Source organism: Salmo trutta, chromosome 5, assembly GCF_901001165.1.
Source record: "Salmo trutta chromosome 5, fSalTru1.1, whole genome shotgun sequence".
NCBI classification, from domain to species: Eukaryota; Metazoa; Chordata; class Actinopteri; order Salmoniformes; family Salmonidae; genus Salmo; species Salmo trutta.
In genome coordinates, this window is record NC_042961.1 from 12746927 (window position 1) to 13035284 (window position 288358).

Below are 288358 nucleotides of genomic sequence, written 5' to 3' on the forward strand. Positions count from 1 at the left end.
ATACTTTTCTGTATGCTATGGCATCAATGAGCATTGGCACAAAATAGGACAGAGCTAGCTCTTCTTCTTCAATGAGATTTAATGGAGGTTGGCATACAATAAATGTTGCATTACCGCCACCTACTAGACTGGAGTATAACTCCCTTATACTTTGCTTATTTTTTTATATCAACACATTTTTTTTTAATACAACAAATACTCTACCATCTAACACTACATTAATTGTAAATACAGTACTCCACTATATAAATCTATTTAGTCCTACTTCAGGCCAACAGCCTGAAAGGATGAGACACCACCACTTACTACACCCTGTAACTCTTCTGATGTCAAGTCTCGCACACCCAAATACCTCTCTGCAGCTGCACCACAACCTCTATTTTCTGTGACTTATGTTCCATCCTTCAAATTCAGTGCCTCTTTGCTTGACATTATTGGAAAATCAAAATAAATCAGCCAAGACCTCAGAAAAATCATTGTAGACCTCCACAAGTCCGGTTTATCATTGGGAGCAATTTCCAAATGTCTAAAGGTACCATATCATCTGTACAAACACTATGGGACCACGCAGCCGTCATACCGCTCAGGAAGGAGATGCGTTCTGTCTCCTAGAGATGAACGTACTTTGGTGCAAAAAGTGCAAATCAATCCCAGAACAACAGCAAAGGACCTTGTGAAGATGCTGGAGGAAACAGGTAAAAAAGTATCTATATCCACAGTAAAACGAGTCCTATATCGACATAATCGGAAAGGCCGCTCAGCAAGGAAGAAGCCACTGCTCCAAAACCGCCATAAAAAAGCCAGACTATGGTTTGCAACTGCACATGGGGACAAAGATCGTACTTTTTGGAGAAATGTCCTCTGGTCTGATGAAACAAAAATAGAACTGTTTGGCCATAATGACCATCCTTATGTTTGGAGGAAAAGGGGGGAGGCTTGCAAGCCGAAGAACACCATCCCAACGGTGAAGCACGGGGGTGGCATCATGTTGTGGGGGTGCTTTGCTGCAGGAGGGACTGGTGCACTTCACAAAATAGATGGCATCATGAGACAGGAAAATTATGTGGATATATTGAAGCAACATCTCAAGACATCACTCAGGAAGTTAAAGCTTGGTCGCAAATGGGCCTTCCAAATGAACAATGACCCCAAGCATACTTAAAAAGTTGTGGCAAAATGGCTTAAGGACAACAAAGTCAAGGTATTGGAGTGGCCATCAAAAAGCCCTGACCTCAATCCTATAGAAAATGTGTGGGCAGAACAGCTCTGTCAGGAGGAATGGACCAAAATTCACCCAACTTATTATGGGAAGCTTGTGGAAGGCTACCTGAAACGTTTGACCCAAGTTAAACAATTTAAAGGCAATGCTACCAAATACTAATTGAGTGTATGTAAACTTCTGACCCACTGGGAATGTGATGAAAGAAATAAAAAGCTGAAATAAATCATTCTCTCTACTATTATTCTGACATTTCACATTCTTAAAATAAAGTGGTGATCCTAACTGACCTAAAACAGGGAATTTCTACTAGGATTAAATGTCAGGAATTGTGAAAAACTGAGTTTAAATGTATTTGGCTAAGATGTAAACTTCCGACTTCAACTGCATATCCTAACATCACTTTGTCGGGGAAAGACTCAACATCAAAACTCAAAAGAAGTGACAATGACTCTTCTGTTTCACCACTCACGCCACCCTGTCCGCGTCACACCAAACGACGAGCATCACAAACACCGGGAATCTTCCCCTTCAGTTGGTCAGCTTTCACATTTACCGCTACCCTTGTAAATCACTCCTTTCAATGGCGCCCTTTTCTTGAGAGCAAAACAATTCACATCTCTTACCCCCCCATTAGTTTAACACCGAGCGCCTGCTCCCTCTGTCCAGCAGAAACACATACAATTATCACAAGATCACTTCTGGTTTCCCTCACCGATTCCACAGCACCTGACTCTTTTCACCCACCCTGAAACCACAAATGGATCAGCCAAAAGACAAGGGTCCACTTTTTCCAAAAACGTCACTCTTACTGTCACAGACTCATCTTTATCCTGACCCTCAGTGCAAGCCCCAGGCTCCGAGTTCACCATACCTACCACCGCCGATACTTCGCCCTCATTCACTTCCATTTCTTGTCCTGTCTTCAACTGACTCTACTTACACTTTCTACCATACTTCTTTAAACCATCTCCTTATTTTCAGCTATTTTAACCGATTCAAGCTCACCCTCTACACCTCTCTCAGACCCTCTCTGCCTCTCTTCTCCCTTCCATTCCTCCTCCCTATTCGAAGTATAACTATTCTCATGATAATACTGCACTTCTCCTGACATACATCTTCTTCTTGCCTTGTCAAGGGACGCCATTTAACCAGCTGTCCCAATCTCCGTACAATCAACACGAACCCCTCGGGATGTAGCGCTTGCATCCCACATGTAAAGCAGCTGATTTGTCTTGATGTTCTTTATCAATATCTACCATAACGCTTTTCCATTTCAAACAAGCGCGCTTTGTTTTTCCACAGAGCTATCTCCACAAGGTGACGCTATTTTAACACGCGTGTGGTTGAAACCCAGAGCAAGGTCACACCAAAGATATAACTAACCAGATAGTTCATCTGTGTCGTTTTCAATGGGAGCAAATTACGCATAGCGAGCAGAACAAACAAGTATGTGGGCAGAGCCAAGCACGAGCTAGCTAGCGAAATCCTATTGGTGCGTTCTAGCATGTATTTGCATGTTTCCGTTAGAGAACGACTTCTCTGTGAAGTGCGCGTGTGCAGTAACTAAATTCTCCTTTGCACTTCTTGCAATTAAAAAAAAAATTGTCAAGGGATCACGTCTACAAAACGTAGTGTGCTCTGTTCGTAACATATTTTAGTTTTGCGAACAGAAACTGTATTGAAATCGGGCTTTTGTTCGATTTCAATACAGACACTCGGTCCAGTTCCATCTCGCTCCATTCTCTCTCACTGCCGGCTACTGGGCTTCGTCTCCTCGCCATATTTGGTGGGGAGTGGAAATTCCATACGGATACTTCAGATTTATACATCCGGTGAAACATCTTGCTCCATGTTCTGTCTTTGGTCACACCACACCGAATGTTCGTAGGCTGATGCACTACAAACACTGCAGCTCCCGTCTTCTCCACACTGTCGCACACAGCCATGGCGGACAGTGCAAGCGAGAGCGACACTGACGGAGCAGGGAGTAGCTCGGTTACCCCGATGTCATCCTCAGCCTCAAATTCGAGCAAGCCGGGAGTAGTCATTTCACAGTTTCGATTAGAGGAGTTAACGAACAGACTAGCCTCACTACAACAAGAGAACAAAGTTCTTAAAATTGAGCTAGAGACGTTCAAACTCAAGTGCAAGGCGCTACAGGAGGAGAATAGGGACCTGCGTAAAGCTAGCGTCACCATTGTGAGTAACTTGTTTTTTTGTTGTTGATTAGCCTAGCTAGCTAGCTGACATTAAACAAATGCATATAGACACGTACGCTGAACGTCCGAATTTGCAGCTAGGTTAACAAACTAATGTTAATTAACTAACTAGTAGCGAAATAAAGGCAACGGACGTAGCTATCCATGTTAAGAAGCTAGCATTAGTTAGCTTAGAGAGCTAGCGTAGCTAGATGGTTAACTAGCTAGCCTAAATGTTAGCTAGCCCGTTATGTTTTGGTGTTGCTAGCTAGTTAGCCAATGCCAGGTTCATTTGCTAACACCAGTCGATCCATTTGAACAGTCAGTGGTGACCAAGAAGTTGACGTTTGTATCAAACGTTAGTTAACAATTTCTTTATTTTTTATTCACTGAATCCTCTGCTGAGGCTTGGTGTTTCCGTTGTTTTTGTGCTTAACTTTACAGCTAACCCTTGACACAACAGTTGAATTTATAATAGATCATTACATACAGTAGCTACGTAGCCTAGTTCAACAACACCTACTCTGCCTGTACAATGCATCGGTATGACTGGCATGGTTTTGATTTTCTTTCTCCTTGTTCCCCTGTTTTGCGCCTGCCACCACCTCCTTTTCTGTCTCTTATTTCGTCGCTATGACCTATTGACAGTAAAAAAAAAAAATTAAATTGCTCGTTCCTCACTCCTTCAGTTACTGTAATGGGCTACAGCTTGAGTCATTGATGGGGGGCGGACTAACTGCTTCCTCTCCAGCTGACACAGACCTTCAATGCAGCAAACCTGCACCGTGTTATTCCTTGTTTTTGCACAGATGCTACTGCAGTCAATTAACAGTCTTTAACAATAGGAATACCATATTTTAGCACAGAGACAGCTGTGAGCTCTGCCGAGCAGTGTGGTAGAGGTTGACATTAGATTGGCAATGACAAATCACTTCATATGATGCCATTGTTACCCATTCCAACATTTTTGAAGCATCTCTTAACACAATTAAGACATGTTTTATTCTGTGAGCCATCTTGCTGTGAGTGCTGCACTCATCTTTTCTGTAAATGTTACCTTCCTCTGTGACTGCAGCAAGCCAGGGCTGAGCAGGAGGAAGAGTTCATCAGCAACACCCTGTTCAAGAAGATCCAGGCTCTGCAGAAGGAGAAGGAGACCCTCGCTGTCAACTATGAGAAAGAGGAGGAATTTCTCACAAATGAACTGTCAAGAAAACTCATGCAAGTAAGTGACAGCCGAAAGAGAACTGGCTCTTGGGCACTAGACTTATGCCAAGTATTTGTCGCAGAGTGAAAATGTAAGGAATTGTGTTTGGGGTGGAGCGCATAACAGCAGTAATGGTTCTTGCCTTAAGTATTTTATTAACTGACTTCATTGCGACCCTAAATTACTCTTGACTGACTCCTCCTATTCCTTGGTTAGGCTATTTGGTCTCTCTTGCAACTGACCCACATGTGGCCCCGTGGCAAGTATGAGCTGTTGACCTTTTGTAGAACTGACTAATGGTTTGATGTGAGAAGAATGAATCTCACTGGACCACTCATGTGTTTTACCAGACCCTTGTTAAAGGTCAAACAGTCTGGAGGCTATTGTTATTGGTCCTGTTCCCTAACATGAAACAGACCTACTTCTGCTCCTATTTTTTAGTGTCAACAGACACTCCTTAGCGTAAAATGGTAGTTGTGGTAGTCATGTCTGTGGTAAGGAGCCACTTCTGTAAACATGGAGACATGCCTGACATACTTTTTCTTGTAAAATGTATTCTAAGGCACCAGGCTAGAACAACGCTAATGTGAATCTGTACTGGAAACCCTGTTCCACAACACCCCAGGCTTCAACAGTAAATGGTTAATAGTATTAGTATTTTCAGTGCTATAGGCTACTACTACTACTATAAGGAGTGGGCCACCTATACCCTAGATGTCCTGTATCCACCTTCAGACACAGGTCTCTGTGGCGCTGCCCATTTCTAAACTGTTGTGAGGCTTCATAAATTGTTTATCTTCAAACAAAACTCTTAGCTCTTGTCAGTAAGATGGTATGCATAGCAGTTAAATACCAGAGGGGTTTTGGCTAATTTAAGAGAATGTTAACACTTGATGTGGCCTGAAGCTGTTGATCATCTCTGAGAATGTTGGTTGCACAACTCCAGTCTGTTGTGGTGTTTCTATAACCGTCTGTGCCCCGAGAACAGAGGAACGTGAGCTTAGACTGTCAAAATGAACTCTAGCATGCAACTAAAATAGCTGAACCCCCTCTTTCTTAATTGTCCTATGTTTTATTTTTGATCTGATGATTAGTCAGTGCTAGGTATTAGTCACTATCGTCTCATTTTTAACAAGCTATGAGCCACACCCTTTTTATTGGTAGATGGCCAAATGTGGTTGCTTTTGGCAATATCTTGCTGCACCGCCGCCATTTCACAACACATTCTTCTCCAGATCACAATCATTTTAGAGACAAGCAGCACCAACCTATTGCCACCGCTATAAAAAAAGATCTATCAACATCTAACCACAGTGCTTTAATGCAAATCTTTTCATTAGTTTCTAAGTCACATTGATTTCTGCTCCCACAGTTACAACATGAGAAAGCTGAGTTGGAACAGCACTTGGAGCAGGAGCAGGAGTTCCAGGTCAACAAACTGATGAAGAAGATTAAAAAAATGGAGAATGACACTATATCAAAGCAGCTCACCTTGGAGCAGGTACAGTGACATAATGACACTATGTGAAATGACATTGACAGTGTCTGAATACCCATACTTGCATTCTAAATAGTAGGCTTGGGCGGTATCCAGATTGGCACAAGGTCAGTATGAAGGTATGACAATCTGGCACTGAACACAAGGGGTGCTATTTTCAAACCCCACCGAGCCCCTGTAATCCAAAGGTTAGCAATGGTAACAAGTACATGTAAAATCCTATAGAGAATGCGAACTAAATGTTAACGATCTCCTCGCAAACATTTTATAGTCTCTGACCTAAACTAATGCAGGACAGACATCCCAGCTCAGAAAGTTATACAAGTAACTCAAAATTGCTACACAGTTTTCTGCATGCACAAAACAAATATTAAACAGCAAGGCTCTTGATTCAGAAGGGTTTTCTCTGCTGTTACCAAGCAAAGCTTGATTTTGGAAGACGCTAAATGTGAATATTTGTTGCTACTTTTTAAGTAAATACCTGTAATTAACTTGTGCAATACATTAGGAGATAAAGATCACGTTCTTCATTTCACCCATCACATCATTTAATTATGAAGCTTACCCGTAGTCCCATGTTTGTTTACAAGCGCAAAACTACGAGAGACCCAGTCACTCACATGTGATCTAGTTACAGTATGGAATTCACAACTAAATGTTTGCCAGCTAGAGGCCTTATCACTATTAAGTTAACTGTCTTAAATGTGCTAAATGCTCTGCAGTTGTGCGTTTGGTTTGCTAATTTAGTAGGTAGCTAGCTATCTAGCTAAGTGGTTAGCCTCTACAGGATCGCCCCCCCCCCGCAGGACAGTTGCGCTAATGTGATTAGCATGACGTAAGTAACAAGATCATTTCCCAGGACATAGACATGTCTTGGGCAGAAAGCTTAAATTCTTGTTAATCTAACTGCACTGTCCAATTTACAGTAGCTATTAGAATGAAAATATACCATGATATTGTTTGAGTGCAGAACAAAACTTTTATCACGGCAGCTGGTTTGATACATTCACCTCTAAAGGTTAATAATATACTTACATTCAATAATCATGCTTTTATTTGTCATCCTGAGTGTCCCAGAGATATAAATGTACCATAGTTTTGTTTGATAAAATAAATTTTTATTTTCAAATGTAAGAACTGGATTCTACAGCTTGAACCCCTGCGGTGTCTCTAACCCCTGCTGTCTTCTCGCTATATGTTCTATATAGTTCTGTACTTGAAAATGTATCCATTCGGCACATTTGGGCAGACTTGATACATTTTGAACAGTAACGCAATGGTTTGCACGTACACTGCTGCCATCTGTTGGCCAAAATCTAAATTACTCCTGGAGTCCAAAGTCATATAATGGCTTTTCTTTTGCATTTCAAAGATGATGGAACAAAAAAAAGAGAGCGCATATTTTTTGATATTTTTTGTATTATCTTTTACCAGATCTAATGTGTTATATTCTCCTACATTAATTTCACATTTCCACAAACTTCGGAGTGTTTCCTTTCAAATGTTATCAAGAATATGCATATCCTTGCTTCAGGTCCTGAGCTACAGGTTTGGGTTTGACATTTTAGGTGAAAATTGCAACAACAAAAAATACATTTAAAAGGGTCAGATCATTGAGAGAGAACTTCAAAGAAATGTAAATAGCGCCAATAATGTTAACTATATTAAACAAAAATATAAACCCAACGTGCAACAATTTCAAAAATGTTACAAAGTTACAGTTCAGATAAAGAAATCAGTCAGTTGAAATAAACGTATTTGGCCATAATCTATTGATTTCACGTGACTGGGCAGGGGCACAGCCATGGGTAGGCCTTGGGAGATGGGCCCACCCACTGGGGAGCCAGGCCGGGCAATCAGAATATGTTTTTCCCCACAAAAGGGCTTTATTACAGACAGAAATACTCCTCAGTTTCATCAGCTGTCCGGGTGGCTGGTCTCAGACGTTTCTACAGGTGAAGAAGCTGCTTGTGGCGGTACTGGGCTGGCGTGGTTACACTTGCACGGTGTGCGGTTGTGAGGCCGGTTGGACATACTGCTAAATTCTTTAAAATGAAGTTGGAGGTGGCTTATGGTAGAGAAATGAACATTAACTTCTGGCAACAGCTCTGGTGGACATTCCTGCAGCCAGCATGCAAGTTGCACGCTCCCTCATCTTGAGACATCTGTGGCCTTTTATTGTCCCCAGTACAAGGTGTACCTGTGTAATGATCATGCTGTTTAATCTGCTTGTTGATATGGCAAACCTGTCAGGTGGGTGGATTATCCTGGCAAAGGAGAAATGCTCACTAACAGAGTTGTAAACAACATTTGAGAGAAATCAAATGTTTGTGCCCATGTAACATATTATCTCAGCTCATGAAACATGGGACCAACACTTTACGTGTTGCGTTTATATTTCTGTTCAGTATAGTAGATAATTTTTTTTCGCCGTATTTAACAACTGTTGTTAATCAGGTATGGTGACGCGCTGTACCAAAATTAACAAATGGTGGGAATCAACGTAATTGCACATTAGATGACGCATGCTTAGTATGGATGAGCTTAGTATGTTAATATTTTTTGGTTACTGCATTTGATTTTACTTAACAGTACGTTCTAAATAGTATGTAGTACCATTAGTACACAGTATGCAGTTTTAGTAAGTGGTAGGCAAGACAGATGTCAGAGACAGCAATTGTCTTGGTGCAGCTGAGTCTCTCCTGAGGACATCATGTCGGCACTCCCACTTAAGGGCATGTGCATTACCATGATGGAGTGTAGAATTGTGTGTGGGTGCGCATTTATTTGTGGAAGGTAAGATGTTTTCAAGCTGAATATCTCTTTGCTGTGTTCCCTTTGTTTCCAGCTAAGGCGTGAGAAGATTGACCTCGAAAACACATTAGAGCAAGAACAAGAGGCTCTTGTCAATAGACTGTGGAAGCGCATGGACAAATTGGAGGCAGAGAAAAGGTAGTCTTTTTTGTTCTGTAGCAACCATATTCTTTAAGAGTAGTATGTTTAGATCTAGAAAAACCTAGGTGCTGGAGTCTGGGAATGGTTGAAACTAAACAAAATGAACCTTCACACTGTTGTATGCTCTCTATTGATTCTCTTTATTAGGACAGTAGGAATAACCTATACAATGGTAAAAGGCTGACTTTTCCCTGTGTTGATTCATTGGAGCTCACTTGTCTTTGACAGAATCCTCCAGGAGAAGTTGGACCAGCCTGTGTCTGCTCCTCCCTCCCCCAGGGATGTTTCCATGGAGATTGACTCTCCGGAGAACATGATGCGGCATATCCGCTTCCTGAAGGACGAAGTGGAGAGGCTGAAGAAGAGCCTCCGTACCACCGAGCTGCAGCGTGAGTTTCAAAGGCTAATGGTCAACAGTGAATTTATCATGACGTGACCTGGTTACGTAGAACCCATAAAACTAGATACAGTAGTCTGCCACAATTCGGAAAAGATTTGGTGCCCAAGGAGGCTTTCATATGGCTTTGCTGTAGATTTACAGTCAATTATTTTAACTCATGTGTTTTGTTCAGATTTCGGAGTGTTTAATAGTCACATGGACATGGTTGCAGATGTGATTGCAGGGTACAGTAAAAATCTTAGCTCCAACATGCAGGTCTAAGTTAAATAAAATAATGAAAATGGTCGTAAAAAAACAATAGAAATAGCACTATATAACTGTAACCATGATGAATAAATAAATATCCATTGGGGTGGAGGCAGAGTAGACTTGAGGGGGTGGGGGGAATGACCATTGAGGGGGTGTGGGGACCAAGTGAAATAAAACATTATTAACAACTGAAACAGTGATGAATGTCGTTGGGGTGGGGGCAGAGTAAAAGTCTGTTGGGTGGGGGGAACATGTCCGTAGGGGGAACATGTCCGTAGGGGGAACATGTCCGTAGGGGGAACATGTCCGTAGGGGGAGTAGCGGGTGGAGCTGGTGGCTACTGGTGACTATTCAGCAGCCTGATGGTCTGAGGGTAGAAACTATTGGCCAGTCTTCCAGTTGACATGATGCTCCTGTACTGCCCGTGTCTTAGTGATGGCGGTGGAGTTGCCGTACCATGTGATCTTAGAACAACAGTGGTAGTGGGTCACGGTAGAGTGCTCCTCTTTACAGATGCATGTTCAATTTGGGAACGATGGTCATATTATCACTCAAACAAATGTGAACACGCAAAGTTTCACCCTCAGACCAAACACGCACTCACATTTCCAACGGCAGGTTCCCAGTAGACCATAATCAAGCTCTTTTTCAATCCCTCAATATTATCTCTGTGCAGATCTGTCATTTCTTCTCAAATATCCTTAACTTTCTCAGTGAAACCTAACTCTGTTTTAGTAGTTAACTGGTCCAGTTCAGCCAGAGTCTCGAAAATCCTAGACCTAGGCCAACGGCATGGAACATTGTTTACATTGTGGGAGGCAACCTGTTGGCCTAGGACAGGGGTCAGCAACAGGCCAAAACTGGCCAGCGAGTGATCTTGTCGCAATGAAATCAATGTATGAAATACAATCTATTTTTGGGCATAGTTGTGGTAAATTTTCCATGTGCAGATTATTATAATTGTGTTCTGGCCCCCTGACCATTCGCTCTGACAAATATCGGCCCGTGGCTGAATCTATTTGCATACCCCTGGCTTAGGGCAGTGTTTTCCCAACTCCAGTCCTTGAGTATCCGCAACAGTACACCATTTTGTTTTAGCCCTGGGCAAGCACACCTAATTCAACTTGTCAACTAATCATCAGGCAACAGCAACAAATGTGTGCTGTTGAGGAACACTGGCGTAGGGAGACGAGTTCAGCAGAAGGCTGCTCTGTTTATATATTTGGCCACCAGAGGGAGCTGTCATATCAATCTATTCTGTCTAAAGCTCTTGGACCAAAATACTAACAAGTTGATGAAATCATGGACTTAAATACCAGAAACCTCTGTCATTAGAGACCAGACTTTACCTATTATATTTAGGTGCAATAGAAAAATACATTGTTGTGTTATGACTCGTTGTTGTGTAATGGTGTTGCATTGGTTTTTGATGAAACTTGATTTGTCCGTCCCCTCCCAGACACAGAGAAGCGGGCCCAGTACATTGAGGAGGAGCGACACATGCGTGAGGAGAACATCCGTCTGCAGAGGAAGCTGCAGAGAGAGATGGAGCGCCGCGAAGCCCTGTGTAGACAGCTGTCTGAGAGCGAGTCCAGTCTGGAGATGGACGACGAGAGGTAGACATGAAACCACAACCCACAAAACCCTCTGGTCCAACTTCACCATCTCCAACCAATGTTTAGTCTCTGCTCCACTGTCAGCCATGCAAAACCAACCATCCAATAAGCAACCCCACCCCACACTCTCACTTCCTTTCTGTTTCAGACAGCAAATCGTTGCTCAAGGGATTTGGGAGTGATATTTAGAGACAGAAGTTAATTGTCTAAACTATGGTCTTTTCACCCTTCAGGTACTTCAATGAGATGTCAGCTCAAGGCCTGCGAGCACGGACAGTGTCCAGTCCCATACCATACACTCCTTCCCCCAGCTCCAGCCGACCCATATCACCTGGTAGGGTATAGTTACAGGAAGTACATGGCCCATGTCCAACACCTCATAACCACTACACTCTGTTTTATGAATATCAATTATGTCACTGGGTGAAGGAAGAGGAAGGTCCACATCCAAAAAGAGCACCTTTGACTCTGTTGTGTATTGTAATATGAGTAGATGTATTCCGTTAATCATTAAGTAACATTGTATCTAGCTGTGTCTCTGGAACACTCTGTTACAGGTTGATAGATCCTTACTGATAATTGGGTGAATTTAAGGTCCCCTTGGTACAAGTCCTGTTTCGGTTGCAAGGTCTCTGCTTGTTTTGAACGTCGGGTCAACAGGAATATCAAAATATTAAATCTATTAAGTTCAATTGTAAACCGATTCAGGCAGCACATGGCTTATCCCCTGAAATTAAATTACATTTACAGTGCTTTCGGAAAGTATTCATACCCCTTCACTTATTCCACATTTTGTTACGTTACAGCCTTATTCTAAAATGGACAAAAAAGTAAAATTAAATAATTATCATCAGTCTCCACACAATACCCCATAATGACAAAGCGAAAACGGGTTTGTAGAATTTTTTTACAAATGTATTCGTAATAAAAAACACTTATTTACATAAGTATTCAGGGTCTTTGCTATGAGACTCGAAATAGAGTTCAGGTGCATCCTGTTTCCATTGATCATCCTTGAGATGTTTCTACAACTTGATTGGAGTCCACCTGTAGTAAATTTAATTGATTGTAAATTATTTAGAAGGCACACGCCTGTCTATTTAAGGTCCCACAGGTGACAGTGCATGTCAGAGCAAAAACCAAGCCATCAGGTCGAAGGAATTGTCCGTAGAGCTCCGAGACAGGATTATGTCGAGGAACAGATCTGGGAAAGGGTACTAAAAAGGTTCTGCAGCATTGAAGGTCCCCAAGAACACAGTGGCCTCCATCAGTCTTAAATGGAAGAAGTTTGGAACCACCAAGACTCTTCTTAGAGCTGGCTGCCAGTCCAAACTGAGCAATCGGGGGGAAAAGGGCCTTGGCCAGAGAAGTGACCAAGAACCCGATGGTTACTCCGACCGAGCTCCAGAGTTCCTCTGTGGAGATAGGATAAACTTCCAGAAGGACAACCATCTCTGCAGCACTCTACCAATCAGGCCTTTTTGGTAGAGTGACCAGACAGAAGCCACTCCTCCTTAAAAGGCACATGACAGCCCGCTTGGAGTTTGCCAAAAGGCACCTAAAGGACTCTCAGAACATGTGAAACAAGATTTTCTGGTCGGATGAAACCAAGATCGAACCCTTTGGCCTGAATGCCAAGCGTTACGTCTTGAGGAACCTGGCACCATCCCTATGCTGAAGCATGGTGGTGGCAGAATCATGCTGTGGGGATGTTTTTCAGAGTCAGGGACTGGGAGACTAGTCAGGATCGAGAGATAGATGAACCTCAGCAAAGTACAGATGGATCCTTGTTGAAAACCTGCTCCAGAGCACTCAGGACCTCAGACTGGGGTGAAGGTTCGCCTTTCAACAGGACAACGACCCTAAGCACACAGCCAAGACAATGCAGGAGTGGCTTCGGGACAAGTCTCTGAATGTCCTTGAGTGGCCCAGCCAGAGCCTGGACTTGAACCCAATCGAACATCTCTGGAGAGACCTGAAAATAGCTGTGTGAAGCTCCCCATCCAACCTGATAAGAGCTTAAGAGGATCTGCAGAGAAGAATGGGAGAAACTCTCCAAATATAGGTGTGCCAAGCTTGTAGCGTCATACCCAAGAAGACTGGAGGATGTAATCGCTGCCAAAGGTGCTTCAACAAAGTACTGAGTAAATGGTCTAAATACTTATGTAAATGTGATATTTCAGTTTGACATTTTTTATAATTTATTTAAAAATGTATCTATTTTTGCTTTGTCATTATTGGGTATTTTGTGTAGATTGAGTTAAAAAAAAAAATGTTTTAATCCATTTTAGAATAAGGCTGTAACGTAACAAAATGTGGAAAAAGTCTAGGGGTTTGAATACTTTCCGAATGCACTGTATATCCCTAACCACATTGTTTTCCCTGAAAATGACAGACATTTCTTGACAGTTTCCAAAGTTAATACCAATTGAAGGAGAGTCTGTTTCGGTGACATCCTTTGCCAGCAGCAAGTTCCTTTGAGTGATCCTCCTAGCACATCCTGTTATGCAGAAAGAGATCCTGCAACTAGGGCTGGGTGACATAGCCAAAATATCATGTCACAATATTTTTAAATGTTTATGCTATTTTATGTTTCTGAATATTACAAGTTTTAAACATGTTTTATGATTAGTGCTTGACCCTAGAATGGAAACAAGTGATTTTAATGGCCTTTTTTAATTTTTATTCTGATGGTTGTCTACTCAACCTAACTAGGACAACTGACAGTGAAGTAGTCCAATTTTGTATAACTTTTCATTTAATTTAGCACTGTATCAAAACATTGTTATAGGCGGTATTGTAAAAATCCATACCGGTATTCACAAAATATCGCCCAGCCCTACCTGCAACACACAGGTGCCGTATTCATCACACCTCCTAAGCAACCGTGGTTTACGTTATCAGATGGAGTTGAAGGAAATCATGTGTAGCTAAGGCTGTAACGTAACAAAATGTGGAAAAAGTCAAGGGGTCTGAATACTTTCCAAATGCACTGTAAAACACATTGCAAACTCAATAACGTTTTCTCCTCTCCTCCAGGTCTGTCGTACGGCAGTCACACAGTTGGGTTCACTCCCCCGGCCACCCTGTCCAGAGCCGCCATCGCTCACTTCAACGCCCCCGCCCTGCACGTCCATGGAAGTGCCTCCCACGCCGTAGCGGTAAGTCTGTGCCGCACCTATCAAGACAAGCAATGGACATCTGAATCAGTTTGGTTTAATTTACAGTGCACTTAATAGTGCTATTTAAGTGTCTTGTGAGATGTTAATCTAACTCCTAACAGGCACTACACTGGGGCATCGCTAAAGCAGGATATTTTTTTTTTTTAAGCGTTACTTTTGGGCAGAGCAAGCAGAGGGTGAGCCACTTTATCCTATTGTTCTCGGTTGGGAGCTGCTCGTTGACATCCTGAAAATGGAACCAGATTGTAATTTTCCGCTTGCGCTGCTTATGCCTTAGGTTTCATTGAAATGAATAGGAGCGTCTCACGGTCGGCAAGTTACGCATCTAGTGTAGCAGATCGGTTAGGGTGTTCTGTAGTGAATAGACCTAGTGTTTGGCTAGGGTGTTGATCAGGATTGTGAGCAGTACTGCTGGTTATTTGGTGCCTCGGGATACATTCATCTTCAGTATCAGATTATTTCTCATGGATTTACCATGACACCGCCAAGAAAATAAATGGGGTTGAAGTGTAGATGGATGAATACCAGTTGTCCTCTAAAATGGCTCAATGGCACTAACCCAAAATGCCCCGACTGGATATCATGGGAGTGTACATTGATCCGTGCTGAGATGTAGCGTTAGTTGATCTCCTACCAACAACATGGAGGGCTTGGAGTATGTGGCCCATTAATCTTTATGTTGTGTTTATCTAATCTGGATCACATTGTCATTTGTTTGCTCCTGTGTCAGTCATTTGACATAACTAGCCTGTATGGTATTCAACATGACTATATGAATCAAATGAGGTCTAAATGATCGGCATATAGAATTTTGCCCAACTAGCACCATTGTGCTTGTATTGCGAAACCTATTTAATACACCTATGATGGACCATGTAGACGCTCTCAAGTCCATTGATAAGGTAGTAGAATGCTCTTGATTTATACTGAACAAAAATATAATTGGAACATGCAACTATTGCATAGATTTTTACTGAGTTACAGTTCATATGAGGAAATCGGTCAATTTAAATAAATAAATAAATTAGGCCCTAATCTATGGATTTCACATGACATGGAATACAGATATACATCTGTTGGTCACAGATACCTTTAAACAATGGGCCTCGCAATGGGCCTCAGGATCTCATGGTATGGATAAAATGCAATTGTGTTCGCAGCTTATACCTGCCCATACCATAACCCCACAGCCACCGTGGGGGACTCTGTTTACAACGTTGACTTAAGCAAACCACTCGCCCACACAACGCCATACGGTTGTGAGGCCGGTTGGACCTACTGCCAAATTCTCTAAAAGTATGGAGGCGGCTTATGGTAGAGAAATTAACATTAAGTTCTCTGGCAACAGCTCTGGTGGACGTTCCTGTAGTCAGCATGCCAATTGCACGCTCCCTCAACTTGAGGCATTGTGTTGTGTGACAAAACTGCACATTTTAGTGACCTTTTATAGTCCCCAGCACAAGCTGCACCTGTGTAATGATCATGCTGTTTAATCAGCTTTTTGATATGACACACCTGTTAGGTGGATGGATTATATTGGTAAAGGAGACATTTTCACTAATTGGGATATAAACACATTTGTCCACAAAATGTAAGACAAACTTTTTGTGAGTATGGAACATTTCTACTATCTTTAATTTCAGCTCATGAAACATGGGACCAACACTTTACATGTTGTGTTTTTATATTTTTGTTCAGTGTAGTATATTTCAGTTCCATAGCCTATATGCCCAAAGATGACCTTTTCTCATACCATTGGTAACAATCTTGTGGGACCTCCCTGCCTGTCTTTAAGTGTCCTTCCAGTGCCTGTGTTAAACTGAGCAGGTCCTCTCCCAGTGCCAGAAGGACCTGTGTGTGTCTGCCGTTCCATCTCTCTCATTACCACAGGCTTTAGGACGTTCCGTTCCCTCGCACCTCCCTATGCAGGTCACTATGCCCTATTTGTTCCATTGCTGCACAGACAGACCTGGGAGCAGGCTAGAGCAATATGGATTATTCATTGCAAATGGACACTAAAATATACAAATGTTCTGAGTAGGAGACTGAGTAGAACATCTTGTGATTACATCAGTGACTTTCTGCTGCTGACGCCTCCCGGTTCAATGTCAACATTGTCTCTGTAGAGTGAAGCCATTCCCTGTGGTTATGGAGACGGTTTAACCAACGTTGTTTCCATGTGTCTGACTGGCTGCTGGGAGGAGACACAGGAGTTCACCGTCCTCTCATCAGGTACCAGGAACACCCTGGGGTTGAAACCAGTTTCAGCTCAGTCAAGGCTCAGAGAGATTACTCTGAACTGAAGACTGAAATTAGTTTTTGGTTTCCTTGCGATCGCCCATAGGAAAAGGGACAAGCGCTCTTATTTTTTTCCTGTGTGTTTCCATGGTAACACTGAGTGCTCCAGGGATGAGTATGTCAGCGTGTGCCTCTGAAGTGTGTTAGTTTCTGGGTGGCAGCCGTCATTACGAAGACCCTAGAGCTCATTAGCACTAAGTGGTGGTGACTGGGAGCTTCAGGCCAGCCACCCGGACACTCATCAAAGCCAGAGTCTGTTCACCAGCTATTCGCCAGCACTTTGAATTTGTTTGACTCGCCAATGCTCACACAAGAGGGTTACTGTTTACGGAAAAGGATTTGATGGTGTTCGATTTCAAATACTGTAAAACTTCAATTAATATCCCAGGAGTTGATTTGCTTTAAATCTCTGAACACAACAGGTGCTTCTTTTAGACTGGCTGCTATTTCCTTCACACACACAGCTTTTGCTCATTTTCATAGTTAATTGTTTAATTCCAGCATTCACTTCTAGCATTTTAATAACACAGTGAAGGAAATTCGATTTTTTTCAGTTGATACACTGTCACGTTTCTTTTGTCTTAGTATGCCTTTGTTTTTAAGAATAAAATACAAAACTTTCCCTTGACACAATAATTATTAGATTGAGGGGTTGGGTTAAATGCGGAAGACACATTTCAGTTGAAGGCATTCAGTTGTACAACTGACTAGGTATCCCCCTTTCCCTTATTCTCTCTTGACTTTACATTTTCAGCAGTTCTTACTTTAGCCACTAGAGGGCAATCAGCCACTTTCTGGGGGTCTGTACTCCCGAAGTTGACTGTTTGTGCTTACAAGTTAGCTAGCAATTCTCTAGCAGTTTCTTACTGGCGATTTAAAAACAGATGTTTTGAGTCATTACTAAATGAATTAATGTAACAAATCAATCATTAAACCTCGTAAACGTGTCATGGTAACTTCGTTAACAATTCATTTAGACCCAGCGTATATTTTAAACAGGTTTTGATCATTTGATATGTGTGCCGTTGCCCAGCTATTAAAAGGGATAGGCGGCTATTTGAGACTGCGCTTTTAATTGAAGTTTTTTGGTACAAGCTTTTGAGAAGGGGATATTTTGAAAGAGAATTGACTTAACTGAGAATGTTTCTCACCTCCACCTGTCTTCCCTCTTTTCTTCAAAACAGAGGCCCTCCCCGAGAAGAAGCAACAGCCCTGACAAATTCAAACGTCCGACACCACCACCCTCCCCTAATACACACTCAGGGGCGCAGCCTCTGCACCCACTCCCCCCGCCGGCCCAGCCGATGGTCCAGTCCATGTCCTCTCCGGCAGCTATGTCGCAGCATGCAGCGCATCCCCCCTCCCAGCCTTAACATGTGTGCTATTTCATGCTACGCTACTTCGACAACCTGGGAGTTGAAACCCAACAGAGCAAGTTTCTATGAGCTGGCAGAAGACCTGAAGCAACACAGGACGTTCTATGAGGAATTGACTGACTTTAACAGCGCTTCTGGGATTTGTAGGCCCATATCTGTTCACCTTGTCTTGTACATTTGTTTTTTGCTTAAAACTGTCGCCGATTGGAATTGTTATTGTGGCGCTGACGACCAACACGTATGGTAACAACGTCTGTAGTGATGTTTGTGGGCAGGGTGTGTTGGATCCCTTCCATGTCTACAATACCACATTTCAACTGCATTAATGTGCCCCCCTGTTTAAAAGCAACTTGAGCAGTTGCATCCCAGTAAGAATTGCTTAAGTCAGATGTATTGTATCCCAGACATGATCAGCGAGAGCTAGCGCAAATATATGTTTAGTTTTTTTCCTGAAAGAATTTTAATGCCACACTGCTCGTCAAAAAAAGAACCACAACAAGGAAGATGGACACTGGTACATAAATAGGCAACATTTATCTGTGGTTTGAGGTGTTAAAATGTATGTAGTCATGTACTCGTTTCTGTCTCTCTCGCTCTCATGTAGTTCTAGAAGCTTCTATCATCTCTGTGGATATTCCTCGTCAGAAAACAACATAATGCTCTTTACACTAAGTATACTGCTATAACATTCTAAATGAATGGTACTGTTGAACTACATTTCTATGTATGATTAAAAGCTCTCGAAGATTTATTCTGATTTGAGTGTGTTTGTTTTGCACAATATGTGGCATCTCTTGACTGTTCATGTTTTACTGGAGGTTGTTGTGTGACAGTGTATACAGGTAACTGCCAAAATAATGGAAGTGCTTGAGTAAATTAGGAATACAAAGTATATTGAAAGAGGGTGCTTCTGCATAGGTTTGGTTCCTGAATTTAATTAGGCAATTAACATCCTATCATGCATAGGGTCATGTATAAAAATGCTGGGTAGGCCATCATTTTGACTACCATGGCTATTTATTTATTTATTTATTTCACCTTTATTTAACCAGGTAGGCAAGTTGAGAACAAGTTCTCATTTACAATTGTGACCTGGCTAAGATAAAGCAAAGCTGTTTGACACACACAGCAACACAGTTAGACATTGAGTAAAACAAACACAGTCAATAATATAGTAGAAAAATAAGTCTATATGCAAATGAGGTGAGATAAGGGAGGTAAAAGCAAAAAAGGCCATGGTGGTGAAGTAAATACAATATAGCAAGTAAAACACTGGAATAGTAGATTTGCTGTGGAAGAAAGTGCAAAGTAGAAATAGAAATAATGGGGTGCAAAGGAGCAAAATAAATACAGTAGGGGAAGAGGTAGTTGTTTGGGCTAAATTATAGATGGGCTATGTACAGGTGCAGTGATCTGTGAGCTGCTCTGACAGCTGGTGCTTAAAGCTAGTGAGGGAAATAAGTGTTTCCAGTTTCAGAGATTTTTGTAGTTCGTTCCAGTCATTGGCAGCAGAGAACTGGAAGGAGAGGCGGCCGGAGGAGGAATTGGCTTTGGGGGTGACCAGAGAGATATACCTGCTGGAGCGCGTGCTACAGGTGGGTGCTGCTATGGTGACCAGCGAGCTGAGATAAGGGGGAACTTTACCTAGCAGGGTCTTGTAGATGACCTGGAGCCAGTGGGTTTGGCGACGAGTATGAAGCGAGGGCCAGCCAACGAGAGCGTACAGGTCGCAGTGGTGGGTAGTATATGGGGCATTGGTGACAAAACGGATGGCACTGTGATAGACTGCATCCAATTTATTGAGTAGGGTATTGAAGGCTAGGATTGGTAGGGGATTGGTAGGATGGTCAGTTTTACGAGGGTATGTTTGGCAGCATGAGTGAAAGATGCTTTGTTGCGAAATAGGAAGCCAATTCTAGATTTAACTTTGGATTGGAGATGTTTAATGTGAGTCTGGAAGGAGAGTTTACAGTCTAACCAGACACCTAGGTATTTGTAGTTATCCACATATTCTAAGTCAGAACCGTCCAGAGTAGTGATGCTAGACGGGCGGGCAGGTGCAGGCAGCGATCGGTTGAAGAGCATGCATTTAGTTTAACTTGTATTTAAGAGCAGTTGGAGTCCACGGAAGGAGAGTTATATGGCATTGAAGCTATGCCCCCATAGGATGACAATGCCTCCATCCACAGGGCATGAGTGATCACTAAATGGTTTGATGAGAATGAAAACTATGTAAACCATATGCCATGGCAGTCTCAGTCACCAGATCTCAACCCAATTAAACACTTATGGGAGATTCTGGAGCGGTGCCTGAGACAGCGTTTTCCACTACCATCAACGAACCGGCAATTTCTTTTGGAAGAATAGAGTTCCAGACCCATTGAAGCTGTTCTGCTCGTGGTGGCCCAACGCCCTATTAACACAATTTATGTTGCTGTTTCCTTCGCACACCTCCCTTTTGCTCACAATTGTATAAAGTTGACTAGATGTCCTTTGGATGGTGAACCATCCTTGATACACATGGTAAACTGTTGAGTGTGAAAAACCCAGCAGCGTTGCAGTTCTTGACACAAACCGGTGCCCCTGGCACCTACTACCATACCCCTTTCAAAGGCACAAATATTTTGTCTTCCCCTTTCACCCTCTGAATGGCACACACACACAATCCATGTCTCAATAGTCTCAAGACTTAAAAATCCTTCTTTAACCTGTCTCCTTCCCTTCATCTACACTGATTGAAGTGGATTTAAAAAGTAGCATCAATAAGGGATCATAGCTTTCACCTGGTCAGTATATGTCATGGAAAGAGCAGGTGTTACTAATGTTTTGTACACTGTGTATATCCCTCATTCTGACAGATTTTAGATGTTAATACCAGCATTGAATACACATAATCGTGGCTTATCTGAAGTATGCACTGTTCTGTAAAATGTATTTCAGTCCCTCTTGTTTTTGGCATAACCCTGAGCTGAACTTCTATTACGTAAAATGAACCTCTGGCACTAATGAAGTAATTGACTGGAAATTATATTTCCAAAGGTGTGAATGTGCTGTGTGTCAGTGTTAATTTGAGGAGAATTATGTGTAATGTCCTTAATGTCTCAGCCTTTGAGTCCTGAAAACAGACCTCACTTCCAACATTCCAGTGTTTCCTTGGTGCCACAGCAAAAGCAGAGGACAATGGGCAATTGAATCGTACACTGGCTTCAGTCAAACGCTATCCCACTCTGGCAAGGAACTAGGTTATTCCCAATACCAGAACCACTCATACTGTTGAGTAATCCCCTCTACCTTTGAGCCGCTGTGTGTGAGATACTAGATAAATAGCCCAGCTTTCTCCTGTTACCGCTTACACCCTAAACTAGATGTTCATCTAGCTTCAAAAATATTTAATTTCAAGCAGCTCTCTCAATAGCTCGCCTCTCTCCCCCTGGCTGTGCACCCACACCCAACTGTCAAGTCTGCCTGGTTTGGACTGGTTCAAGCCAGTGGGGAAAGCGGCTTTTCATGACTCCACTCTCCAGGGAGATTAAATATGATTGCAATAACCCCAAGGACTGGGCGGGAACTTGATCCTACAGATTTTGGCCTCAGGTCGGGTGGACAGGAGATGACTGATTCACATTCACACATTTGGACCAAAAAAAAAACATTAAAACAATGTATGCGATAGCCATGTTGAAAGAGCTTTTTATTAAAAAAATGTTTTACATGTGATATGATAGACACCTCTGCGTGTAATTTTTTTTATCATGCAGAGCTAGCAACTCTAACTAATCCAAGCAGGAATCCAGATTGGACAATGAATGGAGCCATGCTGTTAAGGCTTCGTGCCCTTTAGTCCGGGCTCTCAGAACCTGGTGGCAGAGCATACACTGGCGTTTATTCACCCTGCGGGGAATTTCTGTGTTTTCAACAACAGAACCGCTCACCGTGATGGGTTTCATGGAACTGAACAGCTGGTTGCTGCTCTTGAGGTCTCCGTTAGTGTGAATGTGGACAGATGAGGCTGCGAAAGGGATAACATTTAGCCTCTCTAAAAGTGTCAGTCTTGGTCATCTTCCCAGAGCTGCTGGGAAAAGTGTGTAAGTATATTACATTTTGGTAGACAGAAGGTGCTCTTTGGTAAAAGGGGTGAATTGGTCATCAAAAAGAAAGGAGGACCAAGGCACTCTTCGTATAATTAATTAAAATGCTTTATTGGTATGGCATTTTCAATAGAAACAAAGTTTTTAAAAAACGCGTTTCGGCTGCATGACCTTCAGTTGAAACGAAGGCCATGCAGCCGAAATGATTTTTCCACCACCATGCTTCATAGTGGTGATGGCGCCAGGTTTCCTCCAGACGTGACGCTTGCCATTCAGGCCAAAGAGTTCAATCTTGGTTTCATCAGACCAGAGCATCTTGTTTCTCATGATCTGAGAGTCCTTTAGGTGCCTTTTGGAAAACTCCAAGCAGGCTGTTATGTGCCTTTTACTGAGGAGTGGCTTCTGTCTGGCCTGATTGGTGGAGTGGTGCAGAGATGTTTGTCCTTCTGGAAGGTTCTCCCATCTCCACAGAGGAACTCTGGAGCTCTATCAGAGTGACCATCGGGTTCTTGGTCACCTCCTTAACCAGGGACCTTCTCCCCCGATTTCTCAGTTTGGCCGGTCGGCCAGCTCTAGGAAGAGTCTTCGTGGCTACAAACTTCTTCCATTTAAGAGTGATGGAGTTCACTGTGTTCTTGGGGACCTTCAATGCTGCAGAAATGTTTTGGTACCCTTCCCCAGATCTGTGCCTCGACACAATTCTTTCTAGGAGCTCTAAGGGGAGTTCCTTCAACCTCATGGCTTGGTTTTTGCTCTGACATGCACTGTCAACTGTGGGACCTTATATAGACAGGTGTGTGTATTTCCAAATTATGTCCAATCAATTGAATTTACCACAGGTGGACTCCAATCAAGATGTAGAAACATCTCAAGGACACATGAGCTCAATTTCGAGTCTCGTAGCAAAGGGTCTGAATACTTATTTAAATAAGGTATTTCTGTTATTTATTTTTAATACATTTGCAAAAAATTCTAAAAACCATTTTTCGCTTTGTCATTATGGGGTATTGTGTGTAGATTGATGAGGACATTTTTTTATTTAATCCATTTTAGAATAACGCTAAAAAGTGGAAAAAGAGGTCTGAATACTTTCCGAATGCACTGTAGGCTAGTCAGAGATCAATATTGAGTGTAACATGATTTGATTTTTATCATTGCTGAATATGAAACAAATATTACAAATTATGTATTTTAAAGCTTTATTGAACTTTCTTTAATATAGTTTATTAAGTCAGTTCAGTTAGCTATCTCAGGAAACCTGGTCAGAAGTAACATGTCATTGCAATGCTGGAGAAAAATGCAATTAACTGTACTCCACTCTCAGTACTTCCCTCTCTTTTCAAGGAGAAGGGGATTACGAATTCTATGTCGTCCCGTAAGACCCCTCAGAGTTTGACTGTGGGAAACTGCATCAAAGTTCCTTGGGAACATTAGGTACTACAGTGTAAAAAACCTTGCCTATATCTCCACTCTTCCCAAATCCCTCAAGAGTCGGGACTATAACCCAGAATGGAGCTGTAAGCCTTCCACTGGCCTTCTCTGGTGTGGTACAATTGTTGCAATACTGTGCATTCAATTTGTGGTGAGCTGAGGAAAGAATTTACTCTTGAAGGACACAATTAAAAGTCCTTATCATCAATCAAATGTAACATAGTTGCTGGAAACTAACTTTCTGCAAAACCAATGACAGATCTGGCTGATTTGTGATTATTGAACGTGTGCATAAGGAATAAATCACATTATTGGTTATGGGTGTAACTTGAGGCATTATCACTAAATTACCCTCATTATGTTGAACCAGGATTTTGTTGACTCAGTATAGCACTATTAGGTTTAATGTCTTGAAAACTTGCTAGAATATGTTGTGTGTTGCTAATTGCCAACATTCCTTTCTAGACGCCCCTGAAGCATTTCAAGTTACCTGTGGGTCAATTTGAAGTGCACTGCCTGTCAATCTAAGGCTGTGTTTACATAGCCACCCTAAGAACCCCAAACTGATTTTCTTTCTATATCCAATCTTTTTTTCTGGTTGTCCACAGTCCACACTCAGTTTTACTTGTGACCCATATCAGATTTGCACATTCACACTGATGTAAATTGTATGAAATGTATGCATTCACTACTGTAAGTCGCTCTGGATAAGAGCATCTGCTAAATGACAAATGTAAAATGTAAATGTAAATGTAACTTCTGAAGTAGCACACAGATGCAATGCTCATTTCCTGTCACTGTTCCTTTAATTTTGGGGGTGGTTGTCATGGTAACATCAGGTCATATGCAAAGGAATATTGACTTAACTTGAAACAACATTAGAAGCAAAATTTGTTTTTCATAAAAAAATATATTATTGTTAGCTATAACATGACGTAATAAAGGAATTTGAATACGTCGCAAAGGAAAGATAATTTGCCTTTATTAAACTTGCCAGATAATTTTCCATCAATGGATGTCGATTTAACTTGTTTGACTGCTATGATTAAGCAATAAGGCATGAGGGGGTATGGTATATGGCCAATATACCATGGCTAAGGGCTGTTCCTCAGTACGACGCAACGCAGAGTGCCTGGATACAGCCATTAGCTATGATATATTGGCCATATAGCACAAACCCTAGAGGTGCCTTATTGCTATTATAAACTGGTTACCACTTGTTTTTTATCTTTACATAGTCACTTTACCCCTACCTACATGTACAAATTACCTCAACTAACCTGTACCCCCGCACACTGACTCGGTACCGGTACCCCCTGTATATAACGTCATAATTGTTATTTTATTGTGCTACTTTTGTATTTATTTATTTATTTTTTACTTTAGTTTATTTAGTAAATAATTTCATAACACTATTTTCTTAAAACTGCATTGCTGGTTAAGGGCTTGTAAGTAAGCATTTCCCGGTAAGGTCTTCACCGGTTGAATTCGGCACGTGATAAATAAAATTGGATTTGATTATCATGGGTTGCTAATATGACTAGGATAATGCATTTGGCTGCTAGACAATGAAAGAAAGTTGAAAGAAAACCAATAGAACAGGAGAACGCATATGAGTAAATCTTTATAAAAATAATTTCCTCCACGTTTATAAAGAAGCCTATAGCCAAATGTGAAATAATATTAAATAAAACGTCCAGGTGTCAAGGAATAGGAAAAATATAGTAATGCTAATGATAGGTAGATGGAAAGGCTTTCTCCAAAACCTTGTTATTAAATGTTAACTAGCTACAAAGCCTATGCCTACCTGTCAGAATGATACCATGATTATTTGCATCAATCCAGTGTCCATTTCCTTTGCCTACTCCATCTCATATGCAACAGAAACACAGCTAACCAAATAACAGTGCTAGGTGCCTGCACACTTGAATTAAAGGGTAACTAAACTCAAAAATCTAAATTTCTTAGATTTTCCCAGACCTCAAAAGTGGTCTCCTGATGGGGTTTGAGCATTGTTATGGACTTAGAACATACGATTTAGTTGTTTTTCTGTTAAAAAAGTGGGAATTTGAGAGCCCCCCCTCCAAAAAAAATGGGGAAAATCTGAAACCTGTGAATTTCAAACTCAGTTGACAGCCTCATTTATCTGTTTCTATAGGCCTACTATTAGCCTACTTGCAGCTTGGGTTGGCCTGACAGTGAAAGACCAATATGGGATTCATAATTAAAGGTCATTAAGAGTGTATGTCACTGTTTCTCATGGAATTTTTTACACAGGGCGCCCTTCCTTTTCAGGGTGGACCATTCATTTTGGGGGCAAAATTGGAGTATACCTACTTCTCCAGTCACCACTACACCACTGGCAGCAGGTCACAGGGAAATAGATTTGTATTTTTTAAGAAAAATGCCATGGCGGTCGCGGTGCAACTTAGAACTAAGCAGCCCAAAAACCAACAACCCGCAACCAACACATTTTCACCCGCGACATCATTTTGTAAGTAGCCAAATTACAGGAAAACTAGAAAAATGGCAACCCTGGCTACGACGCTAAGTGACCAGGGGAATCCTGAGGTGGGCGGGGCATGTACGTTGCTAATGAGGGGATTTGATTATCTGGCCCGGGTTACCCCAGTGGGAGGAGTTTACATGGTTGAAAAGTGATTGCATTCGTTTTGGAACCGGGCTGCCTCCCGGGCATGAGCCATGCTAGATTAAGCAGCCTAATGAGTAGGATTCTGCCTGACAGCTTTTGATGAAGACTCTTTATCTGCCGTCCCAATGAACACTAGTTTGAACATATATATTTTATGGGAAATAGATTTTGGACGATGCACCATGCTGCCTTGTTGACAACATTACCTCTTTTGCCCATTCATGTCAAGGGCCATAGGCCAGTTAATAGAACTCCGTCATTGTTAGGCTATTTTTGGCATCAAATAACCAGTTCTGACTGGACCATACGGAATATAACAATGTTCCCGGCAATTATTGCTCAGACTTCACACGCCAAGTATCACCGGCAAAATAACTCTCTTTACTAAACTCCAGAGGATCCCAGTACTTTTCGTTTAGATTAGAGTACTAGGGGGTAACTAGCCCCTACTAAGAACAATGTTTAATTGCTGTCACAAAAAAGCAACGTTTGGAAAAAATTGGTATGTGGATGAATGTCATGCTTAGGCGAATAAACTAGAAAGGGAAATAAATTACTACAGTTTATACTTTTTTTTGTTATTTCATGAAATGTTGCCCCTGGGGGTGCCAGTTACCCCGGTAGAAGATTATGGGATAGGGTTTCACTCAAGTGTGTTAAAATCCATTTATTCAGTTTTATTTAGAAATGATTTAGTAAGTAATACTTAAAAGCTATAGGGGGGAAATGGTGTTGCACATGTCACAATTAATATCTGCACTGTGAGATTGATGTAAAGTCCCTCTTTTTATTTATTTTTATTACAACTTTATTTAACCAGGTAGGCCAGTTGAGAACAAGTTCTCATTTACAACTGCGACCTGCACATTCATTTGCTTTGTTCTTTCTTCATTGTTCCTTTTCCATACAATCCATTATGTACAATTGCACTAAATATTATTTGAATAATGCAAGATTTTAAATCCCAGCAGTCTTTAAAATGACATTCAGAAGCAAAAGGTTTTCAATAGTTGTTTTTAATTCATTAAAAAAATTGAATATAATATTGGAATGGAATATAACTTAATAACATTAAATAATATTGGAATATAACATTTAATAATAACTTACCTGATTAATTCAGTGTAACATTGATGTGACAACCATCTTATGCTCTGCTATTGCACAATTCTAATTTGTATATATACTGCTCAAAAAAATAAAGGGAACACTTAAACAACACATCCTAGATCTGAATGAAATAAATAATATTATTAAATACTTTTTTCTTTACATAGTTGAATGTGCTGACAACAAAATCACACAAAATTAACCAATGGAAATCCAATTTATCAACCCATGGAGGTCTGGATTTGGAGTCACACTCAAAATTAAAGTGGAAAACCACACTACAGGCTGATCCAACTTTGATGTAATGTCCTTAAAACAAGTCAAAATGAGGCTCAGTAGTGTGTGTGGCCTCCACGTGCCTGTATGACCTCCCTACAACGCCTGGGCATGCTCCTGATGAGGTGGCGGATGGTCTCCTGAGGGATTTCCTCCCAGACCTGGACTAAAGCATCCGCCAACTCCTGGACAGTCTGTGGTGCAACGTGGCATTGGTGGATGGAGCGAGACATGATGTCCCAGATGTGCTCAATTGGATTCAGGTCTGGGGAACGGGCGGGCCAGTCCATAGCATCAATGCCTTCCTCTTGCAGGAACTGCTGACACACTCCAGCCACATGAGGTCTAGCAATGTCTTGCATTAGGAGGAACCCAGGGCCAACCGCACCAGCATATGGTCTCACAAGGGGTCTGAGGATCTCATCTCGGTACCTAATGGCAGTCAGGCTACCTCTGGCGAGCACATGGAGGGCAGTGCGGCCCCCCAAAGAAATGCCACCCCACACCATGACTGACCCACCGCCAAACCGGTCATGCTGGAGGATGTTGAAGGCAGCAGAACGTTCTCCACGGTGTCTCCAGACTCTGTCACGTCTGTCACATGTGCTCAGTGTGAACCTGCTTTCATCTGTGAAGAGCACAGGGTGCCAGTGCCGAATTTGCCAATCTTGGTGTTCTCTGGCAAATGCCAAACGTCCTGCACGGTGTTGGGCTGTAAGCACAACCCCACCTGTGGACGTTGGGCCCTCATACCACCCTCATGGAGTCTGTTTCTGACCGTTTGAGCAGACACCTGCACATTTGTGGCCTGCTGGAGGTCATTTTGCAGGGCTCTGGCAGTGCTTCTCCTGCTCCTCCTTGCACAAAGGCGGAGGTAGCAGTCCTGCTGCTGGGTTGTTGCCCTCCTACGGCCTCCTCCACGTCTCCTGATGTACTGGCCTGTCTCCTGGTAGCGCCTCCATGCTCTGGACACTACGCTGACAGACACAGCAAACCTTCTTGCCACAGCTCGCATTGATGTGCCAACCTGGATGAGCTGCACTACCTGAGCCACTTGTGTGGGTTGTAGACTCCCTCTCATGCTACCACTAGAGTGAAAGCACCGCCAGCATTCAAAAGTGACCAAAACATCAGCCAGGAAGCATAGGAACTGAGAAGTGGTCTGTGGTCCCCACCTGCAGAACCACTCCTTTATTGGGGGTGTCTTGCTTTTTGCCTATGATTTCCACCTGTTGTCTATTCCATTTGCACAACAGCATGTGACATTTATTGTCAATCAGTGTTGCTTCCTAAGTGGACAGTTTGATTTCACAGAAGTGTGATTGACTAGGAGTTACATTGTGTTGTTTAAGTGTTCCCTTTATTTTTTTGAGCAGTGTAGGTCACAAATAAAGCTATCCCCAGCAAAATTGGAGCACAACTCATTAGCCCACCCATCTGTGACTGAAAACAGGGGATGCCAATTGAAAAGCTGTCTTAAAAATGTAGCTAGCTATCTAGCTATATTACATAAAATGCTGTGTAAAATAACTAAAAGGCTATAAAGTAACATTAACTGTAAATCAGTCACTAGTGGTAACATTTACAACTGCAATTAAGTTACGTTATCTTGTAAATGTATTTTACCTCAGATGATCTGGTAGTAAGGTTGATAGCTAGCACTCCTAGCAGCTTATGGTAACTAGCTAGCTGGCTAGCATTTACTGCTAGTGAAGTTGCTAGCTAGCAAGTTAACATAAACTAGCGCTAACTGGACTAGTCATTGTTTAAATGACAGGTAGAAACACATTCATAACCATAAAGGGGTAACTAGCCCCAGGACCAGTTACCCCCTAGGAGGGTGGGGGCGAATTGCCCCCAACACACTCATCCAACATATTACTACTTTTCTCAAAAATGATCTACATTTTTCTCTCTAATCAAGTGCATTATTTATCTTCAGGCTTTCCTACTTGTATATTGAAAAATCAACTATAGATCTAAATTCATTAGAAAATTTGTTAAACTTAAAAAATAAAAAATAAATGGATTGCAAGAGAAGTGGCAGCCAGGGAAAGTGTTTGGAAAATAATTTGGTGAAATCGTGTGGTCTTAATGTGAATTACATGTAAAGAGAAAAGAAACAGCTATTTTTCACTAAGATAACTAATAATTACTACATTTTGTTATTACAAATTCAAAGACGGCGATTTTACAGTAGACTATTTGAGACGCACATTCAATCTGATTTGACTTGAAATACTTTGAAGTGCGTTCTGATCATCAGGTAGGCCAATTACAAATTCTAAATGTTGTAATTGATTGGCAAGTCGAGTCTTTGTACGCAGTTGAAGAAAAGTTTACATGGTTCCCACCCCACCTATGACCAGTATTATCATGAATTGATAGGGCTTCTCAGTTGTGTGTACTCTGTGGCAGAGGGGAGCAGTGCGCATTGTTCTCTATAGCTTCACATAGTCGGGCATGATGAAGAGGCAGCAGAGTTTCCTCAACGTAGGTAGCGGGCGTATAAAGCCCGACCAGCAAAAACAGCTTTAAACCGGTTTGTTCTCCGGCAAATAAACCGTATAAAACGGATACTGTGCGCGTAGAGCTTCTGGCACCCGGGTCTGCTCACACCTCAGATATAGCCTTGCGGAAGCTCGGCATCTGATGTATGTTAATTAAATATATATATTTTGATTCTATACAAATAGTTATTATAGGGAGACCATCCTTCATGGCAACTCCCTGTAGGCGAACGCGCACTTATCCTGCAGTTGCCTGTTGTTGTGCATGTGGCTGTTGTTGAGGTAAGTCGCATGTATTTCCTCTTGTTAATAAAATAACAGTAGGCTACTATATCACAACATTATAGCATAGCAGGCCTATGGCTAGATACAGCATTATATATTTTGTTGGCTATGTGTAATGGGTGACGAATATCAGTGTAGTTCCTTTGTTGCAGATGCTGATAAAACCCATATTGTTTCATGAAGAAAAATAGGTAGCTACACTACATGTGTATGTGGACACCTGATCATCGAACGACTCATTCCAAAAATCATGGGCATTAAAATGGAGTTTGTCCCTGCTTTGCTGCTATAACAGTCTTCTGGGAAGGCTTTCCACTAAATGTTGGAAGATTGCTGTGAGGACTTTCTTCCATTCAGGCACGAGCATTAGAGGTCGGGCACTGATGTTGGGTGATTATGCCTGGCTCACAGTCAGCATTCCAATTCATCCCAAAGGTGTTCGATGGAGTTGAGGTCAGGGCTCTGTGCAGTCAAGTTCTTCCACACTGATCTCAATAAACCATTTCTGTATGCATTATGTGGGCACCTCACTGTGCATGTGGGCATTGTCATGCTGAAACAGGAAAGGGCCTTCCCCAAACTACCACAAAGTTGGAGGCACATAATTGTCTAGCATGTCATTGTATGCTGTAGCGTTAAGATTTCCCTTCACTGGAACTAAGGGGCCTAGCCCGAACCATGAAAAACAGCCCCAGACCATTATTCCTCCTCCACCAAACTTTACAGTTGGCACTATGCATTGGGGCATGTGGTGTTCTCCTGGCATCCGCCAAAGCCAGATTCGTCCGTCGGATTGCCACATGGTGAAGTGTGATTCATCACTCCAGAGAATGCGTTTCCACTACTCCAGAGTCCAAAGGTAGCAAGCTTTACGTCACTCCAGCCGACGCTTGGCATTGCACATGGTGATCTTAGGCTTGTGTGCAGCTGCTTGGCCAAGGAAACCATTTCAAGAAGCTCCCAACGAACAGTTATTGTGCTGACGTTGCATCCAGAGGCCGTTTGGAACTTGGTAGTGAGTGTTGCAACCAAGGACAGACAATTTTTATGTGTTATTCACTTCAGCACTAGGCTGTCCCGTTCTGTGAGCTTGTGTGGCCTACCACTTCGCGACTGAGTCGTTGTTACTTCTAGACGTTTCCACTTCACCATAACAGACTTACAGGTGACCGGGGCAGCTCTAGCAGGGCAGAAATTTGACAAACTGACTTGTTGGAAAGGTGGCATCCTATGACGGTGCCACGTTGAAAGTCACTGAGCTTTTCAGTAAGGCCATTCTACTGACAATGTTTGGCGATTGCATGGCTGTGTCCTCGATTTTATACACCTGTAAGCAACAGGTGTGGCTGAAATAGCCAAATCAACTAATTTGAAGGGGTGTCCACATACTTTTGTGTATATAGTGTATGTGTAGATGGCATGGTGTTCCTCATTATAATGGTGTTTAGCCTACCTGCAAATTGATAGATGCACAACTTTTGCTTTTAAAAACTAATAGGTAAAAGAGAGGATGCTGCAGTCGTGCTCATATGAACAGTGATTTTTATTTCTTATTCTTGTTAGCACTGGAAAGCATGGGCCTCTAAAAGTTCAGTGTTTCGTGCCAGAACTGAGGGGAGATAGGCAAAAGGCAGGTTAAAGTAGAAGGTAGGCAATCCAGATGCCAAACTCTCCTCCTTCAAGGTGTGGTCTTTGTGATGGCACAACATGGGCAGCGCAGGATGAGAAGGTTGCACTCTGTTTTAAACAGATGACCTGCCTGGTAGACCAGACAAGAGCAGCATCAACATCAAGACGTGAGTGTTTATTTGGCATTTATCTATGACTTTTATAATTTGTCTCTGAACTTGCTTGGTATTTATTTTGTCTGTAGTCTCATGCATTTGGTAAATTGCAATGTTTCATTGCTTGTCCATTCCACCTGCGCTTTTAACACTTTGCTTTTTTCCCCTGTTTTCCCCAGGAACCCTCCCTGTTGACAGCATGAGTCTTCAGAGCTCAAAGAATGTGCTGGATGGAGGTTGGGGATGGGTCATTGTTGTGGTCTGCTTCGGGGCCCAGTTCCTGGCCTACGGCTCCCCCCAGTCCGTGGGCATCCTGTACCCGGAGTGGCTCCACGCCTTCCAGGAGGGGAAAGGCATGACGGCCTGGGTTGGCTCCCTGGTCTCTGGAGTGGGACTCATAGCCAGTAAGTATTCTTCAAACACCTTTGTTTATTTATTTAGATACTGTATGGGTATAGGCTAATGCTCTCATCCAAAGACAGGGAATACCTTCAGAGCTCACTGTTCTGTTACTTTACCCATAATGCCACCATTGTTGTATGTGTTTATAGATATGGTATTTTAGTTAGTTGATTTTTATTTTATTTAAAAAATTCAATAATTGTAACATGTATTCAACTCAGCATCAGAACATCTCTTCAAGCTTTCCATGTTGATTTGCTTGGCATGGCTTTGAATTGATATGCTAAATATCATGTCAGTAGTTAGACCTGAATTGACTTATCAATGCACTTTACAGTTGCAGCTACATTGTCTTAGTCTCACCTGGTATGCATGTCTGACATCTGTTGTGTAATTAAAAAGCAACTGAAGGCAATAAACAACTCTTCTGGTAGAAAACGGCCTAAAAACACATACAACGATGGTAGCATTATAGGTAAAGTCACAGACCAGTTATCTTGCCAAGTAATCTTGTTTGGAGAGCAGAGATGGGAAAATACGTGTTTTGCCTGGGACATATGAACAGCTGTGAAAGTGCAGCGCTGACTTTGTCTGACTTGTCCTAAGTAGATGAAGGGAACTGTGCAATATGGATGCACTTTGTGGTGCTCATAACACTAAGTTGTGTTTATTGATTTTATCATCTACAAGTCAGCACAGTCATACCTGCAGGAGGAGCACTTAGGGGAGAGGGAGGGAGAGATTCGCTGCATGGCTGTCTTAAAGTTGATTTAAATTATTTTGGCAAAACAGGATCAGAGATAGTATGTCTTGGTTCACCGCCAGGCTAAGCCTCCCCTCATGTTGTCACTTTTTCAAAGAGGTCAGGTAAAAGTCATGACTAGACTGATGGCTCCCAGTACATGTGTGGGGCTTGGCAGCTGAGCTATGCAGCCTTAAACCATGGGCTGTTTTAATTGGTGGTGAAATGGAAAGGAGGGGGGGAGAGGGTTCAATAGGACACCCTCGGGTTTTCAATGGTCTGACCAGGAATTCAATATGTCTCCGCACAACAAATAGTTTGACTCTGCTGAAACAAGTTGTCAATTTGAATGTGCATAAGACACAAGGACCTATACAAACAGTGCAGTGTATAGCTTTGGAAGCTAATCGGCTTGGGCTGCATTTGACTTGGCATGACGCTAGGGAAACATAGCAGTCTTTAATAAATTGGCAGCAGATAACATCTTCCAAAGCTTGGCCCAAGTCCTCGCTTCTGTCCACTGAAGGATCCAATTTGTCCTAACCAGACCTCTATTTCCCTTGTTTGAAATGCACAGCCAGACCTTTTTACCGTCCCCCCTAAAAGGTCCATCAATCAGGATAGAAGTGGTCCCATTTGCCATAAATAGATATATTTCTGTAACTCGGTGTGCTTTTAAATTTGTTATGCTGTGAGGATGATGAGCATCAAACGCTGTCCTTTTCCCTGACCCTTAACCTCTGCTCAGGTGTCTAATAACTAGCTAGTGCTGCTTTTAGGCCTCAGGGGAAATGTGAGGAGAACAAGTGGAGTCACAAACCTAGCCAACCACACGCCTATGGCAGAGGCTAAAGAGCACAGATGAACACTCTGTCCTAAATAGGGAACCATAAAAAAGTGTCAATTATAAGGTCAAAATAATATCAGGGCAGAGAAGGGGACCATGTCACAAGGTTAGAGTTGATACAGTACATCATGTTTTCCTGCCATGGAATAACCTCACATGTACAGTACACCTTGACTGGGATCACTTTCCTTTTGGTTAGTTTATTTTTGTTTAGGAAATTCATCTTGCTTACACCACATGGATCCTGAAAGCACCATATTAATTCCATCTTATGTCTTTGTGTCATCACATTTTTGCTCCTCCCTAAGTCTCTGCGCTTATTCAGCAATATACACAACTCTTCCACACACACAATTAATTCACACTTCCTCTCTGTCCTGGGTTCTTCCCCAGGTCCGGTCTGCAGTGCCTGTGTGGATAACTTTGGGGCCCGGCCTGTGACCATCTTCAGTGGGGTCATGGTGGCAGGGGGCCTGATGCTCAGTGCCTTCGCCCCTAACGTCCAGTTCCTCATCTTCTCTTACGGGATCGTCGTCGGTAAGTGAGAACCACTATTGTGCCTAATCATTATTGTGGCTAGCTTCACAACCTGGTCCGGTCGAGCCTCATGAAGCTAGCTGGCTGCTTATAACTTTAGCTTTGGGCAACAGGGTTTAGTAGCTGGCTAGCTATTTCTTTTCATGAACTGAAGTTCAATTTCAATAGGCGAACAACAAGTGGCTACCTAGCTAATACTCACAAGGATTCCTAAATCATTGCTAAGAATAATGAAAAATGACTGCAGTTTCTACTGTTCATTATTTTCAGGCTGGTTGTATTGGTGCTAGCTAGGTACCAAGCTAAAGCTAGTTAGCTACCCCAGAAGTTGCGGTCCAGCACAACATTCTACAGTAGAACTGTGTTATTTGACGTGTCAAATAGTGTTATTTGACGTGTATCTTTTTTGACACGCAAAGACCCAAACGGCGTTCCATAGGCGTGAACTGTTTTAACTCACCATTACATATAAATATTACACAATAACCAGTCTTTCACTGCTAGATAAGACGACTTCCTCAGAGATAAGAATTGACACATAAAGAAGAATTAAGTTGGAGCTGGAAGTGAATAGGTTCATGCCTATGCTCGAGCACACTTGCACTGAGGGTGTGTGTAGGACAGAGGGGGCTGGTGGGGGAGGACTGGCTCATTGTAATGTCTGGAATGGCATACATGGAACTGAGTGGTTTCCATATGTTTGGTTTGTTTGCTACCGTTCCATTAATCCCATTCCAGTCATTACAATGAGCCTACCCTCCTATTGCTCCTCCCACCAGCCTCCTCTGGTGTTGAATGAGGGTATATGTAGGATGTATTCAGAGATATAAACAAGGCAGTCAGATTCCCAGATGCCTTTGGTGCAAATACTTTGACAGCCCCATTACAGCCCCTTATCTAACACCCAGTGACAACTGTTCCATGCTGATGGGATAGAGCCCAATAGACTCACTGTCAACACTGCCTGTGGCATTGACCTGAGAGCAAGGCCATGCATATTTGAAGAAAGGCGTCTATTTTCAGACCGTAAGGCTCAGTCCCCACCCTCGTCATCCTTTGTGGATCATATTACCAGAGTCTCTTGAGGTGATTTTACACTAGACAAAAGTTTTTTGTGTTGTGAATAATATGTAACGACTTTATCAGAGAGCAACAGATTTTCAACATGGTGAATTTATTACAGTACATGACCAAGATGGCCTTAGTCAGAGTTTTACATTTTAAGGTACACAGTTTACTGTGCAAGGCTTTGTTCAGAACATGAAATATATTCTTCATCATGGTTAAGGTACTGTAGCTAAATGCTCCTCTCCAATGTGCTAATAAAATGACCTCTGCTGTTTTTGTTGTCCGCAGGTCTTGGCTGCGGTCTTGTCTATGCTGCCACATTGACCATTACCTGTCAGTACTTTGACAAGAGACGTGGCCTCGCCCTCGGCATAGTCACCACAGGTACCTCAGCCCCCCTCTGCGCTTACTGGGTTCACACCAAGTCTCCATGCTCAGTTCTTTCTTGTTTCAGAAGATGGAAGTCTTGGAATGCCAAGGTAAACATTCTAGTCTAAAAACAGTGCAGCCTTGTGGTTAGGGAAGTGGACTGGTGACAAGGAGAACACTGGTAATACAATGCAGTTCTGGGGCATTCTGTTTTTGTCCCTTTGAGGAAAACACATTCAAATCTGAAGTGAAATTGCCTTAGGGAATATCCAGCAGTATCAATGGAGAACAGGGAGGGTAGCTTTAGGCAAAGATGTGCCACTAAGCAAAGCTTTTATTGAATTAATATAAATGTATTTCTAATGGGTTATTCTTGGAATGCCAACACTAAATCATTCCTTTCTCTCATTTAGGCACAAGTGTGGGAGGGTTCCTCTATGCCACAGCGCAGAATGAACTGATTCTTCTCTTTGACCTGGACGGCTGCCTGCTGATCATCGGGGCCTTGGCCCTCAACCTCATGGCCTGTGCCGGCTTCATGAGGCCTCTGAACATGCCTGCCTACTACCTCAAACAAAAGGCTGCTCTGGAGCGCACAGAGGAGCAGCTCTTTGAGAACCCGCCTGCTGACGACCTCAAGACTACACCAGGCACCAGCGAGAGAACCTTGACGGTCAAGGATCTCCTGATCATCATTGATGCCAAAGACATCACCACAACTAACAAAAAAGGGGGCTTCATGGCAGGATCAGCCATTGTGAAAATTATCAAGGAGAAGCGTCAGGCCTACTCAAAGTACATGCACTCCACAGCTGACTTCCTGCACGACAGAAACTTCATGGCCCTCTGCATCGCCATCTTCCTGTTCAGCCTGGGAGCCTTCCCTCCAGTCCTCTTCATGGAGGACGTAGCCCAGAGTGAGGGCCTCATCGACGAGGTCAGCATCATCCCCCTGGTCTCCATTGTAGCAGTCACTGCCGGCATGGGCAAGCTGACTTTGGGCATACTAGCAGACGTGAGGTGGATCAACAGTCTGTTCCTGTACGCCTTCACCCTGCTGGGGACTGGGGTGGCCCTTCTCCTCATCCCCATCTCCAGGAGCTATGTAGGCCTGCAGATCCTCTCAGCTGTGGTGGGCTTCTTCTCTGGGAACTGGTCCCTAACATCATACATCACCACCAAGATCGTGGGGCTGGACAAACTGACCCAAGCCCATGGGATCCTCATGTTCTTCGGTGGATTCGGGATAGTGCTCGGGCCCCCTGTTGTTGGTAAGAAAGATCCCACTTCTGACACCTTTGGTCAACATCATTGCGGAGTGTGTGTGTGGTCCTGATTTAGTTTAGAGATGGTACAGGTTCATATTCATGCTTTTGCAGAGATTCACTCTGCCATATGTCAAATAATTTGACAGATTGTCATCTTAATGTGTGAGTGAGAATGTTGAACTCAAGATGTTTGCCTTTAGCTAGTCTTTAGCTGACTCATGCTTTGTCGAGAGATTTTGTTTCTAATTTAAACAATTATAATTTCTCTCCTCTTTTTCCTGTTCAAGGGTGTTTTTTTGACTGGACCCAGTCCTATGACCTGGCCTTTTACTTCAGTGGAGGCTCTGTGCTCCTGGGTGGGGTCACGCTCTTTCTCTCTGCTCTGCCCTGGTGGGACAAAAAGAAGGCTGATATCGACAGGTTCGACCTTCAGTACACCAGCAACTGTGACAAAGTTGCCTCTGTAGCCTGAACACCAACTTTCACATCAACCTTGCTCTCCAGTGTTCCCAGGAATTTTTGCTGATAAATGTTATACCCTTCAAGAGGTTGTTGAGAAGTATTCCTAGTGTCAGATTTCACATACCTGAGAAGAGTATTGAAGTAGAGTAGGCCTTTTCTATACATCTTTAGTGTTTTTAAGACTTCTTACATTATAATACAGAATTTTGAAAGATGCCTATGTTGAACATTTTAATTACGGTCTCATTTTAAGAGGCCTATTCAACAAAATGTTTTTTAAACAAATTAATACAATAGATTATGTTTACTTAGAATGAATGCTGTTTTTTTACATTTCCGGATCTTCACTGGGCTCAAATGGAAAATACTTGTGTACTTTGCCTGTGAGAATTTACCAGGTATTTCCTCTAGGAAAAAAATACAGGGATTGGGAAAAAAAAACTAGGGAATGTAATCTTTTTAATTCTAGTCGAACAAACTGTTTGTTTCTATCTTACCAAAGCACCAGGATGGTGGATGCCTGTCAACACATTATGCCTGACGAATACAAGCCTTGCTTTTAAAGGATGGATAGATCTTGATTTTAAATTCATTGGCATTGTGCTGTATTTTACTTGTACTGTCCAAATGTGTTTGTTTGAGTTGGGGAGGTATTGAACACCTCATTTTGTCTTGACCTGACTAAGAACTTGCTGAAGAATATGCTGTGCAAATACCAGAGACTGTACAGGAATAAAGCCCAGTTCCTCTAATGCTTGCTGGTTCTTTATGGCATGACCGGTTTCCTGCATTTGTTCAGCAGGCTGGTTAAAATCTTGTTTTTCTGTCTGTGGTTTTTGTTTTTTAATAGCACTATATTTTGTAGTTATGATTTTATATTTTTAAAGAATAGAATGATTGTGATTACCGCTTTAGTCACTTGAACATCTGATTTTTGTATGTAAACTGTACCACAATATATAATATTGTTTTATTCTCAGTCAAGCGTCTTTGTAGAAGTATTTACAGGGTATAAAATACAAAATATCTGTGATCCAAAAAGGCTAGAAACAGTAGAGCTGTCACTTTTTATATGATGTTGAACCACTTTCTTATTTTTTTTAATGTCAGTGTTACAGATTTATGTTTGCAATATTTCTCTTTTTTGTTATTTTAAACAAAAGTGCCAATAAAATGAAATTCAATATTGTGATTCTGGATGTGTTTTAAATGCTGTCTGACTAACATAAAATATGATTCACTGAAGACCTCTTGACTTCAGCACATGTGGTGAACATTTTGTTGAGGGAGCACTACTTGGAAAGATTGACATAATTCAGTCATTTGGCAGTACACCATCCTCCCACTAAAAAACTTTGCATCATCTCAGTGGAACTGAAAAAAATATATAAATGCAACAATTTTAAAGATTTTACTGAGTTCCAGTTCATACAAGGAAATCAGTCAATTGAAATAAATTCATTAGGCCCTAATCTACATGACTGGGAATACAGATATGCATCTGTTGGTCACATTCTCATACAAAAAAAAGGTAGGGGAGTGGATCAGAAAACCAGCCAGTATCTGGTGTGACCATTTGCCTCATGCAGCATGACATCTACTTCGCATAGAGTTGATCAGGCTGATTGTGGAACGTTGTCCCACTCCTCCTCAATGGCTGTGTGAATTTGCTGGACATCGGCAGGAACTGGAATGCTGTCGTACACTTAGATCCAGAACATCCCAAACATGCTCAATGGGTGACATGTCTGGTGAGTATGCAGGCCATGGAAGAACTGGGACATTTTCAGCTTCCAGGAATTGTTTACAGATCCTTGCGTCATCATGCCGTGCATTATGCTGAAACATGAGGTGATGACGGCTGATTAATGGCACGACAATGTGCCTCAGGATCTCGTCACGGTATCTCTGCATTCAAATTGCCTTCAATAAAATGCAATTGTGTTTGTTTGTTTAGCTTATGCCTGCTCATACCATAACCCCACCGCCACCATGGGCCACTGTTCACAACGTTGACATTAGCAAACCTCTCGCTCACCCAACCACATACACGTGTTCTGCAGTTGGCCCGGTTGGACATAGTGCCAAAATCTTGGCCCTTACAAAAAAAGAGTGCAGTTTTGAAACTGCAGTAAAAGTGCAGTAACTGCAGTCGACTGTGGTATTTTGTAAGCAGAAATTGCAGAATAACGGCAGTTATGCTGCAAAATTACTGCAGTAAAAAAAACGGTGTTATTTTGGACACGGTATTTGCAACATACTGCAGTTATACTGCACTCTAACAGCAATCTTTTTTTGCAATGGTGGAGATGGCTTATGGGAGAGAAATTAACATTAAATTCTCTGGCAACATTCCTGCAGCCAACATGCCAATTGCACGCTCCTTCAAAACTTGAGACATCTGTGACATTGTGCTGTGTGACAAAACCGCACATTTAGAGCGGCCTTTAATTGTCCCCAGCACAAGGTGAACCTGTGTAATGATCATGCTGTTTAATCAGCTTCTTCATATGCCACACTTGTCAGGTGGATATCTTGGCAAAGGAAAAATGCTCACTAATCGGGATGTGAACAAATTTGTGCACAAAATGTAAGAGAAATAAGCTTTTTGTGTGTATGGACATTTTCTGGGATCTTTCATTTCAGCTCATGAAACATGGGACAACACTTTACATGTTGCGTTAATATTTTGGCACATTTTATATTTGGCTACATGGTAGCAGAAAATAAAAAAAACAACTAGTATGCACATGCAGGCCGCCTATAATGCCACTACCATGTTTCAGTTAGGAGGAAATCAACCGCATTCTGACTGGGGCGGGAAATTGAATGCACCCTCTGCGGAATCTCCATAGTTACAATACTAGTCACATGACACAAACATGTAAACAGAGAATACTAGCCAAGGCCTACAGTAAAACATTTCTTATTTATTTTGCTGTCAGTGTAAAGCTAGGTATATTTCTTCATTTCTGTAAATATACATACGTGTGTGGGCGATGGATTTTTTTTTATTTGCCTCAAATATCAAACTTTCCGATAGATATCGGGAGGAAGAACATTCCAATGAATAAAATCGACTTGAGATGGGAGCAAGCGCCTCAATATCTCTCTGTGTAAGTTTGAGCAATTTCTTATTTCACAAGTCCTACAGTATTGGATATAGCTTGTTAGTGAATAAAAGACAGGCAAGCAAAAACTGAATTGTCTGTGAATGCATCAGCCAAATTGGGAATTCTCAGTCAGCTAACGTATATCATCTGTTTTACAGGAAATACAGTAAACGTTACGTAACTTCTGACAATTTCCCCATTTTAGCAGACACGTAGTTCCTCGGTTTGTCACTTAATTGTGGAAATCCTCACTAAAAGTCCTAATTGTGTAGGCTTAATGTTAATTAAGGGTAAGTTAAGCAGTAACCCAGAGAGATTACACTTTTGCATGGCTTGAATAAAGGGTAAAACCATTTGAATTCAATCACTTTTTGACAGCATCCCTTTTGATTTAAATAAAACTTTCCATACACGTTTGCCTACGGAAAAAGTGGTCAGAAAGGGAATTTTTTGGGCCTGAATGCCAAACATTCAGGAGATAAAGGTGCTCAAAGTTCAACCATTTTACATACAAACATACCATGAGACATCCATGTCTTCCTCGCTGGAAAAGATAAACAGTTGAGTTTGATATCATTTAAAAGTTTACAAACGATTTCATAATTTCTTGAATTATTATAATTTTTAAAATAAAAAGTATGACTATTTTTTTAACCATAAAGCTGCAATATGTAACTTTTGGGGCTACCGATCAAATTCACATAGAAATTTCAGTTCTTGGTATGTCATTCTCGTTGAAATCAAGTCTAAGAAGCGGGAGATCTGTTTTATGTGCGCTGTTTGTATGCTTCCTGTTCTTACGTTTTGTTTTTGCATCTTTTACTTTCGGTTTAGTACAACTTCAAACAACTGAATATGCAATATTTTTGATTATTGAAAATATATTTCACAGCGGTTTAGATGGTACAATGATTCTCTACACTATACTTGCTTGTTTTGTCACATAAACTGAAATAGGCAAACTATTAGAATTTTTGCAACCAGGAAATGGCGGAGCGATTTCTGCATAGTGCATCTTTAACATCAATTATCTAAAAACGGGTACACTTTCATATTCGCATATGTTGTAGCTTGGACCCTACTTTACATCATATGAGGTTTTCGTGTTGTGCCCGCCATTGGTTGACACAACGTGCTCTTGAAAAAGGGTGGGTGTCATTTCAATCATAGAAATAGAAGTCATAGAATGGACCTATCCCTTCAGACCCATACGATTTAACTGGTACACCATTGGATCTCCAACCATCTTTGTGTTACCATTTGAAAGTAGACATTTTTATTTTATTCCCATTTTAGTAAATGTATCAGCCAAAACTTGACACCCACCCTGTATTCAAGAGCATGTTGTGTCTCAACGATTGGCGTGCACAAAACAAAAACCTCAGATGATGTAGAATAGTGTCTAAGGTATGTAAATATGAAGAAAAAAAACATCTGAGTTTACGCGTTTTCAAGTAATTAACATTGAAGGTTAACATTTTTATCTAAATTTGATTTATAATTTTTTTAATTCAAGAAATTATACAAATAGTTTGACAACACTGTTTGTAAGCTTTTACATTATATATATCTCAACCATTTATCTTTTCCAGTGAGGAAGACATGGATGTCTCATGGTATGGTAGGGTTTATGTCAAAAAGTGATTGGATTTACCCAAAATTAAAAAGGAGGAGTTACGACTGTGGATAGGCCTGTGGGATACCTGACTCTTATACTGTGTTGATGACTCCATCCAGTTGACTCTTATCCTAAGCCTCAGGAAATAATGATAAGAAGGACAAAAATGCCTAATGCTTAAAGTTTTGGTGTCTTTTCTATGCAGAGCGACTCGTCTGCTGTGAGAATTCAGAAGCACAATGCGAAGATCAGCCCTGAGCTGACCGTTCCAGGCCCTGACACCAGTCCTGTCTTTGGGGTAACCCTTGAGAGACTGAGGGAAGATGGACAGCTTGTTTGTGGAGTGCCCCACATTCTGCGACACATGGTGGATTTCCTGGACAGAAATGGTAAGGCATCACTGCCACACACACACACACACACACACACACACACACACACACACACACACACACACACACACACACAGAAAACACACACACACACACACATTACTTTGTTCATAGTCCATCCCCTGTCCTTACTCCAGGTGTGCAGCAGAGGGGTCTGTTCCGTCTGTCTGGCTCTGTGGTAAGGACCAGGCAGCTGAGGCTGAAGTGGGACAGGGGAGAGAGAATGGATCTTGAGGTGGAGGAGGATGTCTCAATTGTGGCCTCCCTGCTCAAGCTCTTCTTCAGGGAGCTGCCCAGTCCCATCATACCAGAGCCTCAGCGCAAGGACCTGGTTCTCAGCCTCACAGGTATGGCGATTGACCCTTCGCTAGGGCCCGCCCTAGAATTTGGGGCAACCACTCGCAGCGATCCAATAGAGCTCGCCAGCTTGTAGTCCTAAAAAATTGAAATGTGTTAGCATTTTCTACCTCTGGTTCTTTCAGCCATTCATATGGGTGAATTGAATGGGCAAAGAATGGGGTTTTGGGATAAACGCTGAAAATAAGGTTAACACAACCTTTTATACGTTTTGTTCTCTGAGATACGATCAGACAGTTAACATGAACTTTATGAATTATGAAGCCTTTATGTGCTCTATGTGCTTGTTTTGATTACATAAATGCTTCAATATTCACAAAAAGTGATGTTAGCTGATGAAAATGATCTCATAAAACAAAACGTATAAGATCTCTTAAACCTATGTTTACCACATACCTTATTTTCGGAATTTATCCAAAAACCCCACCTCTATGGATAGCAACTGTTGTCGAGTCCGACATCTCGCACAAGCTCACTTTTTAAAAGCATGGAAGCCATAGAGCCCCAGAGTGGGGGTGTCATAATACCCATAAAACCTAGCGGTCAAACGGAAATGGTTCCAATCGTTTTTCCACCACTAATTTTTCCCATAGGGGATTTTAGAAACACTTAAAATAAAGGCTGTGCATCATGTAAGCTTACCCTGGCGTGACCTTTTGATAACCGTGTAAAGTTCTCTCGGACAAGGTGACATTTATCATGCACAGATTTTATCACTCAGAGTTATCACCCATATCTCATGCCATATACTGTATGTTAAATCCAGGTCACTGTTTCCATATGATATGTGTGTTTCTGCTAACCTATAGCTGACATAAGTAGTGAGATCAGGACACACATGGAGAAAATTGCAGATTGTTAATCTATCACAGTCTAACCTTTAGCCCCCACAAACATCCCACAAACATCCCACCGTTCTCTGCAAATTTTGCTTTATGATGTGGGTAAAAGATCTCAGCGATGTGCACCACTTGTTTACGTGCGGTTCAAACACTACTCTGAAAATAAGTAATGATAAATACTTTTATGATGTGCAATTGGTATTTCCAAAGATTAAGCCTAGATTTTCTACAGAATGATGCTATTGATGTTGATGCTATCAAATCAAATTCTATTTGTCACATGCGCCGAATAGAACAGGTGTAGACCTTACAGTGAAATGCTTACTTACAAGCCCTTAACCAACGATGCAGTTTTAAGAAAATACCAAAAAAAATAAAATTTAGAAAAAAGTAAGATAAGAAAAACAAATAATTAAGAGCAGCAGTGAATAACAATAGCGGGGCTGTATACAGGGGGTAACCGGTACAGAGTCCGTGTGTCAATGTGCAGGGGCACCAGTGTTGAGGTAATTGAGATAATTATGTACATGCAGGTAGGGTTGTTAAAGTGGCTATGCATAGATAATAACTAGAAGCTGTTTAGAAGCCTCTTGGACCTAGACTTGGCGCTCGGGTACCGCTTGCCGTGCGGTAGCAGAGAGTACAGTCTATGACTAGGGTGGCTGGAGTCTTTGACGATTTTTAGGGCCTTCCTCTGACACCGCCTGGTATAGAGGTCCTGGATGGCAGGAAGCTTTGCCCCCGGTGATGTACTGGGCTGTACGCACTACCCTCTGTAGGACCTTGCGGTCGGAGGCCGAGCAGTTGCCATACCAGGCAGTGATGCAGCCCGTCAGGATGCTCTCGATGGTGCAGCTGTAAAATCTTTTGAGGATCTGAGGACCCATGCCAAATCCTTTCAGTCTCCTGAGGGAGAATAGGTTTTGTCGTGCCCTCTTCACAACTGTCTTGGTGTGCTTGGACCATGTTAGTTTGTTGTTGATGTGGACGCCAAGGAACTTGAAGCTCTCAACCTACTCCACTACAGCCCCGTCGATGAGAAGGTATTGAATTTTGATATGAAGTGTTGCTAATGTTCATGTCAAGATTTTCTTTATTTTCTCTAGAATGTAAGAATGAGGCAGAGTTGAACGCGGCTCTGAAAGAGAAACTCAGCCGCCTACCTGTCGACAACCACAGAATCCTGTCTTACATCCTCCACTTCCTGTCAAGGGTGGCCTCTCACAGCCAATCAAATCACATGCCCATGGAGAACCTGGCCACAGTCTTTGGACCCTGTATATTCCAGTGAGTCATTGCCAATAGCAACCCTATTCATCACATCATAGATCACCCCAGAGACATTTTCAGGGCATACAATTTAGGCAAACATTACAAGGGGGAAATGATCAGTCATAATAGCTAGTTGTCTTAATAAAAGAGACTAAAACATTATTCCACTGTATTCAATTGGTTAGTAACCTACACAACTGTAGTCCTAGTTCAGGTTAACATTAGTTTATAACAATTAAATATGACTGGCAGTTCCAATCCTCACAGATTAAATCAAAGTTTATTGGTCGCTTACACAGTTTTGCAAATGTTTATTGCAGGTGCAGCAAAATGCTTATGTTTCTAGCGCCAACAATGCAGCAATATCTAGCACTACAATTACAATACACACATAATCCAATAGTAAAAAAATAACAAGAAATGAAGACATATCAGAACAGTTGCACAATTAGGAGCTTGGAAAGGTTGGAGGGGAGTTGACACAATTGAGGAAAAGGGTGTGGAGTGGGGCGATAGAGCAGGACAAGCAGTGGCCGACAGAAGTTCCTGTACAGCTGTAGTTCACCAGTTTACAGAGCTCTGTAAATAATCTCATGGACAAAAATATTGGTCCCTGAGTGAATACTCTTTTAACAAAGATAACTGCAAAACATTTTTTATTGTAGCCATCCCTTTGCTGCATCTTTCTAATGGCAATTTGTCCCACTCTTCAGTTGCAAACTGCTCAAATTCTTCAATGTTTGAGTGGTGCCTTCCACCAACTGCTGTTTTCATATTTTGCCATAGGTTTGTGATGGTATTCATGTCTGGACTCGCTGGCCACTCCAGAACAGTCCAGTGTTTATTCTTGTACCATTCCTGGGTACTTTTTATGTGTTTGGGTTGTTGCCCTGCTGAAAGACTAACAACCTTCAACAGAGACCCAGTTTTTGGACACTGAGTTGAACACTGCACTCCAAAACACCTGCTACCGTAATTTCATGATGTCTTGCACGTTCAAGTCCCCCAGTGCCAGAGGGAGCAAAGCAACCACACAGCATTATCAAACCTCCCCCGTGTTTGATTGTTCTTTTCTTTGAATGCTTAATTTGGTCATTGGTAAACATAGGACAACCCCACTGCTGAGACACAATAAGCAAAAACCCACCTAAACAAGCATTAAATCCTGGGGAAATTTTCTGTGGACCAATTAAACAAAATTTGCACTTTTTGGCAGTACAGATCAGTGATAAGTTTACAGATGACCAAATTAAACATTCAATCAAAATAACACCCTCCCTACAATCAAACATAGGAGAGGTTCAATAACAGATTGATGAGTCCAGATCCCATCAAAAACCTATGACGAAATCTGGAAACAGTAGTTGGTGGAAGGCACCAGACAACATTGAAGAATTTAAGCAGTTTACATCTGAAGAGTTGGCCAAACTGCCAGTAGAAAGGTGCAGCAAGCACATTTTTTTACATGTATTTTTTATCATTGCCAAAGGCTGTTTAACTAAGTATTAGCTCCAGGGTGGCAATAATTTTGTCATTGCCATTTGTTAGAATTTTCCTCATTAACATTGTAAACTTAAGCCCCCCCCCCCCCCCCCCCCCCGGAAAAAAAATAGGTTCTGCAATGTTGACAATCCAATAACAACGTGTTCAATTTCCAATTATTTTAGAAGAAACAGAGAATTGTTTAAGACAAGTGCAATGATGCCAATATACAGTATTTGGCTGCAACTGTTATGGCAGTCAGCACCCCCCTATCCCCCCACTCTCCTCTCCCTCCTCTCCTACATCTGTCTGAGTACTGGAAATAAGAGTGAAGTGTCTGGCCTGCAGAGTTTGTTGTACATTTTGGGATGCAAGAGAAAATGACAACAGATTGATGTAGGAAGGGGATAGGAGGAGTATGAAGTCCCGGTCCGGACGTCCTGCGCTGTCAGCCCGCCAGGGCAAGACTGGTAAGAAAAGGCAGAAAAGAGAGAGAGAGAGAAGGAGAAAGATAGAAAGAAAAGCAGCAGCAGCTGTCACAAGGGTATTCCCATTTAGCGGCCCACCACTTCACCCCCCCATACTTTCACATTTTCCAGTCACACACTCAGGGTTTAAAAACCCTCTTGTCCCCCATACTTGGCACATGTGCTTGTACCTCATGTTCTTGGCTTACCTCCTCTTTAACTATCACGCTGTAATCTGGCCCTTTCAAAAGGGCTGGTACCACCCCCTTTGCGCTCACACAACATGCGTCTTTTGTTGCTTATACATCTGTTATGTAACTGGCATGACATTAAAGTCATGATCTGTACCTGCTTCGGCCTCGCACAAACAAACTCTATACACCCCAATGTTTCACATTCTCTTTCCTCCGTTTATTCTAAAGTTGTGCCATACAGTAGGGAGAGTGGGGTAAGTTTAGCAATTTTTTTACATCTCTACGTCAAGGGAAATATAGTATTCTTCTAACAAAGATATCTGTATATATTTCAAGATGTTGAGATAATCAGAATTAATGTAAACATAAAAGTTTAGAAAACATAGCTTGTCCAAAAAAAGTGGTCTCTTGGAACAACTTACCCGGGTATGAGGTAAGTTGAGCACAGGGACAGGATAGTTGAGCCGCCTTGGGGTAAGTGGGTGATGGTGTCCTGTGACAGTGAGTGATGGTGCTTGTAGGTTAATGTTTAATGGAATTTGGTATCTTGTATCTCTTAAATGTTTGCCTACATTCAGATATAGATCTCTCTGTTCAATATCACTTTACTTGCCCTTCTTGACCAGTTGTCAGGGACAGGGATGTGCCAATTTGTCGGAAAGTTCTCTGCATTTGAGGATACTAAGCCCATGAAACTGGTCCTTGAAGTTGTTTATATGTTTAGCAAGCTCAGACTCCGTGTCTTCAGATAAGACCTTGTGTTCCTCTGCTACTCTATTGTAGCCTCTCTTTCACACAGGTCCATGTTGTTGTTTTTTTTGTCAATGTACATATCAGTGTCATTCAGTCTATTTATTCATCCTTGCTGCCGCTCCAATGGACTTCTTCCCTTCTCTCACTTCCTTGGCTGCTCTCTCAAGAACCTCAAGGAAGGCTAGACCCCTGCTTGTTTTACATTTGTATACATGGGGCATGATGATGTCTGCTCTTGTAACAATAAAAATGCACTTGAGTTCATATGTATGACACATTGCAAAAATACTAGGCATAAAACTGACAAAATGTCATCATCATTTGTATAGGCCATTGGCTCAACTTACTCTAATGCAGATATTTTGACTATATTAGCCCACACAGCTACAAGGATGCACTTTCATGCTAGGTTTAGAACCTCATATTGTATCCTATAGAGACCCCAACTGATGTATAAAACAATCTTAAAACAATTTACTTTGGTTTAGATACAAGCATCATGAAACCTATAACAATAAATTAATTTCACTTTGAAAATCAGTTTTTTGGATCTAACTTGCTTATCACTTTTTCCATGTGGTTTCTTCCTTCACAGACACCATGAAATGAGGACCTCTTCGTAAATCTTTGATCACATGATTCATTTTGTGGATGGTTTCCTAGAAACAAGGTGTGGCTCAACTAACCCTTTGGCTCAACATAACCTACTCCCCCCTACGGTTCTGCTGGACCTGAGCTCCCCAAAAAAGATACAAACAGATGGTAACAGCAAAAACATTCTAAGAAAAACAAAAAGATGTAAAAAGAGAATGTTTCCAGGTAAATTGATTGATTGGACTTACTGTATATACAGTGCCTTCAGAAAGTATTCACACCCCCTTGACTTTTTCCACATTTTGTTGTGTTAAAGCCTGAATTTAAAATAGATTAAATTGGGATTTTTTGTCACTGGCTTATACACAATTTCTACATTTTTACAAATGAACAAGGAAAAACAAATGTCTTGAGTCAACAAATATTCAACCCCTTTGTTATGGCAAGTCTAAATAAGTTCAGGAGTAAACATTTGCTTGACAAGTCACATAATAAGTTGCATGGACACAATAAGTGTTTAACATGATTTTTGAATGACTACCTCATCTCTGTACCCCACACATACAATTATCTGTAAGGTCCCTCAGTCGAGCAGTGAATTTCAAACACAGATTCAACTACAAAGACCAGGGAGGTTTTCCAATGCCTCGCGAAGAAGGGCACCTATTGGTAGATGGGTAAAAAATAAAAAAGCAGACATTTAAGTTCCCTTTGAGCAAGGTGAAGTTATTAATTTCACTTTGGATGGAGTATCAATACACCCAGTCACTGCAAAGATACAGGCATCCTTCCTAACTCAGTTGCTGGAGAGGAAGGAAACCGCTCAGGGATTTCACCATGAGGCCATTGGTGACTTTAAAAAAGTTACAGAGTTTAATGGCTGTGAGAGGAGAAAACTCAGGATGGATATACATCATCGTAGTTACTCCACAATACTAACCTAATTGACAGAGTGAAAAGAAGGAAGCCTGTACAGAATAAAAATATTCTAAAACATGCACCTAAAGTAATACTGCAAAAAATGTGGCAAAGCAACTACATTTTTGTTCTGAGTGTTACGTTAGGGGGCAAATTCATTACAACACATTACTGAGTACCACTCTCCATTTTTTCAAGCATAGTGCTGGCTGCATTGTGTTATGGGTATGCTTTTAATCGTTAAGAACCGAGGAGTTTTTCAGGATAAAAAATAAACGGAATGGCATAATCCTTGAGGAAAACCTGGTTCAGTCTGTTTGCCACCAGACGCTGGGAGATTAATTCACCTTTCAGCAGGACAATAACCTAAAACACAAGGACAAATCTACACTGGAGTTGCTTTCCAAGAAGACCGTGAATATTCCCGAGTGGCCGAGTTACTGTTTTGACTTAAATCTACTTGAAAATCTATGGCAAGACCTGAAAAATGGTTGTCTAGCAATGATAAACAACCAGTTTGACTAAGCTTTTTTAATAATAATGTGCAAATATTGTACAATCCAGGTGTGCAAAGCTCTTAGAGATTTACCCAGAAAGACACATCTGTAACCAATGCCAAAAGTATTTCTACAAGGTATTGCATTCTTATATAATGAGATATTTCTGTATTTAATTTTATATAAATTTGCTAACAAAATCTAGAAACATGTTTTCCCTTTGTCATTATTGTTTTTTGTGTGTAGAAAAAAATATATTTAATCCATTTTGAATTCAGGCTGTAACACAACATGGAATAAGTCAAGGGGTATGAATACTTTCTGAAAGCACTGTAGCACTTTTCTAGACACCCAAAGCAGTTTAATAGTATAGGGAAGCTTACCACATACAACAGCAATGTGTAGCACCCACTTGGGTTACGCATAGCAACCAATCTGCACTAGAACACTCACCACACATCCGCTGGAGAGTTAGGAATTAGATTATGTCTCCATCACTGCCCTTGGGCATTTATTTTAAGATTAGAGGGAAGAGAGCTCCATACTGACCTTCTAACACCACTTCTAGCAACGTCTGGTCTCCCATCCAAGGACTGACCCTGCTTAGCTTCAGAGGCAAGCCAGCAGGGGGGTATGCTGCTGGAATGTTCCTGCCCGGCATTCAAGTTCCTTCCTTCTGGAAAGGTTGGATGAGCTAATCAGATCTCTAAAATGTAGGACAAGTGGAGGCTGTTGAAAGGATTTGTTTTTTGGAATTGAAAGCTCACGGTGAAAACTTTGGAACCGGGTCAAGTGTTCAGTAATCCTTGTTAAAAGATATTTGGCTTTACAAGATAATCCACATTGCTTTTAGAATTTCTTAGTCTGAAATGTGTTGATTTTCATTTTCCACGTAGTTTTACCCAACAAGTACTCAACACTATTTTACGTTCCATGGCAAACTGCATTACATGTTGAATTTCACTAGGGGGAACCCTTAAGTAGATTCACATGACGCTTACCTATGTGTTGTTTCCAGTTATGAAGTTTTCAGCAGGGCTGGCTCCAGGCATAAACCACATTAGTGGCCCTCATTTACTGTTGAGAGTTAGAATAGTAGAATACACAAGGTGCAATTTGAAAATGTGTTGCGCATCAGCAGTTTTATCTTGTTATGTCAGTCACTGACAGTCACTCAATTAGCCATGGTCACAGATACCTTTAAAAGAAAAGGTAGGGGTGTAGGTCAGAAAACCAGTTAGTATCTGGTGCCTCATGCAGCGCAACAAAACTCCTTCGCATAGAGTTCATCAGGCTGTTGATTGTGGCCTGTGGAATGGTGTCCCACTTCTCTTCAATGGCTGTACAAAGTTGTTTGATATTGGCGGGAACTGGAACATGCTGTCGTACACATTGATGCAGAGCATCCCAAACATGCTCAATGGATGACATGTCTGGTGAGTTTGCAGGCCATGGAAGAATTGGGACATTTTCAGCTTCCAGGAATTGTAAACAGATCCTTGCGACATGGGGCCATGCATTATCATGCTGAAACATGAGGTGATGGCAGCGGATGAATGGCACGACAATGGGCCTCAGGATCTCATCACGGTATCTCTGCATTAAAATTGCCATCGATAAAATGCAATTGTGTTCGTTGTCCGTAGCTTATGCCTGCCTATTTCGTAACCCCAACGTCACAAAATTTGAGAGAAATGCTGTTTTTGTGCATATGGAACATTTCTGGGATCTTTCATCTCATGAAACATGGGACCAACACTTTGCGTTTATATTTTTGTTCTGTGTAGTAATGGCAGAATACCGACCGGGCATGCAGGGGCCCCATTGATTTTGTTAGTGACTCTCACTCAGATATCATTAACATGGCATACATCTTGGCAAATGTGTAGAACTACAGGAAAGTAGCTTTAAAACTGCACACATTTCTCTCCACCACACTGCAAAATTGGTAGAATTGCATGAAATGTGCTGTAAAAAAAATGTTTTCTCTCTGCACCATGTCAAAATGTGTAGAATTGCAGAAAGTTTGCTTTAAAGCGGCAACATTTTCTCTACTCCCCATGGCAAAATGTGAAGAATTGCAAGAAATGTACATTAAAACATATTTTTTTAAATCTCCACCGTCAAGAGGGGGGCCAATCAAATGTTTTGCCTGTGAGGTGGGGGGGCCCCCAACCAAATATGGCCGGCTCTGGTTTTTAGTATTGACATTGAATTGAATGGAGAAGCAAATCTCATTTTACACTAATGGTGTGAATGAAATAGTTGTAAATGGCATACAATCGCTGTAAAAACGAGGTCTTCATCTCCTCTGATAAGCACAGCATTTTACTGAACACATTTTCATTGACGTTTGGTCTCCCTCTCTCTGTACAGTGTTCCATCAGGGCCTAGGATGCTGGAAGAGCAGAGTGTGTGTAATGCTCTGTTGCTCCACCTCCTGAGACATCAATCGGTTGTCTTTATCTGTCCCCTGGACCTTCCACACACCCCTCCTAGCCAGGACACCCCATCACCACCCCCACCCCTCGCAGCCCTGTCCCATTTTGAGGTGAGACATGATAATGAATTCCTTTCTCCACAGTGATTTGTACTGTCTGAGGATAGGCTTACAGAGGTTCATAATGTTTTCACTAAATTAACAATAGCCCTGACTCTGAACTTAACCCTTCAAATGCTGTTATCTTTAAGAAATGACAGGATATCCTGCTTCCCCTGACCCCTGTGAAGACAGGTGATGGGTTTCATTATGCATCATCCCACCCCAGTGAACTCTGTTCACTTTGCAACAATAGATAATATCATACAGTATTATGGCATATTTCCACCTGAAACTTACCCCAGTGTTTTACCATAAAGGCTCAGCCTTTTGTGTTTCCACCTCCACGGCCCAGCTCCAGTGTCTCACAGGGCCATGGCCTCAGTGGACCTGCTCTGACTTAGGGCCAAGGCCAGACCACTGGTACTTTTCAGCTGCCATTTACATAACAATGGCTATGCAACTCACAAAGGGGCAGCAGGTAGCCTAGTGATTAGAGTGTTGGACTAGTAACCAAAAGGTTGCAAGATTGAATCCCTGAGCTGACAAGGTAAAAATCTGTCGTTCTACCCCTGAACAAGGCAGTTAACCCACTGTTCCTAGGCCATCATTGAAAATAAAAATGTGTTCTTTACTGACTTGCCTAGTTAAATAAAGGTAAAAAAAGCAACTGTCTTGATAATGCAGAGGTTGTTTATTCTGCTCGCCCCAAGTCTTTAGTGTCACACTCCTGATGGAAACTATACCATTAGAGCTGACATTAACATAAACACTGGCCACACGCTGGTGTGGGGTAAGTATTGGTTGGAAATTCCCCAAATAAGTCACATGCCTTTGGTGGTTATACAGAACAAACCAAACATCTCCAATATTATGTTTGATAGCATAGTAATCAAGCATCGTATAGTGCTGTGTCATGTACGGTAAGAGGACATTTCAGGGAGTAATGTGTCATTATAGTCCCGGCTGCAGGAGAGACTGGGGGGTCCTCCCAGCACCTCTCGGTCAGAGGAGAGTAACAGTGTGGGAAGGTTTGACGGAGACAGCACCACGTCAGAGACAGGAAGTCTTACTACCAACACACCCAGAAAGGCATGGACGCCATCTAACCTGAACAGGTACAGTCCCCTGCATAGTATCACCTGGACGTCTCTGAAAGAGCCCATATGAGAGCCATTCGAGAGATGGAATAATATGAAAGTGTAAAGCAACAACAAAAGTGGTTATATGTTGAGAATGTCTACACAAGGTAAACATACAGTGTACCCAGGATGTACAACATTCCTTTCTAAATGGCCATGCCAGGTATGTGCACTTATGCAGTAATATATGGAACAATCATGCCACATTCTCTGTTCATTGTTCTGGATAATTCAGTCACACATCTTTACAAGCTGTGTCACACCTCTTAGAACATATACGTTCTCTGCTTACATCATGTACTTGTCAACTGAATGTAAAACATTGTTATTAGCAATAACTGTAAACAAGCATTTCTGAACTTTGACCTTACCTCAATGCACACTACGAAGCATTTATATATTTTTATCATCCTTTTATGAAGTTTGGTAATTGGTATTTTATTAGGATCCCTATTAGCTGTTGCAAAAGCTTCAGCTACTCTTCCTGGGGTCCACACAAAGCATGAAACATGACATAATACAGAATATTAATAGACAGAACTACATCAATAAAATAAAAAAAATAAAAAGGCACATGTAGCCTACATATCAATACGTACACACAAACTGTCTAGGTCAAATAGGGGAGAGCCGTTGTGCTGTGAGATGTTTCTTTATCTGTTTTTGAAACCAGGTTTGCTGTTCATTTGAGCATCTCTTTATTATGGACAGACCTCTCCCCGCCTTTACAACCATTGAATATATACATTTTTGACCATGACAGTTTACAATCAAGGTAACGCCAAGTAATTTATTATCCTCAACTTGTTCAACAGCCACAACATATATTACTAGAATCAGCTGACGTCTAGAAGTGAAATCAAATCAAATTGTATTTGTCACATGCGCCGAATATAACAGGTGTAGACTCTACCGTGAAATGCTTGCTTACGAGCCGTTCCCAACAATACAGAGTAAAAAAATATATAAATAAATAATAATTTATGATTCCATTTGAGGACTTCAGTTATGTACATTATATAATTTTATGATTGTTTTGATAACTTTATTAGTGCAGTGTCTGCAGAAACCGAGGCCACTCCTGTGTGTGCGTGTGGATGGTAGGCTTTGGTTCCCTGGATGTCTGATCATCAATCTGGCTTTGTGGCCCCAAAAACTCAGGGAAACATTTGTATGGTGTCAGTTGATTTGCTCTGACATTGGTCACAGGAAGTGTTACAAATCCCTCAACTGACACACCAGGAGCACTGTGCGCCTAAAGGGAAAAATGTAGGCACACACAAATATTTTAGTTAAAGCTAGAATCCTTAATTTTTCTGGGCGCACGGGTGCTACTAAATAGAAATTCTAGGTCTCACAGATATATATTTAGGCACATATACGAGTCAAATGGTCACACTGGGGGCCTCCTGAGTGGCTCAGCGGTCTAAAGCACTGCATCACAGTGCTAGGAGCGTCACTATCGACGCAGGGTTCAATCCCGGGCTGTATCAAACCGGCTGTGATCGGGAGTCCCATAGGGCGGCGCACAATTGGCTTAGCATCGTCTGGGTTAGGGGAGGGTTTGGCTGGGGGAGCTTTACTTGGCTGATCGCGCTCTACTGATTCCTTGTGGCAGGCCGGGCCCCTGCAGGCTGACCTCGTTCATCAGTTGAACAGTGTTTCCTCTGACACATTGGTGCAGCTGCCTTCCGGGTTAAGTGGGCGGGTGTTAAGAAGCGAGGTTAGATGGGTCATGTTTCGGAGGACGTATGACTTGACCTTCGCCTCCCGAGCCCGTTGCAGTGATGAGACAAGATTGAAATTGGGGAGAAAAAGGAGGTAAAATACAAAAAATGGTTGCACTATAGAGCCCTGACTTTGTGCAGTTCCAAAACTGTAAGTAGATCCACATACCATGCTGCACTACTGTATGGGATGCAGGTTGACATTTATTATCATGAGTCTTGTTCTGGAGGCAGAACTGAGTGATTTCTTCTTAGATAGGCCAGCTGCTAAGGCTATATTGTCAAAATTCATGAAAACAAACATTTGCTTTTTGGTCTTAATTTAAGGTTAGGCATTAGGGTTAGCATTGTGGTTAAGGTTAGAATCAGATTTTATTACTGTGCCAGCTAGTGACCACTCTGCAGAGCTGCCTCCAGAACAAGATTCATGGAGAGTTGATCTACAGCTATTCATTTGTTCTCCCATCCAGGGTTTTAACCAAGCCCTGCTTAGCTTTTATATTTGTCACTGACTACTACCAATGTGCTATTGTGAGAATGATTATTAAGAGACCTCTTAATAACTAAATATATTCACTGTTACTATCAAAGTCATTCCAAAGGGTAGGTTTAACAGAGCAAATACATATACAAAAGTATGTGGAAATCACTTCAAATTAGAGGATTTGGCTATTTCAGCCACAAAGTTGCTGACAGGTGTATAAAGTCGAGCGCACAGCCATGCGATCTCCATAGACAAACATTGGCAGTAGAATGGCCTGACTGAAAAATTTTCAACGTGGCACCGTCATAGGATGCCACCTTTCCAACAAGTCAGTTTGACAAATTTCCAAACTGCCTCTGGAAGCAACTTCAGGGTCAGCACAATAATTGTTCGTCGGGAGCTTCATGAAATGGGTTTCCATGGCTGAGCATCTGGACACAAGGCTAAGATCACCATGCGCAATGCCAAGTGTCGGCTGGAGTGGTGTAAAGCTTGCCACGATTGGACTCTGGAACAGTGGAAACGTATCCTCTGGAGTGATGAATCATGCTCTACCATCTGACAGTCCAAAGAACGAATCTGGGTTTGGCGGATGCCAGGAGAATGCTACCTGTCTGAATGCATAGTGCCAGCTGTAAAGTTTGGTGGAGGAGGGATAATGGTCTGGGGCTGTTTTTCATGGTTTGCGCTAGGACCCTTATTTCCAGTGAAGGAAAATCTTAACATAATGGCATTCTAGACTATTCTGTGCTTTCAACTTTGTGGCAACAGTTTGGGGAAGGCCCTTTCCTGTTTCAGCATGACAATGCCCCCGTGCACAAAGTGAGGTCCATACAGAAATGGGTTGTTGAGATCAGTGTGGAAGAACTTGACTGGTCTGCACAGAGTTCTGACCTCATCCCCATTGAACACCTTTGGGATGTATTGGAATGCCAATTGCGAGGCAGGCCTAATCGCCCAACATCAGTCCCCGACCTCACTAATGCTCTTGTGGCTGAATGGAAGCAAGTCCTAACAGCAATGTTCCAACATCTAGCGGAAAGCCTTCCCAGAAGATCGGAGGCTGTTATAGCAGCAAAGGGGGGACAAACTACATATTATTGGCCATGATTTTGGAATGAGATGTTTGACGAAAAGGTGTCCACATACTTTTGGTAATGTAGTGTATATCATCAATAATACTATTTATGTCTATATAGCATTTGCAAAGTCATCAACAGATATTGTTTCAATTCAACCCAGGGTTCAACTAAAAATAGACAATACATATAAGCCTAGGGTTTCAAGTTTTGGTTGATTTCAAATGGATGGTTGACTTCAAATGGAATCTTCAAGTTAATAATTAATACGTTGCATTCACGTCTCCATCTCAACCAAAAATGAAAGTTAAAGCATAGGACTTCAATCAAATCAAACTTTATAAAGTGCATTTAAAGTTTGATTAGATTAGATGTAGTCCTATTCTTTAAATTTGATTTTTGGTTGAGATGGAGACGTGAATCCAACATATCAATTATTAATTTGTAGACAAACTGGATATTGAATTGTGTTTGGTTGTCAACGCAACCAAATATCAATATTTGAAGGAAATGTACCTTCTGCTTGGATTGTTTCATCTGTGTCACTGAGTTAATCGTATTAACTTTGATTCTTGGTTGAGATGGAGACATGAATACAACATAATTTGTAGACATACTGGAATTTGTTGACAACCAAATACAATTCAATATCACTTTAGCAATACAGTCAATTGCCTATTAACTTGTCGACAAGTTAACAAATGATATGTTTGATTCATGTCTCCAACTAAACCAAAAATAAAAGTTAAAGAAAAGGATTAACATTTACATTTTAATCATTTATCAGACACTCTTATCCAGAGTGACTTACAGGAGCAATTAGGGTTAAGTGCTTTGCTCAAGGGCACATCGGCAGATTTTTCACCTTGTCGGCTCGGGGATTAAAACCTGTGACTTTTCTGTTCTGGCCCAACGCTCTTAACCGCTAGGCTACCTGCGGCCCCCATTAATTAATCCAGTGGCTCAGATGAAATTATTCTGCGTTGTCAACCAAACATATTTCAATAATCTTTTTGTAATACTGGAAATAGCCTAAAGATAAGGCTATCTTACAAACTAATGCACCAGTATTTATTCAACCTTAAAATTAGTAACACATCCATGGCCACATTTTGAAGTTAGCCTCCTGTAACTATACTTGCCTTCTTATGTAATCATAGAAAGCGTGGAAGTTCAAGATAGCATGCAAGGGTTTCAGGTCTGTGGAGATCTTCACAATTGCTATAATAATCTGTGCAGAATCTTGAACTGCATTTATCACTTATACTATGTACTTTAATGTAATCTCAACTACAATCCAGGTCATTTGGCTCTGCTATTTGATGAAGTACAGTGATAACACATTAAGTTGTTGTATAAATACAAAATATCTGACATTGTATTCCCGTTTAACCTTTTTTTTATATAGTTGAAAGTGCAGATAACACGTTTAGATGACAACTAAACCCAAAATCATATGTTGTTTTTCCTCTGGAATTTGGTTGTGCTTTTAGATGGTTGAAAGCATAGTGATAACACATTCAGAATTCAACAAACTTCTTCTTGTTGTCTTTTTGAGTTGGTGAATAAAGGTTGAAATCTCATTAACGTCAACATGTCGAGAAAATATTACCCAAACTTCCATGTTGAAATGACATGGTGTGCCCAGTGGGAAGGAACTGCTTATAATCAATCTTAATTATACTGTTCCTCTTTGGATTAGATACATTGAAATATGATGTCTTACCGGATTACCATTATCAATGGCTTCAGTTTTAGTGAAACATACTTCTGCCGCAACACATTCATTTGACATTTGTCCTGGTTAACCCTGGTCTCTTCGAAAGTCCTCTTCGCCACACAGGAGAGATGACAAGCAGCTGAAAACGTGTTCACACTTACAGGTGGAGAAGGACACATGCAGAGCCATGGAGAAAGAAATAAAATATATAGTCAATGAACCTTTCTCAATACATCCAGTGAGAAAGATAATGGACCTATTCGCATCTGTATCAGACTGTAGTGTCAGAATTCCCCTATTACATTAATAGGACAGCAAAAGGCGTAACGCTCGCTCACCAGGACGTTTCGGCCTTCAATGTCCTTCTTCAGATTCTTTTAAACTTGTCTAATAAAAGTATGACTTTTTAATGGCTGAGTGAGCGTTGCGCCTTTTCCTGTCTACACATTATTAAGTTGCACCTCTACTCACATTGGTTGAGCATCTACTTCTTTCCTCCTGCATTCATAAACATTGTCTCTGCCTCACTATTGGAAAGTGTAGAAAAGTGGAAAATTACTAATTAGTTCCTAAGAAAAATATACATAATACAGCCATCTGTTTCAACGTAAGGTTTCCTCACCGAACTGAAGAGGCCTTGCCCCTTAGCAAGTGGAAACATCTATTTTGGAGACTTGGATGCGGGTGCGAAGTATTTTGGATGCAGTGAAAAAGGTTCATTGACTATATTTTTTATTTCTTTCCCCATGGCTCTGCATGTGACTCCTAGGTTAATATTAGCTATGAGCGATTTTGTGCATGTGTGTGAGAGCGGCGTAAGAGCTAGTAGGAAAGAGAGTGAGACCCTGCTGTGTGTTTGTGCATGTATGAGAGAGAAACTGAGGTAGTCTTTCAGTTTCCATCGCTCACTCCCTCTCTCTCTCTCACTTCCCCTCTCGCTCTCTCTCTAACTCCCCACCCTCGGCTTTCCCTCTCAATCCCTCTGTCTCGCTCGCTCTCTCTCACTCCTTCGCTCTCTCTCTCCCCTCTCTATCTCGCTCTCTCACTCACTCACCCACCCACTCTCTCTCTCTCTCACTCATTCCCCACCCGTCTCTCTCTCTCTCACTCCAACTCTCTTGTTGACATACATTGTGAATGGATACAGAGGAGTACCACGGTTCACTGCCCTCTCACTGAGGCCTCATAATGATACGATCTGATGGAAGCTTTACACTTCACATAGCTCCTTGTAAGGCTCTATTATTCCTGTTGTAAATCAAAGAAAGCTTTATTTAGACAACCGGTATGTACAATTCAATGTACTACACCAGCGAAGGTTCACTGATGGTTCACCTCTCAACTTGTGCCAATGTCTGAAAGTATTTACTGAAATCATGTTAGTCTCACAGTTCTGACCTGAAAAGTACTATTCATATATTTTGTTTACTCCCATTCATCAAGGATATTTGATATATTCCTTAAATCAAATCAAATGTATTTGTCACATGCTTCATAACTACAGGTGTAGAATAACAGTGAAATGCTCACTTATGGGCCATTCCCAACAATGCAGAGAGAGGAAACCAGAAACCAGCTCCGGAGCTGGCAGCCCTCAGGGAGAAGGGAACAACAGCAAAAGGCATGGATTTTTTTAGGGTGCATTACGGCCACACAAAGGGGATGCCGCCGGGAAATTTGAGGCATTATCAATTGCTTGTCAAATTGTGAATGAGAGACTGATGAAGTGTGTTCAGCCTGCGCAAAAAACAAAGCAGAGCTCATGCCTTTCAAGCTACTTTTTTCAAATCATCATTAGAGTCGCATCATGCAGCCTTATAATGTATTACAAATCAAAACATATAGCCCAACGTTTGTAGAACAATGAAAGTTACATTAATAACTCTAAATTAAGCATATAGGAGTACCTATTTCTTTGTTAACCGCTCCAAACAGAATATCTTCATGTGCTCAATCCCTCAAATCATTTGGAGAAAATATCCTTTCTATTTTATTCAGCCTTGTTGAATTGTATTCTTCAAACTATAAAATAATGTCACGGAATTCTAACCAAATCTTGTCTACTAAATGAACTAGTGTAGCCCACAGCCATATGGCATAGCCAGATCAGGACCTAACATAAGGACAACTCAGACTATGCTATTCTGTTCTTCTGAAATAGACTACATTTTCTTATAATCCTGTTTCTTTAGACCTGTCTAAAATAAATGAGGGCATTATTGTGAAGGTGTAGGCTATATTACATGGATTTATTCAATTTTTTAAAATGTAGATGTTACAAAGGTCTGCATCAGTGGCTTGAAGGCTATGTGTGGAAGCCAGGAGATGCTAAATGTGTTTATGTTAATTAACGGTCAATTACCGTGAGACCAACAGTTATTTGCTTGACAATCACCGGCTGATGAAATTTTGTGACCGCCACAGCCCTAAATAAGGTCAATTGAAGTTGTGTTTGTTTGGGAAATCATGTGTATCAGAGGGTAACTGGACCATACTAGAACTCCCAGTGTCAGCAGTGGCCTCAATCCTTTGCCAGATAGCCTAGAGGAGTGGTATGCAAATAAATTCAGCCGCGGGACGATTTTTGTCAGAGTGGATGGTTGGAGGCCGGAACATAATTATAATAATTTATACACTGAAAATGGACCACAACTAAGCACAAAAATAGGTTGTTTTTGAAAATAACAATAATTGTATACCTTGATTACATTGAGACGCGATCACGGCTCTTTTTTTATTCACAGAAATGCTTGGGAACAGATTTCCTAAATTACAAAATTTTGGGGCTGAATTCCTGGTGATGTTAGTCTATTTTGACCTAAAATTCCCCCCCCCAAAAAAAATCACTCGCAGGCCGTCTGTTGCCGACCCCTGACCTAGATGCTCACTTGACACATGGTAGGGTCAACACTCTCTCTGTCGGTTTAAAGAGTTCACCCTCCTTGTGCGTGTGTGTGGTGTGTGTGTTGGTTTGTGTGTTTGGTGTGTGGTGGTATGTGGACATGGTCGGTGTGGGTAGCTACCCATGCTCCCAGACCACTGCCACCTGCCACCCTCAATGGGCTGGTTGGGGATCAGGTTGTCAAAGGACAATTTAAGGTCAGACAACACCGTCTGGAACTAGCAGGAATGACTCAGAGCTGGTGTTTCTGCTTGTGTGTTTATGTGTGTGTCTTACCTATTGGCAAATGAGAGTAGGAAACAGTCAAGTTGATATCACTGAGGATTTCACAGATGCCTCTCATTACACTATTGAGAGGGGCTTTGTAAATAGATATGATATATTCATGATATACTTTATATTAAGGGATGATATTTGTTACAGAGCTGTATCCTAGTCATTTGCATAATTATGTTGTGTCTAGATATGTGGACTCTTCCTCTTTGGCTGTTCAGTATGTAGTCTGAATCATATCTATCAAAGATCTTTAGGAGAATCCCTCTACACAGACTATATATTATTAAATCCCTACTGTCCCTTGTTACATTGCATTGAGGGTAGTACTCAGCAGGGATTCTGACTGAGGGTCTGGGTAAGAAGTGTTGCTTTCTCTCTCTCTTTGACAGCCTCTGACCTACTTCCACCTGGGTTTCACAGCTTATAATGGTTTACCCTGAGCAGCATATCCAATTGCTAAGTGCGCTCTGAGGCGAGTGGGCCATCCTTAAGTGTGTGCGCATGCACGCTGTGTGTTTATGTGTGACTGGGTTGAGGGGGCAGTACATCAGATGTACTCGGCTAGTTGGTTAGTTAGTTGGTTGGAATTGGTTGAGTGTCCCAAATATTCTCCTGTATTTTCTGCTTCAGCATCCCAGGAAAAAGTAATTGAGCTACAGTGCTTTGCGAGTAAGGACTGAATATTTACAGTGAATAAAACTTGTTTGGTTGCATGTTTAAAATTGCAATGTTACACTGCATTCCTAAAAATGTATTTGTTAGTGTAATTACTATCCTATTTTTAGATTAGGCTAGATGACTCTTCTTGAAAAATGTTGTAGAATGCTTTCTAGGTATACTAGTAGCATTTCTACAATGCATACAGTACCAGTCAAAAGTTTGGACACACCTACTCATTCAAGGGTTTTTCTTTATTTTTGCTATTTTCTACATTGTAGAATAATAGTGAAGACATCAAAACTATGAAATAACACATATGGAATCATTTAGTAACCAAAAAATTGTTAAACAAATCAAAATATATTTTATATTTGAGATTCTTCAAAGTAGCCACCCTTTGGCCTTTAGTAGTGGTTTCTTTGCAGCAATTCGACCATGAAGGCCTGATTCACACAGTCTCCTCTGAACAGTTGATGTTGAGATGTGTCTGTTACTTGAACTGTGTGAAGCATTTTTTGGGGCTGCAATCTGAGGTGCATTTAACTCTAATTAATTTATCCTCTGCAGCAGAGGTAACTCTGGGTCTTTCTTTCCTGTGGCGGTCCTCATGAGAGCCAGTTTCATCATAGGGCTTGATGGTTTTTGAGACTGCACTTGAAGAAACTTTCAAAGTTCTTGAAATGCTCCGGATTAACTGATCTTCATGTCTTAAAGTAATGATGGACTGTTGCTTCTCTTTGCTTATTTGAACTGTTTTTGCCATAATATGGACTTGGTCTTTTACCAAATAGGGCTATCTTCTGTATACCACCCCTACCTTGTCACAACACAACCGATTGGCAGAAACACAGGAAAGAAATTCCACTTTCAACAAGTCACACCTGTTCATTGAAATGCATTGCAGGTGACTACCTCATGAAGCTGGTTGAGAGAATGCCAAGAGTGTGCAAAGCTCTCATCAAGGCAAAGGTTGGCTACTTTGAAGAATCTAAAATATGAGTAGGTGAGTCCAAACTTTTGACTGGTACTGTATGTTTTGCTACTCAGTTGAGTTGAATGAGGTGAACTCAGTGTGAAGTTGCTGCTGCTAAGTAAAATAAGTAGGGTAGACCGGGGTTGGTTGTCACACTTTTTATTTCTCAGCACCAGTATATCTTACCAGGCTTTTTTCAGTATTAATAGAAAGACCAAGGTATTGGTTTGAAATAGGGAAATTTTTTATCCTCACATCTTATTCCAACATGGTGTTAGGGCTGGGCGATATGGTCAAAATATTATATCACGGTATTTAAAAAAAATTGGACGGTATGACGGTATTTGACGGTATTTTTAGTTTTTGAATAATAACAATTCTACATTTGCTTAATGAGTAGTGAGTGATCCTACGGTGGCAACACATAAACTCAGCAAAAAAAGAAACGTCCCTTTTTCAGGACCCTGTCTTTCAAAGATAATTCGTAAAAATCCAAATAACTTCACAGATCTTCATTGTAAAGGGTTTAAACACTGTTTCCCATGCTTGTTCAATGAACCATAAACAATTTATGAACATGCACCTGTGGAACGGTCGTTAAGACAGTAACAGCTTTGGTAGGCAATTAAGGTCATAGTTATGAAAACTTAGGACACTAAAGACGCCTTTCTACTGACTCTGAAAAACCCCAATAGAAAGATGCCCAGGGTCCCTGCTCTGCGTGAATGTGCCTTAGGCATGCTGCGAGGAGGCATGAGGACTGCAGATGTGGCCAGGGCAATAAATTGCAATGTCCGTACTGTGAGAACAGCGCTACAATGTCCGTACTGCCTAAGACAGCGCTACAGGGAGACAGGACGGACAGCTGATCGTCCTCGCACTGGCAGACCACGTGTAACAACACCTGCACAGGATCGGTACATCCGAACATCACACCTGCGGGACAGGAGCAGGATGGCAACAACATCTGCCTGAGTTACACCAGGAACGCACAATCCCTCCATCAGTGCTCTGACTGTCCGCAATAGGCTGAGAGAGGCTGGACTGAGGGCTTGTAGGCCTGTTGTAAGGCAGGTCCTCACCAGACATCACTGGCAACAACGTCGCCTATGGGCACAAACCCACCGTCGCTGGACCAGACAGGACTGACAAATAGGGCTCTTCACTGACGAGTCACGGTTTTGTCTCACCAGGGGTGACGGTCAGATTCGCGTTTCTCATCGAAGGAATGAGTGTTACACCGAGGCCTGTACTCTGGAGCGGGATCGATTTGGAGGTGGAGGGTCCATCATGGTCTGGGGTGGTGTGTCACAGCATCATCAGACTGAGCTTGTTGTCATTGCAGGCAAGCTCAACGCTGTGTGTTACAGGGAAGACATCCTCCTCCCTCATGTGGTACCCTTCCTGCAGGCTCATCCTGACATGATCCTCCAGCATGACAATGCCACCAGCCATACTCTCGTTCTGTGCGTGATTTCCTGCAAGACAGGAATGTCAGTGTTCTGCCATGGCCAGCGAAGAGCCCGGGATCTCAATCCCATTGAGCACGTCTGGGACCTGTTGGATCGGAGGGTGAGGGCTAGGGCCATTCCCCCCAGAAATGTCTGGGAACTTGCAGGTGCCATGGTGGAAGAGAGGGGTAACATCTCACAGCAAGAACTGGCAAATCTGGTGCAGTCCATGAGGAGGAGATGCACAGCAGTACTTAATGCAGCTGGTGGCCACACCAGATACTGGCTGTTACTTTTGATTTTGATCCCCCTTTGTTCAGGGACACATTATCCAATTTATGTTAGTCACATGTCTGTGGAACTTGTTCAGTTTATGTCTCAGTTGTTGAATCTTGTTATGTTATATATTTACACATGTTAAGTTTGCTGAAAATAAATGCAGTTCACAGTGAGAGGAAGTTTCTTTTTTTGCTGAGTTTACATTCTAAAAGATTTCAGTGAGTCTTTCTTCATTCTGATTGTTTTTTACTGTTCAATTTAACTTCAACCAAAACAAATTTCAGCACTTTTATCATTTCTGCATTTCCTGCGCTCAATTGTAGTGGTGGAAAAAATACCCAATTGTCATACTTGAGTAAAAGTAAAGATACGTTAATAGAAAATGACTAAAGTAAAAGTTAAAGTCACCCAGTAAAATACTACTTGAGTAAAAGTCTAAAAGTATTTGGTTTTAAATATACTTAAGTATCAAAAGTAAATGTAATTGATAAAATGTACTTAAATATCAAAAGTAAGTATAAATAATTTCCTTATATTAAGCATACCAGATGGTACCATTGTCTTGTTTTTTTAATTTACGGATAGCCAGGGGAACACTCAGACATAATTTACAAACAAAGTCTTTGTGTTTAGTGAGTCCTTCAGATCAGAGGCAGTAGATGACCAGGGATGTTCTCTTGGCAAGTGTCCTGTCCTGCTAATTATTCAAAATGTAACGAGTACTTTTAGGTGTCAGGGAAAATGTATGGAGTAAAAAGTACTGTCTTTTCTTTAGGAATGTAGTGAAGTAAAAGTAAAAGTTGTCAAAAATAAAAATAGTAAAGTACAGATACAAAAAAAACGACTTAAGTAGTACTTGAAAGTATTTTTACTTAAGTACTTTACACCACTGCTAAATTTAGATAATTTCCACACTGCCACGTAGGGCTGCAGGATATGGGCAAATAATCTAGAATTTATTTTTAACCAAACGTTGCGATTTGACTTGCGAATTAGAGCAAAACTGTTGGAATCGTGGAAATATAACAACTATTGAAATTATATAGTTCGAATATAATAGTGGACACTTTGAATAAAGTGTTGTTTGAGATGACAACGAATTAAAATGGCAGGGAGGAGTTATTGTGACAGGGTAGGAACTAAGTGTTTATACGTGTTTCCTAGGGGACCCTATATGCTTTGGCTATATTGCATGTTTTCTCTTAGCTACTTCATGTAGCTAACATATTCTTGCTTTGCATATTCCTCTTTGATTTAGAAGATACTGTTGCACAAACAACATGCTAATTTAGATCTACACCATCACTGGTATTGTCAGGCTGTATTAGCTAGCTACGTTTGCTCTTAATCAGTTCATTTATTAGCTAGCTAGATTTTTGCGTTAGCGGCTAACAATTAGCGTCTCACAAGATTTATGGCAACTTGCTAAGAAAAGATAAACTAGCTGTTTGCTGATGTAAGAAACACAAACTAACAGTGTCACTATAGAACACTAGTGCATATATATATTAAGAAGAAAATTAAAAACAGCATTGTTGCATGTGCTGCATTGACCACGCAGACTGAACGCAAGTGTCTCATGGTTGAGGATCATCAAGTGCGCTCCTTGAGTGACGGAGCGTGGCTAGGTCTGCGTGGAAAGTGGCACGGAGAGAGATGGCTGAAGTAGCGAAGTAAACTATAACATTTGACATTACACAAGGCGTATCACATTTAACAAACCAAACATTCAAATACCGGTATAGAAGGTAAAGTAAAAACCCAAACCGGTCCCTGCATCAATACCGGTATATCATAAAATACGGTATACTGCCCAACCCTACATGGCGTTATAAGCCATCAAACACACTCGGTCCACTTGTGACAACCAGACTCATCGTTGGGTTGGTTGTCAGTGTTTGCTAGTAACTTCTTCCTGTTGTAATAGGAAATTAACAATATAGTATATAGTCTTAGAAATAGCCTTTTGATTCAACCATATTCCTAACAAAATTCAGCATTTTATGCCTTGATATTAACATGACCTTTTGAGTAAATTTGTCTATGATTGGTACAGATTTGGTTCCGGCTGGACCAATCAAATGTGGTATTGTTTTGGGGCAGAGCTCATTAGAGTAATAGCCAGTGTGTAGAATAATACCCAAACATGCAAAGGAGGATTCTAAATGTTTCTTCCTTGTGTACCTTTTCAGGATGTATCACCATGAAGATAATTACATTCGTAATTATGCATTTCTGTATAGTACAGATTAGGGAACCATAATGTCATTCTGTTACCATCATTCGTTTACCATGGAATTGCCCACAACCAATGCCAATTTATTATAATAGAGTTGAATGTGACAACCAACCCCACATTCCATGAGACACCCATCCCCAATACCCTCAATGCAAATTCAGATGCTAGTTACCACATGGCTTTTAATTTTTTATTTTTTTTTAACCTTTATTTAACCAGGTAGGCCAGTTGAGAACAAGTTCTCATTTACAACTGCGACCTGGCCAAGATAAAGCAAAGCAGTGCGACACAAACAACAACACAGAGTTACACATGGAATAAACAAACGTACAGTCAATAACACAATATAAAAGTCTATATACAGTGTGTGCAAATGAGGTAAGATTACTCAACTTTTACCTTGTGTGGTGGCGAGTCTCCCGACAGCTCCCCCTCTTGGACCTTGCGGATCTGTGTGGAGAGAGCTGCAGACAGTTCCGTCAGTTTTCTCACATAGTCAGACATTCCAATTCTCAGCACATCAAGAGGGGGCATATGACCTCCCTCCCTTGGTGGGCCAGGCATGACTCTCCCCGTCATTATCTCATGGGGAGAGAGATGGCCATGAGGGCCCTGGCGAGGCCCTCATGGCCATCAGTGCCAGTGGTAGGGCTTCCACCCAGGTTAGCTTCGAACCTGCACATACCTTAGCAATCTTAGCCTTAAGAGTTTGATTTGCACGTTCCGCTAGGCCCTGAGATTGTGGCCTGTACACTGACCCGAATTTGTGCACAATTCCAAACCTTTCCTCCACCTGTCTCAGGTGTTTATTGCTGAAATGGGATCCGTTTTCGGAACGGATTTGTCTCGGAACCCCATACCTAGGGATGAGGTCTCTTTGCAGCCATTTGATGACTGATTTGGCATCTTCCCGTGCCGTTGGTATTGCCTCTACCCACCTAGAGAACCTGTCTACCATTACCAGCAGGTACCTTTTTCCTCCCCCCACGTTATCTGCTCCCATGTCTGTGTAATCTATACTAATGTCTTGGAAACAGGCATTGGGTACTGGGTAAGCATATCTGGTTTTTTATATAGAAGCGCCCTTCTAGTCTCCTCTATAGCCCAAACTCCTATTCTCAATTCTGCTTCTGCCTTTTCTCTGTTCTTAGTCCCTTTTTTCTTAAACATATGCTTTCTGTTACCTTCTATCTCACCTTCTATTCCTTTCTGAACTGCCTCCTTCAAACCTTCCTCCATCACCATCAGCTGGCCTTTAGTGGGAGCTCCCCCGCTAAAATAGCCCGCCTGTGTCCATCTCAACTTCACTTCCTCCCACACTTTTCTTATTACTTTATATTGTTCCTCTCCTCCAGCTCTATCCTGTATTTTTTGTTCCAAATATTCGCTGAATTTAAGTTTGGTGGGCGGAATAGCTGCCATGTTATTATTTGTATAAATGTCCCTCTATCTTTGTATACTTAGCTTGTCGTTGGTCAAGACCAGCGATGTATTCACGGTGCTGGCTCAGACTTATCTCTGGTGCCCCACCCTCGTAAACAACGTTTTTTGAAATATTAGGACTAATATTTTGAATAGGCTAAAACATTAACCCGGTCAATACCAACTCCCCGGTGATTACCCCAATTTGGTGTTCAATGTTATTTAGGTCCCCCGCAGTACTTGCAAATCAAATCCTCACTCAGTTCTATAGACAGACAGATCGCACACCCGGGCTGAAACCCAAACTATTGGTATAGTTTCAGACCTTCGGGGTACGTACAAACAAGCACACTCAAACAGGGCTGGAAACAAATTCCAGACGCACTGGAGGCGCACAAATCCCTCCCTAAACAAAGTCAAAACCGGAACTATTTCTAGATCTCCGGGACGAAACTAAACACGTTATTACAATGTACGGGACTTCCGACCAAAATCGGTTTATCTACCTACTTGCTACTTCAATTATTCCCTAAGCAAAGTCAAAACCGGAACCAGAATAAATTCCAGATCTCCGGGACGAAACTAAATAATTTTACAATGTACGGGGCTTCCGACCAAAATCGGTTTATCTATCTACTTGCTATTTCAATTATTCCCTAAGCAAAGTTAAAACCGGAACCAGAATAAATTCCAGATCTCCGGGACGAAACTAAATAATTTTACAATGTACGGGGCTTCCGACCAAAATCGGTTTATCTATCTACTTGCTATTTCAATTATTCCCTAAGCAAAGTCAAAACCGGAACCAGAATAAATTCCAGATCTCCGGGACGAAACTAAATAATTTTTAACAGGATTAATATGTTTTAGTTATATTTACTTTACTGAATCCGCTTGTTCTGAGTGTTCCCTTCTGGTCAGCTATTCCAGTAGGCCTTCTCTAGTTAGCAGATGTATACTATCAATGTTTCGCCACACAGGCTTTTAATTTAGCATGGGCGACCGACACACACTCTCTGTTCACTCTATTCACTATCTCTCTATTCCATTTTTATGTATCCGACTTTCTATTGATGTCCCTTATCCACACGCCACGGTGAATGGTCATAATCTCACGGTATACATTTGTACCAATCCCAGTTTCTACTGATGCTACTTGGTATCAAGCCTATTACCACAAATATCCTTGTACTCAGCCCTTACATTTTGTTATTACAATCCTATACAATATTAACAGTAATTCATACTCACGCCCGGTACTTCTGATCAAAATTTGGATATGACTATAATACAATATGCAGATTTTTGTTTTAACAGGCTCTGCTTACCTTTTATTAGTCGAGCTCGTTGATCAGTTTCCCGGGGCAAGTAGAATCACCGATGGCTCCTGCGGACAGGTCACCCGTCCTCACGAGATTGTCCTGGACTTGTCCCCTCTCACATCAACCATCTATGGACCGAATTCAGAAGTATGAAACCTTCCTCTGCTACCAAGTTTTGTTGATGATCAGTTACTTGAGAAGGAGACCAAGTCAAGACGCTGGACCGGGTGGATTCAATTATCGTAAGGCAGCTTTATTAAGAGACAAAGATATTTGGCAAAACGTGCACAAACTCGTTCTTTTAGCTCTTATGGAACTAGCGGAAGCGAGCCCCTACACATAGTGTGCATCTATTTTATACAACATGATTGTAATGTAATGACGTATGTTGAGTCTTGTAGATTCGTCCTCCTGACTGGTCGATGAGTGGAGTGACGATCTGGTCTCGGGTCGGGATCGACTCCCCATTGGTCCATGAGTGTGTTCTTTGTTCCGCTGACCCAGCCCTCTGGGATGGGTTTGTGTGTGTGTGTGTACTTTGTGCTGAGTCCTTGTCTGTGTATCTCTGTAGTCACAAGATATTATTGCGAGACTGGACGTTGACCCCTGTGATCAGGTCATTTCCTGTTTTATCAGTGCTGTGTAAGGTCTAATTCGGCCAATCTGTTTCTGGGTGTGCGTGTATAGCTAGTATCAGTTCAACACAGAATGTGTCTTTTGTATCAGCAGATAAGTGTTGCGCAATAGACCAGCTTATCAAATATATTTATAACAAGTGTTAGAGGCTATTTTGTAAATTACATCGCTAAAGTCAAAGATCGGTAGGATAGTCAGTTTTACGTGGGTATGTTTGACATGATTGAAGGATGCTTTGTTGAGAAATAGGAAGCCGATTCTATATTTAATTTTGGATTGGAGATGCTTAATGTGAGTCTGGAAGGAGAGTTTACAGTCTAACCAGGCACCTAGGTATTTGTAGTTGTCCACATATTCTAAGTTAGAACCGTCCAAAGTAGTGATGCTGGACGGGCGGGCAGGTGCGGGCAGCAATTGGTTGAGGAGCATGCATTTAGTTTTATGGCATTGAAGCTCGTCAGGAGGTTAGTTAACACAGTGTCCAAAGAAGGGCCAGAAGTATACAGAATGGTGTCGTCTGCGTAGAGGTGGATCAGAGAATCACCAGCAGCAAGAGTGACATCATTGACATATACAGAGAAAAGAGTTGGCCTGAGAATTGAACCCTGTGGCACCCCCATAGAGACTGCCAGCAGTCCGGACAACAGGCCCACTCTGTCTGAGAAGTAGTTGGTGAACCAGGCGAGTCTTCCGATAAGAATGTGGTGATTGACAGAGTCGAAAGCCTTGGCCAGGTCGATGAATACGGCTGCACAGTATTGTCTTTTATCGATGGCGGTTATGATATCGTTTAGGACCTTGAGCGTGGCTGAGGTGTACCCATGACTAGCTCGGAAACCAGATTGCATAGCGGAGAAAGTACGGTGGGATTCAAAATGGTCGGTGATTTGTTTGTTAACTTGACTTTCAAAGACCTTAGAAAGGCAGGGTAGGATAGATATAGGTCTGTAACAGTTTGGGTCTAGAGTGTCTCCCCTTTTGAAGAGGGGGATGACCGCGGCAGCTTTCCAATCTTTGGGGATCTCAGACGAATCGAAAGAGAGGTTGAACAGGCTGGTAATGGGGGTTGCAACAATTGCGGCGGATCATTTTAGAAAGAAAGGGTCCAGATTGTCTAGCCTAGCTGATTTGTAGGGGTCCAGATTTTGAAGCTCTTTCAGAACATCAGCTATCTGGATTTGGGTGAAGGAGAAATGGGGGAGGCTTGGGCAAGTTGCTGTGGGGGGTGCGGAGCTGTTGACCGGGGTAGGGGTAGCCAGGTGGAAAGCATGGCCAGCTGTAGAAAAATGGTTATTGAAATTCTCAATTATCGTGGATTTATCGGTGGTGACAGTGTTTCCTAGCCTCAGTGCAGTGGGCAGCTGGGAGGAGGTGCTCTTATTCTCCATGGACTTTACAGTGTCCCAGAACTCTTTGCAGTTTGTGCTACAGGATGCAAATGTATTTTTGAAAAAGCTAGCCTTTGCTTTCCTAACTGCCTGTGTATATTGGTTCCTAACCTCCCTGAAAAGTTGCATATCGCAGGGGCTATTCAATGTTAATGCAGTACGCCACAGGATGTTTTTGTGTTGGTCAAGGGCAGTCAGGTCTGGAGTGAACCAATGGCTATATCTGTTCCTGGTTCCACATTTTTGGAATGGGGCATGCTTATTTGAGATGGTGAGGAAAGCACTTTTAAAGAATAATCAGGCATCCTCTACTGACAGAATGAGGTCAATATCCTTCCAGGATACCCGGGCCAGGTCGATTAGAAAGGCCTGCTTGCTGAAGTGTTTTAGGGCGTGTTTGACAGTGATGAGGGGTGGTCGTTTGACCGCAGACCCATTACGGACGCAGGCAATGAGACAGTGATCGCTGAGATCCTGATTGAAGACAGCAGAGGTGTATTTAGAGGGCAGGTTGGTCAGGATGATATCTATGAGGGTGCCCATGTTTACGGATTTTGGGGTTGTACCTGGTAGGTTTATTGATCATTTGTGTGAGATTGAGGGCATCTAGCTTAGATTGTAGGACTGCCGGGGTGTTAAGCATGTCCCAGTTTATGTCACCTAACAGTACGAGCTCTGAAGATAGATGGGGGGCAATCAATTCACATATGGTGTCCAGGGCACAGCTGGGGGCTGATGGTGGTCTATAACAAGCAGCAACGGTGAGAGACTTGTTTCTGGAAAGGTGGATTTTTAAAAGTAGAAGCTCAAATTTTTGGGCACAGACCTGGATAGTATGACAGAACTCTGCAGGCTATCTCTGCAGTAGATTGCAACGCCGCCCCCTTTTGGTAGTTCTATCTTGTCGGAAAATGTGATAGTTAGGGATGGAAATTTTAGGATTTTTGGAGGCCTTCCTAAGCCAGGATTCAGACACAGCTAGGACATCCGGGTTGGCAGAGTGTGCTAAAGCAGTGAATAAAACACTGACCTAGGAGCTCATGGATACTCCCAAATAGCAAACATTTACAAAGATTATTATTATTCATTTTTTACCTATGAAAAACAAAAATTCTCCTCACCTCAATGTTTTTTCATGCTGATGTGAATTGACCAGGTGGATGAGTTCTTTCAAAGAATTCACACATTTTAACCTTAAAATGAATTACAGAGCACCATTTAGATATAGAGTAATTAGCACTGTGACAACCAACCCCGATCTCCCCTAAGCCTTGTCCGAACCAGAATGGCCCATAGTGGCAGGAGCCTATCTCGTGTTTCTGTAGCGTGAGACAGCTTGGACATGATGCTAGTTGCTGCTGCTAGCCCTGTGCATAAGCATTAGACCACTTTGGTTACGTTCTACTGGCAGCATATGTATCTACCTTGGCAGATCAGTTGTCTTTTGTTTCGCTGAGAGCAGGGAGATGATGACCAATTGGAGGTCTGAAATGAGTAAAAAACTAAATGTCTTCACACCCAGAAGTAGGAAGACAGTTCTTGATTTTGTGAAAGTCAATCTTTACAAAGGCTTTGGTGTATGCTTAATTTAGCCTAATTCAAGTGGATTTTCAAAACATTCTTGTCCATTCTTGAACTTGTTACTCAAATTTGCACAATGTATATTATTTAGGCTGTTATTGGAGGAAAAGGGGACAATAATAAGCATTATGTCCTCCAGCTAAACACAAATATCACTCGTACCTTTAACATTGCACTTGTATGATCCCCCTCTGTGTAGTCCTGAGACTTTGGACCTTGGCTCACACCTCACCACCCACACACAGCACCTGATCCCAGACCTGTTGGAGGATGTTGTGGATGGAGAGCCTGGCTGTGTTCTCCCCTGTTCCGATTATCCAGCTGGGGAGCCTAGCCAACAGGAGGAGGAGAATCCTGGACCAGCTGGGGAGCCTAGCCAACAGGAGGAGGATCCTGGACCAGCTGAGGAGCCTAGCCAACAGGAGGAGGAGAATCCTGGACCAGCTGGGGAGCCTAGCCAACAGGAGGAGGAGAATCCTGGACCAGTTGGGGAGCCTAGCCAACAGGAGGAGGAGAATCCTGGACCAGTTGGGGAGCCTAGCCAACAGGAGGAGGAGGATCCTGGACCAGCTGAGGAGCCTAGCCAACAGGAGGAGGAGAATCCTGGACCAGCTGGGGAGCCTAGCCAACAGGAGGAGGAGAATCCTGGACCAGCTGGGGAGCCTAGCCAACAGGAGGAGGAGAATCCTGGACCAGTTGGGGAGCCTAGCCAACAGGAGGAGGAGGATCCTGGACCAGCTGAGGAGCCTAGCCAACAGGAGGAGGAGAATCCTGGACCAGCTGAGGAGCCTAGCCAACAGGAGGAGGAGGATCCTGGATGTCCCAGGGGAAGGTGGGTCTCTGTGGTGCTGTGGCCCGTCCTTCATACCTCCTGAGCTTTCCCCTCTCTGTCCCAGAGTCCCCGGGGGGGTTGAAGATGATGTCACTTAGTCACCCTCCCCCTTACTTTATGTGCAGTTTATTAATGTATTAATGCTTCATTGTGATGTCCTTACTGAGAAGATCAAGGTGATCCACCTTAACCTGCCTGCTCAAGTCTCAGGTCATTATGGTAAAAGTATTGAGGAATGTACTTCAGCTTGGATATTTCTTCCTGAGCAGGACAAGGTCACAACAGGAGGAAGACCCAGCCACCTCCTCCAGCATAAAGGAGGAAGAGGATGAAGAGAAGGAGAGGGGCACAACCCCTTTAGCCATCTGTAGACTCATGGACCACAGTAAAGAAGACTATTACCAGGTGTGTATAGAGCTCCCTCTCTCTCTCTTCCCCTACTCTCTTTCTCTCTCTCTTTCAATCTCCACCCCACACACTCTCTCTCGCTCTCTCTTTCAATCTCTCTCACTCTCCCTCTCTCTCTCTCTCTCTCTCTCTCTCTCTCTCTCACACATCTCTTTCCTCAATAACAATGCAAAATGCATGGCAAGCGGTACCAGAGTGCCAAGTCTAGGACAAAAAGGCTTCTCAGCAGTTTTTACCCCCAAGCCATAAGACCCCCCCCCCCCAACCCCTCTTTTTACACTGCTGCTACTCTCTGTTTATCATATATGCATAGTCACTTTAACTATACATTCATGTACATACTACCTCAATTTGGCCAACCAACCAGTGCTCCCGCACATTGGCTAACCGGGCTATCTGCATTGTGTCCCGCCACCCACCACCCGCCAACCCCTCTTTTACGCTACTGCTACTCTCTGTTCATCATATATGCATAGTCACTTTAACCATATCTACATGTACATACTACCTCAATCAGCCTGACTAACCGGTGTCTGTATGTAGCCTCGCTACTTTTATAGCCTCGCTACTGTATATAGCCTGTCTTTTTACTGTTGTTTTATTTCTTTACTTACCTATTGTTCACCTAATACCTATTTTGCACTATTGGTTAGAGCCTGTAAGTAAGCATTTCACTGTAAGGTCTACACCTGTTGTATTCAGCGGACGTGACAAATAAACTTTAATTTGATTTGAAAACAAATGATTGGTGATTCACCCTCAGCTCAACACACTTTAAGTGTATACATGTATTTACCACTCTATATTATTCAGTGATAGACTAGATGTTAACATCGTCACACATCCAGAGCTATTTCTAAACCACAGTGTTATTATGACGTGCAGCACGGCTCACTATTAAGCAGTCTATAGAAAGAAATAACTAGCTAATGAGCAGAAGTGCACATTCGCTGAGATATGTATGGTGAAATATGAATTTGTCAGAATGGGTAAATTGTGGCAATAATTTATGCCAATATTCTCTGAGTACATAATGGTATGGTGTGTTTCATTTAATGAGTCTGTGTGTACAGTCTATTGATAAAGACATTGTCCGTATTGGGTTTTAGGATCATGACCCCTCCAGCTCAGAGCGCGTCAGGTGTGTGGCAGTGAGCTGGCAGGCTCAGGACACCCAGAACCAAGACCAGCACAAGGACAGGTACAAGGCTTTTGGGGAAGACAGACTTTTACTTGTGTCAACAGATATATTACTTTCATGGTAATATCAATCACATGCAAGGGCTGAGGGAGTGGCCAATACAGTAGAGGAAGTAGGAGTAAGTTATTTTGGTAATGATTTAGGGAATAAGGCACGTGTTCTCTCACTGCTGGCTGCTAGCATTTGTTTACTGGCTGATTCACAGGCATCACCAAGCCTATCCCAACAGTCCTGTCAAATCAAGACAAGTCTTTCTAATGATTGACTAAAATGACTCATATGGTATAATAAAATTATCGCAACAGAACAATCACATTTCAATGCTCAACTCTTATTTTAATTGGTGTGCTATGAAAGAAGCCTTAACCCGAACCACTTTTTCACCTTCATGTTAAAAACAAACAGATGATTAAGAACCATTTGAGGAAGGTCAGCAGCAACAGAGCAGTGGTATCTCTGCTGCTAGAGGAGAGGGAGAAACTGTACTGAGCCAGCTACTGCTCTTCTGACCCAATCCAAATGTAGCATCTTTAATTCGGACTGGAACAATCTTTCGGCTGAAAACCTCTGCCGTGATGTAGTCCTGAAAGACACGATAACCTTTTAGATATTCCTACAGTAGCAACATGAGCATGTTTGCGGACCCTTGAATGACGTGGGTAACAGTTCTTTTGGGTGAGATGAGGGCAGTGGAAGGTAGGCCCCTAAATGGCAGGTACTGATCTGCTCTCACCATGTGACCATGGCTCCTCGCTCTCTCGATCTGCCTGATTGCCCACAGCAAGAGGTGGTCTTAGCCGGGTTTCGGGGTCACCAGGACCAGCTCAGGGCTGGTGCCAAACCATGGTCAGGTAAAGGAACAGAAAATACATTCTGCCCCGGACAGACAGAGACACAGGGAACATGTAAAATTAGTCAATGCTGTCTGTCCCTGGGGTGTAGACAGAAATACAGAGCAGAAACGGTATAATATTCTGATCACAATACAGCTACAACACTAAGGTGATAGTCTAGTCTGTCTTTTGGGGTTTTTAAAAAAAAATGATACTCATTGTGTTTTTCTATGGGTCATGCCATGTCCTGAGGGTAGCTGGGCAGGTATTCCAAGGGGTGGAGGACCTCACACCTCTCAGCCCACAACAGACTCTGAGGCCTTTTCAGTCTGATGCCTGGATATTTCCATTAAGTTCCTCATGGGGAGGCAGGTAGCCTAGTGGTTAGAGCATTGGACTAGTAACCGATAGGTTGCAAGATTGAATCCCAAGCTGACAAGGTAAAAATCTGTTGTTCTGCCCCTGAACAGGCAGTTAACCCACTGTTCCTAGGCCGTCATTGAAAATAAGAATTTGTTCTTAACTGACTTGCCTAGTTAAATAAAGGTTAATAAAATGAGCAAGACAGGCATCCTGGTCCATCTTTCTGTGGGTGCAGGGCCACTCACTAGGTGCCCCCAGCCACCTGTGATATCGGCAGCTCCCTCAACCTGTCATCTCTTTTTGACCATCAAATGTGCATCAATGTCTTCAAGGAGTTGCTTTCTCCAGTTTGTCTTTGCGGTGGACATATTGTCCTCTTCTCCATTTCCCTTTTGCTCTGATTTGTCTTCCTATTCTCATGGCTCTCCTGTCGATGATCTTGGCACCTGAAGAGTCCACAAAAACCCATGATCTTTACACCTGGACTGTCGAAATCGACACCGATTTTCCCGATTTACATCCACTGACATGCATAAGGGAAACCTGTATGATGTCATTGTAGGTACAGCAAACTTAGGACCAAGATTCCAAATAATGGACCTAGCAACGAACTAGCCTGATTGTCATCATTACAACGCCACCGAAAAGGGATATTAAAACAATGCTACAAGACAATCGTAAATAATGTATTCAGTTTCTGAAGCATTATCCCTCATTCTTAATATATTCTTAGCCCACTTAACTAAATAGGTATTAACTGATGTTAAGAATATAAGGACATATAATAATGTATTCGACATCTATAGCGCTTTTCATTGTAGCTAGGTCAGACATCGTTGTGTAGAAACAGGAGTTCTAAATTGGGACCAGTCAGACAAATCTGTGGCTATGCCTTTTTCTCTGTATGTTGTTTTGAATTCAGCATTGGTGTCCTGCAGCTCCGATTCTCTCCACTAGCTGAGCTCAGTGCTGCAGAAGTAGGTTAACAGAACACAGCAGTGCCTACAGTCATGACTCGGATATGATTCCAGTCCAAATAACGACAGTCATATCTAGTCACGCGGAACATAGACTTACCCTGTACTCTGGCAGGGTGGCACAGCACTGCCTGTAATGTACTGCTGCTAAATTCAGCTAAATGCTTCATTGATTTAACCAATTGTTATTGTATGGAACTAGATTCTTCATTGATTTAACTTATGATAATTGTAGCCATCACCATTAATTGAAAAGCATTATACTTTTTGTCACCCAGGGCTCTTATGCTGCATTTACAAAGGCAGCCCAATTCTGATCTTTTTTCCACTAATTGTTCTTTTGACCAATCACATCAGATCTTTTCACAACAGATCTTTTTAAAAACTAAAAAAAAAAATCTAAATTCGCTGCCTGTGTAAACGCTTCCTTCGTCAAAACCGCTTATGATAGTCAGATATTATGATATCCCATTAAATATTATTTTAATATGCCCATTCTGACCTGTAACAAATGGAATCATATAACATTTTTATTTATTTACTATTATAACTTTGCAGTTGATTTCTTTCAACGTAAAATGTTACATTTTCAGCATGACCCGATTCCAGATGGCCGATGGAATAAACCTGTCTGATTCTGAAAAGGTAACTATATCCTCTGAAAGTCAAGATAGTATTTCATTTATGACATGAGACACTATATCAAGCTACATCTTATAATTTATAACGAGAAGAGGGACAAATACAACGACAAAAACATGTTGATGTATGGGTATTTTTGAACAGCTCAGAATATAATGGTTCACTTCAGTTCTCATATTAGATAATGAGTTAATTAAAGATATGTGTCTTTTTTATTCATACTACAGTATATCTTTTCTGAAGTGGAATACTTTTGCATTGGCTAATGGCTAGTGTGTGTCCATACTGGTTAGTGTGTGTTAGCGTTTGTGCGTGTGTATGTGTGTGTGTGTGTTTGAGTAACAGCCCCCTCCCTCTCCTCCCTCTCCTCTCTGACGCACACGGCGAGAGGGAGGTTCTAGAACATCACCTAATCATGATGTCAAACGAAACTAAATGAACCCCCCTTTCCCCTCTTTCCCCCACCCTAGCCCATATTTATGCATAAAAAGCCATTTTATCCGAGTACTGCTGCTCACACTGAGCTAACAACGTCAGCCTCTCTGCTCTCCAGTTAGAATGCTCAGCCTCACAACGTTACCACGGAGACGCCCCCCTACATCATATTCCCACACGCGTGGTTTTCCTGACGTTTCCCTGGCGCTATGAATAATCCATGTGGAGGAGAGCTGGAGCAGTAGAAGGATCACTGGGAAAGCAGACAGACCGGAAAAACAGGGAAAACACATATATGGATTCTACTGAATCAGGGAATAGATGAGTGATATTACGCCCGAAGGGATCTCACCGTTCTGAGGGACCGGAGAACGCTGTCGCACACGCAGGGATCTAACAACTGGGATCACATGTGGACCCAGGTCTGATGAAACCAAGGCGAGAGCTGAACTGAGACGAGCCCCATTACGTGACCGTTAACGTCACGTCTTACACTTTGATAACTGAGGTGTGGGGCACACGGACACAACACAGGATCGCTTCCCCTCAGGACAAGCCCAGGGCCAGCATCTGGCTTTCTCCAACCTCTCCACCCACCACAGACAGAGAGTCAGCACCCTCCCCCAGAACCCTCATTCTGAAGACATGTTCTGCTTCTGTTTCCAGAGCCCCTCCCTCAAGCAGCAAGCTCTGGAGGCTGAGCTGTGCCCCTCGCCACTCGGAACCCCTCAGGAGGACCTGGATCACCCCCCTTGTACCAAGGACTACCAGAGCCTAACCCCATCTCTCCACTCCCTCCCAAAACAGGAACAGGACATGATCAGTACCTCACTGACAGGTATTTATAAACCCTCATCTTCTTGTGAGCATAATTGTTATTCTTGCACTGTGTGATATCTTGTACACTATGATATATATAGTGCTTGTTTCAGTGAATCAATCGCGTCTCTTCATCTGTCTTCATTAGTCTTATGGTTAGTATCAGTCTTATGGATAGTATCAGTCGTATGGTTAGCATCAGTCTTATGGATAGTATCAGTCTTATGGTTAGTATCAGTCTTATGGATGATATCAGTCTTATGGATAGTATCAGTCTTATGGTTAGTATCAGTCTTATGGTTAGTATCAGTCTTATGGATGATATCAGTATTATGGATAGTATCAGTCTTATGGATAGTATCAGTCTTATGGATAGTATCAGTCTTATGGTTAGTATCAGTCTTATGGTTAGTATCAGTCTTATGGATGATATCAGTCTTATGGATAGTATCAGTCTTATGGATAGTATCAGTCTTATGGATAGTATCAGTCTTATGGTTAGTATCAGTCTTATGGTTAGTATCAGTCTTATGGATGATATCAGTCTTATGGTTAGTATCAGTCTTATGGTTAGTATCAGTCTTATGGATAGTATCAGTCTTATGGTTAGTATCAGTCTTATGGATGATATCAGTCTTATGGTTAGTATCAGTCTTATGGTTAGTATCAGTCTTATGGATAGTATCAGTCTTATGGTTAGTATCACTCTTATGGATAGTATCAGTCTTATGGATAGTATCAGTCTTATGGTTAGTATCAGTCTTATGGATGATATCAGTCTTATGGTTAGTATCAGTCTTATGGTTAGTATCAATCTTATGGTTAGTATCAGTCATGCTAGTATAGTATCAGTCTTATGGATGATATCAGTCTTATGGTTAGTATCAATCTTATGGTTAGTATCAGTCTTATGGATGATATCAGTCTTATGGTTAGTATCAGTCGTATGGATGATATCAGTATTATGGATAGTATCAGTCTTATGGATAGTATCAGTCTTATGGTTAGTATCAGTCTTATGGATGATATCAGTCTTATGGATAGTATCAGTCTTATGGTTAGTATCAGTCTTATGGTTAGTATAGTATCAATCTTATGGTTAGTATCAGTCTTATGGTTAGTATAGTATCAATCTAATGGATGGTATCAGTCTTATGGTTAGTATCAGTCTTATGGTTAGTATCAGTCTTATGGTTAGTATCAGTCTTATGGATGAAATCAGTCTTATGGTTAATATCAGTCTTATGGTTAGTATCAGTCTTATGGTTAGTATAGTATCAGTCTTATGGATGATATCAGTCTTATGGATAGTATCAGTCTTATGGTTAGTATCAGTCTTTCGGATGATATCAGTCTTATGGATAGTATCAGTCTTATGGATAGAATCAGTCTTATGGTTAGTATCAGTCTTATGGATGATATCAGTCTTATGGATAGTATCAGTCTTATGGTTAGTATCAGTCTTATGGTTAGTATCAATCTTATGGTTAGTATCAGTCATGTTAGTATAGTATCAGTCTTATGGATGATATCAGTCTTATGGTTAGTATCAGTCTTATGGATAGTATCAGTCTTATGGTTAGTATCACTCTTATGGATAGTATCAGTCTTATGGATAGTATCAGTCTTATGGTTAGTATCAGTCTTATGGATGATATCAGTCTTATGGTTAGTATCAGTCTTATGGTTAGTATCAATCTTATGGTTAGTATCAGTCATGCTAGTATAGTATCAGTCTTATGGATGATATCAGTCTTATGGTTAGTATCAATCTTATGGTTAGTATCAGTCTTATGGATGATATCAGTCTTATGGTTAGTATCAGTCGTATGGATGATATCAGTATTATGGATAGTATCAGTCTTATGGATAGTATCAGTCTTATGGTTAGTATCAGTCTTATGGATGATATCAGTCTTATGGATAGTATCAGTCTTATGGTTAGTATCAGTCTTATGGTTAGTATAGTATCAATCTTATGGTTAGTATCAGTCTTATGGTTAGTATAGTATCAATCTAATGGATGGTATCAGTCTTATGGTTAGTATCAGTCTTATGGTTAGTATCAGTCTTATGGTTAGTATCAGTCTTATGGATGAAATCAGTCTTATGGTTAATATCAGTCTTATGGTTAGTATCAGTCTTATGGTTAGTATAGTATCAGTCTTATGGATGATATCAGTCTTATGGATAGTATCAGTCTTATGGTTAGTATCAGTCTTTCGGATGATATCAGTCTTATGGATAGTATCAGTCTTATGGATAGAATCAGTCTTATGGTTAGTATCAGTCTTATGGATGATATCAGTCTTATGGATAGTATCAGTCTTATGGTTAGTATCAGTCTTATGGTTAGTATCAATCTTATGGTTAGTATCAATCTTATGGTTAGTATCAGTCATGTTAGTATAGTATCAGTCTTATGGATGATATCAGTCTTATGGTTAGTATCAATCTTATGGTTAGTATCAGTCTTATAGCTAGTATAGTATCAGTTTTATGGATGATATCAGTCTTATGGTTAGTATCAGTCGTATGGATGATATCAGTATTATGGATAGTATCAGTCTTACGGATAGTATCAGTCTTATGGATAGTATCAGTCTTATGGTTAGTATCAGTCTTATGGATGATATCAGTCTTATGGATAGTATCAGTCTTTTATGGTTAGTATCAGTTTTATGGTCAGTATAGTATCAGTCTTATGGATGATATCAGTCTTATGGATAGTATCAGTCTTATGGATGATATCTGTCTTATGATTAGTATCAGTCTTATGGATGATATCAGTCTTATGGTTAGTATAGTATCAGTCTTATGGATGATATCAGTCTTATGGTTAGTATCAGTCTTATGGATGATATCAGTCTTATGGATAGTATCAGTCTTATGGTTAGTATAGTATCAGTCTTATGGTTAATATCAGTCTTATGGATGATATCAGTCTTATGGTTAGTATCAGTCTTATGGTTGATATCAGTCTTATGGTTAGTATCAGTCTTATGGATAGTATCAGTCTTATGGATAGTATCAGTCTTATGGTTAGTATCAGTCTTATGGTTAGTATCAGTCTTATGGATGATATCAGTCTTATGGATGATATCAGTCTTATGGTTAGTATCAGTCTTATGGTTGATATCAGTCTTATGGTTAGTATCAGTCTTATGGATAGTATCAGTCTTATGGATAGTATCAGTCTTATGGTTAGTATCAGTCTTATGGTTAGTATCAGTCTTATGGATGATGTCAGTCTTATGGTTAGTATCAATCTTATGGTTAGTATCAGTCATGTTAGTATAGTATCAGTCTTATGGATGATATCAGTCTTATGGTTAGTATCAATCTTATGGTTAGTATCAGTCTTATGGATAGTATCAGTCTTATGGATAGTATCAGTCTTATGGTTAGTATAGTATCAGTCTTATGGATGATATCAGTCTTATGGTTAGTATAGTATCAGTCTTATGGATGATATCAGTCTTATGGTTAGTATCAGTCTTATGGATAGTATCAGTCTTATGGTTAGTATCAGTCTTATGGTTAGTATCAGTCTTATGGTTAGTATAGTATCAGTCTTATGGATAGTATCAGTCTTATGGTTAGTATAGTATCAGTCTTATGGATGATATCAGTGTTATGGTTAGTATCAGTCTTATGGTTAGTATCAGTCATGTTAGTATAGTATCAGTCTTATGGATGATATCAGTCTTATGGTTAGTATCAATCTTATGGTTAGTATCAGTCTTATAGCTAGTATAGTATCAGTTTTATGGATGATATCAGTCTTATGGTTAGTATCAGTCGTATGGATGATATCAGTATTATGGATAGTATCAGTCTTACGGATAGTATCAGTCTTATGGATAGTATCAGTCTTATGGTTAGTATCAGTCTTATGGATGATATCAGTCTTATGGATAGTATCAGTCTTTTATGGTTAGTATCAGTTTTATGGTCAGTATAGTATCAGTCTTATGGATGATATCAGTCTTATGGATAGTATCAGTCTTATGGATGATATCTGTCTTATGATTAGTATCAGTCTTATGGATGATATCAGTCTTATGGTTAGTATAGTATCAGTCTTATGGATGATATCAGTCTTATGGTTAGTATCAGTCTTATGGATGATATCAGTCTTATGGATAGTATCAGTCTTATGGTTAGTATAGTATCAGTCTTATGGTTAATATCAGTCTTATGGATGATATCAGTCTTATGGTTAGTATCAGTCTTATGGTTGATATCAGTCTTATGGTTAGTATCAGTCTTATGGATAGTATCAGTCTTATGGATAGTATCAGTCTTATGGTTAGTATCAGTCTTATGGTTAGTATCAGTCTTATGGATGATATCAGTCTTATGGATGATATCAGTCTTATGGTTAGTATCAGTCTTATGGTTGATATCAGTCTTATGGTTAGTATCAGTCTTATGGATAGTATCAGTCTTATGGATAGTATCAGTCTTATGGTTAGTATCAGTCTTATGGTTAGTATCAGTCTTATGGATGATGTCAGTCTTATGGTTAGTATCAATCTTATGGTTAGTATCAGTCATGTTAGTATAGTATCAGTCTTATGGATGATATCAGTCTTATGGTTAGTATCAATCTTATGGTTAGTATCAGTCTTATGGATAGTATCAGTCTTATGGATAGTATCAGTCTTATGGTAAGTATAGTATCAGTCTTATGGATGATATCAGTCTTATGGTTAGTATAGTATCAGTCTTATGGATGATATCAGTCTTATGGTTAGTATCAGTCTTATGGATAGTATCAGTCTTATGGTTAGTATCAGTCTTATGGTTAGTATCAGTCTTATGGTTAGTATAGTATCAGTCTTATGGATAGTATCAGTCTTATGGTTAGTATAGTATCAGTCTTATGGATGATATCAGTGTTATGGTTAGTATCAGTCTTATGGTTAGTATCAGTCTTATGGATAGTATCAGTCTTATGGTTAGTATCAGTCTTATGGTTAGTATCAGTCTTATGGATGATATCAGTCTTATGGTTAGTATCAATCTTATGGTTAGTATCAGTCATGTTAGTATAGTATCAGTCTTATGGATGATATCAGTCTTATGGTTAGTATCAATCTTATGGTTAGTATCAGTCTTATGGATAGTATCAGTCTTATGGATAGTATCAGTCGTATGGTTAGTATAGTATCAGTCTTATGGATGATATCAGTCTTATGGTTAGTATAGTATCAGTCTTATGGATGATATCAGTCTTATGGTTAGTATCAGTCTTATGGTTAGTATCAGTCTTATGGATAGTATCAGTCTTATGGTTAGTATCAGTCTTATGGTTAGTATCAGTCTTATGGTTAGTATAGTATCAGTCTTATGGATAGTATCAGTCTTATGGTTAGTATAGTATCAGTCTTACGGATAGTATCAGTCTTATGGTTAGTATAGTATCAGTCTTATGGATGATATCAGTGTTATGGTTAGTATCAGTCTTATGGTTAGTATCAGTCTTATGGTTAGTATCAGTCTTATGGATAGTATCAGTCTTATGGTTAGTATCAGTCTTTCGGATGATATCAGTCTTATGGATAGTATCAGTCTTATGGTTAGTATCAGTCTTTTGGATGATGTCAGTTTTATGGATAGTATCAGTCTTATGGTTAGTATCAGTCTTTTGGATGATGTCAGTTTTATGGATGATATCAGTCTTATGGATAGTAGTCTTATGGATAGTATCAGTCTTATGGATAGTATCAGTCTTATGGATGATATCTATCTTATGGTTAGTATCAGTCTTATGGTTAGTATAGTATCAGTCTTATGGTTAGTATAGTATCAGTCTTATGGATGATATCAGTCTTATGGATAGTATCAGTCTTATGGATAGTATCAGTCTTATGGTTGGTATCAGTCTTATGGTTAGTATCAGTCTTATGGTTAGTATCAGTCTTATGGATAGTATCAGTCTTATGGTTAGTATAGTGTCAGTCTTATGGTTAGTATAGTATCAGTCTTATGGATAGTATCAGTCTTATGGATAGTATCAGTCTTATGGTTTGTATCAGTTTTATGGTTAGTATAGTATCAGTCTTATGGATAGTATCAGTCTTATGGTTAGTATCAGTCTTATGGTTAGTATCAGTCTTATGGATAGTATCAGTCTTATGGTTAGTATCAGTCTCATGGTTAGTATCAATCTTATGGTTAGTATCAGTCTTATAGCTAGTATAGTATCAGTCTTATGGATGATATCAGTCTTATGGTTAGTATCAGTCGTATGGATGATATCAGTATTATGGATAGTATCAGTCTTATGGATAGTATCAGTCTTATGGATAGTATCAGTCTTTTATGGTTAGTATCAGTCTTATGGTCAGTATAGTATCAGTGTTATGGATGATATCAGTCTTATGGATAGTATCAGTCTTATGGATAGTATAGTATCAGTCTTATGGATGATATCTGTCTTATGATTAGTATCAGTCTTATGGATGATATCAGTCTTATGGTTAGTATAGTATCAGTCTTATGGATGATATCAGTCTTATGGTTAGTATCAGTCTTATGGATGATATAAGTCTTATGGATAGTATCAGTCTTATGGTTAGTATAGTATCAGTCTTATGGTTAATATCAGTCTTATGGATGATATCAGTCTTATGGTTAGTATCAGTCTTATGGTTGATATCAGTCTTATGGTTAGTATCAGTCTTATGGATAGTATCAGTCTTATGGATAGTATCAGTCTTATGGTTAGTATCAGTCTTATGGTTAGTATCAGTCTTATGGATGATATCAGTCTTATGGTTAGTATCAGTCTTATGGATAGTATCAGTCTTATGGTTAGTATAGTATCAGTCTTATGGATGATATCAGTCTTATGGTTAGTATCAGTCTTATGGTTAGTATCAGTCTTATGGTTAGTATAGTATCAGTCTTATGGATAGTATCAGTCTTATGGTTAGTATCAGTCTTATGGTTAGTATCAGTCTTATGGTTAGTATAGTATCAGTCTTATGGATAGTATCAGTCTTATGGTTAGTATAGTATCAGTCTTATGGATAGTATCAGTCTTATGGTTAGTATAGTATCAGTCTTATGGTTAGTATCAGTCTTATGGATAGTATCAGTCTTATGGTTAGTATCAGTCTTATGGTTAGTATCAGTCTTATGGATGATATCAGTCTTATGGTTAGTATCAATCTTATGGTTAGTATCAGTCTTATGGATAGTATCAGTCTTATGGATAGTATCAGTCTTATGGTTAGTATAGTATCAGTCTTATGGATGATATCAGTCTTATGGTTAGTATAGTATCAGTCTTATGGATGATATCAGTCTTATGGTTAGTATCAGTCTTATGGTTAGTATCAGTCTTATGGATAGTATCAGTCTTATGGTTAGTATCAGTCTTATGGTTAGTATCAGTCTTATGGTTAGTATAGTATCAGTCTTATGGATAGTATCAGTCTTATGGTTAGTATAGTATCAGTCTTATGGATAGTATCAGTCTTATGGTTAGTATAGTATCAGTCTTATGGATGATATCAGTCTTATGGATAGTATCAGTCTTATGGATAGTATCAGTCTTATGGTTGGTATCAGTCTTATGGTTAGTATCAGTCTTATGCTTAGTATCAGTCTTATGGATAGTATCAGTCTTATGGTTAGTATCAGTCTCATGGATAGTATCAGTCTTATGGTTAGTATCAGTCTTTCGGATGATATCAGTCTTATGGTTAGTATCAGTCTTTTGGATGATGTCAGTTTTATGGATAGTATCAGTCTTATGGATGATATCAGTCTTATGGTTAGTATCAGTCTTTTGGATGATGTCAGTTTTATGGATGATATCAGTCTTATGGATAGTAGTCTTATGGATAGTATCAGTCTTATGGATAGTATCAGTCTTATGGATGATATCTATCTTATGGTTAGTATCAGTCTTACGGTTAGTATAGTATCAGTCTTATGGTTAGTATAGTATCAGTCTTATGGATGATATCAGTCTTATGGATAGTATCAGTCTTATGGATAGTATCAGTCTTATGGTTAGTATCAGTCTTATGGTTAGTATCAGTCTTATGGTTAGTATCAGTCTTATGGATAGTATCAGTCTTATGGATAGTATCAGTCTTATGGTTAGTATCAGTCTTATGGTTAGTATCAGTCTTATGGATAGTATCAGTCTTATGGTTAGTATAGTATCAGTCTTATGGTTAGTATAGTATCAGTCTTATGGATAGTATCAGTCTTATGGTTAGTATCAGTCTTATGGTTAGTATCAGTCTTATGGTTAGTATCAGTCTTATGGATAGTATCAGTCTTATGGATAGTATCAGTCTTATGGTTTGTATCAGTTTTATGGTTAGTATAGTATCAGTCTTATAGATAGTGTCAGTCTTATGGTTAGTATCAGTCTTATGGTTAGTATCAGTCTTATGGATAGTATCAGTCTTATGGTTAGTATCAGTCTTATGGTTAGTATCAGTCTTATGGATAGTATCAGTCTTATGGATAGTATCAGTCTTATGGATTGTATCAGTCTTATGGTAGGTATCAGTCTTATGGATAGTATCAGTCTTATGGATAGTATCAGTCTTATGGTTAGTATCAGTCTTATGGTTAGTATCAGTCTTATGGTTAGTATCAGTCTTATGGTTAGTATCAGTCTTATGGATAGTATCAGTCTTATGGATAGTATCAGTCTTATGGTTAGTATCAGTCTTATGGCTAGTATCAGTCTTATGGATAGTATCAGTCTTATGGTTAGTATAGTATCAGTCTTATGGTTAGTATAGTATCAGTCTTATGGATAGTATCAGTCTTATGGTTAGTATCAGTCTTATGGATAGTATCAGTCTTATGGATAGTATCAGTCTTATGGTTTGTATCAGTTTTATGGTTAGTATAGTATCAGTCTTATGGATAGTATCAGTCTTATGGTTAGTATCAGTCTTATGGTTAGTATTAGTCTTATGGATAGTATCAGTCTTATGGTTTGTATCAGTTTTAGGGTTAGTATAGTATCAGTCTTATGGATAGTATCAGTCTTATGGTTAGTATCAGTCTTATGGTTGGTATCAGTCTTATGGATAGTATCAGTCTCATGGATGATATCAGTCTTATGGATAGTATCAGTCTTATGGATAGTATCAGTCTTATGGTTAGTATCAGTCTTATGGTTAGTATAGTATCAGTCTTATGGTTAGTATAGTATCAGTCTTATGGATGATATCAGTCTTATGGATAGTATCAGTCTTATGGTTAGTATCAGTCTTATGGATAGTATCAGTCTTATGGATAGTATCAGTCTTATGGTTAGTATCAGTCTTATGGATAGTATCAGTCTTATGGTTTGTATCAGTTTTATGGATAGTATCAGTCATATGGATAGTATCAGTCTCATGGTTGGTATCAGTCTTATGGTTGGTATCAGTCTTATGGTTAGTATAGTATCAGTCTTATGGATGATATCAGTCGTATGGATAGTTATGGTTAGTATCAGTCTTATGGATGATAGTCTTATGGTTAGTATCAGTCTTATGGTTAGTATAGTGTCAGTCTTATGGATGATATCAGTCTTATGGATGATATCAGTCTTATGGATAGTATCAGTCTCATGTATAGTATCAGTCTCATGGATAGTATCAGTCTTATGGTTAGTATCAGTCTTATGGATAGTGTCAGTCTTGTGGTTAGTATCAGTCTTATGGTTAGTATAGTATCAGTCTTATGGTTAGTATAGTATCAGTCTTATGGATGATATCAGTCTTATGGTTAGTATCAGTCTTATGGATAGTATCAGTCTTATGGATTGTATCAGTCTTATGGTTGGTTTCAGTCTTATGGATAGTATCAGTCTTATGGTTTGTATCAGTTTTATGGTTAGTAGAGTATCAGTCTTATCGATGACATCAGTCTCATGGTTGGTATCAGTCTTATGGATAGTATCAGTCTTATGGTTAGTATAGTATCAGTCTTATGGATGATATCAGTCGTATGGATAGTTATGGTTAGTATCAGTCTTATGGATGATAGTCTTATGGTTAGTATCAGTCTTATGGTTAGTATAGTGTCAGTCTTATGGATGATATCAGTCTTATGGATGATATCAGTCTTATGGATAGTATCAGTCTCATGGATAGTATCAGTCTCATGGATAGTTTCAGTTTCATGGATAGTAACAGTCTTATGGAATATCAGTCTTATGGTTAGTATCAGTCTTATGGTCACGATGCACCAGGATACAGTTGGAGCATTGGCCCATATTCACATAGAGTGAAGGAGTGCTCGTCTATGATCAGTTTTGTTTTTTAAATCATAATGAACGGGGGGGGCTGATCCTAGATCAGCACTCCTCCTCTGAGACGCTTTGTGTATATGGGCTGATATATTTTGAATATATTCTGGATATGAAGTAGTATACACATAGTATACCAAACATTAGCAACACCTTCCTAATATTTAGTTGCAGCCCCCCTCTGCCCTCAGAACTGCCTCAATTCATCAGGGCATCTACTCTACAAGGTGTCGAAAGCGTTACACAGGAATGCTGGACCATGTTGACTCCAATGCTTCCCACAGTTGTGTCAAGTTGGCTGGATGTCCTTTGGGTGGTGGACTATTCTTGATATACACAGAAAACTGTTGAGCGTGAAAAACCCAGCAGCGTTACAGTTCTTGACACGCTCAAACCGGGGTGCCCGGCACCTACTACCATACCCCGTTCAAAGGCACTTAAATCTTTTGTCTTGTAGAGACTTGTAGATTCTTCACCCTCTGAATGGCACACATACACAATCCATGTCTCAATTGTCTTAAGAATCCTTCTTTAACCCGTCTCCTCCCCTTCATCTACACTAATTGATGTGGATTTAACAAGTGACATCAATAAGGAATCATATCTTTCACCTGGATTTACCTGGTCAGTCTATGTCATGGAAAGAGCAATTCCTAATGTTTTAAACACTCAGTGTATAATATAATCTATGCCATTTAGCAGACACTTTTATCCAATGTGACTTACAGTCATGTGTGTATACGTTTTACATATGGGTATTCCCAGGAATCAAAACCACTACCCTTGTGTTGTGAACACCATGCTCTACCAACTGGACTCACCAGGTGAGTCCAGGTGAAAACTATGATCCCTTATTGATGTCAATTGTTAAATCCACTTCAATCAGTGTAGATGAAGGGGAGGAGACAGGTTCAAGAAGGATTTTTAAGCCTTGAGACAATTGAGACATGGATTATGTATGTGTGCCATTCAGAGGGTGGTAGGACAGGTGAACAATTACATGGCTAGCTTGTATATCATTTCAAACCTGTTAGTCTTCATTTAATTGATGTACTTTGACCACTGTTGTCTCTTTCCCTCCTCCCTATCCTCTCTGTCAGAAGCTAGTCCGGTCCAGAGGCCCTCCCTGTCTCTCTCTGAGGGCAGTAGCAGTGAGTGTCTGATGACCCCTAGTCCCAGTCCTCTCCTCCAGCGCCTTGCGGTGGGTGACTGTCCCGTACCGTCCCCCCGCAGCCACAACCTCAGCTTGGGCCACCGCTTCAACACGGACCCTGAAACGGCCCCCTCCCCACCCTGCTTTCAACACATCAGGATGTATGAGACTATGTCCAAGTGTTGTGTGTTTGTGTTCGCTTTTTGCGTTAGTGTGTGTGTGTGGTGGTGCTGGACGTGTTTGTACGGTATGTAATAGATAATCATGGGAAGTTACCGTTCTAGCTCTCCCTTCCTCCTCAGGGCTCACTACACAGTGAGGACTGAACCAGCAGAGGGCGCTAACAAGGCCCCATCGGTCACGACGCTCAACAGACACATCCAGAACGTGAGGAAGAGGATCAGACGCTTCGAGGAGCACTTTGAGCAAGAGAGACAATACAGGGTGAGACAGTGAAACCGTGAAACATTATTTACAACCCCATTATAGCCCTTAGCCCAACCTTTTAGTTTCTGAATGAATCCATGGTTTGACTGATGATGGTTTTAGTGCAGACAGTCTCATAAAGACTGTATTTCCTTCTGCTGAGTGAGAGAATCAAAGCCACAGACAGTCATATCTCTACTCCCTCTATGCCAGGCCAGTTTAGACTGATTCAAATCTCACTCTCTGTCTGCCTCTCTTTCTGCCTCTCTGTCTGTCTCAGCTGTCTGGGGCTGAGAAGCAGACTTGACTTCAGTTTCCTTTTCTAAAGCGCAGTCAGCCCAATACCAGCTGCACAGAGCCTTTGGAAACTGAAATCCAGCATTTTTTGCGACAATGTTGTAGATTTTCAAAAAGTTCAGCTACAAAGGTGCAGCATTATGGGGAATTACTCTCCTTTTATGCATATTTCACCAAGAAATGTCATACACATCAAATCAAATATTATTCCTGATTAAATTTTTTTAATAAAAAATAAGCACATTGTTTGCGGAGACAGTGAACACAATTACACACATTTCTCTTCTGATGAAAACAATGCGTTATATTCTGTGAACACTTAACATTTCTTTTTTCCCCACTGAGGACGTTTAAAGTTTTGCGAAAGGTGTTCTAAGATATGCAAATCAGGTACTAAGGCAAGACAATTATCAGAAGTTCTGTAAATGTATTCAAGCATTTGATTATTGCTGTTCTGCTATAGATACGTTTCAACACAGATCCAAAAATTGCTTGTACGCAAATGAGAAAAACTGTAGACCGATTCAAGGACAAGACTTCACCTACTGGATGTTTACAACCATTACACTTCTGTCTTTTCCAGGGCTGTACTTCTTCATCCAGTCTAGCGCATATATTTAGTGTGGCTCCACCTAGTGTTTATGGACTGATAATAACGATAGGATATAGTTTGCCAGATACAGTATGATGAACATACTTTTTTCTATGTGTAATATATTCATGAGGTGTGTGTTGTTTTTCTGTGACAGCCAGCACACAATGATAGGACTGCCCATCCTGAGGTGTCCAGACTGATGCGGGACCTCGCAAAGTCTCGAAAGCAGCTCAAAGGTGAATCCTTGACGAGGTGCACTCAGATGTGTTTAGAAACCCCTGTGTTAATAGACGCTGAATGTAACACCAAGACACACCACCTGGTGGCTGTAGAATGTTGTTTATATTTGTTATTTATGCCATTTTTATGTTTTTTTTCTTTGTGGAGGAAGGACATGTATTCTGAATCTATATTGCTATTTGTATGGCTGTTCTATATTATAAAATGGAACCATTGTAGAGCTGAAGCTGAAACAGTGTGCAGAGGGGCTCAGAGAGCAGCAGAAAGGGGGAAACACAGGGACATGCAGGTCCACAAGTGAACCCAAGGGGGCGATGGAACACTACCACAACAGTAACAACAAACCCTCACTGGAGGAGACCATTGATAGCCTGATGAAGAGACTGATGGAGAAACGAGAGGAGGAGGGACTGCCAGATAACATCAAGGTAAAACCCCACATAGTGGTAATGCGATGGAAATGTACGTATAGGCTGTGAAAGGACCTATTCTCTTACCAAGATTAGGTTACTCTTGATTAGCTCAAATCAAATCAAATGTTATTGGTCACATACACATGGTTAGCAGATGTTATTGTGAGTGTAGCGAAATGCTTGTGCTTCTAGTTCCGACAGTGTAGCAATATCTAACAAGTAATCTAACAATTCCACAACAACTGCCCAATACACACAAATCTAAGTAAAGGAATGGAATAAGAATATACAAATATGGATGAGCAATGACCAAGCAGGTTGGCAAGATGCAATAGATAGTATAGAATACAGTATATACATATGAGATGAGTAATGCAAGATATGTAAACATTATTAAAGTGACTACTAGTGTTCCATTTATTAAAGTGGCCAATGATTTCAAGTCTGTATGTAGGCAGCAGCCTTTCTGTGTTAGTGATGGCTGTTTAACAGTCTGATGGCCTTAAGATAGAAGCTGTTTTTCAGTCTCTCGGTCCCAGCTTTGATGCACCTGTACTGACCTCGCCTTCCAGATGGTAGCTGGGTGAACAGGCAGTGGCTCGGTTGGTTGTTGTCCTTGATGATCTTTTTGGCCTTCCTGTGCTGTAGGTGTCCTGGAGGGCAGGTAGTTTGCCCCCGGTGATGTGTTGTGCAGACAGCACCACCTTCTGGAGAGCCCTGCGGTTGTGGGCGGTGCATTTGCCGTACCAGGCGGTGATACAGCTTGACAGGATGCTCTCAATTGTGCATCTGTAAAAGTTTGTGAAGGTTTTAGGTGACAAGCCACATTTCTTCAGCCTCCTGAGCTTGAAGAGGCGCTGTTGCGTGTTTAGTTTGTCTGGAAGCAAGACGTGTAGTTTGTAATTGTCTGTAGACCCTGCCACATACATCTCGTGTCTGAGCCGTTGCGACTCCACTTTGTCTCTGTACCGACGTTTTGCCTGTTTGATTGCCTTGCAGAGGGAATAACTACACTGTTTGTATTCGGCCATATTCCCAGTCACCTTGCCATGGTTAAATGCAGTGGTTCGCGCTTTCAGTTTTGCGCGAATGCCGCCATCTAGCCACGGTTTCTGGTTAGGGTAGGTTTTAAAAGTCACAGTGGGTACAACATCTCCTATGCACTTCCTTATAAACTCACTCACCGAATCAGCGTATATAAGTCGATATTATTCTCTGAGGCTACCCGGAACATGTCCCAGTCCGCGTAATCAAAACAATCTTGAAGCGTGGATTCCGATTGCTCAGACCAGTGTTGAATAGTCCTTATCACGGATACGTCCTGTTTGAGTTTCTGCCTATAGGAAGGGAGGAGCAAAATGGAGTCGTGGTCATATTTGCCTAAAGGAAGGGCGAGGGAGGGCTTTATATGCATAGCAGAAGTTAGAGTAGCAGTGATCCAGTGTTTTGCCAGTGCGAGTGCTACAATCAATATGCTGATAAAATGTAGGTAGCCTCGTTCTCAAATTTGCTTAGTTAAAATCCCCAGCTACAATAAATGCGGCCTCAGGATATATGGTTTCCAGTTTGCATAAAGTCCAGTGAAGTTCCTTGAGGGCTGTCGTGGTATCGGCTTGAGGGATGATATACACAGCTGTGACAATAACCGACGAGAATTATTTTGGGAGATAATACGGTCGGCATTTGATTGTGAGGAATTCTAAGTCAGGTGAACAGAAGGAATTGAGTTCCTGTATGTTGTTACATTTACACCATGAGTCGTTAGGCATGAAACATATACCCCCGCCCTTCTTCTTCCCGGAGAGATGTTTATTTCTGGCGGCGCGACGCAAAAAGAATCCCGGTGGCTGTACCGACTCCAACAGCATGTCCCAAGAGAGCCATGTTTCCGTGAAACAGAGTATGTTACAATCCCTGATGTCTCTCTGGAAAGCAACCCTTGCCTTAATTTAGTCTACCTTGTTATCTCGAGACAGGACATTAGCTAGTAATATACTTGGAAGCTGTGGGTGGTGTGCATGCCACCCACCGGAGGGTGTTATTCTGTCAGTGTAATTGTGGTGTTGTGTATTAGTTTGGTTCTGGCCTGGTGTCTGACTGTATTACCACTGGTGTGTTCTTGCAGGAGATGACTCCAGCTCAGATGGCTGTGGAGAAGGTCTCCCTGCAGAAGTGTCTGCTCTACTTTGAGAGCCTGTATGGGCGACCGGTAAGACTGCCCAGTGTTCCTTGTAAATGTCCTATTTTGTGTAGCTTCTCAATGACAATTGCATATTGTTTATATATATATATTTTTTTTACTATATATATGTGTGTGTTTTCAGAGCACCAGACAGGAGAAGACTCTGATGAAGCCTTTCTATGATCGCTACCGCCAGGTCAAACAGCAGCTCCTGTGTTCACCCACCACCATCCCTGTCATCACCACCATAGTGAGTCTCTCTCTCTCTCTCTCACACGCACGCACGCACGCACGCACGCACGCACGCACGCACGCACGCACACACACACACACACACACACACACACACACACACACACACCTCTCAGCCTCTGTGCTCTGTTTCCCTACAGGAGGAAGAGGAGGGTTCTGATGAAGAGTGTGTGAATCACAGCACCTGGCTACCTCATACAGCGCTGCGTTGTGTGTCTTCAGATGAGTCACTGCGTCTGCCGCATAGTGAAGTGGCCAATATGCCCCTGGTGTCACCTCTGGAGGAGATCAAAGGTCTACAGCCGCCCAGTGTCACCACGGCGACACTGCACGAGGCATCAAGGTATGCTCTCCCAGGTGTAACTTCTCTCGCCAGTGCATAGGGGTTGATTTGGGTTTGGGCAAGTGAAGTGTTGAGGCCATGCTGTATGTATTCAGTCCTGTCCCTGACCATTTCTACTGTACTGTAGGTCAGAGTTACTGGAGCAGCTGAGGGTGACGCGAGCTGAGAAGAAGAGACTCCGTTCAGCTCTCCGAGTCTTTGAGGACCACTTCTACACACAGACCGGCCGGTAAGACTCGTTACACTTCACTGTTTGCTTTTCCTTTAATTTTCTTTTAATAAACTGGAACATTTGGTTTTCATAGTTCAACAATGCCTTGTGAAAAATAAAATAAAACATCCACCAGAAGAATTCAGCAGAATCACAACAGCGTGATGCACATTTACTGACGTTAATACGACACAAAGAAGTACTTGGGAGAGAGACAGAGAGATAGAGACAACTGCTCTGAACTATACACATATTTTGTACATGTAGCGGTTTTTGAAAGTAAAATAAAATGTTCTGATTACAATACTTACTGTACAAAGTTATCTGAATAAGGCAACACAGGGACTATACCAGTAATGAAAGCTGCAGCTTGTCTGAAATGTTAAGTTAGTATTTTTCTCTTCCTCGTCTTTAAAGGGCTGCCCAGAAAGAGGACCGTGGGCCCATGGCAGAGGAGTACTGCGAGTACAAGAACTTAAAAGCTAAACTCCGTTTGCTGGAAGTCCTGCTCAGTAAACGGGATACTCCGAAGACAGTTTGAGCCTCCTTCACAGTGGGACTTTTATTTTGAAACAGTTTTTTTTGCTCACTTTATTGGATACATTTTTTTCCAGAACAAATTTCAAAGTGAGATACCGGTACTTCTGGTCATGTTTCATGCGATGCTTACATGGTGATGCACTTTAAATGACTTTGATGTTGACTGACTCTCACTTTGGTTAAGAGTGATGGCAAGATGATGCAAGAATTGCTGGGCCACATCCAGCTATTTTTAGTCCCTTAACAAGTCCTTTGTTATTCATGACAAATTATACTTTTTTTATGCAACTGATGTAATTATAATATTTTCTGCAACTGATGTAGCGAGTGTAACACTTTCATTTTAAGGAAAAAAAGAGAACAAATATGTATCACAGTTGATGTTAGATAAATGTTATTTTATGCTATTCTAAGCTATTTTATGGCACTTTATTGTTACTTGCATTTTGTTCTTGCCAAAATAATGTCGATATAACAGGTACGTAACGTGGTCTACTACGTTAAAATGCTGCGCTTTGAAAAGTGCAATCTTGGCAAGGGGGATATGTCATCCGAATACACAATCCGACAATCCTGTAGAATGTTTGTGCATGTCAATCAGTTTTTAGTCCCACATTGTACTATGATATGTAATAGTTCATAGTTGATATGATGAATTGTGGCAATTCAAGTTATACATTACCTTGGAAAAAAAATAACTTGTGAATGTTGGCATAGTGCAAGTTACTCAAATCTGTGTTGTTTTCTCCTTTTTGTGTTTTTCATCCAAAAATCCAATTCTTTACTAGGATCAGAGCTCTTGACATTGTGCACTTCTGGTTTATATGTGTATATATCAGTAAAAAATAAATATTTTTTCACATTACTTTACTAAACACAGTTTATGGTTTCCTTATAACTAGAATAAATCAAACGTACCATTGCAGAAGGGTAGCTATGGTAGAGTGAGACGTCACCACCACATAACATTGCAGAAGGGTAGCTATGGTAGAGTGAGACGTCACCACCACATAACATTGCAGAAGGGTAGCTATGGTAGAGTGAGACGTCACCACCACATAACATTGCAGAAGGGTAGCTATGGTAGAGTGAGACGTCACCACCACATAACATTGCAGAAGGGTAGCTATGGTAGAGTGAGACGTCACCACCACATAACATTGCAGAAGGGTAGCTATGGTAGAGTGAGACGTCACCACCATATAACATTGCAGAAGGGTAGCTATGGTAGAGTGAGACGTCACCACCACATAACATTGCAGAAGGGTAGCTATGGTAGAGGAACTGACAGAGTCAGTTTTCAAAGTCATGCTGTACATACTGCATCATGCTCTTAATGGTTAGCAAGTAGTTCAACTTGATCTCCGAGTTAATATGCTTTTAGTGGCTGTTGCATTAGTATTGTTATTCTACAGCAAGTTATGTCCTTTTGTGTTACCTTTGGCATAAAGATGATGACACTACAGCCCTAAATTAGTACCAGTCTCTGCTGATAGAGGGAGGGAGTAAGTTAGATCTGTCGGATCTGAACCATTCTAACGCCTTCCAGGACAGATGGGAAAACAGGAACACAACCATCTGTCTACCTGGACTGAAGTGAACAACAGAACATTTGAAGAGGTCAACGGGAGGAAACGTTTGAAAAACAACCGTAGAGAAAATCAATGAGAAAAGCGGTATGAATACATGCACGGAACAATGTTTGGTTAGAACATTTAAAGGGATCAGTCAGTGTTGGCTAGCGGTTTGGATGATGCTGACCAAGGCTTGTTAGGATCAGTCAGTGTTGGCTAGCGGTTTGGATGATGCTGACCAAGGCTTGATAGGATCAGTCAGTGTTGGCTAGCGGTTTGGATGATGCTGACCAAGGCTTGTTAGGATCAGTCAGTGTTGGCTAGCGGTTTGGATGATGCTGACCAAGGCTTGTTAGGATCCCACACTTCAGCTGTAGATCTTTCAGTTGGGGCTCCTCCCTCTTTTGCATGGTTTCTCTTCTGATGGGGACGGCAGGAGGGATGAATAGAATGCCACACTTTTGGGAGGGTGGTTCCTATGAGGTTGAATAGGAAAATGGATGGATGTGTGTGTGTGTGTGTGTGTGTGTGTGTGTGTGTGTGTGTGTGTGTGTGTGTGTGTGTGTGTGTGTGTGTGTGTGTGTGTGTGTGTGTGTGTGTGTGTGTATGTGTGTGTATGGACTGGGAATTCTAGCACCCTACCCTGTTGTTAAATTTCTTTCACAGTCTGGGTCCCTCTCCTGCAATGTTCTTCTTTTGGGAGGGTGGTCCTTTGTGGATATAGAGGTGGGTAAAGGTTGGGGTTAAGTGTGTGTATGTCTGTGTAGCACAGGTGCAGTTCAGTCTCCCACTAGCGTCCCACGCTGATGTTGCAGGTCTTGCAGCTGGGGTCCTTCTTGGCGTTGACGGTAGACAGGCTCATGAGCTGGTGCCCGCTGATCTCTGCCACCGTGCCCAGCGCCAGGTCCACAGGCTCTGTGTAGATCACCTCCAGGATCACATCCTGGGCGTGCCGGAAAACCAGCGCCCCGTCGCCCGCCTCCTCGTCCACTGTGCAAGTCAGGAAGTGGTTGTTGGTGATGTCGAGTGCTTGCAGCCTTGCCTTACAGAAGTCATCGCCGGGCGAGCCCTGTGGGGCCAGCACTAGGATGACGTAGTGGTAGGCCGTGTACATGCAGTAGAAGTCCCCGAAGTAGAGGTTAGTCTTGGGGTTGAACAGGGTCTCAGCCTGGATCTCAAAGCGTGTGCGGCCGTAGGGGGAGTCCTGGGGGGGCTTGCCTGTGTTGAACTCTGTGTTGCAGCTGAAGTAGAGGCCCTTCAGCTTCCCGCTGATAGGTGAGCCATGACTTCCACTGTTGTCCTTCACAGCTGGCAGCATATGGTTCCCATGCACCTCCCTGGAGAGGAGACATGGACAACTGTCTGAGTAATCACTATACTATAGGTTATTACAATAAATGTATCATCGATACAAACAGGGATCTGGGTAGCAGCTGAATCCTATTGAAAGCTTGTTAATGTGTCTCTTAACAACGCAAACAACCTATTCAGAAAGGATGCATTTCGGAAACAATGAGTAAAAAGACTGATCTAATCAATTTCATCTAGTTAATCTACTATAAAAATGAATTGCTCCTCAGTTTTCTCACTGGCAAACAGACCTTTCTTTGGCCCTAGACAGAACTCAGACAAAAAAAAACCTGACAGATAGATTGTATTTCGGCAAGATCTCTGGATGCCATCAAACGAATAGCAGAAACCTGAAAGCACCTTGTGAGGTTTAAATTGGCAGTCAGATATCCTATGATGCAAATCTGAGCTCCAAAGGCTTCAATTATTGGCGTAATTACATTGGTAACACTTTAAAGGTTGCCATTATAACCATAATTGTCTCTTTGTCATGGTAACTATCTAATTATTAAGGTCCCATCCGGGTCATCATAGGAAAGGCCTAATTTTACTGTCCTTGGTTGTATTCTCCACGAGATGAAGCCGTTTCTGTATAGTTTTCACCATGCTACACCACAGAGAAATGAAAATAAGAGAAGATAAAACTAAAGAACTAAAGAACAGAAAGTGCTCTTATCCACCAAGAAGAAAAAATACAGAATCGCTTAACACATTAGCAAACAACTAAAAATACACCAGACTTCTCCTCTCTGTCTCTCTCTCCTCTCTCTCACTCTGTTCCTCTCCCTTTCCCCCTTTTCCATCTTGCTTTCCAGTCAGGTGCTTGCTACACACTCGGCTTCCTCTTTCATCAGAATATACTTTAAAAGGCTTTGTATTCCAGCAATTAAAGCTGCTACGTTTTAAGACTTTGGTCCAACGCATGCAGTCATTGGGGAGGTCATTTGTTCCAGCAAACATATGCGCAAATGGGAACCAAATTATTATTATTTTTTTCCATTTTTATTTATTTCACCTTTATTTAACCAGGTAGGCTAGTTGAGAACAAGTTCTCATTTGCAACTGCGACCTGGCCAAGATAAAGCGTAGCAATTCGACACATACAACAACACAGAGTTACACATGGAATAAACAAAACATAGTCAATAATACAGTAGAACAAAAGAAAACAAAAAGTCAATATACAGTGAGTGCAAATGAGGTAAGTTAAGGCAATAAATAGGCCATGGTGGCGAAGTAATTACAATATAGCAGTTTAGCTATATTGTAATTACTTCGCAAGCAAGCAGTTATTCTACCTAGCTTGTGCAAGCTGCTGTTATATAAAATAGTAATTCAGAGGTTTCCTGACCATGGTACACTTCTAGTTCCGAATGCAGAAAATCCTATAAGTAAACAAATATCCGGAACGGCTGTTTTACCCAAATATAATCTGCTAACCCAGATACTTTACTTTTTGTATGATGCAATGTAAGCATCGTTTTTTTATGGATTTGGAGGCAGTTTTTTGCAATAATACCTTTCTGTTGAGCTTAGACTAACTCCCCAAATACAGAACTAGACCTACACATGCACAGCCTATACTATCTGAGTATATATTAAAAAAAAGCATTAAGCCATACCATCTGGACCACTGGCTTTGAGCTTTGAGAAAAGCCTATGACAATTTCAGTTACAAGGGAAGGAGGTACAGCAAAGGGTCATGTATCTCTATATTACGTGAGTTCCCCGTATTATACCATTTTTACATACTGTTATCATAACATCAGAATAAAACTGTGCTGGCTGTTAGGGCCGTTGTGCAGACGTTTGTACGTACCTGGCCTGGTCAAAGTACTCTTTGTTTTGATTCCTGTAGAACACAGAGAAGCGCAGCATCCTGCCTGCGATGACCTCAGCCTTCTCCAGCAGCTGGGTTAGATGCACCGTGGAATAATCTGGAAACAGGGGTTAGGATTAGCCATTAATGAGAGAATACAGCATGTAGGCCTATATCAAATAAAGATAGAAGGTTTTAGGGATAGGTCAAAAATAAATGCTTTGATTCCTTGTCCCTCTTCTGCCCCCTGCCTTACCGGCGGTGGTGAAGTCGATGATCTCGCTCCACTCTGACACGGCGTAGTCTCCGTCACTCTGTTTGGAGGCAGTCTGGACGGCCACGGTGTACTCCGTACGCGGGCTGAGGAACCAGTGACCCCTCACCGTCATGGGCAGAGGCACTGCCTTCGCTACCAGCTTGGTGGGAACATCCTGGACAGGGACACCGGCAGACAGAGCTTCAACTCAACATACACAAAGTTTACAACTCTACATACAAAACAAACTCTGAATAAGCACATTATTCACCGTTCAGCTGCAAAAGCAACATATCAGTAGTGGCCTCCTCCTTTTAATGCCACGCACAGACCAAAACACTAAATCAGCATAAATACACTGCTTAGTGTTAAAGGCCCAGTGCAGTCAAAAACGTGAATTTCCTATGTATTATATACATTTCCACACTATTAGGTTGGAATAATACTGTGAAAATTATGGTATTGCACTTTTACTGTAAGAGCCGTTTGAAAAGACCACCTGAAATGTCTGCCTGTTTTGGTGGGATAAAGTTTTGGCCTGTCTGGTGACATCACCAGGTGGTAAATTAGTTAATAGACCTATAAGAAAGAGTTCCAAACCACTCTGCCAATAACAGCTAGTTTTCAGTTTTCCCCTCCTCAGTCAGACCACGCCCAGACAGTCCCAGAACAATTCTTGCTTGAGAAATTGCTCTTTGCTATGAAGCTATTTTAATTTTTTACAATTTTAATTTAAAATAATCACAATAAGGTACTTCATTGTTACCCTGAAATTATTTGATATTGAGAAAAAAACGGCTGAATTTGACCTTTAAGCTGCATGAACGACATGTATAGACTCCTTCCCCCATCTCCTCAATATTGATTTAATGTATGCCATGGAGCCTAGTACTTCCTGTCTCTATGCATTAGCAGGACATAGATTGGGCCCGCCCTGCAATATTACACCAGCCCTGTGTAGCGACAACAGCAGTACATTCATGCACAACATTGGCCCAGCGTGCTGTAATGAAAATAAATGCATTATATCTATGTATATTCACACAGAGAATGGGAAGAAAACCACTTCTTTTGGGGGGGGGGGGGGGGGGCTTTTATGTTCACTCCACCCAGAATGTGAATGGGAGACTGATGAAATAGATCTGTAAAAATGTTACATTAGATGCATTAGATTAAAGGCTGAAACAGCAGCCATATTTGTGCAATGACTCTCTGCTTGCACTGTGTGATATCATTCATGCTCAGGGCTTAATCTGTTAGAATACAAAAGGTTCCCTAGTGTTAGAGTGTGGGAGTGTCAGTTCTGCTTCTGAGCTCTGGTAAAAGGTTTGTTTACATTTCGATTTGAGTAATTTAGCAGATGCTCTTATCCAGAGCGACTTCGTTAGTGCATTCATCTTAAAATAGCAAGGTGGGACAATCACATATCACCGTAAGTACATTTTCCCTCTTTAAAGGAGCTATCAGCAAAGTCAGAGATAGTAAGCTGGAAAAAAAGTCAGGTGCGAGTGTTAGTTAAGCCAAAAAATTGTGTGGGGGGTGTTGAATTATTTAAGATGCTCTCCGTTTATATACTCATTATGCCTGTTACACTACTTATTTGGGGTATAAAGGTTACGATGTGGGTACATACTGGTTGGTGTTATAGCTCAAACTAAACAACTGGCCTCATGTAGAAATTATTTTATAGACAACTTCTGGCTCTAGGGAGTTTTTTCTAGCCTCTGTGCTTCTGCATTGCTTGCTCTTTGGGGGTTTAGACTGGGTATCTTAATAACTTTGTGCCAACTGCTGATGTGAAAAGGGCTTTATAAAATACATTTGATTGATTGTATTATAAACTGTGAATTATTCCTTTGAAATAGCCTAGTTGTTGTTGTGTGCGTGTTAATAGTTTACCTTGTGTTTGAACTTGTTGGAGTTCTTGTTCTCTTTCTTGTTGAGGTCGATGAAGTAGTGAGTGATGCGCTCCTTGACCCGGGGCTCCATGTCCCAGCAAATCTTGAAGGAGTCACATGTGATGTTGCTGATCTTGATGTTCTGAGGGACAGGAAGCTCCTCCATCTCTACGATGCTGCTGTCCTGTGATTTATTGCCTGTAGCACAGGGACAAAGGGATTGGTTGGGCTTTAATGCTTAAGGAGATGAGAAATGCATCTATAATATTTTACAATTTAGAGAACTACTGGCGTTTTTTTTATTTGAGACACCTAATACATAAGATAGGGCCCTACAGTCCCCTACAGGGAGCACTTCCACCACTTAGCTGCCTCTGTGCTCTGTGGAGCATTTACCAAAGAGCGGGAGCTCCACCGTGTATCGGTTGTCATGGCAACGCTGCAATCCCCTCAGATTACAAGCACATACGGTATTAAATATTTCAAACGCTGATGATTATAGTGACTCAACCCAACACAGATGGATCTCTTAATAAAGCCTCGCTTTTTTCTTTCATGGAGGACATTTTTCTTTTGTCACACACAAAGAAAATGAAAGTAGATAGAAGATTGCTCTGATAAGCCTTTTGTTCAGGGTTTGTCAGACCATGTTCCTCGGTATCTAGTCCAGCACTCCCTATTTTTAACAGGTGTGTGTAGCAAGGACAAATTCACAATTTCCTCACTAAAAGCATGTTTAGACACCTTTTGGTGCTACAAAATGTCTACGTGTTCATGAAAATGTCATGACACACACACAAAGACGCACAGGCATACAAATTGCCTTATACACCAAAACAAGTGAGTGAATAAGAGCTGTGTAACATGGCTATGAGAATCCACTACACACTAAAGCACCTACTCAAGGCATGGCAACAATTTGTTTTCTGTGCAAGCTCAGAATACAGGAACTAAATACAGGAGCAAGAATGTGGAATTCTGGGGTAATGCATGGGACTCAATTATCAATGGGAAAAGCAGCGGACCATGGAACGCCTATCTTGGACCATGAGTTTTGAGGCGAGGTGATAATTGAGTAATTCCACAAATTGGTTCATATGGAGTTTTTACAAAACATATAAACCATATAATTCATACTGAGGTTATTGAACCAGGCATGCAAAAATGGGTTTCTGTCAAGGGGCATTTTTCAACACAGGTCTTCTGCTCTGTGCTAAACAAACTTCTATAACCGCTAGGCTATCTGCAAACACTGAACACTGGTTTGAGAAAATTAAGTGTTGGCCAACAGCAAAGCACAGAGTCAAACCCAACCAGATTTTGGATGGCTGTTTAGCACCATCCCACACAGCCCAAGCCACGGTGCCAGAATGCTGATTTAGCTATTCAGCTGTTTACACTAATCCCACCTCATTAACCTGCAAATAGAGGAATTACACTGATACTGGCATGGTACTACGACTGCGATTACGGTTGTCTCCCCTAGCTTTCTTAAAATGAATGCACTAACTGGAAGTCACTCTGAATAAGGGTGTCTGCTAAATGACTAAAATGTCAAATGTAAGCCTGGCTAATGCTGTCAACGTTTGCCCACATAACAGCATTACAAACTGCTTTCGTTAGCCTATGGCGATCTAATCACACAGAATTAGGTCTAGGCCTAGTATGACTAAACTGTGATAATGCTGTGCTAAATTACTCAAAATGTGTGGCAAATTATGTCCAACTAAAGGGACACACGCAGCTCCATAAAATATTATACCTTCGTTTCTAAAGAAGCTGATACCAGTAGGTAGGTACTTGCTGAGCAATATTGGATTATTGTACATTTACTAAATGGGTACCAACTAGTCAACCATTGAATTACGTAGGCTATTTCCTCCTGACAAATAGGCCTAAATGCATGATCCTTTTGATGTGATCCATCTTCACAGTCTGTGGAGGTTCTTTACTTTGTCTGGCCCTCTCCCCTGAGAAAGAGGGATAAATGGAAGCAGGAGGAGAGGGTCAGGTGATGATGGGATTAAAGACCTCCTCTTTGCACAGAGGAGGTCTAACAGACAGACCGTGTTTGACTCAGCAGCAGCACCAGCTCCTTCTGCCTTTCTTTCCAAAGGCCCTCCTGTGGGGCTGCAGTCTGCTCAGCCCTGGACCTAGATTCACTAGACCAAAGCTACTGGTAACTAACCGTTCTCTGTGACTACACTATACAGTTCAACAGAACATCACTCATTATAAACAGCCTCTAGAAATGTAAACACAACTCAACCCATGTAGTCCCGCCTGGCCAAGAAGATCATAATCCCAGTCAATGTGAAGGTGAGTCCATTGGTTTAATTCAAATGAAAATGTAGAGCTAGGTATAGGCCTAACGTTAGACTTGGAACAATTTGCAGGATATGCCCATCCCCCAACATGGAAATGTGATGGATTTCGTATGAACATTTGTCCTCCAAGCTATGACAGTTAGCTAGCTACTCAGAATGCAAGAAAAAGCATCTAATTTTCAATCCTATTTTTTACCTGTTTCCACACAAACCAATGAAGCAATGCAGGCCAAGCCCAGTTGGGCAGCTAGCTAGCTATCCGCTCCAGTCCGGATGTAAGGAAGTTAAGTAAACATAGGAAATAACTACCCAGCAGCATTTACACGTAGCTAGCTAGTGGGCAGGATCCCACCAATGGACTATAACCTTTCATCGTTTTACCTCTATATGTAAAGACGTAACAAGGTCGAGCTTGTTAGCTAGCTAGTCATGTGCCACCAAAGCACGTGCATGGGTAGGTCTACTCAAAGGAGTTATCAAAGTTACAAATGCGCTATTTACGTTTGTCAGAAGTGCAGTAATTTACCACGCAGCTAGCAAGGTTGTGGCATGCAATAAATTGAGCTAACATAATACAAAGCAGATGACTCAAATCAAAGAAGGTAAAGTCTGAGAGCTGGACCTCCAAAGTAAACTGTATGAGACTACTTTTTAAAGACATTGATACACAGTTCCAGCAGACTTTTAGGCTGGGTATCTGTAAAGCACTTTGTGATAACTGCTGATGGAAAAAGGGCTTTATGAAATACATTTGGCTGATTGACTTTGGGGCAGCAAGGGAACAGCTGCTGCGATCTGTGGATGCTGATTTGGGGCGCCTAATCCATAGCTAGCTAGCTAAAGTAGTTAAGAAAATGTACATGTAGGTCTATATAACATACGTTTTGTGTACGTTTGTATTGTGATCAGCAGCATGCTCTGTCTATACATCAGGTAGAGGCATTACTCGTCTAATTTCTATCTTCCCTGTGTGTCTCTCACTCTCTGTCTGATCAGGGGCAGTATGTTTTTCCTGTCGCCTCATGCCACGAGTCACACTACTTGGCGCTGTTGGATACCCAAGACCGTGCCTCCCTGCTGCTGTGGGTCATCAGCCTCCTGAAGAGAGGATAAATCATCATGGTGAGAGCACATATGTCAATAAACAATACACAACTGTAATTTCTCCTCATTCATTTCCTGTCTTTTCCTGTTGCTTAGTATCAGATTTTTTTTACATTTCAGGTTTGATTGAAAAAGTAAAAACAACAGCAACAATCACATCCATAGAATAAAGGTGGAGCAATAGCGGTGGGTAGTGCTCTTCTTCTAATGGCAGAAAGGGAAAGGGGGATATGTAGTCAGTTGTACAACTGAATGCCTTCAACTGAAATGTGTCTTCCGCACCAACGTTATCTGCCGGAGGGAGTTATCCAACTGGCCCCTCCGTCTTGACGTAACCTGATCGCCCATCTGCGGCCGGCTAATCGTTAGCTGTCTTATCGGCTGCGATCTGAATAGGTCTATCGGACACTTTTCTTGGGCCACTATAAGTAACTATTTTGCCGATTTGGACAGGTCCACCCTTCCACACGGAACCCCACTAACCCACAGACGGAAACTCACGAGGTGGCTAAAAACAGACCTCCCTCCATCTTCCACCAGCTTGCTACCTATGGTCCAGCTAGCTGTCTGAATCTCACTGGACCCTTTGATCACTCGGCTAAGCAGGCCTCTCCTTAATGTCAATATGCAATGTCCATTGCTGTTGTGGTTAGTGTTTATTGGCATATTTCACTGTAGAGCCTCTAGCCCTGCTCATTATACCTTATCCAACCTCTCAGTTCCTCCACCCTCACATGCTATGACATCTTCTGGTTTCAATGATGTTTCTAGAGACAATATCTCTCTCATAATCACTAAATGCCTAGGTTTACCTCCTCTGTACTCACATCCCACCATACCTTTGTCTGTACATTATACCTTGAAGCTATTTTATCGGCCCCAGAAACCTGCTCCTTTTTCTCTCTATTCTGGACGTCACAGACGACCAATTCTTATAGCTTTTAGCCGTACCCTCATACTTATTCTTCTCTGCTCCTCTGGGGATGTAGAGGTGAATCCAGGCCCTGCAGTGCCTGGCTCCATGGACTCCTACTCCCCAGGCGCTCTCTTTTGATGACTTCTGTAACCGTAATAGCCTTGGTTTCATGCATGTTAACATTAGAAGCCTCCTCCCTAAGTTTGTTTTATTCACTGCTTTAGCACACTCTGCCAACCCGGATGTCCTAGCTGTGTCTGAATCTTGGCTTAGGAAGTCCACCAAAAACTCTGAAATCTTCATCCCTAACTACAACGTTTTCAGACAAGATAGAACGACCAAAGGGGGCGGTGTTGCAATCTACTGCAGAGATAGCCTGCAGAGTTCTGTCCTGCTATCCAGGTCTGTACCCAAACAATTTGAACTTCTACTTTTAAAAATCCACCTCTCCAAAAACAGGTCTCTCACCGTTGCTGCCTGCTATAGACCCCCCTCGGCCCCTAGCTGTGCTCTGGACACCATATGTGAACTGATTGCCCCCCATCTATCTTCAGAGCTCGTGCTGTTAGGTGACCTAAACTGGGACATGCTTAACACTCCAGCCATCCTACAATCCAAGCTTGATGCCCTCAATTTCACACAAATTATTAATGAACCCACCAGGTACAACCCCAAAGCCGCAAACACTGACACCCTCATAGATATCATCCTAACCAACGTGCCCTCTAAATACACCTCTGCTGTTTTCAACCAAGATCTCAGCGATCACTGCCTCATTGCCTGCACCCGTAATGGGTCAGCGGTCAAACGACCTCCACTCATCACTGTCAAACGCTCCCTGAAACATTTCAACGAGCAAGCCTTTCTAATCGACCTGGCCCTGGTATCCTGGTATTGACCTCATCCCGTCAGTAGAGGATGCCTGGTTATTTTTGTTAAATGCCTTCCTCACCATCTTAAATAAGCATGCCCCTTTCAAGAAATTTAGAACCAGGAACAGATATAGCCCTTGGTTCTCCCCAGACCTGACTGCCCTTAACCAACACAAAAATATCCTGTGGCGTTCTGCATTAGCATCGAACTGCCCCCGCAACTTTTCAGGGAAGTTAGAAACCAATACACACAGGCAGTTAGAAACGCCAAGGCTAGCTTTTTCAAACAGAAATTTGCTTCCTGCAACTCAAACTCAAAAAAGTTCTGGGACATTGTAAAGTCCATGGAGAATAAGAACACCTCCTCCCAACTGCCCACTGCACTGAGGATAGGAAACTCTGTCACCACCGATAAGCCCACTATAATTGAGAATTTCAATAAGCATTTTTCTACGGCTGGCCATGCTTTCCACCTAACTACCCCTACTGCATTCAACAGCACTGCACCCCCCACAGCTACTCGCCCAAGCCTCCCCCATTTCTCCTTCTCCCAAATCCATTCAGCTGATGTTCTGAAAGAGCTGCAAAATCTGGACCCCTACAAATCAGCTGGGCTTGACAATCTGGACCCTTTCTTTCTAAAATTATCTGCTGAAATTATTGCAACCCCTATTACTAGCCTGTTCAATCTCTCTTTCGTGTCGTCTGAGATTCCCATAGATTGGAAAGCAGCTGCTGTCATCCCCCTCTTCGAAGGAGGTGACACTCTTGACCCAAATTGCTACAGACCTATATCCATCCTACCCTGCCTTTCTAAGGTCTTCGAAAGCCAAGTCAACAAACAGATTACCGACCATTTTGAATCCCACCGCACCCTCTCCGCTATGCAATCTGGTTTCAGAGCTGGTCATGGGTGCACCTCAGCCACGTTCAAGGTCCTAAACGACATCGTAACCGCCATCGATAAGAAACAATACTGTGCTGCCGTATTCATTGACCTGGCCAAAGCTTTTGACTCTGTTAATCACCACATCCTCATCGGCAGACTCAGTAGCCTTGGTTTCTCAAACGATTGCGTCGCCTGGTTCACCAACTACTTCTCTGACAGAGTTCAGTGTGTCAAATCGGAGGGCCTGCTGTCCGGACCTCTGGCAGTCTCTATGGGGGTTCCACAGGGTTCAATTCTTGGGCTAACTCTTTTCTCTGTATACATCAATGATGTCGCTCTTGCTGCTGGTGAATCTCTGATCCACCTCTACGCAGACGACACCATTCTGTATAGTTCTGGCCCTTCTTTGGACACTGTGTTAACAACCCTCCAGACGAGCTTCAATGCCATTCAACTCTCCTGCTGTGGTCTCCAACTGCTCCTAAACACAAGTAAAACTAAATGCATGCTCTTCAACCGATCGCTGCCTGCACCTGCCCGCCTGTCCAGCATCACTTCTCTGGACGGTTCTAACTTAGAATTTGTGGACAACTACAAATACCTAGGTGTCTGGTTAGACTGTAAACTCTCCTTCCAGACTCACATCAATCATCTCCAACCCAAAGTTAAATCTAGAATTGGCTTCCTATTTCGCAACAAAGCATCCTTCACTCATGCTGCCAAACATACCCTCGTAAAACTGACTATCCTACCAATCCTCGACTTCGGCAATGTCATTTACAAAATAGCCTCCAATACCCTACTCAACAAGCTGGATGCAGTCTATCACAGTGCCATCCGTTTTGTCACCAAAGCCCCATATACTACCCACCACTGCGACCTGTACGCTCTCGTTGGCTGGCCTTCGCTTCATAATCGTCGCCAAACACATTGGCTCCAGGTCATCTACAAGACCCTGCTAGGTAAAGTCCCCCCTTATCTCCGCTCACTGGTCACCATAGCAGCACCCACCTGTGGCACGCGCTCCAGCAGGTATATCTCTCTGGTCACCCCTAAAGCCAACTCCTCCTTTGGTCGTCTCTCCTTCCAGTTCTCTGCTGCCAATGACTGGAACGAACTACAAAAATCTCTGAAACTGGAAACACTTATCTCCCTCACTAGCTTTAAGCACCAGCTATCAGAGCAGCTCCCAGATCACTGCACCTGTACATAGCCCATCTATAATTTAGCCCAATCTACTACCTCTTCCCCTACTGTATTTATTTATTTAATTTATTTTGCTCCTTTGCACCATATTATTTATATTTTAACTTTGAACTTTCTGCAAACTACAAATCTACCATTCCAGTGTTTTACTTGCTATACTTTATTTACTTTGCCACCATGGCCTTTTTTGCCTTTACCTCCCTTATCTCACATCATTTGCTCACATTGTTTATAGTCTTATTTTTTTCTACTGCATCATTGATTGTATGTTGTTTTACTCCATGTGTAACTCTGTGTTTTTGTATGTTGTCGAACTGCTTTGCTTTATCTTGGCCAGGTCGCAATTGTAAATGAGAACTTGTTCTCAACTTGCCTACCTGGTTAAATAAAGGTGAAATAAAAAATAAAATAAAAAATTTAACCCAACCCATCTGAATCAGAGAGGAAGAGAGGCACGTGCAACCATTCCTTGGTTCTGCTGATCCCACAAAGTTCTACTACTGTGAAGAACACTCGGTGTTCACTATTCATCTGAAAAAGGTTGCTCAATTGAATGTTTGAATTGATGTTCTATATAAAAAAGAAGTTAATAAATATTTCTAAATCCCAAAACAACTATTATACGGTGTGGTTATAGGTAACCACACTGTGACTACAACTAAGTAACTAAGTCTTTGACCTCACTACGCTGTTACTTTGGTGAGTAAAAACTCATCCTACCTACCCTTTAATGTTCTAATAAAACATAGTCGAGCATTACCTAATGGATTCAACATTCATCATTTTGTTATCATTTTACTATACTGTATGAATCCTAGAACGCTTGCCTTGCATTGATGGTGCTGTCGGCCTGTTCGGCCCAGGCCTTGTGGTACTGTATCTGCGTCAGCCAGGACTGCTGTAGTTGAGTATTATAGGTGTTCTCCCAAGCTAACCTAGTGTGATGGTGATCCAAGCCTGAGGCCTAAAACTAGCTGGCTCCCATAATTAACATCAAGCAATGGTCACAGACAATTTGCGTTTAAGGCCTGTTCCGTTCGACAGGCTTGGAGGTCATTGGAATCAATATGCCTATTAGGTAATGGAGGCTGTGACGTAGCCTCTCAGATGGACGGGTTGCCTCCCACAATGTATTAATGTTCCAGCATACACCCTGGGTCTGGAATTACCCAAACTAGCCCTGACTGCCAGACTAATGGTGAGCTCACAGAGTGAGCATAATGATGTTCAGTGTTAGGTCATTAAAAAGGCATTTACCAATGCAGCATAACTCAGACAGCTCAATAGCTCATCAAACCCAAGAGAAAGGAAGCTGTGGAAAAGAGAATTATGCCTGGTGGGGCGCAAGGAGCCAATGGAAGGACATACTGTATACATTATTTCCATTTCTGAAATGGCATGCAATATATTGGTCCATCATTTCAGAGGATTATAAATGAGTCTTGTCATACTGAAGGCTCTAAGCCAGCCAGCTGTCTGGTCTGTGAAGACACAGCTCACAGTTATGTCACCAGCAGATTGCAAGCTTATTCACACAATCACACAGGTGCAGCAGGGTGTTTATCACTTTGCCACATTTTGAAATAGAAACATTGGCGTGATGCAGGTCTCAATGAAATCCGCATTGCCGTATTTATGCAGTAGCTTTCAGAATACAATCTGTCTGCTCTGTAAATAAGACAGTGGTTTGTAAATAAATACATGAACATTGGTATAGCAGGTTGCATTTAATTAATTGAATCAATGGCTCACAATCTCATCATTTACATGGAAGGCCAGGAAGCATGGCTAAGAATCGCAGTTTGCTGCAAATGTGTCCTTTACTTTAACCTTGTCAAATGAAACTAATTGAGCACTGCCCTTTAATTTGAGCAATATGGTGAAGTTAAACAAAATCAACAATCAATATCAACCTCCTTAACATATATACATGGCTTGTCTTGTGATTTGGGCGAGGAGTTTTCCTGAGTGTCGACATGACCCATAGGCTATAAATCACAGGAGGTTGGTGGCACCTTAATTGGGGAGGCTGGGCTCGTGGTAATGGCTGGAGCGGAATAGGTGGAATGGTATCGTGGAAATTCACCACTAAGGACACAAACTCAATGTAAATGAATCAATCTTTATTATCACGGCCGGAGATGTTCACAAACTCAACCCTAGCTTGATGAAAACTCTGACAAGGGCGTTCCCTCTCAGTCCTTTTATACTGCTACACAAACAAGTCATGTAAGCATGGTTTACATTATTCATTATTAATGTTGGTTCCTGCAAGTGACTGACGAGGCTTCATCTCTCAAAGCTGGGACCTTGAAACTGAGATACTCCTTTTGGCTCCCAGAACAGTGTTCTGGGCGTACTGACAATTGGTCTGAGAATGAGGTCACAGTCACCTGCACGAACCAAGATAGAACGAGAGGAGATGCTGGGTACAATTCAATGCTATCTCTTCAGACAACAACATTTTCCCTCACAGTATCAAATACATCAGACATGTGGTTGCCGTGTGTTTGAAGCTATTCCATTCGCTCCATTCCAGCCATTATTATGAGCCGTCCTCCCCTCAGCAGCCTGCACTGCTATGAATACAAAGTCCAAGCATTATAGGTGGTTGGAAATCCGGAGGTGCTTTCTAGACAGACCATTTATTTTTGGTTCATTCTCACGCTAAAAGACTCCAACACAACACTATAAACACCAAATACGATTCGGTGCAAGACGTTCAAAATACACTGGCAAGATAGCACAGGCTGAGAGTGAAAGTGATAACATCCTACTAGAAGCGAAACACAAAGCTCTGTTCATATGGCTCCATACAGATACTGTGTGTAACGCATTACTCCAATCAAATCACAGGATAATTGAACAACAAAGAAAACAATAAAATAGAAACAAAAACAGAAAACAATGAGTAAGAATGCGGAGTGAATGACTAAATAAATGTAAAAAATATCATAAAAGAAGTTCAGCTCTAAATCTACCCAGCTGTTCTAGCAAATTCATTAAATCCAAAAGGCCTCTTAGGGGAGGATGAAGAGGTGAGTCTTTGTGTTTCATTTGCATAGAATTAGCATGTTTAACCGGAGTGAGAGGAAATTATGTTAAATCCCTCAACAGAATACTTTGACGTAAAAATCTTTATTTTATGGAACTGTTTACATAGCATTGTTGATATACGTAATTTATCATTTTTATCAAGAAGACCCTTTTACCTAAATAACCATTTCGATTCCAACATCATTTTGTCCCCCCAACTAGGTTACACAATCTGTTCACAGCAAAGGGTTAAATCCCCAGAGAGCTGGAAGTGCAGTGTCTGGTCTGGATGAGGTGGAGAGCAGCAGCAGTGTAATAAGCCCCGTTTAAACCTAGTGCTAACATGCTTTCTTTGTCCTGATCTTGTGCACATTCTGATTGTGCCCACATTTTGATACAGGTGTAGATGATTAAAATACACATTGTGTACCTCCGGAGGTAGTCAGGGACCCATTTGTATTTGGATATCAATCAAGTGTAAACAGATCTGGAGGGTCAAACCATTTAAATTATCATTATACCGGCCTCTAAAATCATTGACAGGTAGCACCATTGACTTATGGCATCAATAAAATGCCATAAAATAAATACATATTACATTAATATTATCCTGAAAGAATATCAGTCAAATAATTTGCATACAGGACAGCACCAGGAAATCTGGCCACAGTGTCGACACAGTGGATGGATAAGAGACACATTTTAACATTGACTAACTTTGATCGGATTGAGCAGATCACGAAACCCACATTTTAGTGCAATGTGTAAACAAGGCTACTGCCAGACACCATCATGGGGCAACTGTCCACACAAAATATGTGCTCTCATGCCTGCTTACTCAGATGAGTTGTCAGAGTGTCAGGACAATAAATCATAACAAATCTTTAATATAAACACTACTGGTATGCTATCAAGAGTATGACTCCATTTCCCCTTTCAGTTCCTGGATTTCTCTCTTAAAGGTTTCTCCATGGTTTCCACTGGCTTTTAGGGGATTTGAGTCTAAGCCTCTTGTTTAGTGTTGTTAGTATATTTTAGAAAAATAAATGGCATCAGTCCTGAGATAATGTTTGGTAATATTGGGCTCTTGGGGAGGGGGCTTATGGCTACTGTTCATTTAGTTGGTGCTGCTGAAAGACAGATGGTAGGCTCACAGCTGGAATGGGGGATGGCGGTTGGGAGGTCTCTTAGAGAACAGACTTGGTTAAATTAATGTCACCCATCCATCATGGTAACTTACTGAATTGGTGACCACTGGACATAGACGGAATACATTTATATTGAGATTAGACCTGGTTGGCACACATGTATTTGATTTGGTAGACAAGTGGGCCTGAATTTCTTATACAGCATTCAAAATGGATGTTTGGCTTTTTAACAAAGAATAACGGCTCCTTCAGATGGTGATGTCAGTTCCAGTTATTTTATTTCTCTATGCAGATCTCAGAGCTCCTCTTGAGACAGAGGGGAAAGGCTCAGTCACATGTGCCTTCTCACATACACTACATTACCAAAAGTATGTGGACACCTGCTCGTTGAACATCTCATTCCAAAATCATGGAGTTGGTCCCCCCCCTTTGCTGCTATAACAGCCTCCACTCTTCTGGGAAGGCTTTCCACTAGATGTTGGAACATTGCTGCAGGGACTTACTTCCATTCAGCCACAAGAGCGTTAGTGAGGTCGGGCACTGATGTTGGGTGATTAGGCCTGGCTTGCAGTCTGCGTTCCAATTCATCCCAAAGGTGTTTGATGGGGTTGAGGTCAGGGCTCTGTGCAGACCAGTCACGTTCTTCCACAAGGATCTCGACAAACCATTTCTGTATTGACCTCGCTTTGTGCACAGAGGCATGATGTATGATGCTGAAACCCGAAAGGGCCTTCCCGAAACTGTTGCCACAAAGTGGAAGCACAGAATCGTCTAGAATGTCATTGAATGCTGTAGCGTTAAGATTTCCCTTCATTGGAACTAAGGGGCCAAGCCCGAACCATGAAAAACAGCCCCAGACCATTATTCCTCCTCCACCAAACTTTACCGTTGGTACTATGCATTTGGGGCAGGTAGCGTTCTCCTGGTATTTGCCATGGCTACTCGGCCATGGAAATCCATTTTATGAAGCTCCCGACGAACAGTTCTTGACGTGACGTTGCCTCCAGAGGAAGTTTGGAACTCGTTAGTGAGTGTTGCAACCGAGGACAGAAGATTTTGTCACGCTACGCGCTTCAGCACTCTGCGGGCCCGTTTTGTGAGCTTGTGTGGCCTAACACTTTGCGGCTGAGCCGCTGTTGCTCTTAGACGTTTCCACTTCACCATAACAGCACTTACAGTTGCCAGGGGCAGCTCTAGCAGGGAAGAAATGTGATTAACTGACTTGTTGGAAAGGTGGCATCCTATGATGGTACTACGTTGAAGGTCACTGAGCTCTTCAGTAAGGCCATTCTACTGCCAATGTTTGTCTGTGGAGATTGTATGGCTGTGTGCTCGATCTTATTCACCTGTCAGCAACGGGTGTGGCTGAAATAGCCGAATCCACTAACTTGAGGTGGTGTCCACATACACACAAATGTATCTCTGCTGCTATCCACCACCACTTTATACACATCACAATGCTAACATATGGGATAGGCCTCTGACGAAGCCATTTGCTAGTCTGGGTTGACTTGGGAATCCTCACGTTTGTGTTGACGATTAAATATTGATCATATGCTAGATAATTTGACAGGTTTGCGGCACTAAAATAAATATGAAATTAAATGTTTTATAAATACATTGGGGAACATTTCCAAGAGAACTGAATATATTGTATTTGTAGACAGCTAACAGTTCGTAAAAGCTTGGGCACAGTCCCTACATTTGAACAAGCCTAAGGAAATGGCACGAAAACACAACCTTGAAGATTTAAAATGATACTAACCCATCAAAACAACTTGCTGCAAGCTTTAGTCTGTCAAAGCAGAATAAACTACATGTGATGTTGAGGTATAAGACCTCAAAGCTGTCTGTGGTGTTAATGAGAATGCTTTTTCAGGAGATCATCCAGTCCTACACCTGATTTATTCTAAAACCATGGTTTAAACTGCTTTCATGTTTATATAGTCTGTCTAGTAGGTATGGTTTTATTGTTATCATGGCATTGTCCCTATCATCAGTGACCCTGGATCAGAGATATTGAAATCTACATGGAAATAGGAGTGTTGAAAAACACAAACCGATGATGATGATGATGTAGGCTATATCAAGCATCATCAAAGCCAGTGAAGAATTAGCCTGTCTTGGGAAAAGAGCTTCATACTAAAATGACAATGTTGTGTAAAGGATGCAGACGCCTGATTATAACCCTGTCATTTCCCCTCAGGATCTGTAAAGTAATGACAGAGATTGTTGTGCTGTTGTACTATAAACAATGGGCAGCTCAAGGACACTTAGCCACTATTTACCCAGTATTGCCTGACAAATAGGAGAGTGCTTGTTTGCTGCAGAGGGGCCAATACAAGTACAAAGCACAGAGCTGGCACCAACAACTACATCCCTCAGAAAGTCCAGCGTATACCATTACTAAAATGAAATCAGGCCAGAGTTGTATAAGAGGATATCAACTGCATCGCACTAAGCAGCAGATGAGAAAATGAACCAATCCAAAGGATGCTGGCAGGGTCTAACTGCCCTGCTTGTGTGGTCTTGTGAAGACCACCATTGACTACATAGGCCCTAGACAACACCCCCTATGTACAAATCAAAAGCTCTGTTTAAGATGCTCACTACCAACATCTTTCTAAAAACACATCTTTAGTATTTCTGTGACTAGGCCATAACTTATAGTTTGTCGATTATTGTCTTGTAATGCAGTGAATGCATTGAGTATGTGTCATCGAGCATATTATGGAACAAATGGATGTGTCCATGTTCTTTCTCACTCTGTTGTAAAATGATCTAAGGAATTAGAGTGAAGGGTGTGGATGCTCCATCTCTGCACACTCCTTTCTATGGGTGCAGCCATCTTTGAGCCCAGTCTTCCACTGATCATGACTTGCTATTTTTTCCATTCAAATCAGCCATCGTAGGATATAGGCCTACACTTAGAGAAAAGTAGCCCAGGCTAGGCCTAGCAACAGCTGGCCTCCATCTGCATGAATTTCTCAAAATGATCTCAATGTTGCAAAAATATAAATTCATCCTGGTAAATATAGGCCTAGTAGGCTAACTTAGGTCCTAGACTACATCATGCATTTCACATCCAGTATTGAAATGTTCACATAAAATGGTCACATTAAGCTACAATTAATAGGCCTGGTATCGAAATGTGAACTTCAACAAAGCCGTTTAAGGATCAGACCATACAGTTTGAGCCATTGTAAAGCGATTCCTCTGTAGCATACCTAAATACTTGTCTTCTCAACCAGCTGAATCATCAAATCATGTAGCTTTTCTTAGAGCCTGTTAAATAATGCATATTCAAAGCTATCCTTGTATTGGGCTTGTGAATGTGGTTTCTGAAATGAAAACAGCTCTAACTGTAGGCTACTTCAATATAGACTATATATTTGTAATTTCAAGCTTTGTTCAGAGCTGCACCAGGCAAGAATAATATCCTTATCTTAGTCTCTATCCATTGGAACCTGTGTAAAAGCGCTTTGCCGACTGCTGTCCACGTCCATGGTTCTGAAATGGTGAAACCCCACCGTTGCACCAAATTGCTTTCGTAGCAATTTTCTGATATGACCATTTCGTTTCGTTGTGAAAACGTAAATGCATAGGCTCCATAGATAGGGTAGGTTATGTGAAGAAAAACCTGTGCATTGACGCCCTCGGCTATGCCGCTGATGCAGCAGCGCACCGGTCTCCATCCAATCCAGATAAACTGTAAACATGCCCATATTGTTACATTTTCATCATAAAATAAGGGCCAAACAGAAGCGTTTTGCACTTTCTGGACACCTATTCAGACATTGTGGCACTACTATAGAGGGCTATCATCTTTCATTATCTGATGTCAGGGAATCTTCTAATGCACACAGAATGAAATTTGTGGAAAGGGATGGGGGTTATCATTGGAATTACAACGCCTAAACTACATTTATTTTGCGCTTACCCTCTCGCTCGCATAACTGTATCGCATCCAAGCTGAGGTTCTTGATCATGCCCTCACACGGACTCATCGGGCTAGTTAGGTTGTGTCCCAAGTTTGGAACCTCCATTTCTCCTGGAATCGGTGGGATTTCGCAGATTTTTGCCGCAGGACTTGCCTTCCTTCACATTCGGTAAAGAAAGCGAGAGAGAGAGTGACCGGTTCCCAGCCTCTTTGCTCTCTCCCAGCTTCACTCTCGGGGGGGGGGGGGGGGGGGGCTAAAGGCGCGTCAGCAAATCGTCACGAGCGCCAGCACACTGCCGATTTGACGCTGCAACGTGATAGGAATAAATACTACGAAGATGTGCCAATCCTTTTAATGTTTGGCTATATCATTTTTTTTCCAATTAATAGGCCCCACGCGCGCGCTATTTTTAATGAAAGCCACAAGTGTTTCGCCTATTCAGCCGCAGGACAGTGGAACATGAATACCGGATTAGGGGCGAGTGAGCAATTTCTAAGGGCTTTTATGTAACCAGATTACACCTTCCACCCCCTACGGTTTAAAACGCAATTTAAATCTCTATACACATTCTTTATTTTGCGTTCCGTTTCTGCTAACGTCAGCCAAACGAGGTGGTCCATATATATCCTTATTTGGAGCTCTCTCCGCGACTCGCGCTCTCCACGGGAGCGCAGGTGCAAGTGGCCCATGCGTTAATGAAGCGGTAACGACCCCTCACCTATCATGACAAGAAGAATAATGTATTTTAAACAACCGTGGCCCATCTCTGCCACAATCCTTTAGCCACGGGCCCTTTCTTGAGTCTAACGTGACACAGGCGGGATTTACTGGCAAACAGATGGCGTCATTCTACATTTATGAAGACTACACATTATAAATGTATTGATCCATGTAATTGCCTTGCGATTATTAATAATGACCTAACAGTGGTCACTCCCAGTGTGTGTGTGTGTGTGTGTGTGTGTGTGTGTGTGTGTGTGTGTGTGTGTGTGTGTGTGTGTGTGTCAGTATCTCTCCCCAGTCCCCACACCCAGTCCATCAGTGGGCCACAGTGACAGCAACGCCCACTGAGCTGGCTATAATGACACGGTCGCTCCAGGTCACAACGTCAAGTGCTGCTACTGATGGTGCTTTCAAGACAACTGGGAACTCGGAAAAATAGGAGGTCAAATTATGATCATTATTTTCAGGTCGGAAAGTCGGAGCTCATGAAATGGCGCGTTCAAAACAACTCGGAACTCGAACTTGGAATTCCGAGTTGGGTGTCCGTTCAAAACGATTTTTCACAGTCCGAGTTAGTTTTTTTTCGAGTTCCACGGTGTCTTGAATGCACTGAAGTCGGAACGCGGAGATTTCGAGTTTCTAGTTGCCAGTTGTTCTGAACACGACATGTAGTAGCCTACAGAACATGAGGGTCAAGGACAGTGCTGAAGCAAAACAAAATATGCTATTGGCAATATTATTAAAATGTAACAATATGTTAATAGTTAATTCCAATAGAAAAACTGGAGGCCCTATGAATGATGATCGGTAGACATGGATGTTTTCTGTCGAGCAACCTCCATTCTGAAAGTATACTCTGCGCTTCACGCGACATTAGAGCGCGGTGACACTTTGCATTTCACGGTTGGCTTCAGCGTCATGGGGTATTTGGACAAAGATGTGTGGTATCTTTTCAGCAGGCCCGGGCTGCTCTGTCTTCGTCTGCGCCGATACTGATAGGACTACTGAGTCATTCTGCTGAGAAGGCATAGGCAGTAACTGCAGCGTATATGTAATTTATACACTTGGAAATAGGGAAGCCCTAAACCCCCCTACAGATACACGCAGGCACGCACACAAGGATGCGCGTGTGCTTGTAAACACACACGATGTGGAAACACAAAACAACGTCGCATGCCAATTCTTGCAGCAGATTCAATGTCAACTAAGGATGTGTAGCTGTTCATAATGTAGGTAACCATGTCTATTATCAATGTGTTTCTGAATTTTGGTCCAATACAGGGCATATGAACACTTCTGGAGAGCTTTAAAGGACAAATAGTTTGCCTGCATATTAATGTGCATTCATTTTGAGGAGGATTACTTAGTGGGGTTATGGGCAGGCGAATTAAACATCCATAAGCCCATAATCACCATGGCATTACAAATGCAGCACACTCTGATGAGATTCTAACTGTATACCGCACTCTGATTCAGTAAGGCCAGTTCTCCCTTTTTAGTAGCGAGATTAACTGGCTTAAAACCGACCGGGCGCTAGAATGAATCAGTTGGAGTGCAATTGGTTTCCATAGGCGGGTCCGTTTTTTCACGGGACCTCCTATGTGTCGCGCGCTTGCGCTTTCACAATTGTTGAAATGGGTGTATTGGTAAAGACCATAAGCAGCTCGTGAGTTTGAAGTTTGGGGAAGATTACAAGTTATCCTACCATTTATACCGATCTGCGTGCCATTTATGATTATTTTTATATGCGCATTTTCGTGGAACAGTTTCATTGCAATAATAACTTTGTTTCTCAAAATCATTGTCACATGGTTAATCATAAAATCTGTAGTAAAATTATACAGTCTAAAATGTAAAATTAAACTATGGCAAGGACACTATCCTCTGCCATATGGACACATTGCTACGCTGTGATCCATTAGCGGCTAAAGAAATTAGAGCATAGAACTCATGGATTGCCTATAGGCCAATGCAGCAGAAGGCCTGTAACTTCCATCATTAACTAAGTCAAATATACTGAACAAAAATATAAATGCAACATGTAAAGAGTTGGTCCCATGTTTCATCAGCTGAAAAAAATATCCCAGAAATGTTCCATACTCACAAAAAGCTTAGTTCTCAAAAATGTTGTGTACAAATTTGTTTACATACCTGTTAGTGAGCATTTCTGCTTTGCCAAGATAATCCATCCACCTGACAGGTGTGAAGAATATGAAGAAGCCGATCATTACACAGGTTTACCTTGTGCTGGGGACAATAAAAGGCCACTCTAAAATGTGCAGTTTTGTCACACAATCATTGCCACATATGTCTCAAGTTTTGAGGGAGAGTGCAATTGGCATGCTGACTGTAGGAATGTCCACCCGAGCTGTTGGCAGAGAATGTAATGTTCATTTCTCAAACATCATTTTAGAGAATTTGGCAGTATGTCCAACTGACCTCACAACCGCAGACCACGTGGAAACACGCCAGCCCAGGACCTCCACATCCGGCTTATTCACCTGTGGGAATGTTCGAGACCAGCCACCCGGACAGCTGATGAAACTGAGGAGTTAAAAACTAATTCTGATTGACTAGGCCAGGCTCCCTAGTGGGTGGGCCTATGGCATTTTCAATTGACTGATTTCCCAATATTAAGTGTAACTAAAATCATTGAAATTGTTACATTTTGCGTTTTATATTTTTGTTTCTAGGCCTAAAGCTGAGAAAAAAATTACTGAAAATATCCTGGTGAAAATTCCGCTTCTTTCTATCTGTCTTGACTTGAGCTGTTGCTAGCGAAGTTCAACATTGTATCAAATTATCACAGAAAGCTGTTTCTATGACGTTTCCACTGGATATAAGGGATCATCAGATCATGATATTTTGCTCTTTCACACAGAGGCTTGGTGATTATTCACGGCCGGGAGTGTTGGAAACATTTTTAAAATACTGAGGAATTATCATTCGCAATAGATGTTAAAAAAATGGTGGTGTAGCCTACTTGGTGAGTTAAGACTATCAGAAATAAGACATTGACAAATGGGCACTTTCCTACATCTGCATGCATTCTGGAGAGAGACGCACCACATCTTCGCCACACACCCTTCCCCTTCTTGATGCAGCCTTTGATATTATGCTCAAGACACATATTTTAGACACTTTTCACTAACAGCCACAACTCAATCAGCTAGACCAGTGGTTCCCAAACTTGTTATAGTCCCATACCCCTTCAAACATTCAACCTCCAGCTGCGTACCCCCTCTAGCACCAGGGTCAGCGCACTCTCAAATGTTTTTTGTTGTTGTTGCATATCATTGTAAGCCTGCCACACACACACTATACGATACATTTATTAAACATAAGAATGAGTGAGTTTTTGTCATAACCCGGCTCGAGGGAAGTGACAAAGAGCTCTTATAGGACCACAAATAATAATATAATAATCAATAATTTTGCTCTTTATTTAACCATCTTACAAAAAATAATGTATTTGTTCATCAAAAATTGTGAATAACTCACCACAGGTTAATGAGAAGGATTTGCTTGAAAGGATACATGTAACTCTGCAATGTTGGGTTTTATTGGAGAGTGTCGCAGTCTTAAATAAGTTTCCACAGACAGTCTGTACCTGTATTTAGTGTTCATGCTAGTGAGGGCCGAGAATCCACTCTCACATAGGTATGTGGTTGCAAAGGGCATCTCTGTCTTAACAACGCGATTTTCCAAAGCAGGATATTCTGAGTGCAGCCGAATCCAGAAATCTGGCAGTGGCTTCTGATTAAATTACATTTTCACAGAACCACTTGTTGCAATTTCGATGAGGCTCTCTTGTTCAGATATCGTAAGTGGACTGGAGGCAGGACATGAAAGGGATAATGAATCCAGTTGTTTGTGTCATCCGTTTTCGGAAAGTACCTGCGTAATTGCGCACCCAACTCACTCAGGTGGTTCCCTATATCACATTTGACATTGTCCGTAAGCTTGAGTTCATTTACACACAAAAAATCATACAATGTTGGAAAGACCTGTGTGTTGTTCTTGTTAACGTGCTTCTACACCTGCATTGCTTGCTGTTTGGGGTTTTAGGCTCGGTTTCTGTACAGCACTTTTGTAACATCAGCTCATGTAAGAAGGGCTTTATAAATACATTTGATGGATTTGATTGATTAACGCAGACAGAGAAGAGCTCCAACTTCTTAATCATAGCCTCAATTTTGTCCCGCACATTGAATATAGTTACAGAGAGTCTCTGTAACCCTAGATTCAGATCATTCAGGCGAGAAAGAACATCACCCAGACAGGCCAGTCTTGTGAGAACCTCATCATTATGCAAGCGGTCAGACGAGTGAAAATTATGGTCAGTAAAGAAAACTTTAAGCTCCTCTGTCGATTCAAAACAACGTGCCAATACTTTGCCCCTTGATAACCAGCGCACTTCTGTATGTTGTAAAAGCATTACATGGGCACTGCCCGTATCATTGCATAGTGCAGAAAATACACAAGAGTTCAAGGGTCTTGCTTTAACAAAGTTAAGCATTTTCACTGTAGTGTCCAAAAGTCTTTCAAGCTGTCAGGCATCCCCTTGGCAGCAAGAGCCTCTCGGTGGATGCAGCTGTGTACACGTTACCAATCCACTATGTCTCCCTGTCATGGCTTTTGCACCATCAGTACAGATAACAACATGAGCAGCATCTACGTTTGGCTACATACAGACCGTTAGTCGAATTCCCACGAGAGAGTAACGGTTAATGTGATTGGACGTTAATTATTTGACTAGGCTACCTGTAATTTGACATTGTGTTGTTATTTCGCTGAACACTAGACGGTTTAATTTTATTTTTGGCAGTGAAACGAGGCTACTCAGGCGAGAAAAAAACCTCACCCAAATGTATAGCCCCGTTGGAAAATATCAATGGACTGTTTTATAAATGTGAAGAATATTATTAGTATTTATTTTATTTTTATCTTGCGTACCCCTGACGGCATTACGCATACCCCAGTCTGGGAATACCTGAGCTAGACCTATTGCCACGTGCACTACCTAAATTGTGGGGTTCCCAAACACACTTGTGATTTGAAACAATCCATAGCATTTTTTTAAAAGAAGCTAATGATCCTCGTTGGCTAAGTCATGCTCCCTGGTGAAGTATTTTGAATGATTTTATATAGACAGGAGTAATTATATAATTTTGGTGAAACATACATTTACTTTACAGCAATCCAGCATCCTAAAAGTGCACTGTGCACTATTCGCAAGAGTCTGAAATCAGAGATCTGTATACAATGATGAGATGCTCATGTCTCAGCCCTAACAATGGGAGTTTTTGTCCCAAAGGCGGGAAAGCAGGCGACAGGCTTAGGTCTGCATGTTCCCATAGAAACGCATTTGGCTTACACTGGACATATTCTGGCAAGAGTGGGCTCTCTCCTTTCGCCTCTTCCTCTCTGCTGAAACTATATCACCGGAGAAAGCATCCGCACGAGCGAAACAGCGACCCTCTCTGTATATGTAGCCCGTGTCTGATGCTGTCTGGCCAGAAATAGTATGACATGCCATACTCTTTTGGCCCGGACATCAGACACATGGTGTACACATACTGAGACAGAGGAGCACTGTTTCTCTCGCTCGGATGCTTTAACTAAGATTGATGCATCTTTCTGTTGGTGCGTGTCTCGGTCAAATATATTATTTGGACTGGCAAGGAGGTATGGTAGGTTGGGCCAAGCCCCCTAATGCCGGCCCTGGCCCAAAATACATCTCATTAAAATTGAAGGTGAATGTGTTTTATTGCTCTCTCTACAGCTTTTTGTATGAGAAAATTTGCTTGGACAATATTACTCTCAAACCAAGCTATTAATCCAAATATAACCAATACATACAGTGTGCGTTAAGACGTGTGTAAACTGGCACATCATATCAACTGGAGTCCTACTACACTAGCCTCTTGAGTGTAGTCTAGACATGTCACGTCCTGACCAGTAAGGGGTCATTTTGTTATTATACTATGTTCAGGACATGGCAGGGGTGTGTTTGATTTATGTGTCTTGGGTTTTTGGGTAATGTTCTATGTTGTCTATTTCTGTGTTTGAATGTCTATTTAGTCTATTTCTATGTTCAGGTTTGGTTTGGCCTTCAATTGGAAGCAGCTGTTCTTCGTTGCTTCTAATTGGAGGCCATATTTAAGTAGGGGGTTTTGTCACTATTTTTGTGGGTAGTTGTTCCATGTATAGTCAGAGTACCTTACAGGACTGTTTTTCGTCTTTGTTTCGGTTTCCTTCTAACAAAAGAAGAGGAGTATTCATATACCCGCTGCGTTTTGGTCCACTTTTTACGACGCATATGACAAGACAAGTAGTTTCTGTGTGTTTGTCCACAGTGTTAGTTTATATCAGGCCAGTGTTTGTGAGACAATTGGTAATGACCCCATGTTGTTTAATTGCAGTGCTTTAATTAACAGAGAAAACAGATTAAGACAGCATCTGTTTCGGATTTGTCTGTTTACATAACAATTCCATGTAATTAACTAACAGTTAAGTCATCTACAGCCAAACAGCCATTATAGCCTCTACTAGCTAAACTAACTAACAGGATTCTCTCGCTCTCTCACTCATATGCTTCTAGAGAGGAGGGAGATGAGGATGAGTGATTCTTCAGCCCTCCCACCCCTGCTCCTCCCTGCAGCCCCCTTCCCATGCTAACCCCTAGGGGGAGTCACCCTGCGTTAACATCAGAGCCTTATGCAGGAAGGGATTCCGCTGAGCCTTCCACACTGATCTGTGGCCACACCATTCCGTCCATCCCCTCTCCCTCCCCCTTTCTTCTCATTGCAGAGGCTCTTACTAAATGCACGCTTGCGTAACACAGCCCGTGTGTTTGTGTGTCATATCGTCATACTGTATTGTCATATTGCTCACTCTGTGGCACTTAGATCAGAACCCACGTGAGACCATGGTGACAGAGAGAGGAGAGGAACACAAGGGGAAAAAGGAAAGACTCACCAAGCCATAGTGGGGTGGCAGGTAGCCTACTGGTTAGTGCTGGGCCAGTAACTGAAAGGTTGCTAGATTGAATCCCCGAGCTGCCAAGGTAAAAATCTGTTGTTCTGTTAACCCACTGTTCCTAGGCTGTCATTGTAAACAATCATTTGTTCTTAACTGACTTGCCTTGTTTTATTTATTTATTTTTATTTATTTCATCTTTATTTAACCAGGTAGGCAAGTTGAGAACAAGTTCTCATTTACAACTGCGACCTGGCCAAGATAAAGCAAAGCAGTTCGACATATATAACAACACAGTTACACATGGAGTAAAACAAACATACAGTCAATAATACAGTAGAAAAATAAGTCTATATACAATGTGAGCAAATGAGGTAGGATAAGGGAGGTACAGGCAATAAATAGGCCATGGTGGCGAAGTAAATACAATATAGCAATTAAAACACTGGAATGGTAGATTTGACAGTAGAGGAGTGTGCAAAGTAGAAATACTGGGGTGGAAAGGAGCATAATAAATAAATAAATAAATACAGTAGGGGAAGTGGTAGTTGTTTGGGCTATTTATAGATGGACTATGTACAGGTGCAGTGATCTGTGAGCTGCTCTGACAGCTGGTGCTTAAAGCTAGTGAGGGAGATAAGTGTTGTCAGTTTCAGAGATTTTTGAAGTTTGTTCCAGTCATTGGCAGCAGAGAACTGGAAGGAGAGGTGGCCAATGGAGGAATTGGCTTTGGGGGTGACAAGTGAGATATACCTGCTGGAACGCGTGCTACAGGTGGGTTAAATAAAGGTTAAATAAAAATAGTCAAATATATTTGCTAGAGATTGAAGGCTATGTGTGTTGGCTTTAGGCAGCCTGACATGGTTGGTTTAAAGAGGGATTGGGACCTGTGTAGACCAGTGTTGGTATGTGTATCTAAACATGTATGTTTCTATGGACGGCTTTAGTGCCCATCACTTTTTATAGCCACTGTTTACAGGCCTCCTGGGCCATATACAGCATTCCTCACGGAGTTCCCTGAATTCCTATCGGACCTTGTAGTCATAGCAGATAATATTCACATTTTTGGTGACTTTAATATTCACATGGAAAATTCCACAGACCCATTCCAAAAGGCTTTTTGCGCCATCATCGACTCAGTGAGTTTTGTCCAACATGTCTCTGGACCTACTCACTGCCACAGTCATACTCTGGACCTAGTTTTGTCCTATGGAATAAATGTTGTTGATCTTAATGTTTTTCCTCATAATCCTGGAGTATCGGACCACCATTTTATTACGTTTGCAATCGCAACAAATAATCTGCTCAGACCCCAACCAAGGAGCATCAAAAGTCGTGCTATAAATTCTCAGACAACCCAAAGATTCCTTGATGCCCTTCCAGACTCCGTCTGCCTACCCAAGGACGTCAGAGGACAATAATCAGTTAACCACCTAACTGAGGAATTCAATTTAACCTTGCGCAATACCCTAGATGCAGTCACACCCCTAAAAACTAAAAAAATTTGTCATAAGGAACTAGCTCCCTGGTATACAGAAAATACTCGAGCTCTGAAGCAAGCTTCCAGAAAATTGGAACGGAAATGGCGCCACACCAAACTGGAAGTCTTCCGACTAGCTTGGAAAGGCAGTACCCTGCAGTATCGAAGAGCCCTCACTGCTGCTCGATCATCCTATTTTTCCAACTTAATTGAGGAAAATAAGAACAATCCAAAATGTATTTTTGATACTGTCGCAAAGCTAACTAAAAAGCAGCATTCCCCAAGAGAGGATGGCTTTCACTTCAGCAGTAATAAATTCATGAACTTCTTTAAGGAAAAGATCATGATCATTAGAAAGCAAATTATGGACTCCTCTTTAAATCTACGAATTCCTCCAAAGCTCAGTTGTCCTGAGTCTGCACAACTCTGCCAGGATCTAGGATCAAGGGAGACACTCAAGTGTTTAAGTACTATATCTCTTGACACAATGATGAAAATAATCATGGCCTCTAAACCTTCAAGCTGCATACTGGACCCTATTCCAACTAAGCTACTGAAAGAGCTGCTTCCTGTGCTTGGCCCTCTTATGTTGAACATAATAAATGGCTCTCTATCCACCGGGTGTGTACCAAACTCACTAAAAGTGGCAGTAATAAAGCCTCTCTTGAAAAAGCCAAACCTTGACCCAGAAAATATCAAAAACTATCGGCCTATATCGAATCTCCCATTTCTCTCAAAAATTGTGCAGCAACTCACTGCCTTCCTGAAGACAAACAATGTATACAAAATGCTTCAGTCTGGTTTTAGACCCCATCATAGCACTGAGACTGCACTTGTGACGGTGGTAAATTACCTTTTAATGGCGTCAGACCGAGGCTCTGCATCTGTCCTCGTGCTCCTAGACCTTAGTGCTGCTTTTGATACCATCAATCACCACATTCTTTTTGAGAGATTGGAAACCCAAATTGGTCTACACGGACAAGATCTGGCCTGGTTTAGATCTTATCTTTCGGAAAGATATCAGTTTGTCTCTGTGAATGGTTTGTCCTCTGACAAATCAACTGTACATTTCGGTGTTCCTCAAGGTTCCGTTTTAGGACCACTATTGTTTTCACTATATATTTTACCTCTTGGGGATGTCATTCGAAAACATAATGTTAACTTTCACTGCTATGCGGATGACACACAGCTGTACATTTCAATGAAACATGGTGAAGCCCCAAAACAGAGATGCTTGTTCTAGGTCCCAAGAAACAAAGAGATCTTCTGTTGAATCTGACAATTAATCTTGATGGTTGTACTGTCGTCTCAAATAAAACTGTGAAGGACCTCGGCGTTACTCTGGACCCTGATCTCTCTTTTGACGAACATATCAAGGTTGTTTCAAGGACAGATTTTTTTCCATCTGCGTAACATTGCAAAGATCAGAAATGTTCTGTCCAAAATTGATGCAGAAAAATTAATCCATGCTTTTGTTACTTTTAGGTTAGACTACCGCAATGCTCTACTTTCCGGCTACCTGGCTAAAGCACTAAATAAACTTCAGTTATTGCTAAATACAGCTGCTAGAATCCTGACTAGAACCCAAAAATGTGATCATATTACTCCAGTGCTAGCCTCCCTACACTGGCTTCCTGTTAAGGCAAGGGCTGATTTCAAAGTTTTACTGCTAACCTACAAAGCATTACATGGGCTTGCTCCTATCTATCTTTCCGATTTGGTCCTGCCGTACATACCTACACGTACGCTACGGTCGCAAGACGCAGGCCCCCTAATTGTCCCTAGAATTTCTAAGCAAACAGCTGGAGGCAGGGCTTTCTCCTATAGAGCTCAATTTTTATGGAATGGTCTGCCTACCCATGTGAGAGACGCAGACTCGGTCTCAACCTTTAAGTCTTTATTGAAGACTCATCTCTTCAGTAGGTCCTATGATTGAGTGTAGTCTGGCCCAGGAGTGTGAAGGTGAACGGAAAGGCACTGGAGCAACGAACCGCCCTTGCTGTCTCTGCCTGGCCGGTTCCCCTCTCTCCACTGGGATTCTCTGCCTCTAACCCTATTACAGGGGCTGAGTCACTGGCTTACTGGTGCTCTTCCATGCCGTCCCTAGGAGGGGTGCGTCACTTGAGTGGGTTGAGTCACTGACGTGGTCTTCCTGTCTGGGTTGGCACTCCCCCTTGGGTTGTGCCATGGCGGGGATCTTTGTGGGCTATACTCGGCCTTGTCTCAGGATGGTAAGTTGGTGGTTGAAGAATCCCTCTAGTGGTGTGGGGGCTGTGCTTTGGCAAAGTGGGTGGGGTTATATCCTGCCTGTTTGGCCCTGTCCGGGGGTATCATCGGTTGGGGCCACAGTGTCTCCTGACCCCTCCTGTCTCAGCCTCCAGTATTTATGCTGCAGTAGTTTATGTGTTGGGAGGGTTAGGGTCAGTCTATTATATCTTGAATATTTCTCCTGTCTTATCCGGTGTCCTGTGTGAATCTAAGTATGCTCTCTCTAATTCTCTTTCTCTCTCTCGGAGGACCTGAGCCCTAGGACCATGCCTCAGGACTACCTGGCATGATGACTCCTTGCTGTCCCCAGTCCACCTGGACGTGCTGCTGCTCCAGTTTCAACTGTACTGCCTGCGGCTATGGAACCCTGACCTGTTCACCGGACGTGCTACCTGTCCCAGACCTGCTGTTTTCAACTCTCTAGAGACAGCAGGAGCGGTAGAGATACTCTCAATGATCGGCTATGAAAAGCCAACTGACATTTACTCATGAGGTGCTGACCTGTTGCACCCTCGACAACTACTGTGATTATTATTATTTGACCATGCTGGTCATTTATGAACATTTGAACATCTTGGCCATGTTCTGTTATAATCCTCACCTGGCACAGCCAGAAGAGGACTGGCCACCCCTCATAGCCTGGTTCCTCTCTAGGTTTCGGCCTTTCTAGGGAGTTTTTCCTAGCCACCGTGCTTCTACACCTGCATTGCTTGCTGTTTGGGGTTTTAGGCTGGGTTTCTATACAGCACTTTGAGATATCAGCTGATCTAAGAAGGGCTATATACATACATTTGATTTGATCTCATCTTGGTCTCATCTGGACCAGAGAGCTAATCTGGTCCTTTCACACACACTACGGAGACTGACAGGAGCCCAGCAACAGTACTCTAAGGGTGTAACACTTAACTACCTCCCCTGGGGGTGAACACCGGACATGCAATGGAGTCACAGTCGTCATGGGACGCTGTGTTGTGACAGGGCCTAACGGTTTACCAACACAGTCCGTCCAAAGGGTGGTAATGTGTGCGCGTGTCTTGGTGAGTGAAATGGAGCTTGTCATCGATTTGCAGTGAGCTCAGTCTGTGCTGTTGGATTAATGGCCATGCACAAAGTGAGTTGACAGTGGTCATTCCATCCAAGTTATGAGTGGACATCTAGTAATAAGCAGCTATAAATAAGCAGAGAAAGACAGATGCAAGGAAGATTCCCTGCGAATAAATGCTTTTATCACAATGAGGGTATGAGTCATTCACTACCTAGGATTGAATGTGGGAGTAAATTGAAATGACAGCATTTCAAACATGACTATGAATCATGAGGATGGTCTTGGTTTAAATTAAATGTACGTGACCTTGTCTTAGACCAACGTTACCCAACTTCAGTCCACCAGTACCCCCCAACAGAACACATTTGTGTTGTAGCCCTGGACAAACTCACCTGAGTCAGCTCATTGAGGGCTTGATGATTAGTTGACAAGTTAAATCAGGTGTGCTTGTCCAGGGAACCACTGGCATAGACACTGACAGGACGACTTTGTGAGCCAGAGCTGATGAGGACAGAATTAAAGAGCACTGTTGCACAACATACAGTGATTTAACAGTGTGCAGAGCTCTGTGAAGCCAAGTGTGTTTGTGATCTTCTGACTAAACAATCTCATGGCCAAGTCTGATTATCTGCTCTAAGAATTCTGGGAATTACATCAAAGGAAAAGGAGTATTGTAACTATAGTATCTAAATGCACTGCATAGCCTAGTATACAGATTATATTGTACTTGAAATGAACACCACCCAAACACCAATCTCCTTTCTGTCTGTCAGAGTAGTGGTCTGGCGTGGGTATGCTGCTGTTCTTTAAATAGTAAGAGCCTGGGCGTTCATTGAACACATAGTTAGATTGTAATTAAAAGACCTTTAAGTCTCTATGGTTTCTTCTGTGATGCTACTGTAGGACTAGCAGAAGCAGCTTCTCTCTTTGGAACAGCATTTCAAATGGACATTTTCACACAAAGAAAATGTTATTGTTCTGCCTGCAGCAAGGCAATTACCTGAAGCGAGTGCGAGAGACTTTTAGTACAACGATGTGTTAACTCCCGCAGTCCGGCTGCTCCATTATGTAATACTGACTAAGGAGTTTGGATTAGATATTACATTTCATTCATGTGGCAGCTGCCCAAAAGAACATATTACTGTTCCAAAAAAATGTAGCTCTCAAACGCAATATACCGTCGAGACCAGGGTGTAAGTCAACACCATTTCAATTTCAAACAATGTATCCTCATAGACGTTGCGTAGAACATGCAGAGCATTTCTACAATAGTCAGATATTCTGACAGTGAAGCTACTCAGGTGACAAGAGGTGAGGTGACAACACTGTCTGGAAAGCCTTCGGTCTGTAACCATCCTCAGTGACATTTTGCGAGGGAGAAAGTATTTTTGGATGGCATCTTTTTTTACTCTTATTTTTAGATGCCATCACACCATCTTCATTGATGTCTAAATGGCAGCGCTGTTTACAGGACAGAGAAAAGTGTTTTCTAATGTTAATGAAATAACTTATTTCAAAAGAGTAACAATTCCAGGAGAAAGTTCTTCCTCACAACACATCCTCACAGAACAAGCATTGGACATTAACTTTACATATAGATTTACATGAAAGGCAGGGATATATTGTTCAGCTTTCTCTCCCCAGCAGGGCTCCTATTCAGATAATGATGCTTTATGAGATAACGAGGGGAATCATAGTCTACACTCTATGCTTGTTCAGAAAACATTTCCATGAGGCCAGCTGTTTCTGCTGTGAATGGAGAGGGTCCATTTGCATTGGATGAAAGATTTCTACATCAGAGCGCATACATCTGCTATGGGGAAAGAGGAAGGCAATGAATATGCCTCAGACTGTTTTACAGCCTCAAATTAAAATGAAATAATTCAATAGACTGTAAGCTAAATGAGATGTACCATAAATATGTCTACATCCAAGAATTTGAAATGCTCACACCAATAAAAGGTTGAGCCACTATTTCCTCTTAGAAGCAATTTTCTGTAAAAGCCTAACAAATTCAAGGAGCATGTTCTAATAATAGCCACTAAGTAAAGCTGAATGATTCAAATAAATGTTTTTCTGTAATTTAGCTCAATACACCGGTAGGCCTAGTGGAGGAGTTTTGTTACTGTAGTGCCCCCTGGAGGAGATAAACACATCTAAATATTCAGTCAATAACAGATGGGATTTACATAGTGTTTTTCTCCCACCAGGTGCCCAAAGGGCTTTACATTACATGCAGCAGAAACTCCCTGCATTCACCACTAATGTGTAGCACCCACCTGGGCAATGCCATGGCAGCCATTTTGCTCCAGAGAGCTCATCACACATCATTTGGAGCAAGACAGAAAGAGCGATACAATAGTCAAAGTGGTAAAAGGTAGGTATACAGCCAAAACACAATACAGCTGAGAATGTAGCTGTGACCTGACTGGAAGGGTGATGCATTCAGTAGAGAGTAGAACAGTGCACCCACCATTGACCCTAGGGCCACTTAATTACATGGGAATGGATTACATTTGCCAGCTGCTGCTACTCCCGCTCCCTCCTCTCTACAGTGAATCTGAGGGAAGAGGGAAAGAGAGAGAAGGGGGCGGAACGTTACATTGGTGAGACAATACATTCCTTATTTAGTACGGTGGTGATACAGGCAGGATGGTTGGTATGGGTTAGTGTTTCCTAGTGCTCTGTCGATTCATTCTCTGGGATTAGATAGATCCTGCCTCGGGATTAGTGGACATGTCAGCTTTGGCACCAAATCGGACATACCAAGAGTTGGATTATATTCCAGATTATGAGAGTGTGGGCCTCACACAGGCTTTCCTCAGATATGGTTACCATAGTATTGTATCAAATTCACTCTCTTCACACATTGAATATCATTCTTCACTATAACAGTCAAAATGTATGTGCTATGAACAAAAACAAAAGGAAACATTTTACTGCATACATTTATTTCCTTTGTAATAACATTTGATAACTCCTCAAACACTTTTTATCTGTACTATATTTACAGATTTAACAACAGAGCTAAAACAATGTCCTGCTCAACAATCCTATCAACAAAAGGAAAATAACTATGGCAAAAGGCAATATCACTCCTTAAATTCTTTGTGGAATATTTTTGGAACTGTACCTTTTCTCACAGGAAACTGGAGATATACTGCTAAAGAACAAGCATGGCTGCACAGGATAGAAACGCAAAGCAATACATATATAAATTCCTTAGTGGTTTACATTCATTATACATGTTGTACCATTTGATCTATCTCAGTACAAAGTAGACCCCTTCAAATGTATCCCTTTAGGAATAACAAGGACTAAACACAAAAATGGAAGACAATTGCATAACGGTTCTGTAAAGGGTGTGGGGAAAGGAGGTTGGTGGTAAACTGATTGCAAATGACTCCCTTCATTAAACTAGATAAAAGGCATCAATAATTCTCACTCTAACATTCACTTGACAGACAACAATCTCTATTTCCCTCCAAACAGACAAATGACCAGAGGCTTTACAGAAGCGAAAACAAACACTGTCGTCTGCACTGTAGGTACATGGGTCGACATAACTGCACTGACATAAATCAATGCTGAACAGCTTCAATATAGTACCATTATAAAGGGTTAAACATACCCCATATTTCTTTGTGGAGTAACAAATCCCTTTTTATATCCTGTCTCTTTTTAAAATGTCTAAGAAAATGAACCACTGCACTACTGGTCGGAAATGACAACCATGTCAGAATATGTTATATTAATACAACAAGGACATTGAGAATGGCTCAAATCAGTTAGGAAAGTGGTATAGTGTAAACACATGATACAACAGATGGTCAAGAGAGAAAGCATGCAACAAGAAAAAGAAATGACTTCTCTCTGTGCGTGATTACAGAACGGTTGATGCTAAGAGTGATGTTGCTGCTGTGCAGAAACACACAACATTTAAGAACAATTTTGTTATGCAAGTTGCTTTGAAATGTTCTCTCCGTCTACTTCAACATTCCGAACCTAGAATCTAGTTTGAAGATTGAGTGGCCTCTTTAGACTCACACCTTGGGCTCTACATACAGGCCACTGCATTGTCAGTCAAATGCTGTACCATCTACCAACAAACATTCTGCACATGAAGATGGTGAGTACTTCACACGAACACTCTGTATATGATTGAATGCAAAAAGACTCAACTTCCAGGCTTAATCTGGGGGTTCAATCTGAAGCAGTTATAGCAAATACACATTCCAGAGTCAGCCAACATTAACAAAAGGGTATGAGTACACTGTGCCATTATATGAACCCGAACATAACACAGAGCTCAGAGTGAGCCCATCCTTTGATTAGCAGCACCACTGCGCACATAATCCTGTTACTTCATCAAATATAGCTTTACAAGACTCCCGGATATCTGATTTCACAACTGATACTGACAATTGTATATTTCCACTATAGTTCATTTAATCTAGAATAAATGTTATGAAGAATTTAGACTCTTCCATGAGGACACAATCTTGGTAAATGTCGAGAAACGTGTCTAGGCTAGGGGCTGTCAGATGAAACAAAGTTGAGTTTCAAAAGACGGTGTGGTGTACCCCCCTAGGTGAGCAGTAGTGTCAGTCCTGTTCAGAAAAATGGCAATATTCTAACAGAAACAATTCCCTGCTGAGCAACTTACTGTAGAGAGAGAAGTAAAGGCATTCTATACTGTAGTAGTGTGGAGGCATTCTACATTGTAGTAGGTTCTTGCTCTGTCCGCAGCTCTAAAGGCAGTCAAAGTGAATGGAAAGATAAAAGCACACAGTCTGGGAATAGTGACTAGTCTCCTGAATCGATAGAGGAACACAGTGGGATTCAACATAGAGTAGAGACCACAGAAAGGTTAACAGGAGACATAATGACAAGGACTAAGAAAACCATAGGAGGCCAACAAACAGAGTCACTTCTGACAGATTGCGCTCTCTCTCTCTGCTGCCGTCTCATGGCACAGCCTGACCGCTCCACAGATTATGGGGCAAAAGAAATGATCAAAGAGACTAATAATAAACAAATTACAAACCATAGGAACTCATTCATGAATGTATAAAATAATGAAAACATTTAAAAAAAAATACATGTACACTGATTATCATTAAAACCTCCCCCCAAAAATGATGATTAAAAAAAATAATCATAATGCAAATACAAAATCATATTTGTCTAAATACATATGACCTTGACAGACTGCTGCCCAACTGCTGGTGGATACAACACTGACCTTTGTGGAATGTCAATCAATCAAAACATTGAGGGGTCAAAGGTCATTTCTCTAGGTTCTGTATTAAGTTGATGATGTCACTTGGGCACTTTGACCTTTGAACTTAATTAACTTCATTACCCCATCTCACTAAGTGCTTACATTTGGCTTGGTACAAATACATCTGTGCTTTGAGTTAATACAAAATGCATAGGTATTCCAATAAGAGGAATCAGGCTTTCACAGGCAAAATTCTAGTATTGTTAAAGTGCATGTCATTGATACAACAGCATACTACGAATGCAGACGGTATCAATGTAATTATTTCGTACTAATCATTTGGCCTGTTCCCTTCAACAAAAAATTACAACTATTAGACAGTACCTGTCCTTCATAACTTGTCAAATACCCTTCATGTGTAGATACTCCACAAAAACATTTTAGCACTATGTGGAGTGAACACTGGACTTTCTATACCACTGCGATGTCTTTTTTGGCACTTCTGGTTAAACTATGGCTTTTTGTTATGCCCTCCCCCCAAAACAATAGAGTTTAACAGTCATTGTTAAGCATAAGATGGAGGGTGGACCACTGAGACCCAGAGAGGCTGGAGACTGGGCGACAGAACCCCAGAGAGAGGCACTGAAGGCTGGGTCTCTGTCGAGTTAGGTCCTGGGGGAGTGGAGCTCTACCACCGGCCGCTGACACTGGCCATGTCAGCGTGGAACTGACGAGACAGACGCCCGCTGGCTCCCCCTTCCAGGAAGGAGGACCTGATAGGAGGCTCAAACAGCTTCCTTCGGTTCTTGTTCAGTTCTAGAAAAGACAAAATAACATAATACTGTACAATTGCAATTGTTACAGATATGTTCAATAACATACTATGTTTTTTTAATCAAGAGTCTGACAAGTCAATTCAAACTGTAAACAAAATTGTAGGGAAAGTACAGATTATTAGTGTTTCGATGCAGTCAAGACTAAATCAACAATGACAGGAAAATGTCAATAAGACCTCTTTGAACATCAACAAGACATCTCTTCGTGACCCATTGGTTTGCCAGGCAGATCACCCATCTACTGAACACCATTATTTCAAAATATGTCAATATGGTTCAGCATCTTTAAGTGAGGAGAGAAGGAAAGGGAGTGTGTTCCTGTTTTGGAGCTCACTGACTTCTTCAGCAGAGATTAGAGTTGATCTGAGCTTGGCAACGGAGTGCAGCAGTGGAACCAACTCTCGCCTTAAGCACTTCTCACAACAGAACACAGACCACCTCCATCTCCCAAATTCAATGTGACCACAACTGCATCAGTAAGACAGACCACCTCCATCTCCCAAATGTAATGTGACCCCTACTGGATCAATAAGACAGACTACCTCCATCTCCCAACCTCAATGTGACCCCTACTGCATCAATAAGACAGACTACCTCCATCTCCCAACCTCAATGTGACCTAGGCTTGGGCGGTATACGGTATATATCGTATACCGGGGTATTTGCAAAAACGATACATGTCCATCATATTTCTAATGTTTAGGCCTATCATAGAAAGAATGTAGCCAGCTACATTTCCTAATGTCTTGCTTTAAAGTTAATATTGCATTTTACCTGAGAAAAATAGTCTGGCTACACAGAGAAAAGTATAGGAGAAAAATTGTCTGGCTACGCAGAGAAAAGTATAGGAGAAAAATTGTCTGGCTACACAGAGAAAAGTACTGGAGAAAAGTAGCTACACATCAGTCAGAGCGCTATCTGCTGCCCGTTGCCTGAAGCACAAAATGAGTCTGATGCCGAGCAGAAAGCACAATAAGAAGCATTTTAGATCTCCTCCCCCCTTCTTCTCCAAGCAGAGCAGGCAGGCCTGTTGCTCTAGCGACTTCAGACTCCACACAGACACCGCCCAACCCTGTGACCACCTACTTTTAATTTTTTTTATTTATTTAACCTTTATTTAATTAGGCAAATCAGTTAAGAGCAAATTCTTATTTACAATGACGGCCTACCAAAAGGCAACAGGCCTCCTGCGGGGACGGGGCTGGGATTAAAAAAATAAAAATAAATACAGGACAAAACACACATCACGACAAGAGAGACAACACAACACTACATAAAGAGAGACCTAAGACAACAACATAGCAAGGCAACAACACATGACAACACAGCATGGCAACAATACAACATGACAACAACATGGTAGCAACACAACATGGTAGCAGCACAAAACATGGTACAAACTTTATTGGGCACAGACAACAGCACAAAGGGCAAGAAGGTAGAGACAACAATATATCACGCAAAGCAGCCACAACTGCATCAGTAAGACAGACTACCTCCCTCTACCTACCTCAACGTGACCCCTACTGCATCAGTAAGACAGACTACCTCCCTCATCCAACCTCAACATGACCCCCTACTGCATCAGTAAGACAGACTACCTCCCTCATCCAACCTCAACGTGACCCCCTACTGCATCAGTAAGACAGACTACCTCCCTCTACCAACCTCAACGTGACCCCTACTGCATCAGTAAGACAGACTACCTCCCTCATCCAACCTCAACATGACCCCCTACTGCATCAGTAAGACAGACTACCTCCCTCATCCAACCTCAACGTGACCCCCTACTGCATCAGTAAGACAGACTACCTCCCTCTACCAACCTCAACGTGACCCCTACTGCATCAGTAAGACAGACTACCTCCCTCATCCAACCTCAACGTGACCCCTACTGCATCAGTAAGACAGACTACCTCCCTCATCCAACCTCAACGTGACCCCCTACTGCATCAGTAACACAGACTACCTCCCTCTACCTACCTCAACGTGACCCCCTACTGCATCAGTAAGACAGACTACCTCCCTCTACCAACCTCAACGTGACTCCTACTGCATCAGTAAGACAGACTACCTCCCTCATCCAACCTCAACGTGACCCCCTACTGCATCAGTAAGACAGACTACCTCCCTCTACCAACCTCAACGTGACCCCTACTGCATCAGTAAGACAGACTACCTCCCTCATCCAACCTCAACATGACCCCTGCTGCATCAGTAAGACAGGCTACCTCCCTCATCCAACCTCAACGTGACCCCCTACTGCATCAGTAAGACAGACTACCTCCCTCTACCAACCTCAACGTGACCCTTACTGCATCAGTAAGACACTCCAAAAATGAGCAGCAAACCTCGACATAGATATGACCCCTTCTCTCTAATACAATACCACAAAACCATGAAATGATCATACCTGCGATGAAGGACACAACATGTTCTAAGTCCTATTCTATAGGAATACATATATATTCAATCAAAATGCCACTTCACTGAATCATGTTCACTCCTGGTGGAGGAAAGTTATTACTCCTGTAGTTCTGCATTTATAAACAAGGATTAGTTCATGTCACAACAAACATGTGGGGCATTCGTTGCCTTGGAACAGTATGAGAGGATCGGAGCTCCTCTCTGTCAGCCAAAAAGAAAAACACCACTTGCACCACTGACTACTGAAACCAATGGATGGCAGTAGAGATTGATTGCAATGAATGTTCAGCTATGGGGCCTGGCTATAGTTATACCACGGCCCATCAGCTCGCTGGCTGTCAGACAAGTGGCAGGGCCAGACAATAGAGGCCTAATGAAAATAGAAGTCAATTTCACACCGCCGCCATCAGGAGAGGTTCTGGCACGGCCCGACACCCCCCCCCTCGATACTTCTGACAGACTTCTGACAGGAGCTATTATCACCGCATACAGCCCAGCAGGACCAGCCTGATCTCACACGTCATTGGAACTGGGTTCACACACACACGCTCACACACATTTGTACATTACCATAGTCATTCACACCTGAGATGGCAAGCAGCATTTTCCTGCGTGCTCCAAATGTGGTGATGCCCAGCTCTTTCAGGTCCTGGTCTGTCAGAGTGAGGAAGGTCTGGAGATCGATCTGAAAAGAGTGCATGTTCACAGTCAATATCTTTATTATGCCACTTCACATTATACACCAGGGTTCCCCAACTGGCGGTATTAGAAACCTTTTGGATTTTATTTGGCCCACCCAAGTTTTCTGAGCAAAAAAAGAATACTAAAAACACCAGAAAATCATCCACTCCAGAAGAAATCTAGTTGATGATCCCTGCTATACACTATAATAAATCTATAGATTTTTTTTACAATAAAATCCCCCATTGCAACATAAAATACCTAATACCCATCCCTTAGCCAATATCTGCCATGTGCTCTAATATCAATAAAGCTATTAGTTGGATATAAATCACTAGCCCATGAAGTCCACTGCATAATATGTTGCTAAAAAGCTTAGCCTAGCTGCAATAGGCAGCTAAAATGTTGAATACCAACATAAAAAGGACTGACCCATCCATCCATAAATTCTAGCCAACAGTCTATTATACTGTAGTCAGCCAAGCAGCGATGGATGAAGGCTCCTACGCCTATGTTAATGTGGTTAACCCATGCTGCATTTTACATTCACATTTTAGTCATTTAGCAGACGCTCTTATCCACAGCGACTCACAGTTAGTGCGTTAATCTTAAAATAGCTAGGTGGGTCAACAACATCACAGTCATAGTAAGTACATGTTTCCTCAATACAGTAGCTATCAGCAAAGTCACAGCTAGTAAAAAAAAATAAGATTAAGTGCGAATGTTAGTTCACGAAAGGCATTTTATTTGTTATAATTTTTTGTTACGGCGGCTATAGGCCAGTACCTCCTGTTGTTGGAACACATCCGTGTATTTCCCCAGGCCCAGCTTGCTGAACAGCTCCGGCAGGTCCGACCCTTTGAGAGAGGACTGGAGACTGCAGCCATTGCTCCCGCTGACCGAGGAGATACAGTCCATGTAGTTACTGCTGCTCAGATAGTGCTCCGCAGCTGTCAATCAAAAGCAGTCACAGGAAGATGAGACAAGTCAATGACAAGTTTTTTTATTTTATTTTTTTACTTTTACCCCCTTTTCTCCCCAATTTCGTGGTATCCAATTGGTAGTTACAGTCTTGTCTCCTTGCTGCAACTCCCGAACAGACTTGGGAGAGGCGAGAGGTCGAGAGGTTGAGAGCCATGCGTCCTCCGAAACACAACCCAACCAAGCCGCACTGTTTCTTGACACAATGCCCACTTAACCCGGATGTGTTTCGCATCATGGTTAACACCAATGTGTCGGAGGAAACACCGTACACCTGGCGACCGTGTCAGCGTGCACTGCACTGCACCCGCCACAGGAGTCGCTAGAGCGCGATGGGACCAGGACATACCTGCCGGCTAAAACCCTCCCCTAACCTGGATGACGCCGGGCCAATGGGTCTCCCGGTCGCGGCCGGCTGCGACAGAGCCTGGACTCGAACCAGGTTCTCTAGTGGCACAGCTAGCACTGCGATGCAGTGCCTTAGACCACTGCACCACTCGGGAGCCCCAGACAGTCAATATTAAAGAAGATTTTCATAGACAGTTATCATTGTAAAAAAAAAAAGATTAATTCAACATAAAATAAACCCTTATGCATCTTGCTGCTGAAACGTTGTTGTGACTTAGACATTTGCATCTATTAAAGCAAAAGTATGCCATTTGATTGTCTTTAATGTGTGCAATACAAGCCAAGATACTGTAGAATAAATGTGTGGTTCTCTACAGCATTACTGGTAGTGATTGGCTTTGATGATAACAAATCATTTGATACAAGGGTAAGAACATGAGTTGGAAATGAACAGACGTATCTGGTCTCTTGAACTTTGCTGAGTGCAGGTGTGTAGGAAGAAGAAACACTCAAACACATCCACTCCCACACACTTATACACATTTTAATGAACAGCATCTGCTGTTCAAGGTTACACTTTGTTCTATTTCTTTCGTCATCATCATAACTTTCTCATTAACACTTTTGAGAGAGTTGACTGAGTGGGTGTGTTGATTTTCTTCCCTTTCTCTTCTCCTTTTGATTTCATAAAAAAAAAAAAAAAAGTTCAGACAAATATCTGCTGGGTAGCTCACCAGATTTGTTCTGCTTCCTCTTGGGACTGCTAACAGACGCTGGGAATTCGGCGTGGTTGGCAAGACCGTTCCCAACCCCGTTCCTGTCCCTCCAGTTGTCAGAGTCACTGCCGTTGCCCACGCCCTCTCTGCTGCCGGAGCGGGACAGGGACAGGGGGGAGCCCTGGGGGAGAGAAGGGGGATATCAGATCCTACTGATAGATACATGGGCTGCAGTTATAAGCTCTCAGTAATGGTTCAATTCAGTTAACTTTTTTGCTTTACAGATTTATCTTTTTTTTTTTTGTATTCATTATTCATATTAGTCTTCACATAAGCTTTCATATCAGGTATGTTAGTAAAAACACATTCTCTTCAACAGTTAAGTGGTCCATTTGTGTTTACCTCATAGTCAGAGTTTACCTCGTAGGTGGTACTCATTGTGGGTTTGTAAGAAACGTGGTTGGCCCTGCGCAGCTCCTTGATGGTCTCTGCTGGCATGGACTTGGAAAAACCCAGACCACTCCACGTGTTAGTTGGGGTCCGTACCTCAGTGACAACAGGCTTCTTCAACATGGCTGGACACAGACACAGATAAAACCTCTGTTACCAGAAAGGTCTGAAAAAAATTAACACAGTATCCCTTGAGACTGGACAGGAACTGCCCGAAAGATTGACACTTACCTTTGGTTGCTAACAGCTTTTTCTGTTCATATTCAAGCGCCTGAAACGGAGAGGAAGGTCAGTGTCAGTTTTTCTACCTGTCAAATTCACTTGAGCCATCTGCTGATGTGTGAGCGCGTGTATGTGAGAGAGAGAAGTGGAGTTGGAATACCTCTAGTTGTACCTGCATGTTGGCAAAGGAGGAATGTGGTGCCAAGCGGATCCTGTCCCTCTCGTTCTGCTGTGCTGCCCTCTCTGCTGCCCGCTCACTGCCCGGCGCCCTCTTATCCGTCACAGGGCCGTCTGAAGCACTCGACTCGGGGTCTGACAGGAGGCAGTCTGAGCTGTGGGGGAGGGACAACAGAGAGCTACGATCATATTAGAAAGACAACAAGGTACAAACCCCGTCACAACAGAGAAGCCTTCAGCACAGACAAGACAGTCTATTTACTATTCTTTTCGTACCAACAAATCAAATATATTTTATAAAGCCCTTTTTATATCAGCAGTTGTCACAAAGTTCTTGAATTTTCTATTCTATGAATGTATGGGAGTCATACCCAGTGAACTAGAATGAGTTCTAGTCGTATTGTCATACCCTTTAGGCATAGGAATGAAAGAGTGAGGACATCTATAGTCTTACTGTAGCTCTGGACAGACATACTGGAGATGGGAGTTCTTGGTCCCCTGGAGGAGCTCCACCGCATGCCGTTTCCCTGACGTCTTACAGGAAGCCAGCATCTGTTTTAGCTCGTTCCCATTGGCTGAGTGAGATGGGCTTCTGGGCATGCCCACTTCCACAAAGGTGTCAGAGCCTGGTGGAGAGAAAGTAAAAGAGCATTTGTGAAGAAAGAGTAACGTGGGATATTATATTCCTTTTCTTCGTGAGTGAATGAAGTTAGTCAATAGGCTATATATCTGACTGTATGTGCTATTATACTCTTTACATTCTTGTAGAATCCCTGTGCTTGACAACCAAGTTTTTGTTCTTCCAAAGCAACCTTGTCTTTCGAGTGCCTTGTTGCTCAGCTTTCCAGCGTCTGTCATGTATACATTACAGTACATTGTTTGCGCCTGTAAGTCACTCTGCATGATGGCTTGAGCGTGACTAAATGTAGCTGCTAAAACATACAGTTGGCCCCGGTGTTAATAAAAAACAGAAGCAGTCTAATGAAGGAGCTTTTCTCTTCTTTTTCCACTCTTCCAGGCAGTAACCCAGCCTGCAGAATAGGATCTGTGTGTGTGAGAGTGTAGGCCTCCTCGATATGCTTTTATTTGGTTGTTTCTCTCTGGGCTTGATGGTTATGGGGAGCAGAGCCAGTTGGAACAGGATGGAGAACACAGGAGGAGGTCAGGGAGAGGAAACAGTTACTACTGTGACCAGCCAGGCTGGAGATGGAGGCTGGGGAGCCCACTGAGCTCCAGTTCCAACAACACGGGAATGTGAGGAGCGTGAGAGCCAGGCTACGCTCAAACCACACATGTTAGAGTGTGGTTTAATTAGGAAATTAGGGACCTCAACCACTGGAATACCAGCCATCAATGTCACCCTGCTGCACCCTTAGAAAAGTGGTTTGAGAATAGGGACTGGACCACATATTGATCTACGTATAAGAACAAGACAAATATATTGTGGTAAAAATTCACTTACAGGTAATAAGGCCAAATACCTCGGCTTTCTTTTGAGAATTATAAACCTTTTTAAAGTATAGCTACAAGAGTTATACATTTCCTTGTTGTCTGTAGGTGCGGTGTGTATGTGTTACCTTCGTCTTGGTTGGACTTGCTGGAGCGGGGTTCTGACTGGTTGTGTACGATGGCCTCCTGAACTGAGTCACACTGGTTGGGGTTCAGAACCGTGTCTGCCAGAGATGCACTGGACATCCTTCCATAGACTGAGCCAGGGTGCTGCACACACACACACACACACACACACACACACACACACACACACACACACACACACACACACACACACACACACACACACACACACACACACACACTATGTAGCCCTATACATATACACATACATTCAATGTAACAGTTAGTGAATATGTGTCTATAAAAATCCGCCACCTTGACATGTCCATTCAGGGTACAGGGGCCTTTGGAGCAGTCAGGGACTCCGTTGGTCTGCTTGTCGATGGGGACGAGGCCGGGGGGAGGGGAGGGGGTGTTCTGGGTGTACCCCTTGACCCCAGAGAGCAGGATACTGCTCAGAGTGGCCTGGGCTACAGGGTGCATCATCAACTGAGACGAGAAGCCTGGACACATGAGGGAGGAAATCCTTCGGTGTTATCATAACACTTTCATCATATCAATCCCTTCTAGCTATTTGTGATCAAGGTGAGAGACCTGAAGGTGAGAGACCGTGAGCGATTGTGCACCAGCCAACTGTAACTCACCTTGGGTGCTGGTGAGAGAGCTGGGCCACAGTGAGGGGGAGGGAGACGGGGGGTTCTGCAGGGGGCTCATGGAAGAGTTCAGACTGTTGAGGACAGAGTTTGGAGCCGGGGAGCTACTGAGGGAATGGGGCGCTGACGGCCCCAGGAGGCCTGGAGGAGAGAAAAATACAGTATAAGACTGTGTCTCATTACAGTATCACTCTACAAATAATTTCTTCCCACACCAGTAATAGATATTATTGCACACTACCACCATCACTCATCAAATCCTTTCATATCAGTGGTCAGGATTGAAATAAGAGAGAGACATTTGAGAGAACTGGGCCTTTGACAAATATAACTCAACACAGTCAATAACTTAATGCTAAACTATGCTACTTTCAACCCAAACATATCAAAGCAGGCTGAAACAGGTTTGTGGGTTTGACAAACGGCTCATTTGACTCCAGAAATAAGGCTTGGATTTCTCTGGCAGGCTGAGCTGTAATCTGATGGAGAGGGATGTAGTAATTAACTACAGGCTGAGCTGTGGAGGCCCATATCTTACCCATGGGCCTTTGGGTTCATACTGTACACCCCAGGAAGAGATGGCTTGAGCAGGACAATCATTCGCACTGTCAATGTGGTCAGTTTCCAGACATAAACCTCCTACACACAACAGTTTATCCCATGACACAGAACTCATGATTCATTCTGTTGTAAAGGGGTTCGTCTCTTATTTATTATTGTCAGTTTGTTTCCTTTCACAAGATAACAATAAAGTTGGATTACATATGACACTTAAGCCTCTTTTTCAACCACTGATCTATAAACGTGTGGAAAAGGGCCTTGGGTTGACCTTGTACATTTGTAGAAAGGCACCATCGATTTTCTTAAAGAATTCTCATAATGGTGTAAGAGGCTGATGTAAAGAGAACTCCATTACCCAGACTGCTCAGCCCCAGGCCAGCTGAGGCCAGGATGTCCAGGCCAACGGGACAGATGAGAGTGGGGGAGGGGGACAGGGCTGATGACACCCCATTGCTCTCCAGACCTAGCAGAAACTTCCGGGCCTCGTACATGTTCACTGCATTCCGCTCCACACTCTTTACGATCACAGACTGGGGAAGAGAGAGTGGAAGAAAGAGAGAGATGGAGAGACGGAGGAAAAAAGAGAAAACTAAATGACAGGTTGTTGTCAGCATGAAATGCACTTCAGCAACGTAATTCGTTTTTTCTTTAATGAACAGTGGAATCAAAAAGGGATTAGTAAAATGTCAAAACATAATTTTTTATAAAGTGGTTCATTTCAATTCACGCGTGAGAAAGCTTAAAGGAGTTTGGAAAGGATATTAAACTTTCTCCAGTTCCAGCATTACCATTAAGAGTGCTTAGAAAACAGTGAGGAATAAAGAATGAACATGCACACAAATCATTTCTGTGGTCCTAAACTTGCCAAAGTTGGTCCTGCCAAATCGAGTCCAGTCACGATTTTTCTGTCTCCACACCCTTCTTTATGAAGTAGCCAAATAGCCAGAAGCAGAGCAGTGTTTGGAAGGCCGTTTGGATTAGTAGTGTCACCTCGTTAAAGAAGAGAGGTCTGGGTAGGGCTGCGTTTACACTGGCACCACACCACCGTTTCCCACTGGCCTGTCTGGGTTTGGGCATCATGCCGGGCACACTGAGGAAAGGGCACCTGGCGAAGGTGGTTAGGCTGGGGCCCAGAAAATTTGATGTGCCTACTATATTGTTTGGATTTGGCTTATGACGCAAGGTGCTTTGTAGTTAGGTAGGGCTGGGAATTGCCAGGGACCTCATGATACGATATTATCACAATACTTAGGATATGTATTGTGATTCTCCCGCTTCTATACGTATTGTGATTCTCACGCTTCTATATGTATTGTGATTCTCACGCTTCTATATGTATTGTGATTTGATACGGTGATTTGATGTTCCAAACATATTGCTCACCATATGTCTGCTGCAGAGAGATGAGAGAGCATGAGAAAACGAGTTTTGATCAGTCAGGGAAATAGAAGTGCTGAAAACATGTTGGCTCACTATTTAAAAAGATGGAGAACAAGCTATACGATGAAAAATACCGGAGTCTTAGAGTCAAATATCAATATATTGTCCAAAAATAATATCGCTCTATGTAATTGTATCGATTTTTCCCAGCACTTTAGTCAGGGCCAGGAGAAAAACCTTGGATCTTAGCTGTAAGCATTACCCTGGTAAAGTAGCTTCCTGGATTTGTGTTAAGGCCACTGTATAACATACTAGATGTCCATGTTTTAGTGTGGTACCTTGCTGGGCTGCTTTGGTTTGGGCTTGATGCTGATGAAGACATCCAGCTGCTCCATCAGAGCGGTGATACACTGGGGCTCCACCTCGATGTCCTCTTTAATATCAAACATCAGCACCAGCGGTAGACAGCCCTGTGGAACACACATCATCATCATCACGTTCCATGAAACAGACCCTTGTTACAGAACTAACACTCATAGAATACAACAGGGACGGTTTTTCCTGACCAGACATTTCAATTAAGAGCGAAGGCTCAGTTGAAAAACCACTACTTGAGAAATTTCTAAACAATTGACCAAAAAAGGCTGTTTTGCATGATCCCACCACAACCTCATTCCTACGTTATATTCAGCTGAGCGATAGAGGCCTTCCCATTGTGTGTAATTAAACCAGTTGGGCCAAGCTGGTGGTGACAGGCCGGGGCCGGAGCTGTAATTTACAGTCCGATGGTCTAAACATGGCTCTCTGTGGGGGAGGCTCATCTCCTCGTCAAATGACTCGGTTCTCCCAAGGCAGACCAGAGGGGCCTCTTCTTGTGTGTCCCACGTCCAGACAGAAAAAGTTATGTTTACAAAAGGACTTCTGCATTCTTCAGGAGTCTTTGGGCAAAACTGCCACAGACAAAGGACATCAACACTAGCATAGCTGCCTTATATTATGATTAATGTTACATTAAGCAGGATGCCAAAATCTTTAAATGTAATGTCTTTGACATCTTGCTCAGCAATTGTTTTTACCCAAAGACAATTAAATGAATAACATTTTATCAAGACACCCACATAGCTGAAAGTGTCAGGGTCAGAACACAAAACTCTAATTCAACAGAAATCTATATGCAGGGTCATTCTCCAACAGAAACAAGGCAATTACCTAATCTATACAAACCAAGCATGGACACATACCATGAGGTACTGGCGCGCCACGCAGACAGACTCGATGATTCCCTGGATGTAGACAGTAGATTTCTTCTGGGGGCTGTTGGGGTCGGGGAAGTGGATCTGGGCTCCTGTCCTCTGGGTGATGTGCTTGATGTTGCTGCCGTTGCGGCCCATCATGAAGAGGTGGTGCTGGGGGGCGATGTCCAGGTGGGTACTGACTGAGATGGCACTGGCCAGGCTGCCCGCCAGGTGCTCCAGCAATATGGCAGTGCCTCTCTGGGATGAGATGAAAATCAATCAATAAATACACTGCTCAAAAAAATAAAGGGAACACTTAAACAACACAATGTAACTCCAAGTCAATCACACTTCTGTGAAATCAAACTGTCCACTTAGGAAGCAACACTGATTGACAATAAATTTCACATGCTGTTGTGCAAATGGAATAGACAACAGGTGGAAATGATAGGCAATTAGCAAGACACCCCCAATAAAGGACTGGTTCTGCAGGTGGGGACCACAGACCACTTCTCAGTTCCTATGCTTCCTGGCTGATGTTTTGGTCACTTTTGAATGCTGGCGGTGCTTTCACTCTAGTGGTAGCATGAGACGGAGTCTACAACCCACACAAGTGGCTCAGGTAGTGCAGCTCATCCAGGATGGCACATCAATGCGAGCTGTGGCAAGAAGGTTTGCTGTGTCTGTCAGCGTAGTGTCCAGAGCATGGAGGCGCTACCAGGAGACAGGCCAGTACATCAGGAGATGTGGAGGAGGCCGTAGGAGGGCAACAACCCAGCAGCAGGACCGCTACCTCCGCCTTTGTGCAAGGAGGAGCAGGAGGAGCACTGCCAGAGCCCTGCAAAATGACCTCCAGCAGGCCACAAATGTGCATGTGTCTGCTCAAACGGTCAGAAACAGACTCCATGAGGGTGGTATGAGGGCCCGACGTCCACAGGTGGGGGTTGTGCTTACAGCCCAACACCGTGCAGGACGTTTGGCATTTGCCAGAGATCACCAAGATTGGCAAATTCGACACTGGCGCCCTGTGCTCTTCACAGATGAAAGCAGGTTCACACTGAGCACATGTGACAGACGTGACAGAGTCTGGAGACGCCGTGGAGAACATTCTGCTGCCTGCAACATCCTCCAGCATGACCGGTTTGGCGGTGGGTCAGTCATGGTGTGGGGTGGCATTTCTTTGGGGGGCCGCACAGCCCTCCATGTGCTCGCCAGAGGTAGCCTGACTGCCATTAGGTACCGAGATGAGATCCTCAGACCCCTTGTGAGACCATATGCTGGTGCAGTTGGCCCTGGGTTCCTCCTAATGCAAGACAATGCTAGACCTCATGTGGCTGGAGTGTGTCAGCAGTTCCTGCAAGAGGAAGGCATTAATGCTATGGACTGGCCCGCCCGTTCCCCAGACCTGAATCCAATTGAGCACATCTGGGACATCATGTCTCGCTCCATCCACCAACGCCACGTTGCACCACAGACTGTCCAGGAGTTGGCGGATGCTTTAGTCCAGGTCTGGGAGGAGATCCCTCAGGAGACCATCCGCCACCTCATCAGGAGCATGCCCAGGCGTTGTAGGGAGGTCATACAGGCACGTGGAGGCCACACACACTACTGAGCCTCATTTTGACTTGTTTTAAGGACATTACATCAAAGTTGGAACAGCCTGTAGTGTGGTTTTCCACTTTCATTTTGAGTGTGACTCCAAATCCAGACCTCCATGGGTTGATAAATTGGATTTCCATTGATTATTTTTTGTGGGATTTTGTTGTCAGCACATTCAACTATGTAAAGAAAAAAGTATTTAATAAGATTATTCCATTCATTCAGATCTAGGATGTGTTATTTTAGTGTTCCCTTTATTTTGTTGAGCAGTATATATCAATACAATCAGTCAATCTGCAGAACCTAGCAATATTTAGTATATTTAGTATTAGTATTTTCTTGTAGTGTGCAGACAAAAGCAAAGGCTAGCTTTTTAAAACAGAAATTTGCATCCTGTTGCTCTAACTCCAAAAAGTGTTTGGACACGGTAAAGTCCATGGAGAATAAGAGCACCTCCTCCCAGCTGCCCACTGCACTGAGGCTAGGTCACCACCGATAAATCCACGATAATCGAGAATTTCAATAAGCATTTCTCTACGGCTGGCCATGCTTTCCTCCTGGCTACACCAACCCCGGTCAACAGATCCGCAACCCCCCCCCCCCCCGCAGCTACTTGCCCAAGCCTCCCCAGCTTCTCCTTCACCCAAATGCAGATAGCAGATGTTCTGAAAGAGCTGCAAAACCTGGACCCGTACAAATCAGCTGGGCTAGAGAATCTGGACCCTCTCTTTCTACAATTATCCGCCACCATTGTTACAACCCCTATTACCAGTCTGTTCAACCTCTCTTTCGTATTGTCCGAGATCCCTAAAGCTCGGGAAGCTGCCGCGGTCATCCACCTCTTCAAAGGGGGTGACACTCTAGACCCAAACTGTTATAGACCTATATCCATCCTGCCCTGCCTTTCTAAAGTCTTCAAAAGCCAAGTTAATAAACAGATCACTGACCATTTCGAATCCCACCATACCTTCTCCGCTGTGCAAAACGGTTTTCGAGCTGGTCACGGGTGCACCTCAACCAGCTCAAGATACTAAACGTCATCATAGCCGCCATCGATAAAAGACAGTACTGTGCAGCCGTCTTCATCGACCTGGCCAAGGCTTTCGACTCTGTCAATCACCATGTTCTTATCGGTAGACTCAACAGCCTTGGTTTCTCAAATTACTGCCTCGCCTGGTTCACCAACTACTTCTCAGACAGAGTTCAATGTGTCAAATCGGAGGGCCTGTTGTCCGGACCTCTGGCAGTCTCTATGGGGGTACCACAGGGTTCAATTCTCAGGCCGACTCTTTTCTCTGTATATATCAACGATGTCGCTCTTGCTGCGAGTGATTCCCTGATTCACCTCTACGCAGACGACACTATTCTGTATACATCTGGCCCTTCTTTGGACACTGTGTTAACTAACCTCCAAAGGACCTTCAATGCCATACAACACTCCTTCCGTGGCCTTCAACTGCTCTTAAACACTAGTAAAACCAAATGCATGCTTTTCAACCATTCGCTGCCTGCCTGCCTGCCTGCCTGCCTGCCTGCCTTCCCCGTAGCTCAGTTGGTAGAGCATGGTGTTTGCAACACCAGGGTTGTGGGTTCGATTCCCACGGGGGGCCAAGTACGAAAAAAAAAAAAAATGTATGAAAAATGAAATGTATGCATTCACTACTGTAAGTCGCTCTGGATAAGAGCGTCTGCTAAATGACTAAAATCTAAAATGTAAATGTAGCATCACTACTCTGGACAGTTCTGACTTAGAATATGTGGACAACTACAAATACCTAGGTGTCTGGCTAGACTGTAAACTCTCCTTCCAGGCTCATATTAAACATCTCCAATCCAAAATTAAATCTAGAATCGGCTTCGTATTTCGCAACAAAGCCTCCTTCACTCACGCCGCCAAACATACCCTCGTAAAACTGACTATCCTACTGATCCTCGACTTTGGCGATGTCATTTACAAAATAGCTTCCAATACTCTACTCAGCAAAAGCTGGAGACTTATATTTCCCTCACTAACTTTAAACATCAGCTTACCGATCGCTGCAGCTGTATATAGCCAATCTGTAAATAGCCCACCCAATCTACCTACCTCATCCCCATATTGTTTTTATTTACTTTTCTGCTCTTTTGCTCACCAGTATTTCTACTTGCACATCACCATCTGCTCATCTATCACTCTGGTGTTAATTTGCTAAATTGTAATTACTTTGCTACTATGGCCTATTTATTGCCTTACCTCCTCACGCCATTTGCACACAATGTATATAGACTTTCTTTTTTTTCTATTGTATTATTGACTGTATGCTTGTTTATTCCATGTGTAACTCTGTGTTGTTGTTTGTGTCGCACTGCTTTGCTTTATCTTGGCCAGGTCGCAGTTGTAAATGAGAACTTGTTCTCAACTAGCTTACCTGGTTAAATAAAGGTGAAATAAAAAATAAAAAAATATAAAAAATGTCCAGGCACTCTGTTCAAAGGAGCTAGCAAAGGTGAGTGACTGACTGTGGACAGCACTCTCAGCTAAAGTTACCCTCTAGGGCAAGGGAAAACACAGTAAAAAAGGAGATTCATTTTGCACATCCAAATATGGCAAAAGAGCAGGAAGAAAAACCAATGAAAAGAGTGTCCACTCTGAGCTAGTGAACCAACAACATTTCAACCATAGTTTACACCACAGTAAACCACTGTTTTTCAATGCCACCTGGCAGCCAACAGAATGGTCTGATTCTCTGCCTCCGCAAACAATCATTGGATGAATTAGAAGGCCTTCCGATGGAACTCCAGCCTGAGGCCAGCACAGTAATCCACAGTGGTTTTGGCAGACCCCTTCTACAGAGCAAGGTCTCTCACTACATAGCATACATACTCCCCCCAAAACCCCAGCCCCAATCTGGCCAGCATCCCAAGTTAAAATGACCCCGTCCACTAACTCCCCTAGGCTGGGTTATACTGAAGGCCAGAGTGCGGGTGGGTCAGTGTTAGGTGGGTGGGGGGGTCGGGGGTGTTGGGTTGAGTGGTGAGAAAGGCTCCAGAGCACTAGCCACAGCTCTGAGGCCCAGGGGAGAAGGGGAGAGGAAGAGGGAGCTCCAGACGATTTATGTTAGACATTTACTTGCTCATGGGCTAGAGAATAGTGCTTGGTTTTAAAGGCAACAGTACTGTAATTCCCACTAGGGAGCTGACCAAGCAACCCTCTGGTCACAGCAGTCCACTTCTCTAACCACTAGGCCCCAACCCCTGCTGTTCACTAAGTACTGTGGTATGTTGGTCGGTAGATGTGAGGGGTGTTGCTGGGCCTCACCTTGACGGCACTAGAGTTGTTCTGGGAGCCGCGGACCACTCCGGTGGTCCCATAGAGACGTGTGGGGGGCTTGAAGGAGACAGTGAGGTTGTATGTCTGGGAGATGTGCTGCACTGTGGGGGAGCATGGGTCAGGCTGCACGATGGCCGGCAGCTCAAACGACAGAACCAGAGGGAGCAGCTCCTGAGAATGATAAAGATGAATAGACCAAGAGAAAGAGTGTGTGTGAGAGAGAGAGAAATACATGCAGTCAGTGGTGTAAAGTAAATAAGTAAAAATACTACTTAAGTAGTTTTTTGGAGGGATCTGTACTTTACTATTTATATTTTGGACAACTTTACCTCACTACATTCCTAAAGAAAATATGCACTTTTTACTCCCATACATTTTCCCTGGCACCCAAAAGTACTAGTTACATTTCGAATGTTCAGGTAGGACAGCAATATGGTCCAATTCATACACCTATCAATACAACTTGTTGCCATCCCTACTGCCTCTGACCTGGCGGACTCACTAATCTCAAATACTGCGTTTGTAAATAATGTCTTGAGTATTGGAGTGTGCCCCTCCAAAAACATATATATAAATAATAATACATTGTGCTGTCTGGTTTGCTTAAAAGGTGCACTATGCAGAAATCATCATTTTTTGGTTGCTAAAATTCAAATAGTATAGTGTAGAGAATCATTGTACCATCTAAACCGCTGCAAAATATATTTTATACATATGCAGCTTTAATATAAGGAATTTGATATACAGCATTGACTTTTACTCAAGTATGACAACGGAGTACTTTTTCCACCACTGCCTACGGTTATCGCCATTACCATCATCATACTATCATTTTGCCACAAGTGCAAACTTTAGGCAATTTCCCTGTAGTATGTCATGGAGTCCATTTGAATAGTGAAACAGTAAAGACCTAAGAGTGATAATGTTGACAGAGATCTCTTTACATAGGGCTGGCAGGTACACATCTACACAGACATAACATGTCCCACTTCAGCCGGGACTGGCCAAACATGGCATAGACATGCTTTAACTCAATAAAACCACTGACTGCTGTCTATCACAATGGGTTCAACTGTGCCAGTACTCAGTAGGGACCAGAGACATTACGCCCTTCATCACACACATGCTACAGCAGATGTCCATTGGGAGCTGATTAAACATACAGTACAACTCTGTAGTAGCAGATCACGTCTGCTCCTAGACGCTCTGTTCATACTCAGACTGTGAATGTTAAAGGTAAAGTCACTAAATAATACATCAAGTCAAGCCATCACAGAGAACAGAGACTAAAAGTGGACTCCATCACTCAAATCACAGCAGTCATTCAAACAGCCTAGATGGAGGCCAGGAGATTTTGCTGACAAGTTCATACATACACATAACTCTACTCATGTATGTACACACACACACACACACACACACACACACACACACACACACACACACGACAGACTTATCCAAACACTCAGTCTTGGGCAGTGCGCCATAGCTTAGGCTGCCAGAGAAGGACAAACAGCATGAATTACTCCGACCAAAGAAATGCACCCATGATTAATCCCATATGTTTCTGGGCCTAGTTTTATATCATGTTGCAGGAGTTCCACTGTAAAGTCAGAGTCAGTGAGTATGGAAACACCGAGAGGACAAACAGAATGGCCCAAACAGGCGCTCTGAATGAAGAACAGTTTAGATAGAACTACCATTAACTTTTAAAACGGGTCTTCCAGGCAACTTTAAGCTTAATATGTATTCAATCTGGAGGTGTGCATGAGTCCTGCAGACAAAAGGACAGAAAGGAAGATATTGTTTAAAGACTGTATAACGACTACACAAAGACTACATTCAGACTAAAGTGTTCATTATACACAATCAAGTTCTCAAGGGTACAACTCAATCTGAGCCTTCCCTTTAAAACAGCTAGAAGACCAAAGTTCCCAGGACAAACAAGGGATGTTCCACATCTGCACTACAGGGAAGGGAAAACCCATCCAATACCATTCAATCATTGTTTTGGTCCCAGGCAGAGACAGATGAGGCCACCCAGGATCATGTACTGTTAACCAAAACAGCACAGAGGCTGCTCCGGAACAAACAAACTATGAAAGGTCGTCTCTAAACCCTGCTGCTACAGGATAGTGTATATCGATTATTTTCATAATTTTTATGGCAGCCAACATCAGTACGAAGCAGAGTAGGATTTTTATTTGGGTGGAGGGTTGTTGGACGTTTGGGTTAAGGGTAGGTGTTATTACTGTATGTGGGGTGGCTGTACAGATGTTGTCATATGGTTTGGCAGTATGAAAAGAATATGCCAAAGGGTACAGGTGTGAATAGTTGTACTGAGTGGCATGAGTAAGGACAGGGTACAGGTTTGGGTAGTAGCTAGGCTGCTGTTTGAGGCGAGGGGTGCTAAGTGATTGGGTGGACTGGTAGAGTATGGTTGCTAGGTGTTTGGCTTCGGGAGGCGAGGAGTCATGCTTGGACTGACAGAAGAAGGCAGGATGTCAGAGGAAAGTGGTCTTTGATTCTCCCCACTCATCCGCTGGCTGCGTGTTCTTTGGAGGGTAGAAGAGATCATGTGGCTATTACAGCTTATTTTATAAACCCCTTCCTACAACAACGGTACCCTCAAATGCTACTTCCAAATTCCATTTGTTAACTTTTTTTATCAAGGAAGTGCATGAACTGGGTTGCGCCTTGTTGTCTGTGAAAACACACTCCTTCGTGCACTCTCTCGCTTATTTGTCTTGGTCCACTCGGAGAGGGAGCACGTGCGTGCAAAGAATTGTGATGGCGGAGAAACAAGAGGAAGGTCTGGACCGCAGAGGCTCACACGAGTGGAATGGCCTTCCTCCCTCTGAGATGGATCAGGAGCTCTACCAAGCCAGACGCACTGTGTGCTGGGTTTGAACCGTTTGCTCTGTACCCTGTTCCACATGGGCTACGGCCAGAGCATTACCACAGAGCTCACAGGCTCCACAGCTAACACATGCAGTTAAAAGACAACTAAAGGATGACTGTAGTGACACATGCTTACAATAACAGCCTGTTCAGAGTTCTATAGCTCAGACCTCAGAGAGACCTCCATAGAAATGACATCCAACTTACCCTGATTTTGGATCGAGCTGCCTCTACCCCGCCTGGCTGGCCTGCAATGGACACCTGTTCAGATGGACAGACAGAAGTCATTGTTATAGTTTAGCTATTACTGTTACATCAAAACTGGAATCTAAAGCCGTGAAAAAAGAACCTTAGGCAAAATGTCCATTTAGTCCCGTCATTCTCATTTCCTTTACATTTTTGTCATTTAGCAGATGCTCTTATCCAGAGCGACTTACAGTTAGTCCATTCATCTTAAGATAGCTAGGTGGGACAACCACATATCACAGGCATAGAAAGTACTTTTTTCCTCAATAATGTAGCTGTCAGTAGAGTCAGAGCTAGAAGGGGGGGTCAAGTACAAGTGCTGGTTAGGTGTATAAAAAAAAGAAGAAAAAAAAGAAAAAAAGATAAAAGCCTTTATTAGATATCCTGCCAGTGGATCGGTAATCTCTCTCTTCTTCTCTCCCTTTTCAAGCCCCTCATCTGTAACTCACCATAACGGAGCAAACCAGGCTTTGGCCAACAGAACCATCACTCCGGACTAAATTTAATCAGCACTTCTGAACAAATTAAGCCCCAGTCTATAAGACTAGCTGGTAACAAAAATAAAGAGAGAAAAAAAAGAAATGCCCATAGGAAAGAAATCAGAATAACTCAATCTACAGCAATCCTTTAAGTAACCACAAAAAATATTAAATACATAAGATGCTTAATGAGTGACAACAACAACAAGGTAACTTTATCCCATTCCTTAACAATATCAAAGCAGATCTAATTAGATGGAACAATCTTCCCATAAATCTTACAGGTAGAATAAACCAACATTTTCAGACTTATTCTCAGTAATACCAATCACCCCACTGAAGACATTCTTTAAAAAAGTATACTCGGTCATAACAAACTTTATATGGGCAAATAAAACTCAGAATAAAAAGGAAAGTTTTACATCTTCCCAAGTCAGAGGGTGGTTTTAACCTTCCAGACTTAGAATTCTATCAACTCGCCACCCAAAGCTTTAACTTGCGACATATTGTTAAATGCACTAAAGAGAAACAATGGGTTACATATTGAAGATGCACATGCTCACCCCCTGAATCTTCTCATGTCTATCTTCAATGGATAAAGCTAAGAACATTAACAACTTCCATCCTTGGATAGCTTTTCAGAATTCTCAGATAAATTGGTCCACATGGAAAACTAAAGGCATAGAAACCGTAAATGACTTGGTAATAGGAAATACATTTATTAAAAAGCAATTTTTGACTGACCAATGTAGATATTTTCAAATACATGCAACATAAGTTTAATATCACAACATTTTTATTTGAAATCTTTTGTATATCCAAGCAATTTGGAGGGTATCCTATTTGAGTCAGAAAAGGATATTCATATGATAGGTAAGATATACAAAACCTTGCAGAGAGCCTATCCAACTGACAATCTGTTAGAAAATATAAACTATTAGAACAAAGAATTACAAAGAACTGATATTGTTACAAGATGGAGGGAATGTTGTAACATAGCTAACCAAATTACAGTTAACGAAAATAGATGCTTAATCCAGTATAAACTAATGCATAAACTAATGAAGAAATTCACAATTTCAACAGCACAACGGCAGAGTCATCTCTTAAGTGTAAAACTAACAATGATTCAATAACCCATGCCTTCTGGGAATGTTAGAAAGTCCAAAAGTTATGGGCGGAGTTTGAAAGTTGGCTGTCAGAAGTATTACAATGTCAATATACTCTGAATCTGTCTGTCTGCACATTTTTAAAGACATGGCATATGAGGGTGAGATACCCGATGGGTTGGAAAATACTTTCCTCGATAATCATCTTGAAAAAACGTTTGTTTAACTGGAAATCAACCAATCCTCCATCGTTAACACAATGGAGAGGTCAAATGCGTTACTATCTAAATGTTGAAAGTGCTTGAGCGACAGAGAAACAAAATGGTGTAGTCTGAGGCAATGCGGGCGCTGAGGGCGTGAGGTGGTGGGTCTGGGCAGGTGTGATTTTGTTGATCTTTGTGAGCGTTTGTATGCTGTTGTTTGTATGTTTTGTATTGTTAAAAAAATTATAATCATACAACAACAAATACATTGGCAGCTTGCCTCCTCCAGAGGTGTACATAAATGGAAATTACAGCTGGTTCCTACTGCTCGTCTATCCAATCCAGCCCAAACACACAGGCTTCCTACGATGCAGCCAATCAAAACAGCCAATTACAACGGCTCTCTGCAACATGGCCACTGAATGCCACTGTAGCAACTAGCAAATGGGACATACTCAAATGAGGACATACAGTTGAAGTCGAATGTTTACATACACCTTAGCCAAATACATTTAAACTCAGTTTCACAATTCCTGACATTTAATCCTAGTAAAAATTCCCTGTTTTAGGTCAGTTAGGATCACCACATTATTTTAAGAATGTGAAATGTCAGAGTAATAGTAGAGAATGATTTCAGCTTTTATACCTTTCATCACCTTCCCAGTGGGTCAGAAGTTTACATACACTCAATTAGTATTTGGTAGCATTGCCTTTAAATTGCTTAACTTTGGTCAAACGTTTCAGGTAGGCTTCCACAAGCTTCCCACAATAAGTTTGGTGAATTTTGGCCCATTATTCCTGACAGAGCTGGTGTAACTTAGTCAGGTTTGTAGGCCTCCTTGCTCGCACACGCTTTTTCAGTTCTACCCACAAATTTTCTATGGGATTGAGGTCAGGGCTTTGTGATGGCCACTCCAACACCTTGACATTGTTGTCCTTAAGCCATTTTGCCACACCTTTGGAAGTATGCTTGGTCATTGTTCATTTGGAAGACCCATTTGCAACCAAGCTTTAACTTCCTGACTGATGTCTTGAGATGTTTCTTCAATATATCCACATCATTTTCCTCCTCATGATGCCATCTATTTTGTGAAGTGCATCAGTCCCTCCTGCAGCAAAGCACCCCCACAACATGATGCTGCCACCTCCATGCTTCACGGTTGGGATGGTGTTCCTCGGCTTGCAAGCCTCCCCCTTTTTCCTCCAAACATAACAATGGTCATTATAGCCAAACAGTTCTATATTTGTTTCATCAGACCAGTGGACATTTCTCCAAAAAGTACGATATTTGTCCCCATGTGCAGTTGCAAACCGTAGTCTGGCTTTTTTTATGGTGGTTTTGGAGCGTTGCTTCTTCCATGCTGTGCGGCCTTTCAGGTTATGTTGATATAGGACTCGTTTCACTGTGGATATAGATACTTTTGTACCTGTTTCCTCCAGCATCTTCACAAGGTCCTTTGCTGTTGTTCTGGGATTGATTTGCACTTTTCGCACAAAAGTATGTTCATCTCTAGGAGACAGAACGCATCTCCTTCCTGAGCGGTATGACGGCTGCGTGGTCCCATAGTGTTTATACTTGTGAACTATTGTTTGTACAGATGAACGTGGTACCTTCAGGCTTTTGGAAATTGCTCCCAAGGATGAACCAGACTTGTGGAGGTCTACAATTCTTTTCTGAGGTCTTGGCTGATTTCTTTTGATTTTCCCATGATGTCAAGCAAAGAGGAACAGTGTTTGAAGGTAGGCCTTGAAATACATTCACAGATACACCTCCAATTGACTCAAATTATGTCAATTGGCCTATCAGAAGCTTCTAAAGCCATGACATCATTTTCTGGAATTTTCCAAGCTGTTTAAAGGCACAGTCAACTTAGTGTATGTAAACTTCTGACCCACTGGAATTGTGATATTGTGAATATAAGTGAAATATTCTGTCTGTAAACAATTGTTGGAAAAATTACTTGTGTCATGCACAAAGTTGATGTCCTAACCCACTTGCCAAAACTATAGTTTGTTAACAAGACATTTGTGGAGTGGTTGAAAAACAAGTTTTAATGACTCCAACCTAAGTGTATGTAAACTTCAGACTTCAACTGTATACCAGTTCCATGTGGTTAAAAAAAATTAAACAGAGAAGCCATGACAGTCCCACACAAATGTGGTTGGTGATGGCACAGCACATTAACTAGTATTCAGTCTATCAGATCCAGTATACATTGTTAATTGTACATATACGGTGGTGTATCTCTCCGTACCTGGTTGCTCTTCTCCGCCTGGTTGTTGCGGTTGGAGTCGGGGAAGTGGATGTGGCAGCCTGTGTCCTCCATCACCTTCTTGATGTTGTTGCCTCCCTTGCCGATGACGTGGGAGTGCTCTGTGTGGGACACGTCCATCTTAAGGGTTACCCTGTTACTCTGCTGGGGAGAGGAAGGAGGGGGAGACACTCTTCTTAAGCATGGCCTGCCAGACAATGTTCACTTAATAGTGAATGATATGATAGAAATCTAACATGCGTAAATTTTAAATTCTATACCAACATATGACTGCAAACCACGACAATATTGTGAATATTGACACAGCTTAAATATTGGGGATCCCGAGTGGCACAGCGGTCTAAGGCACTGCATCTCAGTGCTTGAGGCATCACTACAGACACACTGGTTCGAATCCAGGCTGTATCACAACTGGATGTGATTGGGAGTCCCATAGGGCCGCGCACAATTGGCCCAGCGTCGTCCGGGTTTGACCGGTGTAGGCCGCAATTGTTAATAAGAATTTGTTCTTAACTGACTTGCCTAGTTAAAAAAAGGTGTACAAAATAAGAAATCGGCAAATCGGTGTCCAAAAATATTGATTACCGATTGTTATGAAAACTTGAAATCGGCCCCAATTAATCGGCCATTCCGATTAATCGGTCGACCTCTAGTCACCACATGATTGGCTACATATTGCACCCCAATGACTTCAATATGAAACAACTATGATTAGCTGGCATTAATATCAATGGATTTGTCAAGTGAAACAACATTTGTAAACAACATACTTTTAGGCTTATCTGCTTTAGCTCCATGTAATTGGATGTGATTGGATATATTCCTCATGCCTCTAAGTGGAGCATTGGGGACTGGTATTAGCTTCTCGTGGTGGACCCATCTGCCTGGCAGTGGTGTTGTACCAGAGCCGTGGGTGTGGGTGGAAGAGATGCATCCTATTTGTCTTCAAAGTCATTCTACTATTATAGACTGATAGTCTAGTTTTGTTCTGACCCGTTTGCTTATTAGCCGAGGAGCATTCAAGCTATGTCAATATATATTTTTAATTATTTGACCTTTATTTAACTAGGCAAGTCAACTTCTTATGGCTTTTAAGAACACATTCTTATTTTCAATGACGACCTAGCAACGGTGGGTTAACTGTCTTGTTCAGGGGCAGAACGACAGATTTTTCCTTGTCACCTTGGGGATTCAATCTTGCAACCTTACTAACTAGTCCAACGCTCTAACCACCTGCTTTACATTGCACTCCACGAGGAGCCTGCCTGTTACGCGAATGCAGTAAGAAGCCAAGGTAAGTTGCTAGCTAGCATTAAACTTATCTTATAAAAAACAATCAATCAATCATAATCACTAGTTAACTACACATGGTTGATGATATTACTAATTTATCTAGCCTGTCCTGCGTTGCATATAATCGATGCAGTGCGCAGTCGCGAAAAAGGACTGTCCTTGCTCCAACGTGTACCTAACCATAAACATCAATGTCTTTCTTAAAATCAATACACAGGTATATATTTTTAAACCTGCATATTTAGTTAATATTGCCTGCTAACATGAATTTCTTTTAACTAGGGAAATGTGTCACCTCTTGCAACAGAGTCAGGGAATATGCAGTGTGAAGACTATTTCTTCCTAACAAAGACAGCCAACTTCGCCAAATGAGGGATGATTTAACAAAAGCACATTTGCGAAAAAAGCACAATCGTTGCACGACTGTACCTAACCATAAACATCAATGCCTTTCTTAAAATCAATACACAGAAGTATATATTTTTAAACCTACATATTTAGCTAAAAGAAATCCAGGTTAGCAGGCAATATTAACCAGGTGAAATTGTGTCACTTCTCTTGCGTTCATTGCACGCAGAGTCAGGTTATATGCAACAGTTTGGGCCGCCTGGCACATTGCGAACTAATTTGCCAGAATTTTACGTAATTATGACATAACATTGAAGGTTGTGGAATGTAACAGGAATATTTAGACTTAGGGATGCCACCCATTAGATAAAATACAGAACGGTTCCGTATTTCACTGAAAGAAAAAACGTTTTGTTTTCGAGATGATAGTTTACGGATTCGACCATATCAATGACTTAAGGCTCGTATTTCTGTGTGTTTATTATATTATAATTAAGTCTATGATTTGATAGAGCAGTCTGACTGAGCGATGGTAGGCAGCAGCAGGCTCGTAAGCATTCATTCAAACAGCACTTTCGTGCGTTTTGCCAGCAGCTCTTCTCAATGCTTCAAGCATTGCGCTGTTTATGACTTCAAGGCTATCAACTCCCAAGATTAGGCTGGTGTAACCGATGTGAAATGGCTAGCTAGTTAGCGGGGTGCGCGCTAATAGCGTTTCAAACGTCACTCGCTCTGAGACTTGGAGTAGTTGTTCCCCTTGCTCTGCATGGGTAATGCTGCTTCGAGGGTGGCTGTTGTCGATGTGTTCCTGGTTCGAGCCCAGGTAGGAGCGAGGAGAGGGACGGAAGCTATACTGTTACACTGGCAATACTAAAGTGCCTATAAGAACATCCAATAGTCAAAGGTATATGAAATACAAATCGTATAGAGAGAAATAGTCCTATAATAACTACAACCTAAAACTTCTTACCTGGGAATATTGATGACTCATGTTAAAAGGAACCACCAGCTTTCATGTGCTCATGTTCTGAGCAAGGCATTTAAACATTAGCTTTCTTACACGGCACATATTGCACTTTTACTTTCTTCTCCAACACCTTGTTTTTGCATTATTTAAACCAAATTGAACATGTTTCATTATTTATTTGAGGCTAAATTGATTTTATTGATGTATTATATTAAGTTAAAATAAGTGTTCATTCAGTATTGTTGTAATTGTCATTATTACAAAACATTTTTGTAAAAATGTAAAAAAATACAATTTAAACCGGCCGATTAATCGGTATCAGCTTTTTTTTGGGGGGGGGGGGGGGGGGTGGCCCTCCAATAATCGGTATCGGCGCTGAAAAATCATAATCGGTCAACCTCTAGTGGTGACCATGTGCTAGAGGTCTTCACGGGTCCAAAAAGTTGGACCTGTTTCGAAACGGACCTGTGGCTTTCTCACCCGGACCCTATATGCATACATTTATTAAAAAAAATAAAAAGGCAGGCCTCCTGGGTGGCGCAGTGGTCTAAGGCACTGCATCGCAGTGCTAGTTGTGCCACCAGAGACTCTGGGCTCGAGCCCAGGCTCTGTCGCAGCCGGCCGCAACCGGGAGGCCCACAATTGGCCTAGCGTCGTCCAGGTTAGGGAGGGTTTGGCCGGCAGGGATGTCCTTGTCTCATCGTGCACTAGCGACTCCTGTGGCGGACCGGGTGCAGTGCACGCTGACCAGGTTGCTAGGTGTACGGTGTTTCCTCCGACACATTGGTGCAGCTGGCTTCCGGATTGGATGTGCGCTGTGTTAAGAAGCAGTGCGGCTTGGTTGGGTTGTGTTTCGGAGGACGCATGGCTCTCGAACTTCGCCTCTCCCGAGTCCGTACGGGAGTTGTAGCGATGAGGCAAGACAGTAACTACTAACAATTGGATACCACAATATTGGGGAGAGAGAAAAAAAAGTTCAGCCTGTTCTGAACTGACCCAAGGACAAGTAGACCCATTCCGTAAAAGACCTGGTTGGATCCAGACCCAGTCCGATCCAAGAGAAAAGACATTTAAGCTACTTTATTAAAATAATAAATAATTAAAATAATGTACTTTTTACTCCATACATTTTCACGGACACCCAAAAGTACTCGTTACATTTTGAATGCTTAACAGGACAGCAAAATTGTCTAATTCACGCACTTGTCAAGAGAACATCCCTGGTCATCCCTACTGCCTCTGATCTGGCAGACTCACTAAACACAAATGTCTGAGTGTTGAACTGTGACACTGGCTATGCGTAAATTTAAAAAACAAAATTGTGTCATCTGGTTTGCTTAATATAAGACATTTTAAATGTACTGAAGTACATTTAAAACCAAGTACTTTTACTCAAGTATTATTTTACTGGGTGACTTTACTTGAGTAATTTTCTTTTAAGGTATCTTTACTTAAGTATGAAAATTGGTTACTTTTTCCACCACTGTAAATAGCAGTCTCTCTCTCTCTCGCTCTCTCTCAGCAGTTGCGTTCAGATCTGTACGGGCCCTTCCGGAAAAGTCAGTTAAAGTTACACATAACTGTGACTCAGATCTGACCCAAACCCGTAACATTATTTACAATTCTGGATCCAAACCCGGTTGGGTCCCGGGTATTCGGTTACTGCTAGATTTGTGAAGCCCTCTTCCGTGTGCAGAGAAAATACTTTGGAGTGTTATGATAAAACCTGCCCACAGGGGGTGCAATGGTGTGCCCATTTTGGGATGAGGATGTTTGTTGCCATAGAGACAAGACTTGCACCATGCCAAGCCATTACACGCTCAGGAAATTAAGCACTGGCCACCTTGGTGGCAAGTCATATTACAAGTCTGAGATTCTCAAATTGAAGAGGAAGCAAACCAAGGCTTTCTAGAACATGAAATAAGACACTCATTTGATCCATCTGTGTCTACCATCCTCTAGTTGATCATTTAGGGAGGTCAGTGTTGGTGTTGCCATGACAACAAAACAAAAACCTTTCCATCATTCATACATACCTTTGTGTCGAGGACTGACATGATTCGGTCTTTGGCTTCCCTCACGTTGTCTCTCTTTCCACAAACCTTAATGTGCGGATCTGGAGGAGAGAGAGAGAGAGGAGAGGTTGAGAGAGAGAACAAAAAGAGACAAAGAGAAAATGGTGGAGAGATCAAGATCTCAAGAAGAGACTATTTGAACACCTTTTCCCAAGCCTATGAGTTGATGGGATCCGTTATGACATCAGATAAAGCACTACCGTAAATGCTCCTTTCAGCTGTGATGACTCTCATTATAGGCTCTTACACAGCATTGTTGTATCACTATCAGTCAGACAGTACTGGATACAACGACAGAATAATGACCCCTTAAATTAGCCCAGAGATAAAGGCAGTCCCATGTGTTTCACTTCATTCCTACAAACCTCATCCAGTCGATCAGTCCCAAAGGCGTAACACTGTTCCTCTGTCTGTCTGGTTAAATAAATGAAATCCTCCTCCAGTTGTCAAACACCAAGGATGTGTCCTTAGAGTCAAGCTAAACTAAATACGACCTAAATGGCTACATGCGTCTACTACATCATAACTGTTCAGTTCAAAAACTGCAGAGAAAATATAAAATATCTGCACATAATAATACATTATCTGGGCAAATATGTGAATTATTTGAGTAAACTGCACTTGTAGAGACCCTCTCAGCTCTTGTACAGCAATTCACAACATAAATACACAGTGCTGCTAATGCTTATGGCTGTAGAGTCCATCTGGGCATGCAGCGAGCCAGCTCCTAGGAGCCCCCCTTTCTTGACTGTACGGAGGGGCAGGATGTCAGTTAAGCGCTTTCCAGGAACCCCCCTCCCCACACACTCACCCCAAATAGCTCCGATTTACTTTGTATACTCCCACAGAAGAAAATATTTATATTCAGAGTTTGTTGACAGACACTTTATAAAACCCATTGACATTGGTTAGGTTTAGAGATTTTAGAGGTAATGAGCAGGAAAATGCAGGTAAAACCGTATAATGTAAAACAGAAGAGTTCATCCAAATGTAAACTATTACTGAAACCATTATTCAAAGAAACAGAACAGTCTGTTATTGTATCCTGTGCTGTATATGCCGAACACCACATCAAAGCTCCAAACACACAACCAAACAGAAACTCTCCATAGAGTCACAAAAGAAAAACTAAGAGGAAAGCACATGAACTGGCCCTGGTCCCCACTGAGGAGAGATCTGGGTTGGCTAGGCTCTGGAATGCTGCTGCAGGGAAGCGTTTAGGAGCCTCACTTTTCCTGGGGAGGGATTGTGGGAGCAGTGGAAGGCCGTGTGGATCTCGTCAGTGCGACATGGGACCTCCGTGGCCTCAACACTGAAGCAAGATCACAGAAGAGTGAAAAGAAAAATGCTGTGAGACAAAAAAAACGAAACAAAAACAACCCAAATGCCTCAAGTCCACATTGGGTTACATCAAGATAGGAGTGGGCGCAGTCAGACAGAAAAACAAAGGAAAAACACAGCAGTATTAGAGGTGACTGACACAGCTTTGGTTCTAGGAAACATTCCAAACACACAGCTGTGACTAGAGACTGTAAAGTCCACATCTACTTCCTCTGGTGGCATCTCACCAGCAGAGGGCGTGTTGGCCTTCCACTGGCCTAACCTGCACATCTGGTACTCATTAGTTGGGCAAAATGAGTGTTGCTATGTGTGACGTTGAACACCCATACATTTTTTAAGTGAGCGGTGTGTACTCATATGATTGACTGTGGAACACCTTAAGTGTTAATTTGGCACACAAAATACCTAGAAAAGCAAAAATATGGCAATACAGCTAAGAAGAAAAGTCTTGGTAGTTGACACTTGACAATAAATGAACAATTTGACCCCTATCTGCTTAATGGCAAATACTTTTTTCCAGCATGGGCTTACACCCTGAAGTATCACACAAACGCTCAAAATCAAAGTTAATTTGGATCTAGGTACCTCTTTAAAAACATCTGGAAAATGACTGAAAGACGAAGAAAGATTGGTGAATGAATGGCGGCTGAACTAAAACATAAAAAGTTGGAAGTCGAGTTCAGGTTAATGGTCTTGCTGCTGTCCCGATTTCCCGAAAAGCAAAACATTTTCCAAATGATTCCCGCGTGTAAAGAGTGCCCGCCTTGACCGAATGCCATGAACTTGGACTACTTGCACAAAAGATAAATACAGTGCCTTTGGAAAGTATTCAGACCCCTTGACTTTTTCCACATTTTGTTACGTTACAGCCTGTTTGTAAAATGTATTAAATTGTTTTTCCCCCTCATCAATCTACACACAATGCCCCATAATGACAAAGCAGAGGTTGAGAAATTTTGCAATTTTTTTTTACACATAAAAACTGAAATATTACATTTACATAAGTATTCAGACCCTTTACTCAGTACTTTGTTGAAGCACCTCTGGCAGCGATTACAGCATCAAGTCTTTTTGGGTATGATGCTACAAGCTTGGCACACCTGTATTTGGGGAGTTTCTCCCATTCTTCTCTGCAGATCCTCTCAAGCTCTGTCAGGTTAGACGGGGAGTTTTGCTGCACAGCTATTTTCAGGTCTCTCCAGAGATGTTCGATCGGGTTCAAGTCCGAGCTCTGGCTGGACCACTCAAGGACATAAAGAGTCCCGAAGCCACTTCTGCGTTGTCTTGGCCGTGTGCTTAGGGTCATTGTCCTGTTGAAAGGCGACCCTTCACCCCAGTCTGAGGTCCTGAGCACTCTGTAGCAGGTTTTCATCAAGGATCCATCTGTACTTTGCTCCGTTCATCTTTGCCTTGATTCTGACTAGTTTCCCAGTCCCTGCCGCTGAAAAACATCCCCACAGCATGATGCTGCCACCACCATGCTTCACCCTAGGGATGGTTCAAGGTTTCTTCCAGATGTGCCGCTTGGCATTCAGGCCAAAGAATTCAATCTTGGTTTCATCAGACCAGAGAATCTTGTTTCTCATGGTCTGAGAGTCTTTAGGTGCCTTTTGGCAAACTCCAAGCAGGGTGTCATGTGCTTTTTACTGAGGAGTGGCTTCCGTCTGGCCACTCTACCATAAAGGCCTGATTGGTGGAGTGCTGCAGAGATGGTCGTCATTTTGGAACGTTCGCCCATCTCCACAGAGGAACTCTGAAGCTCTGGTCACCTCCCTGACCAAGGCCCTTCTCCCTGACCAAGGCCCTTCTCCCCCGATTTCTCAGTTTGGCTGGGTGGCCAGCTCTAGGAAGAGCCTTGGTGGTTCCTAACTTCTTCCATTTAAGAATGATGAAGGCCACTGTGTTTTTGGGGACCTTCAATGCTGCAGAATTTTTTTGATACCCTTCCCCAGTTCTGTGCCTCGACACAATCCTGTCTCGGAGCTCTATGGACAATTCCTTCGACCTCACGGCTTGGTTTTTGCTCTGACATGCACTGTCAACAGTGGGACCTTATATAGACAGGTTTGTGCCTTTCCAAATCATGTCCAATCAATTGAATTTACCACAGGTGGACTCCAATCAAGATGTAGAAACATCTCAAGGACGATCAACGGAAACAGGATGCACCTGAGCTCAATTACAAGTCTCATAGCAAAGGATCTGAATACTTATGTAAATAAGTATACATTTGCAAAAATATCTATAAAAAAATATATATTTTTGCTTCGTCATTATGGGGCATTTTGTGTAGATTGCTGAGGATTTATTATTTATTTAATCCATTTTAAAATAAGGCTTTAACATAACAAAATGTGGAAAAAGTCAAAAGGACTGAATACTTTCCGAAGGCACTGTATGTCTAACCTCTCCAATGTCGATTGGAATAGAATAAAGCCCTACATAAACTTCTACCTTTGATTTCATGTTGCCTGTGATCACTGTCAGAACTGAAGAAGCAGGATACAAATATGTTTTCCTAAACTTTACGTGCGAGCATGGCCATAGGCCACTTCAACATATGGATAGGAAACTACTACATATAGTTCACTACTAACCCAACACTGATTTTGGGAGACGTTTAACTGCCCAACTTCATAATGAGTAGGCCAAATGAAATATTTTCCTTGATCACGAGGCTCGGTCTGACATACAGTAGGCGCTGTTGATATGCTCTACCGTTCTTTTATATTGACAACTTGTGACGTCTTTCATATTATGTTTTTTACATGTGTATATTAAAGGTGTAAGTCACCACTCCGTGGCTATGTGTCGAGAGTAGCGATAAAGACCAAAATGGTGTTCAAAAAGCCTACCCATGAATGAAGTCTTCCATTGTCATGCAAGGATGTATTTATCTAACTGCTAGGCTACTATATTGCATATTGTTAACAGAAAGTGTATCGGTCAAATGGTTAACAACCAAGTATAAAATAATGTAAAAACCAAACAAACAGTTAAACAATAAAATGCTATCAATTCAAAACCTATCCTAAGATGGGTAGTCAGAGCATTTCCCACTGGTCATACATATAAATGTGTAAGGACATTAGCCATTTATTCTCATGACATGTTCTGGTAAAGTGTAATATGAGCCTGCCTGCATCTCAGAGATACTGTTCTGCTATGAATCACCTGACGGTATATTGATGATGGCCTGTTCAAGGGGCCGGACTCTGGTCTTATCACACTAGTGCAGGTGGTAGTGGTGCTAGCTGCAGATGTTAAGGCCTGACACATTGATGGAGAGGCTGAGGGGACCTGCACGGAGGCCTTGCAAACAACTCTCACATTTGCTCATGACTCACAGGCATTAAGAGGGCAGAGTAAAATACTACAAGCGTCGCTTTTCAGAGACAATGGCGACACATCATGATTACATAAAGTGGGACAAATAGTTTGAGTTTTAGCAACCCCCAATTTGTAAATGATTGACTTTCATATACAGCTGGTGATGTAAATGGTAGTTTAATGTTCCAAATATCCAAGACATAAGAGAGTGGAGAATCAGAATGGAATGGGGATCCAACGTTTTATCTCCAGTAGTTGTGTTGATGGCTATCCTCAGATCAAACTCACAGGTGTAGGCTATCCAGTCATTCTGGGTAGATTACAGGGTTGATTATAGTACCTAGAAGTACTCTCTCCCCTCTGGTTGTGAAGCACACATGATCACAAATACATGTGTTTTTCCTCCAAAGGCACAAAAATGCAGTGCAGATAACTGGAAGACATTAGTGGAAATTGTTCATGCCTCTTCTTGGTTTACGTAATACTAAAAGGCTGACACCCAACAAATCATAGGGCGGAAATTAAATGGACAAACTGCTCTGTCAATGGAAATTAGATTTGTGAATGAACTTGGGAGGATGGGTGGGGCACACTCTAAATCGACTGGGGGTAGAAGAGCTGTTAAAACGTTTCCAGGAAGTTACATCAAGTTTGGGGATTTTACATTTGGCATGAAGACACACTGGCATTCCCTTGAGGACAACAAAGGGGGCAGGTCAAAACCAACCCTCCCCCGGACAAGCTTTAAATAGCTGTAGTGTTTTATTGGCAACAGAGCGCTGGAACAACAGAGCGCTGGAACAACAGAGCGAGCGCTGAAACAACAGAGTGCTGGAATAACTGGAACAACAGAGCGCTGGAACAACAGAGCGCTGGAACAACAGAGCGCTGGAACAACTGGAACAACAGGAACAACTGGAACAACTGGAACAACAGAGCCCTGGAACAACAGAGCCCTGGAACAACAGGAACAACAGGAACAACAGAGCACTGGAACAACAGAGCACTGGAACAACAGAGCACTGGAACAACAGAGCACTGGAACAACAGAGCACTGGAACAACAGAGCACTGGAACAACAGAGCACTGGAACAACAGAGCCATTACATACACATAACTTCTAACTCAAGGGCCTTAAACAAACTTACAAATTGGTGTAAAGTCTGAAATGACTGACCAGAGAGAAGAGCAAGTGGTCAAAATATAAATATACTGCCGTGACCTTTTTCTTGATTATAAAAATGACTTAGGGGGGGTCTTTCAGAGGGAAAACAAACAAGCATATGTTGTCCTTGAAAATAAACTGATTTATACTCTTCATGTATAGACATAATCAGCATATATCTTCCACAAACAAACCTAAAGACTTACATCCGGAAATGAAAAAGCAACAGTGGCGTGAATTGTAGGGCAGTAAACAGGAGGGATGTTCTTTTATATAACTACAGCTGATCTGTATCTGTAGTATCAAAACAAACATTCACCTTTTTTGGACTTGGCTCCGATCTTCAGTTTGGAAGGCCACGCTATCTGTGTTTTGGTTTCATCCATGACCTGAAATAGATATTGGTCATATTCAATAAAAGGAAAAAGAAAGCGTTATTACATATCTTAGTTCAATAGTACAGAAATGGAGATCAGAAAACCGATAATTGCGCCATAATTCTTCTTGAGAGTGCCTATACTGTAGTCTGTTTAGATGACCAATTTAACATGACAGATAACTGCATGGTAGACATTGCTATATACACACACACATCTTAACACAGGTGCCATTTTAAACAATCTGATGTGGGTAGATTTTGCGTGTAGACTGAAGAATCTGCAGGGACTGAATGCGATGCATGAGATAACTAGCATCATTACATTTTGGGGGTTTTCATCACTGGTTATTTGGACGCATCAAGATTGGGCGAAGGGGGTGCTTAAACTGCTTCAACTCGAGTGCTTTGCGCATGTGTGTGGGGGGGGCTGAGTTTGCTTTTGAGAGGGTGGAGACTTCATTTTGTCGGAGCTCACAATTTCTAACATGTACGAACACAAACGTTATCATGCAGCTGACCAAATTATGCAAGAGTTTACTTCAGGATTAAGAGAGATTATTTTAAACAAAAGAGATCCAGCCTCACTTCAAATAAACAGTATTAAATGAGGACCACGTTCTAGTCAGTGTTGGCCAGAAACATTCACAATTCTGCTGTTTTAATGACTGATTGAATGTGGCTCGAGGCTTGTCTAAACTTTGGACAATGCCTCACTGCCTTACAGCTCCTCTAACCTCTTGCCATGCTGACTTTGGAGAGCACCTACGATGAGAGGTCTACCATCAACCATTTTCTAAAAAGGCCTTGCACTCTGAAGGAGAGAACGTGAGCAAAAGTCAAATTCAAAAAAGGTAACTGGAGAAATCAACCAGAACGGTTGAGAAATGGTACGATCCAGCCAAAACATGCCTTTTGATATAAACTTACTGAAACAAATGTTTCCCGGCGGTACTCAGTGACGAAAAAAGCCGCCGTCTACATATTTTCTGAAGTGGACTATGTGTTGTTGGATTAGGAAAACGTGAAACGTGTCAGCTGCATTCTGTGAGAGCCTGTTGACTAGCCTACCCATCGTAACCAGGAGCATTTGCACAAATGTGAAACAAAAAAGAACCCCCCCAAAAAGAAAGAGCAAAGTCCGAGAGGACAGAGTATGCTATTCTGAGGTACTACACTCCTCATCCACACGCTCATGAGGCCGCTCACCTTCGCCTAACTTCCTGAACATCGACTGGGGATCACACAGTTAAGCCCTGAGAAACATGAACCATCTGCATCGCCTTAAGGAGACCTGCTGACTGGTGGTTCACATTAGAAATGAATATTTCTGAAAACCATTCATCTTCAAAACACAAAGATCTGTCCTTGTCCTCAATTTCCTTGTTTTTACAAAAGGTCCTGTCGTGATTGTTTGCTTTAACGCGTACCGGGGGCTCATGTTTTTGGATGGAGAAGGAATGAACTCAAGACTGGCTTGGACACGTGAGCGCCTTATGACTGTTCCCTCATGCAGTATGAAGCTGATCCATGTTTCTCCTGGGTTTCAGTGGTTATGCAAGGACCTCACACGGAAACCCATGCAGAGAGGGACAACATGCTTACTGTAAATGTCCCTGTCTATGGTCACGATTGTACAGTACTTACTCATTAGAGTAACTGTCACATTTCTGGATCTATGGTCCCTATTTATGTATTGAACTGCATTTCTAAGAAAAATACTAAAGAACAGCCTTCATTCTACAATTTCCTATCTTCATGCAGCACAGTATTCATAGGGGAAATGTCCAAATTCCTCCATATGTTTAGGAAGTGGGCCTGCATGGCATCCTCTAAACACCCTCCAAACTGACTGACAGCTTTTCCAGCACCAGTCTCAAACACCAGCAGGGCAGTGCTAGTTGAACGTGTGCATTTTCACTCCGGTATTCCACACTGTTAAAGACCACTGATGGTTGAGTGGACGGCCCTTCAAGCCTCACTGAGTTTCTCAAACATATTATAAATCACACACAAATATGGAAAGTGAAGTGGAGCGTAAAGAGTACATGGCTACATAATAATGGGGTAATTGCACGCTTCACAATCTTACTTTGAGCTTGCAATAAGATTGACAAAAATATTGATCCTAGTTATTGCAGGGCTCCATGTAAACGTACATAACAATATTGAATTTCAACAATTTCAAATTTAACTGATCTAGTCAATTCAATTGCAAAGGTAAGATTTATTGTACCTGTGAAAATGTAGCCTATACAAAATAAACTCTATATCTGGTAGGAGTTGGGCTTAGTTATTAATCGCCAGTGTTTACAAATCACAGATGGACTGATGCATCCACATAGTTCTTCTATGTAGCATCACTGATTGTGGAGCCTATTCACAATACAAACGCTTCAAACTTATGTTTTGGAAAAAAACAAGTTCCTCTTTTTATGAAAAGTCTAATCTGGTTGTTATCTCTCTGCCTTCTTCATTGAAACCAATAAAACAAATCCACTACAGTATTGGCAGCCAAAAAAACGCTTCCACAATATAAATCACATTCCTGCAGTATAACAAATGTGTCTTGTTGAGTTGCATTTTTCCCTTTCTCACTAAAGACCTTGGCTCATGTTACTGGTCTTGGGTATTATCTTCATCCAATAGCAGGAAAAGCCCCTGCCAAGCTGGAGTTCTCATGAAAGCTCTTGGCTGTGGCACTTCTAACCATTTCACAGGATAATACCAATAAAATAGAGATCCAGGAAGGTAGGCTTTTGGGTGAAGGGAAAATAAACATAATTTTGGATGTATTTCCTTCCTAACGAACAGAATAGAGCAGTTTGTTTTCTGAATCGGACAGATAGTAATTTACCGGATTCTAACATGCTAGGACTTTGTGGAAACTATGTTTTGCTTCCAACTATGAGGACGACATGGTATACAGTTGACCTCTAATAATCGTGGACTCCGTTGTACCATTTTACACTGGAAAATCTAGCCCCAGGGATATCCAAATCCAAGATTTGCATCAGAGATTTATCTCTGTTTCTCTCCCACTTTCTAGCACATTGTCTTCATCATGATACACAAGTTAGCATCTTATTGTACATTTTATATGAACCCCCCGTAGACTTTCCTTCTATAAACACGTGCTACCACTCAACTGTATAACTAAAACACATCTCTAGAACATTTTGTTCTTCATGTTGTTCAGGAATTTCGTCTCCGATCCCCTCCCCCATTTGGACCTTTCCCTCCCCAATTGTATCAGTCTCATGGGGTTTCTGCTTTTTGTCACCAAGGTATTCATCTTAATTCCACAAAATGATTGTCCCGGTGAAGAAACCCAACTCGTCTTTTTACTCCATGTGGCACTTTTAAGTTCTTCAGCTACACCAGTACATATGTAATGCATTTCTACCAAAATATTGACATTGGCAAAACTACACACAATCCAGGAATAGCCAGGGAATGGGCTATGATCAGATACCGTATGATATAACATGATAAAATGGATACAGGAATTGTATAATGTCGCATAGCAACATGCAAGGCAACACAATAGTTATGAGATGACCACTGCCCGTTGTTGCGTCCAATCAGGAAATGTATGCCTCAGTAAAGGCCTGGCATGTTTGGAAAGCCAGATAATACAAAGCAGTGCAGAACCCGATGAAAGTGATGTCAAATGATTGAAATTGTGATGAAACAGACAACCGTGTGTTTATAGAGGTATATGCAATTATATTCGTTTCCAAAGTCCAAACTTTACGGCCCATTCCATTTATTTCTCTCTATAGGGTCTTGTTCAGGAACTTTTCATAGTTGCTGTTCTTGGCAAGGCCATACAGATGGGAGTGATTTCAGACAGACCACACACCATTTTAAGGGTGGATGGCGTTTATTTTTATGAAGGCGCCAGCAAATACCTCTCAAATGGGTCAGATATTTGCACAAATTAGGTTAACTATACATTTAATGTTCCACTCTTTAGTCTTTCTACTACCGCACCCTTTTCAAATAATGCATAGGTTTAGCGTTATAATCAGTTTCATAACAAATTATGATGATTGGATCTTGCAGGAGGTGTACTGTACTGTAACCCAAATTGAACAGAATGTCATTATGGCAATGTCATAAAACAGCCACATGTGCTCGGTGCACGTGAGTTTATACATGTGTGTGTATGGCACGATAGCAATCAACACGGATGAAGTGGACTTTCTTCCTGTATCGCATTGGTGCAGCTGTGGATTCAGATTGTGTGTGTGTATGTGTGTGTTAGAGAGCGACAGAGAGGGTTTAGGAAGGTAAAGGGATGTGGGCGGGAATTGAGAGATAGCTTCTGTTGAAACAGGAGAACTGAGAGCAGAGGGTCTTAGTTAGTGATCCATCCACGGGTTTCATCCAATGAGACTGATCGGATGAATTGAACGCGTGCCAACAATCCATGTGCTAACTCTCACAAGCTCCATTATGTTTGGGGAGAAGACATTTACCTTAAGTCGCTCAACTAATATGTGCATAGTTCAAAATTAAGAGCTACTGCACAATATCTTCTACTGTTTAAAACCATAGATTATCCAAATAATCTCATTACAGTCATTGAGTTTCAGAATGTTAGTACTTTAAGTATTTTTCAAAGTAAGTAATTTAACTTTTACTTGAGTATGTTTTGAATGGAGCATTGTATTTCGCTACTTTTTTAAAATCATCCGTTACCGAGTACAATTTTGGAGGCTATCCATAATAGATGATTATGAGGGCATGGAAAGATTGCTAGTCCCGTGGAGCCAGAAAAAAAACTTGTTGTTTAATCATTGCCCAATCAAATCCAAATTTCACACATTGTGCCAATACAGGGTCAATCAAATCAAGCTGTGCATACAAACTGAATGATGATGGTCGAAAGATTTTCAAAAAGTCAGAAAGAACTTAGTTTAGTTTGAGACATATCGTGAAAGGGAGGAAACTGCCAGATTTCTGGATTGGGCTGCGCTTAGAGTATCCTGCCTTGGCAAATCGCGCTGTTAAGACACTGATGCCCTTTGCAACCACGTACCTGTGTAGCCGGTGTGAAATGGCTAGCTAGTTAGCGGGGTGCGCGCTAATAGCACTTCAATCGGTGACGGATTTTGTGGAGCGATGGGTAACGGTGCTTCGAGGGTGACTGCTGTCAATGTGTGCAGAGGGTCCCTGGTTCGAGCCCAGGTAGGGGCGAGGAGAGGGACGGAAGCAAAACTGTTACATATGTGAGAGAGGATTCTTGACCCTCACTAGCATGAAAACTAAATACAGGCACAGACAGTGTGTGCAAAATTTAAGACTGAGACACTCTCCAATACAACCCAACATTGCAGAGTGATGTGCATCCTTTCAAGCACACCCTTCTCATTAACCTGTGGTGAGTTACTCAGAATTTTTGATTAATAAATAAGGTTTTATATGTAAGATGGTTAAATAAAGAGCATTGATTATTATTATTTGTGCCCTGGTCCTATAAGAACTCTTCATCACTTCCCACGAGCAGGGTTGTGACAAAAACTCACACTAATTTATGGGTTTAATAAACATTTGAGAGTGCGCTGACCCTGTGCTAGAGGGTGTACGCAGCTGGAAGTTGAATGTTTGAAGGGGTACGGGACTATAAAAAGTTTTGGAACCACTGCTGTAATGAAACAGGCAGGGAGTGTGGCTCGACCCCTCAACCTTCAATCCCGAAGCCCAGCGCGCCATCGGCAGGTTCCACAAAAGCATGCTCAAATGTGTGCTTATAAACCAGGGTCGCTACACAACTACCTTCACGCTAGCGTTTCCATCCCGGAGAAAGCACCAATTAGCCTGAAGCTAGCTCGGCCAGGGCTCCTGTGCTACCACCAAAGCCCACTCCTGGGCTACAATATCCGGACCCCTTCTACTGCCGGTACGTGGGACGGAACCCCGCCGATCCTCTACGACTGGAATACCGACATAATCTGCCCGAGGATTGCAACAGGCCCCTCAGGCGCGACGTCTGCTGAAGGCCCATTCTGCTAACCGGCCTGCTAGCTATCTAGAGCTACTTGGAACCCTAATAATTCCACGACTGGTCTATCGACGTCACCGCACGAAGAGGCAAAAACAGACTTACCCCCATCGCAACGTCCCCCAAAGGCTAACTTGCTAGCCCCGGTCTGCTAACTGCTAGCTTGCCTGCCCCGGTCTGCTAACTGCTAGCCCCGGTCAGCCAACTGCTTGCTTGCTAACCCGGTCTGCTAACTGCTAGCTTGCCAGCCCCGGTCTGCTAACTGCTAGGTTGTTAGCATCGGCCTGCTAACTGTCTGAATCGCCGTGTCCCCAGTCAGCCCAACCAATCACTGGACCCGTATGTTCACTTGGCTACGCATGCCTCTCTCTAATATCAATATGCCTCGTCCATTACTGTCCTGGTTAGTGATTACTGTCTTATTTCACTGTAGAGCCTCTAACCCTGCTCAATATGCCTTAACCAACCATGTTGTTCCACCTCCTACATATGCGATGACATCACCTGGTTTAAACGTCTCTAGAGACTATATCTCTCTCATCATTACTCAATGCCTAGGTTTACCTCCAATGTACTCACATCCTACCTTACCTTTGTCTGTACACTATGCCTTGAATCTATGCTATCGTGTCCAGAAACCTGCTCCTTTTACTCTCTGTTCCAAACGTGCTAGACGCCCAGTTCGTATAGCCTTTAGCCGTACCCTTATCCTACTTCTCCTCTGTTCCTCTGGTGATGTAGAGGTTAATCCAGGTCCTGCAGTGCCTAGCTCCACTCCCACTCCCCAGGTGCTCTCATTTGTTGAGTTCTGTAACCGTAAAAGCCTTGGTTTCATGCATGTTAACATTAGAAGCCTACTCCCTAAGTATTTTTTACTCACTGCTTTAGCACACTCTGCCAACCCGGATGTCTTAGCCGTGTCTGAATCCTGGCTTAGGAAAACCACCAAAAACCCTGAAATCTCCAACGCTAACTATAACATTTTCCGCCAAGATAGAACTGTCAAAGGGGCCGGTGTTGCAATCTACTGCAAAGATTGCCTGCAGAGTTCTGTATTACTCTCCAAGTCTGTACCCAAACAATTTGAGCTTCTACTTCTAAAAATTCACCTTTCCAGAAACAAGTCTCTCACTGTTGCCGCTTGCTATAGACCTCCCTCTGCCCCAGCTGTGCCCTCGATACCATATGTGAATTGATTGCCTCCCATCTATCTTCTGAGCTCGTGCTACTAGGTGACCTAAACTGGGACATGCTTAACACCCGGGTCATCCTACAATCTAAGCTTGATGCCCTCAATCTCACACAAATTATCAATGAACCTACCAGATACAACCCCAAATCCGTAAACACGGGCACCCTCATAGATGTCATCCTAACTAACTCGCCCTCCAAATACACCTCTGCTGTTTTCAATCAAGACCTCAGCGATCACTGCCTCATTGCCTGCATCCGTAATGGGAATGCGACCAAACGACCACCACCCGTTTCCCTGTCAAACACTCCCTAAAACACTTCTGCAAGCAGGCCTTTCTAATCGACCTGGCCGGGGTATCCTGGAATGACATTGACCTCATCCCGTCAGTAGATGATGCCTGGCTATTCTTTAAAAGTGCCTTCCTCACCATCTTAAATAAGCATGCCCCATTCAAGAAATGTAGAACCAGGAACAGATATAGCCCTTGGTTCACTCCAGACCTGTCTGCCCTTGACCAGCACAAAAACATCCTGTGGCGTTCTGCATTAGCATCAAATAGCCCCCGTGATATGCAACTTTTCAGGGAAGTTAGGAACAAATATACACAGGCAGTTAGAAAAGCCAAGGCTAGCTTTTTCAAACAGAAATTTGCATCCTGTAGTACTAACTCAAAAAAGTTCTGGGACACTGTAAAGTCCATGGAGAATAAGAGCACCTCCTCCCAGCTGCCCACTGCTCTGAGGCTAGGAAACACTGTCACCACTGACAAATCCACTATAATTGAGAATTTCAATAAGCATTTCTCTACGGCTGGCCATGCTTTCCACCTGGCTACCCCTACCCCGGTCAACTGCCTGGCACCCTCCACAGCAACCTGCCAAAGCCCCCACCATCTCCTTCACCCAAATCCAGATAGCTGATGTTCTGAAAGAGCTGCAAAATCTGGACCCATACAAATCAGCCAGGATAGACAATCTGGACCCTTTCTTTCTAAAATGATCTGCCAAAATTGTTGCAACCCCTATTACTAGCCTGTTCAACCTCTTTCGTATTGTCTGAGATTCCCAAAGATTGGAAAGCTGCCGCGGTCATCCCCCTCTTCAAAGGGGGTGACACTCTAGACCCAAACTACTACAGACCTATATCTATCCTACCCTGACTCTCTAAGGTCTTCGAAAGCCAAGTTAACAAAGATTACCGACCATTTCGAATCCCACCGTACCTTCTCCGCTATGCAATCTAGTTTCAGAGCTGGTCATGGGTGCACCTCAGCCACGCTCAAGGTCCTAAACGACATCATAACCGCCATCGATAAGAGACATTACTGTGCCGTATTCATCGACCTGGCCAAGGCTTTCGACTCTGTCAATCACCACATTCTTATTGGCAGACTCGACAGCCTTGGTTTCTCAAATGATTGCCTCGCCTGGTTTACCAACTACTTCTCTGATAGAGTTCAGTGTGTCAAATCGGAGGGCCTGTTGTACGGACCTCTGGCAGTCTCTATGGGTGTGCCACAGGGTTAAATTCTCGGGCCGACTCTCTTCTCTGTATACATCAATGATGTTGCTCTTGCTGCTGGTGATTTTCTGATCCACCTCTACGCAGACGACACCATTCTGTAAACTTCTGGCCCCTCTTTGGACACTGTGTTAACAACCTCCAGACGAGCTTCAATGCCATACAACTCTCCTTCCGTGGCCTCCAACTGCTCTTAAACGCAGGTAAAACTAAATACATGCTATTCAATCGATCACTTCCCGCACCTGCTCGCCCGTCCAGCATCACTACTCTGGACGGCTCTTACTTAGAATACGTGGACAACTACAAATACCTGGGTGTCTGGTTAGACTGTAAACTCTCCTTCCAGACTCACATTAAGCATCTCCAATGCAAAATGAAATCTAGAATCGGGCTTCCTGTATCGCAACAAAGCATCCTTCACTCATGCTGCCAAACACACCCTCGTAAAACTGACCATCCTACCGATCCTCGACTTCGGTGATGTCACCTATAAAATAGCCTCCAACACTCTACTCAACAAACTGGATGCAGTCTATCACAGTGCCATCCGTTTTGTCATCTAAGCCCCATACACTACCCACTATTGCGACCTGTACGCTCTCGTTGGTTGGCCCTCGCTTCATACTCGTCGCCAAACCCACTGGCTACAGGTTATCTACAAGTCTCTGCTAGGTAAAGCCCCGCCTTATCTCAGCTCACTGGTCACCATAGCAGCACCCACTCGTAGCATGCGCTCCAGCAGGTATATCTCACTGGTCACCCCCAAAGCCAATTCCTCCTTTGGCTGCCTTTCCTTCCAGTTCTCTGCTGCCAATGACTGGAACGAACTGCAAAACCTCTGAAACTGGAGACTCATATCTCCCTCACTAGCTTTAAGCACCAGCTGTCAGAGCAGCTCACAGATCACTGCACCTGTACATAGCCCATCTGTAAACAGCCCATCTATCTACCTACCTCATCCCCATACTGTATTTATTTATTTATCTTGCTCCTTTGCACCCCAGTATCTCTACTTGCACATTCATCTTCTGCACATCTACCATTCCAGTGTTTAATTGCTACATTGTAATTACTTCACCACCTTACCTCATTTGCACTCACTGTATATAGACTTTGTTTTCTTTTGTTCTACTGTATTATTGACTGTATGTTTTGTTTATTCCATGTGTAACTCTGTGTTGTTGTATGTGTCGAATTGCTACGCTTTATCTTGGCCAGGTCGCAGTTGCAAATGAAAACTTGTTCTCAACTAGCCTACCTGGTTAAATAACGGTGAAATAAAAAAAAATAAAAAAATAGACCTCACAGGACACAGTCTTGCAGGAACACGCTCACCGGTCAAGCACACGCACTGTCGTGGATGCGAGGTCCGATCACTTCCGACACCAATGTATAGTATTGAAACAGGCATGGAGTGCAGCTCGAACCCTCAACCTTCTTGCACCAAACCCAGCGCGCCAACTACTCTGCCACAAAAGCACTAAATCAGGGTCGCTGCAATACGTTACTGTTAGCCTAGTTGTCTAGCATGCTAACATTTGCAAACTATCCTTGCAGTTAAGGTAGCTACATGGCTAACCACCACCTGATGATGATAGCCGTTATGGCTAGCACGTCGATATCACTAGGTGTGGTGGTGGCTAGCTAGCTAGCCATGTAAGTCATCTGGGCTAGCTACCAACATTAGTCTAACATCCATAAGTGAGGTAGCTAGCTAGCTATTTAACGTTGGCTTGCTTTGTCATGACATACAGTATTTAGAGAATCCTAGGATTTTTTGCTATGTACCGTAGCTATTTTGTCTGTGTAAATTAAAATACTGTTCATCTAAAAGCCAGAGACTCAGTAAGTCTAACTGTGCATAATATACCTGTGTGAGTGTACACAATAGGTACAGATAGACATGGACATGGACTTTTTAGGTCTGAGAACAACTGACAAAGTCACTCTAGTCACAGTAACTGGGAATAACAAGTATGGAAAGTCTGTTTGGGAAATTATAACGTCAGTGATATGATTAACTAAGTTGCCACATAAAGCTGAATTATTTGAAATATTCTATGTGTATTTGACACTATACAGATTTGGTCCATCTGAAGTATTCAGAGGCAGCATTCATCTGATGAAGAAGGTGCTGAGAAGGTCACAAGGTACAGAGGAGCTGGATGGGTACCTTGCATGTGTGTCAGACAAGATGGACTTGCTTCATTCCTTTCCACACATAAAGAAGCTGTCCCTCAAACTGAACACAGGCCTGCCTGCCTCTGATGCCCGTGAGTGTCTTTATGGCTGTGTTGGACTGCTCTTCATTGCAAAGCGAGCCAGGATAAACTCGATTCACAAAATCAGCGCCTGGTGAAACTGAACAGCAAGTTCAGAGAAACGTGAAGGCGTTCGAACATAACGCCTTTGTTTTTGCTCAAGGAACACTACATCACCTAATGTACTCTGTACGTAGCCTATATATAGTTCATCAATCAATCTAATACAATATCTATAGACCCCAACATAGATAGCCCCTTCTCTATTTCAGGGGGGTTTACGCAAACATTTTGATTTCCATGATGTTCTGTTATTACCTTCAGAGCTAATTTGACATCAAATCCTTTAGGTATGTCCAGTGTGTCGCAGCACTCCGCATTTGACCTTTGTATGGGTGAGTGAGTGAAAGGGGAAGTGAGTGAGTGAAGAGCATAAATGGGTGATTTTTTGTTTATGTACTTTATTTTGTATTGCTTATAATCATCAATACATTATTTATTTTCAAATATTAATAGTATTGACAAATCCAGTTTTTTTCTATACAGATGTGCCTTTTTGCAACTCAAACAATAAAATGAACTTCATACCGGTACATTACTTTTCTCTTATTTTTTCAATTTATTGCATGGAAAATATCATGTGTAACAACGTTCAGGTAACCTTAGCAAAATTAGCTATAAAGGTCAATGTTTTTATTTTAAAAGTTACAAAATTACTTTTACTCTGAGTACTTTTTAAATGAGCTTCTTGGTACTTTTACTTGAGTAGTTTCTTTTACACTAGTAGTTTGCTTGAGTAAAATATCATTAAAGTAACAAATCAAATCAAATTTTATTGGTCACATACACATTTTTAGGAGATGTTATTGTGGGTGTAGCGAAATGCTTGTGTTCCTAGCTCCAACAGTAACAGTACTTCTAGTGGAGTAGGATATTTCAGTACTCTTTCCACTTGTTACAACATAAAAAGGTATCTACAGAGGAACGAACCAATTTAGATGGCTATTGGATTGCTGCAATGGACACCTCACAAAGTCATCACTGATTGCTTCACTGCAATGTGATGACTCATTTTACCTTTTCTCCTATTTCTACCTCTCTCTATCCCTCTAGTTTCTACAAAAAGTATCTAAATAGTTTCCTTTCACACTAGCTTAGCAGCACAAAACTACAGGGCAGTGTTGTACTCCTAAACTAACTAAGTAGAATCCTCTTGGCCTCAGATCACAGTGAATCAGTGCTCGTATATCAAGCTGGCGTTGTTTACAGAACCACAGGCGAGGGATAAAGAGGGAGGGACTGGCTCAGCACTGAAAGACATTTGACAAAAGCCTCCACTAAAGTTCTGTGGTCCATAGTCTACCATTCCAACTCTTCACGGTCCGAAATTGGATGGCCTAATAGCCTGTTGAACTGTTCAATGGTACATGGTCTTTGAGTTAAAATGTCACCCGTCTTTCAGATAGGGAAATCAGTGGTCAGTAAAGATCCCATAGCACTTATCGTAAGAGTAGGGGTGTTAACCCCGGTGTCCTGGCTAAATTCCTAATCTGACCCTCATACAATCATGGCCCCCTAATTATCCCCAGTTTCTAATTGGCTCATTTATCCCCCTCCTCTACCATGTAACTATTCCCCTGGTCGTTGCTGTAAATGAGAATGTGTTCTCAGTAACTTACCTGGTAAAATAAGGGGAAAATATATATTTTTTAATGCAGTTTCACATTTTATTATAGCTCATCTTGGTTACCCAAAAGTAAAATTCTCACAGTCTGTCAATTCCTGTTTTACACACATAATCTGTCAATGAGAGATTATATAATAGCCTACACATTAAGCATGTTGTCCATCAGTCAAATACACCAAAGATCCATATAACAATACATTACAAATGATTTAATACAGTGATCTGAGTGGGAAACAATGCTTGGACCCAGCATGAGAGGTAGAGAAGGGGGGGGGGGGGTCTGAAAGCTGGCCTGGACAGAACGGAAGACGAACAGACAGTGAGTAAGAGAGTGATCTACCACAGGCAAATCCCTGCAAGTGTTTAGTTTTTTTCTTTGCAAACTGCTTAACTCAAAAAGACGATGTGGATGTGTGTGTGTGTGTGTGTGTGTGTGTGTGTGTGTGTGTGTGTGTGTGTGTAGTGGAGGGGAGAGAGAGAGAATCATTGTGTATGACATATGAGGAACTTCATAAATTTGTGTGTGGTACATGGGTGTGTTTGAGGAAGGAAAGGGTCAAGTTACACTTTACATTTTCATCGACTTCAAGGTAGTCCACACAAACCTCATACATTTTCTTTACAATAAAGCGTTCCAGATCTCTACAATGTTTATTTTACTGACATTAATTGGGTCTATGTGGTTGTCATGCTATCGGAGGAAAATTACAGACCCATTTGAACGGAAATTCTTCAATAAAAACGTCACTGTCTGTGTTACTAGTCTTTTAACTTCTGACAAGCATCCATTGGAATGGAAAGTTGGCGTAGGGAGGATTGCATGTGAACTGTGAAGACAGGGCAGTGGCTTTGGAAAAGCATGATTGGCAAGCCAAAGCAACACCTACATTTATGTCAGATAAGTTTAATTGACTGAGCTTCATATTTACAGAGACAAAACATGTCTAGAATTTATGGTAAAAACAATTATGGGATGACGCATGGTTTGCATTCTTGGTTTTGAAATGGCTGTAGGGACAGTTAAATTGCCTCCTGCTTTGACATTTAAATAAACTTGCCTCAAAACCAGAGATGGAAAATAGACAAAGAATGCTAAAATAAACGAATGTCCATCACTTAGTTAATTAAAGTCCATTAACATACTATGTGGAGGGAGTTCAAACACTTCAGGAAACAGCACTTTAGACAGGAGCAGTGTATTCACTTTTCCATTTTCTTTCAGGCAATTACTTAAGTTCCTATGCAATAGCATAGAGCAGACTAGTACAAACTAAACTGAGTCTTAGAAAAACAGGAAAATATTTAATGCTAACAAAGTATGACAACAAAACAGATGAATGTGTATTGTGTATGAATGCGTATTGCATCTGTCTCTGTCTGTACTAGAGGTCGACCGATTAAACGGAATGGTAGATTAATTATGGCCGATTTCAAGTTTTCATAACAATCGGTAATCGGTATTTTTGGCCACCGATTTGCCGAATTTAAAAAAAAAAGTTTTTTATTTATTTTATTTTTTAAATTTAATATTTTTTAACTAGGCAAGTCAGTTAAGAACACATTCTTATTTTCAATGACGGCCTAGGAATGGTGGGTTAACTGCCTTGTTCAGGGGCAGAACGACAGATTTTTACCTTGTCAGCTTGGGGATTCAATCTTGCAACCTTACGGTTAACTAGTCCAACGCTCTAACCACCTGCTTTACCTTGCACTCCACGAGGAGCCTGCCTGTTACGCGAATGCAGTAAGAAGCCAAGGTAAGTTGCTAGCTAGCATTAAACTTATCTTATAAAAACAATCAATCATAATCACTAGTTAACTACACATGGTTGATGATATTACTAGTTTATCTAGCCTGTCCTGCATTGCATATAATCGATGCGGTGCGCATTCGCGAAAAAGGACTGTCGTTGCTCCAACGTGTACCTAACCATAAACATCAATGTCTTTCTTAAAATCAATACACAAGTATATATTTTTAAACCTGCATATTTAGTTAATATTGCCTGCTAACATGAATTTATTTTAACTAGGGAAAATGTGTCACCTCTTGCAACAGAGTCAGGGTATATGCAGCAGTTTGGGACGCCTGGCTCGTTGCGAACTGTGTGAAGACTATTTCTTCCTAACAAAGACAGCCAACTTCGCCAAATGGGGGATGATTTAACAAAAGCGCATTTGCGAAAAAAGCACAATTGTTGCACGACTGTACCTAACCATAAACATCAATGCCTTTCTTCAAATAAATACACAGAAGTATATATTTTTTAACCTACATATTTAGCTAAAAGAAATCCAGGTTAGCAGGCAATATTAACCAGGTGAAATTGTGTCAGTTCTCTTACGTTCATTGCACGCAGAGTCAGGGTATATGCAACAGTTTGGGCCGCCTGGCTCGTTGCGAACTAATTTGCCAGAATTTTACGTAATTATGACATAACATTGAAGGTTGTGCAATGTAACAGGAATATTTAGACTTAGGGATGCCACCCGTTAGATAAAATACGGAACGGTTCTGTATTTCACTGAAAAAATAATCGTTTTGTTTTAGAGATGATAGTTTCCGGATTCGACCATATTAATGACCTAAGGCTCGTATTTCTGTGTGTTTATTATGTTATAATTAAGTCTATGATTTGATATTTGATAGAGCAGTCTGACTGAGCGGTGGTAGGCACCAGCAGGCTCGTAAGCATTCATTCAAACAGCACTTTCGTGCGTTTGGCCAGCAGCGCTTCGCAATTCTTCAAGCATTGCGCTGTTTATGACTTCAAGCCTATCAACTCCCAAGATTAGGCTGGTGTAACCGATGTGAAAGCGTTTCAAACGTCACTCGCTCTGAAACTTGGAGTAGTTGTTCCTCTTGCTCTGCATGGGTAACGCTGCTTCGAGGGTGGCTGTTGTCGATGTGTTCCTGGTTCGAGCCCAGGTAGGAGCGAGGAGAGGGACGGAAGCTATACTGTTACACTGGCAATACTAAAGTGCCGATAAGAACATCCAATAGTCAAAGGTATATGAAATACAAATCGTATAGAGAGAAATAGTCCTATAATTCCTATAATAACTACAACCTAAAACTTCTTTCCTGGGTAAATTGAAGACTCATGTTAAAACCACCAGCTTTCATATGTTCTCATGTTCTGAGCAAGGAACTTAAACGTTAGCTTTTTTACATGGCACATATTGCACTTTTACTTTCTTCTCCAACACTTTGTTTTTGCATTATTTAAACCAAATTGAACATGTTTCATTATTTATTTGAGGCTAAACTGATTTTATTGATGTATTATATTAAGTTAAAATAAGTGTTCTTTCAGTATTTTTGTAATTGTCATTATTACAAATAAAAAAATGTAAAAAAAATGGGCCGATTATCGGCTTTTTTGGTCCTCCAATAATCGGTAGTGGTATCGGCGGCGAAAAATCATAATCGGTCGACCTCTAGTCTGTACATGCCCTAATTGTGGAGAGTGGTCCATCTTTGGTCTATCGAATGTGCAGCCTCAGCCTGTCAAGCACAAGCCTGACTAGTGTAAGGTCCACGATAATATCAGGTACAATTGTTCCAACAAAAAATAATACTAACTTATCTGAAAGTCTTCTTTCTGTTATCAGGACCCTATTAGGGGAACACCTGACACTTTCTCTAATATCACCACCTGAAAGTTCTCCTCTGGAGTTCCAAACACAATCCAATAATACAGACTGGAGACTTACCTTCTGAAAGAAATCCTCGCCACCATTGACTCTTCCCTCAGTTGCCGCTGTAGAGGAGAGGAAAAAGGAACAATTCATGAAACCACCAACTGTTAAATATACAGTACTATATAACATTCACAGAGCCAAATCACGCTCGGGTTAACTAATGTCCTGGGAATGTGTGGATAACAGGACTAAATCCCCAAAAGTATCTCTCATTTTTGGATTTAGAAAGACAGACAGAGGCAAGGGCAGAGGCAGACAGAGATACAGAGGCAGAGATAAAGGCAGAGATAGACAGAGGCAGAGGCAGACAGAGAAACAGAGGCAGAGATACAGGCAGAGGCAGAGATACAGGCAGAGACAGAGATAGACAGGCAGAGGCAGACAGTCATTCTTGATAAACCTTATAATTAGATACAGCTTCCTAACAAATTGCTGAACTTTGTTTATAAGGTCTCAGTGCTATACTACCATGATGGGAGATCCATCTTTTTGGGATATTCACACTTTTGACAGACAATGTCTCCTCCTGCATTAATATGGTATCATAAGGCTGGCATTAGAAATGTTAGCTACAAGAGAAATTACTGACATATCTGGCAGAGCACACCTCTGCTTCTGGTACTGTAAAATATGGCACGGAACAGTTTCCTAACCACAGTGAATACAATACTTTGTTTATGATACAGAAACATCTGCACACCCATTTGCCTGGCCTGTGGCTTTTCTGTTCATGTAAAATACATAGTTATTCTCCGCAGTGCATTCACATATTCATCCGTCATTTAAGGCAGTTGATGCAAAGCTGGTAATGATGCGTTTCTCTGTTTTCTTGATAGATTTACCACATTTTCAGAGAAACTGGGTCAGGAGCACCACAGCACTGGTGTACAGTGATACATATTGGCCTTCGTGTAATGACAAGAATGATGTTATGGTTAGGGGCAATTCCACAGCAACAGAGTGACACCGAGACTCCGATTTTTCACTTCAAAATCTTTGTCAAGCAAACCAATGATTGCAAAGTTAAACAAACCATACAATTCTATGCACAAGGACTACTTTTAACAATTTCCACTGAACATTTTACAAAACACATTTACTGGAAGAACAGTGCATATGCAAAATCTGGTAACAGAATTTTAGTAAAATATCCCTCTTTTTTATGTGACCAAAACAAAAAAAAATACACTACATGACCAAAAGTATGTGGACACCTGCTCGGCGAACATCTCATTCCAAAATCATAGGCATTAATATGGAGTTGGTCCCTTCTTTGCTGCTACAACAGCCTCCACTATTCTGGGAAGGCTTTCCAATAGATGTTGGAACATTGCTGCAGGGACTTGCTTCCATTCAGCCAGAGGAGCTTAGTGAGGTCAGGGACTGATGTTGGACGATTAGGCCTGGCTTGCAGTCGGCGTTCCAATTCATCCCAAAGGTGTTTGATGGGGTTGATGTCAGGGCTGTGTGCAGGTCAGTCAAGTTCTTCCACACCAATCTTGAAAAACCATTTCTGTATGGACCTCGCTTTGTGCATGGGGTCATGATGCTGAAACAGGAAAGGGCCTTCCTCAAACTGTTGCCACAAAGTTGGAAGCACAGAATTGTCTAGAATGTCATTGTATGCTGTAGCGTTAAGGTTTCCCTTCACTGGAAATAAGGGGCCAAGGCCAAACCATGAAAAACAGTCACAGACCAATTTTCCTCCTCCACCAAACTTTACAGTTGGCACTATGCATTCGGGCAGGTAGTGTTCTCCTGCCATCTGCCAAACCCAGATTAGTCCGTCGCACTGCCAGATGGTGAAGTGTGATTAATCACTCCAGAGAACGTGTTTCCACTGCTCCAGAGTCAAATGGGGTTGAGCTTTACACCACTCCAGCCGATGATTGGCATTGCACCTGGTGATCTTAGGCTTGTGTGCGGCTGCTTAGCATTGGTGTAAAATACTTCAAAGTACTACTTAAGTAGTTTTTGGGGTATCTGTACTTCACATCTATATATATATAAAACCCTAGTCTATATCTATACACACAGTTGAAGTCAGAAGTTTACATACACTTAGGTTGGAGATTAAAACTTGTTTTTCAACCACTCCACAAATTTCTTGTTAACAAACTATAGTTTTGGCAAGTCGGTTAGGACATCTACTTTGTGCATGACACAAGTCATTTTTCCAACAATTGTTTACAGACAGACTATTTCACTTCTAATTCACTGTATCACAATTCCAGTGGGTCAGAAGTTTACATACACAAAGTTGACTGTGCCTCTAAACAGCTTGGAAAATTCCAGAAAATGTTGTCATGGCTTTAGAAGATTATGATAGGCTAATTGACATAATTTGAGTCAATTGGAGGTGTACCTGTGGATGTATTTCAAGGCCTACCTTCAAACTCAGTGCCTCTTTGCTTGACATCATGGGAAAATCTAAAGGAATCAGCTAAGACCTGATGCCTGAAGGTACCACATTCATCTGTACGAGCAATAGCAAGCAAGTATAAACCCCACCCCAATCGCCCAATTTCTGTTACCAGATTTTGCATATGCACTGCACTGTCTGATGAAACAAAAATATAACTTTTTTGGCCATAATGACCATCGTTATGTTTGGAGGAAAAAGGGGGAGGCTTGCAAGCTGAGAACACCATCCCAACCGGGGTGGCAGCATCATATTGTGAGAGTGCTTTGCTGCAGGAGGGACTGGTGCACTTCACAAAATAGATGGCATCACGAGAAAGGAAAATTATGCGGATATATTGATGCAACATCTCAAGACATCAGTCAGGAAGTTAAAGCTTGGTCGCAAATGGGTCTTCCAAATGGACAATGATCCCAAGCATACTTCCAAAGTTGTGGCAAAATGGCTTAAGGACAACAAAGTCAAGGTGTTGGAGTGGCCATCACAAAGCCCTGACCTCAATCCTGTAGAACATTTGTGGGCAGAACTGAAAAAGCATGTGTGAGCAAGGAGACCAACAAACCTGACTCAGTTACACCAGCTCTGTCAGGAGGAATGGGTCAAAATTCACCCAACTTATTGTGGGAAGCATGTGGAAGGCTACCCGAAACATTTGACCCAAGTTAAACAATTGAAAGGCAATGCTACCAAATACTAATTGAGTGGATGTAAACTTCTGACCCACTGGGAATGTGATGAAAGAAATAAAAGCTGAAATTAATCAATCATTCTCTACTATTATTCTGCCATTTCACATTCTTAAAATAAAGTGGTGATCCTAACTGAGCTAAGACAGGGAATTTTTACTAGGATTAAATGTCAGGAATTGTGAAAACTGAGTATAAATGTATTTGTAATTTTACCCCCCTTTTCTCCCCAATTTTGTGATATCCAATTGGTAGTTATGATCTTGTCTCATCGCTGCAACTCCCCAACAGGCTCAGGAAAGGCGAAGGTCAAGTCATGCGCCCTCCGAAACATAACCAGCCAAGCCGCGCTGCTTTTTAACACCTGCTCGCTTAACCCGGAAGCAAGTCGCACCAATGTGTCAGAGGAAACACCATTCAACTGACGACTGTGGTCAGCTTGCAGGCACCCGGCCTGCCACAAGGAGTCGCTAGAGCCTGATGAGCCTCTGATTTGGTGGACTCACTAAACACACATGCTTTGTTGGTAAATTATGCTGTCTGAATGTTGGAGTGTGCCCCTGGCTGTCCGTAAAAAACGAAACAAGAAAATGGTGTGGTCTGGTTTGCTTAATATAAGGAATATTTTTTTATTGATACTTAAGTATATTTTAGCAAATACATTTCAAACCAAATACTTTTACTCAAGAAGTATTTTACTGGGTGACTTTCACTTGAGTCATTTTCTAGGTATCTTTACTTTCACTCAAGCGTGACAATTGGGTACTTTTTCCACCACTGCTGCTATGCTATGGAAACCCATTTCATGAAGCTACTGACAAACAGTTTTTGTGCTGACGTTGCTTCCAGAGGAAGTTTGGAACTCGGTAGCGAGTGTTGCAACCGAGGACAGACGATTTTTACACACTACGCGCTTCAGCCCTCGGTGTTCCTGTTCTGTGAGCTTGTGTGGCCAACCACTTTGCGGCTGAGCTGTTGTTGCTCCTTGACGTTCACTTCACAATAACAGCACTTACAGCTGACCGGGGCAGCTCTAGCAGGGCAGAAATTTGACAAACTGACTTGTTGGAAAGGTGGCATCCTATGATGGTGCCACGTTGAAAGTCACTGAGCTCTTTAGTAAGGCCATTCTACTGCCAATGTTTACCTAAGGAGATTGCATGGCTGTGTGCTGATTTTATACACCTGTCAGCAACAGGTGTGGCTGAAATAGCCAAATCCACTATACTACACAGAAATGCATAATTATGGATATGAATATCCATCATGGTGATGTATCCTGAATAGGTACACAAAGGTAGAAATATGTAATATCCTCCTTCGCATATTTGGGTATTATTAAACACACTGGCTATTATTTTAATGAGTTCCACCACTAAACAAGACCAAATTTGGTTAGTCCCGACCAAATCTGAACCAATCATTGTCTACGTCCATGTTTCACAAGTTGACATTAAAATACATCACAGTAGAGTACAGTACAGTAAAGTTCAGTACAGTATAGTCAAGTACAGTAAGTTCAGTACAGTATAGTCAAGTACAGTAAAGTTCAGTACAAATGCAAAGTTTGGTAAGAGAATAACAGAACAAACAGCACAAACCATCATTCTGTTGCCATGTGTTTTTGTAACATTTCAGTGGAAACTGTCATTTGCACATAGAGTTGTATGGTTTGTTTAACTTTGCAATCATTGGTTTTTGTTTGACATACATTTTGAAGTGAAAAATCTGAGTCTCAGTGTCACTCTGTTACCATGGAATTGCCCTTAACTTAATCCAATGTTCTGTTTAGTATTACCTCTGGAAAGCAATGCATTTTCTATAGATAAATTACTGAAAAGGTCAACATTCAGAATGATTAACTGGCTAGAATTGGTCCATGGAAACACGCAGTATGTGTTCTTTGGAAAAAGACGGCAGGACAATGTCATTTGGTATGTCACCATGATTTGTTATTGAAATGAAAGTACTTTTGCTTTCTTGATATCAACACAAATGTAGTTAATGTTGTGGAGGGGTTGAGTACATGACAGAATATCAATATATAACGATCCTGAGATTGATCCAGGTTGGTTCCCCACAACCTAGCCACAGTTTCATTAGACTTAAACCTTAATATGCAAACATGTGCAAAGATACCTCCTTCATCCTCCAGTCAGGATCACCATGAGTTGCATAATGTGTGGTAAAATGCAATACTAGTGTCTTGACATGACTTGAAGGGAAAAATGGATTTTGCTTTCTTTTCTCAACATAACATGTCCTGGGTAAGCACAAATGTAAGCATTAGATAAGCGAACAAATGACCCCAACTGGTGGTGTTTTTAATGGCCAGACAAACTGGCCCTTGGCAATGGAGTAATGCCTACAGAAAGTAAGTTTCACACATCCTTGTACTTACTCCCCCGCACACGTCTGTAAATATTTCACAAGAGAGCCTGCTTCACTCTGAAGAATGTGGCCCATAAATTTCACACTCACAATACTATTTCTACACTCACAGTCCCTGACTAGCCTGAAATTGGAAAACAAAATTAGATTACTTACAGGGAACATAATTTAAAAAGAGAATACCAAAGGTTAATGATGTTTGATGTTTTGACAGAAGTAGGAGCAGGTTGGGGCCAGGGGTCAGGAATCAGGACGCCCTGTGGGAGTTACTGGTCATTGTGGATGAGGAATGTGGTGAATCACACTGTTGAGAGGAGTATTTCTATTGGAAGCCCAAGGGATGAGGTGGATGAAACAACCTATTTGGGCCAGACTAGGAGATTGGATGATACTGGGTTAGCATGTGTGATTTTGGGAAAGATTAAGCCTCTGGTAGTGGGTGGGTAACATACAGTACCGAATGATAGCTTTCAGTTGGTTTAATTCTATACTGTCTGCTTTACCAAAATACTAACATTGTCTTAGCTCTGTAGGTTGTTATGGGACAATGGAGACTTTAGCCTACAGATCTTCATGACATACAGAAACGAGAAAGAAATAAAGCACACAAAAACTCTGTCCTGTCATGTTCTCAATGAGACGATTTGTTCATCAAATCTCAATGTCCACAACATTTTCGTTTTTATTCAAGTGGTACAATCAGAATTTACAACAGGGGTCAAAACCCAGGCCCTGGAAGAAGGAAAGCCACTATCTCAATGACAGTAACTATATTATCATCAAGTTTGCAGACGACACAACAGTAGCAGGCCTGATTACCAACAATGACGAGACAGTCTACAGGGAGGAGGTGAGGGCCCTGGCGGGGCGGTGCCAGGAATATAACGTGTTCCTCAACGTCAACAAAACGAAGGAGCTGATCGGGGACTTCAGGAAACAGCAGAGGGAGCACGCCCCTATCAACATCGACGGGACCGCAGTGGAGAAGGTGGAAAGCTTCAAGTTCCTTGGCGTACACATCACTGACAATCTGAAATGGTCCACCCACACAGGCAGTGTGGTGAAGAAAGCACAACAGCGCCTCTTTAACCTCAGGAGTCTGAAGAAATGTGGCTTAGCCCCTGAGACCCTCACAAACTTTTACAGATGCACAATTGAGAGCATCCTGTCGGGCTGTATCACTGCCTGGTACGGCAACTGCACCGCCCGCAACCACAGGGCTCTCCAGAGGGTGGTGTGGTCTGCCCAACGCATCACCGGGGGTACACTGCCTTCCCTCCAGGACACCTACAGTACCCGATGTCACAGGAAGGCCAAAAAGATTATCAACCACCCGAGCCACGGCCTGTTCACCCCGCTATCATCCAAAAGGCGAGGTCAGTACAGGTGCATCAAAGCTGGGACTGAGAGACTGAAAAATAGCTTCAATCTCAAGGCCATCAGACTGTTAAATAGCCATCACCACCCGGTTACTCAATCCTGTACCTTAGAGGCTGCTGCTCTATATACGTAGTCTTGGAATCACTGGCCACTTTAATAATGGAACACTAGTCACTTTAATAATGTTTACACACTGCTTTACTCATCTCATATGTATACATTATTCTATTCTACTGTATTTTAGTCAATGCCACTCTGACATTGCTCATCCTAATATTTATACATTTCTTAATTCCATTGTGGTGTACAGATGTAGGATCTTAATATTAATTTGACCACCTTGTTGCAGAATAACTTTTCTGCAATGCAGGAAATGTAAAACATGTAGTATATTTGCGGTTTAAAAAGGCTTCAGAAGTTTATCATTTCCACTTTAAAATTTCAGACTTGATTTTCCCTTATGAAAAATGTCCATTAATTATAATCCACATTTCCTGTTGCTGCAGGATTATTTTCCTGCTTTAGCAAACATCTGTAGAAGAGGACATGAGGGCAATGCAAGGAGTGAAAAACATCCTGACAGCAGATGCATGGCATGAAGACGGGCCGTGGGAGAACCAGGGGAGGGACGGGTGGCCGCCCCACGAACCTCTGGGGTTTGTTATGGGGGTGGAGAACATCAGTACTTCAACTGAGTCTTACAAGATGTCACAGTTGCCTAAATCAGTTGCTTTAGATTGGCGTTAGCCGTCTTGACGACCTTGGATATGCTGATCTGTTATGGCATACTTGTGACAGCATAAAGTAATATGTTATCGTTATATGCCAGCGCGTTACATAATAACAGAACATTTCATGAGTTTCATATTGACATTGGCACCACTATGTACTGCAACAGGCAAGCGAGGAGGAGGAATCTATGGCTTTCAACATTGAGACCTCGGAGTACAAACGGGATGTTGCAACCAATATGTCTGGGGTGTTTGTGAAATATGGAACAAAATATGAAGTCAATTTATGAGTAGTAATCTATGTTGCCATTTCCCAAAAACCATCAAATAGGATCTAATGAATCAAACCCCCACACCCATTAGTTCAAAACTTAGATACTATATACACTTCACCTAATCTTAACCAAGGCATCCATCCTGTCACTATAAAACAGATCCTGGAAGCAGTATGGAGGATGCAGCCTGGACAGATGCATTTAGCCTGGTACGAGACAAGATGGCGCCGATAGAGCTTCGCTTCTAGTCCTTAGGAAACTGTGCAGTATTTTGTTTTTTTTCATGTATTATTTCTTACATTGTTAGCCCAGAAAACCTTAAGTGTTATTACATACAGCCGGAAAGAACTATCGGATATCAGAGAGACGTCACCTTGACAGCACAACCAGCACTACGACCAGGAATACTTTCCCAAAGCGCATCCTTTGTCTGCACCTCCCAGGGTATTTGAACTGATTCCAGAGGCCGACCCAAAACAACACCGCTGGAGGAGAGGGTGCCGGTGCGGTCTTCTCGTGAGGCTTCGGATGCGCGCACACCACCCATTGCTTCCAAGTATATTACTCGCTAATGTCCAGTCCCTAGTTAACAAAGTTGACAAAATCAGGGCAAGGGTTGCTTTCCAAAGAGATATCTGGGATTATAACATACTCCGTTTCATGGAAACATGGCTAGCTTGGGACATGCTGTCGGGAGTCAGTACAGCCAATGGGATTTTTAGTGCATCGCGCCGACAGGAATAAACATCTCTCTGGTAAGAAGAAGGGCGGGGGTGTATGTTTCATGATTAACGACTCATGGTGTAATTGTAACAACATACAGGAACTCAGATCCTTTTGTTCACCTGACCTAGAATTCCCCACAATCAAATGCCGACCGTATTATCTCCCAAGAGAACTCTACTCGGTTATTATCACAGCCGCGTATATCCCTCCGCAAGTGGATACCAAGACGGCCATCAAGGAACTTCACTGGACTTCATGCAAACTGGAAACCCTATATCCTGAGGCTGCATTTACTGCAGCTGGGGATTTTAACAAAGCTAATTTAAGAACAAGGCTACCTAAATTCTATCAGCATATTGATTGCAGTACACGAGCGAGTAACAAGCTCGACCATTGCTACTCTAACTTCCGCGATGCATACAAGGTCCTCCCCCACCCTCCTTTTGGCAAATCTGACCATGACTCCATCTTGTTGCTCCCCTTCTATAGGCAGAAACTAAAACAGGAAGCGCCAGTGCTTAGGGTCTATCCAACGCTGGTCTGACCAATCGGATTCCACGCTTCAAGATTGCTTCGATCACGTGAACTGGGATATGCTCCGGGTAGCCTCAGAGAACAACACTGGCGTATAAGCTGACTCGGTGAGCGAGTTTATAAAGGAAGTGTATAAGATATGTTGTACCCACTGTGACTACTAAAACCTTCCTTGACCAGAAACCGTGGATTGATGGCAGCATACGTGATGGCAGCAAAGCACGTACCACCCCATTTAATCATGGCAAGGCAACTGGGAATATGGCCGAATACAAACAGTGTAGTTATTCCCTCCGTAAGGCAATCAAACAAGCAAAGTATCAGTATAGAGACAAAGTGGAGTCGCAATTCAACAGCTCAAACACAAGACGTACAGTATGTGACAGGGTCTACAGACAATCACAGATTACAAAAACAAACCAGCCCCGTCGCAGACATCAACGTTTTGCTTCCAGACAAACTAAACAACTTCTTCACGCACTTTGAGGACAATACAGTGCCACCGACACAGCCCGCTACCAAAGACTGTGGGCTCTCCTTCTCCGTGGCCGAAGTGAGTAAAACATTTAAACGTGTTATCCCTCTCAAGGCTGCCGGCCAAAATGGCATTCCTAGCCACATCCTCAGAACATGCGCAGACCAGCTGTCTGGTGTATTACGGACACATTCAATCAATCCCTATCCCAGTCTGCTGTCCCCACATGCTTCAAGATGTCCACCATTGTTCCTGTTCCCAAGAAAACTAAGGTAACTGAACTAAATTACTATCGCCCCGTAGCACTCACTTCCGTCATCATGAAGTGCTTTGAGAGACTAGTCAAGGATCATATCACCTCCACCCTACCTGTCACCCTAGACCCACTTCAATTTGCTTACCGCCCCAATAGGTCCACAGACGACGCAATCGCCATCATACTGCACACTGCCCTATCCCACCTGGACAAGAGGAATACCTATGTAAGAATGTTGTTCATTGACTATACCTCAGCATTCAACACCATAGTACCCTCCAAACTCATCATTAAGCTTGAGTCCCTGGTTCTTGACCCCGTCCTGTGCAACTAGGTCCTGGTCTTCCTGACGGGCCACCCCCAGGTGGTGAAGGTAGGAAACAACACAAGGGTGCGTTCTCAGCCCTCTCCTGTACTCCCTGTTCATCCACGACTGCATGGCCATGCACGCCTCGAACTCCATCATCAGACGACGCAACTGTAGTAGGCTTGATTACCAACAACGACGAGACCGCCTACAGGGAGGAGGTGAGGGCCCTCGGAGTGTGGTGTCAGGAAAATACCCTCTCACTCAATGTCAGCAAAACAAAAGAGATGATCGTGGACTTCAGGAAACAGCAAAGGGAGCACCCTCCTATCCACATCGACGGGACAGCAGTGGAGAAGGTGGAAAGTTTTAAGTTCCTCGGGTGTACCTATCACAGACAAACTGAAATGGTCCACGCACACGGACAGTGTGGTGAAGAAGGTGCAACTGCGCCTCTTCAACCTCAGGAGGCTGCAAAAATGTGGCTTGTCACCGAAAACCCTCAGTATTTTCACGGCCGGATAAAAAACGTACCCGATTTAATCTGATTATTACTCCTGCCCAGAAACTAGAATATGCATATAATTATTAGCTTTGGATAGAAAACACTCCAAAGTTTCTAAAACTGTTTGAATGGTGTCTGTGAGTATAACAGAACTCATTTGGCAGGCCAAAACCTGAGAAGATTCTGTACAGGAAGTACCCTGTCTGACCATTTCTTGCCCTTTTTGATTATCTCTATCCATTACAGAGGATCTCTGCTGTTATGTGACACTTCCTAAAGCTCCCATGGGATCTCAGAAGGCGGCAAAAAGCTGAATCGTGGCTTTGCAGGCTCTGGCTGAAAATCATTAGCGCGTTTGGATAGTGGCCAGTAACAGTACTTTGAGACTCAGGCTCGTGCACGAGAGGATAGCATGCTTTTATTTTCTCTCTCTTTGTACGTTTACACGCTTTCCCGGTCGGAATATTATCGCTTTTTTATGAGAAAAATTGCATAAAAATTGATTTTAAACAGCGGTTGACATGCTTCGAAGTACGGTAATGAAATATTTAGAAATCTTTTGTCACGAAATGCGCCATGCTCGTGACCCTTATTTACACTTCGGATAGTGTCTTGAACGCACGAACAAAACGCCGCCGTTTGGATATAACTATGGATTATTTTGGACCAAACCAACATTTGTTATTGAAGTAGAAGTCCTGGGAGTGCATTCTGACGAAGAACACCAAAGGTAATCAAACTTTTCTAATAGTAAATCGGAGTTTGGTGAAGGCTAAACTTGCTGGGTGTCTAAATAGCTAGCCCTGTGATGCCGGGCTATCTACTGAGAATATTGCAAAATGTGCTTTCACCGAAAAGCTATTTTAAAATCGGACATATCGAGTGCATAGAGGAGTTCTGTATCTATAATTCTTAAAATAATTGTTATGTTTTTTGTGAACGTTTATCGTGAGTAATTTAGTAAATTCACCGGAGGTTTACGGGGGTATGCTAGTTCTGAACGTCACATGCTAATGTAAAAAAGCTGGTTTTTGATATAAATATGAACTTGATTGAACAAAACATGCATGCATTGTATAACATAATGTCCTAGGGTTGTCATCTGATGAAGATCATCAAAGGTTAGTGCTGCATTTAGCTGTGGTTTTGTTTTTTGTGACATTATATGCTAGCTTGAAAAATGGGTGTCTGGTTATTTCTGGCTGGGTACTCTGCTGACATAATCTAATGTTTTGCTTTCGCTGTAAAGCCTTTTTGAAATCGGACAGTGTGGTTAGATTAACGAGAGTCTTGTCTTTAAAATGCTGTAAAATAGTCATATGTTTGAAAAATGGAAGTTTTCGGATTTTAGAGGAGTTTGTATTTCGCGCCACGCCCATCATTGGATATTGGAGCAGGTGTTCCGCTAGCGGAACATCTAGATGTAAGAGGTTAACTGCCTTGTTCAGGGGCAGAACAACAGATTTTTACCTTGTCAGCTCAGGGATTCAATCTTGCAACCTTACGGTTAACTCGTCCAATGCTCTAACCACCTGCTTTACATTGCACTCCACGAGGAGCCTGCCAGTTACGCGCATGCAGTAAGAAGCCAAGGTAAGTTGCTAGCTAGCATTAAACTTATCTTATAAAAAACAATCAATCAATCATAATCACTAGTTAACTACACATGGTTGATGATATTACTAGTTTATCTAGCCTGTCCTGCGTTGTATATAATCGATGCGGTGCGCATTCGCGAAAAAGGACTGTCATTGCTCCAACGTGTACCTAACCATAAACATCAATGTCTTTCTTAAAATCAATACACAAGTATATATTTTTAAACCTGCATATTTAGTTAATATTGCCTGCTAACATGAATTTCTTTTAACTAGGGAAAATGTGTCACCTCTTGCAACAGAGTCAGGGAATATGCAGCAGTTTGGGCCGCCTGGCTCGTTGCGAACTGTGTGAAGACTATTTCTTCCTAACAAAGACAGCCAACTTCGCCAAATGGGGGATGATTTAAAAAAAGCGCATTTGCGAAAAAAAACACAATCGTGGCACGACTGTACCTAACCATAAACATCAATGCCTTTCTTAAAATCAATACACAGAAGTAAATATTTTTAAACCTGCATATTTAGCTAAAAGAAATCCAGGTTAGCAGGCATTACTAACCAGGTGAAATTGTGTCAGTTCTCTTACGTTCATTGCACGCAGAGTCAGGGTATATGCAACAGTTTGGGCCGCCTGGCTCGTTGCGAACTAATTTGCCAGAATTTTTATTTATTTATTTATTTCACCTTTATTTAACCAGGTAGGCAAGTTGAGAACAAGTTCTCATTTACAATTGCGACCTGGCCAAGATAAAGCAAAGCAGTTCGACAACATACAACAACACAGAGTTACACATGGAGTAAACAACATACAGTCAATAATACAGTAGAAAAAAATAAGACTATATACAATGTGAGCAAATGATGTGAGATAAGGGAGGTAAAGGCAAAAAAATGCCATGGTGGCAAAGTAAATAAAGTATAGCAAGAAAAACACTGGAATGGTAGATTTGTAGTTTGAAGAAAGTTCAAAGTTCAAATATAAATAATATGGTGCAAAGGAGCAAAATAAATAAAAATAAATAAATACAGTAGGGGAAGAGGTTGTAGTTTGGGCTAAATTATAGATGGGCTATGTACAGGTGCAGTGATCTGTGAGCTGCTCTGACAGCTGGTGCTTAAAGCTAGTGAGGGAGATAAGTGTTTCCAGTTTCAGAGATTTTTGTAGTTCGTTCCAGTCATTGGCAGCAGAGAACTGGAAGGAGAGACGACCAAAGGAGGAGTTTGCTTTAGGGGTGACCAGAGAGATATACCTGCTGGAGCGCGTGCTACAGGTGGGTGCTGCTATGGTGACCAGTGAGCGGAGATAAGGGGGGACTTTACCTAGCAGGGTCTTGTAGATGACCTGGAGCCAATGTGTTTGGCGACGATTATGAAGTGAAGGCCAGCCAACGAGAGCATACAGGTCGCAGTGGTGGGTTGTATATGGGGCTTTGGTGACAAAACGGATGGCACTGTGATAGACTGCATCCAGCTTGTTGAGTAGGGTATTGGAGGCTATTTTGTAAATGACATCGCCGAAGTCGAGGATTGGTAGGATGGTCAGTTTTACGAGGGTATGTTTGGCAGCATGAGTGAAGGATGCTTTGTTGCGAAATAGGAAGCCAATTCTAGATTTCACTTTGGATTGGAGATGATTGATGTGAGTCTGGAAGGAGAGTTTACAGTCTAACCAGACACCTAGGTATTTGTAGTTGTCCACAAATTCTAAGTTAGAACCGTCCAGAGAAGTTATGCTGGATGGGCGGGCAGGTGCAGGCAGCGATCGGTTGAAGAGCATGCATTTAGTTTTACTTGTGTTTAGGAGCAGTTGGAGACCACGGAAGGAGAGTTGAATGGCATTGAAGCTCGTCTGGAGGGTTGTTAACACAGTGTCCAAAGAAGGGCCAGAAGTATACAGAATGGTGTCTGTACGTAATTGTACGTAATTATGACATAACATTGAAGGTTGTGCAATGTAACAGGAATATTTAGACTTAGGGATGCCAACCGTTAGATAAAATACGGAACGGTTCCGTATTTCACTGAAAGAATAAACGTTTTGTTTTCGAGATGATAGTTTCCGGATTCGACCATATTAATGACCTAAGGTTCGTATATCTGTGTGTTTATTATATTATAATTAAGTCTATGATTTGATATTTGATAGAGCAGTCTGACTGAGCGGTGGTAGGCACCAGCAGGCTCGTAAGCATTCATTCAAACAGCACTTTTGTGCGTTTTGCCAGCAGCTCTTCGCAATGCTTCAAGGCTATCAACTCCCAAGATTAGGCTGGTGTAACCGATGTGAAATGGCTAGCTAGTTAGCCACTCTGCCCCTACTCGGATGGTATTGCGCCGTCCCAACCTTCGCTCTCTCTCTCCCGCTACTCTCTCCTCTTCCATCCTATCATCTCTTCCCTCTGCTCAAACCTTCTCCAACCTATCTCCTGATTCTGCCTCCTCAACCCTCCTCTCCTCCCTTTCTGCATTCTTTGACTCTCTATGTCCCCTATCCTCCAGACCGGCTCGGTCCTCCCCTCCTGCTCCGTGGCTCGACGACTCATTGCGAGCTCACAGAACAGGGCTCCGGGCAGCCGAGCGGAAATGGAGGAAAACTCGCCCCCCTGCGGACCTGGCATCCTTTCACTCCCTCCTCTCTACATTTTCCTCTTCTGTCTCTGCTGCTAAAGCCACTTTCTACCACTCTAAATTCAAAGCATCTGCCTCTAACCCTAGGAAGCTCTTTGCCACCTTCTCCTCCCTCCTGAATCCTCCCCCCCCCCTCCTCCCTCTCTGCGGATGACTTCGTCAACCATTTTGAAAAGAAGGTCGACGACATCAGATCCTCGTTTGCTAAGTCAAACGACACCGCTGGTCCTGCTCACACTGCCCTACCCTGTGCTTTGACCTCTTTCTCCCCTCTCTCTCCAGATGAAATCTCGCGTCTTGTGACGGCCGGCCGCCCAACAACCTGCCCGCTTGACCCTATCCCCTCCTCTCTTCTCCAGACCATTTCCAGAGACCTTCTCCCTTACCTCACCTCGCTCATCAACTCATCCTTGACCGCTGGCTACGTCCCTTCCGTCTTCAAGAGAGCGAGAGTTGCACCCCTTCTGAAAAAACCTACACTCGATCCCTCCGATGTCAACAACTACAGACCAGTATCCCTTCTTTCTTTTCTCTCCAAAACTCTTGAACATGCCGTCCTTGGCCAGCTCTCCTGCTATCTCTCTCAGAATGACCTTCTTGATCCAAATCAGTCAGGCTTCAAGACTGGTCATTCAACTGAGACTGCTCTTCTCTGTGTCACGGAGGCTCTCCGCACTGCTAAAGCTAACTCTCTCTCCTCTGCTCTCATCCTGCTAGACCTATCTGCTGCCTTTAATACTGTGAACCGCACCATCTCCGGCGCGGCCCACGCTTGGATTGCATCCTACCTGACAGGTTGCTCCTACCAGGTGGCGTGGCGAGAATCTGTCTCCGCACCACGTGCTCTCACCACTGGTGTCCCCCAGGGCTCTGTTCTAGGCCCTCTCCTATTCTCGCTATACACCAAGTCACTTGGCTCTGTCATATCCTCACATGGTCTCTCCTATCATTGCTATGCAGACGACACACAATTAATCTTCTCCTTTCCCCCTTCTGATAACCAGGTGGCGAATCGCATCTCTGCATGTCTGGCAGACATATCAGTGTGGATGACGGATCACCACCTCAAGCTGAACCTCAGCAAGACGGAGCTGCTCTTCCTCCCGGGGAAGGACTGCCCGTTCCATGATCTCGCCATCACGGTTGACAACTCCATTGTGTCCTCCTCCCAGAGTGCTAAGAACCTTGGCGTGACCCTGGACAACACCCTGTCGTTCTCCACTAACATCAAGGCGGTGACCCGATCCTGTAGGTTCATGCTCTACAACATTCGCAGAGTACGACCCTGCCTCACACAGGAAGCGGCGCAGGTCCTAATCCAGGCACTTGTCATCTCCCGTCTGGATTCCTGCAACTCGCTGTTGGCTGGGCTCCCTGCCTGTGCCATTAAACCCCTACAACTCATCCAGAACGCCGCAGCCCGTCTGGTGTTCAACCTTCCCAAGTTCTCTCACGTCACCCCGCTCCTCCGCTCTCTCCACTGGCTTCCAGTTGAAGCTCGCATGCGCTACAAGACCATGGTGCTTGCCTACAGAGCTGTGAGGGGAACGGCACCTCCGTACCTTCAGGCTCTGATCAGGCCCTACACCCAAACAAGGGCACTGCGTTCATCCACCTCTGGCCTGCTCGCCTCCCTACCTCTGAGGAAGCACAGTTCCCGCTCAGCCCAGTCAAAACTGTTCGCTGCTCTGGCACCCCAATGGTGGAACAAGCTCCCTCACGACGCCAGGACGGCGGAGTCAATCACCACCTTCCGGAGACACCTGAAACCCCACCTCTTCAAGGAATACCTAGGATAGCATAAAGTAATCCTTCTAACCCCCCCCCCTCTTAAGGGATTTAGATGCACTATTGTAAAGTGGTTGTTCCACTGGATATCATAAGGCGAATGTACCAATTTGTAAGTTGCTCTGGATAAGAGCGTATGCTAAATGACTTAAATGTAAATTAAATGTAAATGTAATAGCGTTTCAAACGTCACTCGCTCTGAGACTTGGAGTAGTTGTTCCCCTTGCTCTGCATGGGTAATGCTGCTTCGAGGGTGGCTGTTGTCGATGTGTTCCTGGTTTGAGCCCAGGTAGGAGCGAGGAGAGGGACGGAAGCTATACTGTTACACTGGCAATACTAAAGTGCCTATAAAGACCGCCAATAGTCAAAGGTATATGAAATACAAATCGTATAGAGAGAAATAGTCCTATAATTCCTATAATAACTACAACCTAAATCTTCTTACCTGGGAATATTGTAGACTCATGTTAAAAGGAACCACCAGCTTTCATATGTTCTCATGTTCTGAGCAAGGAACTTAAACGTTAGCTTTCTTACATGGCACATATTGCACTTTTACTTTCTTCTCCAACACTTTGTTTTTGCATTATTTAAACCAAATTGAACATGTTTTATTATTTATTTGAGGCTAAATTGATTTACAACGAAATAAAAAACAACAACCATCGGCCGATTAATCGGCATCGGCTTTTTCGGGGCCTCCAATAATCGGTATCGGCATTGAAAAAAATCATAATCGGTCGACCTCTACTGTAGAGCAAGGCTTTGGTACTCACGGTATGTTTATGGACATTAGAACTAAAGCAAAACACATTAAACTATCTTTGCTCTGACACAAACAGGAAAATATACTCTGACCAGTAATCACTGGTTTAAAACGGTAACCAGCAATCACTGGTTTAAAACGAGAAAAGAGAAGGACCGTTGTAAATTAATACAAGATAAATGCTTATGGTGGTTAAATTACCAACAGACAATATATCACAGAGACAAGGAAATCACTGTCAGCATATAAAAACCGAGGTGGAACTGCCTAAGGCTGTAGCCAAATTGTTTTTGTTTTGAACCGCTGTCCAAATTTCAGGTTTCCAAAATGTCTGTCCAAACTCTCTTGCATGTACTTGTGAAAGTTAGCTGGCTTTAAGTCCTTAGACCAGCTGTGTGAAATAGCCCCTTAGGACATGTCTGAATGAACTACTAACCACTCCCAGAAAGAATGGAGTGGAATATAGCGAGAGCAGGATGTTCTTACCATGTTTCTCCACCCACCAGATGCTCTCAAGCAGAACACTATGAGCGTCAGCACCTCTCAGCTGATTCAACATGGAAATGACAGTACACACGGGAGTCTTTAAAACACACACACACACACACACACACACACACACACACACACACACACACACACACCATCTGCATGCATGCCCAAACCGCGCACGCACCACTTGAGTTATTGCTTAAGACAAGTTTGGTGAAATCATTCACCATTTAGAACTGTGCTGCACGCAATACTATTCCTCTTGAATCTTGCCATCCCCATCAATCTCTCTGAGAAATGGTACGACAGTGGGCGGCAAAAAAGGTTTAAGATTGATCTAGCTCTATAAGAGAGGACCACTGGAATGTTTAGACGATAAACAGAAGGATGTGTTTAACACTAACGATTTCTGCCAAAAACATTATTTTTCATTGACAAGCCTGTTTAAATAAATCAACTCTAAATGAGCAGGATGAAAGCTGTGATGTTTCCATCCAGTATATCACCTTTCAACAGACAAGTTGCTGGCAGCACTTGAGAAAACAGATACGGACAGAGCACTATTGAGTCTTCCTCTATGTGGTCCCCTGGCAAACCATCACACAGGTTAGCATCCATTCACTAAACTTCAGTTCCTGAGTAGCTCTCGACTCCCGCACTATCCACACAATCGTATCTAAACCAGTAAGGACGGAAGGACCCAGGAAGTAGTAGCTACAGCCAGACAAGTTGTCAACAACCTCCGGTCACTGCTGCTGGCCAAATGTTGGAGAGACTCAGAGTATAACCATTACATCCATGGCCATGCCAATTTCTTTTAAGCCCTCCATATTTGTTATTTCGTATGCTTTAGTGGGACCTCTTAAATTCGTAATCACTTATGCACTTTGTAAGAAAGGCAACAGCTGTTAGAAAGGCAACAGCTCAAACAACCCTTATTCTTGTGTTCCTGTCCAGAACACAGTCTGATGTCGTCTCCGAATGACTTCTTTCACAGGAGAAAAAGGCATGTGCAGTTGCCGGGCAACTGTGAAATAATAAATGAATAAACAAACTCCCAGATGTGTAATGTTGCAGTGGAGTTGACAGACTGCCAGTACTGGGCCCGTATTCACAAAGCGCCTCAGGGTAGGAATGCTAATCTAGGATCTGTCCATACCATCTTACTCATTATGATCTAAAAGGCAAAACTGATCCTAGATCAGCACTCCTACTCTGAGATGCTTTGTGGATACGGGCCCTAGAAAATAAAATATGATACAGAAAGCTTACACAACTCACAATCCATAAAACACTAGACAGTTTAAGACATACCACATTAACAGTTAAGTATAAAACACACTTAACAAATTGGTCCTTTTTCTAACTAAAAATCCAAGTCAAATAACAAACAAATAGGAGACCCAGACAAACTAATTTACCATCACTGAGTCAGTTTGTCGGTTTACTTGCTAAGTAGACGCATTAGAATGAGGTGCAGGAATGATGCTTTATCACATTCTGGGTGTCTACCCATCTCCCCCATTGGTGAATTGTGGGTTGTTGCAAACTTGCCAGAAACATTTCACAACCTAAGCATCCCCTTGTACCTGGTATGTAGCGTAAGAACCTACTCCAGAGGGACTGGAGAAGTCTGTTTCACTAAAACAGACGGAGCCATAGTACCCTAAACACAGCTAATAGCCTACAGTAGAATTCATATACCAAATTCACTCACATAAATAACCATCTTTCATCTACACGTATTTTGTTTTGTTATCTGAATGTGTAGGAATTCATTCCTTGATGACTTTGACGAACGGCATCCGCAGTCCACACTGACACATCCAAATCAACAAAGTAACTCAATTAGGGCCTTTTTGAAATGACCACCGTCAAGCCCTCTCCATCAAACTAAACATAACGTTTCTGTTCCCTTTCTTTCCTTTTTCCTTTATCCCATTGAAGAATATTCTAGCAACAGCCAGGACCAGGTCCACCAACCAAGAGCACTCTCTCCAATCAGGGCATGTGGAGAAAAAGCAGATTGTACTAAATGTTGAATGAAGAGAAAGAACAACTAACCACAAACCGAGGTCCTCTTAAGATAAACACAACACTCAAAGGGGAGAGAGTGGTAGTTCAAAAAAAGTACAATTATAGCAGCCGCAAACCAGCCAGAATGTAAATCTGCACTTTAAAGGTGCAGAAGAAAAAGAGCTCTAGGTGAGGTAAAAAAAAAGTAAGGTATTAATTTCACAGTTTCAGAAGCAGAGAAACAGGTCAGAGAGCTTGAGTCAAGTCGGACTGTTGAAATATGATTCCAGGTTTTATTTTCGAGTAATGAAATGCAGGTTTTACCACAAGAAAAGACCTCAATTATATTTTGAGCTCCTGAACACTTCATCATGCTTGGGATGAAGGAATTCAACGTGTAAGCAAAGTTGAATAGAATTGTTAAATTGTATCAGCATGTTTCAGAAAAGGTTGGAAGAGAGGGGAGCTACAGGATACAGAGAGGAGAGCTACAGGATACAGAGAGGGGAGCTACAGTATACAGAGAGGGGAGCTACAGGATACAGAGAGTAGAGCTACTAGATACAGAGAGGGGAGCTACAGTATACAGAGAGGAGAGCTACAGGATACAGAGAGGGGAGCTACAGGATACAGAGAGTAGAGCTACTAGATACAGAGAGGGGAGCTACAGTATACAGAGAGGAGAGCTACAGGATACAGAGAGGAGAACTACAGGATACAGAGAGGGGAGCTACAGGATACAGAGAGGAGAGCTACAGGATACAGAGAGGAGAACTACAGGATACAGAGAGGGGAGCTACAGGATACAGAGAGGGGAGCTACAGGATACAGAGAGGGGAGCTACAGGATACAGAGAGGAGAGCTACAGGATACAGAGAGGAGAGCTACAGGATACAGAGAGGGGAGCTACAGGATACAGAGAGGGGAGCTACAGGATACAGAGAGGGGAGCTACAGGATACAGAGAGGAGAGCTACAGGATACAGAGAGGAGAGCTACAGGATACAGAGAGGGGAGCTACAGGATACAGAGAGGAGAGCTACAGGATACAGAGAGGGGAGCTACAGGATACAGAGAGGAGAGCTACAGGATACAGAGAGGAGAGCTACAGGATACAGAGAGGAGAGCTACAGGATACAGAGAGGAGAGCTACAGGATACAGAGAGGGGAGCTACAGGATACAGAGAGGGGAGCTACAGGATACAGAGAGGGGAGCTACAGGATACAGAGAGGGGAGCTACAGGATACAGAGAGGGGAGCTACAGGATACAGACAGGAGAGCTACAGGATACAGAGAGGAGAGCTACAGGATACAGAGAGGGGATCTACAAGATACAGAGAGGAGAACTACAGGATACAGAGAGGGGAGCTACAGGATACAGAGAGGAGAGCTACAGGATACAGAGAGGAGAGCTACAGGATACAGAGAGGGGAGCTACAGGATACAGAGAGGGGAGCTACAGGATACAGAGAGGGGAGCTACAGGATACAGAGAGGGGAGCTACAGGATACAGAGAGGGGAGCTACAGGATACAGAGAGGAGAGCTACAGGATACAGAGAGGAGAGCTACAGGATACAGAGAGGAGAGCTACAGGATACAGAGAGGGGAGCTACAGGATACAGAGAGGGGAGCTACAGGATACAGAGAGGGGAGCTACAGGATACAGAGAGGAGAACTACAGGATACAGAGAGGGGAGCTACAGGATACAGAGAGGAGAGCTACAGGATACAGAGAGGGGAGCTACAGTATACAAAAGGCACAAACACTTTATCACATACTGTTTTGGCATAATGTCTGCTTGCCATGATGTTGAGGAGCAGAGTACAGAGAGATGTTAAAGCTCCAATAGAATAAACATTTGAGTAACATTCTACCAAAGTATTTTCAGGTTTACACCACATACTTGACATACGTTGAGCTCCCCCATGATGAGTCCCTGTAATGTCCTCAGTAAACACCACTTAAAACAGCCCATTAGTTTAATAGTATGACTATGGACTGTGGATATGAACCCTTTCAAGGTCTAACAGTACGTGGTTCTGGAGGTTGAAACAGTCCTGTGTTCTCCTACAGTAGAGAGTGGTGCCTGCAGCACATTCCCCCACACAACACTCACTTCCTGTCTGGAGCTCTTACTCAGCACCCAGGAGGAAGATGAGGATGGGGGCCTATACCCACACACTATTTCAGGACAGAATGTGGACGTGCCGCAGAGAGAATACCCTTTTTCTGCTTTTCGACCAATTTTGTGAGTCTGCTTCTTTCCATACAGGATCAGTTTTACATTGCCTTCAATGTACTCAGTTCCATCCCTACTGGGGGACAGAGTGTATAATGTTGCAAGGCATAGCCTACTTGGTGACATTGTACGGTTAGCTAATGCCGTTTGTTTAGGATGCATGAGAATACTGAAGTAAACCTGCAGGCTACAAGGTAGCTGCAAAACTGCACGATTACTATTTGTTTTCGAGGAGCGCTTTTACACCTCAAGGCCAAGATACAGCTACCCAATAATTGTCTGGTAGAGGGTTAGGGGAGGGAAACAAAATGTTACAATCAAGAAAATAATTCATTTAATTAGGGGGGAGTGTAGTTAGTCAGCTAGCATATAGTCTGTATACTGTAGGCCACCAGAAGTCTGTACAAAGATTTCACTTAACTTCAAATTAGCAATAAAATGTTGTTAGGAAAACAGTAACCCCAATAAACAAAGGCCAATTGAGTCTCCAAATCACATGCCAAATACACATCTGTTTACCTTGCTTGTAACTATGGAAACTACACATACATGGACATATTCACACACATTTGATTTGGAATATATGACTAAGAGGAAATGTTTTCCCACACTTTAGTGAATAAAACAACTCATTTTTATGAGATTGGTAGTTTATGTGACCAGAGAACCATAAAGAAGTTTTCCTCCTGCACCAACAACACACAAGAACTTGAGGTATGCAGACAGTTACTGAGAGATTTTTGCAACCATTTACAGACTTAAAATCATTAACTGACTTAAAACTGGTCATCCATTGACTGCCAATTCAAGACATTTCAATTTGACCATGTCATTTAATTTAGAAGTAGGGCACCAAAACAAATTGTGATAATCTGCAACGGAGGCACTGCACGTGGGGTTTGTATTACCATTTCTATCCAGCTCATTATTTCCATATTGCTCCAGAAAGGAACTGTGCCAAACAAAGTGAGTGTTAGTGGATATAGCCTTCTAATGTGGTGATGTACGGTGTAGTCATCATGATGTTTCTAATGTACCCACTGTGTTTCTCTCAGACAAGAACCCTTTTCTCCTCCAACTTCAAATCTTACACACTTTCTTCAGCTCAAAGCCTCTGAAACAAACAGCTGGGGAAACAGACAAAACAGAGGACACTATAAAAACGATTGTATCCTCAGCCCCACTTACACTACACGTCATAGGAGATGATGTGTCTGATAGTAAAAACAGACCTTTGACCGATAGAGCAGATCTGTGTGAGTGTTGGAGAATATTGACATACAGTTGAAGTCGGAAGTTTACATACACCTTAGTCAAATACATTTAAACTCATTTTTTCACAATTCCTGACATTTAATCCTAGTAAAAATGTCCTGTCTTAGGTCAGTTAGGATCACCACTTTATTTTAAGAATGTGAAATGTGTCACGTCTCCCACCGAAGGTGGTGCCCCCTCCTGCTCGGGTGGCGCTCGGCGGTCGTCGTCACCGGCCTACTAGCTGCCACTGATTCCTTTTGTTTTCCCCCTTTCCGTTATTGTTTGCACCTGTTCTGTGTTGGGTTGATTAGCGGGTCTATATTAGCCAGTAGGCCCGCCTGCTCTTTGTGCGGGATTGTTTCTCTGTATGTGTTGCTTGTGTACACGCTGATTGTGTTTTTGCGCTAGTGCGTGGTTTTGCGCCGACTGTGTTTGTCCCCGTGTTTGGGGCACTTTGTTTTGTGTGCGCTCTGATCGCTGTTTGGGGTGGCTTGTGTTTTCGCCGTTGGGCTCATTAAAAGCCATTACCCTGTATCGCTGCTTCCTGCGTTTGATTCCTCACCTACTATGCCCAAGCCTTACAAAATGTCAGAATAATAATTTATTTCAGCTTTTATTTCTTTCATCACATTCCCAGTGGGTCAGAAGTTTACAACCACGCAACTAGTATTTGGTAGAATTGCCTTTAAATTATATAACTTGGGTCAAATGTTTCGGGTAGCCTTCCACAAGCTTCCCACAATAAGTTGGGTGAATTTTGGCCCGTTCCTCCTGACAGAGCTTGTGTAACTGAGTCAGGTTTGTAGGCCTACATGCTCGCACACGCTTTTTCAGTTCTGCCGACAAATTTTCTATAGGATTGAGGTCAGGGCTTTGTGATGGTCACTCCAATACCTTGACTTGTTGTCCTTAAGCCATTTTGCCGCAACTTTGGAAGTATGCTTGGGATCATTGTCCATTTGGAAGACCCATTTGCGACCAAGCTTTAACTTCAATTGTCTTGAGATGTTGCTTCAAAAAATCCACATAATTTTCCTCCTCATGATGCCATCTATTTTGTGAAGTGCACCAGTCCCTCCTGCAGCAAAGCACCCCCACAACATGATGCTGCCACCCCCGTGCTTCACGGTTGGGATGGTGTTCCTCGGCTTGCAAGCATCCCCCTTTTTCCTCCCAACATAACGATGGTCATTATGACCAAACAGTTCTATTTTTGTATCATTAGACCAGAGGACATTTCTTCAAAAAGTACAATCTTTGTCCCCATGGGCAGTTGCAAACCGTAGCCTGGCTTTTTATGGCGGTTTTGTAGCAATGGCTTCTTCCTTGCTGAGCGGCCTTTCAGGTTATGTCAATATAGGACTCGTTTTACTGTGGATATAGATACTTTTGTACCCGTTTCCTCCAGCATCTTCACAAGGTCCTTTGCTGTTGTTCTGGGATTGATTTGCACTTTTCGCAGAAAAGTACATTCATCTCTAGGAGACAGAACGCATCTCCTTCCTGAGCGGTATGATGGCTGCGTGGTCCCATGGTGTTTATACTTGCGTACTATTGTTTGTACAGATGAACGTGGTACCTTCAGGCGTTGGGAATTGCTCCCAAGGATGAACCAGACTTGTGGAGGTCTACAAAAAGAATTCTGAGGTCTTAGCTGATTTCTTTTGATTTTCCCATGATGTCAAGCAAAGAGACACTGCGATTGAAGGTAGGCCTTGATATACATCCACAGGTACACCTCCAATTGACTCAAATTATGTCTATTAGCCTATCAGAAGCTTCTAAAGCCATGACATCATTTTCTGGAATTTTCCAAGCTGTTTAAAGGTATGTAAACTTTCTGTATGTAAACTTCTGACCCACTAGAATTGTGATACAGTGAATTATAAGTGAAATAATCTGTAAACAATTGTTGGAAAAATGACTTGTGTCATGCACAAAGTAGATGTCCTACCCGACTTGCCAAAACTATAGTTTGTTAACAAGAAATTTGTGGTTGAAAAACTAGTTTTAATGACTCCAACCTAAGTGTATGTAAACTTCCGACTTCAACTGTGCATGGGAAATAGATGCTCATCTGTCATACTGTATATTTCAACACCATCCGGATACTGGCTTAATGGATTTTATAGGGAGGCTTGGAAAGAAGTCACACTGCAATGCAAGCCAAGAGGAGGCCTACATTTGGCTATTGAGATAGGACGATTCATTACTTCACTAAATAAAAGCTTACACACATTCCTAACAGGTGTTTTTTCACTCTAAATTAAGTCTTCCAAAACTTCTCCTCAATAGTGGAAGTTGAGATGGGAGGAAATGTTATTTGAAGCACCTTTTAACATTAGCAAGGCTTTATGTAGGACCTTTCCCTTTTGCATAATGCAGGTTACACAAGTTTCCAAGCAAGGGAGGCCAGAGATACCATCACAGCTGATAAAACCTGGAGTGAAAATATACTGAAGTTCCCACACAATGATTTAACTATCTGCCAAACTCTGGGCTGTGTCCACTTCAGGACACCGAGTCCCACATCAACAAAGCCCTCTCCTCCAATGAAAACAGATTTTACAACGCTGACGGTAACACGCAATGACCAATCAAAGCATCCTAAACAGGCTTGGAGTTAAATATACGGTATATTGGTTAATTATGCATTAAAAAAAACAACCCCACAAGGATGCTCTTACTACTGATGAAGACTGAATGTCTTAAAAAATGTCTGCAAGCCCTATGATATGGATAGAGTACATCCTTCAACTCCAGAATAGAGAAAGTAGATTTTTTTTTAAAGTCTAATGCTGTTTCATGGTTGAGGTTGCACGATCACTCACTCTGAACCACTGGGAGAATCTTCCAATTGGCTTATTCATCCCCCCTCCTCTCCCTTGTAACTATTCGCCAGGTCATTGCTGTAAATGAGAATGTGTTCTCAGGCAACCTACCTGGTAAAATAAGGGTTCAATTAAATTAAATCTCAATTGGATTTCCTTAATTCCTCATGTCATATACTCCCTCCTCTCCTCACATCCTTTTGAAAAAGGTCAAAGGTAAATCGAGGAGGCGAGGAAAGGAAATGTGGAAATAAATGCGCTTGTATGAAATTGGACTATCCTTCTCCACTAGAATGTCATTAGGCTAATGACGTTTAAAGAACTGGAATCTCCAGGTACCTGTGTAAAGTGATATAAAATGTTGAGCTAGACATTTTATAGATCAAATGATAAGAAACTGATCCTTTTTTTAAATGTGTGTGCATTTCTCATCCGAGAAAACAAGTTGTTTCAAAGGGGGTGTGGGGGATTTCTAAACTCTTCCGTGGTAGGATACACCTGAGCATCTTCCCCCGGAAGAGGCAATTGAGGGAGAGGAGCAAACTCCTCCGTTCCTCTATTAACGAATTGACACTCTCCTTCATAGCCACCACTTATCGGTTTACCGGGTCACGGAGGACGGAGGACTCGAGGAGATCACAGACTTTTGCCCAATTGAGAAAGGCCAACGACTGACCACAGACGAAACAAATAGTAATATTCACTTCATGTCACGGGCTGAATGTTAACATGGCGAAATCCTGCCAAGATCATAGAAACCACTAGAAAACAACATGTTAAAGAGATGGTCTCTGCCACACACGCGCAGGCACACACACACAGTATGTCCAGGAGACTTCAGTTTACGGACGGCCTCTGGTTAAGTTGTTTTCCTGGAAAAGGAAGGGATGACATGGAGCTTTAAGGACTGCAGAGTAGCACAGCAGCAACGGGGCCACAACCATGAGGAGCTGGACGTGTGGGTGAAAGAGAGAGAAAGACAGACAGAAAACCTATAACAGTTTTTTTCTTCAACTTCAAAACACAGAACTACAGAGCAGGTTTGATAAATGTGCTCCAATTAAACAGACATTTTTATAATAATGTCCACCCACACAGATCTGGATTATCTTGGGCATACACGGAGGAGAAGTTTGGAACATCATTCATCGGAGGTTAACTCATTATAATCAAAAGAGTACTGTAATGAATGAAAAGATTATCAAGGGAGAGTAGATCAATCAGTGTCCCACTGAGTAGATATCCAACAGGATGAGAAAGAAGCGTCAAGACAGACAAGACATGGGTTGTCTCGTGTCAAGCTGAATAGGAAACCCCTTGTTTTGCATGGGTTGTTTTGGGTTGTCAGCTTCCATGGGTTGTTTTCATTGGGTTTATTATCTCCTGTTGTTAATGTTCCCTTTATGGCCTTGTTAGGCTGTTTCTCCAGCTGATGGCAACTCACGGTCTTCCTGTGGGATTGATAAAGAGTCTTCAGTTACATAACGCTGGTTTCTTCTTCTACAGGATGCGTTTTGCAATAACTGATGAGGATCTCACCCTTTACATTCCAAGGGACTTATGTCAGTTGTTTATCTGTTCACGGACATGACGGTGACAAGAGATTGTGCTGGAGTAGCTACGAATGGGAATACAACTTTATCACCATCTGGAAAACAATGGATGCAAATACGCTTTGTATCTCAGACAGATCATTGGCTATAGGTTTGTACAGTACTGCACATACAGACTACATGAGATATTGACAAAATATTATTCTTAAACCCTTTTAATTAGGTTAAATAACCATAAACAACGTGGGCTTTTGCATCGTTATAGGTTACCAATGACCAAGAAATAGTTTGGTTTCATCGATAGAAGTGTTTTCAGCTATTGAGGTATCAGAACGTAAAACTTCAGTGATGACCATAACACGTGCTCATGGCGACTCCTATTGGTCGAGTCGTGTTCATGCTTCTCAACTGCTGACCATAGCACAAACATTATAGATGCATGTGAGGTGACCGAGACTTCAGTCAGAAAAGGATGACTAGTTTTGCATAAACAATTGTACAGTGTCTAACGTTTGTTTTAATGAATGTAATATTGAGGCAACTTTCTACAGAAGACTATGCCCATCCTAGAAAAAATACATGACATTGATTACATCTCAATGCCAACCGAGCAAAGGGAACCACAATGTGTCATTTGCTTTCGGTGATCAAGAAATGTTTCAAATTATGGCCAAAATTCTTTGAACCGGACAGTCTCTGAAGACATCAAAAACAAGTAAACGAGCGACAAATTAACATCAGGCCTACACATTCCCGGACAAGGCAGACACGAAATAGGGCCAAAGAATGTTAATGGGAAAAAACAGCAAATACTATATGAAGGGGGAAATTTTGTTTTTGGAAGCATACAGTTGGCATAGTTCCCATTCCCATAACAAAGGAATGTTTTAAAATGTAGTCAAAGTTTTAAAATGTAGCAACACAGAGCACCATATATCTGTATTTTTTCTTTAGGCCTACCTAATAACATGATTTCCAGTTTCTTGCGGTCCACTCGAAATCTCTCCTCCGTCCACTCCGGGTCTGGTAAGGCTTGGGGTCCGCTCAAGTCATCCTCGGAGCCGGGGACCGGGGAGTCAGTACTGCGCCCGCTGTTCGAGCCCTGGTCGGACTGTTGCAAGTATCCGCTCAAAGAGTCGCACTGGGCAGCCATTGCGCTGCGCAGAAACGTTTCCAGTAGCCACTGCGTTTCGAACTAATTGTAAACTTAAGTTGTGGATTGTAAAAGCTACTTCCCTACATTTATCACTTCGAGATTGTGTTCAGACTCATTGTTGCGCAGTGACTTATTCCTCTACCGTTTCCTCGAGCCCCCTCTGATGTCCCCATAGAGTACCGCTCTAAAAATAGTCTGATCCACAGTTTATTTTCTGAGTCTAGAGCACAAGTAAAAGTTTCACGTGTCAGGCACAACTCGAAGACGTGGGACTCCTCCCAATGTAGTTTATTGCATTCCTTCCCATCATTTGTCCAAATGAACCCTTTTCAGATCATCATTATTGACTATCATGTATGAACAGCATAGGCAGTGGTGGAAAAAGTACCAAATGTCATACTTGAGTAAAGGTAATGATACCTTAATAGGAAATGACTCAAGTAAAAGTGAAAGTCAGCCAGTAAAATGCTACTTGAGTAAAAGTCTAAAGTATTTGGTTTAAAAAATATACTTAACATTTCTTATATTAACCAAACGGCACAATTTCTTGTTTTTTTTTATTCATGGATATCCAGGGGCACACCAACAAATAGTTTTTTTTCGCTCATCAATGTACACACAATAGCCCATAATGACAAAGCAAAAATAGGTTTAGATTTGTTTTCTCACATTTCTTAAAAATGTAAAACGGTAATATCACATTTACATACACTACCGGTCAAAAGTTTTAGAACACCTATTCATTCAAGGGTTTTTCTTTATTTGTACTATTTTCTACATTGTAGAATAAAAGCAAAGACATCAAAACTATGAAATAACACATATGGAATCATGTAGTAAACAAAAAAGTGTTAAACAAATAAAAATATATTTGAGATTTGAGATTCCTCAAATAGCCTTGATGACAGCTTTGGACACTCTTGGCATTCTCTCAACCAGCTTCACCTGGAATGCTTTTCCAACAGTCTTGAAGGAGTTCCCACATATGCTGAGCACTTGTTGGCTGCTTTTCCTTCACTCTGCGGTCCGACTCATCCCAAACCATCTCAATTGGGTTGAGTTCGGGGGATTGTGGAGGTCAGGTCACCTCATGCAGCACTCTATTCTCCTTCTTGGTAAAATAGCTTTTACACAGCCTGGAGGTGTGTTGGGTCATTGTCCTGTTGAAAAACAAATGATAGTCCCACCAAGCCCAAACCAGATGGGATGGCGTATTGCTGCAGAATGCTTTGGTAGCCATGCTGGTTAAGTGTGCCTTGAATTCTAAATAAATCACAGACAGTGTCACCAGAAAAGCACCCACACCATAACACCTCCTCCTCCCTGCTTTACGGTGGGAAATACACATGCGGAGATAGTCCGTTCACCAACACCTCGTCTCACAAAGACATGGTGGTTGGAACCAAAAATCTCCAATTTGGACTCCAGACCAAAGGACAAATTTCAACCGGTCTAATGTCCAATGCTCGTGTTTCTTGGCCCAAGCTAGTCTCTTCTTATTGTAGTGGTTTCTTTGCAGCAATTTGACAGTCTCCTCTGAACAGTTGATGTTGAGATGTGTCTGTTACTTGAACTCTGTGAAGCATTTATTTCGGCTGCAATTTCTGAGGCTGGTAACTCTAATGAATGTATCCTCTGCAGCAGAGGTAACTCTGGGTCTTCCATTCCTGTGGCAGTCCTTATGAGAGCCAATTTCATCATAGCGCTTCATGGTTTTTGCGATTGCATTTGAAGAAATGTTCAAAGTTATTGAAATTTTCTGTATTGACTGACCATGTCTTAAAGTAATGATGGACTGTCATTTCTCTTTGCTTATTTGAGCTGTTCTTGTCATAATATGGGCTTGGTCTTTTACCAAATATTATGTATACCACCCTACCTTGTCACACAAGTGATTGGCTCATCTGATTGGCTCAAATGCATTAAGAAGGAAAGAAATTCCACAATTGAACTTTTAAGAAGGCACACCTGTTAATTGAAATGCATTCCAGGTGACTACCTCATGAAGCTGGTTGAGAGAATGCCAAGTGTGCAAAGCTGTCATCAAGGCAAAAGGTGGCTATTTGAAGAATCTCAAATATAATATATATTTTGATTTGTTTAACACTTTTTTGGTTACTACATGATTCCATAGGTGTTATTTCATAGTTTTGATGTCTTCACTATTATTCTACATTGTAGAAAATAGTAAAAATAAAGAAAAACCCTTGAATGATTAGGTGTGTCCAAACTTTTGACCGGTACTGACCCTTTACTCAGTATTTAGTTGAAGCACCTTTGGCAGCAATTACAGTCTTGAGTCTTCTTGGGTATGATGCTACAAGCTTTGCACACCTGTATTTGGGGAGTTTCTCCCATTCTTCTCTGCAGATATCTCAAGCTTTGTCAGGTTGGCTGGGGAGCGTCGCTGCACAGCTATTTTCAGGTCTCTCCAGAGATGTTTGATCGGTCCAGGCTCTGGCTCGGCCACTCAAGGACATTCAAATCAAATCAAATTGTATTTGTCACATCTGCCAATGAAATGCATACTTACAAGCCCTTAAACAACAATGCTTTAAGAAGTTAAGAAAAACGTGTTAAGTAAAAGAAGATAGAAAATAAAAGTAACAAATAATTAAACAGCAGCAGTAAAATAACATTAGCGAAGCTATATAAAGGGGGTACCAGTACAGAGTCAATGTGCGGGGGCACTAGTTAGTCGAGGTAATTGAGGTAATATGTACATGTAGGTAGAGTTAAAATGACCATGCATAGATAATAAACAGAGAGTAGCAGCAGCGTAAAAGAGGACTCTGGGTAGCCCTTTGATTAGCTTTTCAGGAGTCTTATGGCTTGGGGTTAGAAGCTGTTAAGAAGCCTTTTGGACCTAGACTTGGTGCTCCAGTACCGCTTGCCATGCGGTAGCAGAGAGAACAATCTATGACTAGGGTGGCTGGAGTCTTTGACAATTTTTCAGACATGTCCCGAAGCCACTCCTGCATTGTCTTGGCTGTGTGTATAGGGTCATTGTCCTGTTGGAAGGTGAACCTTCACCCCAGTCTGAGGGCCTGAGCGCACTGGAGCAGGTTTTCATCAAGGATCGCAATGTACTTTGCTCTGTTCAACTTTCCCTCGATCCTGACTAGTCTGTAAAACATCCCCACAGCATGCTGCTGCCACCACGCTTCACTGTAGGGATGGTGCCAGGTTTCCTCCAGACGTTACACTTGGCATTCAAGCTAAAGAGTTCAATCTTGGTTTCGTCAGACCAGAGAATCTTGTTTCTCCTGGTTTGAGTCCTTTAGGTGCCTTTTGGCAAACTCCAAGTGGGCTGTCATGTGCCTTTTACAGAGGAGTGGCTTCCATCTGGCCACTCTCCCTTAAAGGCCTGATTGGTGGAGTGCTGCAGAGATGGTTGTCCTTCTGGAAGGTTCTCCCAGTCTCCACAGAGGAACTCTGTCAGAGTGACCATTGGGTTCTTGTTCACTTCCCTGACCAAGGCCCTTCTCCCCTGATAGCTCATTTTGGCCAGGCAGCCAGCTCTAGGGAGAGTTTTGGTGGTTCCAACCTTCTTCCACTCAAGAATGATGGAAGCCACCGTGTTCTTGGGAACCTTACATTTTTTGGTACCCTTCCCCATTGATGTGCCTCGGCACAATCCTGTCTCAGAGCTCTACGGATAATTCCTTCCTGGCTTGGTTTTTGCTCTGACATGCACTGTCAACTGTGGGACCTTATATAGACAGGTGCGTGCTGTTAAAAAATAATGTCCAAGCAGTTGAATTTACCACAGGTGGACTCCAATCACGTTGTAGAAACAGAATGCACCTGAGATCAATTTCAAGTCTCTAAGGCAAAGGGTCTGAATACCTTATTTACATAAGTATCTGTTTTTTTATTTTTAATACATTTGCAAACATTTCTAAAAACCTCTTTTCGATTTGTCATTATGGGGTATTGGGTGTAGATTGATGAGGAAAATAAATAATTTAATCAATTTTAGAATTAGGCTGTAATGTAACAAAATGTGTAAAAAGTCAAGAGGTCAATACTTTCAAATGCACTGTAGGTAGGTTTATTTTATTAATTTGACTAGGTTTAATACATTTACTTAAGTTCATTACTATGTGTATTTTATTCATGACAACGATTCCATGTCACTCTATAGCACCGATGAGATACAGTAAATTAACCGTATAGTACGAGAAGGGCCAGAGGAAGCATTTGAGTTCTAAGAAAGATTGATCAAGCAATTCACATCCTGCGTAAACAAAACAGTAACAAGATAACTACACAATAGCCCAACACCACCCCACAAAAAACACTTCTGTAAGAGTTGATACACTGAGAAAACTGCCTTAAATGGAGAATTTCTTTTGAGCTGCCTCTAATGTGAAATTGAAACATTTATATAAGTTCATAGGGTCAACTTTCAGCCTTACGTAGGACTAGAGTGGTTTTGTCTAGATGGATACAGCTTTGGTCAAAATTGAATTTTAGAAGAATTAATGTAGCAGGTTAATAGACTTCACATAGCAGGTTTGGAGAATTACTTTGGTAAGGAAAAGGGTTACGGTTAGCTAAAATACCAACCCTCCCCAAAAATATGCTTTTGACGTCAATTTGACAAAAGCCATATTCCATCTAGACATCCTATCTGAAAAGTCAGAACGCACTGTCATAATTAAACCTGATCGTAGCAGAAATTTAAATTTAAAAAATGCTATTAACTGGAGTTATAGATTTGAGAAAAACAAGGTAACTGTGTAATCTATTTGAGTAACCTGCCAGATTATAGCCCTAATTGGAATTTGCATTCAACTGAGTCGTGCTCCTGTGTAGTAGGTGAGAAGAGGTAAATGCTGTCATCTAGTGGTGAAATACAAAATGACATAAGAATTTCTGAATTCTACTGCTCTAATCAGAAAAAGCCCTAGCCCAAACTGCCAGGCACTTGTGCAGATCTAAAATAAATAGGTGTCTCTAGAATAACAATAAAGACAGGATCTATTTTTTGTTTAACTTTTTAATGCAAAATAATAAAAATAGATTCAGTATAGCTTTATACTACACAATAAAAATCTCTAAAAGGAGAAAACCTATAAGATGGAGGGGATGGAGTCATAATTGGTCTGTTATTTTATGGGTCATCTCAGAAACAACTGAATAATAAGTTATAACATTTGGAACGTCAAACAAAAGGAAAATAATGACTTCAAAGCATAAAAACAGTTAATTTGGTGCTTCCCATATACAACACTTCTTGAACCAGTGTGGATGAGGTGTGGCAACAGTACTGTTTTCAGAAGTGTCCATGAAGTTAATTTGCTTAAACCTCTTCCGTTGTCTCAAACTTCAGTCCTCTACATTGCATACTTTTGAGTCCAATCTCTTGCTAATCTGTTGTACCTGTAAAAACAAAATAAAATGTAAACCAGGTTTAACAAAGATTTGAGCAATTTACATCCAAATCTTACTCAGCCAGTCTGTTATAAGCAGCCATATCATTATACAGTAGATACAGTATCTTGTAGGAGTGTCTACTTTCAGAAGAGATGTCAATTCTATAATTGACTACATGCTGTACACATGAAAGGAATGTCATGTTCATATATTTTTCTTGCTAAAAGAAGAATGGTGTGCATGTGTGTGTGAGAGAGCGAGTCAACTTACTTTTCTTTGTCCTGCTTGTAGATGTGTGCTATGTCTGGGACTAGGGGGTCATCTGGGTTTGGGTCACATAGCAAAGAGCATATGGACAATAAAACTGGAAGAACAAAAGGCAGGGATAACCAGGATGAGTTTATTTTGCAAGTACACCAGCAATAATATTGTCATTATCAATATTGTCAAGCTTAACAGTTGGAGAACAAAATCAGGCAAACATTTGAGATGCATTTTTCAACTAACTGCCATGAGGGTACAAAAGATGCACAGAAAAACAAGTTGGTTTACAAACCACGCATGTAAGCCAGTTTGTCTTACCTTTTGAAACTGTAAGTGCTGGGGACCACTGTGACCTCAGAATGTCCAGACAGATGCTACCATTACTGTTTATGTTTGGGTGATAGATTTTTGTTGTGAAGGCTACCTATGGAAAGAAAATACATGGAGAGAAATGTTTTTTGAAAAAAAGTCAGGCATACATACGGCATGTGGTTAAGGGTACTCTATACCCAGGGGAATATTGTGTAACAGGAGCTGAAGAGGTGTTTCTAACCTTTGGTGGTTTGAAGGGATAGTCTGTTGGGAAGTGGATGGTGAGGAAGAACACTCCTCCCTGATATGGGCTGTCAGTCTAAAAGAGGGGTGAAAGGTTCCTTGTTAAAACAGTGCTGTGAACCGTAAAATGACACTCAATACTCCATAGAATGTTAAAGCCCACAGTCACCCTCCCTTTACTTGTCATTGTTTACAGTAACAGAAGTGTGATGGGGGTTTACTGGAGGTGACACACATCCAAGCAACTCAGTTATAGTAGGCTATATAGTAAGACAAGGAGACTAACACTTGTTCCTTTGGTGCAAAAAGGTTATGCTTATAACAATGGGATCAAAGCAGAATAAATAGCTTCCATCAGAAAACACAATATTGACACTATTGTCTGCTAAAGATATAGAAACAATGAGAATTTAGAAGAGGGCTTACAGGTCCCATGATTGTGGCTTGCCAATGAAACACTGTAAAAGAAAGATGAGACATTAGATCACATCAAATCATATAATTATTGACAATAATAAAATACAAAATGGAGCCAAAAGGAATTAATTGACTGAGGTCAATACTCCTTCATTTCCATATGCATCAAATTGTATTTCTGCATTCATTTAAGTTTGAGATGGCCACAAAAGCTTTAGTGAAACATACAGTCCTCTCCAACTGGTCCGGCAGAGCATTGAGCAGGAGGGTCCCTTTGCAAGTCATGTAGCTCCTGTAAAATAAAATAAAAATGTAGCACAATGAATTGTGCATAGGGGGAAAATTCTATACATATAGTTCATTGTCTACCCAACAATGTTGTTAGCTACTTTGACAAGTCAGTCTTGTGGTCTATATGGCTTTATACGAATTCAAGTAGCTAGCTAGGTGACATGTTGTGCTGTATGTTTTACATGTTGTAATGTTTATTGACAGCTGCTGCTTTCTTGGCCAGATCTCCCTTGCAAAAGCGACGCTGTGTCTAAATGGGTTTTTCCTGGTTAAATAAATAAGGTACCTAACTACATATATAACTAGGAATTGACCCCAATATATCTAGAATTTCGCTACTGCTGAATTTCATGAATTATATAAAGGCGCATTAACGTGAATGTTCTGTTGAAATATACACTGAAAGTAAAACAAGCAAAGATAGCTACAATAGCCCACTCGTGGTGATGAGGATTCCAGAAGCGTTTTTATTCATTGACAGACAGGAATAACCAGAACAGCAACATAACTAGCTTACAAGTTACAGTAGCTAACAGACCCGTTGGTTAGCTAATTTACGAGTATCTAACTAGCTACTGTAGCTAGCTAGTTATGGCGTCGATACAATTAACTTACCTAGCTAACGTTACACCGATAACTAGTTAACGTAGTTAGCTAACGTTACTGATTGACATGATTATGCTGGTAGGCCAATAGCCAACAACAGGTAGCATTAACGTTACTAACATTAGCAAGCTTTGATTTGCCAGCCTGACAAGGTAAAACATTAATAGTTAGCTAACGTTTAATTGTCATTATTGCTGCGATGAAAATTGAGTATTTATTTGGTGGGGAATAAAGGACAAGTTAAACCATTGTTGACAAAGTAGCCAATGGTTTAGCTAGATGGGTAGGTAGCTAACTAAGGTTACATAGCTACGCAGCTAATGTCCAAAGCTAAAATGAGCTAACTAGCTATAGTATGCTATCGTGGAATTTTGTGACACAGCTAACGTCCAAAGCTAAAATTAGCTAGCTAGCTATAGTATGTTATCGTGGAATTTTGTGACAGGACATCGACCAACCGTTTATAAACATGACGACGTTATAAAATTAATGGACACACTCACCTTCTGTATTCTTTTCAAAGCCATGTCAGCCCTCCTGCGTTAGGTGTATGGTGTTAACACTGAAAGCTGTCAGCTGTGTGCCTGTATCTCTGCCCAGCTCACAAAAATTTGTTTCTAGAAATTTGCGATTTCTTTTGTTTCCGCTTTTTGTTAGTTTTGACTAGATGGGATACAGCTTTTGTCAGATTTGACTTTTGGGAACAAGTTAGGAGATCATGTTACGCAGCAGGTTTGGGTAATTAATGTATGAGATTATGATAATTACATTATGGTTACGAAAATGGTTAGTTAAAATCCCCCAAATGTTTACTTTTGACGTTAATTTGATAAAATCGGTATACTTTCTAACCATTACTCTTTTGGCGAGGACTCAAACTGCTGTGCATTCTGGGGATTTGAGTTTTTACGTTGAACACTTTTGCTTCACAATCAATTTGAAATACTTTCGGATGATTTGGACGTGGCGTGAACAATGCTAATATCTAATACCAAATAGCCAATCATATTTATTAATGCACCATCAACCTACTGAGGAGAGGCTTCTCCACACAACTAGATACAATGATATTCTCATAGATTTTTCCTAACTGAGCTAGCCTACTACATTAGATCTCTGCATTTGTAAGCATCAATCAAATAAGGCACATGTGTAGTATTCCAAAGCTATGTCTGGATGTTGTCTAGCAGTAATTCTGATATCGTTGCACTAGTTTGGGCAGTGTTCTGTCTTGAACCACCAGATGGCTCTAATGTTCTTGACTGTGTGACGACTGAACTGTGTATCATCCTCAAAAAAACATAGACATCTTAAATAAAAGTACATAAGTGCATAAGGGATGGGGTGGGTGGGGGGGGGGGGGGGGGGGGGCGTCTAAACTGGCATATGGAATTGTTTAAGATGGTCATACTGTGGATCATTTAGCTATTTGATTTGGAATTTTAGGACCCATTTAGGTATAGAAAAAATACATGTAAGAAAACTATTTGATAAAATATTGGATTTGGCCTTTACTACTATAGCCCACATAAATGCACTTAATAACACAATTATAAATTGCAAAAAAAAAAAAAAAAAAAGTATAACTCATAAGAAACAAGGTTTTGAAGTGTTTGTCCTATATCTAGGAAATATAAGAAAGCTCAGGAAATATATATATATATATATATATATATACTGCATAGAGGCAGTGCTTGACTTGGACAGGAGCTCACCGGAACTGAGTACCGGCACCTCAAATAGATATGGAATTATGGGAGAGGGAGAAAGGATTATGGAGAACTATTCTGCTTGACGAAGGGGGAAGCCCCTTGATATGATTGTAGACAAACTGTTGGTGGTAGATTGCCAGGTCTAGGTATTCTGGGTTAACTGCATGTATTAAAATGAGCATTTATAGTAACTTGCCATCCTGAGAGGACATGTACCATAAACATTTCTATGGAAAAATAGTAGTGTATTTATACACGCCAACAAATGTATGATATGGATTGAGAGTCTTAAGGGACCAAGAGTAGGTGCCAACAAAAAAACAGAGTATCAGATACTTCTATTTTATCAAAATAAATGATGAGCATAAATGTTAAGCCTTTGAAAAAATGTGTTCAAATATTAAAACTGATTCAATGTAAGGTGAGGTTGAGGAGAATAATGAAAGTGAGATGGAAGAACCGGGTTTGGGTTGGGATGAGAGTGACACATGAGTCTTGAAGCTAATTTCTTTGCAAATCCCTTGCGCTCTGACAGTGGTGTGCCACCCAGCCAACAATGTTGCATCAAAGGAGGTTCATCATTTCTGGATATTCAAGACTGAGTATAGTGTATTATTTTACCACAGCAGCAAACAGGACTTGAAGACAAAAAAGAGTTTGGACACAGTGTCACCTGAACCTGAAAGCTATGCATACTGTGCTTGCATAAGGAAGTGAAGGAAGATGTTTTGTAGGCTACAGATGAGAATATCATTATTAGCTCATCTTTATGACAATGGCCATCCAATTAATGACCTAAATGCTAATCAGATATCTCTGGGCTATGTCAATATGATTAACATTCTAGCAAGGTATGCTAAAAAAAAGACAAATTATAATGACTATTGAATATGCAAAATGTCACAGTGTGTAACAGAAATATAAGCAATACATAATGATTACACAGATACATTTATTTGTAGGTTTTGGTGGGTACTCATTACACCATTACATGTAATTGACTAAATGTGTATTCCCAATTCATCATCATCATCATTATCATCATCATCAGTAGTATGCCTGTTTCTCTGCTCAGCTCACCAAAATGTGTTTAAAGAAATGTGTGACCACCATTACTGTTTTATAACAACAACACAGTGCTACTTCAATCTGACGGTCCCCTGTAAATGTGCCAGATAGGGGTTTGGATTCCTTGCACGTGATTGGTCATGGATCGATGCACGTTCACGTTATTCTGTGGGTGCCGCGCGCCCGTGCTTTCAGCATCATTTTGGAGAAGAGGGAAGCGGTAGCAACCAAGTCTGCATCGAATGCCTGTCTCTTACAATTGCCAATGAATTATCTTCGAATTCCTATGTCTGCCAGTTGACATAGCCTAGCCTATCACACGTACTGCACACCAGTTCTGCAAAGAAACAGGATATTCTCAGGCTGTGCGTTTTTTCAGGTAAATCATCAAAGAACGATTGCTTATTTACATATTTTCCTTTTATTCACGATAGATCGAGACAAGTGATCAAGGGAGCGGGGCTTTTTGCTGTAGCTGTCCATGGTGCTGAAATTATAGGAGTCTTGGCTTGATGGAGACACTTCATTGACTATTATTAGCTTTGTGATGATGGGAGCTAAGGGAAGACTATGATATTTACATATGCTATGTATTTTGGAATAATCCTTGAAAGGATGCGGTGGGTGTCGTTTGGGGCGAAGATAAGATACTGAACCTCGGATGCACACAAAATTGCCCTCGATCATTTCTCACCGTTTGTAATGAAAGGGTATTTTGTATTCTTTGTATTCACGTTTTATATTTCAATAGCACTAAAATAAATGTATTTTACACATTGTTCTTTACTTTCCCTTTGAGAAACAACCCGAGCCTATTTCGTTAAGTCCCCTACATCCACTGTTTTTGATTTAGAGCTTGCCTGCACGTTTTCACCGTGCTGCCTTTTCGCATCTCAGGAGCTATTGAATTCTCCAATGTCAATAAGCACGATAGCAAGGCAGAAATCAATAAGGCCTTTGTGTAAGCTTTCATTAAATCTCGATATTGTGCATATGTTAAACGGGTGGAACACTGAAGGAATGTATATAATGGTAAAATATGAAATGATGAGGAGGAGGAGGAGGAGAATGATGGTGATGATTATAATAATGATGATCACATCACTGTAATTACTGCTATTTGTACTGAAATTAGCCAGCCAAAACATTTGGTTAATACATCAATTAGTTGATGATATTAACATTTCTACCATGTCAGCCTATGATTGGAAATAGACTCACTCACATCTAATATGCACTCAAAGTATTTTTCTGTTTTGTATGTAGCTTAAAGGTAAGGGACATTTTGTTCCTGTAGGATTCTTCTTTAATGCTTCCATGCCATAATGTTCTCCACTGTCCTATCTCTCTACTTCAGTACCTGAGCATTACTGAGGCTGTTCACCCTACTGGATCATGGCACAGACCAACAGTGTGGGGAGTAATGGAGTAGCGGATGAATCACCCAACATGATTGTATACAGAAAGGTAAGGTGTGCAGAACAGTTCTCAAACTGGGTGAGAACCCATTCAACCTCAGTGTACTTTTTTTGTGCTGCACTTCAGTAGCGATAAGACACCGTGTAGGCTGATACAAACCCAATGCTAAAGGACACACATGTACAACTAGAAGGCTTTGACTCTACTGAAATCCATGTCCTTGATTTGGTTTGGTAGCGTTAGCTAGCTAGTTACAGGTATGTGGCATCGAAATGAGTGTATGACGGGGGTGTCACCATGCGCACAAATGCAAATGGCTGTACATAAATGCAAACATGCATATAGACACTTGTACTTGCATGCAAACAAACTCAGGTTACATGGTCTGGTTTGTTCCAGAGGCTCTTGTTGTGTATGTATGACATTCAGCCATTTTAACCAGTTGAGTTACACATTTTGGTGCAAAAGGAAGGAAAATGCATTAGAATGTCTAGTATGTTGTCAATGCAGTATTTCTTTAGATTCAGCTGTGAAATCTATCTAGTCCATCAGTGCAACTCCCCCCTGAGAAAGAGAAATGTATTGATGTTCTGTGGGGATATCTTATTAATATATTCTTACCTCAAGCTTCAAAATAGCTTGAAAGAATATCATGAAAAGTAGGGAGAATAACGAGATTAACTTTTTTCTGTGTATTTTACTCAGTGAATGTGCATGTGATTTAGCATGATTTAGCATTTTTCATAGTTGCAGAGTATATGGATAGTGGGGATTTGGATTTAGCTCATTATTTTGTTTTGTTTTATATGGAAGAGAGTATTTATTTGTTTATTTGCTTTGTTTTATATGGAAGAGAGTATTTATTTGGCTCCCCATTAGCTTTTGCTGAAGCAGCAGCTACTCTTCTTGGGATCCACAAAAAACACAAAACATGACAAGTAACAAAACACTGATACACTGATAGACAAGTACAGTCACACACATTTAAAATACAACCATATACAAACAATACAACAACAAAAAATGTGTGTTAGAGTGTGTATGTTTGTGTGTGTGTTTGTGTGTGTCCCCTCACAGTTCCCGCTGTTCCATATGATGTTGTTTAATCCTGTTTTTAAAGGTAATTTTGCTGTTTAATTAGAAATGGAAGGGAGTTCCCTGCAATCATGGCTCTGTATAATACTGTGCGTTGCCATTAATTAGTTTTGGACTTAGGGACTTTGAAATGACCCCTGGTGGCATGTCTTGTGGGGTATGTGTGGGTGTCTGAGCTGAATGTTATTTGATTATGCAGACAATTTGTAATTTTCATCACATTAATATTTCTCATAAAACTTGAAGAGTAGCAGTTAATCTCTTGTCAACCCTCAACCAAGAAAGACTGGCTTGCATGTTGTTGATGTTATTTGCAATGGACCAAAAGACAACTTACTAATTGCACAGTAAAAATGACTTGTGTTTACTGTTTTCTGTTAATACTATTTGCCAGGTTAATGTCAGAATATAAGTGAAGAGGCAGTAGCTGGGGTTTGGTTTTTCTACATTATTCTCTGACACATCTTTTAGCAGAGAGGTCAGATTACTTACATTGCTCTGTACATTCATTGCTGAGGTTAAATGGTAAAAATGAGGGCTCAATTCAATGTGAAACATATTATGCTACACTGTAGCTCTTTGTCCCTGGTCAAATGAAATCTCAGTGTTTTTAGGGAACTGTAAGAAATGACTTCTACTACCAGGTACTCTCCATAGGTAGATGCTTTCAGAGTGTGTGTAGGCAGTTGGACACAAAATGAGGTGTACAAATGACAGAGATGGGCTCAGTTGAGTTCTAAGGAATTCGGTAGGTAAACATATGACAGATTTTGTGTGAGGACTCAGAGGAAACGTGGTTCCCTACTATTTCAATCAACTCTCTGGTACACGTATCATTACAATGTGAAGCTGATCCTTAGAGACAGCCTAACAGTCCCAAACTTCTGGGTCTGTGAATTCAATCACATGTGCGAGCTGTTTGTATGTTACCACGTAATCAGAGCAGGAAAGGCTCTGTCTCACGTTGTCAAATCCATCAATAAAGTGATCATTTTCCCATCACAGACCCTTGAGGTCTGTTCTCTATCGGGGTTTCTTCTTCATTTCATTTCCTTCACTCATCAGTGGATTTTCACATTTCCTCTGCAACAGCTCTTTTTTCTATTACAAAGCAAGAAGAATGTGGGGAAACTATTCCATGTACTGTCTTTCATAGCTGTGGGATGTTGTGCTATATTTACAGTCCTTGTAGAGAGATTTGGTGGAAGTTTCTCCTTTCATGCTGTAGCTACATGTGAAAACAAAGGAAAAGTACTTCATGTCCTCCTTATACCGCAGCCTCCTACTCCACTGGAAGATAATGGCATTCAAAGTTTGACTATTTGAAAACGGGCAAACACTAAGAGTGAGAGGGTTGGGTGGGTATATTTGAACGGATTTGTTATTCCTAATTTGGTTGGGAGGGGAATTGTGTTACTTATTTGATTAAACAAAGGAAGCGGTTTGGAGAAATACTAACAAAGACTCCCGGACTTCCTATTGATTTGTGGTCTTTTTGGCAACTCAATTACAGATATGATGTTGGTTCCTTCCTTCCGCTATTGATCTCTTGAAATTTCATTTTTGTCAGGGTAAAAAATTGTTCTGGTAATGGAAATTAATTAGCACCAGTGTATGTAAAATACATTTCTAAGCAACCTCCTTTCACATGGCTGAGATATCATTCATAATGTATTACCAGATCTATTTCTCAGCTGTTCTATGACTGTGATCTTCCCTGATCTCATCTACTCTTCCATTCGGTCACTTCTTGACTGCATGTGGCCGCTGAACTGCTGGATGACCCACTTACACTTCTGAACAAGATGGTCAATGCAGAGACTTTTCTAAGTGGCCTAATGGCACAGACACACTGGTAGTGTTAGTCAGCCGAGAGTACTTAGCACATGGTTTCCCAAACTAGGGGTCGCCTGATTTGAAAATGGGGCAGCAAGAGAACATTTGAGCTTGGATCATAGAACCGGGGTTACGTCAGTAACCTCCGGTAGCTGCTAGATGTGGTTGTAATAAACAGAGCGGTTTCTGTTTTCTTCCTACAAATGTGTCTCTATCTTTTGAATGGTTTAAGCTACAACATATTATGGCCCCTTCACTGAAAGATCCTCAGGAACACGTATGTACATACTTTTTCCCTCTAGTTTGCCAACAAGCCGTTAGAACTGAGTGGACAAGACCAGGCACTAAATCAGACTTCTACACAGATCATACAACATTATTGCCTGATGATCTTCTGAACTTCCCAATACCTTTCTGATGCATTTCAGTCACTTCAAACCATATCGTCTTCATATTGACATACTGTAAAAAAAAATACTGTTAGACTGATTTGTAATAGACTGTCAAAGCCCAAATAAAAAAAGTAAACATTGGCTGTTGATTACATAACTCTTTTTACATGGTGGGGTCGTGAAAAATAATTTATATTAAAATGGGGTTGCGGGCCAAAAATGTTTTGGAACACTGGACTTAGCACTTCTGAACACAGCGAAGTCCGTAATTTGCAATCCGAGTGCAAAACGAATCTACATGTAGAATCGCACGAAATTGACGGCAATCAGACGCCTACCGGCGGGGTGTTCGCTATTACACTGGAAGTTGAAAATGTCCTAGTTCTTCCATGGTCTGCATACTCACCAGACATGTCACCCATTGAGCATGTTCGGGTTGCTCTGGGGCGACATGTGAGACAGCGTGTTCCAGTTCCCGCTAATATCCAGCAATTTTGCACAGCCATTGAAGAAGAGTGGGTCAACATTCCACAGGACACTACCAACAGCCTGATCAACTCTATGTGAAGGAGATGTGTCCCGCTGCATGAGGCAAATGGTGGTCACACCAAATACTGACTGGTTTTCTGATCCACAACCCTACTTTTTTTAAAAGGTATTTGTGACCAACAGAATTTATAATTTATTTATTTCAATTGACTGATTTCTTTATATGAACAGTAACTCAGTAAATTCTTAGAAATTGTGCATGTTGCATTTATATTTTTGTTCAGTTTAACATTAGGACGATATCATACCAAAAACATTCAGAGAATGTTTTTAATAAAATCTATTTATCAATAATGTTTCAGATGAAAATCCTTTTTATGTTCTCCTAACATTCACTAAAATGTTGTGCACAACATCTGTAGCAACCACCACAGAACATTCTCCAAAGTTTGTATGTTTGTGTAAAACATTTGCCTGATGTTGCAAGAACATTCCTATAACACATTTAATCTGTTCTTTAATGGTTTCCAGAATGCTTCATTAGGTTATGGGAACAGTCTGATGGGAAGATTGTGGAGACATCACAACAGATATGTTCCCAAAACAGCATAACTGTCCAGTTGTGTTGATTATTCTACAATGTTTCTTTTAGTGTGCAAAAACATTCACCCGATGTTACAAAAACATTCATACAACATTTAAGTTAGGTTGCACATACATTCCCTTAATGTTGTAAGAATGAAATAAGTAATTTTTTCTGATCTTCATAGCATATTTATTTTAGGTTTCATCTTCCATTGCTGTTCACACAATATACAGCTTACCTTGATATGGAGGTCCTTAGAACATTTCAAGAAAATTTAGAAAATTTTATATTTAAGTTTGACCTAATCTTACCACAACATTCTCAGCATGCAAATTAAAGCATAAGAAATCAGATTGGAATATATCCCCATTTTGTTTCTCTCCAGATTTCATGGCAATTTGCATTTGAGGACTGTATTGTAGGTGATATAGAGACACATGGCATTTTCATTTTATTCATAGGACATTTAAACAGACTTTTATCATGCAAGCACATCCATATTTTTTACACTTCATATGTTGACAATCTTCACATGTGAGTTTTAAACTTGCAAACCCCACGTGATTAAGAAAGAAAATCATAAAATACAGTGTTACAAGTACAAGTACATTTTAATAACTGTTCTGTGTCCTGATTGACCATATTTGACAAAAAAATGTAATCACAAGGCCACAGTTTGTCATGGTGTCCATGTGGTTGATGCCATTCCATTTGCGCCGTTCCGGCCTTTATTATGAGCCGTCCCGTGGTTCCTACAATGTACGCACCAGACTGTTCCCACAACCTAATGAAACATTCTGAGAACCTTTAAATAACAGACAAAATGTGTTCTGGGAACATTCTTGTATCATCAGTTGAGTGTTTTTTGCACCCTAAAATAAACATTTTATAATAATCTGCACAACTGTACAGTTTTGGCGTTTCTGGAACATATATTTTGTGATGTCCCCACATTGTTCCCACCAGACTCTTCCCACAACCTAATGAAACATTCTGGGAACCTATAAAGAACAGATTAAATGTGTTCTAGAACTGTTCTTGCAACATTAGACAAATGTTTTATACAAACATTCTATAATCATCACCCCGACTGGACAGTTTGTGTTATCAGAACAATGTTCTGGGGAACTGGAACTGTTACGTTCCCCAGCAAGAAAACTAGAAATTGTTGTTCAAACAGAAAGGGGAACTAACAAAGAGTCACTGACAACAACCAAAACGAAACAGGTGGGTTTTTAGGAGGGGTTCTGAAAGACACACATGGGGGTGTCCACTGAAAGTTGCATAGCAACAACAACTGGGACCTAAAAGACACCCACCATGAGCACCCACTAAATTTGCCCACTAAGAGGCAAACAAAAGATAAACCCACACCAAACCTAAAGACACTAAGCAAACAAAAAAGGTGGAGCAAAACAAAATCAGGGAAATCAATATTTTTTATAAATCAAGTAGGGTGTGCCTTTAAAGGTGTTAACCCTCCGCATCTATCAAGACAACTGGAGCACTGGGCCAGCCACTCTTAAATAGCACCTTGGCCAGTACAGGTTAAACACCTTCCCACTAATGAGACGGCAACCAGTACAGGTGTAACACATACTGACTAACAAGGGGAATTATGTCTGAGTGTTAGAGTTGCCCCTAGCTGTCAAAAAAAGTAATAAAAAAGAAAATTGTGCCGTCTGGTTTGCTAAATATAAGGAATTTGATGTATAACATTTACTTTTACTTTGTACTTTTACTCAAGTATGACAATGTAGTACTTTTCCCACCACTGTACTAAAGTACATTTAAAATCGGGTACTTTTGGACTTTTACTCAAGTAGTATTTTACTGGGTGACTTTCACTTTTACTTGAGTCATTTTATATTAAGGTATCTTTACTTTTACTCAAGTATGACAATTTAGTACTTTTTCCACCGCTGCCTGTAACAGAACCTTCACAGAACAATTTTGGTTTGCTGGGTATTTTCTTAATTCATTAGGTAATCAATTTCTTGCACAATGTTATCACAGTCATGCCATTTCTAAGTTGTTTGAAGTCCATTTTTCAAAATCAATTGTAGGTCATCAAATTCATTTCCTGTAAAGATTTTCATGAGATATTGGTCTCTGCTCACTATTTTAAGGCATCCAATAAATATACACTTTCTGTAATCTGGCCAGGGAGAGTTTTACTGCTGATAGTGGATGGAGGTTTTACAGGGACTCCATTGGGAATAACACTCCATATCCTCTCTCAGCTCTTGTCGTTTACTTCTAATGAAAATGGATGGAAGAAGGGTAGAGGTGTTGACCTGATTACTGTGGAGCTGTGTGCCGCTTTTCCTCCAAGCATATTAATAGCATGCGCTGTGATTACCTGATTTATTCACAACACTCCTGGCTGACACTTAAGTTAGAGCATCTCACTGGGTAAAAGCAAACGATCAAATACGAATAGAAGATACAGTATGCAGCATCTCCTTTACGATGCTGGGCAGATGCACATACTTCAATTCGTGGTGTTTTCAGGCACAACCCAATCATTGCCTACTCCCTGTAATGTACTATTTCCAGTCACATACAGTATAAAACATCTTTCCATATCGCGGGTGTGAGTGTGGTTCTCTGAGCTTGGTCACGTGCTATGATGAATAATGCTCTGCTGCATTCTGTATGTGGGACAAAAGCAGCCCCGGTGAGGCACTCATAGTCACACAGAGGATAGAACAACATCCTCCTCCAGTAGGTGTGTGTGTGTGTGTGTGTGTGTGTGTGTGTGTGTGTGTGTGTGTGTGTGTGTGTGTGTGTGTGTGTGTGTGTGTGTGTGTGTGTGTGTGTGTCTGCGTGTGTGCGTGCGTGCGTACGTCTACTCTAGATGCTTATGGATGCTTAGATTGATCTGAAACATCACAGTGCTGTCATTGAGTACAACGGGTGTCTGTCACCAAAATGGCTTTGGAAAGGATGAACAACAGATGAAAGGTTGGGGCTCTTTCATAACATTTGGAACACCTTTGATATTATTGGTCATGCATATCCATTATTTTAACCTGTATGTCAATTATTTGAGTACCCACTTAATCACTTTATAAGCCCGTCCATGCCAGGATTTTAGGTAAGCTTTTATAGCTCAATATAATGCCTTGGGAAATCTCTGGATTTTTAGTTACCAGGTTTTAAAACTTTGTGTATTTACGTCTCAGTATTTGTTAAATTGTCTCTCTCAAATGGTTCCCAAGGTCTGCTTCAGCTGTGTGAATGACTGTTTGAGGGTTTGAGTGACTGAGGATGTGACTGTTTGAGGGTGTGAGTGACTGTTTGAGGGTGTGAGTGACTGTTTGAGGGTGTGAGTGACTGTTTGACGGTGTGAATGACTGTTTGAGGGTGTGAGTGACTGAGGGTGTGTCTGTTTAAGGGTGTGAGAGCCTGTTTGATGGTGTGAATCACTGTTTGAGGGTGTGAGGTTGTGAGTGACTGAGGGTGTAACTGTTTGAGGGTGTGAGTGACTGTTTGATGGTGTGAATGACTGTTTGAGGGTGTGAGTGACTGAGGGTGTGACTGTTTGAGGGTGTGAGAGCCTGTTTGAGGGTGTGAATGACTGTTTGAGGGTGTGAGGTTGTGAGAGACTGTTCGAGGGTGTGAGTGACTGTGTTTCTTTTGATTTGCATTTCTTCTGTCTCTTTAGCCAGAAGCCCGGATCTGCAGAAAAGGTTTTTCAAGCGGCCTGATCTTGTGTTGTGTGTATGGCAGTTCAGGCTTTTGTTTTTCATGTCTTGGCAGCCAGTGAGTGGAAGGGTGAGCTCTTCTCTCCACTCTCTAGAGCATGTGTATGACCATTAAACAAACAGCTGAGCAAATGTTATTGTATGATTCCGTTGTTGTTATTCTTACTTAAGATTGGTCTCATTTATATTATTGTGCTTACAAACCATATACAGCATGTGTGAATTAATTACTAATTACTACTATTGATTATTGATTTGTTGATCGATGAGAGCATACTGTATTGTACATGCAGGTCATTATGTAGGAACAAGCCTATAGTTTGCCTCTGCCATGGTAACACAGCTGTGTAAAACGAATCCCGTCTGCTGATATTACAATGAATCATCAGCTGGGTATCAGGTCTATTCAGACCCTTGCAATTGTACATCATATGAAACGGAGTGAAGAGCTGTGAAGTGCCAAGCTCCCCCAAGCAGCATTCAAATTCATTCAGTGAGAGGCTCATTAATTGGCAGATCCGAGGAATCTTTGTGTGAAGCCCTTTGTGTGCTATGTAGGCCAGCGGAAATGACTACTGCCCACATGAAAAAATGCTATAGTATACTATGGTTAAATACTATAGTATTCACTGTATTGTTTTTGCGGACTTAACTGTTGTAATCAATGTACTGTTTTTGCGGACTAAAGTCCGCAAAACACTTCAGTGAATACTGTACTATTAACTGTGGTGTTGCGGACATGACTGTACTATACTGTATTATTTATAGTTTACTATAGTATAAATACTGTGGTAAAAAAACACTAGTATATACAGTTGAAATCGGAAGTTTACATACACTTAGGTTGGAGTCATTAAAACTCGTTTTTCAACCACTCCACAAATGTCTTGTTAACAAACTATAGTTTTGGCAAGTCGGGTAGGACATCTACTTTGTGCATGACACAAGTAATTTTTCCAACAATTATTTACAGACAGATTATTTCACTTATAATTCACTGTATCACAATTCCAGTGGGTCAGAAGTTTACATACACTAAGTTGACTGTGCCTTTTTAAACAGCTTGGAAAATTCCAGAAAATGATGTCATGGCTTTAGAAGCTTCTGATAGGCTAATTGACATCATTTGAGTCAACTGGAGGTGTTCCTGTGGATGTATTTCAAGGCCTACCTTCAAACTCAGTGCCTCTTTGCTTGACATCATGGGAAAATCAAAAGAAATCAGCCAAGACCTCAGAAAAAAATGTATGACCTCCACAAGTCTGGTTCATCCTTGGGAGCAATTTCCAAACACCTGAAGGTACCACGTTCATCTGTACAAACAATAGTACGCAAGTATAAACACCATGGGACCACGCAGCCATCCTACCGCTGAGGATGGAGACGCGTTCTGTCTCCTAGAGATGAGCGTACTTTGGTGCGAAAAGTGCAAATCAATCCCAGAACAACAGCAAAGGACCTTGTGAAGCTGCTGGAGGAAACAGCTATAAAATTATCTATATCCACAGTAAAACGAGTCCTATATTGACATAACCTGAAAGGCCCTCAGAAAGGAGGAATGCTCCGAAACCGCCATAAAAAAGCCAAAGCCAGGTTTGCAACTGCACATGGGGACAAAGATCGTACTATTTGGAGAAATGTCCTCTGGTCTGATAAAACAAAAATCTAACTGTTTGGCCATAATGACCATCGTTGTGTTTGGAGGAAAAAGGGGGTGGCTTGCAAGCCGAAGAACACCATCCCAACCGTGAAGCTCGGGGGTGGCAGCATCATGTTGTGGGGGTGCTTTGCTGCAGGAGGGACTGGTGCACTTCACAAAATAGATGGCATCATGAGGGAGGAAAATTATGTGGAAATATTGAATCAACATCTCAAGACATCAGTCAGGAAGTTAAAGCTTGGTCGCAAATGGGTCTTCCAAATGGACAATGACCCCAAGCATACTTCCAAAGTTGTGGCAAAATTGCTTAAGGACAACAAAGTCAAGATATTGGAGTGGCCATCACAAAACCCTGACCTGAATCCTATAGAACTGAAAAAGCATGTGCGAGCATGGAGGCCTACAAACCTGACTCAGTTACACCAGCTCTTTCAGGAGGAATGGGCCAAAATGCACCCAACTTATTGTGGGAAGCTTGTGAAAGGCTATACGAAACTTTTGACCCAAGTTAAAGGCAATGCTATCAAATACTAATTGAGTGTATGTAAACTTCTGACCCACTGACCCACTGGGAATGTGATGAAAGAAATAAAAGCTGAAATAAATCATTCTCTCTACTATTATTCTGACATTACACATTCTTAAAATATAGTGGTGATCCTAACTGACCTAAGACAGGGAATGTTTACTAGGATTAAATATCAGGAATTGTGAAAAACTGAGTTTAAATGTATTTGGTTAAGGTGTATGTAAACTTCAACTGTACTATAGTAATTACTGTAGTGTTTTTGCGGACATTACTGTAGTATTTACTACAGCGTTTTTGTTTTATTATCTTTGACATAGCAGTGGAGGCTTTGGCCTTGAGGAAACCTACTGGACAAATACTAAAAGAGCACATTTTCTATAACGTGTAGGTAGATAGGACTGAGGTCTGAACGGATATTTCAGAGCTTCTGCTCTTTTCTATAACCTGTAGGGAACACAATATGTGGTCTACTGTATACTGTAGTGTTTTTGCGGTTTTTAGTATACTGTAGTATTCATTATAGTATTTTACAGTATACTACACCATTCTATAGTAAGTACTACACATGATCGAGGTATACTACAGTGTGTAGTATAGTATTCAACAGTATGAATTATTAAGTAAGTACTGTAGTATTTTATAGTAAACTGTAGGATGTTTTCATGTGGGTGTATATGAAAACATACAACCTCTAGTTCAAAAGGGATGAAAATATATTTCACAAGGAAATAGTGAGTTTGATGTTGGATTGCTGGATTGCGTAGGCATTTCGGTCTTGGTGTTTTTCCACTATTGCATATAAGGCAAGGACTCATACAGATGTAGGATATTAATTTGATCACCCTGTTGCAAGAGAACTTTCCTGCAATGTCTGGCCTTCCTGTGTGTCTCAGGTCGACTCTGTGTCTTCCTGTTGGACGTGTCTGACAGGCGTCTCCATCCTCTTGTTAAGCCTATACAGAGGCCCCAGACTTTACAAAGCCTATACAGATGTAGGATCTTAATTTGATCATCCTGTTGCTGGAGAACTTTCTAAACATCAAAGTGTATTTGAGGTTTAAAAAGGCTTCAGAAGTTTGTAATTTCCACTTTGAAATTTCAGACTTGATTTTCCCTTATGAAAAATGTATCAACCCTTACAAAAATGTCCATTAATTATGATCCACATAATAGTTCACATATCCTGTTGCTGCAGGATTATTTTTATGCTGTAGCAAACTGGCTCAAATGAAGATGCTATGTCTGTATGACATCAATCCCAGAAATTATAACTCCTGCTGTCTATGAAAATGGAACAGCTCGAGTTTGTCTTTATAGTCTATGCCAAATGTTACTCCAAAAGTAGGACATTACAGACCACTATCAGTAGATTATGAAAGTATTGGTCAAATATGTATCATAATTCCTTGGCAGACTGTTGCATATTACTGACGCACCAAATACACCAAATACGCGCCTGTACATCTAGATTACTTCCCTTGCTGGCATTGTATGGCAGTGGGAGTGTCCACACATTTGGCCATCTCTCCTCTCTCTCCTGTGAAAAGCCTAACCGTTGTTGGCTAGCACTATAGTCAAACTAAACTCTATTTTCTTCTGTATTATACAAGGGGCTGAGGACGTCTAGGTATTAAAGGGATAGCTGACTCAGGGTCTCGTAGGCCTTGTCTGTCTGTCTGTCTGTCTGTCTGTCTGTCTGTCTGTCTGTCTGTCTGTCTGTCTGTCTGTCTGTCTGTCTGTCTGTCTGTCTGTCTGTCTGTCTGTCTGTCTGTCTGATTCATTTAATTACAACTCTCCATCTAATGACAGATTAGCAGGGTCTGGCCACACCACTGATGAGCTTAATGAGCTCAGAGATGGTCAGCTCTTAACGACTGCATGGAGAAAAACTGACGGATTGGCTTAACTGTGTCTCTCTGCTTTCCCCTTAGATCTCAGATGTGTCGGTGTGTCCATCCTGCTTCTTCTCTCTCGCAATGTTCTTCCTTTTATTTATTTCACTTGCTCTCCTCTGTCTGCTACCACCTCAACTCTTCTCTCTCCTTTCTCTCCTTTCTCTCTCCCTCTCTCTCTCTCTCTCTCTCTTCCACTCTCTCTTTCACTCTCTCTCTACCCCCCAACCCAGTATGGAGTCCTGCCAGCAAACCATCCCTCTCTCTCTCTCCTTTGAAGTCCAGAGAGAGAGAGAAAGAGAGTGAAAGAGAGAACGAGAGAGAGAATGTATTGAGGTGCTGCATAGCATAATTATTTTCCCTCCCATATGAAATGTTGATTCACCCATGATTCACAGCTTTTTTGGTTGGAACACTCTAAATAAGCATGTTATGTTGCAGTCACATCAAGACTCTGTTATTCGAGGGGATTGTCTTGATTCTGTTCTATGATGATGTATTTTTGGAACAAGTCAGTCCTCCAACCAAACAAGGTTTGTAATAACTAACAGTCAAATTATAATAAATACTGTATTGCATCATGCCTATGACAATTACATTGCTAATTACCATACATATTTCAGTGCTTATTTGTGACCTCAATATGGAGTCACATTAGTCATGGACCAGCGGTCACAGCTCATCGAGTTGTCTCCACCTGCAACCCAGCTCACTGCTTCATGCCATTAGTTCAGCTTGGCTGCCACAGCCCTAGCTCACCTCACCAGTCTCCATCTTGGCTCGCTGTGCCTCTACGCTGTCTCTGTTCACCCATAGAATGTCTTGCTGTAATAGTATTTGTGTGTTTTCCTGTTGTATATGTACCATGATTTTGATATTGATAATGATGACAATACTAGTATTACAAAAGCCAACTACTTTACTACTACTACAAAAGCCAACTATTTTGATAAACTTGTATTTATATTAGGATTTTCATTCTCCGGTCTATGTACTCATTTGATAAGTTCATCTTCCAGCTCTGTTAAAAATTAACCATTATAATTGGTATCAAAATTACTTTTCTTACTTTTCATTAATTTAACATGGTGCAATTAATTAAAGCCTCCCTAGTTAAATGAATTGGTAGTGTGCAACTCTGCCCAAATCCCTGGAAATGATCCTGAAGCTATGAAAGAGACTACATTCAGAATGGTTAAACAGTTGCAGAAATGCTCCAGGATGTTTTCAAGACATAACCGCCATAGGAAAACGCAAGTCATTCTTTTTCTCCCAGAGTGTTTCAGTCTCCCTGCTTTGGTTATCTACTAATTGGAAAGTGACATTCCTGTGGACAATACCAGTGTCTGGAAAAGTTGTGCTTTTTCACCCTGCACCACGCTCCACTGGGATTACCGATGGTTGCATTCCCATGACAACCAGCACTCAGTCACTCATTATCTCCAACACTTCAACAGGGTGTCCAACAGATCTCTGGCTAACTGAGGGTGTGAGGAATGTGTCAGGGTTTGTGTGTGTGTGTACAGTATGTGTGTATGTGTGTGTGTGTGTGCTTGCCTGCGCCCAGAAGTGCATGCAATGATTTCCCAGTTTCCCACATAAACACTTAAAAATAACAACCAAGCTGATGAACAACCAATTAAACAGTTCTCCAAGATAGAGGAGAAGGGAAAGACAGAACCCTGTCAGCAATCCTTCAGTTTGAGACAAGGGGCCGCGTCTTACCGAGCTGCCTTGTACAATGCCATATAAATCAGATGTACTATCCTCTGTCTGGGCTTCCTGTGTGTCTCAGGTCGACTTTGTTTCCTCCTGTTGGACGTGGCTAACAGGCTTCAGGCCCCAGACTTTACAAAGCCCATACAGATGTAGGATCTTAATTTGATCAACCTGTTGCAGGAGAACTTTCTAAACATCAAAGTGTATTTGAGGTTTAAAAAGGCTTGATTTTCCCTTACAAAAAATGTATCAACCTCTACAAAAATGTTAATTAATTATAATCACTTAATTCTCATTTCCTGTTGGTGCAGAATTATTTTTCTGCTGTAGCAAACTGGCTCAAATTAAGATCCTACATCTGTATTTCCCCCTGTGCCAGAGATAACCGTTAGATCATGTATTATCCTCTCAGTACAGTGCCAGCGGGAGCTGATGGAAGCCTGCAAACCTTGCAGAGTAAAAACAAGGTTGATTCTTAAGCAGTGCATTAGGAGACAGTAAGCTATTTTTTGTGCCTTTCTATACAAATATAGGATCTTAATTTGAGGATCTTAATTAAGATACGGCATTTGTAGATTGATTTGGATTCTTTCAGCTATCTTGCTTCTCCTTTGTCCTTTCATGAGTGTGTCGAATGAATAACTGGAAGGATGTTATTGATGCAACCTGCTCTCCAACAGACCATCACAAGCCCTCTAGCAAGTATGTGAATGTTCAGTATAGATGTATCAATAGTGTGTATCAAAACGCTTATGATCTCTATACAATTTTAGCATTATTTTGCCTGTCAGTCTAAGGTTATTGGCTGTGTGTCTGTCCCATCTGACTCTCAGACCCTCTCTGCTCCAGAGACAGGGATGTGGCCTGGAATGCCCGTTAGGATCCAGCTGCTTCCAACTCATTGGTATTTGGGAGACAGAGCGTTCCCGAGCGTCTGTTGCACGTGCAAAGGAGGGGCTTGGCTGGGCTAGAGATGCTCTTCTCTCTCTCTCTCTCTCTCTCTCTCTCTCTCTCTCTCTCTCTCTCTCTCTCATGTTATCAGGACCTAAAAATAGAAGCCATCCCCCCTCTCCCTCCCCTCCCAATGCATCTGTGTTTTCCTCCACAACCTCCCTCCTTCTCCTTCCTTGTCTTTTTTGTCCACAGATGAGACTCTTCACATGTTGAGAACTTGGGACTATAAGGTTCTATCTGCATTCATGTCAAAAATGAGTTATTGACCTAGCCTTGTTCTGTTCAATGTTCTCTACTGATATACCACAATTCATGTTGTTAAGTTCAAAAGAATACAAGATAAAAATTGCTGACACCATTCAAATCAATGAGGGTTCAGAACGTTAAAGCCAATTATCTCAGAATCACCTTTTTGCAGGTAGAACCTTATAGTCCCAAGCTCTAGATATGTACCCAGACTATTTAGACTGTAGTTACGTAGAGTACTTGCCCCAATTTGAGTGGAGCCATACTTAATAAAATGTACTGCTGTGGTACAATACCTTGTTTCACATGATCAGCAACTTAAAATGCATCCATATCTGAATCTTTAAACTGGGTTGAAATTTGATGAACTCCCCCCGCTGTGTCATAGCTAATCAGCAGATGCTAACCCCCAGGATGCACTGTGGTTGGTATATATGGACGTAATGCCCCGTGCTGCTACATCACATCATTATAAAACTGGATTTGATGAATAGATTGCGCGTTCATAGAATACAAGATCGATGAACGCATACAGTAGTAACAATAACAGAAAATACATTTACAGGCCAGGGTTAACTGTATGTATTTGTTTTGTGAATACCCTCATAAACATGGTCATGGTCATGTCATGTAGTTTTATTCTCTGATTTCTTTATCATCAGTATCTCCTGTGGCTGAATTGGAAACAGCGCAGCTCAGCCAGCTCAGTTAGACACTGCAGAAAATGATTATGCATCTTTTATTTTTTTACTTTATTTATTCATTTTCAGCAGGCTGTTTGAGTGATGAAACCACAGTAGGTGGGCAGCGTTATACGCTCTCAGTGGAATTTGTTCCAGCACACGACCAACCTTGGCTTAGTCATTTCGCCCACCGTCCGCCCACTGAGAGACACAGCGAGAGAGAGAGGCCTTGCCCCAGGATCTCTATCCCACTATCAGCCAGAGAGACAGCCGTCCAAACAGCAGAAACAACAACAGAGAGCCTAGACTCAACATTAGAAACCATAGACCCATCAACAGACACCTTAGAGACAGCAAAGGAATAGAAACAGAAAGAACAACCGGGAACGTACAGATACAACAGAGACAGCATTGGACATACCGGTATAAACAGTGGTTGTAAAGGCAGACTTAGCAATAGAAACAGTTATAATGGATCAATGGCTGCAAAGCCAGCATTAGAAACATCAAAATGGATTATTGGGAGAGTAACTGACACAGCAGTATCAGGGGCGTTCCACCAAATGAGGGCCTTTTGCGTCCCTTTGATATTTTAAGTAGAAATTAAGAGTTTATTTCCAAAACGCTATATATCCATTTTCAGAAATGTTGGTAAATTAGCTTTTATTGTTTAAAGAACTTATGAAAGAGATTGGTGTGTTTTTTCAGGATCTAACAATGGCATCGGGTGCTTCAGTGACAGACATGTATTTGTTTGAAATCTATCACTTGATGGTTTCATTTGAGAGAGACAAATAATCATAATTGTTTGCAAAACACGATATCCCATAATTACATTTTTCATAAAGAACTGTACAAATGATACATTTGTGACATGAATATTTAAAAACATGTTTTAAAAAATGAATCAATAGAGTAATATGAGATCTGTACTGTATGTAAAACATTTACATTTGACATTTTAGTAATTTACAGTTAGTGCATTGATCTTAAGATAGCTAGGAAAGACAACCACATATCACAGTCAAATATACAGGATACGAACATTTCATTCCAGCTAAACAATGGAAATATGCCTCCCGAGTGGCGCAGTGGTTTAAGGCACTGCATCGCAGTGCTAGCTGTGCCACTAGTGAACCTGATTCGAGTCCAGGCTCTGTCGCAGCCGGCCGCGACCGGGAGACCCATGGGGAGGCGCACAATTGGCCCAGCGTCGTCCGGGTTAGGGGAGGTTTTGGCCGGCAGGGATGTTCCTGTCCCATCGCGCACTAGCGACTCTTGTGGCGGGCCGGGCGCAATGCACGCTGACTCTATCGCCAGGTGTATGGTGCTTCTTCCGACGCATTGGTGCAGCTGGCTTCCGGGTTAAGCGGGCGTTGTGTCAAGAAGCAGTGCTGGGTTGGGTTTCAGTGGACGCACCGCTCGACCTTCGCCTCTCCCAAGTCCATACGGGAGTTGCAGCGATGGGACAGGACTGTAACACATCAAATCAAATACATTTTTATTGGTCACATACACATGGTTAGCAGATGTTAATGCGAGTGTAGCGAAATGAGTGTAGCGAAATGCTTGTGCTTCCAGTCCAGCAATGCAGTAATATCTAACAAGTAATCTAAAAATTCACAACAGCTATCGTATACACACAATATAAGGGGATGGAATAAGAATATGTACATATAAATATATGGATGCGCGATGGCCGTGCGGCATAGGCAAGATGTAATAGATGGTATAAAATACAGTATATACATATGAGATGTGTAATGTAGGATATGTAAACATTATTAAAGTGGCATTATTTACAGTACTAGTGATACCATTACTTAATCAATTTATTTAAGTGGCCAGTGATTTGGGTCTGTATGTTGGCAGCAGCCTCTCTATGTTAGTGATGGCTGATTAACAGTCTGATGGCCCTGAGATAGAAGCTGCTTTTCAGTCTCTCAGTCCCAGCTTTGATGCACCTGTACTGACCTCGCCTTCTGGATGATAGCGGGGTGAACAGGCAGTGGCTCGGGTGGTTGTTGTCCTTGATGATCTTTTTGGCTTTCCTGTGACATCGGGTGCTGTAGGTGTCCTAGAGGGCAGGTAGTTTGCCCCCGATGATGCGTTGTGCAGACTGCACTACCTTCTAGAGAGCCCTGCAGTTGAGGGCGGCGCAGTTGCCGTTCCAGGCAGTGATACAGCCCGACAGGATACTCTTGATTTTGCATCTGTAGAGGTTTTTGAGGACCTTCTTCACCACGCTGTCTGTGTGGGTGGACCATTTCAGTTTGTCCTTGATGTGTACGTTGAGGAACTTAGAACTTTCCACCTTCTCCACTACTGTCCCGTCGATGTGGATAGGGGAGTGTTCCCTTTGCTGTTTCCTGAAGTCCACGATTATCTCCTTTGTTTTGCTGACGTTGAGTGAGAGGTTATTTTCCTGACACCACACTCCGAGGGCCCTCACCTCCTCCCTGTAGGCTGTCTCGTCGTTGTTGGTAATCAAACCTACCACTGTAGTGTCGTCTGCAAACTTGATGATTGAGTTGGAAGCGTGCATGGCCATGCAGTCATGTGTGAACAGGGAGTACAGGAGAGGGCTGAGAATACATCCTTGTAGGGCCCCAGTGTTGAGGATCAGCAAATTGAGGATACCACGAAATTGGGGAGAAAAAGGGGTATAATCAATAAATATATATATACACAAAAAAACACATTTTAACACACAACTAAAATAGATTAATAAAAAATCTGAAAACAGTAATATTCTACACACACACATGAAGGTACCCACCCATAAGCAATCATTTCTGGTGAAAAAACAGAAATGTGAAAAATTGGTGGATGTAGCGTTTTGAAAATGAACTCTTCAAATTATTCACCAATAAGCCTGTTATATTCAATGAAGTGCCCTTTAAAGGAAATATTCACCCATTTTGAATGTTGTATTGTATTTGTGCATCTCTGAGCGATGTTCTGTCGAATCCCTGGGTCATTTCATGTTTTCATGTCTATCTGAGATCTTTCCATTCACACAGGCAGAAATACAGGGAGGTGTATTATAATGGTGGGGGGGAAAGAAACCAGCATAGAAATGAGAAAGCGACCTGGCATAAAACTCCTGCCAGGAATATCTCGCCTGTTAATCAGACAAAATGTCAAACGAGGATAAATGCTGCCGTTTTTCCAGGCAGCAGGCCTACCTCACATCCATGATTCACAGCTCAGCTTCCAATACAGGGATAGGGAATGGCAGGATTCTCCCTGGGGAGGGGTGAGGGGGGAGAGAGAATTCAACATTCCCCTGTAGGTATCCTGACATTTGGCTTATTCCCTCTGGACTCCAGCTTAGATCAACCACATCCTGTGGGCCTGGTACAGTAGCTCCAGGGAGTCACAATCCTCTCTCTCTCTCTCTCTCTTGCTCTCGCTCTCTCTCTCTTTCTCTCTCTCTCTCTCTTCTCTCTCTCCCTCTCCCTGAAAGCTCACACGTAGGAGAAATGGGGGCAGCATGTTCCAAACGCTTGCCTTTGATGAAATTTCACTGGTTTGAACATTCAAAGAGATGGGTGATTGACTGTAGTATAGGCCTTGGTATATGATTTTATTTGTATTTATTAGGATCCCTATTAGCTGCAAAAACACAACAGCCCACATCATAAATAAAACAATACATCCTACACTACTTCATTACATCATTACTCTCTTATTACAAATGTACGATATAAAATAGATAATACTACAATACAACAACATTACAATGTGTGCGTGTGCAAAATCGGATTTTACTGCTCGCTTGAGTTCCATGTAGTCATGGCTCTATGTAGTACTGTGCAGTTCCCAGAGTCTGTTCTAGACTTGGGGACTGTGAAGAAACCCATGGTGGCATGGCTTGTGGGGTATGTATGAGCATCTGAGCTGTGTGTAAAGCTGCCAAAAGAATTATTCGACGCAGAATAGGAACGTTGGTGTCTCCGTCGGCAACCATCTGGAACACAATCTAAATTAAATACAGAGTGAGAACGCTATCCATCAAAACCCTCTTAGAAATCACACCTGTATATTATTAACTGTGAACTGGGGTAGAACGTTCAGACATGTCGCTCTTTCGCTCATTTTCTGTCCACTTCAGGATGTTGTGTAAGTTCATGTTGTCAATTCAAATGGCACTTTTTAGGGGCCAGAGGGGAAACGCTGTGTCGAATGAGGGAGAGTTACAAAAAGAGACAAAAGAAGAAAAGAAGAGTTGAATTGCTGTGCCCACTGGGTTAGATGAATTGCTGTGCCCACTGGGTTAGAATGTACTATTCATTTTATGGTCCATTACAGTGTCTTCAAAGGGAAAATGACAACGACGTTATGATAATGATATCATTTACTGATGTGGGCGAATGTTGCTTGTTCTTCCTCATGTCTGTTGTGGCATAACTCTTCTACAAATGGATAGTTCCCTGAATTGGTGTGACAAAACAGAAGCCTCTGGAAGTGAGCCTCTCATTTGCATGGCTAAGCGTCTCTTATCCGGGCACCATTTGTACTCGGGCATCTGCTCTTCATGTTCTCTAGCCCCATCCTGCTGTGAGCCAGAATGCAGCCTCTTCAGCATGACTGTGCTCCAGGTTTACTAGTACCTACGAAAGGGAGGAAGAGAGAGAACCAAATACTGCCAGTCGTGTATGACTGTATTTACAGTTCCAGTTACAAAACCAAACTCCCGTCTCCTCCCAGTTTTCCTGGTACAGGGGCTCTTCTTCACAGGACCTAAGTATCCTCCCACTCCCTCTCCGTCTCCTGTTAACGACTGGCAAACTGTGATGTCGTTGCAGTACTACGTCTTCCGATGTTGCCTTAGTAACAAAGAGACGTAGACAGAGAGTGGTACTTAAAATTCACGTCATTCTTGCACTAACCTTGTCTCTAGGAGGTCAATAACTTCTCCCTCCTGTCCTGAAGGTAATCGCCATTTGAATGTCTGTCTGCCGTGTGGTAATATTCCACTGTGCCAGTTTATGGGGGGAGGGGGATCGGGGGGTGGGAGGGGGATTGGGGGGTGGGGGAGGGTTTCTTGGAGAGGCAGTAGTGTATTTTTGGCACTTGGCATCATTGCTTTTTTTATCTTTATTAGCTGCAGAGGCAGAGGCAGAGCAATATCAATATCTGTGTAACCAGATACTTCACTCAGAATACCCAGTTTAGATGATGAAACAGTAGGCTATGGCAATGCACAGTGAATATAACGGACATTTTATGATGACAGCTTCATGTGTGAAATGTAATTGATATTAAATCTGAAGATGTCCGTTATAGCATTGGGACATTATGACATGTCGTATATTTCTATTGACTTCATATTTTGAAAAGTTGGACACTGAGTGACATTATGGAATATGCTGAATGAAGCTCATCGGTCCATTGATAGACATACAGAATATTATTGTGACACATGCAGGGTATGCAAATATGATGATCAAAGTAGTTGATTGGTTTTCTATTTTTCAATAATTTATCATTTGTTTTTTTTTGACGATACCTCTCTCTCAAACAGTAAGCTCATATCACTATGTTTGACGGTTCTCTGCGAGAAGGATTAGTTTTAAGCCTGATATGTTTGCAAGTTAATTATCCTGTTGAAATGAGGCGAAAATGGTTACTAAAACATGGGGGATTGAAGCTAGAAAGGTATCTTATGAATAAAGACCATTTTAATATCTTAGGTCAGCACACCTCTATAACATTGGCTAGTAAATTAATCATTTATTTCTCCATATAATATACACTATATGAGCTTGAATGTACATGTTTTTATTAACAAGGGCACAGTCTTGGATGGATTTAGCTGATATAGCCACCAAGTCAGAGATTTCATCTATTCATATTTGACTCTATTCTCTAGATCTGTTCATATATGGCATGTACATTTGAATGAGGATCTCAAACAAGCCTATGTTCTGTTTTTGCCTAAGGCATGATGAGAACATTGTGTTTTTGGATTGAGTCCATATTATGGAAACGCATCACACTGTTCAACACTATGTTTCTTATTTGCTTGTCGACATAACTGTGTTTTAACTCAAAACGTCACAAATCATGCCCCGAGGACTGTGAGCAATTCTCTGTTTCTAAGTGAAGTGGATGATTTTAAAATGGAACGGGAAGAGGAAGTGTCCATGACCAACTCTCACTCAAATCTGCATTAAATCTGCCTGTATGCTCCATAATGTGTGGTGTATTTATTGTACTATATGTGTGACACGCAACAGTGTTGCCTTTCTAGAACACTGTGATAGAAGTGTGTAGGGTAACTATAACTGTGTACAAATCTACACTTGTGTCCTCCTCAGATAAAACTAGCTGGATAATTCCATTCCCCTCAGGATAAGCAGTTCTTAAAGCCCCATAATACACAGAATCCTAATGCACAGCTTTCATTCACAATCTGCAATCATGGTGCTGCAGTATAAAACGCAAATGTTTACAAGATAACACAAACCTGCCACAATAGGCCACCGTCGTTAAATGGGCAAGTCATTAAGCTTCTGTAAAGCCCTACAGGAGCAGCAGGCCCACTGTAAGGAAATGAAAAGCTCCTCCGTTATTCTCCTCCGTGATGGATGATTGTCCCACTTCCATGCTGGTGATGCTGTAAAAGAAACCCACTCTTTCCTTTCTCTCTCTTTTCCTGGTAGTGAGCAGTTCAAGTGAGTAGATGAATGAAGCAGATTTAAAAAGTCTAGTGCTTCATTAAAAAGTGAATGTTTGTTCTTTTGTCTCAAATGCTCATTGGCGCACCCTGAAAATTCTGAGACACATTATACACTACAGATGTAGGATCTTTATTTGAGCCAGTTTGCTACAGATGTAGGATCTTTATTTGAGCCAGTTTGCTGCAACAGGAAAATGATCCTGTAACAACAGGAAATGTAAATTATTATGTGGATTATAATTAAGTTGCATTTTTGTAGGGGTTGATACATTTTTTGTTATGGCAAATCAAGTCTGAAATTTCAAAGTGGAAATTACAAACTTTAGAATACTTTTTTAAGCTCAAATACAACACGTTTGCATTTCTAAGCAACAAAAGAGTGATCAAATTAAGATTCTTCATCTGTAGTGGTAGCGCTTATTATATTTGGAGCTTTTGTTAGTCATTTCATATTTACATACTTGTGTTCAGAAAACAGGCAATTCGCTGTAGAAAGGCAGCAAGATGTAGTTCTAGGCATTCAGTACAAGAGAGAAACACTGTTCTTCTTCATGATATGTACTCAGGAAAAACATTTCGGTGGGAGGGAGAGACAGTGTGAAGTATCGATCATTACTCTGTTATCCTGCCGATTAGCTCAGTGAATCATGTAACTAAGTTCTAAAAAGGTGTCAGGAAGTTTCATTTCTCAATGTGCCTGCTGTCATTAATTACTGTATGGATAATCTATTGGCATTGTGAATACTGGTAGCAGCTGTCTTTTACCTAAGGATCTCTGTTGTCATAGTGACAGAGCTTTGTTAGAGACTTGCTCAGAATGATCTGATGAGAGCTGTTCAGCACGCCGTTCGATCCTCTGTCTGTCTGGCAGCAGTTGCACCCGTTGAGGAGGGAGGACATACATGTTAGATAGACATCTCTGTAACCCCATACTCTTTATACTCTATACCTGTGTTCTTTCAGTCCATTACAAGCCAATTACTCAATAGGTTTTGGCTTCAGGGTACTTGAAATAAGCAAGCTCTTTTTGTAAGATTCTCCATTTTCTCAAAATAATTGTGACGTGCATGTCTTGGTTGCCCTGGTGAATTAATTTTAATATGGCCTTGTGTGTCTACATATCTATATTTGATGCAGTTGTATTTATTATTATTGATTACAGAGGGGTCTGTTCTACTCTGTTCCATTTTCTATTTCAGTTGAGACTTTGGTACATCCTAGGTTGCTGTGCTACTGTGTCCAGCAATTGCAATTATGTGTTATTGTCATCAAATACTTAGGACAACAGAACAGTCCATTGTGACTTAAAATGAAATCAACGCCTTCAGTGGACTCTCCTCAGAGGAGGAAGGGTAGGACAGTCTTCCTCGGTGAATTTCATAAAAAATTACAATGGTAAAACATTTAAAAAGTGCAGCTAGCTAGTTTATCCTACTGTAACACCCTGCTCAAACAAAGGGGGTGCTATGTTAGCTAGCTGGCTATGACTATCCAACACAACACTGGAACTCTTCCAAGTCAAGGTTAGCTTTTGGTATTACTAATTTATTGCCACCGGGGCCCGCTGGTGTGACTGCTTACTGACGGTACACTGTAACATTACTGGATGATTGTAGTGGGTTTACTAAAGCGTTAGTTCCATTAGCTATGCTGACTATGACGTTACTTTAGCTAATATGGTGACAACGATGTAGGCTGTTTGTACTGGTTTGCCTTGTAAAGTTTTTTTGCCTGGTCACATACAGCTGAGGTGTTGTGCATTGAAGTCCACAAGCGAAGGGAAGAGAAGGAATACAACGTGGCTGCTATGAGAGTGAACTCTGTCTATGCATGATCAGGGGTGTATTCATTCCGCCGATTCTGTTGAAAATCGTTTCTTAAACGGAAGCAAATGGAACAAAACGGGTATACATTTGTCCAATAGAAACTCTTGTTTGCAACTGTTGGACTAATGATTACACCCTATATCAGCTAGTTGCAGGCAAGAGTGTGCAAGGCGGTCACCTCAAATTTGTCTCTCGACCTGTGTGCACCTGTGTTGTAAACTTTCATTAATAGGCTAGGTTGTAGCAACCTCATGATGGGTACAGGGAAAATTAGAATATCATGTAGTAGCCTAAACCTATCGTTGTTACATTGAACTGGGTGAATGGAATATGAATGAGAGTCATCCAATATGCTGTAATAGAAATAAGGCCGTCCTCCCTCATCTTAAACTGCACTGACCGCCAATGGACATATCTGATGATTGAACACCATTTCTCAGTAAGTACCTCTATTTTAGACTATTGTACAAAGATCCAGTGCTTAGGTAATGGTAACTGAGACTAACATAGCAGTTTCAGGTACTCAGCCACAGCAATTTTGCAAATGACCACTGTAAGAATAGCATTATGGTAATGTTGCTATGAAGGGAGGCCTTCAGGGGGTGCCTGCCATCTATATCTAGAAGGAGGACTGAGTATGACAGAGTGGAGGTATGAAAATTTATTGTTATGTGTTTACCCTTTATTCTATTGGTCAGTAGATAAATCAGTATCATAATCCATATTTCATAACTTTACAGTTATATGTATCAGGAATCAAGGTAAGACCCAGGTGCAGACCGTGTCGATGTAACAATGTTTATTACAGCAACAGGGGCAAAGGTACAGGAAGGCAGGCAGGCTCAGGGTCAGGTCAGGCAGAGGTCAGTAATCCAGAGGTGGGGCAAAGTTACAGGACGGCAGGCAGGCTCAGGGTCAGGGGCAGGCAAAGTGGTCAGGCGGGCGGGTACAGGGTCAGGACAGTCAGGGGTCAAAAACCAGGAGGACAAGAAAAGAGAGACTGGGGAAAAGCAGGAGCTGAATATAAATAACGCTGGTTGACTTCACAAACAAGACGAACTGGCAACAGACAAGCAGAGAACACAGGTATAAATACACAGGGGATAATGGCGAAGATGGACACCTGGAGGGGGGTGTGGCTCACTTGGTAGAGCATGGTGTTTGCAATGCCAGGATTGTGGGTTCGATTCCCACGGGGGACCAGTACGGGGAAAAAATTTTTTGGGGAAATGTATGCATTCACTACTGTAAGTCGCTCTGGATAAGAGCGTCTGCTAAATGACTAAAATGTAAAAATGGAGACAATCACAAAGACAGGTGAAACAGATCAGGGTGTAACATATATGCATACTTTCATCATTACACCTTGATCCATTATTCTTAAGTATGTGTATGAATAGGAGATGTAATGTTATTATGTTGTGCTATCATTTGTTCTGTCTTTGTTCCCTCTCTCTCCTCCCTCTATCCCTCATCACAGGTGACGAGCTGTACCTGTGACCAGTGGGAATGGTTTATAGTAGAGTGCTATGGAGTGGGGCTGCAGGTCCCCTGGGTTCTAGGCCTGGGAGAACATGAGTGAAGGTGTCTCCGCAAGGAGGCCTTCTTATTGTGTTTGTTATTTTCAGTCTGAGGGCCATGTATTTGTAATAAATATCCCTCAACTTTTGCATCAGACAACCTGGTCCTGCGATTCCTTTTGTAGATACAGTCTATGAAAATCTCTTCCAGAGGACAGCTGCCAAAAGTAAATCTTTACGCAGTGTAGTTGTCAAGATACTGTACAGACTGAGGGGGAAAGTTGATGAGTTACAGGGCAGCAAGTCAAATTAACTAAATGCAATCAGCGAGGGTTGAAAATTAGCTTTTGTAACCAACACTAACCAACAAACCTTAAGGGTTACCAATGAGTTATCCAATATGATACAGTATATGGGAAGTACATTGAAGTCTATAGAGTAGAAATAGAACAGCAGGCATTGCCTTGTGTCTGTGTGTGTGTATATGTGTGTGTGTATATGTGTGTGTGTATATGTGTGTGTGTGTGTGCGTGTCACATTGTTACATTGTATTTATTTATGCCAGAGGGCTACTTTGGGATATCTTTTGGCATCCATCTGTGAAGGCTGATGAATCCGGACCACGCTTCACTTCACTCTGTCCTGTCTGTTTCTGGAAATAGGGCCTTCCGCCAGGGCAGCTGAGCCATAGCGCAGAGCAATGCTCCAATCCTGGAGAGTTGCGATGCAGATCTGCCTTTCTGTGGCACGTCTGTTTTTATCCAGGTTGTCATGTCACATTTCTTTTAGGTTTTAGCTTGAAGGTGTGATTCAGTCATCACAATGTCCTTTTATATTTCTCTGATGTCTTTTTTGTGACATCTTGTTTTGTACAGTTTTTAAAAAGACGCATAGGATGGGGAAATATTAGGCAGACACTTTGCTATTAGGGTTGATAAACTAAATTATCACTAATCCAATAACATAAACTGACATTGATATGAGAAGTGTCTTCCCACTGGGCACACACTGGTTGAATCAACGTTGTTTCCATGTCATTTCAACAAAGTGATGTTTAACCAACATGGAATAGACCTTGAATTGCCGTCTGTGCCCAGTGGGTCTGCTGCAAATATACGTCCCAGAGCTGTGTCACAGAGGCCAATCACAACAGCAGCCTTTTCCGGCCACTTTCCCCAGTCTCCTGACTATATTTCCACTGATCATTTCTAACATCATGTCTTCTCTCTTCCAGATGGAGGACGTAATAGCCCGCATGCAGGATGAGAAGAATGGAATTCCTATCCGCACTGTGAAAAGTTTTTTATCCAAGATTCCAAGTGTTTTTTCAGGTAAACATCTTACCTAAAGCTTGTGTTGTAATATATTGTAAGCGGTGAAATGGTAATGCCAGCTAATAAAGTCTTCTGTGTTCTGACGGACTTGGAGAGCTGTCCGTGGTTGTGAAACCCATACACCTAAACCAGAGATGAAACAGAATACCAAAATGAATCATAATGTTGCAGGGAGCTGTGCAGAGTTCTGAAAAGAGTACCTAAGGTTGAGAAACGACACTCAAAACTGAACACAATGGAAACTTGAAGGCTAGATAGCAATGTAAATGTGTCCTGTTCTCTTTAATACCTTATGCAAAAGCGGAGTATGCGTATTCCTTTTGCAGGATAGCAAACAACAGATATGGGTTGTCATTATTCATCTGAGTTGCCATTATTCAGGAAGTCACTAGTGACCTTCCCTAGAATACGTATACAAGCAGAACAGTTGATGTAATGTGAGTGGTGATCCTGGAACAGTAAAGTACTCTGGGGCCAAGATGAAGTCCATAGAAAGACTAAATGAACAGCACAGCCACAGGATGAATGGAGGAGCTGTTCTGTTCAGTCTTATTCAGTGCTGCTCAGCATTCAGTTAAAATGAAATGCCCCCTATTTAGTAGTAACTGCAGTACAAAGTGTGTTAATTGAGACATGTATACACCCTCCTCCATATTTATGTGGACAGTGAAGCTACATATTTTAAATACGGCTCTACACTCCAGCGTTCGGGATGTAAGATAAAATGTTTGTATGAAGCGACAATACAGAATGTCACCTTTTATTTAGGGTATTTTCATACATATGCATCATACATACAGTGCATTCGGAAAGTATTCAGACCCCTTGACTTTTCCAGCATTTTGTTACGCTACAGCCTTATTCTAAAATTGATCAAATATGTAGATTTTCTCATCAATCTACACACAACTCCCCATAATGACAAAGTGAAAACAGGTTTTTAGAAATTTTGGCAAATTTGTTAAAAACAGAAAACAGAAATACCTTATTTACATAAGTATTCAGACTCTTTGCTATGAGACTTGCAATTGAGCTAAGGTGCATCCTGTTTCCATTGATCATCCTTGAGATGTTTCTAAAACTTGATTGGAGTCCACTTGGGGTGAATTCAATTGATTGGACATGATTTGGAAAGGCACCCACCTGTCTATGTAAGGTCCCACAGTTGACAGTGCATCACAGAGCAAAAACCAAGCCATGAGGTCGAAGAAATTGCCCGTAGAGCTCCGAGACAGGATTGTGTCGAGGCACAGATCTGGGGAAGGGTCCCCAAAAATGTCTGCAGCATTGAAGGTCCCAAAGAACGCAGTGGCCTGCATCATTCTTAAATGGAAGAAGTTTGGAACCACCAAGACTCTTCCTAGAGCTTGGAAGCTGAGCAATCGGGGGAGAAGGGCCTTGGTCAGGTAGGTGACCAATGGTGATGGTTACTCTGAAAGAGCTCCAGAGTTCCTCTGTTAGATGGGAGAAACTTCCAGAAGGACAACCATCTCTGCAGCACTCCACCAATCAGGCCTTTATGGTAGTGGCCAGACGGAAGCCACTCCACAGAAAAAAGAAAATACCAGGCCGTTTGCCAAAAGGCCCCTAAAGACTCTCAGACCATGAGAAACAAGATTCTCTGACTGATAAAAACAAGATTGAACTCCTTGGCCTTAATGCCAAGCATCACGTCTGGAAGAAACGTGGCACCATCCCCACAGTGAAGCATGGTGGTGGCAGCATCATGCTGTGGGGATGTTTTTCAGCGGCAGGGACTGGGAGACTAGTCAGGATCAATGGAAAGATGAACAGAGCAAAGTACAGAGACATCCTTTATGATAATCTGCTCCAGAGCGCTCAGGACCTCAGACTAGGGCCAAGGTTCACCTCCCAACAGAATAACGACCCTAAGCACACAGCCAAGACAACGCAGGAATGAATTCGGGAAAGTCTCTGAATGTCTTTGGCCCAGCCAGAGCCCAGACATGAACCAGATTGAACATCTCTGGAGAGACCTGAAAATAGCTGTGCAGTGACATTCCCCATCCAACCTGACAGAGCTTGAGAGGATCTGCAGAGAAGAATGGGAGAAACTCCCCAAATACAGTTGTGCCAAGCTTATAGCACCAAGAGGACTCGAGGCTGTAATTGCTGGCAAAGGTGCTTCAACAAAGTACTGAGTAAAGAGTCTGAATACTTATGTAAATGTGATATTTCTTTTATGATTTTTTAAAATAAATTTGCTAAAATATATAAAAACCTGTTTATGTTTTGTCATTATGGGTTATTGTGTGTATATTGACGAGGATAAAAAAACAACTATTTAATCCATTTTAGAATAAAGCTGTAACCTAACAAAATGTGGTAAAAGTCAATGGGTCTAAATACTTTCCTCGAAGGCATACATGCTGTCATAATATTACACTATTTTCAGAATTGCCTTGTAGCGGATTACCTCACACATCTCACTATTTTAACCTCCTAGAAAGTGAGTCATTGCTGAAGGTGTGAATATTACTGGGTGTATTCATGATGGTAATCCATGGTCAATCTTATCTGGATATCTTAATGCTAATTGGCTGTTATCTTACAGTTTTTCTCAATCGGGTACACATAATTTTTTTTTTAATGCTATCATTTTTCAAAACAGTGTACTCAAGACAGAACTTTGTGGCCTTTTGCAAAACAGTAAATGCATTTGATAAACACATTCATCAAAAGAACACAACGGATGCTCTTTTGATGAAAAAAAGATGAACACAAACATTTCTCTCGAGTCTAACCTGACAAAACAGAAAGTAACCCTGTCTTAAAATAAATCCCAGTTGATCAATACATTTTATTTGCAGTCGATGATCACAATTGGACATACAACAATTCAAATGTGCAAAATTATGGGCAAATACTCTCCTTTTATGCATAATTCACCAAACAATTTCATACACATCAAATCAAATATCATTCATGTTCAAAAAAGAAAATGGAAAGTAAGCACATAGTGTACAGGATCCAATTCTCATCACAATACATGTTCATGTATTCAATACATAGGCTGGTCTACTCATAGGTTTTTTGACTTTCCATCAGCAAGCAGAAACACAGCGTTTGTCACGTTCCTCGTATTCTCCCTCATCGGAAGATATGTCGAAATCACTTGATGACCAATACGCAGCAGGTTGACTGTTCCACATCATATTTATTATAGATGGAAACGACAAAACAAAATAAACACGCAAAGGAGAAAGGTGACAGTTTCACAGGTGAAACGAAACACAGTGCAAAATACAATTACCCACAAATACCAAACACAAACACACCCCACTATATGGGACTCTCAATCAAAGGCAGATAGACAACACCTGCCTTCAACTGAGAGTCCCAACCCCAATTAACCAAACATAGACATACACCTACACATAGAAAACCTAACCTAGAACCTAACCCAACACTCACAACCCCACTATACCATAACCAAACATAACTCTGCCACGTCCTGACCAAATATAATACAAAAATACCTAAGTATATGGTCAGGACGTGACAGCGTTAATTCAAACAGTGCTTCCCAAACTGTGGGTCGTGGCAGGGTTAGGTGGCAGGGTTAAATGTTTTGTGCATTACAACACAAACAAATCAGTGTAAACATAAACAACAACAAAAACAAATATAAAGTATGTAGAAAAGATACTGGACCTATATATTTTTAAATAATAAGGGAATTCCTGAAATAGTAGTGGGTCGGATTCAAACCCATGCTGCAGCATTATATGTGGTCTAGATGCAGCAGCTAAGACTACAAGACCAACATAGGTCACAATATTTTATCTTCTGATGAAAACAATGTGTTGATATTCTTTGAACAAACAGTTTAAAGGGAATTTTGTATTCATTGATGACAATTGTATTTCAAGTTTTGCAAAAGTGGGTCTAAGAAATGCAATCCAGGTACAACGCCAAGAAAAGGATCAGACATTCTGAAGATGTTTTTAAGCATTTGATCATTATTGTTCTGCTTTGCGTTAGTTTAACCACAGTTTTAAAAAATGCTTGTAAGTGATAGAGACTGCAATCCACCTATTTTTCTGAAGTTGTGGTAAGACGTGGCGAGTCCTCAGGAGCTCGTCTCAGAGACAGGGGAAGAAAGAGAAAGGGTGGAGAGTCACTCCATCTCTTGGTGACCCCGCTGATCTCTTTTCTTCACATAACACCTTCCGTCCATCTCTTACACCACACCTAGAGAGGAGAGATGGAGAGAGAGACACAGTGATAATAACTTTTCTATCTAGGTCATGTGAAAACCAGTGGTTGAGCTGGGGTGTGAAGATGGCTTGAGGCCAGATGTTGCACTCAATATTGTGGGCTGTTAAGATTATTTACTTGTAAGATCATTTTTATTTACGTGCACTAATGATGGCTTTAAATCCATTCTAAATATATGGCCCTGATATGTACTAGCCATGTTGTCCTTAGCATTAGTTAGATAGGTTCTGCCATGACTGTTCCAGCCACTATCAGGGGTGTAATTTGTATGAATGAGAACAGAGGTAGGTGGTTTCTAATGGTAATAAAAGCATAGTGTGTTGGACTGCCAATTACCCACCCACATGCTAGGAATTTGCATGTAATTAAGCGGCCGACTCTGGTGTATTAAAGGGGCAATCTGGAGTTCAAACAATAACAAAACAAACATAACACTAATGTTTTGCAAACAAATGAGGGAGGGGGCTGAAGAAATGTAACCACTCTTAAATCCATAGTTACAGCTTTGGATGCAAGGACTGACCGTCAATACTATGCAAATTATAGTTGTATCTATGTTGTGAGAGTATGCAATGTTTATTTAAAATAACATTGCTTACAAACAATGGAGCAAAACAAGCTAATAGTTTGGGTTGTGAAGGGGTACGACAGTTGAACTAAGCTTATGAGACATTTATATGTTATATTCTTCAAGAATTTGTGGGTACATTTCATTGATCTATAAGTCCACAAATGGATGAAGCAATCCCATTTTGCCCCTTTAATAATGTTTATAGTTTACATCACTGGGCTAAAAGGTGCTGTACAGTATGCTTTGCGTGTATTTATGTATGTGGCTTTCCATTCCAGGTTCTGACATTGTACAGTGGATGATCAAAAACCTGAATATTGAAGATCAAGGTAATACATGCTTATTAGTGTCCTATTATGTCTCCTATTATGTGACACTAGATATGTGAAACAGTGAATCATTCACATTTACACTACTTTACAGGCTCGAAATGGCCAGAAACAAAGTACTTTCTTCTGAAACTCGTCAGTCTATTTTTGTTCTGAGAAATGAAGGCTGTTCCATGCGAGAAATTGCCAAGAAACTGAAGATCTCTTGTACAACGCTGTGTACTACTCCTTTCACAGAACAGCACAAACTGGCTCTAACCAGAATAGAAAGAGGAGTGGGATGCCCCGGTGCACAACTGTGCAAGAGGACAAGTACATTAGAGAGTCTAGTTTGAGAAACAGATGCCTCACAAGTTCTCAACTGGCAGCTTCATTAAATAGTACCCGCAAAACACCAGTCTCAACGTCAACAGTGAAGAGGCGACTCTGGGATGCTGGCCTTCTAGGCAGAGTTGCAAAGAAAAAGCCATATCTCAGACTGGCCAATACATTTTTTTTATTAAGATGGGCAAAATAACACAGACACTGGACAGAGGAACTCTGCCTTGAAGGCCAGCATCCCTGAGTCGCCTCTTCACTGTTGACGTTGAGACTGGTGTTTTGCGTGTACTATTTAATGAAGCTGCCAGTTGAGGACTTGTGAGGCATCTGTTTCTCAAACTAGACTCTAATGTACTTGTCCTCTTGCACAGTTCTGCACCGGGGCATCCCACTCTTTCTATTCTGGTTAGAGCCAGTTTGCGTTGTTCTGTGAAGGGAGTAGTACACAGCGTTGTACGAGATCTTCAGTTTCTTGGCAATTTCTCGCATGGAATAGCTTTAATTTCTCAAAACAAGAATAGACTGACGAGTTTCAGAAGAAAGTACTTTGTTTCTGGGCATTTTGAGCCTGTGATTGAACCCACAAATAGGTTCCAGATACTCAACTAGTCTAAAGAAGTCCAGTTTTATTGCTTCTTTAATCAGAAAAACAGTTTTCAGCTCTGCTAACATAATTTCAAAAGGGTTTTCTAATGATAAATTAGCCTTTTAAAACGATAAACTTGGATTAGCTAACACAACATTGCCATTGGAACACAGGAGGGATGGTTGCTTATAATGGGCCTTTGTACGCCTATGTAGATATTCCATAACAAATCAGCCGTTTCCTGCTTCAATAGTCATTTACAACATTAACAATGTCTACACTGTATTTCTGATCAATTTGATATTATTTTAATGGACAAAAAATGTGCTTTTCTTTCAAAAACAAGGACATTTCTAAGTGACCCCAAACCTTTGAACGGTAGTGTATGTGACATATCGAAGACCTTGGGACTATTAGGTTCTATATGTGCAAATCATAGTCCTGAGGTACTGAAAATCAAAGTTTTCACATCCCAGATCTCAGAATTGTTCTGTAGTGAATTCTTCTCGCATAACCCATCAAAGTCCTCAAATTGAAGATTTCTGACAGTGTTGTTTTTTGCTTAAGTGCCGTTATTGCTGGCTAGACTAGCCTACACCATACTTAGAGGGAGATGGCAAAGACGTATTCTGATTGGTCCGTCTATATTTATTTGTTCAGGCTTGTGATTGGATTGCAGATAGATGGAACCTTATAGCACCAAGTTAAAAATAAAATCACTTCAAATGTACTTCATAGACATATGAAGATCCATCTAAAGGTCAATTATATGTGACTAACACATTTTTGACAAAAACATTATAGTCCCAAGGACTCTATACCAGCCTTATTCTGGAGAAGTTCCTTTCATGTTGTATCAATTTAACATGTCAATGGCTAATTAGAATCATTGTAACATTAGTGGAGAACTTTGTTTCTCTAAAACCTCAGTGTAGCAGGCTTTTCTAAAGCAATAGATTTTTAAGACATGTATATACTGTAACCTAGTAGACGCCACCACTTTAGGTCAGGTCACTCAGAGGGAAGCTTTTCAATGGCGGACAAAGGGAGGCAATAGGCATAACCCCTATCACTGATTTAGAGGAGAGCTCGTGTGTGTGTACATTCTGTTGCATGCGTTGGTATGGATGGGTCGATTCCCCCGCATTAGTGACACATTTATCACTTTCTAACACAAAGCTGACTCAATAGTACTTCATAAACCACGCATGGACTCTGGAGCACTGGAGAACTCTCAAAAGGACTGTAGCCAGGGTGAAATACCTGCTCCTATGCTTCAGCAGGAAACATGTTCAGACTGAAAAGGGTAGAGCTCTGAGTGACACCTTTTGATTGCTTGACTTCAAGGGGTTTGATTGAGGAATCTCACTTTACTGTGTCGTCACTGACAAGGTCTCACAAGAGCAGGAAATTGCACTGAAACACAGTTTCAGCTTGAGAGAATCTTGTTGGAGGCCCCAATGGTCCTGTGAGGAAAGTTTACATTTGGTTACAAATGTTATAGAACACAAATGGACAGTACCAATACACCCATAGCCACATACTAGTACAACAATGACCTCCAGTTTGCAGGGTATTTAGGAGGAAGTATACATTTTAATGGCTCAGCCATTTTAAAGACGATTACAGGGCATACGAGTAGAGTCGGGGATCTTAAAGTCAGACAGCTGTACTTTAGCTAGGGAATAACAATTTGAGGATACTCTTCCCAAGCCAGACACTAATTTCTATTCCAGTCTAAGAAATAATATTATTTATTTTCCTGTTTCATCCTTTTCCCTCTTGAGTTTAGGAAATGAATCCGATTAGCCTACGGATCAGCTGTATACTTCTGGGTATACCACAATTTGTGGTAATAAATGCATGATTTAGGGCTATGTGCTAACAATCCATAAAGTTGTTAAAAGTAAAGAAATATAAACATTGAGTAGACTAAAGTTATTTTGGGTGGGTGAGTGGATTTGTCTTTAAGCCTGTTTGATATCCACTGTGTGTGAAGCTCTAACCAGACATTAATTTAGATTAATGTGCAAATCCACTCTCAGAATGCTTGAATATATGCAATCTGTGTGTAGCTTCCCTACAGAAGACTATCTGGCTCTTTCTGTAATTGCTATATCTCTACAGTATGTTGCTGTTTCGCTTCAAAACATTGCATCTAACATGCAGACTAACAATCTCACAGAAGCACAAAATGCATAAACACACACACATCTACACGCAAACACGCAAATACACTTAAAGGGCACTCACATTTATCAGTAAACATGTCTTTAAACATGAATGAGTGATAATTTATTGATGCATAGCTGAGTCTTACATACATTCTAGATACAGAGAAATAGTGATAAAAATAGAATGTGTTTAATTTTACATTAGGAGAGGTGACAAGAGTATGGCATATGAGGTAAACATCCCCAACGGTACTATACTGACCTCATTTACCATACCCCGGTGAAGGGGGGAAGTGAGGTGTGTCAAAGGGGACAGTGGGAATATTAGGGGTGTTGTGGTGGAAAATTATAGGATTTTATTTGTGTTGTCCAGTGGAGGCCCTTCACCTGGGGACCCTGATGGCTGCCCACGGCTACTTCTTCCCCATATCAGACCATGTACTCACACTGAAAGACGATGGCACTTTCTACAGGTTTCAGGTACAGTGAATTCATAGGCTGCATAGCTCTTATATGTACTATAATGTACTCCTACTGCCTACCGTATCTGATCCAATCCATATCAGACCACACATGGAGACTAGGATTCATATGTCTTTATTGAGCGCTTATCCACAGGGACTTATGGGCTTTATATTTTACACCTAAACCAGTTATATTGCTGTATGTTTTACTGAGGCAACTAAAGTGCCTCGCTCTAGAGAAATAACAGGGATTTTAGTCAGGTGTCTCTGTTCTTAGATCAAGGTGTCTCTGTTCTTAGATCAGATCTTAGATCCAGGTGTCTCAATTCTTAGATCAGTTATTAGATCAAGGTGTCTCAGTTCTTAGATCAATTAGATCAAGGTGTCTCCGTTCTTAGATCAGTTCTTAGATCCAGGTGTCTCAGTTCTTAGATCAATTAGATCAAGGTGTCTCTGTTCTTAGATCAGTTCTTAGATCCAGGTGTCTCAGTTCTTAGATCAGTTCTTAGATCAAGGTGTCTCAGTTCTTAGATTAGTTATCAGATCAAGGTCTCTCAGTTCTTAGATCAGTTCTTAGATCAAGGTGTCTCAGTTCTAGAGCTGCCTTGTCCCTCACTATTTCCTCCTCACAATCGTTGTCCCCAGACCCCCTACTTCTGGCCGTCAAACTGCTGGGAACCAGAGAATACAGACTATGGTAAGTGCGTTTTAGCAGTAGTGAATAGTTTTACACAATGGAAGGCTGTACAGAGCATTGAATGTAACCATCAACATGATAATATCAAAATTGATTTTATTTGTGTAGCATCTGACATGCAGTACATTGTGGCCCAAATGGCTTTGCAGAAGAAAACAGAACCATCATTGGTGGTTTGTTCAATTCAATGTGTGAATATATGTATTTGTATGTAAGTTGCTACAACCCCTAGATAGCCGTTTGCATCCTCAAAGCAGCGATGGATGTTGTTAAGACCATTTTACATGCCACATTGTACTCTGGTTATGGAATGACATCAATGTTGTGGCCTAGACTGCAGCTGATGCAGAAAGGGTTTGGCAAAGTTAAAATGTTATCTGTAAAACAGCATCTGGTCAACAGTAGTTTTCTCTGTTTTCTGATTGATTTGTTCTTCCTCTGTGTTCTGTGCCCCAGCCGTTTACCTCTGCAAAAGAACAATGCAAAACAAAGCTCGTCTGGAGCTGGCAGACTACGAGGCGGTAGGTCTTCTCTCTTCATTGTCATTGTCTATGTAGTATGTTAGCACTAGCATCCTTAACTTGCCTAGTTAAGTGTTAAGGATGCTAGTGCTAACATACTAAGGAGATGAAGATAAATGCTGATATCAATGTTAAGGATGCTACTGCTAACATACTAAAGAGATGAAGATAAATGCTGATAATAATGTTATGGATGCTAGTGCTAACATACTAAAGAGATGAAGATACAGGCTGATATCAATGTTAAGGATGCTAGTGCTAACATACTAAAGAGATGAAGATAAACGCTGATATCAATGTTAAGGATGCTAGTGCTAACATACTAATGAGATGAAGATACAGGCTGATATCAATGTTAAGGATGCTAGTGCTAACATACTAAAGAGATGAAGATACAGGCTGATATCAATGTTAAGGATGCTAGTGCTAACATACTAAAGAGATGAAGATACAGGCTGATATCAATGTTTTTTATTTGTATTTTTTTTATTTAACTTTTATTTAACTAGGCAAGTAAATATGTTAGCACTAGCATCCTTAACATTGATATCAGCCTGTATCTTCATATCTTTAGCATGTTAGCACTAGCATCCTTAACACTGATATCAGCCTGTATCTTCATATCTTTAGCATGTTAGCACTAGCATCCTTAACACTGATATCAGCCTGTATCTTCAAAGTGAAAACCTTTTGTTCTGTTGCTATTATTGTGTTATTATATCATGTCATGAGACAAGACAAATCATTATTTGGCTAGATTTACTGTTTGGATTTTTTATGGTTATTGTTGTTTCAGGAGAGCTTAGCGAGGCTACAGAGAGCATTTGCCAGAAAATGGGAGTTCATATTTATGCAAGCAGAAGCACAAGCAAAGTAAGTTTCCAAATTAAACAAATCTACTATGTGTTGATGAGTGTTAAGTTGATCACCACACTCCTACTCATTATAACGGATGTGCCATCAGTTCTAACTACCATTTCTCAGCAGTTTCCTAATAACACCACATTTTAGGCAGGGGAAGTGTCAAAGAAAAAACATGAATAATTACACAAAAGATGGTTTTGTGAAAAGACCTAAAAAGTAATTGCTTGTACTGTGTATCCTTTGTCCTCAGAGTTGACAAGAAAAGAGATAAGATTGAGAGGAAAATTCTCGATAGTCAAGAAAGAGCGTTTTGGGATGTGCACAGACCAGTGGTGAGTTTATTGAGCTTTTAAAATCTCATCCTACAAGAGGTACACTATCTCCATAACATAAAACCTAGCTACAAGGTTTGGCCAAATCTTCCACTGGAGAATACAGCTAACTGGAGCCTAACATGCTGACCAAACTGGACGCGCGCGTGCCTCTGGAACTTTCATTAGGCACACCTGTCCCCTGTTCCCACTGATTAGTACTTGTATAAGTGTGCCCTTTGGTTTCCATTGGGCTGTCGATTATTGTTACAATGTCCGTTGGTGCGTTCGAGTACCTGTGCTGTGTGTTTTGACTTTCGTGCCATTATGGATTGTGCAGATGATTACGGGTCTCCTCCCGTGTGTTAATCATTGTGCACATGTGTTATTTATTCGAGGTACTCCTCGCTCTTTTGTTTTCGGTTTCTACCCTGTGTTTTGTGTTTGTTTGGTCTTCGTCCCTGTACCTTTGGGGCTTAATAAAAACCCATATTACGCATTCCTGCGTCTGTCTCCCGATCCTTCATGCCAACGTAACAGTCCGCCATTGCGTGCACGTTGATTTTGTTCACCCACACCAGAAGCGATCAGGACAGGCAGGTTGAAATATCAAAACAAACTCTAAACCAATTATATTCATTTGGGGACAGGTCAAAAAGCATGAAGCATTTATGGCAATTTAGCTAGCTAGCTTGCTGTTGCTAGCTAATTTGTCCTGGGATATAAACATTGGGTTGTTCTTTTACCTGAAATGCGCAAGGTCCACTACTCCGACAATTAATCCACAGATAAAACAGTAAACCGAATTAATTTCTCATCATCTCTCCTCCTTCCTTCAGGCTTCTTTTTCTTCTTTGGACTTTATATGACGGTTGGCAACCAATTTTATGGTGCATTCCTACAACCGACTGGAGTGCGGACCTCAGTTAATCTTTCAATCACCCACGTGGGTATAGGCTCCTAAACACCAATGAGGAGAAGGCACGTGGGTATAGGCTCCTAAACACCAATGAGGAGATGGGAGAAGTCGGACTTGCAGCGCGATGAGCGTTAGAAATTGAACCAATTTGTATTTTAGCGCCTGGCCACGCAGACGCTCGCTGACGCGACGTGAGCGGTGTGGTCAGCATGTAAGGGATTGATTCAATCTGTATCACTTAACTGCAACGCAATAGCGCGATTGAAATGTTAAGTTAATTTCTGATTGAGCAGACATATGTAGCATTTACCGTGATTGCAGTCTCCACAAACGCAGAACATTGCCTTTAAATTTCAATCGCGCTATAACGCTGAACTTCCGCAATACGGATTGAATCGAGCCCCTAACTTAGTATTTCTGTTTGTGGAATATTGTTGTGTATTGTCATGCGTACCATGCTTAGAAATATCCATTGTCAAAAACCTACATTGATCTTATCTTATAAATTAAAAATACATGGCACAGATTGTTTTTATTAGATGTTTTTTGTAAATGTTAAAGAACTTAACCTGTGCTTTCTTCAGTCTACAAAGCTATTTACTTCTCTATTCAATATGAATAATGTTCAATGTGAATAATGTTTAATATGAATAATGTGAGGGGTTTGGATAATCGTCAATTATTTTGCTTGGTAAAGGCATCGCTTTTTGCTTTCTTCTTTGCCTGCCGTAATACCAAAATGTTATTATTGTACCGTCAAGTCCTAAAATAATGATGTATTCACCTGCAGCTCTCCAGTGGTCTCTATGACCTCATCATCCATTCAGACACACTTCCTTCTTAGTAATATCTTCCACTAGGGAATGGAGCCGCTTCCCTGGAAAAATCCAGCTCCATGAGCTTAATTGGAAAATAACAGGATCAATTCATGCATGCTTGGAACATTATAATCAGGTTCCTTTCTGATTTCACAGCAGCCTTGTCAAACCAATTAGCCACCGTGGTCCTGGAGGATACCTTAATTGTGCCCCTTGTTTGATCATGCAGGACGTACAGACAATATGTTTTACATTAATATTTCACTAGATCATGTTTGACTGAGCGTGTAGCAAAGTGCAATAGAAGAAGCTGGTTTTCTGGGTTCCCTAAACAGTCCTACCTGAGCTGCTAGTGAATCAATAGGAAGAAGCAGAGAATGCTCCCTAAAGGGCTTGTTTTTCTTCTGTTCATTTCTGTTGCTCTCCAGCCCGGATGTGTAAACACAACAGAAGTCGACATAAAGAAGTCCTCCAGAATGAAAAATCCCCAAAAGACAAGAAAGGTAAATTTTCCTATAAATCCATTCATTCTGAATAACAGGTCAACTGAAACACTGTTATTTGAAAATATTTGATTTTGGGTGGGTTCTGATTATCTCTCTGTCTCAGTCAGTATATGGGCCTCAGAATGATGTGCGAACCCACAGCCCCACCCACACCCCCGCCCCAGAGGCCAAGCCAGCCACAGAGGAGCAGCTACAGGACCAGGTAATGTAGAAGCTGCTGGACTTCCAGGGTAGTTTCTCTTGCATTGCAAAAATGGATGTTTGGAAGGGAACTGTTCTTTTCAAATGTACATTTAAGATGGCAACACTGCTACTGTCTTGTCAGTTCGACCAGTTTCCAGAAATTCACAAAATATTGTTTCCCCATGTTGTTCCAGATCAATTATTGGGGAGGGCAATTAGACAGACATCGACTGAAAATGTCCAAAGTGGCTGAGAGGTGAGTGAAGTTCTCCGTCTCTTCATTCTCCCCCCCATTAATCCCTTCATGAACTCTCTAAAACTTAATATAGCCAGTAATTAAGAGCTTAGACAACCTTGAAAAGTGTTTAGCCCAAACAATACCTGCTGTGTATCATCAGCACTAAGGCTAATTGTCATTTCTTGTGCTGTTATGTAACACTGAACAGAGTGTACATAACACTGTACAGAGATTCCCATTCTCAGCTGCCTGGGTTACTCACTATTGTGTTAAAGCAAAGATACTGCATCACTTCCTGCTATCTTCGAAGGTCAAGTACTGTGTAGCATTGATGTTAGTCATATCCTGAGTTCCCCAGGCCGCACGATACATTGTCACATTTTCTGTACACTCTACCTGCCTGAACTGAAGAGTAAGGTGTCTTTCTTCCCAGTTTGTTGGCCTATACAGAGCAGTATGTGGAATATGACCCCTTCATCACGTCGACCGACCCCTCCAACCCCTGGATCTCAGAAGATACCACAGTATGGGAGCTGGAGGCTAGGTGTGTCTTTTTCAACTTTATTATTACATCTCTGTGGTTATTCTGTGTTGTTTTACACTGGTACAAGTAGTAAGTGGTAACAGTAAATGATTTGTGAGTTGCTCTGGATCAGACCATCTCCTGAGGGATGTCAGGTAGTAATACAATTGTTTGTAGCTGTGTAGTGTAGACTGTGTACTGTTAACTGTTCACTGAGGTTTTCCCTCTGTACACTGTGATGTCTGACTGCGTGTGTCTCTCCCTAGTAAGGAGCCAGGTCAGCAGAGGGTGAAGAGGTGGGCGTTCGGCATCAACGAGGTTCTCAAGGATCAGGTGGGGAGGGAGCAGTTCCTCAAGTTCCTGGAGTCTGAGTTCAGCTCAGAGAACCTGAGGTAGGGGATAAAGTGCACACACATTTAACGCACGTACACCCCCACATGCACACACTCTCACTTCTTTTCTCTCACACACAATCATAACCTATCCTTGCACTTCATTCACGCTTCCTGTACTTCCTCTTCTAGTACTTGTCTGAACTGTTTTGCCCAGAGCTAATCTTCAGGTCAATCTGGTAATGTAACTAAGTGAGTGTTGTTATTATCTAACAGAGTCAGAGGTGGAATTTAACACCTAATTGGTCACATTAATTACCCTAAAATTAGATGTGATGTTATCACCATTAGAGGACATAACTGAGCACTGAATTTATATTTCAGACAAATATTTTCAGACAAATCTTTGCAGTACACATCCAGAAATTCCTATAAGAAACCATGTTGGGAAAACGGCTTACCCTGGACAAGACATGCACAAGCATTCACACGTACAATACGTTGCTTGTCCTATATTAGCCTAAAGAGTGATAGAGAAAGACAAAAATATAGGGGTTCAAGTGATCATGTTTATAGTTCAAGGGAAAATCCACTCTATATTATTTTTTGGTATTTTTTAATTAGTCCACTGTTGATACAGCCTCAAAATGTTTTGCATGTCTATCAAGGCACAAGGTGAGACCCAGATGCAGACACAGGAGGCAGATGGTTGGACTCTTACAATGTTTAATAATCCAAAAAGGGGTAGGCAAGAGAATGGTTGTCTACAGGCAAAAGGTCAAAACCAGTTCAGAGTCCAATAGGTACTGAAGGGCAGGCAGATTCAAGGTCAGGGTAGGCAGAATGATCAGGCAGGAGTCAAAACCGGGAAGACTAGCAAAAGAGAATAGAAAAGGAGTACGGGAAAAAACACGCTGGTTGACTTGACTAAACATACAAGACGAACTGGCACAGAGAGACAGGAAACACAGGGATAAATACACTGGGGAAAATAAGCGACACCTGGAGGGGGTGGAGACAATCACAGAACAGGTGAAACAGATCAGGGCGTGACAATGTCAGCAGCAAAGTTTTCAAGAGACTGGACTTTCAAGAAGCAAAGTGTCACCGGCCACATCATGATGATGATGATGATGAGGATGATGCCAAATACAATTGTGTTATTCCCTGCCCCCATGTTGTGTCCTGCAGGTTCTGGCTAGCGGTCCAGGAGGTAAAGAAGAGGCCCATCCGGGAGGTCCCGACCCGGGTTCAGGAGATCTGGCAGGAGTTCTTGGCCTCTGGAGCTCCCAGTGCCATCAACGTTGACTCAAAGAGCTATGACAAGACCACCCAGAACGTCAAGGACCCTGGACGCTATGCCTTTGAGGACGCACAGGTAACACTGTAGTAATATGTTAGTGAACTGTAGGGTAATTATAGGCAGGTTACTGACTTATGCCTGTAGTGTGTTTGGGATATCAGCTGGATAAGTTACTGTACTGTTGAGTACATTTGTCTCCAGAGACAGTTACAACGTGTCCATCACTGTGGTTGAACCATTTCCTTGTGGTTGACAGGATCACATCTTCAAGCTGATGAAGAGTGACTCCTACAGCCGCTTCATCCGTTCCAGTGCCTACCAGGAGCTGCTACAGGCCAAGAAAAAGGTAAGGTCTTCAAAGAATAAACATGGCTGTGTACACTGCTGTTCTCTGACCTGCCCTGTCTAGGGCCTGGAACAATGACATTGATGCCTCCAGCAGTGAAGGAATAACTACTGTAGCAGCATTTTCATATGCAAAGAAAATTCCTCATAAGGTGTCTGACCTGTAACGATGGTTGTGATAATGGGGTAATTAAGCAATAAGGCCTGAGGGGGTGTGGTATATGGCCAATATACCACGGCTAAGGGCTGTTCTTATGCACGACACAAAGTGGAGTGCCTGGATACACTCCTTTGCCGTGGTATATTGGCCATATACCACAAACCCTCGAGGTGCCTTATTGCTATTATAAACTGGTTACCAACGTAATTAAAGCAGTTCAAGTAAATGTTTTGTCATACCCTTGGTATACGGTCTGATATACCAGGGCTGTCAGCCAATCAGCATTCAGGGCTCCAACCACCCAGTTTATAATTAAAATGATAGTTCATTCATGATTTTCTATGATTTGGCTTATGTTTTGTGTTATGTCACGTATCACTGTATAATTCTCATCATAATCACATCAGCATATCCTTATCTTTGCTATTATTTTTCAAAGGGCCTCTCCTCACAGTTTAGTTTGTTTCCCATTACTTCACTTTTTGGTTTCAGCTCTGTCCTTCTTTTCTGGCTTTCCCTTTCTTTATTCGTCTTTCTTTTGTTAAGTATGGAGGCATTCAGGACCGCAGAACTTCATTTGAGAAATTCACTCGAAATGTGGTAAGAGGACATGGGTTTTTCTGGTCGACCAACGGGCCTGTTCAGATAAAGCGTATCCACTGCTTTATCACTCTCTCCTTCCCTTCCTCACCTCCCCTGGACACGGGCATGGTGACGTTTCATGACCATCTTTTTCAGGGCCTTGTCAACATGTACTGTGCCTCTCCTTTCCTTCCTGTTTGACTTTTATGTTGCAGTTATAGCACCAAGTAAGCTTTTCTAAGAGTTTTGTTAAAGGAATTATTGTGTTTCATTTGAGAAATTAGCCTATACAGTGTCTTCAGAAAGTATTCATACCCCTTGACTTATTCCACATTTTGTTGTGTTACAGCCTGAATTGTTGCAAACAGGATGCATGTTTTGGAATATTTTTATTCTGTTCTGTCAATTAGGTAAGTATTGTAGATAACTACAATGTTGTTGATCCATCCTCAGTGTTCTCCTATCGCAGCCATTAAACTCTGTAACTGTTTTAAAGTCACCATTGGTGAAATCCCTGAGTGGTTTCCTTTCTCTCCGGCAACTGAGTTAGGAAGGACGCCTGTATCTTTACAGTGACTGGGTGTCTTGATACACCATTAATAACTTCACCATGCTCAAAGGGATATTCAATGTCTGCTTTATTTTATTTTTATTTTAGGCATTGAAAAATCTCCCTGGTCTTTGTGGTTGAATCTGTGTTTGAATTTCACTGCTCGACTGAGGGAGCTTACAGATAATTGTATGTGTGGGGAACAGAGATGAGGTAGTCATTCAAAAATCATGTTAAACACTATTATTGCACACAGAGTGAGTCAATGCAACTTATTATGTGACTTGTTAAGGACATTTTTACTCCGGAATTTATTTAGGCTTGCCATAGCAAAGGGGTTGAATACTTATTGACTCAAGACATTTCAGCTTTTTGTTTTTAATTCATTTGTAAACATTTCTAAAAACATAATTGCACTTTGACATTATGGGGTATTGTGTGTAGATCAGTGACAACAAATCTCATTCTAATCCATTTTAAATGCAGGCTGTTTCACAACAAAATGTGTAAAAAGTCAATGGGTGTGAATACTTTCTGAAAGGCACTGTATATTTCATGATTAACTGATTAATCAGACGTTTATTAATAAAAAAAAGATTTATTCAACAATGGTAGTTAGACATTCATCATTCCATTTCAAGACTTAGATGCAATAGGAGCACAAGTATATCTGGATATAACCTACACATATTGGTTTATTATTCTTGTGAAATCATGTTTTTATGTAGTTTGATACACAATGTTGCATTTGTTAACTCCTCTGACATTTAAGGCTGGATTTAATCCGTATCGCAGAAGATCCGCGTTAAAATGTAAAGGTAATTTCCTTGAGCCCACATAGTTGAAGTCGGAAGTTTACATATACCTCAGCCAAATATATTTAAACTCAGTTTTTCACAATTACTGACATTTAATCCTAGTAAAGATTCCCTGTCTTAGGTCAGTTAGGATCACCACTTTATTTTAAGAATGTGAAATGTCAGAATAATAGTAGAGAGAATGATTTATGTCAGCTTTTATTTCTTTCATCACATTCCCAGTGGGTCGGAAGTTTACATCCACTCAATTAGTATTTGGTAGCATTGCCTTTAAATTGTTTAACTTGGGTCAAATGTTTCGGGTAGCCTTTCACAAGCTTCCCACAGTAAGTTGGGTGCATTTTGGCCCATTCCTCCTGAAAGAGCTGGTGTAACTGAGTCAGGTTTGTAGGCCTCCATGCTCGCACATGCTTTTTCAGTTCTATAGGATTCAGGTCAGGTTTTTGTGATGGCCACTCCAATATCTTGACTTTGTTGTCCTTAAGCAATTTTGCCACAACTTTGGAAGTATGCTTGGGGTCATTGTCCATTTGGAAGACCCATTTGCGACCAAGCTTTAACTTCCTGACTGAGGTCTTGAGATGTTGCTTCTATATATCCACATAATTTTCCTCCCTCATGATGCCATCTATTTTGTGAAGTGCACTAGTCCCTCCTGCAGCAAAGCACCCCCACAACATGATGCTGCCACCACCGTGCTTCACGGTTGGGATGGTGTTCTTCGGCTTGCAAGCCTCCCCCTTTATCCTCCAAACATAACGATGGTCATTATGGCCAAACAGTTCTATTTTGTTTCATCAGACCAGAGGACATTTATCCAAAAAGTACGATCTTTGTCTCCATGTGCAGTTGCAAACCGTAGTCTGGCTTTTTTATGGTGGTTTTGGAGCAGTGGCTTCTTCCTTACTTAGCGGCCTTTCATGTTATGTCAATATAGGACTCGTTATACTGTTAATATAGCTACTTTTATACCTGTTTCCTCCGCATCTTCATTGATTTGCACTTTTCAGACCAAAGTACGCTCATCTCTAGGAGACAGAACGCGTCTCCTCCCTGAGCGGTATGACGGCTGTGTGGGCTCATGATGTTTATACTTGTGTACTATTGTTTGTACAGATGAACGTGGTACCTTCAGTCATTTGGAAATTGCTCCAAAGTATGAACCAGACTTGTGGAGGTCTACCATTTTTCTTTGAGGTCTTGGCTGATTTCTTTGGATTTTCCATGATGTGAAGCAAAGAGGTACTGAGTTTGAAGGTAGGCCTTGAAATACCTCCACAGGTACAGGTCTCCAATTGACTCAAATTATGTCAATTAACCTAACAGAAGCTTCTAAAGCCATGACATAATTTTCTGGAATTTTCCAAGCTGATTAAAGGCACAGTCAACTTAGTGTATGTAAACTTCTGACCCACTGGAATTGTGGTACAGTGTATGCAACTGTATGCAGCTGATCAACTGTATGCAGCGTTTACTGTGAATGCAGTTTCCACGAACGTGGGAACATTGCCTTTAAATTTCAATCAAGCTATAACGTGGATCTTCCGTGATACTTCTGCAATGCAGATTGAATCCAGCCTTTAGAGGAGTCAGCTGAGCTGTTAGAGGACAGAGGCATGTGACCTCTCCTGCATGTCTCACATTTTGGTCCCTGAAACCAACCTGCCAAACTGTCCTCCCTCATTCTGTGTTCTCTCCTTGTCCCCACAGAAAAGTAAGAACTTGTTTTGAAGGAATTTACATCCAGGTAATAATTCCAAAACTCAGTGCAGAGTGTTACAGTAAATTGCATTTGGTTGCTCATCTCACTGACTTTCATCCTCTATGTGTTCTCCCTCACATTTTTGCATGGAGACAGCTCTTTTGACAGCTCTTGATGTAAACTGTATTCAATGAATGAACTTTACTCAGATGAAGGAACCTACTGCATGTCTGACATACAGTATAACACAATAACACAGTATGATGCAAAATCGTGTTGTACACTTGATGCCCATAGGATGTCAGTATAATCCAGACATTACGCACTTTCATATTCCGACCAGGTAGAACTCTCACTCTGCACAGACATTTCCACACGCTAGATTACAGGAGGATGTTAGAGTGGATCTTAGATTACAGTAGACAATCAATCTTATTTTCCTTCTTTCTCTTTCTCCATCCCTCTTCTTCTCCCAGGGGAAATCCCTTACATCAAAGAGGCTGACCAACCTTGTGCCATCATGCTAAAATACAGCCACTCTGCAATATAGAGGAGGACCATTTCTACGTCATTTCTACGTCATTTCTACGTCATCACCGTCTGCTTTCCACTCAGACGATGAGCTGGGCAGTACATCAGATGTTGCATGTCCAAGGAGAAGGCTTGTTATTTATTTTACCTGATCTATATCTACTATTGGCGAGGACATTCATTTTGGGACAGATAGGCATTTTAGGACAGACATTAAGACCGGATAATGCCTTTACAGAAAGTCAGTGTCCGGTTACTTCCACCATATCTGATGGACACGCGTGTTCCTCTCCAGCTGAGCTAATGATGTCAGAAATAAAAAAAATTAAGAAACGACAGCTTAACAGTAAAATCTAATCAAAATGTTATCACTATACAGTTCACGATCTGTAATCACACCTATTTTTGTCACGCTAAGGGAAGTGTTGTGCAGTATGCATATATATAAATTATTATGTTTATTTTGCATTGCTTTTATTGCACTACAGTAATTAGCACAGTTTTCATTACACGTGTAAAGTCTCATTCAAGCTGCTGTCTTTTGTCTTCTGTAGAACGCACTTCTTTGTTACTCTCTCCTGCATTTATTTTTATACCATATTTAAAGACACTTAAAAATGTATTAAAGTTGTCCCTTTATCTGTTTTTACTGTCCTGGTAATGAATCAATACGTTTTTGTAATGACTAGCAAGGAGTAGATGAACATACTGATCTGGAGTCATTGTTATAGCTCATGATTATATTCACTGATAAGTCTGCTAAGGGCACAGACTGTCATCTGCAGTTTAGTTGTTGCCACTAGATGGTGGTAGATTTAACAGAGCGTAACATACAGTAGTTTTGGGTATCCGTTAGATTAGAACTGGTCTTCCCTTATTTTACTATAATTTAAGGGAATACGTTGTACATTTGCAAAAAAGAATGCATTGTTTGTTGATTTTGTTCAAATGTGTTATTTGTTAGCAATTTAGACATTTATTATACTGTACAAAAAATGCTACCACAAAAAGTAAGGGCTCTATTCAATCCGTATCGAGGAAGTTCAGCGTTAGTGTGATTGAAATTTAAAGGCAATTTTCCCGCTTTAGCGGAGACTGCATTCACCATAAACGCTGCGTATGTCTGCTCAATCAGAAATGACCTGCTATGGGCTCGATTCAATCAGTAGCGTTGAAGATCTGCATTATAGCGTGACTGAAATTGAAAGGTCATTTCCGATTGAGCCGACATATGCAGCATTTACTGTGAATGCAATTTCCGCGAAAGGCGGGAAAATTGCCTATGTCGCACTATATTGCACCAGAGCGTGGGTGTTCTGCCCTACGAAGTGAATTGAGCCCTAAGGCTTAATTGCTAATATCACTAACAGAGCTTCACAAAACATGACCTTGTCAGTTCAGGCCAGTCAGTATATTTAAGCCATGAGAAACCATGACTTAAGATATTAGTCATAGTATGGACAAAGACTGAGGCTTGAATTCAGCTGCTATAGTTTCCTGCTATTCTCTACTGGTAGGATCAAATGGTAATTGTTTAGACAGTGAAGTTTTTTTTGCAGATGTTTCAGATCTTTGAAGGTGAATGACAGCCAGTGTTTTTTGTCTCAGTTCCAGTTCCCAGAACACCATTGTCTATCTTCTTTATACCTAAACCAAAATAATGGGAATGGCAATTTCAAAGGGTCCTGTTGACATGTGAGTAGGCAGGAGTAAGAATGATTTATGGATTATGTGATTTCACACACCCATGTTTGGGAAAAAGGAACAATGTGTTGTGGTCTTATGAGAGTCTCAGAGAGAGCTGAGATGGATGTGTCAGATAAAAGTTTCCTTGAACTGGTCTTTGTTTCTTTGGTGGTGTGTGTTGAAGGCTTTCAGTGGTACTGGAACACCTAATCATTGAACCCACCTCGTGGCCAAGGGAGAAGAAAGGTGGATAGGTGGAAAGAGAGAGAGAGAGAGAGATTAATATGAAAGTGAGGGAGAGACAGGGAAAGTGAGGGAGGAAATTGCGTGAAGGGGGCGATAGTGGGAGAGCAAAAGGGATTTGGGGTTTCAGAGTACGAGAGGGAGTGATAGAGTGAAGAAGGGAAGAGGGAGTGAGCAAGACTGACAGGGGATTCCAAGAGTGGAGAGTCAGCAGTGAGTATGTTTGTGGAAAGAGGAGGGAGGATAAGTATGCAGAGAAACAGAGAGGGTATGGGAGAGAGGTGAGGCTTGGTTTGATTCATGTTGTGATCAGAGCCAATAGAAAGCCCCATCTATGTCTAGGGGGAAGCAGAAGTGAGACTCCAAACCCAGCTGGAAACACACAGAGACACTGAACTAGAATACTCAGACACAGAAACCCAATGGCATAGAAAGACATATTACAAAGAGAGGAGAAAGAGATATATACATATTTTGAGATAAATATGGATTATTAATAAACTCAAAGATACAGACTCAGTGGAGAGAAACAGGACCACAGACCTTGGGACACTCAGCTGAAAGTCCACCTCAGGAACCCCTGCTGTTCCAATGGAAACCAACACCAGGATTCCCTCTACAGGACCAGTAAGGGTGGACAGCTACCCCTAACTGAGACAGGATCACCCCACTGTCCTGGGACACTGTGGCAAGAGGTACAGTCACTGTCTTCCTCCTTCTGTTCATACAGTAGTCTTGGTGGCTGGTCAGTTATTCAGGCTGGAGAGCAACAGGTATAGAGGGTGAGATTCAATCACAGGAAGCATTTTCCTGAATATTTATGGAAGTGAGTGCTTTCAGTGAGTTAATGGGTATGTGGGTGATTGTTGATTTAGCTAATGAATGAAAGACTGTATTAGTGATAAATGATTTGGCGTGTTTAGGTGTGGGAGAAGCTATAGTATTAAGGTACGAATGTAACTTTGTGTCACAGTGTAAATCCATCAGTGTGTAAGAGAGACTGTAGCCTTGTTTATACCTGGTGCTAACATGGGTCATTTGTCCTGATCTTGTCTACATTCTGATTGTGCCCACGTTTCCAGAAATGTGTCTACACATGGTTTTAAAATGTGTCTGTTATCCATCCACTGTGTCTGCATTGTGACCAGATTTCCTGGTCCCTTCCTTTACACACATTTCACAGATATTCTTTCAAAATAATATGTATTTATTGTAAGATACATATTGATGTAATCAGTCAATAGTGCCACCTGTCAATGCTTTCAGAGAGCGGAATAATAATGATTTAAATGGTTTCTCTGTCCAGATCTGTCTACACTTGTAAGACATCCAGACACCATGCATGTCTGACTACCTCTGGAGGTGGACAGGACGATCACAATCAGATCACGATGTGTCTTTTGATTGTCTACACCTGTCTAATAACGTGGGCACAATCAGGAAAATATCAGGAATAATTATGCAAGTTAGAAGCAGGTATTAACGGGACTTGTGAATATGTGAGAGACAGATTATTTACATGTGTGGGTGAGAGTTTGCGTGTGTAAGCGTTGTGTGAGTAGTGAGCTTGGCTTCTGATCCGATTCACCGCTCCGGTGACGGCTCCACCTTGGACTGATAGCTCTGATTCCAAAGAGGATTTAGGCAGGACACATCTTTGTCCTAATATAAACCCTTTGATATAAACCCTTCCCCACACTCTATTATTTCCAGTTTAATCCAAAGAGCTCTTAGTTAATTAATGTTAGATTTAAGTTTCCGAACACTGTGTGTTTGTAATATTGGAACAATGCATTTAGCATGCTATTCACCTGCTATTCGTTCAGGGTGGAAATCTAAGAAATGAAGGTGTGTCTACAGATGAATCATATTTTTATTTAATTCCTTCATAATTCCACCGCCTTTACAAGCAAAGGAAACCATGAATAACGTCGAGCGAACCTGCCCTTTCCAAGTGGAAAAAGCATTTACCTTGCGATTGAAATAACAACATTCTCGTTGCACTGCAATTTACAAGTGTTTAAGAGCTATTGTTAAGAGCTAAATGAGTATGAGTACACCCAAGCTGTAGGTTTCTTTTAGACCTGAATCTACCGAGTTGATTTTTTGAATTTCAAATTTTTATTATACAATTTGTATCATATTAAATATTAGCTATTATCGGGAGCCACCATCAGTAATACCCACATACATTTATAGCTGTCACTTTAGTGTTCGTTTTCTTCAATTTGTAGTTTACATTTTGCATCATTCTATTCCGTTGACCTTTCTTTTCTCTATCATGTCCAAGTTGTTCCTGAGGGTCGCTATTAGTGCATCATATTAGGATGACGTTGTGCAGTAATTTGGAACATGTAGCCTATTTGAATCATTATGGAACTCAGACCACACCTACTGTAGCAGGTTCAACCTGGAGCCTGGCGCACAGTTCACAATGACTGGACGGTTGATATATCATTATGGAACTCAGACCACACCTACTGTAGCAGGTTCAACCTGGAGCCTGGAGCACAGTTCACAACGACTGGACGGTTGATATATCATTATGGAACTCAGACCACACCTACTGTAGCAGGTTCAACCTGGAGCCTGGAGCACAGTTCACAATGACTGGACGGTTGATATATCATTATGGAACTCAGACCACACCTACTGTAGCAGGTTCAACCTGGAGCCTGGAGCACAGTTCACAACGACTGGATGGTTGATATATCATTATGGAACTCAGACCACACCTACTGTAGCAGGTTCAACCTGGAGCCTGGAGCACAGTTCACAATGACTGGACGGTTGATATATCATTATGGAACTCAGACCACACCTACTGTAGCAGGTTCAACCTGGAGCCTGGAGCACAGTTCACAACGACTGGACGGTTGATATATCATTATGGAACTCAGACCACACCTACTGTAGCAGGTTCAACCTGGAGCCTGGAGCACAGTTCACAACGACTGGACGGTTGATATACAGATCCATGATTAGTGAGGATTAGGGTAGATTCATAGGATTATTGTTCAACCCCTATTGGGGGGTCAGGTGCTTTCGGAAGATGGGTAGGGACTCTGCTGTCCTAGCTTAACCGGGAAACTAGTTCCACCATTGATCCACCATTGAGGTTCCAGGACAGAGAAGAGCTTGGACTGGGCTGAGCGTAGGGTTGGGAGGGCCAAGAGACCAGAGGTGGCAGAAATACTGTGTACCTAATTAAAGATACACAGTATTTAAAGGGATGGCTTACGATACATGTACTGAAAACCCTATTGAATGAAAACTCCTAGAGAAAATGTGTTGACAAGCAATTGGGAGTGTTTTCAGCAGTTGAATTACATTTATCCAGCGCGCGCAAGGGAACAACGCCTGCAAAGCCCGTTACTCAACTTCATAAGGTAAAACCAACGGGTGAGAAGTGGGTAGAAAAGGCGTGCGTAAGAAAGGCGTAATTTGCTAAATTAGAATCAGGCCCTATGTGAGCCACGTTACAATTCCCACCATGTGAGTTAACCCTATTGGTGCGATGTGTAGGGTGTTAGTCTTTCAGGCCAGCAAGCCGGGTTTACTTCCCTGCTCGGTCATTCTCTACAATATGTTGCTCTCACTCTGTGCGTGTACTGTTAAGTGCGGGGTAAATATCTCTACTAATACTGTGGGGGATGGAGAGCAAAGTGCCTCTCCTAACTGCTGGAGACTTGGAGACCAGTAGAGCATCTCTCAGCTGGCAGTAATTATGAAAATTGATTGTGGTGACAAATGGCTGTCCAAACAGCTCAGGGGCATGTTGGCGTTGGACACATTCAACCAAGCTCCTCAAAATGGACATTTTTACAGTTAATGAGCCAGAAGAGGCCAGTTTGGGGAAATGCAAGCCACAAATGAAGATAATGGCATCTAATGTAATTGCCTTCATGTAAAAACAGAGTTTTGTTTTCTGTGTGTGTGCTTTGGCCTGTTGAATTGAATACAATAATTGACGTCAGTTATCCTGTTCTTGTCATTGCTAACACTTTATCTCAGGGCCCATGTGGAAGGTACTGCTTTGAGCTTATTGACTGAATAATTAGCGGATTGCATTATTGAAGAACCCTTGACCTAACATGGTTGATCTGCTAAGATAGAGGCGCTGGTACTTTGGTGCAGACGGAAAGTTCATCCAAGTGTAGCCGCCCACTGTGGTCAGTAAAGCTCAAGTTGCCATTGGCAATTCTTACTCTGGGAGATGGCTATCCCAGTTTTGTTTTTGGAGTCCATTATTTGTAGACCTGAGGTCTGAGACGGTTCATTCAAGCGTATAGAGCCTGGTATTTGTGGTTGTGATATAACATGCAGTGGCCCTGTAAGTGGACAGATAGCATGGTCCAGTTCAGCTCTGTCTCACCGATAATACAAAAACCACGGTCTCCCCCCGGCTCAGACTCCATGATGATTGGTGAGAGAGAGAGTCAGGGGGGTGGATGAGGGGGGCCGCAAGCAGTAAAGTCAGGGCTAAAGAGTTTGTTTTGTTTTCCAACAGTCTCTCTGTACACTATCATTATCCCCCCACTTCCCCCCCAATCTCTAAACCGCAATTTGTCTTGCTGGGAGATTAATGGCGATAGCTGGCAGGGTCGTCTGTATCATACTTAGGCAAAGTTTGGAAGTGGAGAAGGACTGAAGCACTGACTGTATAACATATTTGTCATCTGCTGTGTACACAGTCAGGATATACCTCCAACCCCTAGAGCCTTTAAACTCACCAGACCTGGGCTAGTCTTCTTAACTAATGAAGGGGAAATAGAGAGGGAAAACTTTGCAGGAAGCCCACTGTGTTGGATTGAGTTCATCCATTCTGATCAGTAGTCACTGAACGTTTTTTGGGGACAAATGCATTTGTTTAACTGGTGAGTAGATCATTGAATGATGGAGGAGGGTCATGACATTGAGATGCAGTGGGGACAGAAGGAAACATCATCATTACGTTTGACACTGTGTGGTCAAGTGTGTGTGTGTAAGAGATGTGTCCTTATGATAGAGTTGAGCCAGACTTAGTCGTGCGTAACTTGAGCTTTCACAGAAATCTCCTACTGACATCAATGCATGAATTATGTAAACATTCTTATCACACATCAGTTGCTCTGGAAGACACTGAAGAGGTGAAGTTTAACTCCCCCCTGTCCTTCTCATGACCACCATCATCCACCATCCATTCAGTCCTCTTCTCTAAACCCTCCACCATCCTCATGGTTCCTGGGTATACCAGTACCTAGCCCTCCACCATCCTCATGGTTCCTGGGTATACCAGTACCTAGCCCTCCACCATCCTCATGGTTCCTGGTATACCAGTACCTAGCCCTCCTCCATCCTCATGGTTCCTGGGTATACCAGTACCTAGCCCTCCACCATCCTCATGGTTCCTGGGTATACCAGTACCTAGCCCTCCACCATCCTCATGGTTCCTGGGTATACCAGTACCTAGCCCTCCACCATCCTCATGGTTCCTGGGTATACCAGTACCTAGCCCTCCACCATCCTCATGGTTCCTGGGTATACCAGTACCTAGCCCTCCACCATCCTCATGGTTCCTGGGTATACCAGTACCTAGCCCTCCACCATCCTCATGGTTCCTCAGTACCTAGCCCTCCTCCATCCTCATGGTTCCTGGGTATACCAGTACCTAGCCCTCCTCCATCCTCATGGTTCCTGGGTATACCAGTACCTAGCCCTCCACCATCCTCATGGTTCCTGGGTATACCAGTACCTAGCCCTCCACCATCCTCATGGTTCCTGGGTATACCAGTACCTAGCCCTCCACCATCCTCATGGTTCCTGGGTATACCAGTACCTAGCCCTCCACCATCCTCATGGTTGCTGGGTATACCAGTACCTAGCCCTCCACCATCCTCATGGTTCCTGGTATACCAGTACCTAGCCCTCCACCATCCTCATGGTTCCTGGGTATACCAGTACCTAGCCCTCCACCATCCTCATGGTTCCTGGTATACCAGTACCTAGCCCTCCTCCATCCTCATGGTTCCTGGGTATACCAGTACCTAGCCCTCCACCATCCTCATGGTTCCTCAGTACCTAGCCCTCCACCATCCTCATGGTTGCTGGGTATACCAGTACCTAGCCCTCCACCATCCTCATGGTTCCTGGGTATACCAGTACCTAGCCCTCCACCATCCTCATGGTTGCTGGGTATACCAGTACCTAGCCCTCCACCATCCTCATGGTTGCTGGGTATACCAGTACCTAGCCCTCCACCATCCTCATGGTTCCTGGGTATACCAGTACCTAGCCCTCCACCATCCTCATGGTTCCTGGGTATACCAGTACCTAGCCCTCCACCATCCTCATGGTTCCTGGGTATACCAGTACCTAGCCCTCCACCATCCTCATGGTTCCTGGGTATACCAGTACCTAGCCCTCCACCATCCTCATGGTTCCTGGTATACCAGTACCTAGCCCTCCTCCATCCTCATGGTTCCTGGGTATACCAGTACCTAGCCCTCCACCATCCTCATGGTTCCTGGTATACCAGTACCTAGCCCTCCTCCATCCTCATGGTTCCTGGTATACCAGTACCTAGCCCTCCTCCATCCTCATGGTTCCTGGTATACCAGTACCTAGCCCTCCACCATCCTCATGGTTCCTCAGTACCAAGCCCTCCACCATCCTCATGGTTCCTGGGTATACCAGTAACCTAGCCCTCCTCCATCCTCATAGTTCCTGGGTATACCAGTACCTAGCCCTCCACCATCCTCATGGTTGCTGGGTATACCAGTACCTAGCCCTCCACCATCCTCATGGTTGCTGGGTATACCAGTACCTAGCCCTCCTCCATCCTCATGGTTCCTGGGTATACCAGTACCTAGCCCTCCACCATCCTCATGGTTGCTGGTATACCAGTACCTAGCCCTCCACCATCCTCATAGTTCCTGGGTATACCAGTACCTAGCCCTCCACCATCCTCATGGTTCCTGGGTATACCAGTACCTAGTCCTCCACCATCCTCATGGTTCCTGGGTATACCAGTACCTAGCCCTCCACCATCCTCATGGTTGCTGGGTATACCAGTACCTAGCCCTCCACCATCCTCATGGTTGCTGGGTATACCAGTACCTAGCCCTCCACCATCCTCATGGTTCCTGGGTATACCAGTACCTAGCCCTCCACCATCCTCATGGTTCCTGGGTATACCAGTACCTAGCCCTCCACCATTCTCATGGTTCCTGGTATACCAGTACCTAGCCCTCCACCATCCTCATGGTTCCTCAGTACCAAGCCCTCCACCATCCTCATGGTTGCTGGGTATACCAGTACCTAGCCCTCCACCATCCTCATGGTTCCTGGGTATACCAGTACCTAGCCCTCCACCATCCTCATAGTTCCTGGGTATACCAGTACCTAGCCCTCCACCATCCTCATGGTTGCTGGGTATACCAGTACCTAGCCCTCCACCATCCTCATGGTTCCTCAGTACCTAGCCCTCCACCATCCTCATAGTTCCTGGGTATACCAGTACCTAGCCCTCCACCATCCTCATGGTTCCTGGGTATACCAGTACCTAGCCCTCCACCATCCTCATGGTTCCTGGGTATACCAGTACCTAGCCCTCCACCATCCTCATGGTTCCTGGGTATACCAGTACCTAGCCCTCCACCATCCTCATGGTTCCTGGGCTGTTCTATACTTCATTACTTTCTGGTCATAGACACAGCTGCCCAATAGATTACTGTGAACATTGGGACAGTTTCATTGAGACAGAAAGGTTAACAGGGCAGAGCGCCATGACCCAGGGTCAAGAGCAGAAACTAAACAGAGACAGAAACCCAAAGTGGATCATGATAAAGTCATTGTCCCACGTCCAATTGTGTTGTCCCACGTCCAGGAAATGGAGAAGGGATGCACAATTTGCACAGCAAAGAAGTCTTTCATGGAATTGCACAGCAAAGAAGTCTTTCAGGGAATTGGAGCAGCCAATGGCTTTGGAGGGCTTTTGGTCCGCTATCAGAATTCTTACTTTATACTGTATATGCAATTCAAGTACAACATCTGTTGCAAAGATTTTTGAGTGATTGACAAATTGTACTGGCATTAATACAGATACATACCAGTAATTTTCTTTCCTAACAAAGGTATTCAACTTAAAGCATACTTCCTTTTCCCAGGAGAAATCAGAAAGACAAATTCTAAAGAACCTTTTTTTTTGGATTACATTGTGAATTGTATGTGTGTGTGAGTGTTTATGCATGTGTTTATGTGTGTTTATGGAGAGTTTCATCTCGGTCTCACATCTGCCAGTCGGCAGTGTGGAGAGAGACACAGACAGAGCAGTTTATAGTGCTCATAGGGCTTAGGGCTTGGTCACAGAGTGGGAATGGAGACCCACAGGGTACTCTTCTCCTCCCCTAATAACATTCAGATGGGCCTGCTAATGCATGTTTACATATCTGCGGCATAGTTCATGACTAGAGTAAG

The 288358-nt window shown here is 41.9% G+C and overlaps 8 protein-coding genes, 1 long non-coding RNA gene and 1 other non-coding gene across 30 annotated transcripts in view; 6 read left to right on the forward strand and 4 right to left on the reverse strand.

Moving 5' to 3' along the window:
- The first annotated feature begins 3091 nt into the window (after window positions 1-3091).
- Window positions 3092-18952, forward strand: LOC115193678 (coiled-coil domain-containing protein 6-like). Its single transcript, XM_029752564.1, has 9 exons — window positions 3092-3421; window positions 4496-4645; window positions 6000-6128; window positions 8974-9077; window positions 9309-9469; window positions 11189-11345; window positions 11579-11679; window positions 14385-14506; window positions 18010-18952. Exons 1-9 carry the CDS (start codon window positions 3167-3169, stop codon window positions 18196-18198), a joined length of 1368 nt encoding a protein of 455 aa, XP_029608424.1. The 5' UTR covers window positions 3092-3166; the 3' UTR covers window positions 18199-18952.
- An 11208-nt stretch (window positions 18953-30160) lies between these two features.
- Window positions 30161-39225, forward strand: LOC115193679 (monocarboxylate transporter 9). 4 transcript variants are annotated; one of them, XM_029752569.1, is made up of 7 exons: window positions 30161-30551; window positions 32305-32350; window positions 32518-32742; window positions 34723-34866; window positions 36223-36318; window positions 36717-37574; window positions 37859-39225. In XM_029752569.1, the coding sequence occupies exons 2-7, from the start codon at window positions 32305-32307 to the stop codon at window positions 38041-38043; spliced, it is 1554 nt and encodes a 517-aa protein (XP_029608429.1). In that variant the 5' UTR covers window positions 30161-30551; the 3' UTR covers window positions 38044-39225. The 4 variants fall into 4 exon arrangements, with proteins under 4 accessions (XP_029608429.1, XP_029608426.1, XP_029608428.1 ...); XM_029752566.1 differs by having other exon boundaries at window positions 30162-30551; window positions 32118-32350; XM_029752568.1 differs by lacking the exon at window positions 30161-30551 and adding an exon at window positions 31880-32201.
- A 1453-nt stretch (window positions 39226-40678) lies between these two features.
- Window positions 40679-98671, forward strand: LOC115193680 (protein FAM13B). 3 transcript variants are annotated; one of them, XM_029752570.1, is made up of 20 exons: window positions 40679-41149; window positions 42970-43153; window positions 43294-43503; window positions 45462-45642; window positions 52909-53083; window positions 54032-54189; window positions 74552-75184; window positions 75454-75589; window positions 76702-76793; window positions 79560-79611; window positions 80710-80881; window positions 92245-92458; window positions 92600-92741; window positions 93770-93851; window positions 94075-94283; window positions 96394-96477; window positions 96593-96700; window positions 96843-97045; window positions 97173-97274; window positions 97674-98671. In XM_029752570.1, exons 1-20 carry the CDS (start codon window positions 41120-41122, stop codon window positions 97795-97797), a joined length of 3291 nt encoding a protein of 1096 aa, XP_029608430.1. In that variant the 5' UTR covers window positions 40679-41119; the 3' UTR covers window positions 97798-98671. The 3 variants fall into 3 exon arrangements, with proteins under 3 accessions (XP_029608430.1, XP_029608431.1, XP_029608432.1); XM_029752571.1 differs by having other exon boundaries at window positions 92248-92458; XM_029752572.1 differs by lacking the exons at window positions 40679-41149; window positions 42970-43153; window positions 43294-43503; window positions 45462-45642 and adding an exon at window positions 48965-49285.
- A 1306-nt stretch (window positions 98672-99977) lies between these two features.
- LOC115193681 (phytanoyl-CoA hydroxylase-interacting protein-like) lies at window positions 99978-120349 on the reverse strand. Of its 3 annotated transcripts, none has more exons than XM_029752573.1 (5): window positions 120132-120349; window positions 104695-104891; window positions 102796-102970; window positions 102540-102657; window positions 99978-100707 (listed from the first exon to the last, which is right to left on the reverse strand). In XM_029752573.1, exons 1-5 carry the CDS (start codon window positions 120235-120237, stop codon window positions 100161-100163), a joined length of 1143 nt encoding a protein of 380 aa, XP_029608433.1. In that variant the 5' UTR covers window positions 120238-120349; the 3' UTR covers window positions 99978-100160. The 3 variants fall into 3 exon arrangements, with proteins under 3 accessions (XP_029608433.1, XP_029608435.1, XP_029608434.1); XM_029752575.1 differs by lacking the exon at window positions 120132-120349 and adding an exon at window positions 107402-107422; XM_029752574.1 differs by lacking the exon at window positions 120132-120349 and adding an exon at window positions 107217-107319.
- Window positions 106862-108399, forward strand: LOC115193682 (uncharacterized). 3 transcript variants are annotated; one of them, XR_003878212.1, is made up of 3 exons: window positions 106862-107012; window positions 108017-108142; window positions 108245-108399. It is a non-coding gene; the product is annotated as an uncharacterized LOC115193682 (long non-coding RNA). The 3 variants fall into 3 exon arrangements; XR_003878214.1 differs by lacking the exon at window positions 106862-107012 and adding an exon at window positions 107339-107474; XR_003878213.1 differs by lacking the exon at window positions 106862-107012 and adding an exon at window positions 107498-107622.
- Window positions 120350-135563: 15214 nt separating the features above from the next.
- Window positions 135564-218860, reverse strand: LOC115193683 (protein bicaudal C homolog 1). 8 transcript variants are annotated; one of them, XM_029752584.1, is made up of 21 exons: window positions 218314-218860; window positions 189505-189551; window positions 173054-173123; window positions 166860-166939; window positions 162198-162356; window positions 158113-158166; window positions 154993-155175; window positions 150102-150353; window positions 149199-149330; window positions 147836-148010; window positions 146911-147060; window positions 146582-146769; window positions 146269-146410; window positions 145146-145317; window positions 144687-144870; window positions 144524-144563; window positions 144263-144417; window positions 143861-144023; window positions 142584-142747; window positions 141702-141801; window positions 135564-138669 (listed from the first exon to the last, which is right to left on the reverse strand). In XM_029752584.1, the coding sequence occupies exons 1-21, from the start codon at window positions 218504-218506 to the stop codon at window positions 138542-138544; spliced, it is 2931 nt and encodes a 976-aa protein (XP_029608444.1). In that variant the 5' UTR covers window positions 218507-218860; the 3' UTR covers window positions 135564-138541. The 8 variants fall into 8 exon arrangements, with proteins under 8 accessions (XP_029608444.1, XP_029608443.1, XP_029608439.1 ...); XM_029752583.1 differs by having other exon boundaries at window positions 162198-162359; XM_029752579.1 differs by having other exon boundaries at window positions 141687-141801; window positions 144245-144417; window positions 162198-162359; window positions 218314-218859.
- A 4638-nt stretch (window positions 218861-223498) lies between these two features.
- On the reverse strand, window positions 223499-226680 carry LOC115193684 (ubiquitin-conjugating enzyme E2 D4-like). The gene is made up of 7 exons (XM_029752586.1): window positions 226528-226680; window positions 225356-225419; window positions 225137-225168; window positions 224709-224786; window positions 224474-224579; window positions 224162-224255; window positions 223499-223897 (listed from the first exon to the last, which is right to left on the reverse strand). The coding sequence occupies exons 1-7, from the start codon at window positions 226549-226551 to the stop codon at window positions 223852-223854; spliced, it is 444 nt and encodes a 147-aa protein (XP_029608446.1). The 5' UTR covers window positions 226552-226680; the 3' UTR covers window positions 223499-223851.
- A 2330-nt stretch (window positions 226681-229010) lies between these two features.
- Window positions 229011-279809, forward strand: LOC115193685 (regulator of G-protein signaling 7). Of its 5 annotated transcripts, XM_029752591.1 has the most exons (18): window positions 229011-229183; window positions 230162-230271; window positions 257283-257379; window positions 262474-262524; window positions 265979-266085; window positions 266715-266766; window positions 267223-267287; window positions 268084-268160; window positions 268402-268483; window positions 270628-270702; window positions 270809-270907; window positions 271083-271144; window positions 271560-271670; window positions 271916-272041; window positions 273173-273359; window positions 273541-273630; window positions 277450-277486; window positions 277918-279809. In XM_029752591.1, exons 2-17 carry the CDS (start codon window positions 230200-230202, stop codon window positions 277468-277470), a joined length of 1374 nt encoding a protein of 457 aa, XP_029608451.1. In that variant the 5' UTR covers window positions 229011-229183; window positions 230162-230199; the 3' UTR covers window positions 277471-277486; window positions 277918-279809. The 5 variants fall into 5 exon arrangements, with proteins under 5 accessions (XP_029608451.1, XP_029608447.1, XP_029608448.1 ...); XM_029752587.1 differs by lacking the exons at window positions 277450-277486; window positions 277918-279809 and adding an exon at window positions 274336-274865; XM_029752588.1 differs by lacking the exons at window positions 229011-229183; window positions 277450-277486; window positions 277918-279809 and adding exons at window positions 256009-256813; window positions 274336-274865 and having other exon boundaries at window positions 230191-230271.
- On the reverse strand, window positions 240842-240898 carry LOC115195025 (U7 small nuclear RNA). The gene has a single exon (XR_003878566.1). It is a non-coding gene; the product is annotated as a U7 small nuclear RNA (small nuclear RNA).
- Window positions 279810-279992: 183 nt separating the features above from the next.
- LOC115193686 (gremlin-2-like) overlaps window positions 279993-288358 on the forward strand; it is an 11031-nt gene continuing 2665 nt past the window's right edge. Inside the window, exon 1 of the mRNA XM_029752592.1 lies at window positions 279993-280596. The gene's annotated coding sequence lies outside the window, so the exon portion shown is untranslated. The remainder of the gene's footprint in view (window positions 280597-288358) is intronic.

Excerpts from the sequence above, each read along its gene's own strand:
- LOC115193684 (XM_029752586.1), bottom strand. The coding sequence starts at position 226,551 with ATGGCTTTGAAAAGAATACAGAAG. Across the intron at positions 225,420-226,527 it reads CTTTGAAAAGAATACAGAAG|GAGCTACATGACTTGCAAAG; the intron begins GTGAGTGTGTCC and ends TTTATTTTACAG. Across the intron at positions 224,787-225,136 it reads AAGCCACAATCATGGGACCT|ACTGACAGCCCATATCAGGG; the intron begins GTAAGCCCTCTT and ends CCCCTCTTTTAG.
- LOC115193685 (XM_029752587.1), top strand. The coding sequence starts at position 230,200 with ATGGCACAGACCAACAGTGTGGGGAGTAATGGAGTAGCGGATGAATCA. Across the intron at positions 262,525-265,978 it reads CCTGAATATTGAAGATCAAG|TGGAGGCCCTTCACCTGGGG; the intron begins GTAATACATGCT and ends TGTGTTGTCCAG. Across the intron at positions 267,288-268,083 it reads AGCTGGCAGACTACGAGGCG|GAGAGCTTAGCGAGGCTACA; the intron begins GTAGGTCTTCTC and ends TTGTTGTTTCAG.
- LOC115193678 (XM_029752564.1), top strand. The coding sequence starts at position 3,167 with ATGGCGGACAGTGCAAGCGAGAGCGACACTGACGGAGCAGGGAGTAGC. Across the intron at positions 9,078-9,308 it reads AAATTGGAGGCAGAGAAAAG|AATCCTCCAGGAGAAGTTGG; the intron begins GTAGTCTTTTTT and ends TGTCTTTGACAG. Across the intron at positions 11,680-14,384 it reads CAGCCGACCCATATCACCTG|GTCTGTCGTACGGCAGTCAC; the intron begins GTAGGGTATAGT and ends CCTCTCCTCCAG.
- LOC115193680 (XM_029752570.1), top strand. The coding sequence starts at position 41,120 with ATGGGAGCAAGCGCCTCAATATCTCTCTGT. Across the intron at positions 45,643-52,908 it reads TTTGGACCCTGTATATTCCA|TGTTCCATCAGGGCCTAGGA; the intron begins GTGAGTCATTGC and ends CTCTCTGTACAG. Across the intron at positions 80,882-92,244 it reads GATCAGTACCTCACTGACAG|AAGCTAGTCCGGTCCAGAGG; the intron begins GTATTTATAAAC and ends CCTCTCTGTCAG.
- LOC115193681 (XM_029752573.1), bottom strand. The coding sequence starts at position 120,237 with ATGGAGGTTCCAAACTTGGGACACAACCTAACTAGCCCGATGAGTCCG. Across the intron at positions 102,658-102,795 it reads CATCGACTTCACCACCGCCG|ATTATTCCACGGTGCATCTA; the intron begins GTAAGGCAGGGG and ends CCCTGTTTCCAG. Across the intron at positions 100,708-102,539 it reads GAGTACTTTGACCAGGCCAG|GGAGGTGCATGGGAACCATA; the intron begins GTACGTACAAAC and ends TCTCCTCTCCAG.
- LOC115193679 (XM_029752566.1), top strand. The coding sequence starts at position 32,215 with ATGCCAAACTCTCCTCCTTCAAGGTGTGGTCTTTGTGATGGCACAACA. Across the intron at positions 32,743-34,722 it reads TGGAGTGGGACTCATAGCCA|GTCCGGTCTGCAGTGCCTGT; the intron begins GTAAGTATTCTT and ends GTTCTTCCCCAG. Across the intron at positions 36,319-36,716 it reads CCTCGGCATAGTCACCACAG|GCACAAGTGTGGGAGGGTTC; the intron begins GTACCTCAGCCC and ends TCTCTCATTTAG.
- LOC115193683 (XM_029752577.1), bottom strand. The coding sequence starts at position 218,506 with ATGGCTGCCCAGTGCGACTCTTTGAGCGGATACTTGCAACAGTCCGAC. Across the intron at positions 146,411-146,581 it reads CCCTGAATGGACATGTCAAG|CACCCTGGCTCAGTCTATGG; the intron begins GTGGCGGATTTT and ends GTGTGTGTGCAG. Across the intron at positions 142,748-143,860 it reads GAGGAAGCAGAACAAATCTG|CTGCGGAGCACTATCTGAGC; the intron begins GTGAGCTACCCA and ends TTTGATTGACAG.